At 42.7% G+C, this 288,358-nt stretch overlaps 1 protein-coding gene across 4 annotated transcripts; it reads left to right on the plus strand.

Moving 5' to 3' along the window:
- The first annotated feature begins 84,267 nt into the window (after nucleotides 1-84,267).
- On the plus strand, nucleotides 84,268-231,262 carry SI (sucrase-isomaltase). Of its 4 annotated transcripts, none has more exons than XM_060274411.1 (71): nucleotides 84,268-84,454; nucleotides 126,043-126,160; nucleotides 128,300-128,373; nucleotides 131,632-131,752; nucleotides 132,218-132,327; nucleotides 134,668-134,819; nucleotides 139,807-139,978; nucleotides 141,314-141,413; nucleotides 142,832-142,944; nucleotides 143,954-144,079; nucleotides 148,082-148,213; nucleotides 148,347-148,466; nucleotides 152,285-152,398; nucleotides 153,366-153,450; nucleotides 154,369-154,486; nucleotides 157,011-157,182; nucleotides 157,705-157,821; nucleotides 157,919-158,073; nucleotides 159,622-159,706; nucleotides 162,865-162,921; nucleotides 164,050-164,174; nucleotides 165,365-165,453; nucleotides 167,520-167,569; nucleotides 169,912-170,082; nucleotides 171,069-171,218; nucleotides 173,171-173,377; nucleotides 173,789-173,943; nucleotides 177,103-177,271; nucleotides 178,695-178,791; nucleotides 179,657-179,769; nucleotides 179,905-180,030; nucleotides 181,733-181,861; nucleotides 182,123-182,233; nucleotides 182,817-182,879; nucleotides 184,797-184,931; nucleotides 186,877-186,961; nucleotides 189,003-189,141; nucleotides 193,051-193,184; nucleotides 194,264-194,298; nucleotides 194,391-194,507; nucleotides 198,653-198,801; nucleotides 200,177-200,261; nucleotides 200,346-200,402; nucleotides 201,845-201,969; nucleotides 203,525-203,613; nucleotides 204,997-205,046; nucleotides 205,727-205,897; nucleotides 206,843-206,992; nucleotides 207,402-207,608; nucleotides 208,671-208,825; nucleotides 211,333-211,501; nucleotides 212,414-212,510; nucleotides 212,615-212,727; nucleotides 213,005-213,130; nucleotides 214,368-214,496; nucleotides 215,878-215,988; nucleotides 216,168-216,230; nucleotides 216,756-216,872; nucleotides 217,661-217,745; nucleotides 218,432-218,570; nucleotides 218,920-219,053; nucleotides 219,507-219,541; nucleotides 219,641-219,757; nucleotides 221,338-221,486; nucleotides 223,416-223,500; nucleotides 223,600-223,656; nucleotides 224,840-224,964; nucleotides 225,569-225,657; nucleotides 226,234-226,283; nucleotides 226,813-226,977; nucleotides 230,642-231,262. In XM_060274411.1, exons 2-71 carry the CDS (start codon nucleotides 126,043-126,045, stop codon nucleotides 230,717-230,719), a joined length of 8,112 nt encoding a protein of 2,703 aa, XP_060130394.1. In that variant the 5' UTR covers nucleotides 84,268-84,454; the 3' UTR covers nucleotides 230,720-231,262. The 4 variants fall into 4 exon arrangements, with proteins under 4 accessions (XP_060130394.1, XP_060130395.1, XP_034988351.2 ...); XM_060274412.1 differs by lacking the exon at nucleotides 84,268-84,454 and adding an exon at nucleotides 121,977-122,046; XM_035132460.2 differs by lacking the exon at nucleotides 84,268-84,454 and adding an exon at nucleotides 123,779-123,935.
- Nucleotides 231,263-288,358: the final 57,096 nt, after the last annotated feature.

Here is a 288,358-nt window from a genome sequence, read left to right on the forward strand (position 1 = left end):
ATAATGCTTTTGGGATTGAGTTGCTAATGAACAAATCTGTTGTTTCGGGTTTCTCAGAAGTGGGTCATTGTATCAGTGGCTATTTTCATTCATTAATCTGAGTGATGGGTAATTAGTGTAGATGATTTATCACTATCAGCATCATTATTAGAATATTGGAAGGAATGGGATAAAATGAGATTATCTACATCTACAGGAGAGATGCTTTCTTCCTTTCCCCCCTGAGAAAATGCTTCAATGTAAGGAAACACTTTTATTTAGTATAATTTTTTTTTTAGAGTGCTTCTGAAACAAATGGATGCGATGGTTGGTCAGTGCTTGTGCTAAACCACATTGAAGAGCTCAGTTTCTCCAAACAATATTTTGAATCCTGACCCTCTCTGGGATGTGTGATCATCCTAAACAAGTGAGGAGGATGAGGTGTAGTCTGGTGAACAGATGGGGGCGGTGGATAAATGTCGGTTGCCTAGCAACCCTGGAACTCCTGCATCCCTTCAGCATAGGCGCAGAAGAGATGAGCACAGACACCACAGGGATGGAAAGCAGAGGACCTAAGTAAATCCCATCTTGCTTAGGACTATTAGCCTGAAAAAGAAGAGACTGGGAGGAGATATGATTGCCATCTTCAAATCTCTAAAGGGCTGTCACGTAGAAGGCAGAGCAAGCTTGTTTTCTCCAATGGATTCAAGTTACAAGAAAGGAGATATTGATTAAACATCAGAAATAACTCAGATGGTCAGAGCTGTTGAGATACTTGAAGTTGGCAATCATATCTCCTCTCAGTCTCCTGTTTTCATGGTTAAACACAAAGGGTTAAACAATCATAGCAAAACAATTTAATGATTGGTATAATTTACTAATTAACCTTCTACTAAACGAATGGAACAAAAGGTTTTATAGTTTCCAAGGTGTCAAAGACATATAAGAATAATATTACTTCCACTGCACATATGTTATAAAAGTATTATTCATGAAAACTGCAATGGTGTTATCAGGATGAAGGGTTTTCACAACCAGTGGTAGAATTGTGTCTTTTGTGGAGATTCAGATTGCTGCTGATGCAATATGGAAAGTGAAATGCTAAATGGTTACCTACTGAGTATTGACAGAAGTTCAGTTTTATGTATTATGCTGAATACATACAAGAGCTATTTGGATTGAATGGGAAAAGCTAGTCGTTGGGCATGAGGGAGGGTGAGAGTATGCCAGATTCTCCACACACACCCAGCATGGTGTGTGTGTGTGTGTGTGTGGTGTTGTGCAAAGCAGTTGATAAGAGGCCACCAAGTTTGTGTGTGTGTTTATTGAGCTTTTTTTAAAGATTTATATACCACATTCCTGTGATTCAAGCAGTTCAGTTTAAAACAGTAGCTTAAAATGCAATGGGCTCATAACAAAAGGAAAAGAGGGTGGGGGGGAGAGACCAAAAGAAAGAAAGCAAACAAAGGTATTGTGACAATTGCACGAGAAAATTACAGGAGGGAAAAGAAAGAAACGGCAATTGGTCAGAGCCCAGCTGAATGAGGGGGCCTTGCTGTCCCTCCTCTCTCTGGAGTTGCATGGTTTATTTATTTGTTTTGAGATGTCTGCTCAGTCGCAGGTGGTCGCTGTGCCACTCACCTGACCTGCCTCCAACTGAGTCACTGCTGCATGCCAGGGTGGAGAGGGTGAGCGACAAGGCGTGAGCGAGGTTGTCGTGGTGCAAATGCGCTTGCAGAGCCTGTTGGCACATTTACACCCCACTGTCCCTGTTGCTGCCCCACCCTTCATCCTCTCCATGCCACCACACTGCCCACTGCTGTTTATGCCCCATACCTGCAACATGTCTGTGTTACTCAGAGCCCGCAGCAGTTGAAATACCACCCTCCGTAATGATAAAAACCCTAAGCAATGTAAAACTGAGCTCAGTGGAATAAAAAAGGATTCACTATTTCAAACCTGAAGCACAAAGCTTGCTGGGACAGGAGTACTTCCCCCAACTAACACAAAGCAGCAAAGCATGGCGTTGAGCAAGGCAGGGCATACTAACAGAGTGTCTAGATTAAGCAGCTGGGCAATTGGGCTTTCTAAATCTTTGCCCAGCCAATTAAAGTAATCCTATATTAGCCAGAATCTTCAAAGCATTCTAAAGCACGCTAAAAAAAAAAAGGACAGGTGCAAAAATATTTCCGATAGCATTGAAAGTGAGATCTCAAAGCTGAGCGAATGTTGTCACAAATTGCCTGAAATCTCCCAAGAGCTAAGCCAGAAGTTAGCTCATCTAAGACCCAGTGTGTGCTATCTATTTAAGGCAGTAGTAAACTATCAGAAGGTCGGCGGTTCGAATCCCCGGGATGGGGTGAGCTCCCGTTGATCGGTCCCAGCTCCTCCCCACCTAGGAGTTCGAAAGCACGAAGTGCAAGTAGATAAATAGGTACCGCTCCGGCGGGAAGGTAAATGGCGTTTCCGTGTGCTGCTCTGGTTCACCAGAAGCGGCTTCGTCATGCTGGCCACATGACCCGGAAGCTGCCTGCGGACAAATTCTGGCTCCCTCATCCAGTAAAGTGAGATGAGTGCCGCAACTCCAGAGTCATCCGTGACTGGACCTAATGGTCAGGGGTTCCTTTACCTTTACCTTTATACTAGTTTGGCTTCCTCCAAAGAATCCTGAGAACCGTAGTTTGTTAAGGGTGTCTAGTGTTGCAGTTCCTTCAAACTTTACAATTCTATGATTCTGTTAGTTGTTAGGAGACCTCCCTCCCCATTCCCCTTACAGAACTGGTTTAATAATCCCTCTTCCCAGGGAATTCTGGGAACTGTAGTTCTGTGAGGGGAAGAGGGGTCTGCTATCAATTCTTAGCGTCCTTAACAAAGGACTGTTCTCAGGAGTCTTTCTTTTCTTTTCTTTTGGAAGGGGGGGGGCATGACTGCTTAAAGTGATATGATATGATGCATAGTACAAATAGGACCTAAGATCATTCAAATTCCCTATTCCCATTCCCATTCCCACCCCACAAAATAAAATCTCCTGAAATAACTCGGCATGTTGCCTGAAAATGTATGACTTTCTGAGGATACAGGTTATGACTGTATTATATGACTCAGGGATTTTATAAATCAATATGTTTGATGTAAAACCAACTGATCACCGTAAGTGAGATGGCCAGCAAAAATCTCAGGTGTACAAAGTGTGCTGGGAATCTGAAGTAGTTACTGTGATTATCAGTTTCAAGGTCAAAGTTCAACCACTTGGCAAACTTGTGAAACCTTGGATGATACTAATTACTGTTTGCACCAGCAGAGTTCTGTTAATTGTCAACTTTCTCTTGTTATGTGGGGAAAGCAAGGTTTTTGTTGGGGGTAATTATGTTAAAACATTATTTTGCCCATAAACAAATGTGACTCATTTTTACTTATTTTAATGGATGCACCACTATCTTTTTAGAAGAAAATGGCATTTTGTTCATTCCTTTAAGTATGGGATTTACTTGATCATTTTATCCACCCTTTTATTTATGTTTGAAAACAATTCTTTATATTAAGATAGCACTAGGCCCATCAACTCTTTTCGAGAAAATCTGAAGTTGAATGGAAAATATTTCTAGTTTCAAAAAATAAAATAAAAATAATGCAGTCCTATGCACAATCATCTGGGATTATGCCCAGTTTAATTTATTGGAGCTTACTTTAGAGTAGACATGCACAGCATTGCACTGTTAATGATCCAAATAATTTTTGTTTTTCTCAATTTTCATCAATAATTGCTCACCTAGAAAGCCTCGCAGAGATCTGGCATTGTCAGTTGGCATAAAAGAACATGGCAAAGAAGCAGGAAAAATCACTGTGCAAATCTGTGAATTGGCTCTAGCCTAGGTGATTATGGGAATTTTTGCCTAACAAGTCATTACAGTAGATATATAGATTGAGTACTCAGCTGAATCACAACAGAACACATTGAAATGAGAGTCCATTGCATGCTGTGGTAGATCATATGTTCTGTCTGCATACGACTCTAGGTTTAATTCCAACTATCTCTTGTCAAAGATGCTCATTCTGGAAAATATTTTGTCAGAGATATTAGAAAGCCAAAGACAGCCCTAGCATATTTGCTAAAGCTAAGCAGGATCAAGTATGGTTTCAAATTGGATGGGAGACCATGTGCTGTGATTCCTGCATTTTAGGCTATATCAATTCAAAACACCGGTCTTGCGTACTCCCTTCTCAAAAACTCCCTAATAACTTGAGTGGGGTTAAGATGTGTCTTCTTTCTTACTAAGTTGCTAATTTTTTGTATATAGGGATTAATATTCTCTCTTTTATTTCCTTTTTACTGGGGCGTGGTTGGCAATCTGAACATAATCTCCAACTGCAGTCTGAAGTGGTAGAGTCCCAAAAAGGTTGTGAACAGAATGATATTTCTCAATGCGCGTGGTTCGGCTCTCAGCAATATACAGCTATGATGCAGAAACTCAGTATAAGGTCACACATCAAATGTTCCTATGCGCCTGAATGAAACCAATGGGATTTTTGTATTTGTGTGTGTGTTTGCAGCCTGTGAAGAAATGAGCAGAAACTGATTCTCTTTGGGGATGAGTAGAAGAATCTCTCTTTAGAGGCTCCTACCATGGAATCAAAATATATTAATGCTGATTTATGGATACATCATGCAATTGCCAATGGAGGGACACAATGGGGGGACGGACGGACGACGACTTGGTTTGGCAGGCCTTTTAATGTGGGTCTATGTAATGGGAACTTGAAACAATGCTAAATCAAAACACAACTATCCTCCAAAATTCACACTTCTCCAAATGTTGTGATGCTTTTCTTCAGTTGGGGGGATGATACAAAAATGTGTATCTTAGGGGTAATTTTTTATTTTTTATTTTGCATAAAATGCATATTTTCATAGAAGTTAGAAACCAAGTGCATTATATTAGGGGAAACTGCTTGCAAAATGTGTCTCTCAAGTGACGCCAAAAAATGTGTTTTGAGAGAAATGCAAACAAAAAGACCCATGAATTTTCACGAGGACTTCTTTTAAAAATTGCAAACTGATGAGGAAAGGTGGTGAAATGAACCGAAATCTTTAAAAAGTGGAGAAAGTGAAAGTGATTCACTCATCCCTAGGCCAAGGCAATGTGTTTGCACTGTGAAGTTCAAATATGCTGTTTGAATCCATACAAGGTTCTATGGTATTTGTTTCTTATTTTCAATACTATTTTATGGACAGATGCAAAGTGTGATTGGCATTGTAGATGCCGAATGTATATGTTATTTTAAAGGAGCTAAATTGTCTTTCTGTGGCATGCTCTTCACGGCAAAACATTCACTTGGAATTTAATTTTATGTGGTCCATATGCTTCCTCAGACAAGTTTATGTATTACGTTCAGGAGGCAACCAATATCCAACCGGCATAGTAGCTCCCAGTTCACCTTTCGTTGTTCATTAGCTGTCCAGTGTGAGAAAAGATAGTTGTATATGACCATAGAACTTGGCTGTAGCAACTTCTCACTTTCAGGCTATAGAGAGAAAACAGCACCTGTGTTTGCAGGAGGAAGGAAGGACTCCTGGATGAATGGTTGGGTGCTGGGCAGTACAGCAGAAACTCAAGGCCCCGCTCAGCAGATTGGGCGGGTGGAGTCCAGCTGGCTTAGGGCATTATGGTGTTAGTGAGATTATTTTAAAATTATGGCTTAACTGCACCACTGAAGACACCACAATACAAGGTTTAACCCCATGGTAAGCAGAAATGTGCCTTATATGCAGCCTTATTGGTCAATATGGCTCAGTATTGGCTAGATTCATTCATTCATTTTACTACATTTATATGCCACCTTTATCTTACAAGGATCTCAAGGTGGTGTCCCTGGTTCTCCTCCTCCTTATTTCATCCCTAAAACAACCCTATGAAGGTCTATTAGGCTGAGAGTGACCGAGACTGGCCCAAGGACACCCAGCAAGCTTCATGGCTGAGTGGGGATTCAAACCCTGCTCTCCCAGCTCCCAGTCCAGCACTCTAACCATCACGTCACACTGGCAGGGTTTCAGGCAAGGGTCTTTCCCAGCCCTACCTGGAGATGTTAGGGATGGAACCAGGGACCTTCTGCATGCAAAGCAGATGTCCTTCTGCTCAGCTACAATCTTTCTCCAACGTGACTCTACTCCGTGTACTTCCTTTGTCCTAGTTGTGGGCAACCTTTGACCTCCCAGATGCTGCTGACCTACAATTCTCATCTTGCCTGGCCACTGGCAATGCTTTCTGGAGCTGATGGGAACTGTAGTTCAGCAACATCTGAAGGGACAAAGGTTCCCCCCACACCTGCTCTATCCAGTGGTATTCTCTGGAAGCCACGTATCTCCTCAATGCATCACATTAGCCTCCTCTACTTTTCCTGTTGAAATAATATAATGCCAGATGGTAGTTTCCATAGCAATTGCAGCTTCACTACCAATGCCAAGAAAATCTTCATTGTCTAAGTGAAGCTCACTATGACTAAGAAGCCACAAATAAAAGGCTAGGAATACTCATCTACACCTCAAAGGCTTGGTGTTGCCTGCAGATCTTATGCTTGTGCACTGTTTTGCCAATGGCCCAAATCTCTTCATAGCAGGGCTTTCCTTTTTTTTTTTTTTTTTTTTGAGCAGGAACTCAGCTCTGGCATCTCGCAGGTGGGTGCCATTGCCATTCTAAGAGAATACCTCTTTTTTCTAGAAAAATAGCACTTTTCAGTTTGGCTGATTCTGTCACTGTGCTGTGTTGCCCAGATCAGGGGTGGCTAACGTCTTGCCCTGCAGCCAAGTTTGCCAGAGCAATCCCCCCCACATGGGCAGCAGCAACGACAGCAGAATTAAGTAGATACAGCACCACCAAGCTCAGTGCCCTGATGGGGATGCAAACAGGAATAGGGGAAATAATTTCAGTTCATCTTTTCAGGTGAGCCTACATAATGCAGACTTTACCATTCAATATGCAAACCGAAACGTAGCCATCCCTCAAAACTCATGTTTCCCTTAATGTTTACAAAAGTGCATAAGCTGGGGAAATAACAACAAGAAATGCATTATATTAGGGGAAATTGCTTTGCAAAAAATGTGTCCATTAGGCCAAATATACTGGAAAAAATGATGAACGAAGAGAAACCAAAGCTAATAGATTTGCCTTGGGTGCAAATTACCCCCTCCCCAGTTATCAGATAATTTGATGGGTGGCATGCTTATCTGCACGGATATCTCTTGTGTGCGTGTGCATGAGAGAGAATGTGTGCAAGGGTGTGGGGTGGCCATGCCCACTTTTGACCACATTTACTCCTGCCATGTGTCTCGCTGTGCAAACTGTAGCCAGGCCTCCTTTCTTAGGGTTGCTGTGAGTTTAGAATGCACATGGCCAACTACATAGGTCACCTTGAGATCTTTGGGTGAAGGGTCTGATAAAAATCCTGGCTCAATCAATAAACTGCCTCCCCTTCCCCTCCCCCAGTTCATAATTTGACCCAAATAATCTTGAATGTTTCAAGGCCAAAACCTTTGGTGTGTGGACTGTACAAAGATGGAGAATGCAGTTTAAAAGCAACCAAATGTTCATTCATTTTCATAATTCTTGGATTCCCCCAAACATTTGTGCTTAAAAGAAAGCTGCAGTGTTCTGATAATCTACTCCCAGTTGTAGATTTTATATATTTCTCCCTCATCTGATAAAGGGGTGCATAGCTAAATGGCAGTTCTGGGGAATTAAGTGAGAAGAGTGATGTTCGTCCTATCTGATTTGGCAACATGAGGACAGGGTGCAGGATGAGATCCTTTGGTCTGTGTATAAGGAGCTTTTAGGGCTTATTGAAGTAAGGAAGGGTATATAAGCATTTTAGTTTGAAGTGAGGACATGATTATGTAGCTGTGGAGATTATTAGTGAAAAGTCTGAAAGTCTGGAGAGCTGTTGCCCATCAGCGCAAACAATATCAAGCTAGGTGGAACAATAGTCTGACTTGGTATATGGCAATTCTGTGAATTGTTCCTATGATTCTAGGATGTGATGACAATGATGATAATTGTGCTATTAGTGTACAAAAAAATGCTGTAAAAACAAATGGGTCCTAACTATGTAGGAGAGCATTTCCCAGGTTGGAAAGTAACACTAGGCATGTTCACATGTTATGCTGAATGCAGGTGCAAGCCGTCTTTATGCACATACAAGTGTTTTGCTCAACTATGACATACATAATGTACACACATAGGTGGAGTCCATACTTGCTGAATATTGCATGTGCTAGCTATTAGGCACACAGATTATAAAGCTGTTGAGCATAATGTGTAAATGGACAAGGAACATGTATAAGGAAAGATGAAAAGTCTTGAGCATACTGAGTCTGATGACCAAAATGCAAACAGTTCTTTGGAGGGAGGGTGACAGTTCTTTGGGAACTATATTCCTTGGTATTGGAGGGAGGAGACAGTTCAAGGGTAGAGAGGAAGAGGTGTGTGTCATCTGTGTATAAGTGGTACTAAAGCCATGGGGTTTGATAAGGTCACTTAAGGACAGTGTGTATACAGAGAAGAGGGCCAATAACAGATCCAGGAGGGACCACCATGAGAGGATGAGCTCCCTCCATAGCTGCCAAGTTATCCCTTTTTTAAAGGGATTTTCCCTTATGCTGAATAGGCTTCCTCGCGAGAAAAGGGAAAACTTGGCAGCTATGGCTCCCTCACAGGCATAAAGAGAGCTAAGCAAGAGATAACAGCATATACGGTTGAAAGTAGAGACATCTTATAAACAATGACAGCGTCTTCAGAAGAATTGACTTTTTATGTTGACTTACGTTAATGTCATTCATGTTTTGGTTATAGAATACAAAGGATACTAGGTTCCCAGTACTTCCACTTTGCTGATCAGTTCCTTCCTCTTGGTGAGGACCATGGCCAAGATAGATGATCCCATTGTTGCTTATTCCACCGTCTGGGAAATGAAATTGTCAGTGAGGCAAGTGGGGAATTGGTTGGACCTTATATTTTTGGCAGAGTTTGAGTTCCAACAGATGTTGGGGAACTTGAAGTCTCCCACGACTGCTACATCTCTCCTTTTTGAATGTTTGGTAATCTAAATTCGCTTTGACCACCCAGTAAACAGTATAATGTCACAATGATATGTAGCCAATAAGTCTTGGATATGTGATGGTGTCACTGAGGGCTAATGAGGACACGATGTAAATCAGGGATGGCTACCTGTGGACCTCCAGATGTTGTCTGACACCAGTTCCTACCAGGCCCAGCCAGCAAGGCCAACAGTTAGGCATGATCAGGGTGATCACCCAGTAGCACCTGGAGGTCAGTGTAAATGAATAAGTCAACTCGAGTTGGGGGGAAATCACTGAAAAATTGAGACATTTTACAGCACTATCAAAAATGTTCACCAGAAATCATGAATCATTTTAGCTTAGCTCAGTTTGTCATGTTTATAAAGGTATACAACACAAGTAATATAACTGGCTGGTGTTGATTTGCATGCCTATGGATTGGAAGTGGGTTGCATAACAAAACTCCATAACTTACCAATTCTTCTCATCAAAAAGAAATGCCTATCTAGGTCAAGTAATATTTTTCATCCTCACCACCTCCAATTCTGATCACTGGTAGCAGCCTGGAAGGACCTCTGCCCAAGTCATAGGTGGGGAATCTTTTTCATCCTGGAGGCCATCTTCCTCCTGGGCAGACTTCCAGGGTCCATATACCAGTGGTGGACAGAACCAGAGGCAAACGTGAGCCTAGTCAGAGACAAAAGTGGGCAGGGCAATGAATGCGAATGTTACCTTTGCACTTTAGGCTAGTAGTTTCTACACACACTTGCACACCTTAGTCTAGGCAAGCAGGAAGCATGATCATACTTCAAGGCCAAGTAAGAAGAGGAGGGATGAGGCAAAGCAAAGACAGAAAGTGGCCTGGGCATGGGTGTGTGATGGCGAGGTGGTGTGCCCTAAGGGCCAGGCAGAGAAGTCTGGAGGGCCACAATTATGATTAGGGTCTGAGGTTCCCCATCTCTGGCTTCAGACCTTGGAAAAGTACTGCCAGTCAAAATTAACAGCTGTTACTGGTATACTCAACTGCAAACTCATACTGGACATAAGCAAGCCCTCCAGGAGTGTTCTCAGAGTGGCTCAATCGTTTTCAGGGAGGAAAACTAGGAGGAAAATTCTGGAGCCAGTCCTAGTGCTCAGGAAGGAATGGAGATGTCAGCGAGGACAGACAGAGACTGGTAGATCAAGAATTCTTTCCCCATTCACATTCTGATTCAAGTGGAGCAAGTAGTTTGTAATTTTGAAAGCTCACATTTCCAATAGCCAGATTCGAGTTCTGGACTTTGATGACTTTACCAGCATCTCTAATTCCTATGTAAGGCAGCAGCTCTCATTTAAGCCGACCTGCCTCATTCAACATAGCAAGCATGCTAGCATATTTAAGGACTTCTTATGATTTGTAGCAAACAGTAAAAAAAAGGGGGGGGAAATCATCATCACAGGGAGATACATTGCCCCACATTTGTGTTAACAGCAATCAGGATGGAGGTATTGAGGGACATACATACATCCTGGCCAACCCCAAAATTCTATTTGCAACCAGCTGAAACTAGGGCAAGTTCACCTTAGTTCAGGAGCAGGAGGCGGGGAGGGTATTTTGTCAGAAAACCAGCATTCTGTAATGCTTCCCAAATGTCAAATGCAGGGAGCCTTGATGTAATCTGGATGTTGCTCGCACCAGAGCTGTGCGTAAACAGCCTCTCAAAATTCTCCACCCTGTTTGTTGGCAGAGAAATTGGAGGGGCTGGTTCACTTCATTTCTCCAGGGAGAGAGGATGAGTGGAAATGATGAGACGTTACATCTTGCATCATAGAAAGATACAAGGCCCCGTGGCAGAGTATGATGCAACTTCAAAAGCCTAGTGCAGATGGAGCCCGTGTTTGCTTGGACGGTAAATGGTCCCAGGTTCCATTTCTGGAATTATCACACTGGGCTGCAAAAGATTCTTGGCCAAAACCAGTCAAAGTAGAGCAGCTATCTCCAACCCGGTGCCCTCCAGATGTTATTGGACTGCAACTTTACCATTGTCCATGATGGCTGTGTTTGATGGGCATTGGATTCCAAACACCTGGTAGGCACCAGGTCGGAGGAGAGTACAATGAATAATACTGGGATAGATGGACAAATAGTTTCAACACCTTTAAGGCAGTTTCCTATAATCCCATGACCAGGTAATGTGCAAATTCCAGTGAGAAATCTAGATGAGTATTTTGCTTTTGACTTAAATGGCAGGCAATAGTTGACGTAAATGCCTACTATGTACGGGTTGTGGTGAATCGGCTCCTAAACACTGTCATATTTTAATCATGCAATGAATCTGGGGCAGCTGTGCCTCTTCAGATGTTTTTGGGCTACAACATCCATCATATCTAAAGGCTAATGGTCAGGGCTGATAGAAGTTGTAGACCGACAACATCTGGGATAGAGCTAGCCAACATGGTGCCTCCCCCCCCCCATTTGCTGCTTTACTACAACTCAGTGATGGCAGGAGTTGTGGTCCAAAAACATCTGGCAGGCATAAAATTGGCTCTGATCTGGAGGGTCACAAGTTAGCCCCCCCTGGAATGACTGAAGGTATTTAAAGCAAATGTATGTCACTGATATATATATATATACTGTTGTTTAGTCGTTTAGCCGTGTCCGACTCTTCGTGACCCCATGGACCAGAGCACGCCAGGCACTCCTGTCTTCCACTGCCTACCGCAGTTTGGTCAGACTCATGTTGGTAGCTTCAAGAACACTGTCCAGCCATCTCGTTCTCTGTCGTCCCCTTCTCCTAGTGCCCTCCATCTTTCCCAACATCAGGGTCTTTTCCAGGGAGTCTTCTCTTCTCATGAGGTGGCCAAAGTATTGGAGCCTCAGCTACACGATCTGTCCTTCCAGTGAGCACTCAGGGCTGATTTCCTTCAGAATGGATAGGTTTGATCTTCTTGCAGTCCGTGGGACTCTCAAGAGTCTACTCCAGTACCATAATTCAAAAGCATCAATTATTCGGCGATCAGCCTTCTTTATGGTCCAGCTCTCACTTCCATACATCACTACTGGGAAAACCATAGCTTTAACTATACGGACCTTTGTCGGCAAGGTGATGTCTCTGCTTTTTAAGATGCTGTCTAGGTTTGTCATTGCTTTTCTCCCAAGAAGCAGGAGTCTTTAAATTTCGTGACTGCTGTCACCATCTGCAGTGATCAAGGAGCCCAAGAAAGTAAAATCTCTCACTGTCTCCATTTCTTCCCCTTCTATTTGCCAGGAGGTGGTGGGACCAGTGACCATGATCTTGGTTTTTTTGATATTGAGCTTCAGATCATATTTTGCGCTCTCCTCTTTCACCCTCATATATACCACAAAATACTATGGATCCAATGAGCCCTGTGGGACAGCTCAGAGGAAGGAATGGGGATTTTAGAATAAGCATTGGTTCAAAGGAAACGGCTGCAGACTTGTATCTTCTGTAAGCAGCCCCCTAAGCTGCATACTTGAAATTATTCCTGATCGCTAAATTTCCACATGCTTTGTGTCAGATTAAAAGTAGGTCATTGCAATGTGGATCAGGTGCCTAAGCTCGTCTCCCCCTGAACTGAGAATCAGTGTCATAATCTGACCACATGCCGTAGCATGAAAACGTTTTCTCTAGGCAGGTGCCACCAGGACAAAATAAGCTCTTCCACGATTCTTTAAAAAAATAAAATAAAGTAAAGCAGGCCTTCATTTCATGGTTGCCAGAGCATCATGAAACTGTCATGCTGGAGCCAATCTATCATCATTTGCAAACTCTAATGTTATTAAGGAGAGACAGGGAGGGAAATCATAGAGGGAGAAGAGGATTATATTCTCCCCCAAACTTTTACAGGCTTCCAGATGAAAAACAAATAATCAATTGGAATGAATCAGTTAGATGAGAAATATTTTCACAGGATTTTTTAAAAAAGGTTATTAAACTATCACTTTCTTTCTTGATTCTTCACTGCTACCTTGCCTTATAAGAAGCACATCAGAATTTATTTCTGAGCCTAATGAGACTGAGCCCTTCGTTTTTGCATTTGGTTTGCCAAAATATCATTTGTATTAAGAGTTTAAGGACATGGCACTTCTTTCTGGGATTTGGACCATTCGATCAATTGGCAGTTAAACTCCTCGCCCCCCGAAAAAGAAGTAATGCAGCACCAAGAGAAAAAGGGGGGCATTGTTTGCTTAAGATTTGCATTTCTATGTAGATGCGCAAATTTTAAATAGTGACTACATTTATTTATTTCGAAAAATGTACACACCACTTGATTGTTTAAAAAGGCATTCTCAAAGCGGTTTTCAAAACTGCTCACTATCTACTGGTGGTTGTATCAAACTAAGTCCTACTCAGAGTAGACCCATTGAATTGCTGGGCCTAAGTTAATCACATCACTTCATTGGGTCTATTCTGAATATGACTAGTATTGGATACCTTTTATATTTTGGAAAGTTGCTTGATCACTATGCATTTTTACATCTCAGACTTAAGATATTTTCCTGAGACCAAGGAGTATGTTTGGATACTAATGGATGCTCTTTTGTATCAAGAACCTTTCAAAACTGTGATACTTTCAACCACTAGTATCTCAAAACTTTACTGGCGTGTTGTTGTTGTTTTTTGGTTTCTTGGCAATGCTGGGTACAAAGCTGGCTGTGATTTAAATAGGACTGCAATACATATCACCATAGTGGGAAATAGAGTTACCAGCTCAGTCTGTTTACCTGCTCAGTCTACTGTCCAGGTGCAAATCACTGATGGGCAACTTCATAGAATCACAGAAATGTAAAGTTGGAATGTATCCAAGGGTCATCTAGTCCAACCCCCTGCAATGCAGGAATCTCAACTAAAGCATCCATGACAGATGACTATCCCATGGGCTGCAGCCTGGTAGTACAGCACATGGTTTGCATACAGAAGGCCTCTGTTTCAACTCCGGGCATCTCCAGGTAAGGCTGGGAATGTTCCCAGTTTGAAATCTTGGAGAGTCACTGCTGGTCAGTGTAGACAAGACTGAGCTAGCTGGATCAATTCAGTATAAGGTAGCTTCATATATCCCTAAAAGGTCATTTTTTGATGCCACAAAAAGACACATGTAAAGAGTACATTTGGTTAAAAATGGAAATGGAGCCTCTCAGGTAAAACCGAGGATACTGTTCTGTATCAAGACAGCCCAAGAGAGTCTATGCTGATCATAGAATCATAGAGTTGGAAGAGACCACAAGGGCCATCCAGTCCAACCCCCTGCCAAGCAGGAAACACCATCAAAGCATTCTTGACATATGCCTGTCAAGCCTCTGCTTAAAGACCTCCAAAAAAGGAATCTCCTCCACACTCCTTGGTAGCAAATTCCACTGCCGAACAGCTCTTACTGATCAGCTCCAGGCAGCATAGCCAATAGTCAACGATGAAGAGTTTGGATTTGATATCCCGCTTTTTCACTACCCTAAAGAGTCTCAAAGTGGCTAACAATCTCCTTTCCCTTCCTCCCCCACAGCAAACACTCTGTGATGTGAGTGGGGCTGAGAGACTTCAAAGTAGTGTGACTAGCCCAAGGTCACCCAGCAGCTGCATGTGGAGGAGCGGGGAATTGAAGCCAGTTCACCAGATTACAAGTCCACCGCTCCTAACCACTACATCTTCAGTTGCAGAACTCTCCTGTCTTTCCCCACTCTGCTGCTTCAGCTAGAGATATGGGAGGATATATATATATATATATATATATATATATATATATATATATATATGTCCACTTTTCACAGCAGGCCAAGCTGATCCAACACTCCTGAACTAGCTGGCAGGTCAGAACACAGCTCCAAGTTGGATTGAGCGCTTCTGAAGATTTTTAAATGCTGTTTTTGGTACATGCAAAATACCCGTTTGATGTAAGAGATGCATACAAAATGCATGTTTTATGGATGTAATGAACTGAAAAGCATCAGAAAGTGCCTATTTTTCATAAAGAAGAGCATGCAAAATGCATATGGTTTAAAGGCAGGTTTCCCATCTGTTCTTTTTTTTGGGGGGGGGGAATCCACCCAAAATGAAATGGAGCAGACTTATGACTGAAACAGAAAAGGGCTCTGTCCATCTTTTTTCAGCATGCATATTTCTATACAAGCATTGGCTTGTAAATAAAAACACAACACACATCAATAATAAAACTCCAAAGCAGCATGAAATAATGCACTAAACATTAAAATGCTGGGAGATTTTTTTAAAAAAGGCCTGTTTGCAGAAAATATTCAAGTAGACATAGACAAGTCTCCCTAGGGAGAGCATTCTGTAGGCATAGTGTCAAAACTGAGAAGACCTTTTCTGCTGTTTCCACCTTCTTCATTTCATCTGCTGAGGGCACCCAAAGGAAGATCTGGGATAGGGGTGGGGCCCACATTCTGCAGCACCTGTGTGCTTGTTCTGCAGCACCTGAAATAATGTGTGCTGCCCGAGATCTACCTTCTTGGTGGTTTCTTCTCTGTGGTGGTCCAAAGGGCTGCATGGGAATTTACACTTTTTAAACAAGATTTCACTACTTAGGGGAGCTCTGAAATGGGACTGAGAATGTCCCCATGAAACATGATGAGGTATCATCTTTCACAAGAGTTTTGAACGGGGTCAAAGATGGTTACCCAACAAGTAGCAATGTTAGAACAATTTTCAAAAGCAGTCCACACACAGGATAGCGCAATAGGCTAATCTGTTTCCAACCAAAAATATCTGTTTCCTCAGAAGGAAAATGTTAAGGGGCTGAGAAATATCATTGTTCTTCAAAAAGTTTAAATAAGGGGCTGCAAAAGCTCTCCTAGTTGTGATGGTATGTCTCCATTGTTCATAGTATCTCCAGGGGGAGGGGGAGGCCCTTCTCTGAAATTCCAGAAAGGCACTAGGAGAGCTTTTGCAGCCCCTTATTTAAACTTTTCGAAGAGCAATGATATTTCTCAGCCCCTTAACATTTTCCTTCTGAGGAAACAAATATTTTCCAGTGAAACGAGTCACTTAGCCGGCGCCTCGTCAAGGTTTACTTTATTTAGAGGTTATTTTGGGATATTTATTTCTTTTCTATATCAAAGTTTCTTTTGGAACATTTAAATCTATTATTTTTCTTTGAGGAATTATTAGTTGAGTTTTTATCACCTAGATCTAGTTTCAGGGAGTTATCACGACACAGTTTTGTTTTTATGCTCACTATTGGCCACTCAGCATCGGATGCCTTGAGGTGCTGCCTCACGCTGCCAAATTGTCCCTGTCCTAACCACAGCAATAGATGGCCAGGCTCCCATTGCGCTTATGAGTCTGTTAAAGAGAGTGAATGCTGTGTGTAGAACCATAGAGCTTTGGTGTGTGGATCTGCTTTCTTATCCTGATGCAGCAGCATCTCGTGTTTAGACCTAATTAACTGGAGCTGATGGGCCAAAATGCTTGAGCCAAGTCAACATTTGTTACCTGTATGAGCCATGCTTGAAGGCCCAAGGGATGTAGAGATGGCATTGGTTTAGAGTGGCCGTGTGTCCTACTTTAGGAAAGACAGCCCTCTATTTGAAGGCTAAGAGGTGTCTAGTCCAAGTCCAAAATAAAACCACGAGAAAGGGGATGTATCCCACAAAATGAAGCAGGACCTGTGATTTGTTGAACAAGAGATGAGCAACAAATCCCATTCTGTGACATTTTCTCTGGGGCAGTATCTTAGGCTTCGGATTCACTTGGATAAATTGAATATCTCCCCCCCCCTCCTTGTAAATTATAAATGGCAAGTGTAAAGCAAGTATCAAACTGTGAAAGGGGTTGAGGGTTGAATGAGCAAAAGAGACTTCGGTGTTAACAGAAGCACCTAAGGTCTCTTCCGATTTCTCTGTTCGCAAACAGCTGCCTTTTGCTTTGTGCTTAAATGTGATATTTAGCACATGTGGTATTTTCAAGAAAAATATAGGCCATTTCCCTATAAATGTCAGGCTTCTTATGTGGAGAATATGCTGAAAGCAGATAGCATACATAGTGCCAAGCAAACCTTTTACTGAGTTTTGGGTTTATTTTTTATAACACGCCCACACATACACACATGCACACAAACACAATTAATCTGGGAAATGTTGCATTTATCCAGTATCTCATATTTCCAGTACATTATTAAGGCATTTTATTATCAGGTACATCATGATTATGTAAGGTGAGTAGATAAAGCTCAGTGAGCGACGGAAAACATTTTCAACGTGTGTTTTTTATTAAAAATAAAATAAAATGAAAATGGAAACAGCCGAATTAAAATGCCATCATAACTTTCTTTTTAAAATAGGTTAAAGCAGAGGTGGACCTTCCAGGGCGATTTCCCTGAGCACAAAATTTTTGAGGGGCACACCTCTGCAGCTGCCACCCCAATCAGAGGTGCTCTCCATCCCGCACCTGAGCAACATGCCAAACAGGAGTAGGGAGAGGATGGGGTCCTGTATCCCCCAGCAGCGCAGCATCCTCCGATGGCAGGGGAGATGGCGGTAGTGGTGCTCTAACCTGAGGAATCACACATGTATGTCCTGCAGCTCCGTCTGGCAGCAGCAGCAGCAACGCCACATGGAGGTGCCGGTTAGGGAGTGCAACACTTGCCTTAATGAGTGCAATACTTACGTTGCCCTGGGCACTGGTAACCCACGCTATGCCATTGGGTTAAAGCAAAGCCTACACTTACCTCTTCAGACTGAATCCATGTTCCAGCAGGAACACGGGAAGCTGCTTTTTATGGAGTAAAACCATTGGTCCATCTCGTTGAATACTGTTGATACCAGAGGTGGATATTTCAGGTCTCCAACCCCCACCAGTCCTAGCTAGCATAGTCAATTATCAGTGGTGATGGGAACTGTAGTCTAGTACCCTGTCTACATTCAATAGCAGTGCCTTTCTGGAATTTCAGAGAAGGGCCTCCCCCTCCCCCTGGAGATACTATGGACTGAACCCGGGATCTCTTGGGTTCATAGCTACTGAGCCATAGCCCTTCCCCAAAAGGCGGTGGGGTGGGGAGGAGGTTATGAAGCTAACTGTCATCCAGTTTTGTTTTCTCCAGAATATGCTATTCAAAAATATACTGCCTCAGAACTATCAGTGCTCAGTTCATTTATCGTGGCCAGAAATAGACCTGTCTGCAATTAATTTGTCCATTCCTTTTTAAAGAAGCCATTTAGGCTAATGGCCATCACTAGCGAATTCTGTACATTAATATTCCCTTGTGAAAAGAAGGATTTTATATTGTCAGAAAAGGAAAGAAATTAACTGCCAGCTTGACAACTGTTACAATTAGAGGCCAGATTCTAGCAGGTTATTCACCCAACCAACTCTGTTTTTCATACTGCGTGTGAACACATTTATATGCCCAATTTTTATAGATAATAAATTTAAAATTGAATGGAACTTATGCTCTTGAAATGCAATGCTTTTGTGGATGTCAGTTTAGGCTGCAATCCTATAGTATATGCATACCTGGGAATAAGGCTACATACACACCATGCCTTTAAATCACATTTAAAGCGTGTGTGTGTGCGTGCGTGCGTGCACACACACACACACACACAGAGGCTCCTGGGAAATGGAGTTTCTTCAGGGTGCTGTAGCTATTAAAGAGGTAAACTGCAGTTCCCACAATTCTTTGGGGATGATTTAAAGTTATGATGTCCCATTGAATTCAATAGGACTTCCTTCTGAGACGATATCCATAGGAATGAATGTTAATCTTGAATATATCCATTAAGAGGTATTGGGACCCTGCTACCTTCTCAGCTATTAAGAAACCAACTGCTAAAGAGGGCTTGCCTACTGAATACACACAACTGAATGGGTTGTTTTATTTACACGCTCATTGGAAAAAGGAAATTGTAGCCATTCTGTAAACAATACATTTGTTCATCCACAGCTGGGCAATGTCTTGAACAGGATCAAACAACATGTTGCAAAAGTTTTGGATGTCCACATCCAGCACAACCACATGATCTATCATGCCAGCTTCCATTGTGTTGCAGATAAATTGCCTCTACCTCATTGGGTCCCTGTGACCAGATGAACAATGGCCCCACCTTTCCCTTTGGAGAATTTACCCCTGTGTGCAGATCAATAACCCTCCAGCCTCACTGATAGGGTTGCCAGACTCAATAGAGGACAAGACTTCTGTGCCTTTAATTGCCCTGCTCTCTTTTGAGTCTGGAAACCTTAAAGAGAAACCAGCAAGCCCTTTGCTTGGAAATTAAACAAAGGGTCTGCTGGTTTCTCTTTAAGGTTTCCAGACTCAAAAGAGAGCAGGGCAATTAAAGGCACAGAAGTCCTGTCCTCTATTGAGTCTGGAAACCCTACTCACTGACTCATTAAACCAGTGTGGTGTTTTTTTATAACCCTACAAAAATATTGCATGCCTCTGCAAGACTATAACATTACAAAGTGGACACTTCCCTTGTTTTGCATGTAGAACTGTCTGCCTACACACATAGCAGAACATTTATGAAAAAAGAATGGATATCTGTAGTAGACAGAAATGGGCAATTTGCTGGGCTAATGTCATGCGGTCCTTGGCCCAATTTGAAAAGCCAGTTCTGAGCTCTGGCAAGAGCGATTTGTTCCTCCCCTAGCAGCCCAGTGGGAGAGGAGAAAGAGCAGTAAGAGAGGTCTTAGAAAGAAGGAGATAAATGTGGTAGCCCCACCCACTTTTGCCGCTGGCCCCACCTACTGCTAACATGTGGCCCCTGACAGATTACTTCCAAGGGAATGGAGGCCTTAACAGGGCGAGGGGAGGCATTGCCTGCACCTGGACTAAGAAAAAAGGAGCACATCTTTTGCTTGAATTATTAAGACCACTCCACAAACATTCCCAGTGCCAATAGACCTATTGCTTTATATGCATGCTGGTAACATTTAAACATAACATTTAATATTTAACAGCTTCTTAGAAGCCATTTCTACAAAGCCTTTTCCACTGCTGGCCACATTTCTTTTAATTTGTTCTCTCCTCGATGCATCACTCGACTTGCAGGGGGATTGGAATTCATGTACCTAATGAGCTCAAGTTGTAGTTTATCTTGAGAATAATCCAATAGAGGAGCAAATTCAATAGTGGTGCTGACATTATTCCAGTTGGATTATTCACTCAGAAACCATCTGCTGATTATTCTTAAACCTGTTGGCAACAAGGGAGCAAATCGTATTCTTCACCTTCCTCACTTTTGGGCGGGGAATCTTGCCAGAGAAGCAAGAAAGGAAGAACAGCGTTTTCTTGGGTTTTTTAAGGGTGCTGTCACACAGCCAGGAACAATCCATATTGACATGGCCCATGTTATCCTATGATACGAGAACTCTGTAACTGCATGTTGATGCACAGGTCTCTATTTTAAGATGTCACAGCACTAACTCTGAGCTGGCTGACCTGCATTTTGAAAAGTGAATCATGGGAGATAAGCAGACTGAAGGCCAACCAGTATGAATACAGCTGATGAACAGCGCACCCTGTACAGTCGTATCTTGTTTTGCAGCTGGGATGCGTTCTGGAGCTCCGCCCGCTAGCCCAAAAGGACGCAGGGCAAAGTGCTGCATCTGCGCATGCGCGCAGAGCGGTTTGCGCTTCTGCGCATTCATGAGCGGCAAACCCGGAAGTAACCCGTTCCGGTACTTCCTGGTTTGCTGCAGACGTTCATCGGAATGGACGCTAGACGTTCCACTGTACAGTCATACCTCGGTTTAAGTACGCCTCGGTTTGAGTATTTCCAGTTTAAGTACTCCGCGGACCCGTCTGGAACGGATTAATCCCCTTTCCATTACTTTCAATGGGAAAGTTCGCTTCAGGTTAAGTACGCTTCAGGTTCATTGTGTCTGTAAACTGAGGTACCACTGTAATGTGGAAACCACCTCTACAGTGTACAACTGCTGGTTGTTTGGAAGCACTGCCATCAATCTCACAATCAACACATTTCTGTTCTGTGGGCTGCAATTTCTCAGATGATAACTTTCTGAAGACATTTCTTTAAAAGCTCTATCTCCCCACACACTTACAAAAACCAAATATTAAAAGCAAGTGTAAAAACAAGAGTCAAGAACAACTGAAACCACTCACTGAAAATATATATAAAAGGCAGATTCACAGCCCACTAAAATAACCAGAAAATTAAAGTCCAAAGGCCTGCTGAAGAAAAATGATTTTGATTGTTGCCTAAAAACAAATAGTGATAGGGCCAGGCATGCCTCCCTGGGGACAACATTCCATGAAACACTTGTTCTCATGCCGCCCCCCTCCACCCACCCCCTGAGGAGACACATGGAGAAGGTTGTTTTATGTGGGGTAAGGCAGTCCTTGAGGCATTGACTATTCACTGAATATTCTCCACCATTGTTTGTGGGGGCTGACACTGCTCCCTGCCCCACCATTCACAAAATGGCTGAGAATTGGTGTAGGTCTTGGGCATGGCCTGGGGTATCAGAGAAAGAAGGAAAGAAAGAAGTTAGTGATAAGACCAGGCATGCCTCTGCTAATGATGAGATCTACCCCTGAGAAACTGCTGGAGAATTTTTCTCCTGTCCTCTACACTGGAGAAACTCAGTGGAAAAGTTATTTCCAATTTCTTTGCCCACAAACAGGGTGGAGAATTTTGAGAGGCCATTTCTGCACACCTGCATTAGAGCCATCAAAAGGACAAGAAGCAAAAAGGCAGTGTGTGTGTGTGTGTGTTTCATGATGTGCATTTTTTTGTCTCTGTTGTGTGGAAATAACTTTACACCAAAATCCCACACTACAATCTACTCAGAAGCATGTTAAGTAAGCATAGAATTGTCAATTTTAAGTTCTATCAGTTTCTCAATCTTAAGCTCGCTTTGTCGCATTTCCACATCAATTTGCATTTTTTCTTTAAAAGCAGCATGAAATATTGCACACATTTTTCCTAACATATGCAATTTTGTTTGCAACTTGGCCTAATGTAATAATAATAATAATAATAATAATAATAATAATAATAATAATAATAATAGGGACCCAGGTGGCGCTGTGGTTAAACCACTGAGCCTAGAGCTTGCTGATCAGAAGGTCGGTGGTTCGAATCCCTGTGACGGGGTGAGCTCCCATTGCTTGGTCCCAGCTCCTGCCAACCTAGCAGTTCGAAAGCACGTCAAAATGCAAGTAGATAAATAGGAACCGCTACAGCGGGAAGGTAAACGGCATTTCCATGTGCTGCTCTGGTTTGCCAGAAGTGGCTTTGTCATGCTGGCCACATGACCTGGAAGCTATACGCCGGCTCCCTCGGCCAATAATGCGAGATGAGTGCGCAACCCCAGAGTCGGTCATGACTGGACCTAATGGTCAGGGGTCTCTTTACCTTTACATAATAATAATAATAATAATAATAATAATAATAATAATAATAATTTATTTATACCCCGCCCATCTGGCTGGGTTTCTCTGGGCGGCTTCCAACCAAATATTAAAAACAATACAGCATCAAACATTAAAAACTTCCCTAAACAGGGCCGCCTTCAGTTGTCTTTTAAAAGTAAAATAGCTGCTTATTGCCTTGACATCTGCTGGGAGGGCATTTTTTGCAAGCAATTTTCTCTGATATAATGTTTTATATGCTATTTTCACTAATATATGGGTTTTTGTGCACACTTCTGGGTTAGAGAACTGTGTCAGTCGCTGGCCAGCCCGGGAGGGACAATTCACCCCAGTATCTAAACAACTTTTACTGCCAAGAGCAGGGGTCAGCAAGCTTTTCTGAGCCAGTGGGCACATGTGGGACTTTCTCAGAATACCATGATTGCCAGCCACAGCACCTGCTGTGGGGCCATGGCACAACACCAAATGGGGGTACCAAGGACGGTTGGCGTGTCAGAAAATGGCTTCTGTGACATAATGTGTGTGGCATAATGGCTGACGCAAATAAAAGAGAAGAAATAGATATAATAGCACAAAATGGTTTGGGAATGCCCTCTCCCCATAAGCCTTCCCATAAATATAGGGGGGAACGGACCTACATCAACCATCCTTGCACTCACTTACAGAGAGACCCTCTTGGTATCTCTCTTCTGTTCAGAACAGATGGGAATCCACTGACATGTGGGCATGTTTACGGTGCCATGTTGTCATGGAATGGCTGGATGCAGAGGAACGGTGGGAGGAACCAGCTGGAGAACCACCAAGGGAAGAATCCTCAGAGCCTGGGGAGTGGTGGTGGGACAAATGATGACTGGTCAGAGGGAGAAGAGGAGACCAGGAAGAGGAGGTGTCAGAAGCTGAAGACGTAACAGGGCTTAGTGAGCTGGGAGAGCCGGTGGCAGAGAGAAGTCTAGAATCAGAGGCAGAAGCTGAAGCAGGAGAGTGGGATGAGGGATCCCAAGAGGCAGAGATGAGTCAAGCTGGTGAAGAGTCACAGGTGTTTCCACTCTTCTGCTGCGACAAGCTCCCCTCCACCTTTGTCTCCCAGAACCAGAAGAGGCATGAAGAGGGTGGAGGAGAGGTTGGCTACATGCAAGCACAGTCTCTGACTGCTTAGAAAAAGCCCTGGGGAGGGAACTTAGATAGCTGTGAGGAAGTGGAGACTTTCAGTCTCAGAAACTGATTTTCATGGAGTAAGACAGGCATCCCCAAACTTCGGCCCTCCAGATGTTGTGGACTACAATTCCCATCATCCCTGACCACTGGTCCTGTTAGCTAGGGATCATGGGAGTTGTAGGCCAAAACATCTGGAGGGCCGAAGTTTGGGGATGCCTGGAGTAAGACCACCAGGAGTGAGCTGCTCTGCTCATTAGGCCTGGCGCTCAACCAAGTCTGTGCAGATTGTGTTTTTGCTAATAGAGTCAACTAACTCCAACTTTGGACTATGTGATTATTGATCAGCACGCACCTGTGATATGTGTTCAATGTAAGAGATGCTGAGCTGGTACAAACTAGAAGAGTAAACAGTTCCTCATATATTGTTTAATTTTGAGGGGATATTTACTGAGACCTTTTGCAAACACCTTAGGAGTCACTGGCAGGTGGGTCCCATGCCAGCGACCCCTGGTCTAGGGATCTGCTCCAACATTTTGCCTTCTTGGCTTAGCACCTGAGGCATAGCCATGAATTCCTGATTCCAGCCCCAGCAGTTGCGTAGTTGCGATGAACTTTGGGAGCGGGATGCACCCACAGGGTAAATGTTGCCTATCACTGCTGTAAAGCAATAACAATTCCTGTTTTTACAGATAATGCCCCTGAGGTTGAGAGACAGCAACTTGTCCAAGGATACCCCATGACCTTTTGGCTGAAGACGGATTTGAATCTGACGCAAGCTTTCTATGCACTGGACCAGACTGCCTGTCAGTTCAAGAATTAATATGTACTCATTCACATGTAGTATGTGTGTGGCTTTTCTACAAAATGTAATCAAAAGCAACTTTCAGTTAAAAATGATGACAATGTTAACATAGACCAACATCCCAGCAATGGAGTCAATTGTTTAAGGAAGGGCACCAAAATGAATCTTGCAGACCACAGAATTAATGTTGCATTTCATTGCCATGAATTGAAACAACTCAGAACAGGGTCAGAAGTGGGGAAAGTCTGAAGGATGGTACTCAGATGGTGAAAAGAAATGGCATCCTAACTGACCCTATGTGGAGATTAAGCGCCTATCCATACCCCAGCTTAATATAAAGTTACCAGATTATTTTCAATTAATCCGGGGACATTTTCCAACTTCAATGGATTTTGTATGGCGACTGATTTATAAATCCGGGGACCGTCCCCGGGAAACGGGGACGTCTGGTAACCTTAGCTTAATATGGGTTGTGAACCCCTTCGGTCTCCTTAAATTCCCCTCATCCATGTGTTCTTCTCTTCCAGTTGCAGTATTGCTGTTCCACAATTTCTCCTCCTTAAATCCAGAGATTGGCATGCTTTGAAAATACAAACGGGAGAGCTGTATCAATAGCACAGGGAATCCCTTAATTTAGGAGGAGACAGTGTGGGGTAGCAGTAGTTGAAGAAACCCATGCAGACAAAAAGGCACAAGGATTCACCATCCGTATTAACCCAAAGTGTGGAGAGGCCCTAGGGAAGACAGATTCCTTGAGAACTGAAGATAGCTTGATTCAAGGTTATTTTCTTAATTTAGTGGACGTATTCAAGGTCTCAGTATGAGTGGATGCAATCACTGCATCATTTGGAAGCACTAAGACCTGGGAGGGGTGCTGACTTCTAGAACTGTAATTTCATCCTTAAAAGAAAAGAAAAAAGTTTGGTTATTTATTATTATTCATTTAAATATTTCCCCTCTCTCTTCAGCCAGAAAAAGCTGTCCAAAGCAGTTTACAGATCAATCAAGGCAAGGCAGAAGATAAGGAATGAATCAAGGAGATAATTCTGGGACCTACCATTTCATCATGAAGATGGGAATCTTTGTTTCAGAGGTGGATGCACTATCCTGCAGTGAAATACCCGCTCCCATCAGTGGAGCAACAATACCAAGAAGAATTCTGGCTCTACAATGATTCCCGATGGTGAATCAACCCAACAGGGAAGCAATCCAACAGAACAGTTGCAGAAGTTCCATGGCAATGAATGGCAGCTGCAGAAACTCATGGTTTGCTCAGGTTATGCTCCCTGTAGACTGTGCCTATTATTATTATTATTATTATTATTATTATTATTATTATTATTATTATTATTATTTTATTTCAGCTTCTAAAGCACAGGGGATTTGTCTTATGAAGATCTTGAGTTTTGTTTCCAGGTTGCAGCTACTACCAGGACCATTATCAACATGGCACTTTTAATTTCCAGGTGATTTTTTTTTAAGATTGCTGTTGCATTCTCCTGAGTAACAGCTGGATTTTGTATTTTCATATATGGGGCCTAAACCACTGTATTTTCATGGGAAGCTGCCCTCTCCTGAGTCAGACCCATTGGCCCAACTAACTCAGTATGTCCTACTCTGTTGGGCAGTAGCTCTTCAGGACTTCCCCAGAGCTCCTGGGGATTGAACCTGGGACCTTCTGCAAGAAAGCAGATGCTCTACCATGGAGCTATGGATCTCAGAAGCAGTTTTGTCTTCCTAGCAGCTCTGGGTGCAACCCAAAACCTGCAGAGCACCTAAAGAACCCCATTTCCATGTCTGCTACCTCCCCTCTCATTCCATCTTAAAGGTGTGACCAGATGCACATTTCACTGTTTAACTTTTTTTTGTGCCCCCCCTCTCCATCTCCAGCCTTGCCCCATTTATCATGTAGCCTGATGAAGAGTTCTGCAGAACTCAAAGGTTTGCACACATTTTTGGTTGACCTAATAAAGGTCTTACAATAATATGGATTTTGGTGTTTTCCTTATTAGTCACCACGGCTTCCTTTACTCTCTGCATTCTTCTAACCTTAATCCAATAGCCATAAGACAACTCGGTTGAGCAAAAGAGACAAATACAGTACGGCAACTGATTAAAATTGAGAATGGTGTCAGAACTGAAATGGCACCCTATGCAGAGATTAAGGAAAACAAACTTCCTAACAGATGGTTTCTTACCTGAGTTGAAGAATTCTAGGTCTGTGCATGAGTGGATGGAATCACTTCAATGTTTTCAAGCACAAAAGGGGTTTCAGTGCAACCTAGTTTTAATTTCACCGTATTTTCAAGTTCTTTTCTGAGCACAGTTCAAAGTGTTGGTGGTGACATTTAAAGCCCTAAACAGCCTCAGCCCAGGATACCTAAAGGAGAGTCTCCACCCCCGTCATTCAGCCCGGACACTGAGATCCACCTTTGAGGGTCTTCTGGTGGTTCTCTCACTGCAAGAAGTGAAGTTACAGGGAACCAGGAGCAGGGCCTTCTTGGCAGTGGTGCCCACCCTCCCATCAGGTGTCAAGGAGATAAAAAACTACACAATTTTTAGAAGACACCTGGAGGCAGTTTTAATGTATGGCAGTTTATTATGTTTTTATATGTGCTGGAAGCTGCCCAAAGTTGCTGAGGAGACCTAGCCAGATGGGCAGGGTATAAACAATAAAATTATTATTATCATTATTATTTTGTGAGCATGTATAAGCATTGGACAGGACACAGGTGGTGCTTTTGTCTAAACCGCAGAGCCTAGGGTTTGCTGATCAGAAGGTCGGCGGTTCCCCGCAACGGGGTGAACTCCCATTGCTCAGTCCCTGCCTGCTCCTGCCAACCTAGCAGTTTGAAAGCATGTCAAAGTGCAAGTAGATAAATAGGTACCATTCTGGTGGGAAGGTAAATCCCCGCGGTGGGGTGAGCTCCCGTTGCTCGGTCCCAGCAAGTAGATAAATAAGTACTGCTACAGAGGGAAGGTAAACGGCGTTTCCGTGTGCTGCTCTGGTTCTCCAGAAGCGGCTTAGTCATGCTGGCCACATGACCCAGAAGCTGTCTGCGGACAAATGCTGGCTCCCTTGGCCAGTATGGTGAGATGTGAACCGCAACCCCAGAGTCGTCCGCAACTGGACTTAACAGTCAGGGGTCCCTTTACCTTTATAAGCATTGGATAAACTTTGAAACCGCAGCCACTTGGTTGTACCCAACAAAGTTATTGCTGGCTAAGCATAGCTGAGCTATGAATCAGTCAGCTGAGCCGCATCCTGAGCTAAGATCCCAGCAGATCTTGCCTTAGGAAAGTCCCCTAATTCTATTAGATCCCATTCTTCCATTGTTACCTAAAAAAATGTATGCCTCACCGGAAAGTGATGCCACATATTCAGGATCATGGACATGCGCATGTCGTAAGGTTAAGATTTTCTAAATTATTAATCTGCTAGCTCTGTGCAAACACCCCATTTAGTACTTACCATAGAATCCATTTAAAGCCACAGATCCAATGGAACATTTGCATAAATCCATTTTAAGTAATGCACATCACAATTCTCCTTACTACTGCTGACCAATTTACTAATCCACACAGTGCCAAGCAACTGCTCATCATAGTGTCACTTGCAATTGCCGATAAACTGCAATAAACTACTAGAATGCGCACTACGAAGTAGAAATTGGTCTAATCCTTCTGAGGGGTGCTGCTATGCCGCTTGACTGTATTGACACTTGTCTTTAGATGCTTAGGGGGTGGAGAGAAGAAGAATATGTAAAGCTGACTTCAGAAAGCACTACTTTGATTATTTCCTGTGAATTATTCAACATAAATAGAACAAAAATAATCCTAAATAATTTGCTTAAATGGGGACTAAATTGATGAACCCCTGTTGGTCTCTTAGCGCTATCGCTGGCATAATAGCCTGAACAACTTTTCCAATGAAGCAATATTTATTTTTTGCTTCCGCAAGGTTTGTGGCCTGAATGACACTATAATTACAGCAAAATGCACAAGTCATTTAAATTACCATAGCAATTAAAGCAGGCTAAGGCACTGCAATTAGTTTCTTGCAAGATAAACAATAAGTGTTTCAGGATCCCTTATTCTTTGCCGAAACAAAAGCTTTGCTTTGTTGCATCGGGGTTTCAGATTCAGAGCAGAACAATCACGGTACACAGTGGGTGGTATTCAGTTTTACTGAGAGTAGATCAATTGAAATTAATGAACATCTCGGTTTAGTTGAATACCATCCAGTTTGTTTGCACCTTGGTACATGCATGCAAGTGTCCATACACTACAAAATGAGTGTTGATATATATTACCCAGAAGAGGCCAGGGATATCTACCCAAACACCTGGTCCAAATAGGTTCAAGCAAGGCCAGAGAGATATAGCAATTAGTGCCAGCTGGACAATGAGTCATTGACATAGCTGGTCACAATGACAGGGTTGTTACAGTTGTCCAGCTGGCACTAATTGCTATATTTCTGAAGAAGTGTGCATGCACACGAAAGCTCATACCAATGACAAACTCAGTCGGTCTCTAAGGTGCTACTGGAAGGAATTTCTAATTATATTTCTATAGGTAAACATAAGAATTGCAAGGCATTCTGTAGCACCCTCGTGCCGTATTCCCCCAGTTCTCCAATACTGTTGCGCAGAATTGCACAACCTTAAATCTGGGCCTGTATTATTTTTTCATTAAATTATTATGTTTTCAATAGATCTTCCACACCTTCTCAAATGTCAAAAAAACACATGTTCAAAACGGTAATAACGATCTTAGCAATTTCCTGACTACAGAAGAAGTCTCTCTTTTGAAAACAAGAGAAGTATTTCAGTCGTTTTTGTTTTACCGTTCTTTCTCGGCATCAAAGAGAACATTATCCGCAGCACAAAATTATTGTATGCTGACAATACCCAGATCATACTTTGATTTGGTTGTCAGGAGGAGAATGTGAAATTCTTTCTTGTCCCGTCAGCAGATTTGAGAGTGTCTTGAGTGACAGCGTAAAGCTGGCTCACTGCCAGATGTAACATTCACAGCAGGCATAGGCAAACTCCGGCCCTCCAGATGTTTGGGACTACAATTCCCATCATCCCTGACCACTGGTCCTGTTAGCTAGGGATGATGGGAATTGTAGCCCCAAACATCTGGAGGGCCAGAGTTTGTCTATGCCTGATTTTCAGTGATAAATAAAACAAAACAAGTGGTCTTGATATATTTCTCTCTGCTTGGTAAGGTCACTACAACTCATGGGGGGGGGGGAAATAGCTACTCTTTACTTGTTCATTGCATTGGAAAGGGAAAAGCCTATCTACAGGATCTTTAGATCAGATGTTATCTAAAAAGAGGTTATAATTCAATAACGAATTAGCATGTATTCAAGTTGGCTTGGAGCTGGGGGGAAATGGTTAAAGGAGAAGTCTTGTCCATTTTCTTTATGTAACATGCACCCTCTTGTTCCTCTTTAACATTTACCTTTTTTGAAATGAAGGGCTAAGCTTATTAATTTAAGAACAAGTATACAGAACACTTAATTTGAAACAATCATTCTGCATATCCTGTGTGGAATCCTGCCCAAACAATGCATGCTTTTTTAAAATTAAAGTAGTCCATCATAAACCAAACTTGGAGCAAAGGGTAATGTTCTCCTTTACTTTCCTTGAGGTCATTACAGTCTCGATAGCCTATCAAAATGCTGAAAACTGTTGCCAATCATCAATGTATGGCAGAGCATTCTCCAATGAACGGTGGAATGTTTGGCAACTGAGAGAACTCACCTAAGTTGGCTTTTGGGGATGTCTCATCAAAAGAGTCTCAACATGAGTGCAAGGCAGCATTTAGCTGAATATAATTAAACATCCATATTAAAATATATTAAAACCACCAACCTGCCCAGCAATTAACTCTAATGAATAAGTAAAGAAGTTGGAGTTCTTGACTGAAGGTCACATACAAATAGTGGTGAGGCAAGAACTCAGGCCGCCATAGTAATGTACCCCCGTTGATGGTTCAAATGATACAATAGTTTCAAATAGTCTCTTCTGTGGTTGGATTTAATTATAGACATTTATACGTCAGAAGAAGTGTATATACCAGGAAAGGGCCCTGTTTCGGAGATTCTTCATCAGCAAGTCTTATAGTCACACGTGTATATGCAGATCAAAATTAGATAACCAAAGTGTGTTTGTAATATATATCCACTCACCACTATTTGTATGCAGCAATTAACTCTGACGCAATATAAAATTAAACAGATGAGGTCATTGCAACATATGTACACACACACACAAAAAAGTGCTCCTAGGCAGATGAGGAATTACGTTCAACTATATCAGGCATCCCCAAACTGCGGCCCTCCAGATGTTTTGGCCTACAACTCCCATGATCCCTAGCTAACAGGACCAGTGGTCGGGGAAGATGGGAATTGTAGTCCAAAACATCTGGAGGGTCGAAGTCTGGGGATGCCTGAACCATATGTTACAATGAAGGGATGTAGGTGGCACTGTGGGTTAAACCACAGAGCCTAGGGCTTGCCGATCATAAGGTTGGCGGTTTGAATCCCCGCGACGGGGTGAGCTCCCGTTGCTCAGTCCCAGCAAGTAGATAAATAGGTACTGGTACAGAGGGAAGGTAAACGGCGTTTCCGTGCGCTGCTCTGGTTCGCCAGAAGCGGCTTTGTCATGCTGGCCACATGACCTGGAAGCTGTACGCTGGCTCCCTCGGCCAATAAAGCGAGATGAGCGCGCAACCCCAGAGTCGATCATGACTGGACCTAATGGTCAGGGGTCCCTTATATGTTGCAACAGGGGTCAGCAAACTTTTTCAGCAGGGGGCTGGTCCACTGTCCCTCAGACCTTGTGGGGGGCCAGACTATTTTTTTGGGGGGAGGGGGAATGAACAAATTCCTATGCCCCACAAATAACCCAGAGATGCATTTTAAATAAAAGCACACATGCTGATTCCCAGACTGTCCGTGGGCAGGATTTAGAAAGTGATTGGTCCGGATCCAGCCCCCGGGCCTTAGTTTGCCTACCCATGTGTTACAATATACCGTAAAAGGCTGCATGTTTATTTTACCTGCTTATGTTTTTCTTAACTGGAAAGGAAACTCAGAGGCTGTTACCAGGCGCTGAACAATGAGTGGCTGTGAATGAGTTGTTTAATTGCTTCTCTTCCTTCTATTTGTTCACAATTGTCCAAAACTGCTTTCCCACACTTGGGGGGAGAGATGCAGGTGGAACAGCAGCTTGGAATAGGGACACCCAGCAAGCATCATGGTTCAGTACAGATTTGAATGTTCCATTTTGCTATAATCCATCCACTAAGCTACAATAACTTATATTTCTTCTCCTTCTCTCTGTCATTGCACCATATTTATATCTCAATTTTCTTTAAAACCCTGGACCCAAGGTGGATTACCAAATTAGGTAGCAAAGCATTATGAACTTAGAATCATAGAATTGTAGATTTGGAAGGGACCTCCTGGTTGTCTCGTCCAACCCCCTGCATTGCACAAATCTCAAATAGATCATCCATGACAGGTGGCCATCCAAACTCTGCTTAAAATCTGGAAGGAAGGAGAGTCCAAATTCATTTCCTTCCTACCAATATGCCAGCCATCCCTCAGATATTACCAGTTGGTATCACAGAATGAACACATTGACAAATTTTGAACATTTGCTTCACATTTGGAATTGCTGTTCAAAAGCGGTGGTCCTGCATTTCATAACACAGCATGAGTGAGGTCCTTCCTGTGGAATGCTGACCTCTACAAATCTCGACTCACCAAAGCCTGTCCTGTTTGCTCTTAGTTATATCCTGTCTCTCAGGTACTTGCTAGCTTGTTAATACTCACCAGGTATGGTAACCAAAAAAGATTTGATTCAGTGGAGACAAAACAGAAGGTAAAAAGATCGGTTAAGGCTAATTCTAAAAGGAAAGGAGCTTGGGCCTCTTGCATAATACAGTGATCATCAAATGCTATAGCTGCTAAGATGCCTTGTGGTCCTTGCCTTTGCTGAGGATACCATATGATCAGTCAACACAAGCGAGCTATACTGCTATAGGACCTATGTCGTTATATTTGGCTCATATTTACTGGGTTCCCTTCCTCCCCTGGGAACTGTGTCATCAGATCCTTAATTGCTTGGAAAAACAGGATGCCACAACACATTCTATTTTTTCCACCTTTTGATCCTGCAGCTATTTAGCTTCTGGAATGGATCCATAACCTTGGATTGAAAGGGAGTGATCTTGGAGTTTATCCATAGTGTAGCCACTTGAAGCAGTTTTAAGGTCAAAGCAGCTGTGACACTAAACTAAGCTTGAAGTGTCATGGTTGGGTAAAGACATATGGGCCATTGAATGGGAGCCCCTGTGACAGAAGAGGGTGTCTTAGTGTAGATGCGACTTCCAGTGTCGGCGACGGCCATCTTGCTGCCTCTAGATGGGCGGCCCGACACCGGAAGTTGCATCAATGCACTTCCGGTCATGTGTAGATGCAACTTTTGAAGCCGGCAGTGGCAACTTCCGGTGTCACACGGCTGCCGGTCCCAGATTCTGCAGTCCAGAACTTGGAAGGTAAGTCAAGGAAGCAATACCCATAAGAGATTTTTCACTTGAAAATTGTACCCAAGTGTTGCAGTCTACCTCCCACAAGGATTCTCTGCACTCTGTTTCCCCAAATCTGTACACACAGTCTGAGCATCAGCCTTCCTCAATATATATATACGGTATATATCCAGACACACAGTATTTCATTCCCACCATCAGTGCCCCCGTTGAAATGACTCCTTCTCTGAGAGTATAATAGCAATTTAAATTCCACCACCAGGGATAATCCAAGTGAATTTAAACAACCCACACTCAGAAACTAGGTGATACAGGCAATAATCCCTCAGGAGGGGAGCCTGATTCCACCCCCACTCCCCGATTCTCAATTAAATTTCAAGAATGAACTCGATGTATTGCTAGGAATCGATCAAATTCAAAGTGCAAACGAGTTCCTACAGAGGCGCATGAGGAGATTCCCCACAGGGGATTCAAATGGCCTCCCTGGAATATCAGGCCTCTGTGACAGTCAGCGAATTTCTTAAAAGACTCACTTTTTGATAATAGAGGATGCTGCTTCAACACATGACAACAACAAGAAGAAGCTGGTCCATATCTATGTCAGCTTGCACTGTGTATTCATTTAGCGAAGCATAACAGAAAGGCCTGCATTCCAAATTTGACTGTACAAGCACCGAGGAGTCTGTATTTTGGTGATAAACAAACAAAGGAAGGAAGAAAAGAGCTGGGATGGTTCCCAGCCTTTCCTCCTGAACCTACCAAACTCTCCATTCTGTTAGAAGGCAGAGTACTGCATGCTACACAGCACTACCATGATCCTGAATGAGGCAACTGCCTTAGGTAGCAAATTCTGGGAGGCAGCAGTGGCAGGCAGCCCTAGCCTCCTCTGCCTTTTCTCCTTAGCCACCCTTGAATAGCAGAGTTACGTGAGCCATGCTCTCCACCCAGAAGTAGCTCAGCTGCATTGGAGGAAACCATCATATTGCTGGTGTCAAACAAAGAGTCCACAGTCCAATCATCTTCTGCATATAGAATACAGTGGGTGTGGACGCAATCTTGCCCTTTCCCATCAGGCAGCAAAATGCCTTGGGCTGCCCATCCACATGGTATGGCCTGAACCTCATAAACTAACCTGCTTTTCTTGAGCGCAGTGGGGAGCTCTGTCAGTGTTGAAGTAAAGTCCAAAGGCCAGTACATTTAGCTTCTGTACATGGATTGGGGGGGGCTGGAAGGAGTATCCAAAGCTGCGTTTTGGTTCATGTATTGTACTATGAAGTGCAAATTAGGTAGGTTCCCATTAAAATAAGAACTGAACCAAATGTGTTCCTACCCACAGGTTCTGTCTGCTTTTGACGGCAGGTGACTGGTAAGCGAGGTTTTCCTTGCTGCAATCGGATGCAAGAAGGTGAACTAATGGGGGCAAATGGCTGACAGCATGTGACACCTTGACTAAAAAAATCTGCACTGGCTGCCAATAGGTTACTGGATCAGGTTCAAGGTTCTTCTGTTGATATACAAAGCCCTGAACTACTTGGGAATAGGATACCTTAAACCAGGCATCCCCAAAGTTCGGCCCTCCAGATGTTTTGGACTACAATTCCCATCTTCCCCGACCACTGGTCCTGTTAGCTAGGGATCATGGGAGTTGTAGGCCAAAACATCTGGAGGGCCGCAGTTTGGGGATGCCTGCCTTAAATCCTTATATCCTAGATGGATTTCTGAACTCATCCATCTCCAAGACGGAGGCAATATATTTCCCTTGCAATTGCATATTGATGATAAAAGCTCTACAGACTGTTTCTCCTTATCAGCTTGTTATCTGAGCTCCAGACAACATTGTATGCCTTGACCAATGGAGAGTATTCAGTCCTTGTGATACGGAAATGAGATCTGATTTTCCAGGGACTAAATAACAACTTGAATAAACATAGTCTTCCACAAGGCAGCCTTCTCTTGATATGGCTACTTATAATGCTTACAAAGGACAATGATTGTTCTTTATCACATTTGCTCTGATAATGGCTGTTGTCTGATGATTTGTTTGGGAGCCTATCAACAGTTTGAAAATGCTTGAATTTCAGTGGTGTGGTAGATAGGAGCTGCCTAGTTCATCTCTAGGAGCTGGGAAGGCTTTGCAAGTTTCCTTGCAGGACCAAACTAGACATGACATCTGTCACGAAGGTTGCTCTTGCATAGTTGACATTTCTTTAACCAGTAAAGTGGGGGGGTAGCTAACCTGCATCATGGAGGGCCAAAAGGAAACCTGAAACATAGTTCCATGATTCCAATCAAAATTGCCTCCACTCTTGCTGTTTGCAATGGGAGGATTATTTGCACATTCAAGCAAAATGTGCTTCTGAGTAATAATTAAAACAAATCGGGTTTGATAGCCATAGTTGCAACCCGCAGGAGCCAGGAAGATGATGTCCCCTAAGAAGCAGGGCTCCGGGATTCACAAGAATGGAGGAACTGGATAGACCACAGATAAACAAGCTTCCCAACACGGGACATTTTTCCTGGTTTGTGTGAAGGCAATTTGGAGCTGAGTGTCTGTTGAAGCTTTTCAAAGCTGTATTTCTAACACACCTTTGAGATCTTCTATGGCCAAGATGGTCAGTGAAGGCATTAAATGCAAAGTGATCATTAAAGCATGTTAATGCAATATTAGGATAGAAATGCACAACTTTAAGTGCCAACATAGGCAAAATGTGATCAAAAATGAAAATAATTACAACATTAACCTTGGTAGCTGGTCTTCTCCATTTGCATCTCAGGCCTCAGTCTTTGTAAGGCAATAGCAGGGAATCTGTTGCCCTCCAAACACTGTTGGACCACAACTCCCATCCAGGGCCGTCTCAAGCAGGTCTGGCGCCCGGGCGCCGTGGTGCGGAGATCGCTCCTGCGCCCCCGCCCTGGTGGGCGGGCGCAACATGGCTTCCGCGCGGCTTCACCGCGAGGCGCCTACCCCTAGAGCCGGCCCTGCTCCCATCATCCTTGATCATTGGCCATGCCGGCTGGAACTCATAGGAGGTACAGTTCAGCAACATCAGGACAGCCTCAGATTCCCCAAGGGGGGGAGAGTCTAAAAGGGGTTGAAACAAAGTTCTCCCTTCATATGTGGGAAGCATGGCGAGTGTTACTCCTGTAACATCAGGTACAAAGTTTCCAGAAGCAAATATTACTTGGTATCTGAAGACCAACTGAAAGCAAAGCAACAGTGTGTAGGGGGTGAACTAGTTAAAACATCCAGAAGAATATAAATTGGGCATTTATATTTGCAACCCTTACAAGCCTTCGGAGATTGGCCTACAATTCCTATTATCCTTTACCTTTACAATCAGCTGGTTGTGGCTGATGGGAATGGGAGTCCAGCAACATCTGGAGGGCCATGGCAGGTTTCCCTCTGCTTATATAAATGAACCGTAGAAAAAGAGGGATTGAAACCATGGACACAAAGTTGAGGTTGCCCTCCTCAGTCAATTAGCTGTCCAGGCTCTGCATGCACTGAGCACAGCAGCGCTGTGAGAAAGAGGAAAATAAATGTAAAGCGTAGGCTGAATAATTTGCAATTTACTCTGACATATTAATATCCTGAACTTCCATGAGGAAGTCGCTGCACTTGTGACATTTTGCAACCACTCTCATACTTTCAGACTTCAAAATTTCAAAACAACACGGTGTTATCGAGAAGGGAAGCTTAATAAATTGTATGCCTGTCAAAGGCATATAGGCATGTTTGCTTGGAGGAACCTACAGGCATTCAGCTTAAAGTGCACCAGCTGTCTCTTCCACCAAATGCATGGACAGTAGATCCAATTGGGTGGCAATACAGCAGGTAGGGTCAATGGACAGTGCTCTGCACTTCCTTCTGTGAATTCATACATGCCTGAAGAGTCATTGTGGAAGGGCTAACCCATGCAGGTGGCGCTGTGGGTTAAACCACAGAGCCTAGGGCTTGCCGATCAGTTTGAATCCCTGCGACGGAGTGAGCTCCCTTTGCTTGGTCCCTGCTCCTGCCAACTTAGCAGTTCGAAAGCACGTCAAATTGCAAGTAGATAAATAGGTACTGCTCCGGCAGGAAGGTAAACGGCATTTCCATGTGCTGCTCTGGTTTGCCAGAAGCAGCTTAGTCATGACCCGGAAGCTGTATGCTGGCTCCCTCGGCCAATAATGCGATATGAGTGTCGCAACCCCAGAGTCGTCCGCGACTGGACCTAATGGTCAGGGGTCCCTTTACCTTTAATGCATTCTTAGATGTGGATACAGTACAGAAAAATGACTGGCCCAAATTAATACTTGCAAGATAAACAGGAATCATCTCCCCTGGAGACTTCCCGGCTGTCCCTTTTGTAACAGGATTCTTGACCCTTGGTCAAGGTACCACTCCCATTCATCATAATGTCAACTGATATATAGATGTAATGAAACAAACAGTTCTAGTATAAGAGATGTTTTATTAAGGGCACTAGATGTAGTGATGGTTCCAGCAACAACCTGAGTGGGTTTTTTTGGGGGGGGGATTATAAAGTAATCAGTTCTTGAGTATATCTGATATGATAAAAGTGTGGTATAACTATCCTCATAGAACCAACATGTTTAATTCTAATTGATGCATGAAGGGGTTAATACCATAGAGTAAGCTGTCCTGCCAGACTTAGCTATGTCTCCCTTACCTTGATTGGGTTGCCATATTTCAAAGAGAAAAACTAGAACCCCCCCCCCGAAAGTTGTTGGAAACCTTCAGAAATTTGAAATCCTGGTAATGTCCACAGCTCTATTGTCCCCCTCCCCTGCAACTACCTGAGAAGCTCAGCGTGTGAAGAGGTTTCAGCTGGTTGTTCCAGCTCAGTCACACGACTCTCACCAGCCACCATTAAGTTTCATTATCAATAATCAAGGAACTTTTGCCACTTTGTAACAAAACTAAGTTTTACTGCCTGTGCAACTTTTGTGACTGATGTATGGAAAAACACATGAATCTGACATTTGGAGAGTTTTAAGTAAATAATTTTTAAACTTACCAAACATGTGGTCTTTTCCCTATGCTGGCAGAAGAAGGAAACTTTAGAAAGGAACTTTTTAAAGGAAAAAATTTGGAACTCATTTGGAGGGGGACATTTTAAAGGGTTTACAAGGTATATTTCCATGCTTTCCTTTGCTGCAGGTTTGGTGATTTTAAATCTCTGTCTGGGTTATTTCACCAAATAGTATTTGTCCCTAATTGAATCTTGACATCCAGGAATTCTCCTTTCTTTCTTTCTTTCTTTCTTTCTTTCTTTCTTTCTTTCTTTCTTTCTTTCTTTCTCTCTCTCTCTCTCTCTCTCTCTCTCTCTCTCTCTCTCTCTCTCTCTCTCTCTCTCTCTCTCTCTCTCTCTCTCTGTATATTACACCAACAAAGAATCCTGTCAGCTTGGCATATGACCGGAACACATGGCAAGGAATGCAATGCATGTAGCCCTGGTAGAGTCAAATCTGGTTCCTGAAGCAATTTTATCAGGCCCTAACAAATTCCTCCCCTTCTTCCCGCCGCCGCCAAGCCAGTCCCCGAGCCGAAGTGTGGCGCGGCGGGGGCTTTTCGCCGTTTGCCTTCCTGGAGCCAAGGGGGATTTCCTCCCCTTCTTCCCGTCGCTGCCAAGCCAGTCCCCGAGCCAAATTGTGGCTTGGCGGGGGCTTTTGCCATTTGCCTCCCCCTTGGCTTGGGGAAGGCAAACGGCGAAAAGCCCCCGCCACAATTCAGCTCCGTCCCCTTGGGATGGGGAAGCAGGCAGGGAGACAGCAAAAGCCCGGGAAGCTGCAGGCTGTTGCTGTCTCCCTGCCTGCTTCCCCGAGCCGTAGCGCATCGGGGGACAGAGCCGAAGACCGACAGGCGCTGATTGCCGGGGTTGACAAGCCCCAGCAAGCAGCGCCCGCCGATCTTTGTTTCCCAGGGCTTCCCCTCCGTTCCCGCCCGGCTAGCGCCCGTTTACTTAACGGGCTGAATGACACTAGTAATAATAATAAAGTGACAAAACATCAAACATTAAAAACTTCCTTAAACAGATTGAATGTTGCTTCCTTACATATAGCAGGCAATAAGAATCCTTCAAAATTCTGAGTTTAAAGGTAAATGCTGAAGATTGGCCATGGGCATGGGCACAATCCTAACCCTAGATCCAATTGGATGAGCAACTTAGGATGGGGTGGATCTGTGGCTCCACTGAATGATTTTTAACTCAACTGTTTGGCACTATCATATGTCCCTAACTCCAGCTCAACTGGAGATAGCACCAGTGTAGCTCCCCCCATCCTGGCTCAACTGGGGCTGAGCCAAGCCTGGAGGAGCTGGCATAAGCCCAGGGGGGGGAAAGTGTTCCAGGATAGTGATGGGGCTCAGCCTACGTTAGATCCTACATTTCTTCAGCTCAGTCACTTCATTTGGCAACTTGGAGGAAATTAGTGCAAGCAAAGGAGGGTGGTCTAACTCAAACACTCTTTTAAAGGCTTGTTTTCCCTCTGCCAGGCTTAGGCCAGCTCACTTGGGAGGAATCATAGAATCATAGAGTTGGAAGAGACCACAAGGGCCATCCAGTCCAACCCCCTGCCAAGCAGGAAACACCATCAAAGCATTCTTGACATGTGCCTGTCAAGCCTCTGCTTAAAGACCTCCAAAGAAAGAGACTCCGCCACACTCCTTGGTAGCAAATTCCACTGCCGAACAGCTCTTACTCTCAGGAAGTTCTTCCTAATGTTTAGGTGGAATCTTCTTTCTTGTAGTTTGAATCCATTGTTCCGTGTTTGCTTCTCTGGAGTCCTGCTCCTGAACAGAGTTTGGATCTGGTGTTTTTTTGCACCAGCTTAAGTTAAACCAGGGTAACTTAAGCTTCCTACATTTACAATTGCAAAAGAAAATAATGATAAATAGGAAGAAAATTTACTAGTCCTAAGCTACAAACACTTCAGACCGTGAACATTTTAAGAGAATATTTTTAGAAAACAATACCATTTTATGGGTTTTCCCCCCCTTCAAAATTAGCACAATAAAACACTGGCTATTTTAGTTCTTGAAAAAGGATCAAGCCTGTTCACATTGTGGCATGAGCAGCCACTGCTCAAGGCCTCCAATATTTATTGCCGCAATTATCAGCCAAATCATTGCTCTTTTGCTCTCTCTCCCCCCCCAAGAAAGTCTAGGTTTTTATGGGATTTAAATGACTATAGATGGTCTAAAATGTTATGTACGACACAGTGCTGGTCTTTTTTGATGGAAAAAGAGGAATTGCATTTCAGAGGCAAGATGAGTAGCTGTTATTGTGCAAAGCTTTAAAAACTATTACCAAAAAGCTGGCAAAAAAGAGATTGTGGTAGTGTCATTCAGACTTCGATAAGTATATCCTTCAGAAAGAATTTCCATGGCCTGGTTGGGGTCCACTTCTGGAAAGAAATGTGAGAGTTGGAGTCATTTTAAGTAAGTTGATTGGTAGTCTTTGCTGAGCAATAAATGAAAAAGAAAGGAATTTGGTAACTAAGGAGCAGCAGACGCACAATGTGGGCACATCTACAATGCACCTAAGGGCCAAACAATTTGGAAAAGTTGTGGCTAAATGATAGAGCAACTGCTTGGCCTGGGGAATGTATGAGGTTCAGTCCAGGTCATCTCCAGGTAACGGCTGGAGAACTGCTCCCAGCCAGTGTAAACAATACTGAGCTGGATGGATCAAATATGTGACTGAGTATAAGACAGCATCCTATGGCTACCATCAGAAATTATTAATCCATGCTCGGCTTCATGCTTCCACCTCCACCTTCTCAATATAAGTCTTCTAAGCAGCAATCACACCACCCCTGATTTTTACTGGGCAAAACAATCTCCCATGAATGTCAATTTGCAGCTGGGTAGATGCAGGGGCGATGCCAGTGGTGGAGGAAGCCTCTCAGGCACCTGGGGCGATGTGCCCAGGGGCGGGCGAACCGCCCATAGGGATGGAGCACATTGTGCTGCGCCCATAGGGACTAGGGGCAGGGCGTGGCACACAGCGCCCATAGGGATGGGCAGAGGCGCAGCTAGCGGCACTGACGCATGTCTCGGGTGTGCGTGCGTCGGCCGGCTTTGGGACGCATGGGGGGGCGCCCGTGGTGATGTCACACCCCACACTCAGGGATGGCAACAAGGGCGGACCCACCGCACCCGCCTTGCTCCGCCTCTGGGTGGTGCATCCCATTTTGCTGCTTGAGGCAGAAGAGGAAGTGCTGTTTTGCTGCACCACTTCCACCACGGCTGCCATCATCTACCTGTTCCGCTGCCCCAGTGCCCCTGCATACCCTGCCCCATCTGTCGCTGGCAGAGAAGCAGCATCACCATCGATTGTGTGGGATATTTACAATGCAGTCAAAGCAGCAACTCCAGGTTTCCTAGATAGGCACCTGATATGAGCTGAAGCTCACAGAGTTTTCCTGTAAGTTTGCAGGAGAGAACTATGTCAGAGACACTCCCACTGTGCCCTGATAGGGGGAGGGCATAGCCATATATATATTCTCCTACCTGCCTGGGCACATCCTCTTTCTTCTCTTCATCTCACCACCAAGCCAGAGATGTGAAGAACATCTGCTGTGTCTCAGCTCCAATGCCCAGACACCATTTTAAACTAGACCAAAGTATGTACTACACTTGGGCAAAAAAAATAAAAAAAATGAAAGGCACAAATACAGGATGGGTGACACCTGGCTTGAGAGCAGTACATGTGAAAAGGATCTAGGAGTCTTGGTAGACCACAAACTTGACATGAGTCAGCAGTGTGATGCAGCAGCTCAAAAAGCCAATGCAATTCTGGGCTGCATCAATAGGAGTATAGCATCTAGATCAAGGGAAGTAATAGTACCACTGTATTCTGCTCTGGTCAGACCTCACCTGGAGTACTGTGTCCAGTTCTGGGCACCGCAGTTCAAGAAGGATACTGACGAGCTGGAACGTGTCCAGAAGAGGGCAACCAAAATGGTTAAAGGCCTGGAAACGATGCCTTATGAGGAACGGCATAGGGAGCTGGGTATGTATAGCCTGGAGAAGAGAAGGTTAAGGGGTGATATGATAGCCATGTTCAAATATATAAAAGGATGTCATATAGAGGAGGGAGAAAGATTGTTTTCTGCTGCTCCAGAGAAGCGGACACGGAGCAATGGATTCAAACTACAAGAAAGAAGATTCCACCTAAACATTAGGAAGAACTTCCTGAGAGTAAGAGCTGTTCGGCAGTGGAATTTGCTACCAAGGAGTGTGGTGGAGTCTCCTTCTTTGGAGGTCTTTAAGCAGAGGCTTGACAGGCATATGTCAAGAATGCTTTGATGGTGTTTCCTGCTTGGCAGGGGGTTTGACTGGATGGCCCTTGTGGTCTCTTCCAACTCTATGATTCTATGATTCTATGTCCTTGTAAGTGAATTATCATTTTAAGCCTGCCTGAACAAAGCTGCTGTATCTGTTACTCTTCAACAAGTATTCTGAATGAGTATATGTTAATTTTACCTTTTACACGACTGTTTGCGTGATTATTGTTTTAAGGGAGAGAAAAGAGGGAAATGCCTGGAGAATCCAGTTTGCCTTAAAGCCTCCTAGATTGCTTAACCTAAAAGGCTAAAACTAGCCTAAGCTTCCCTTTTAAGCTACAAAGGGATGACACTCTGCTGAACTCACAAACATGAGCAAGGAAAGATAAATATATTCTCTCTGAGCATCTGCTCACATCCCTACAGATTCTGGCAGATCTTGGTGTTGATTTTGGGCGAGATGGCAGCGGCATTTCTCTGTCGCTGGCAGTGGCAGCAGGGCAGGTGGGGCACCCATGGGCTTGTCTCGGGGGGGGGGCTCTTCCTGACTGAGGCAGAAGCAGCACCTTGCCTAATGCCGGGCCGGCTCTGGGTACTTGACTTCCTTCAATAAATGGCCAAATGAGAGGAGGAGAAATGGCAGGTGCCAGGTTTGTGTAAAGCAACTGTAGACACAGTGACACCATCTCCAGATTAATTGACAGGGGCCAAGATACCTGCTGAACTTTTCTATTGTACCCAGCACTGTAGAATTCCCTTCTCTCTGCCATACGTGAACCATCATCCGTCAGACGCATCAGATGTCATACATTCTGCTTTGCTCAGGCTTTTCCTAACGACTAGACTTTGGGGTGTTTTTTTTTATCTCCGCTTTTATGATAAAGTTTATTCTTGATATTGTTGTACATCACTTAGAGATTTTAAATGGTAAGTAGTGTAGAAATGCTTTCAGACAAGCAAATAACCAATAAATAAATAAATAAATGGCACTAATAGCCCAGAGTACTTACAACTTAACAGGCCTTTCCCCCATTCTTTTGAGGCAGGAGTAAAGTAAAGATAAAATCGGGGATGGCCCTCCCGATATTCCTGGACTCCCCTCATCCCTGACCATTGGCCATGCTGACAGGGGCTGGCGGGACAATATCTCAAGCGCCAGTGGTTTATCCCCCCCCCCATTTTAAGTCCCCGTTCTTAATCATTAGACGTAAGAAATGTTAAAGTAGTGATGTGATTGTTGTTTCATATTCATTAATGCTGAGTAAAAAATGGGGGGGGGAGTGTAGTTTTCTGTCTGTGACCCAAACTACTCCAGGGCTTGATGCAGTGAATTCCTTTAAAATTCTGCTCCGATGTTCTATATCCCAAGGATGCAAATAGTCAGAGGGTTTAAAAATGAAGACTTTTCTGGAGTCCCTAAGAAGCACCAAGAGCTCTAACTTCTACAATTTTGAAGCTGTGCTCAATTCTGTTAGATTAGTCTCTCTCTCTCTCTCTCTCTCTCTCTCTCTCTCTCTCTCTCTCTCTCTCTCTCTCTCTCTCTCTCTCTCTCTCTGAAATGACCTTATAGAACTACATAGTAAATGCAAGGTCAGATTACCCTGAAGACCCATTCTTCTTAGAATACATTAGCTTTAATGGATAGACATTACAAACAAAACCTCTTAAATTTCTTTATAGAAGGTCCTAAAGCTGTTGAAACATACCATAAAATTTACCACACAAAATACCTTAAATCCATTTGTTGTCATTTCTCCCCCTCCTTTAACAAAATTTAAATCTTTGAACAAACTACGAAAGGATGCCAGCCTGAAATAAACGTTCAGAGAGTGTAGATTTCACTGGATAATTATGAATATTTCAAATTGCTAAAAGTTTTCCTCTCTCAGTTGCAAGAGTAGTAAGTCTGTTGATTTCAGAGAGTCTACCCTGATCATCCTATATAATAAAGTCCAAGTGTCTCTGCGTCCAGTCCCTGTGTCCCTGGGTTTGCGCTACTGCGCATGTGCCCCACGGGCAGCCGTTGGGACTTGGAACACAGAGACACTTGGAGCGCATGAGAACAAGAGACAGACAGACAAGATGGCGGCGGCGGCCGAATGAAGTGTCAGCTGGCGGCGGCCGGATCTGCTTGAGCTTCTCCCTCCCTTCCCAGCCCTCAGGGCTACCTTTCCTGAGAGGGCAGAGAGAGTGCTGACAGCCACGGAAGCGTGTGGAGGGGGACGTCCACTTCCTACAAAGGGGCGTGGTTGTGAATGGAGCCTCGGGGACTGGAGTCCTCCCTCTCTTCCCCCATCCTCCATACTTCCCCCACCCTCTTCTTCTTCCTCCTCCCAGCGACAGACCCCTCGAAATCCTGGCTTTTTCATAGTGGGAGATCCATCTTGGTCTGCCGCCTCCTCCCCCTCCTCCTCCTCACAACCCTCCCTGGCCCGTGAGAGGAGCAGCGGGGCCGCGGTCTTCCCTCCCTCTCTGCGCTCGGCCGCGGGGCACGATGGGAGAGCGAGTTTGTTTACTTGCGTTCCTGGCGCGTCCCGCGGCCGAGTGCAGAGAGGGAGGGAAGGCCGCAGCCCCGCCGCTCCTCTCACATATGTTCAAGTGCCTGTTTATTTAACGGGCTCAATGACACTAGTAACTAATAACTAATATTGAATATCACCCATATCTTCATGGGTGAGACAGAGATGAATGACAGAAGGATCCACCAATGTTTTTCTTAAATAACTGCTTACATTTCAGCTGTCCCACGGGGATCCTCCCCTCATTTGCCTGTAATATTTGTACCAGCCTTCCCCAAACTGGTAACCTCAAGTTGTTCTGAATCATCAAGGTTGAGGGGAATTGGATTTCAAACATTTGGTAGGCCATGTTGGAGAATGGCCGTAGATCACTAGTGGAGGGAGTGCTGGCAGGGCATAGATGCTAAGTCTCCTGCAGAAAAATGCGGGATCAGCAGCAGAGCGGAACATGTCTGGGATTTCCTGGGTGTTTGGCAACCCTACTGGAAATTCACTGGTAATCAGTGTAGGAAATACTGAGCGAGATGAGCCAATGGCTGCCTCCTATGAATGGTGTTATATAAATACAAACAAATGAGTGGGTTTCCTTAATATGTCAAGTCACTGCTTTTAAGTGAGCTGGTTGGGTGGTTCATCATAAAAGAAGCTCCCCAACCCATTAATAGAATGGATATATTTCTGATTCTGTTGTGCTCAGAATAACTGGTGATACATTACTTTGCCCCTCTATAACTGTGTAAGTCTCACAGAAGTACACTCTGACCCAGTTTGATTCTCTTATCATGCTTAAAACTTTTCTCCAGTATAATATTCCTAACTTCAGGGTATTCTGCAGCATTTGATTGTTCCAGGTTTGCTGTTCATTTTCCGGTGTGTGTGTGTTTTTCAGCACAGAGGAGAACGGAAGTTGAGCCAGTTCAGATGCCAGTAATAAAACAATGCCTCTAAAAACCACAGGGACTAGCTTCCTGAGAGTCTGCCACTCTGATGTTTTTGAGTTGGTTTTAAGAGCCAGCTGCACACAATGTTATTTTTGCCACAGTACCTGCAGAGCAATTTGAGACTTTCCGTTCCCATTTCCTTCACTACTGAAGGGAACGTTCTAACACAGAAGTGTCAAAATAAAATGTTATCTCACAGTTCCACTAGTATTTCTATGGCAGATTTTTACTGTGGGATCAGCTGTGGGGAATCTCAGGCCTAGGGGTCAAAAGAGACCCTCCAAGTCTCTCTATCTGGTACATACCTGGGATTCCTTCCACAGCACCCCACATGCCCTCCCCAACCACAACCCTCTCTGGCCCTGCACCCCACCTTCCTTGGGTGTCTTTGCCTGGCTGCTATTTGTCCTTGAACTCTTACAATGTCTCTTGCTTGCCAGGATAGAAGTCAGAGAGCAATGTACTGAGAAATTAGCCTACCATAAAAGGGGAACATTTACATCAGCTGCTGCACCCACTTTTGCCTCTGGCACGGCCCACAGCTTGCATGCAGCCCCCAGAAGGGACTGTGGCCCTTGAGCTGGACATTGTCCCCAGCCCCTACATTGCAGGGGGGTTGGACTGGATGACCCTTAGGGTCCCTTCCAGCTCTACACTTCTATTATTAAAGCATGGTGTTTGTGCTTACTGACGCAAGAGAAAGGGCCAGTTGTAGATAATTGTGGCAGAAATGGGTCTCAAAACATGGGTCTCCTGCAATCTGAGGATGGACTTTCATTTCCAAAGAGGGTGGGAAATTTCTGAAGCCAGGAGTGGTTATAGGGTAGCATGAGTGGTTCGGCTGCAGGGGGGACCACAACAATGCTGTAGAATGGAGAGGTGAGGGGCGAGGGGTGCCAAATTTTAGCATCACACAGGGCACCAATGAAATTTGAGAGCCCAAAGTCTGCCACAGCTGAAGCTCTCGCCTGCCACCGCCACCATTCCTGCACCATTCTGGCTCTCCACCATACTGGCTTGTTTCAAGTTGAAAGACAAGGGTCTGCTACTATAGTGCAGTTTCGCCCTGATAACCATGTCAATGGTTGATTTATCTGCTTGTTTCAACAGATTGTAGTCAGTAATAGGACTTTGCAATAAAGCTATCTATGCTGTACTTTTGCCATACCACTAAACACACGCAAGCAAAAAAAAAAAGGAAGATAGTTGGCTGGTGCTGTATTGATTGCTTTGCTGCAATGGTTGGCTTTGGAACTCAAAGGCCCCCATTAGCATTGTCCCTCCCAAGACTTTCCGAGTATTCAATAAGTGAACTGAAAAAGAATTCACCCATTAACTTGTAACACTTAGATAAACTGAATGCTGCTATTTTCATATCAGAGTGAGGAAACATGATAAGGTATGAACTAGCTGCTCTTGCTCAACATGCAAAATAAACTAGGATCTACTCGGTGAGGTTAAACTCTGCTTTTCCACAGACCTGATTGCCACAGAACCCCTTTTTCTAGCACACACAGACAAATTTTAACAGAGAGCAATTCCCTTCCTGTTAGCAGTGCAACCACCAAGGGAGAAAATCCTACTCGACCCTTTCAGAGATCTGCAGTAGCTTTGTTTTTGTAGAAACTTTATGGGGTTAGGATAACCTGATAGCTTGGTTGGTTAGAGCCTGGTGCTAAGAATGCCAAGCTTGCAGGTTCGTTCCCCGTATGGGACAGCTGCATATTCCTGCATTGCAGGGGGTTGGGACCAGGTGAACCAGATCTCTTCCAACTGTGCTATAATGCTATGATTCTATTATCATGGCCTAAGCATGGAGCATTTGTTGGAGCAATGCTTGCTCAAATCTCAGAAGTGAAAGTGGTATGATAATAAGATTTTGCTTTGGCTGGGATAGTAATTATGCATGGCTCCTTGCTAGAGGAGCCAAAGTGCCTATTTAAAACAGTAAAAATTGCATAATCAATTATGCAAAATAATAAGTAATGGGGTCATGGCCAATGGCCAAATAAAATCAAATGTGAATCCTGAAATGAGGGAGGAATTTGCTTGAATTCATATGATTTAGACCAGTGGTAGAGTTCAGCTTTTACATTAGAAGTCAAGATTCCAGGACAGAATTAGGATTGCCCTGTTGCCAAATGTCAGTTTTACCTCTCCCCTTCATTTAGTTCTCATAGCCTTGCTGCAGTTCTCACCATATAAATACAAATTACCAACAAGAAGAATTGCTTTGAATTAATGAACTGTTGGCAATATTGTAAGACAGTATTGCTGCGAATTATTACTTAATAAGGCATTCAGATTCCATCTTAGTTCTGCTTACAAGCAGTATCTGTTTAATGATAAAAGAAAATCAATATGATTGCTAGAATTTAATTAAAGCACTGCAACATCAGGTTGAGAAAAGGTAGCTTATGCTATGTGACTGCAAGAAGATCAAACCTATCCATTCTGAAGGAAATCAACCCTGAGTGCTCACTGGAAGGACAGATCCTGAAGCTGAGGCTCCAATACTTTGGCCACCTCATGAGAAGAGAAGACTCCCTGGAAAAGACCCTGGTGTTGGGAAAGATTGAAGGCACAAGGAGAAGGGGACGGCAGAGGACGAGATGGTTGGACAGTGTTCTCGAAGCTACGAACATGAGTCTGACCAAACTGCAGGAGGCAGTGGAAGACAGGAGTGCCTGGCATGCTCTGGTCCATGGGGTCACGAAGAGTCGGACATGACTAAACAACAACATGCTATGGGAAATGATGTCACATTTTGCTGTAAGAGTCTGTTCCCTATCAGAGGCCCTGGCACTTAAATACACTGGCAAGTGTATTTAAGCCACAAAGCCCTCATTTATGTATTTTACTTCTTAAGGGTACAATCCTCTGAATATACACCACCATTCCATGCCCCATCCCCTCTTCAACCAAATTCCAGAACAACACTGGATCCCGGGTATCATGGGAATGTAAAATGGTGGCCTTCTTGTGGAGTTATAGTTTTAGATTTATTTATTTAACTTTATTCATTTATAAACAGCTTGATATTTTAAAAAATCTCTTAAGTGGTCTACAATTAAAAAAATGTAATTTAAATAAAATATGACATCAATACAGCATGATAGAATTATAAAGGCATATAAAAACAAAACAGTATAAAAACAAATAAAACGGAAAATCACAAGTTTCTGTGGAAACAGGGTCCACTCCAATTTATGGGTCAGGGAAAACCAAGGCAAATAGATCAAGTTTTCACAAGATGTCTGAAGCAACTGGTGGTCACTGTTTCAGGTACAGAGGAGGGAACGGTATTCCACAGTACAGGGGGATAGCAGAAAAATCCCCATTTTGTGGTCCCCATTCTATGAATATTCTGCCACAAATCAAGGCTGAGATGCCTGTGCTGCTGACTGAACATTCCTTATTGAAGTAGACTGCTGTCTAGTAACCCAGATTTATTGGCTGATGAGTGCTAGTCCCCACAGACATCCTTTCTATTGTGCATTCGTAACAACTGGTGCACAGAGGCACACAAGTTGCACTTCTGCAAGTAAAAGTGCTACGGAGCACATGTGTCACATAAAAGGCCTAAGAAGAATGTGTATGAAAGAAAGAAAGAAAGAAAGAAAGAAAGAAAGAAAGAAAGAAAGAAAGAAAGAAAGAAAGAAAGAAAACGAAATCAAAGTTTTTGCAGTTAAAGTGCTATAGCGCTGAAAGAGGTTTAGGTGCCTTTTATGTCCTTATAGAGGGAAGGGAGATCTTCGTACAAAAAAAATGCAGCTGTTTATAGAACAGAAACATTCAGATAAGAAAGGAGCCCCATTCTTTTCTTCTCCTTTGTCAGCAACATTAGCAGTGCCATGCTGCGTTCCCCTCATCAAATGCAGAAGTAACAAGATAGCAAAGTGCCAAGAGGAAAGGAAAATAATTCTCAGAACGAGAGGCATCAGATTAAAACTTAAAATGCACTGGAAACCACCAAGGGTTCCTGTCTGTGTGCGGAAGTTTCTGTAGTTAATTAGTTTCCAAGAGTTGGTGAGTAAAACTTCATTGTGTTAGGAAGACGGGTTCGTGTTTTGGGTCTTGTTGTTTTTTTTTGTCTGGTGTTTTGGCTATAGAAAGGAAGGTAGCTTTTCCATGATATTTTATGGTATTTTTAAATGTGCCCTTTGCTTATGCCTCAGTATATTCCAGCTTTCAGGATGGATGCATTTCAGCCTTTGGTGACCCCATTTGGAGTTCTGGGCACCAGAGTTTAAAAATGATATTGACAAAGTGGAATGTATGCAGAAGAGGGCGGCCAAAGAGATCAAAAGTCTGGAAACCAAGTCTCACGAGGAACGGTTGAAGGGGGTGGGTATGTTTAGCCTGGAGAAAAGAAGACTGAGAAGTGGTAGAATAGCCATCTTCACATAACTGAAGGACTCTCACATGGAAAATGGAGCAAGCTTGTTTTTAATGATTTTATTGTTATTTAAATATCCCTGGAGAGTCCCAAAACACATTATGAAAACCTGCATTCCTGTTGCATCCACCAAAATTTACAACTTTATGCACCTGTAAGATTGGTTCCTATTAAGTGAGCCACAAGTTAGGATCAACTTTTGAAATTCGTCTGGTTTTTCTGGAGAATTGGTAAACAAAATAAGGTCCCTCCATTATTTGTGCTTTGTTCCTCTTCCCAGCTTGTTTTCTGGTGCTCCAAAGAGTAAGACCAAACTACAGTGGTGCCTCACTAGACGAAATTAATTTGTCCCACTGGTCTTTTCTTATAGCGAAAAATTCGTCTAGGGAATCCCATAGGAATGCACTGAATTTTTTTTTACTATTGTTTTGCCCATAGGAACACATTAATTGAATTTCAATGCATTCCTATGGGAAACCGCGATTCGCTAGATGAATTTTTCATAAAACACATTTGTCTAGTGAGGCAACCTCCGCTCGAAAAATCCTTTCGTTAAGCGGAAATTTAGTTAAGCAGGGCATTCGTTAAGCGAGGCACCACTGTAATGGATTCAAATTACAGGAAAGAAGATTCCGTCTAAGCATCAAGAAGAACTTTCTGATGGTAAGGGCTGTTTGACAGTGGAACAGACTCCCTCAGAAGGTAGTGGGGCTGTCCCTCATTGGAGGCTTTTAAAGAAAGGTTAGATGGTCATCTGTCAATAAGTCTTTAGCTGTGATTCCTGCATTGGAAAGGGTTGGACTACATGAGTCTTGGGGTCCCTTCAAACTCTACAATTCTATGGTTTTATGATTCTATTTAATGCCTAGTCTCACTTTTGAGACACGTGAGTATGTGCAGCTTTTGGAGTAGACAATGAGTGAGTTGGCAACAAGCCAAGTTAAACAGAGTATGTGAGAAAGTCTGCTTGGAGACAGGGAAGCATAGCAACAGGTGGTGATTGGCTAAGTTCTCCCTTATAAGCAGTAAGACACCGCAGTTTGCAATAGGAGTTTGAATCTTGTCAGTGTATATGGTAACTTGTACAAAGCTGCGCTTTATTCTGCTTTATATAATAAAACTAAACACAAATCAAGTTGCTAGTCCGCAAGTTCTGTTCCCGGTTGTCGTCCTGGAATTCACTGACTTGGCAGCTGGTAGCAAGAGTTATGGTTAAGATCCATCAACACTCACTCCATCAGTTCCCCTTGTTTGTCCTGGTAAATGCAGAATGTTAAACTGTGCCGTTTCATGCATGTGGCGGCTGAATAAGAAACATTTACTACACATTGTATAATTCATTTCTCCTCTTCCATTACCATGGTAACCTGCCGTGTGGCTATATCTTATGTAATTTCCACCCATATATATATATATATATATATATATATATATATATATATATTAGAATTGGTTGATGAAAAGCGGACTTTTCAAGAAGCAAAAATAAAATAGAATAGAATTGCAGGCATGGGCGCACATTAATGTTACACACAAAATTGGTTTCCCTCAAATCCAACACATTCAATCGTAGCGAGGAAATGCCCTTTTGCTATCTGATGAAACTGACTCTCCTTTTTAGCATGGGCAGTTGTTTCTCGCCGTAACTAAGTTTTCTCAGTTGTGGAGAAATTTAGCATCTGCTCTCATTTTCAGTCTCCAGGGAAGGCATCCCAGTGGGGATAACTCCTTCTAAAATGACATAATTGATTCTGAAAACGCTACATGCTTTTGGGCTGCTTTTAGTTGTCCCTAAGGGGGGGGGAATGATCAGGAGCAAAAATCGACACGTGGTCAGTTTTCCACATTGAAAATGTTCGCAGCTTGAGCCAGAGAGACACCTGCCCCTTCCTTATCTTCCCGCTTGCAATCCTTGGTTATGAAGATGTTTACATGCCTTAGTAAACTGCTTCTGCATAAACATAGCATGACAATACGATCATCTGCATCCCCAACAGAGTAGCAAGGGTCAAGCATGAAAGGGGGGAAAAGGTCAGCAGCAACGACAAGCAGCAAATGAATGTTGTATTATTTTTAATCAGCAGCTTATGTTCAGCATACCTGAATTTACACCATCAATTCTCTGTAGACTCTCATTTAACAGGTCGTTGTGATAAAAAAAACCCTGAAATTATAATATGGTTTGCCTCTTCTGTGTACATTCGGAACGCAGCCAAGAAAAAATTCAAAGATTTCCTTTGGGGGGGGGGAGAGAGAATTAGAAAACATTGCCTTGCAAATCAAATTTGCCAATATCAATAAATAATGAAAAATGATATTTACAGGCAGTGCAGTCTTTCTGATTTCTTCGCTTCCTGGTTTTGCCAATAATGGAAGCTTAAGGGCAAAGTCTGAGGTCTGGATTTGTCTACAGTGGGATGTTTAAGGCAAAGTCTGACCTTGGTGAAATTCTGCAGTTTCATCAGTGCCTGGATTGTAAACCACCCGAGAATCCCATGGACTATGCATCAAATCCCATGATGGAAGAAAGGTGGGATATGAAGGTCCTGAATAAATAAGTTTAAAATGGGAGGTTTGAGCCTGACCCTGCTCCAACCTCTCAGTGTTTTTAGCCAATGAATGAAGTCATAGCAATTACCGTGTTTCTCACATTTTAAGACGTGCCTATAAAATAAGCCATGGCACGATTTTCTCAAGGCAATAAAATATAAGGCATCCCCCCAAAATAAGACATGCTGGGGTACTCTAAGTCCGGATGGCGCTTCCGTAAGGAACAGGAAAAGGAAGATGCCTGTCCTTGCCGGAAGCGTGGAGCTCAGACGGAGCGGGAGCCGGCAGAAGGTGCAGCATGCCCTGCGCCGAGCCCCGACCCAGCACGACCCTGCATGACCCACAGCTCGCGCCACGCCAAGTCCCAACCCAGCGGGACCCAGCAAGGGCAGCAGCGCATGCCGCGCAGAGCTCCAACCCAGCGAGAGCCGACAAAGGCAGCAGCACACGCTTTGCCGAGCCCCGACTGAGCGGAAACCGGCAAAGGTAGCAGCATGTGCTTTGCCGAACTCCAACCTGGCAGGACGCGGCAAGAGCTGCAGCATGCGCCACGCTGAGCCCCGACCCGGCGGCGGGACCCGGCAAGAGCCGCAGTATGCACCGCTTGGAGCCCCAACCCGGTGGGACCCAGCAGCGTGCCCTGCTGAAGCGCCAACAAAGCGCCCAGCAGCGCAGCAGCAGCCAGTTCCGGGCGCCAAGCCGCAGCAGGAAGAGGAGGTAATTTTTAAAAAATAAGATACCCCTGAAAATAAGCCATAGGCTTATTTTCTTGAGTAAAATAAATATAAGACGGTGTCTTAAAATGTGAGAAACACGGTACTGACAATAAGGAAAGCAGACCTAGCCAATTAGACAAGTAAATGTTTATCATGATACACACATTGTCTAGACTCTAGATTAGAAACTTATTGGCTCTATTTTTAAGCCTTTTGGTCCTTCCTTGTGAAAAAATGATTGGTACCCCGTGGTAAACCATTCTGGCATAGATGATTTAGTTGATTTAGTAACTGAATGGGCAATAGTGCACCAACTTGAAACAAAAGGTAGTAGCAAAGACGTGAGTTCATGATCTTTTAAACTCAAATCTTATTCCATCCAGAATTACCCAGCCATTGCATATGAAGTCCATCATTATTAAACCCGTATTGCAAAACGTGGGACTGTGGTTGAGGGAGTGTGGATTATGCCTATGAAGTGTGGTTTTGTTCATTTCGCTTTGGGTAGGGTGGGGGAGATATAGACTAGAGTTGCATGTCACAGCCCTAAACTATACCGTAGCAGTGCTATTCTGGTGTGGACAGCAGGTGAACCCACTTCCCAGAATACTCTGCGAGAAGCAGAAGTTGCATCGCCATTGTGCCCGGACCCCACAACAGACAAAACCATGCAGAAATATCTCCAAAGCTAGGCACTTTGTAGAGCGCAGGCAAAATCTTGTGCTTATATGGCAATACAGTGGTACCTCTCCTTACGAATAACTCTACTTACAAATGTTTCTACTTACGAACGGAGCTCCGTCCGCCATCTTGGATGTGGTTTAGATAGGATTTTTTCGACTTACGAATTTTTAGATAGGGTTGTTTCGACTTACGAAATTTTCTCCCAATGCATTCCTATGGGATTCGACTTACATTTTTTTCGACTTACAAATGTGCGTTCGGAACGCATTAAATTCATAAGTAAAGGTACCACTGTATATGAATTTTAAGGGGAATGCTTCAACAATTTATGCCAATTTACCATTATGCATAATAAAAAAATAGAATAGCTTATGGAATGTTGACATCCTGATCTCTGGTGTCAATGGATGATGTGCTGTTTTAAGGAGCAATCCTAAAGAATACTGTAGTGTTACAATATATTTAAGGGTCTCTTAGGCCTGTGAGGGTGAGATGCGTAGCCATTTACTGTTTGTTCTTCTTATAATGTACCTCAGGTTACGAACCATCCTACTTACGAACGCTTACGAACTCCGCAAACCCGGAAGTAGGTGCTCCGGGTTGTGAACTTTGCCCCGGGATACACTTCCGGGGCCACAGGGAAGCCTATGTAGGGAATGGGCACCTCAGGTTAAGAACGCTTTGGGTTAAGAAAGGACTTCCGGAATGAATTAAGTTTGTAACCCAAGGTACCACTGTATCCTTTGCTCTCCAAATAAAGTTAGTTGGTACTTTATGGTGGACATGCTATGAAGCCTATCTCAGCAGATTCCAAATGAGCTGAGCTTTGAGCTTTCAATTGGTTCCTTTCATGTTTTCAAAGGGTTTAGCCTTCTCACGCGGGACTTCATAACTTTTAGTTCACACAACTGCTTTTCTACAAAAATGAAACAATTAAAACAAGGTTAACAGGGATGCCAGAATTAACAAACTTGTCTAATCGTGTGCCTTTCCTCATCAGGATGCCTTTCTGAATAAATGGTATACATGCTACATGTTTAATGAATATAATTAATTGTGTTAGACTACTGTAGAGTTAAACACTATTAATTAACCAAGCCTCTGCAGCTGTAGTTAATGAATCCATGCAAATTTTCTGATTGCTGAGTGTTCTTCAGTCTCATTCATTAAAAGCATTTATTTTATCAATTTAATCCCATTATGGTAAATTGAAAGGGAAATTGAATTTTGGGGTTTCCACCCTGACCAACACAGCTTCACTAACAGGTATTTCTATGGTGTGTCTTAATCTTCCTTTGGGGAAAATTGGAAAAGATATGAGATTATTTCTTCTCTTTAACCCCTCCACCCCCACCTAAAAGATACAGACACAGTGATATCAAATGTCAGTCATGCATAGAGTAGACCAATTGAAACTAATAGACTTAAGCCCATTATTTCAAGGAGTCTGCTCTGAGAATGACCAACACTAGATATCGCCTGTTCAATAACAGTAGATATTTGCTGAATTTCATTTTCCATTTATTATAGATGTAACCCACCATGGAACTCTATGGCACTGAAGAACCTCATGGTGAATGCATGCCTTAAACTTCTCTGTAGTATATGAATTCAGCTACGTAGATCACAGGTGCAACTAGAGACTTGCACAAAACAAATTTCACAACCCCATCCTCGTTGCTTGCTTTATCGCCTGGGTTTCTGTCCTCTTTTCAGAAACCAACACCAGGCTTTTTCGTTTCACCTCCACCACCTCCCAACGTGATCCTGGGGTGCTTGATGCAGTCACTGCCATTTTGAAGTTATTTCGCTCCAAAGCTTGAAATGTAGTTAGCGTTGTGTAAAGATGGATGAATTGCCAATTTTGGTTTCTCTTAGTTCCTCATATTTCAAGTATTCAATTTGCCTCATTTCTACATCAGTTTGCATTTTTTTTAAAAAATATGACACAAAAATATTTTGCATCGTTTTGTGTGCACTCATTAAATTCATTTTGTATGCTATCTTGCCTAATATATACATTTCACAAGCCAGTTGTCCTTTTGTGCTGTGCAGCTGTGAACGAGGGAGAGGCAGCTTTTCTATTTCATCTGTGGCTCCCTCCTCACTCTTTGTTTAACTAGATATTACCTTTCCTTCTCAATTGAGTAAGGACTTGATTGAGGTCAGGTGGTATGTCCCCCAGATTAGAGTCAATTTGTGCCCCAGGATCTTCTCTCTGTGTGTGTTTGTGTTCATTCAGACATTATATGTAAATCTGGGTGTGACCTTTTCTCCTGGATTCATCTCAAAGAATAACTATGAAAGTGAAGGGAAAATATTGGCTATTTCTTGCCGGCTTCTACAATGATATCACAAAATTACACCAGTTGCTTTTCGGTCTGCTTCATAGGACCTGAAATGTGTAACAACTGTCTTTTGATCCATGGGTAATAAAATGTGTAACTGCATCTGTTTCCCTGGAGGAACTTGACAAAAGTTCATGGAGATGCAGTGACTCCAAACAAACTTCTAGATTCTTATCAAGCAGCAGCCTTTCCAGTGACCTGAAGACAGCTGCCGTTTATATCCATCTCAAGACCTGTCAGTGACAGGTCTACTTACACTGTAACATGGCATGCTAATATTAGACCCGGATCTGTGCCAGACAATCCTTACTTAATGAATCAGTCAAGAAAGGCACCTGGATAAATAATTATTTATTTTGCTTTTGAGAAACAATTTCCCTGTTTTCAGTGGCGTAGCAAGGTCAGGTAGTACCCGGTGTGGAAAATTTATTGCCGCCCCTCCCAACCTATTGAAATCTAGTTGGACTCCCAAGAGACTGTGATCTACTCGCAGTATAAGAATACTGGCTGTGATCCACCCATTGTCATTGCCAGGAATTGTTCAGTTTTTTAAGAGAAGGATTGACCAAAGTTGTTGAGCTTTATTGAGGGGACGATTGGCCAAGGTTGTTGAGCTTTTGGGGGGGTTAAAGGGTTTGAGTCCTGAGTTGAGGGAGATTATGCTTCTCTCCTTCCCTCCACCCTCCGCTTGTTTGCTCATGTGTCTCCTTCCAGTCCTCTGCCTGCCTGCCTGCCTGCCTGCCTGCCTGCCTGCCTCCTCCAGCAGCCCGGGAGCACAGGGCTGTCAAAACCAAGGGGGAAGGGGGGACGACCGCTGGAAAAGCAGTGGGCGGGCGATGCGCCAAATGTCACCCCCCCTCAGAGAAGGCACCCGGGGCAGTGCACCCCCACCATGCTCCACCCCTGCCTGTTTTTCAGCTGTATGGTACACCACTTTCCCCTTTAATACTAGTTCTTAATACAGTCCCTGTATGAATTTCTTACCTGATATAACTGTTACTGAAAATTGGAAGGGGAGTGAGAGACCCTTCCCCGCCCCATGAGCCTTGCCTCTCCACACTCCAAGGCAAAGACAAAGAGCCTCCACTGCACATTACCAAATGTAGCAATCCAATGATAAATGTATCTATGTACAGTGGAACCTCAGTTGTTGAACGTAATCCATTCCGAAAGACCGCTTGACTTCTGAAACGTTTGACAACCAAGGCTCAATGGATGGTCAGCAAATTCCATTGAGAAAATGGAGAAATATTCCTCGGAAGCCATTTGACTTCTGAGGTGCGTTCAAAAATGAAAGCAATTACTTCCATGTTTTAGGTGTCTGAAAACCGAAATGTTTGGCTTCCGAGACGCTCGAAAACCAAGGTTCCACTATACTGGCTCAATGGGAAAAAATTAGAAATCCATATAAAATCACTCCAGTGATGGATTTACACCATTCCAACATTGTTCTGCTCAAAAAGAAAATGGCTAGCAGGGGAGGAGCTTGGAACATTGGTTGGGGCAGCCATAATCCCTGAAGTGTGAGAACACATACTCAGCAGCCCCACTGCCTGGGTGATAATCGTTGTTTCACCTAAAAGGTCCCCTGAAAGGTGAGAGGTAGAGGTCAGGTGAGGGCGGGGTACTCATGTTTTTGCCAGAATACCCCTCCCAATTTGTGACATAGTTATGACAAATATATGATGTTTTTACTAAGGGTGTTACGAGTAATTTGGGAAACTTATAAAAAGAGGAGCCATCCTTTGTTCGGGGCTTCTTTCTGCTTTTTCCATGTGGTAGTTTGAAGTCTTGTTGCAACAATAAAGATCAGGCCTACTGGCTGCTGTTTTGCTCCTATAATCTTGGCTGGAGTCTCTCTTTGACAATCCAAGTTAGCCGGGGAATCTTTCTCTAACACAAACAATTCAGTTTGGAAGCTTCCTAGCTCATGTGGTTCATTAGCAACAGATGTTGCTGGACTCAAATGCTGATCACCCTTGATCATTGGCCATGCTGGCTGTGGCAAATGTGGGCGGGGGAACTCTAGCAACATTTGGAAGATCCACAGATTCCCCATTCTTGGATTACAAAACTTTGCAGGAGGAGCTGTGGCCTGGATGCTGTCAACATTTTACAGATCCATTACTGGAGGTAGGGGCAACTGATTCATGCTTGTTTCCCCCTCCCTTTTCAATCCAGGACTGAGCCTCGAGACTCTGCACCATCTGCTAATCACAGAATCCAGGGGTGCAAGTGACCAAGGGCTCCATATTTTCTGTGGTTCCCAGCACCCTTGTTGCATTCAGATTGCCCTGCATTAATTCTTAAGTAAAATTGGGTGGGTACATTCATTCCCTAACTGGAAGCAAAATGATGAATCACTTGGGCGAGGTTAGGATTTAAGCCAAATAATGCATATTTATGTAAGAACCCCTGCTGAACTTCCAGTCATGTGATCCAGTCCTAAACCTTCCGGCAGCAACCTTCTATGTAATTGTGTGGGGTGGGATTTTTAACAAAAGCATTTATACAAATTAGCTGTGCTTGTTCAAGGATACAACTTTAGTGTTTTCGGACACAAAATGCTGCCTCATTCCTGACCTTTTGCTCTGATTATCAGACAGAGAGAGTAACATTCCCTTTCCACGCATTCAGTGATCACTCCTTCAACAAGAGGGTTTTGAAAGAGGACTCTGCTGAGTTAAGAACACTGAGTTACCCCCACCTAGACCAGATCCTGTTTTCACAGTTGCCAGCCACACAACTATGGGAAGCAAAACCTATAAGCAGAACCTGAGCACAACAGCACTGCAGTTTCAAGAACCTGGTATTCAGACGCATCAATCACAATACCTTCAGCTGAGAATAGCCATTGTGGCTAGTAGCTACTGATCTCTTCAATGATTTCCCCCCTAATCCTCTTTTAAGGCAGCCCTGTATCGGGAAGTCTTTAATGTTTGATATTTTACTATGTTTTATATATGCTGTAAGCTGCCCAGAGTGGCTGGGAAAACCCGGCCAGATGGGTGGGGTATAAATAATAAAACAATTAAAAAAATATTATTTCAATCCATCCAAGTTGTTGACCACCACTCCCTCTGGTGGGAGTAAATTCCATCGTCTAACTACATGGTGTGCAAAGTACTCTCTTTTTTTCTGCTCTGGATGTTCCAACACTCAGCTTCCCCTGAGTTGTAGTAGGGGGTATGCATTTTTATCCACATTCTACACACCACACACAATAGTATACACATCACTATCATGTACCCCTTTGTCTTTTTTTTCTACAGTAAAAAGTATAGTACAGTATAGTATAGTACAGTAGAACCGTTCACATAACTTGCCAGTCTGCATGCCCTTGCTCACAGGGCGCGTTTGTCCAGTGTGGTGGTAGTTTGTTGAGGAGTGAGCATCAATCTTCACACTTCTCATGGTGCCCTCATGAGGTCTTCCAAAGGCTTGAGCAGCCAAGAACATAGAAGTCTCAACTGCATGACAGTCAGGGCCATTTTGCCTCACAACCTTCCCACCCCTTGGTGTTATTGTGCCACTAGGGCCTTGGGGTGTGACTGGCTGACAGGGCTGAAACGGAATTTTGCTCCCCATCTCAACTGTCCCCAAATTTCACCATATGAAATTACATCAGGAAACCCCTGTGATTTTCCAAGTAAATGGGGTTGCAAACAGATTTTTTTTTCCTCATGAAAACAACCAACATGGAAACAACCAACATGCAAGGGGAAAAAACCACACCAACTGCTCATCTTGGCTGAAATCCCTAGGGAGACAGAATGCTTAGTGAAGTTAGGAATGATGCCTGCCTTTGACAAACAGGGAGTGTTGAAGTGTTAGGGCTCCACAGCCAACTGCTCAATCTTGTGTGAAGAACAACATGGTACCGTTAATGTTTAACTGTAACTAGCAATAAAACACATTAAATCTAATCTCTAGCATTCAGATCGATAAACCGGCAATGAGGATTACATTTGTCATTTGGGTAGAAGATGTTTTGCATCTGATTGGGCGGGCTGAAGTATCCATTTGTTTCCCACCCATGATATATTAGAGTTTAGAACAGCCCTTACCAACCTGGTGCCCTCCAAAGGTTTTGAACTACAGATCCCACCAGCCTTGGAGAGCATGAGCAATAATCAGGAATGATGGGAATTTTACTCCAAAACTTCTGTGGGAACCACAGTAAAGAAGACTGGTGCAGAATAACTTTTGGAATTCAAAGCGAGTTGGAGAGGTGACATTTTGAATGATTGGACCTTATAGTAGTGTAGCACCAGCATACCCACAATATGCTGTTGCACATGACATGTTAGGGTCTCTGGGTATTTTGTATATCTATTGGAAAAATGACCAAGCAGTACTTAAGAATCAATGTTCATTATAACCTGAAGGTGTTAAAAAGCTAATGCTGTCTGTGAATATTCCCTTACCTATGAATTTCCAAGGTTTCTCGTCATGAAATATATTCATATGAAATTAGGGCCTCTGTTGTTTAGTAGTTCATCTGTTCCTGTTGCTTAATTCTCATTTGTAATCACTTTCCTTGGCTGGAAACATCGTAACCGTCTCCTAGGAAGCAGTTGTGATGACAGGAACATGGAATTATGATTTCAAATAAGGACAGTCAAGATAATTCCCTAAAAAGAAATGGTATTCAATATAACTCTCTCCCTCCCTCCCTCCCTCTCTCTCTCTTCCTCATCCTCTTCCTCTCTCTCACACAGTGGATACATTTCTCCCCCCCCCCCATGGTGTTCCTGGGAAACAAAGAATCTAAGAGTCTACTTTTTTTGTGGGGTGGGAGGAGAGGGTTCACATTTAATGGACACATATTATATTGATCCCCTTCATGGATCAATGCCTTGTCGTGGCGAAGGGGCTTGAATAACTCAGAGAAGCTATGAACTATGCCATGCAGGGCCACCCAAGATGGACAGGTCATAGTGGAGAGTTTTGACTAAACGTGATCCACCTGGAGAAGGAACTGGCAAGCCACTCCAGTATCCCTGCCAAGAAAACTCCATGGACAAAGACAACAGGCATATAAAAGTTATGACGCTGGAAGATGAGCCCCTCAGGTCAGAAGGCGTCCAACATGCTACTGAGGAAGAGCGGAGGACAAGTACAAGTAGATTCAGAGCTGATGAAGTGGCTGGGCCAAAGCCGAAAGGACGCTCAGTTGCGGATATGCCTGGAAGCGAAAGGAAAGTCCGATGCTGTAAAGAAAAATATTGCATAGGAACCTGGAATGTAAGAAGCATGAATGGAGGTAAGCTGGATGTGGTCAAAAATGAGATGACAAGAATAAATATCGACATCCTGGGCATCAATGAACTAAAATGGAAGGGAATGTGTGAATTCAGTTCGGGTGACTATCATATCTACTACTGTGGGCAAGAATCCTGTAGAAGAAATGGAGTGGCCCTCATAGTCAACAAAAGAGTGGCAAAAGCTGTAATGGGATGCAATCTCAAAAATGACAGAATGATCTCGATACGAATCCAAGGCAGACCTTTTAACATCACAGTAATCCAAGTTTATGCACCAACTACCGGTGCTGAAGAAAGTGAAACTGACCAATTCTATGAAGACCTACAACACCTTCTAGAAATGACACCAAAGAAGGATGTTCTTCTCATTACAGGGGATTGGAATGCTAAAGTAGGGAATCAAGAGATAAAAGGAACAACTGGCAAGTTTGGCCTTGGAGTTCAAAATGAAGCAGGGCACAGGCTAATAGAGTTCTGTCAAGAGAACAAGCTGGTCATCACAAACACTCTCTTCCAACAACACAAGAGACGACTCTACACATGGATATCACCAAATGGGCAGCATCGAAATCAGATTGATTATATTCTCTGCAGCCAAAGATGGAGAAGCTCTATACAGTCAGCAAAAACAAGACCTGGGGCTGACTGTAACTCAGATCATCAGCTTCTTATAGCAAAATTCCAGCTTAAACTGAAGAAAGTAGGAAAAACCACTGGGCCAGTAAGATACAATCTGAATCAAATCCCTTATGAATACACAGTGGAAGAGAGGAACAGGTTTAAGGATTTAGATTTGGTGGACAGAGTGCCTGAAGAACTATGGATGGAGGCTCGTAACATTATACAGGAGGCAGCAACGAAAACCATCCCAAGGAAAAGGAAATGCAAGAAAGCAAAATGGCTGTCCAACGAGGCCTTACAAATAGCGGAGGAGAGGAGGCAAGCAAAATGCAAGGGAGATAGGGAAAGATACAGGAAACTGAATGCAGATTTCCAAAAAACAGCAAGGAGAGACAAGAGGGTCTTCTTAAATGAGCAATGCAAAGAAATAGAGGAAAACAATAGAATGGGGAAAACCAGAGATCTGTTCAAGAAAATTGGAAATATGAAAGGAACATTTCATACAAATATTACCATAATCAAGGACAAAAGTGGTAAGGACCTAACAGAAGCAGAAGACATCAAGAAGAGGTGGCAAGAATACACAGAGGAATTATACCAGAAAGATATGGAGGTCTCGTACACCCCAGGTAGTGTGGTTGCTGACCTTGAGCCAGACATCTTGGAGAGTGAAGTCAAATGGGCCTTAGAAAGCACTGCTAATAACAAGGCCAGTGGAAGTGATGATATTCCAGCTGAACTATTTAAAATTTTAAAAGATGATGCTGTTAAGGTGCTACACCCAATATGCCAGCAAGTTTGGAAAACTCAGCAATGGCCAGAGGATTGGAGAAGATCAGTCTACATCCCAATTCCAAAGAAGGGCAGTGCCAAAGAATGCTCCAACTACCGCACAATTGCGCTCATTTCACACGCTAGCAAGGTTATGCTTAAAATTCTACAAGGCAGGCTTAGGCAGTATGTGGACCGAGAACTCCCAGAAGTGCAAGCTGGATTTTGAAAGGGCAGAGGAACCAGAGACGAAATAGCAAACATGCGCTGGATTATGGAGAAAGCTAGAGAGTTCCAGAAAAACGTCTACTTCTGCTTCATTGACTATGCAAAAGCCTTTGACTGCGTCGACCACAGCAAACTATGGCAAGTTCTTAAAGAAATGGGAGTGCCTGATCACCTCATCTGTCTCCTGAGAAATCTCTATGTGGGACAAGAAGCTACAGTTAGAACTGGATATGGAACAACTGATTGGTTCAAAATTGGGAAAGGAGTACGACAAGGTTGTATATTGTCTCCCTGCTTATTTAACTTATATGCAGAATTCATCATGCGAAAGGCTGGACTAGATGAATCCCTAGCCGGAATTAAGATTGCCGGAAGAAATATCAACAACCTCAGATATGCAGATGAAACAACCTTGATGGCAGAAAGCGAGGAGGAATTAAAGAACCTTTTAATGAGGGTGAAAGAGGAGAGCGCAAAATATGGTCTGAAGCTCAACATCAAAAAAACCAAGATCATGGCCACTGGTCCCATCATCTCCTGGCAAATGGAAGGGGAAGAAATGGAGGCAGTGAGAGATTTTACTTTCTTGGGCTCCTTGATCACTGCAGATGGTGACAGCAGTCACGAAATTAAAAGACACCTGCTTCTTGGGAGAAAAGCAATGACAAACCTAGACAGCATCTTAAAAAGCAGAGACATCACCTTGCCGACAAAGGTCTGTATAGTTAAAGCTATGGTTTTCCCAGTAGTGATGTATGGAAGTGAGAGCTGGACCATAAAGAAGGCTGATCGCCGAAGAATTGATGCTTTTGAATTATGGTGCTGGAGGAGACTCTTGAGAGTCCCATGGACTGCAAGAAGATCAAACCTATCCATTCTTAAGGAAATCAGCCCTGAGTGCTCCCTGGAAGGACAGATCGTGAAGCTGAGGCTCCAATTCTTTGGCCACCTCATGAGAAGAGAAGACTCCCTGGAAAACACCCTGATGTTGGGAAAGATTGAGGGCACTAGGAGAAGGGGACGACAGAGGACGAGATGGTTGGACAGTGTTCTCGAAGCTACGAACATGAGTTTGACCAAACTGCGGGAGGCAGTGCAAGACAGGAGTGCCTGGCGTGCTATGGTCCATGGGGTCACGAAGAGTCAGACACGACTAAACGACTACACAACAACATTATATTGATTCCTCAGTGACACACTGGAAAAAAAGATTCGTGCATTGCAGGGGGTTGGACTAGACGACCCTCGTGGTCCCTTCCAACTTAACAACTCTATGATTCTATGACTGCCATCAATGCTGAATATTCACATGGGGAGGGTTGGGGTCAGAATTCTCTCACAAAGATACATGTAAAAAAAGAAATTCTCAGTATCACATAGAACTACAAAGAAGCCATGATTTCAGAGCAAAGGTGGTGGTTCAGTATGGACGAACATGATGTCCATTTCTTCCTTCAGCAATATTACAATATACTGAGTTGGAAAGCCGCTGCCAGTCATTGTAGGCAATACTGAGGTAGGTGATACGACTTGGTGTAAGGCAGCTTCCAAGGTTCCCAGGATCCTCTGTTGAAGTCGAAATTATACATAATTTTGTAATGTTGGCAAATATTTCCTGGGGAACATTACTGACATTATCCAACAGCACAGCGGGAGCTCAAAAAGGACATGTCTGCGGCAGCGGGGGGGATGCACCAGAAAAATCATTTTCTGATAAATATTGGCACTCTGTGGTGAAGTTCTGTTTGGGGGAAAGAGCCGGTGTGGTGTAGTGGTTAAGAGCGGTAGACTTCTAATCTGGGGAACCGGGTTTGCGTCTCTGCTCCTCAACATGCAGCTGCCGGGTGACCTTGAGCTAGTCACACTTCTCTGAAGTCTCTCAACACCACCTACCTCACAGAGTGTCTGTTGTGGGGGAGGAGGGGAAAGGAGATTGTTAGCCACTTTGAGACTCCTTCGGGTAGTGATAAAGCGGGATATCAAATCCGAACTACTCCTCTTCTTCTTCTTCTTCTTCTTCTTCTTCTTCTTCTTCTTCTTCTTCTTCTTCTTCTTCTTCTTCTTCTTCTTCTTCTTCTTCTTCTTCTTCTTCTTCCCTGCTTCCTTTTTCTCTTTGTTACTCAATGTGTCCTCCTTCAAAATGACGACTGAAGGTTTGGAAACCCTCAGGGTGCAGCATGGGGTACTCTACAGTAAAAAGGCAGAGTCAAACTAATTGGTGGACGCCAATAGAAGTGCTTTTGATGGACTGTTGGAGGCTGAACACTAGTTGATGGAAGTCACAACTGGGAACAGTTTTGTTTCACTCAAGTCTTGCTTGTGGGCTTCCCCTCTTGGTATCTGATATACCTCTATGAGAACAGGCTGCTAGCCTAGATGAGACTTTAGCCTGATCCATTAATGCTTTCTTTGTGTTCCTATGCCCTCTGTTCAAGTAATGGACATCTTTGGATCCAGTGGCCTCTCCTCCCCCTTTTTTTACTTCTCACTTCTAAATATCTTCAGTGCCTACAGTCAAATGGCATCCATCATGGTTTTTTGTTTCACTTACGTTTCTAGTTATCCTCTTCCTGCATTTCCCTAAAGTGTATCTGTGAACTCGTTTGCAAGGCATTATAGAAGGAAAAGGCATGCCGTGGCTGTATATAACACAGTGGGTAGTGGTTTGGGACTAAGTCCCATGAAATCTAATCAGATTTACTTCTGAGTAAACAATAATAGAACTGAGCTGCATGACTGTTTTTATATGACACAATTAAAAACCACATTTGAGCTTCAGGTTATACATATTATATTCGCAAGTGCTATTTCCCTCTGTTCCCTTTACAATCAGCCAACTTTCTCCCAAAGGACATGTAGAGACAACAACTTTCTTTCTTTCTTTCTTTCTTTCTTTCTTTCTTTCTTTCTTTCTTTCTTTCTTTCTTTCTTTCGTTCTTTCTTTCTTTCTTTCTTTCTTTCAAACATTTGATGCTCTCTAAACCTTTGCAGGTTTAGAGGACCCAGGTGGCGCTGTGGTTAAACCACTGAGCCTAGGGCTTGCTGATCAGAAGGTCGGCGGTTCGAATCCCTGTGACGGGGTGAGTTCCGTTGCTTGGTCCCAGCTCCTGCCAACCTAGCAGTTCGAAAGCACATCAAAATGCAAGTAGATAAATAGGAACCGCTACAGCGGGAAGGTAAACAGTGTTCCCATGTGCTGCTCTGGTTTGTCATAAGCGGCTTTGCCATGCTGGCCACATGACCTGGAAGCTATACGCCGGCTCCCTCGGCCAATAATGCGAGATGAGCGTGTAACCCCAGAGTCGGTCACGACTGGACCTAATGGTCAGGGGTCCCTTTACCTTTACCTTTAAACCTTTGCACATTAACCCCATTGGGACCTGGGAACAGGGTGCTGTTGATGGTGTCACCTTCAAAACTCCAAAGTTTCCTTTCCATCAGCAGAGCCTCCTGTCTTCTCCCTGGACCTGTTATGGCACTTAACCCATTGGCAAGTGGCAGCAGTGGCATGTGTGCCCTCCATACACTGGTGTCACTACTGATTTCATGGATGAGTCTGATGTGGAGCAGGACAGCAATAAGGACAGGGTCACAGGGGGTGGAACCACCAGCATCAATCCAGCTCTTCCATCAATGTACCCACAGAACCCTGGCCTTGGGGACATCCTTTCCCAGCCTCATCCAAGTAAGCAGCAGCAGGTTGGGAGGCTCTGCTGCTCCATCACTTCACTTGGACTACTATAGGTAGGTGAGGCATCCACTTTCCTAATAAGGATGTGACAAAAATACAATATCAGACCCTCCAATTGACCCTATTCTCCAGTCCCAGATTTGCAGAAGCTCTCCCAGTTTCTGATTTGATCCCGGAATGTCCAACTTTTCCTTAGGACATCCCTATTTTCATTGGATAAATGTGGGAGGATGTGCTTGCCCTCAGTAAGGAGTCATTGATCTCCCAGTAATGGCAGCATGGAAACGAATTTACTTAGTCATTGATCTCCCAGTAATGGCAGCATGGAAACAAATTTACTTGCTAATAGTGGGTCAGGGTGCATTTTCATAATAATTACAAATGATAACAAGAGCTATTTTTGTACAACTGAACCCTTTCTTCCTGTATCCAGTAATAAAACAATTCCAGACATGATACAGCACAGGTGGTCACAGAGTGCTCATTCAGTGATCAAAGCATGGTCAAAAGCAACGTTCATTCTGGTAGGCATCGTGAAGTATCTTTGATGGTGTGTTCCAAGTCCATCAGAGCAGTGGTGAGTACATTTAGAGCACTTTGATATCAGCAAATGAGTACGTACTGCTCTATTAGAAGTTACAGAGAGTGAACTGGGCATGTTCCTTCTAGAAATCATGCATTTAGCGTAATGTTCAGTTGATGCTACCCTTTCCTCATCAATGTGAGTCTATATTGATCTCTAGGCACCTGAAATATTTGGAGGTGTGGTATGAAAAAGGCACGGGTTTCAGCAGTTTGGGAGAAGTAAAATCCCTAAGGGGCAACAATTTAGGGGGCAGTTAAAAAAGCACCTCTGGCACAGACCAATTTACTTGGTCACATTAAGGATCCTACTTAGGTGGTAACTGAACACAGAGAGGAGGCACTTAGGCTGGATCCTAAACCCATTTAGTTTAGTCTTGCGACTTCAGCAAGGCTTGTTTTCCCTCTGCCAGACTTAGGCAGAGAAACAGCAGCCTCACTGCTGGTGTAACTTCACACCAGCTTACAAATTAAACTGGCATGCTTTATGACACTGTCTTCTGCATAAGATCCTTTCCTAAGTTAGCACTAAAGCACCATTCTTAGAAACCTGGATACTGCATGTGTTCTCCCCTGCCACACACACAGCAACCCTTTATATAAGGGCACTATTTCCCACGCAGAATGTTAGTTTCCACTTATACGTTGTAATCTTCAGGTGATGGCAAGTCAGCTATTAGTTAACAAAGAGTGTTGCTAAGACATTGTATTCTCACCACATAATTCTTGACTTTTATTTATTATGTACCTGTGGGGTTTTTTGGGGGTGGTGGTGTGTGTTGCATATCACAGAGTCAAACATGTACTTTAATAAATAGCAATGAAGCACAGATGCTAACCAGATCTCCTAACAACTCCAGTCAGCCAGAACAACCACTGCTGTCCCAAGCCTCGCTAGTGCCTGGTGGCAACTAATTCCTGCCAAACAGCAAGCCAACATTCAAGGAGAAGAGTGACCTTGTTATTTAGTGGTTTGCTAAATGCCAGAGCATCCAGAATGCCTCCTTGAGAGGGGGGAAAAGGTGGATCCAGGAAGTGCTTGATGCTTCACAGGAATGAATGAAGAAGTCCTCTTTGGACTCAGAAGTGCTAAACTACCACCTGGCTAATATTCCCTGAAGCGGAATTGTGAAAAGACAGAGCTGTTATGTGATCCAAGTTCCTGAATCCAGGAGGTGGAAGACAGCCTGTTCTGGTGTACCTTGGGTATGAACCCAACACATGCATTCACCAAAGGTCCATATGCCAGGCCTGAATGGCATGCCCACTCCATTTCCCACTAGGTATAATGCACTGGTAGATCCCTAGGGTGCCCTTAATCCAATAATGCCTTGTGTGTCTGATGTTTCTCTCTCCAACTTCCTCACTTACCTGGACTCAGTGCTAAAGATCTACCAAACCACACTCTTCCAAAATGTCAATCTAATTCTTCCCACTAGTATGAAGAGGGTGAAAAAGGAGGGAACTTAAGGTCGATCAAGAGATCACCCTTGTAACGCGCAGCTAATCAGAGTCCCCACAGCATATAGGGAAGTAGGGTACTAACCGGCTGTTGGGCCCTCGCCTGGTCCTCCCTTTCACTTGCCCTTTGGAAGTCATTCCTTGAGGAATGGAATATTAAGGGATTTTAAAAGAGAGAGACCAGACTTCATCTCAAGCAACTCCCAGTTCAAGTACAGAGGTACAGTATCTAACTCCCATAGGATGAGCTGGTGGATAATTTGCCTCCGCCACCCTCATTAACTCCATCAGCACATTTGCCATCCACCAACTTCTGCTGGTGAAGCAGAGATAATCATGGTGGTTTCAACCACATCTGGCTTAACTCCACCCATGTGACTGTATCCATAAGATCATTCTGCTTGGAGGACTTTAGAGTTCTGAGCCTTGCTGACAACACACAGTGATGAAGGGGCTAGTACTCAAAAGCTGAACATCCACAACCCATGCATAGTTCTTAGATGCTGAGAGACGGTGTCTGTGTTAAAGGAGATAACACATTAACCTGCATTCAGATGTGGATCAGCAACACAAGAGGACAGGCACTGCGTTGCCAGGGATGCAGAGGCAACAGCAATACAGGGATGTACATTATTAGTGTTGAAATTTAATTAGAGTCAGGTAATAAGCATAATCATGCACCTGGAGTTCTAGTGATTAAAACAATGATATTGCTGCGGATCATGGAGATGCTCATTAAGATGAAATTGATGAAAGCATATTTGTAGGCACAGAGTCTGTGTGTACACTGGGGGCAAGGGCCAGGCACAAGCATTTTGGGGAATCGTGCTATCCCTTCTCGTTCATTTTCTCCCCCTTGAACGATAGTTACCTGCATGGGAATCTGAGCTAATTCAAATCATCTTATTTCTAAAAGCAAATTCATCTTAAACTGCAGGTGCTTGGAGTGCTTGGAGTTCCATGGTTATAAGAGATGCATTGAAAGTACATTTGAGGAGGTAAGTCTGGAGATCACGCTGTATCACCAATACGCATGCCAGCCAACCCCACCAGCTGCGTGTTTTGGGGTCATGTGAAGGGACCTTACACACATTAGCAAAAGGTAGAGGCTATGCTTCTCACTTGTTTATTAAATGTACAAGGAGTTTCAAGTTAACCCACCAGCCACAATTTCAACATCCAATTGGCAGGAACCATAGGCACCAACTCCAGGGGGTCATGGGTGCTTGGGCACCCACAATAATATAATTGTGGTTGGGCACCCAACAGAGTAAATGAGAAAAGCTGGCAGGCGGCAGCGGAGCTGCTTGCGAGAGACAAGCAGTTCAGTACTGCCCTCTGCAGCCAGCCAGCAGGGCACCCTTTCCAGTGAGTGGGGGGCTCAGAGAAGAGGAGGAAGAGGAGCCGCCACCGCAACACAGACTAGCAACATCACACACACATGCCTGTACGTCCACATTGTGGCAGTGGGCACCCACAATCCTGAGGGTGAGGTGGCACCCCTGTCAGGAACATCAAGAGAGAGAAGGGGGAAGAGAGGGGAGGAGATGGGTTGGCCTGCTTAACTTCCCCAAGGCTAGCCCAACTGCCCAAGCAATCTAAGTGTATTATGTATATGGGCCCATCATGAAACAGGGTGCCACCTGGTTACACAAAGGATCCTGCCATACACCACTCAGATGGCCCAAGCATGCATTGCACCCCCTGGCGGAAGCAAAATATCTTGTGTCAGCCCTGGAATACCTTCTTTTACCAGCTTAAGCCCTGTTCAGGAATTCAGATGGCGGATTCAAATATCACAGGTAAGGGGAGGGCAATGAACAGCCTATACTCAGCCAGTTTGACACATGGAGAGTTCTGCAAATAGGATCAGGAGCCCAATTTGTGTCAGGAATCCCCATAGCATGCACAACTGTAGAAACATGGGTCAGCTCAGATGTTCAAGGAACTGATGTCAGGGAAGAACCTGCTTATTTCCCATTACGTGTGTGCACAGAATGTGTGAGCTGGATGCTTGAAGGGGGTTTAGTTTAATGAACATCCGCCTGATTTTGTTTTTACCTATGCCTGTAAATTGGCTTCCCTTTACTACTTCCTGCAAGGTATATAAATCCGATCTTTAAGCATCCTGTTCACTCAGTGTCTACAGTTTAGTCAATAAATACCAAATACCCCCTGACACTAATCTCCTGGAACATCTTTTGTGGCTGCCTCTTTCTTGTTTTCTGAGGTCTCGAATACACTACTACCCGTCTCTGTGATCCTCATGGTTTGAAATTTCCCTCTCAGGACAAAGACGGAGTATCTGTCTGAACTCAATGGCTGAAAGCATTTCCCTCTCTTGTCTCCCTTTCCGTTTTCACTTGCCATGGGCTGTGTGCCAATCCGCCAATTGTCCTGTGGCCACCAGGCGCCAAAGTGGTTATGAGAACAGCAAGCGAAAGCATTCGGCACACAATAAAAGGGATTCTCTGCATTATTTATTTCTACGCTCCAGGCCAAACATTTAATGTCTCTGCCTGCTCAGGGTAGCCATCAACTGTTGAACTGTGCATATGGGCCCATCTACCTTAAAAGGTTGACTGTTAAAACAGACAGGTTAAATGGATCTGGCAGGAGAGAGAAAGGAAGAGTATGGAAAAGTATGGAAAATCCCACCTACCCCATATGCTTGTTTGGGGTTGTTGTTTTTCCTCTTCTTAAAAAGCCATTGATGTATTCTAAACCCAGAACAGATATCTGAATTATACCAAGTTAGACGATTAGTCTATTTAGCTCAGTATTGTCTACAGCAGTGTTTCTCAACCTTTTTTGGGCCAAGGCACACTTGTTCCATGAAAAAAATCACGAGGCACACCACCATTAAAAAAGTTAAAAAATTTAACTCTGTGCCGCCCTATATTGACTATATAATTATGACTGTAAGAAACACTTGCCAATTGCTGTGTTGGTTGCAATCTCCTGTAATAAGGCTTCACAAGCCGCTGATTTCTCTGCCAGCACAATCCTTTGCTCAGCAAGTTTCAGGTTGAGCTCATCCAGCCAGCTTCTTTAAGTCAGTGTTTCTCAAACAGCAGCAGCAGCACCTGCTGGCCGCCTCTCATGTCCGAGGCCGTGGTGGTGGCTGTTGAGAGCTGCGCTTGCCCCGCGTCGTGACCCGGCCGGCTTCCTTTCCGGCGGGTCAGTGTTGCTTATTGGCGGCCGCCAGGCACGTGACAATGCAAATCGCCCTTCTCGTCGCCGCACGTCGCGGCACACCAGCCAGCGTCTCGCGGCACACTAGTGTGCCGCGGAACAGCGGTTGAGAAACGCTGGTCTACAGCAAGTAGGGAAGCAGGTGGCCCTCCGGATACTGTTAAACTACAGCTCCCAAAATCCCTGGCTGTGCTGGCTGGAACTGATGGGAGCTGGAGTTTGAAAACATCTGGACAACCACACATACCCTATCTATGGTCTATCCTGACTGGCAGTGGTGTCAGGAAGGAGTTTTCTCTCTCTCAGCCTGACTTGGAGATGTCAGGGATCAAACCTTGGTCCTGTAATCAACCACTGAGCTACAGCCTTTCCTCTCACATGTGGAATAGAATTGTAGAGTTGAAAGTAACCCTGAGGGTCATCTAGTCCAACCCCCTACAATGCAGGAATCTCAAGTTAAGCATCCATGACAGGTGACCAACCAATCTCTGCTTAAAAACCTTCAAGGAAGGAGAGTCCACAACCTCCTGAGGGTGTCCATTCTAGTGTCAAACAGCCCTTACTGTTTAGTAAGTTCCTCCTGATGTTTAGTTGGAATCTCCTTTCTTGTAACTTGAAGCCATTGGCTCAGATCCTACCCTTCAAAGCAAGAGAAAACAAACCTTGAGAATGATTAGTTTCTCTGTGGAAGTACACATAAATGCATGTGTGTATCTATCTTTTCCTATTCCGTCTCCTTCATACGGAGCAGTAGATGAGACACAATCACTGGTGGGTTTGAGGTTGTAGCTTATCCACTCTTAAAGCACGTGCGCAGGCAAGGTCCGCCTGCCTGAACCTGAAAGCAGATGCCCAGAAGCAAACTATGATTCATATGAAGCCCAGCCTGGGTGTCAATCATATTATATCCACTAGAGTCGGTATTGTATAATCACGTGGCTAAGCGCTCTGTGGCTATGTGACCCTGATATCTTGCGATTATTTTACGAATGCAAAGCCAATTCAGAAATGGCTGTGCCAAGCAAAATATAACCACTAGTAACTTTAGAAGCTTGTTATCAAAATGAGTCAGCAGCACTGATACTCATGCTTTTCTGTTGTAGAATGTTTATTGGTGCAGCAAGGATATCCTCCACCCCATCTGCATCGCACTATTGAGGCAATGTCACAAAATAAATAAATATCACAACTGAGTAAATTATTTAGATTTTTCTGGTACTACGATGCACTCTATTGGAGAAAAGAAACTGCACAATTTGATAGAACTTTTTTAAAACAAACAAACAAACAAACAGCTGCAACATCTTATCAAAACATTTTTTCATGTTTTCAAGAAAGATTTGAATGCTTCAACTGAGGAGAAACCTGAAATTCACTTTGAATGTTTCTTTAGGCATAGCATGCAATGGCCACTCTAGGACCTAGAATCATATAATTTCAGAGGTGGAGTCCATTTAATCCATTTGGAGATGCGGGAGGAAATTAGGTTGGTTAGGATTTTGAAGCAATTTGGAAAGTGCCCAAATTGCACTTAAACATGAACTGAAATGTAGCCACCCTTTGAAATCTGCATTGTACTGAATTTTGCAATGCAGTTATCCAGTCAAGTAATAGGTAGAAATAAGCAAATGTGCATAAAGGTGTATGTGGCAGCTAGACTGGTGACTGGGAGCGGCCACCGAGACCACATAACACCGGTCCTGAAAGACCTACATTGGCTCCCAGTACGTTTCCGAGCACAGTTCAAAGTGTTGGTGCTGAAGCAAAAAAGTCTGGAGCAAAAAAGTCTGGAGGGAGAATAGACTCCATATGGGCAACTAAGGGATTAATGTTACATTTAGAGAAGGCGGAAATACTGAATAGGTCAATATCAGATCATAATCCGGTGACAATTAAAATGAAGTTCCAAAATAAAACAAAAGGAAGGTGGAGATTTAATGATGAAATATGGAGAGATGAACAGAGAGTAATAAGAGCAAAAGAGACCCTGAAAGAGTTTTTCGAAATAAATGAAAAACAGACGAAAGACCAGAAATTGGTTTGGGAAACAAGTAAAGCCTTCATGAGGGGATATGGGATCCAACAAATGGGGAGAATTAAAAAGGAAAAGGGGAAGGATATAATGGGAATAAATAAGCAGATAAGAGAGAAAGAGAAAGAGCTGATAGAAAGCCCCCGAAATGAAGATCTGCTGCATCAGATAAAGAGACTACAAGCACACTTATCAGATTTACTGAACATTGAGGTACAGAATAAAATTATATGGACAAAACAAAGATACTTTGAACATGCAAATAAACCTGGCAGAATGCTAGCCTGGTTGAATAAAGAACAACAAGTCAGTAGGATAATAAACAAAATTGTAGATGGAAATAAAGAAATTACGGAGCCAAATCAAATTAAAAATTGTTTTATAAATTATTATAAAAAGTTATATAAAGAGGAAAAGATGGGTGAGAAAGAAATACAAAAATTCTTAGCAAATAATAAACTACCCGAAATTAGGGAAACAGAATATCAGCATCTTAATGAAGAGATCCAGGAAGAAGAAATAAGGACCGCGATAAAGAAATTGAAGGAAGGAAAATCACCAGGGCCAGACGGGATTTCGGCCAACTATTATAAAAACTTGGAGGAAGTTATAGTACCAAAGTTAAAAACAATCATGAATGAGGCCTTAGAAAAAGGGGAAATACCCGATTCTTGGCAGGAGGCATTGATTACTTTAATACCGAAAAAAGGTGCGGATATGAGTCTAGTAAAGAACTACAGACCGATATCCCTACTAAATATAGATTATAAGATTTTCACCGGGATTCTGGCAAACAGGCTGAAGAAATTATTGGAGAGGATAATAGGAAGAGAACAGGCTGGTTTCCTGCCAGGGAGACAAATCAAGGACAACATTAGAACAATTATTGATTTAATGGAGTATCTAGAAATGAATCCTAGTAAAAGAACAGCAATGTTGTTGGTCGACGCAGAAAAAGCGTTCGACAGCGTTTCATGGAGTTTTCTCCATGGAACGTGTGAAAGTTTACAATTAGGCTCAAAGTTCTTGAACGGAATTAAAGCAATATACAAAAAACAAAAAGCAAAGTTACTGATAAATAATGAAGTCACGGAGGAATTTAGTATAGAAAGGGGGACCAGGCAGGGGTGTCCCCTCTCGCCTCTCCTGTTTATTATGACATTGGAAACTCTACTAAAAATGTTGAAAGAAGATAAAGAAATTGAGGGAATAAAAATGGGTAAACATTCTTATAAAGTTAGAGCTTTCGCCGACGACTTAGTTGTACTAACAGAAACACCAGAAATAGGTATATTAAAAGCATTGGAAGACATGAAAAAATTTGGGGAGGTGTCCGGATTTAAATTAAATAAAGATAAATCAAAAATGATAACTAAAAACATGACCGAAAAAGAAAAGGAAGAACTGGCAAAACTCACAGAGATAAAAATAGAAAGCAAAGTGAATTATTTAGGGATATGGATCACAAACAAAAACACAAACCTCTTTAAAGATAATTATGTAAAGAAATGGCGAGAAATTAAAAACAGTTTTGAGAAATGGAAACATATGAATCTTTCCATCTGGGGGAAAGTTTCCATGATAAAAATGATAGCCCTACCCAAGATTCTTTTTTTGTTTCAAAATATACCGATAATTATTGGAACTAAGTACCTGAAAGACTGGCAGAAAGATTTGGCGGATTTTATATGGCAGGGCAAGAAGGCGAGGATGAAAATGGAGACGCTAACTAGCCCGAAAGAAGCTGGAGGTTTTGCATTACCGGACCTGAAAAGGTACTTTGAAGCGGCCTGTTGGACTTGGTTGAGGGAGTGGTGTGTTTTAAAAACAACTGACATCCTGGAGTTGGAAGGGTACAACAAAATCTATGGCTGGCATGGCTATATGATGTATGATAAGAGCAAAAACCATAAAGGATTTAAAAACCATACGATTAGGAGAGCATTATTAGAAGTGTGGGAAAGAACAAGAGAAAGAATAATAGGAAGAACACCATGGTGGCTGTCGCCGCTGGAAGCGAATGCAACCCTAAATTGTTACAAAAAAGAAAATTGGCTGACATACAGGGAAATAACTGAAATTGAAAATGGGGATATTATTCTGAAAAGCTATGAGGAATTGAAAGATAAAGGTGTATCTTGGTTGGAATATTTCCAAATCAAGGCAACATTCGAAAAAGATAAGAGCACTAGGGGGTTTGAAAATAAGTCAACACGATTTGAAAAAGAAATTTTGAATAGTAACGAAAAATTACTTTCCAAAATGTATAGACTTTTAGAAGAATCAGAAACAAATTATGAAGTGAAAAACAAAAATATGTGTAAATGGGAACAAGATATTGGATATGAAATAGGCTTAGACGATTGGAAGAAATTTTGGAAGAATAGTATAAAGTTTACATCTTGCTATTCTCTAAGAGAGAACTTTATGAAACTCCACCACAGATGGTACTTGGGACCGGACAGACTAACAAAAATGAACAAAAACGTGAGCAACAAATGTTGGAAGTGCCAAAGCGCGGTCGGCTCCCTGTTTCATATGTGGTGGACATGCCCAGTCGTGCAAAAATACTGGGACATGATACACATGGAAATCCAAAAGTTAATAAAAATAGCATTTTCTAAAAAAGCAGAATCTTACCTCCTGGGCATCCTAAGTAGTGAAATACCATATGACAGAATTAATATATTTCTATATGCGACGACAGCCGCCAGAATGCTACTTGCTAAATATTGGAAGGGTACCCTTATACCAACAAAAGGGGAATGGGTAAACAAATTATGCGAATATTTGGAGTTGGCGAAACTCACAGATACAATACGACAAAAACCAAAAAATAGGATTAAAAAACAATGGGAATGTTTAAATGACTACTTAACGAAAACAGACAAGGAGACCAAAACATGGCTATGTTTGGAATAACCTTGTAAGGATGAGTAATGTATATACAGTATATATTGTTAGACAGATTTAAAGGTAAAATGTTTATTGAAATATTTTTAACAGGAGGATGAAAATGTAATAAGAAATACTGTGCTGAAAGCGGTGGAAGTACTATGCCCTTGAGATGATCTTTTTCAAGTGGACCTTTGTTTAATCTTTTTTCTTTTTCTTTTTTACTTTCCCTTTCCCCTCTCCCCTCCCCTCCTAACCCTACCCTACCCTACCCTTATTTCTTTCTTTTCTTGTTCCTTCCTTCCATCTTTTTCCTTTTTTTTCTTTCTTGAGTGCACTTATTTTCACTTTTTCTTTCTTTCTTCTTTTTTTGATATTTGCCTACTCTCTCTCCTCCTATGGTTCTACATTGCCTTCTCGACTCACTCTTCACCTCTCTCTCTCTTCTTTACTTTTCTTTTATCTTCTGATATTTCAATATCTCGATATAAAAAAAATGTATAAGAACGTTTCTGGACCGAATCGAAGATGTAGTGTATTGTTTTATCAAATTCTCAAATAAAATTTTTTTAAAAAAAGTGTTGGTGCTGACCTTTAAAGCCCTAAACGGCCTTGGTCCAGTATACCTGAAGGAGCGTCTCCACCCCCATCGTTCTGCCCGGACACTGAGGTCCAGCGCCGAGGGCCTTCTGGCGGTTCCCTCGCTATGAGAAGCCAAGTTACAGGGAACCAGGCAGAGGGCCTTCTCGGTAGTGGCACCCACCCTGTGGAATGCCCTCCCACCAGAGGTCAAAGAGAACAACAATTACCAGACCTTTAGAAGGCATCCTAAGGCAGCCCTGTTTAGGGAAGCTTTTAATGTTTGATGGATTTCTGTATTTTAATATTTTGTTGGAAGCTGCCCAGAGTGGCTGGGGGAACCCGGCCAGATGGGTGGGGTATAAATAATAAATTATTATTATTATTATGTTAGTGGAAACAACATGCACAAGTGCATTACATTAGGGGAAATTGCTTTGCAAAAATGTGTGCATTAGAGAAAAGTGCATAGGAAAATGTATTGTTGCACGCCACCCCAACCTTTGAGCGGTGCGAAATTCCAAGCACTTACCCAGGGTTCATCTTGCCTTTGGAATGAGGTACAGTAGAAGCTGTGGTATCTTTATGATATATGATTTATTTACACGCATATACAACTTGAGCATACAATAGAGGAGTTCACAGCATTAACACTCCAAGAGGGCCTTGCCCCCCCCCCAATAGCCGCAGCCTTGGATTCAAGCAGATATCAAGCATCACTCTGACTCTCTCTGGCTTCCCAGTTGGCAGCTTTTCTTCTAGCTTCTAGCTTCTAGCTCACATCACTCAACTCTCAACCCTCACCCATGTCCTTCTAACTCCCTGCAAGTTGAGGGAGCATCCATCCACACATTTTCTGTTTGGCACAGATCCACCCATTTGCCATCCAGCACAGATCCACTTCCATTTATGGGCCATTATCCAGGCCATCACCTCACCTGGAAACTAGACTGGCTGATATTTTAACACTTGCTGGATCCAGGGGTTAGAAGGACCTTGGCATACAGTCTAAAGTGATTTTTCTACTTTTTCTACTTTGCCAGTCCCTGCCCATTCCCTGTGGTTACTCTTCTAGAATCAAAGCAACCATTGTGGGGAGACACTTTCCTCAAGTAACCCCCCCCCCAAGTCATTTAGTGTGGTACCCTGTTTCCCCCTTTTTAATATGTAGTCATAAAGTAAGCCATGGCAGGGATTCTAAGCACTTGAGAAATATAAGACATACCCTGAAAATAAGCCATACTTCCGCGCCGCAGAAACCAACCCCCACAGGCACCTCCACTCACAGAGTCACTCCATGCGGCCGGCACTGCAGGAGCGCAATCAGCTGTGAAGCGGTGCTCCAAGAGCTCCGCTTAACAGCTTATCGTGCTCCTGCTTTGCTGGCTCCATCCCCTGCTCCGCCTTCTCGTCCACGGCCGTCCCTGCCGCTTCCGTGCTTGCCGTCACCGCTGGGCTCACTGCTTCTTCCTTGCCTGGCCTGGCCAAGGAGCTTGGAGCACCCTGCAGCAGCGGGTGGAGCGCCTGAGCCAGCGGCCTCCGCCTGGCCCGGCCAAGGACGCCTGCTGCCCCGCCACCCGGAACTGGTGGCTGCTGCAGCACCGAGCACTCAAGAGAGCCCAGCAGCGCCCTGAGCCAGCGCCCTGAGCCGTAAAAAGCATACCGGTAATAAAAAAAATAAGACCTCCCACCGAAAGTAAGCCACCCTGTGTTTATTTTTTGAGGAAAAAAGTTATAAGACGGTGTCTTAAAAAGGGGGAAACATGGTAATTGGGTTGATTGCAATGAATTCTGTGGTTCATGATCATCTCCACTCCAGTAGTATTGTTAATCCCCAAGTTACTGTTTACAATGAATGAACGTGTCAGATATAGGTTGAGAGACACATGTGCAGATCTTGTAGCAGCTCAGATGTGCTCATAGTTCTTGGGAACTCTGAAATCTATAGGAAACTTCTTGCTTGCTTGCTTCATTATTTCTGGCTAGGTCCATACATCCAGGAGGTATTAAACATTGCAGTTCCTGGAGTTCCTAAGCATTAGTAGAGTGTGTTTAGAGCCACCTACTGCTGCAGACAAGCACAAGGGTGACCACTCACCATGTCCCCCCACTGCAATGCCAGTTGGTGGAAATCACATCTGGGCAAAGGGTTGCTGTGCACAGGCTCAGCTGGCAGGTTTCCCATGGGCTTCTGGTTGGTCAATGTGACAACAGGATAGTGGACTAGATGGACCACTGGCTTGATCCAGGAGGGCTCTTCTTATTGCACAGGTATGCAAAACTTTAGGAAAGGGGAAGTTTGATTGTGGTGCTGAGTCTTGTCGACCAAGCCCAATATGGAAGAAATTTGAATTCTTAGAGGAGTTTAGGATATCCAAGTTAGGATTCCTTTTTCAATCAAAACACACCCACTTCCTAAATCTGCTATCCTTTTTTTAATGTCTTCCCAGCACAGAAACCATCTGCCATGCAATAGCTCCCAGCTCTTTAACTGTCAGCTGAGTCTCAGGTGGATCCAGATTGCTCAGGTGTGTACCAAATTAAGGGGTGATATGATAGGTTAAGGTTAAGGTTAGGTTAGGTTAAGGTTAAGGTTAAGGTTAAGGTTAAGGTTAAGGGGTGATATGATAGCCATGTTCAAATATATAAAAGGATGTCATATAGAGGAGGGAGAAAGGTTGTTTTCTGCTGCTCCAGAGAAGCGGACACGGAGCAATGGATTCAAACTACAAGAAAGAAGATTCCACCTAAACATTAGGAAGAACTTCCTGACAGTAAGAGCTGTTTGGCAGTGGAATTTGCTACCAAGGAGTGTGGTGGAGTCTCCTTCTTTGGAGGTCTTTAAGCAGAGGCTTGACAGGCATATGTCAGGTATGCTTTGATGGTGTTTCCTGCTTGGCAGGGGGTTGGACTGGATGGCCCTTGTGGTCTCTTCCAACTCTATGATTCTATGATTCTATGAAATATGTGGTCACAGAACAAGCTGGCGATGACAGTCGTAAAAGCTATCAATGGAGGTCATGCAAAGATGTGGTAAGAAATGATACCGGGTTTGGAAGCAAGATACAAAACCAGAGCCAAATCAGCCATCGCAGATCAGACAATCTGACTGAGCGACTTCCAGAGGAACGGAGTCAATTTGAGAACAAATATTTTGTGCTTAGCTGGCCAAAATGGGGCCAAGGTACAGCTGGAACAAGGTGGGACTGGGACAAAACTAGCTGACAGCAAGCAGGACTGGAAGAAAACCAACGCTGAAGCAAACACAAGAGGGAGCCAGAAAAACTATGATCCTTGGAGCTGCTGACTGCCTAAGTAGGTGCCACATTCCACAGAATGACATCTGTTTATTTCAGTGCTATGTATAATATACCTAGGCCAGTGGGAATACATGCTTGAAAGTTTTCAGCCTTCCCATGAACTGCACAAGTCTGCATGCCTGCCCCAAGGTTGCTTCAAGGTGCTGCACCAGAAGGGGAAATTGACAATCTTTTCATGTGTGATAAATTGGCAAAGCCAGGCTGTGAAATTTCACCTGCATGTGCATGGATTTTATCAGTGCAGTAAAATGTGCAGGTGTTTAATTGCCATTTGGGGTTATTTCCCCACAATTAGAATTTGTTTCTTTATTTATAGACATTTATACCCTGCCCTTCACCCAGGGTGGTCTGCAAGTAAACTGTTTGGTGTACCCACCCACAACTCCATTATAACGAATGGGTGAATGAATAAACCTACTTGGAGGGCACTCTTTCTGTGTCTGTCATCTCACATCATCTTTGAACCTAAGAGCATATCTCGGTGAAATTTGCCCATTCCTTGCACATGAAGAGGTCGTCAATTTCCCCGTGGAGGAAGCCTGGCTGATTTCAGCTGGTAGGGAATGCCACAGAACCAGGCACCCAATGCTGAATGCCACACTCCTCATGGATACTTGATGTGTTTCTTGGGTCAGGTCTAGTTTGGCCCTTAGGCTTCAGGTTTGTTTAGACAAACTGAATTCCCTTCTTGGTGGATTGCAGTGGACAAACACAAAGCTGATATCAAACTGCGAAGGGAGAGGATGGCTGAATGAGCAGGAAAGTGCTGTAGGCTTCCGAAGACTCTTCCATGGTCTTTTCCATGAACAGCTGATTTTTTTTGCTTGCCTATCTCCACTTCCCATCAGTCATAAATGTGATATTTATCAGACGTGCTCAAGAAAATATAGGCCATTTTTCTACAAATGTCAGACTTCTACTCAAAGAATGTGCTGAAACTAAATACCATATGCCATACCAAGAAAAAACTATTGCAGTGTTGTTGTTTTTTTAAAAAAGAAGAATAAAAAGATTTACTAGGAAAATGTTGCATTATCTCAAATGTTTGATATTTAGCATTGTATACGTATGCACATGCATTCAGAACAGGTGGGTATAGCAGACTGAAGATGTACGAAAAAGAAAAAGATAAAAATTAATATGCGTGGGTTTTGTTTTTTTAAAAAATCAACTATATTAACTTAACACAAATGTTAAAGCAGAGCCAACACATAACAATCTCATGAAACAATATCCACAACCCAAGAGCATGAAAGCAACAACAGAACAGGGATGAAATTGGATTTTGTTTGCATTTTAGTGAGAAACCAACTAATTTATAGTTCTCAAACCAATACATGAACTGAAGCACAATTTAAAAAATTCCTTCAGCAGCACCTTAAAGACCAACTAAGTTTTTGTTTTTGTATGAGCTTTCATGTGTGCATGCACACGAAAGCTCATACCAAAATAAAAACTTAGTTGGTCTTTAAGGTGCTACTGAAGGATTTTTTTTATTTTGAAGCACAATTGTCCTTTGAAATCTTCACTTCTCAAAATGGCATAGAAAAAAAGTGTTTATAAGGGGAAATCTGCACTAAAAATGTGGCAAACTACTACAGAAATGTGGAGAACTGAATATAAGATTGGGGGTGGGGAGAGAAACAGAAAAAAACTAACATTGAAACGTTTGTCCATCCCAACTTCTGTAGTCCTTAATGTTAGATTGCATCTCATAGCCTTTGATAGTCCATTCTTCCAATGTACAGTACAGAAATCCTATGGGGTGGGGGTGGAGAGTCTGTGGCAGAAGAACCATGACTGTTTAAGCCTTCCAAGGCTTGCACTGGCCAGGACAGATTGTATTTGTGTGTGAGGGACTGAGTCCATCCACCCTCTTCTATCTTACTTTCTGGAAATGTTCCTTCCGCGTGTCTCAATGAAAGGGGGAACAACTAAGCTAGATCCACAGCTGGGGCAGTTTTCCTTCCTTCTTAGGTATTTGTCAGCAGAACTTGACAACTTTCGACTCTGCAGATCCAAGGTCTCCCCCAGTCTGTCCCTCTCTCACACAAAACACACATCTTTTCATCTCCCATCACTTTCTCTGTTCACAGACTTCTCTCTGTGTAGGTGGAGAGGAGGAAGGCTGATCCCACCCAATGGTCCTTCAACCCTCCTCCCAGATTGCTCCCTTATTTGTCTATTTTGCTTAACTTGTCTGTTTCCTGTCCAATAGTGTGTGTGTGTGTGAGAGAGAGAGAGGGTGTGTGATAGATAGATGATGATAGATGGAGTTCAGTATAATCCCCTGGGCAGATTATACTGCCCAGTACAATCAGGCTGAGCAGATAAATTAGGCCAAGATGTCACCCCACCCAGCTTTCCTGGCTCAGACAGCCACCCACTTCACTCTGTTGGCACCAAACTCCCACTTACGCTCAATAAATGCCTAGCCAGGGGACATGCTATCAGGTTTCACAGTCATCAAGCAACAGCACCAGGCTCATTCTCAATCCAATTTGCCTAATCCCACACCTTCTACTGTGGCTGCCAATATCAGGAGGGCTACAGGTGTCATGGTAACACCACCAGTCCACAAAGCCCCACTGGTGGGTTGTGCCTTTGTTTACGGTTTCTGAAAACAATACACAAAATTTGCACTTCTCCAAATTTTGCAATGCAGTTTTCCAGCAACAGCAAAATGATTATTATTATTTTTTTTTTAAAAAAGTCTACATTAGAGGAAGGTGTACCTAAAAATGCATGCATGCATCAGGGAAAATAAAATACAAACCTGCATTATATCAGGGGGAATTGTTGGCAAATAATGTGTCCATTAGGCAAAAATGTGTGTGTTATAAGAAATGCACAGTGGACTGCTGATGGGTTTCCATGAAGATTTTTAAACGATGATCCAGGAAATTGGAAACTGAATTTGAGATTGGGGGGGGGGAGGATGAGAAACTGAGATGCACCAAAATGGACAGATTCGTCCAACCTTAGACCATCCAAACCAACAAAATGAGCAGTTCATCCAAATAGTGTGCCAAAGGCTATGGAGGGAGAATTCACTAAAAGAGGCTCTCTGTGCAGCTTTAAAAGTTGCTGGGCTTAGCTCTCACATGACTCATGCATCTGCAAGGTGAGTCCAAAGCAAACCTTGGGGAAAAACAATTATTAATTGTATAGCTCCAAAGAGCATGACAAGGAGACAACATCAAAATATTTTGGCATTGCTATGCAAACCAGCAACAACAATGGCAAAAATGGGTTGGATTAAGACTCCGTTTCAGTGGTTTTTCAAGTATGTTCAGGAGCAGAACTTTTAAGACTGAAGCATTAGATCTTAAATGCATTCCGTGGAAGGAGATTCAAGTCCCGTTGTGCTCTCTGAAAAACAGAAGGTGTAGCAACCAACACAACCTAGAAAACTGAAGGGTGACTGAGTGCTATTCCAGGTATGAAACTTTTATATTATTATTATTATTATTTGGCTTTGTCAGGCTTTTGTTACTTTCTTAAAAGGCATCAAACTTAGGAGAGATTTTAGTGGAATGTAACCACATGCTGCCTCTCAAAGTGGTCTCCAAGTTTCAAATGTCACATTTTGGGTTTATATACCGATTCCACGCCACTCCAGGTCGGATATTATTATAGGAGATGAATGGGAGACTTTTTCCAGCCGGAGAGCCACATTCCCTCATAGACTACAAGTAAAAATTGGTTGAAGCAATAGATATGATTCTTACTTTTGCTGGATACATTCCAGCAGAGAAAAATAAGAGGTTTCGACCATCACATCACACCACTCCTTTCTCCGTCCTTGCAAACAAGAGGCTTTATCATGCTTCAAGGGCACATTCCAGATAACCAAAAGCAATCCAGTAGGATGCTGAGCCAATGATGAATGTGGCCCAGGGAGAGTTTCAAGGACCAGGCAGAGAAAGGGCCATACTCATCATCCAAATCTGAGATTACTTACCCCAATATTGGATCTAGTGGAAGTGCTGTTCACTCATTACTGTGTTTCTGTTTTCCAAATGTAAGTCAGCTCCGAGTTAGTGCTGTGAACTCTGTAAAAAAGCAACTTGAGAATGAACAACATGCAATTACGGCATTCTAATCTCACAAAGTGACATGATCTGTGTCAATTTGTATTGTTCCTGGCTGTGTCACAGCACCCTAAATCTGCCTCTTTCTCCCTTGCATTGTTGCAGAACAAAATCAAGAGAAGTGAGGTGTGTGTGGGGGGGGGGGTATGATTTGCACTCTTGTTGCCAACAGGTTTGATGATAATCAGCAGATGGTTTCTGAATGAACAACCCAACTGGAATAATGTCAACAGCACCTCAATTGACTTTGCCCTTTACTGTATCGGATTATTCTCAAGATAAACTACAAGCTAAGCCTATTATCTACACAGGCCCATTCCAAGTCAAATAATGCATGGTGGGGAGAGAAAATGAAGAATAGTGGCTGACAATGGAGCTTTGTGGAAATGGCTTATGACAGGGATGGGGAATGATTGGTCCTCCAGACCTCATTGGACTTCAACTCTCATTGGTGCCAGGCAGGATGGTCAATTATCAAGGGTAGTGAGTTATGGCCCAACCACATCTGCAAAGCACCAGGTCCCTCATCCAGTGGCGGGTGAAGAGGAGCACACACCGCCCCCAGCAGCGCAATCCCAGTGGGGTGACATTGGGGCTGCCCCTCACCTGTGTTGGGCGCCACGCCCACAGGATGCCTGCCATGCCCCTGTGGGCCACGCCCCATGACCCCCAGGACTCGCGCCAGCCCCGGCCCCACCTGCTCTCTTCCCCCCGGTGCCAGAGCATGAACTCCGCCACTGCCCTCATCTCTGGCTTATAATATCAGCAAACTGGCTTATAAGAGCAGCAAGCCTCTGAGCACTAGAAGTGTTTACCAAACGGCCTTAAGAACTGAAGGTGAAAGAAGAAGTGGATGCAGTAACAGCTTCACGTCACGGTCCTTTTTCTTTCAACCTCTACATTCGTCAACCTCTACATTTGACATTTGTCCATGCATCTATTCTTTTTAATTAATGCTCCATTATTGTGTAGCCACACAGTTCTGGGCTTTGCAAGAATGTCACAAGACTCATTCAGAGGTTGTAATGAACCTGCACACTTGTTGATTTATGTTTATTTATTTGAAAACATAGATGTGCAGTGTGACCTCTACTTAGTGTGACCTCTTGGTTCTCTCTGCTATTTGGTTTAGAACTGATCTTCCAGTCTGGCTTGCCATCAACTTGCTTTGTCTGAAATTGTCTCAGCCTCACCTTGTTCTAGCAATGCCTTTGCCCTGTTTGGGCCTGTTGAGTATAACTTCCTTGTACCTAAATTGGCTTTCTTCCCTTGAACTGGCTCATGATCCTTGTCTGATGCTCGATTGCTGGTTTCATTTGCTGCTTCCAATTGTTTTTTTTTTAACTTCCAGAGCACATCTTTGCTGAACCTCTGTCAAATGACACTTTGGTCACCATCATTGCCAGTCTGTCTCTATAAGTGAGTCCCAATGGACATATTCACCATGAGATTAGACTTACACATGAATGGCATTTTGCAATGGAAAGGCAGACTCTAGAATAAATTTCAAAAGGAAGGATGAATAGTTTGAAAATTATCTAGAAAAAATACCAAGCACATGCACCCCCCCCCTCCAGAGGGTATCAATTTAAGGATATAGACACATAGATTCCGGGCTTTATGGGAACAGGAGAAAGCTGAGATTAATGTTGTCTGGATGTTCACAATACAGTAGTACCATGGTTCCCAAACACCTTTGTTTCCAAAGGCCGACAACCCGGAAGTAAGTGTTCCAGTTTTTGAACTTTTTTTTGGAAGCCAAAGGTCCAATGAGGTTGTTGGCTATTGTTTCAGGGGCACCTGCACCAATCAGAAGCTGCACCTTGGTTTTCGAACATTTCAGAAGTCAAACGGACTTCTGGAACAGATTAAGTTCGGCACTTTTGTTTTTGCTATTTATTTTGCGTTTTTGAGGCTTTTTCAGTTAATTTGTTTTTGTGAATGTGTGGCACTCAATTCAGCTACTGATTGATTGTGTGACTGTGGAAATAGATAAAAGCCCCCCATCCAAACAATGACTATCATCAGTGCAAGAAAGAAAATAATAATAATTTTAATTTTTATCATCTTCAATACTGTCTTCTTTATTTTACAGTACAGTGGATTGATTATTGCTTTCATTTTATGGATCAATGGTTTCGTTAGATAGTAAAATTCATGTAAAATTGCTGTTTGGGGGTTTGTTTTTAAAAGTCCAGAATGGATTAATCCGTTTTGCTTTACTTTCTATGGGAAATACATGCCTTGGTTTTGGAATGCTTTGGTTTTGGAACAGATTTCCAGAACGGATTAATTTTGAGAACCAAGATACCACTGTATTGAAATTCTCTCTCTCTCTCTCTCTCTCTCTCTCTCTCTCTCTCTCTCTCTCTCTGTGTGTGTGTGTGTGTGTGTGTATCTTTTACACACACACCCCCAAGCCTTCAGTGGAAGATTTACACACTTTCCCACTCCAATTTCACTCAAGCCATCATAAGGACTAGCTATTTGCTGAAATGAGAGTAGAAGCTCTGTAGATATTGCAGCAATTTCTGAATATTGTTTGAGAGACTACAGGTGAAACTTGCAAAATTAGAATATCATCGAAACATGCATTTATTTCAGTAATGCAACTTATTATTTTTTTATTTTAATTTTAATTTTTACAAATGCTTTCTTTTGGAAATTCCACAGTAATAAAACAAATAGTTACAATAATACAAAAATAAACATTGCTATTACATTCCATTAATTACATTCCATTTATAATTGACCCGCCTAACGACAAATAATTACAATTACAACAAATAAAGGCTTGGCATATCTTGCTTTGCATGTCATGCATCTATCTCATATATTGGTTTCACCTTTTAAGTTGTGTTACTGAAATAAATGCACTTTCGGACGATATTTTAATTTTCCAAGTTTCACCTGTATGCAATTGTGACGGTGTAAGATTCAGGACCATCTGCACATAAACCACCGAACAGCTGTTTCTTAACCTAAAAAAACGAAAAGCAAACAAACCTGGTGCATAAAACCGAACCTGCTGCAGAAGTCAACAAAATATTTGTCCTTCTGAGCCCAATGTCAGGATTTATTGTATGTGATTTGGAAAGAGAGGCAATCGGTCAGTGTCACACTAGCTGTATCCAGAAATGCTTGGTTTGAGTTTGGAGGAGATACAGAGGGTGGGGAAAACCCTGGCAAAACACAGCGTCACTGCGGATCAAGACTGGAGATCGTCCAGAGATTCCCCCCCCCCCAAATAATAATAATAAAAACTCATCTGATTCTATCAAGGTCATTAAAGCTGGCCTAGAAAACATTCAGCTACTGTGATATTGATGTAAAAGGGCTTAGTGGGATATAATGAGAGATTTGCACTTCTTAAACTTCAGCTGAAACAGCTGTAGATTAAAAAAAAAAGGTTGTGGGTTACTCTAACGCCCATCTACACTTTCCATTTAAGGCAGTACAATACCACTTTAAACACTAATGGCTTCCCCCAAAGAACCCTGGGAACTGTAGTTGGTTTGGGTTGCTGAGAGTTGTTAGGAGACCGATACCCACAGAGAGCTACAATTCCCAGAATTTTCTCGGAAGTGGGATTCATTATTAAAACACTCTGGGAATTGTACTCCTCTGTGAGGGTGCAATAGGGGTATCCTAAAAGCTCTCAGGATCCTAACCATTTTCAACCCTCTTCTGCACTCCCTGCTGTGTACACAAAAATGAATTGAAGTTGCTCTGATGAGAACAGCTGGGGGGAAAGAGCTTGAAACATATGAATTGGGGACAACTTCAATACACTTTAAGGTAGTTTTACTACGATCATTGAGGAAGGACATTGGCATACGATCCGTATTCTCCAGCATTTCATGGATGAAAGCAGACACACTCTGATGCATGAGAATTTGAGTTGACCCAAAGTCACTTGGGCTACACAGTGCTGGGCCAGGTGTGGGGACCAGTGAGTCAGAGGACCACAATAACCACTTTTGACAGATATTTTGTAAACCAATTGGATATTATTTCTTCCAGCAGCACCTTAAAGACCAACTAAGTTTTTTGTTTTTTGTTTTGGTATGAGCTTTCGTGTGCATGCACACTTCTTCAGATGTAAGATGTAGGATCTGAAGAAGTGTGCATGCACACGAAAGCTCATACCAAAACAAAAAAACTTAGTGGGTCTTTAAGGTGCTGCTGGAAGGATTTTTTTTTATTTTGTTTCGACTACGTCAGACCAACACGGCTTCCTACCTGTAACTGGATATTATTTGACATTCAAGCACTGTATAAATTTCATGGAAAATAAATAAATAAATTTGACATGGTGAACGAAGTGTGTCATGGAGTAACTACCGTATTTCCCCATGTATAAGACTAGGTTTCCCCCCCTAAAAAATAATGTCAAAAATTAGGGGGGCGTCTTATAGGCGGATAGTGCTGAGGGTGGACTGGCGATTGGTTGTTGCCGCAAGCAGGATTTTGTCATTGGTGATAGGGTTGTTGATTGGTGTATGAGACAAGGGCTGCTGTTGATAGGCTGGTGCTGCAGTGAGCGGGCAATCGGAGGTCCTTGCTGGTGGTGAGCGGGCAACCGAATGGTGGTTCATGGTAGTGAACAGTCAGTCAAATGGTGGTTGCTGGTGTCGATCGGTAAGACGGGTGAGCAAACCCCCTCATAGAAAGCTCAACAAGTTTGGGCAACCCTCCCTAAAAAAAAAAAAAGCTCAACAACTCTGGGCCATCTCTCCCCCCCCCCCCCATCTTACAGATGGGAAAATGTGGTATTTCATATTACAGTACTCTTTCTTCTCTAGGCAGCCCTCTGTGAAACGATACCCCATATCAAATCATTCCAATGTACTTCTGATTGTTGGTAATGAGGAGAAAGACAGTGTAAAGATTTCAAAATACCTTGTAGATCAATGGGTTGCGGGTGTCCTTTGAAGGAGCAGAACAATGAATATTTTTGAGGTAGAAAACATTTTTCATGGTATGGCACAAACGTTGATGAGCAGTTCTGTGCAACTGAACATTACACACCTGTTGGTGGAAATTGCAGGAGAGGCAGGTGTTCGGCTACTCTGGTCCTGCTTAAGGGTTTCCCATAGTCAACTTGTTGGCCAATGTGAGAACAGGATGCTTGGATAAATGGGCCATTGGCCTGATCCAGCAAGCTCTTCTTATATTCTTACACAAGTTGATGAAATGAAACATGCCACTAGTGCTATCTGTATTTAAACTATGGGACAAAGCTTTCTAATTGATTCACAAATAACCATCACCCCTGTTCACAGAAGAGACAAAATTTATTTATTTTGATATTCCACATGTGTGGTACTACTGAGAAGGCCCACTCTCCAGCTGCTACTAGCCCCAAAGAGATCTCCGAGACTGGAATGTTTTGTTTTGTTTTCAGAATAGGATACACGCTTAGAGGACACTCAGAAAGGAGCATACTAATGCTCAGTCAGTCAGGAGGACAGTCAGCCACATACCATTTGTTTGTGCAATGTCCTTAACAGAACCTGCTTAGGTGCATGGTCTTGCTCATTGGTACATTCTTGGTGGATCAGGCCCACCTCTTGGTGGGCCTGATCCACCAAGAGGATGAACAAGCCTGGTAGCTTTACCATTTATCAAATACTGATGTAGATCTCACTTACCTTTGAAAACGCCTGCAATTTAGACTGAGGAATTATCTAACAAGGGACGCAATGGGGTTTGAGATGTATCACCTTTCTTTTTGATAATGGGGTTTGGTGCAACACAATCTTCCTGATACTCATTTACTAACTTCAAACGCTGTTCCAAGCATAGATAACGATAGAAAATTGCTTTGCTTCTGTGTTTAAATGGAAACTAAGAGAAAACACTCTGCTTAAGATAAAAGAATGGGGGAAACAGCTGAACTATTTAAAATATGGGTTCCATTCTGGTTTAGGCTTACAGTGGTACCTCGGTTTACAAACACAATTGGTTCCGGAAGTCTGTACTTAAACTGAAACATACTTAACCTGAAGCGAACTTTCCCATTGAAAGCAATGGAAAATGGATTAATCTGTTCCAGATGGTCCGTGGAGTACTTAAACTGAAGTGTACTTAACCTGAAGCGAACTTTCCCATTGACAGTAATGGAAAGTGGATTAATCCGTTCCAGACAGGTCTGAGGAGTACTTAAACTGAAAATACTCAAACCGAGGTGTACTTAAACCGAGGTATGACTAGTTACAGGTAGGTAGCCGTGTTGGTCTGAGTCGAAGCAAAATAAAAAAAATTCCTTCAGTAGCACCTTAAAGACCAACTAAGTTTATATTTTGGTATGAGCTTTCGTGTGCATGCACACTTCTTCAGATACACTGAGGTATGACTGTATTAGTATTTTAAAGTCTCTAACTTTTTTTCCCTGGGAGCAAGCATTGTTTCAGCAACTCCAAATTGTTTTATGAACTGGCTCAGATACTTCTTATATAGAAGGATTAATGTCAAATATTTGCAGTTCTAGTCCTAACTCCTATTAAATGAATTCCTTCAGTAGCACCTTAAAGACCAACTAAGTTTTTATTTTGGTATGAGCTTTCGTGTGCATGCACACTTCTTCAGATACAGTGAAATAGAAGTCCCCAGGCACTTATGTAGAGAAGGGGTGGGGAGGGGTGGGGATGCGGAGGGGAGATCACTCAGAAGGGTGGTGGAAGTGGGTGATTGACTGACTGATAGCTGTTTATGACCGAAAACGACTGCAAATGGTTTTGCATGAAAAAGCAAGGGTTGAGATTAAATGAATATATAGTGAATATTTAACCCCAGTGAAGGTCTAAGCAGGTCTACTGAGAAGTAAGCCCCCACTACGTTCAATGGGCTGTACTCCCAGGCAATTGATTATAGGACTGGCAAGGAGATGTAACAACATGGAGAGGCACAAATTTTGTGCCCCACCTTCCCGGCCTGCACACTTGGTTGGGGGGGGGGGGGCAAGCCAACCCTTAGGTACACCCCTGACTTGGAGCCAAACAACAAGGGCTCTCTCTCCTTGGTCTTGTCTCTTTCCTCACCCATTTGTTAACTTTGTTGGGTGACTGAGAATCACACACTCCCTCTCAATCTATTTTACCACAAAGGGTTGTCAGGTTTAACATTAGGTAGGTGAAAGAGACCACATATGCCCCATGAGTTCAAAGAATGCAATATTTTTACCCTGCCTTTAGAATACCCTTCCAAAGGAAGCCTGGAAATGACACTGTACTCTTACAATTATGAAAGTTAAGGCATTTTAATTTTCCCAGGATCCTTAAATCTTTTGCATCATTTCATATATTTTTTTTAAAAAAAATATTATAATGTTTGTTTCAATATTCTACTGATATTGGAGTGTTATATGTGCAGCAATGTGGAATCTGTGTTTGGATGAGAATGCAGTTCAGAAAATGTGAAAATAAATAAATACATATATTGTCAAAATAATCCAAATATGGACCGGTACATTTTTGAAGCTTCACTTGACCAGGTGTCTTTTGCACTCTGAAAAAGTCTGTGGAATAGTTCAAGGTCATAATCTAAACAAGTCAGGCATTTCTGACGGGGGTGGAGAGGAATAGAAGACATACTCCATTCATCATTTGACATATAAGTGTCAAGGAATTTCAAATTAGCCTACAGTTCAGTTAGATTAGCTTCTGACTTTGTGTTTATCTGAAAGAAGCAGCTTGCACATGTAGAAAATGGAGAAATATCAGTCCCAGAAGCCTTTCACCTGCTCCTGCCTGTGCCTTCTTCTTCAATATCTACATGATACATTTTTTCAGCCACCTTCAGATTCATGCTTATTGACCTACATTTATTTTATTAAGATGGAGATTGCATCCAATGAAATTGTGGTCCAAAGTTCACCAGATCTGCACCACCTGGACCAGGAAGCAGATTAGATCTGGTGTCCAGTTTGGAATCTGAGGACTGCCTTTGAATGATGTCTTCCCAGGGTTCTTAGGAAATATAAATTGCATATATATTATGTAAATTAATATGCTTTTGGATTTATTTGTGTGCTCGTTTATTACATATAAATCTTGCCCTTTGTCCAAGGTACTCAAGGCAACACACAGTTATCTCCAGGACCTTTTATTTATTTGTTTTAAATATTCAATGTCACTTGCCATTCAAACACCTAAAAGCAGTTCATGATATTAAAATGTGGGTTGTACACCAGCTTCTGACAAGGCTGAAGCCAAACTGGGGAGATTCAAGCAGTTCTGGAGAACTGAGCCATGTTCTCCAGACAGTCCTGGAGCAATCTGGAACTATCGGGTGGTAGACCGTGAGCACGAAGGGTGACACTTCGTTACAGTCTCCTTCTGCACAGGTTCTTCTTACCAATATGGGTCACATGTTTAATCAGGGCTTTAAACCCTGTTTAAACAGGCAATTGCAAGCAGTGTGTGTAGGGGAGGGGAGAGGAATGGAAGCCTCTCCTTCTCTTTCCTCCATCATGACTGGTCAAGAACAAAAGAATCATAGAGTTGGAAGAGACCACAAGGGCCATCCAGTCCTGCCAAGCAGGAAACACCATCAAAGCATTCTTGACATATGCCTGTCAAGCCTCTGCTTAAAGACCTCCAAAGAAGGAGACTCCTCCACACTCCTTGGGAGCAAATTCCACTGCCGAACAGCTCTTACTGTCAGGAAGTTCTTCCTAATGTTTAGGTGGAATCTTCTTTCTTGAAGTTTGAATCCATAGCTCCGTGTCCGCTTCTCTAGAGCAGCAGAAAACAATCTTTCTCCCTCCTCCATATGACATCCTTTCATATATTTGAACATAGCTATCATATCACCCCTTAAGAAGAGCCTCTACTACTTCACCCACTTCTTCATGCATGTTCAATCTGGGTTTTGAACCCTGATTAAGCAAGGTGATCACAAGATGAGTCAAATAAATACTCCACACAATCATGATTTATTAATTTTTTTAGTACCCTTTGGAATGCTATCAAAATACGGTAGCCTGAAAGGAAATCTCTGCTATTTTGGCTTTGAAAAAAAAAGCCATATGCATAAGGAGAAAGCATGAACTGTTAACCATTAACGCCATTGAATCAATTTCCTTTTTGATAACAAGTTATAAAGCTATATGTGGTTATATTTTGCTTTACATTACTCCTTCTCGATTGGTTTCGCATCCATAAAATAATCAGTAGATAACAGAATTGCACAGCCACAGAGCGGACTGTCCATGTGAAACACGTTGTAGTGTGCATGTGATCAACATACCACATTGGACGTTTGTAAGCAGAGGTTGGATGGCCGCCTGTCAGGGATGCTTTAGCTGAGATTCCTGCATTGCAGAGGGTTGGACTAGATGACCCTCGGGGTCGCTTCCAACTCTACAATTCTATGATATGCAGGCATGTGGCATAGTGCTCAGGGGTCGGATGACTCCATTCCCTGCAATATTTCTCTGATGAAAATAGGGATGTCCCAAAGAAAAGCAGGACATTCTGGGATCACATCAGAAACCGGGATGGCTTCTGTGAATCCGCGTCTGCCCCTGGAAAATAGGGGCACTTGGAGGATCTATAAAACTCAATCCATACTTGTGAGAAATCAATCCTTTGGTGTGGCAGCACATACGTTTTGAAACTCCCTGCCTAGGGACACCAGGCAAGCATCTTCACTGTACTCTTTCTTGGCACCTGCTTAAAACCTTTTTATTCAGGCAAACCTACATGGGAATGTAAAAATTATGTGTGTTTTATCTCTCTCTTTTTTAGCTAGTGGCTTTTGGAATGTTTTTCACTGCTCCTCGGCGATAATTTTTAATGTTTTGCCCTATATCTGTGTAAACCGCTTGGAGGTTTTTTTTTAATCATCAAGTGGTATATACATTTGTTAAATAAATCAATTAAAACAAAAACAAACCAAAGCTATTGACTTTTAGATCATGGATAAGAAGTGCCCTTTCTGTGACCTTGCATTTCAAGCATCTTCTGTTGAGTTCTTTATCTGAACTGTCTGCTGCCATCCCACCGAGTTTAGGAATGTGCTGTAAGTGTAAGGGGGGGGGGGGAGGCCAAGGTCTGACTTTTAAACACTGACTTGGCAGAAACAAGGTGAAAAGGGCAGAGACCAAAAGAATAAATTAAAATCATGGGACTGAAATAGGACTGAATCTTTCTATCTATTTAATATTTTCATACTTAATATATTCTACTACCGAAAGCCAGTGTTGAATATTGGGGGGGGGGAGTAAGCTCTGCACCTCATGATCACTCACAAGACACGGCACACAGACACACCATTTGAATGACAATGCCCATCAACTTTGGGCGGGTCCTGGTCCCCTCAAATATTATATTTTGGGGGGTGGGGGGGTGGGACTGTGACTTGTTCTAACTAATTTTAATACTGTATTTTAAAATTGCTGCAACTTGCAATGGGACCTCCTGGTGAAAGGCAAGTAAGAAATCTGTTACTAATTACTACTACTACTACTACAAAAGATAGGTAATGATTAATTTAGTCATGAGAATAGCTCACCAAGAAGGCTGTTTGCCAAGCAATAGACTTACAAGGTTCAGGAAAGCAGAAAAAGGAAGGAACAAAAAAAAATGGTTGACCAAAGGCCTTTCAGTAAATACCATTTATGGTGGTAGAGTGGCTGTTTGATCTGCCATTTTTAGAAGTGAATTTGTAGCTGATTGTCTGCACCTTTGGTCCATGTTCATTTATTAGAGAGTGAGTGAGTGCAGGCTTTTCCTTTCTACACTAATGCCAAGCTGTGCCCATCTTGAGAAGTTGAAAAGTACTGAGAAGTTTTGTGGCTTTAGTTATGCCGCTTATGTTCATAGCTGCCAAGTTCTCCCTTTTTTAAAGGGAAATTCCCTTATGCTGACTAGGCTTCCTCGCGAGAAAAGGGAAAACTTGGCAGCTTGGGCATGCACATAGAGATAACCCTTTCACCACTTCTTAATCTTTATTAGCTTATTTAATGAATACTCCAGAGTACTATTCTTGCCGGTGCATAAGAGATTAGAAGAGCAGGTACGTGTCTGTATGAGCTTTGGAGAACCTGGGTATTGTCACGACACACCGTCTAGAGCTAATGATTGTTGTCATGGGCAGTGCTTTGACTTGGTACCATCATCTCCACCTTCCACCTGTCTCCTCTGAACTGAGATTTCAAACTGGCAGCTTGCACTGGTCAAAGGGAGGGGGGCATGAAGCAGACATCTTCATGCATATACCTGACATATACCCGAAGGAGCGTCTCCACCCCCATCATTCAGCCCGGACACTGAGGTCCAGCGCCAAGGGCCTTCTGTCAGTTCCCTCACTGTGAGAAGTGAAGTTACAGAGAACCAGGCAGAGGGCCTTCTTGGTAGTGGCGCCTGCCCTGTGGAACACCCTCCCGTCAGATGTCAAGGAAATAAACAACTACCCGACTTTTAGAAGACATCTGAAGGCAGCCCTGTTTAGGAAAGTTTGTAATGTTTGAAGTTTTATTGTTTTTAATGTTCTGTTGAAAGCTGCCCAGGGTGACTGGGAAAACACAGCCAGATGGGCAGGATAGAAATAAATAAATAATAATAATAATAATAATAATAATAATAATAATAATAATAATAATTACAGTGATACCTCGCAAGACGAATGCCTTGCGCAACGGAAAACTCGCAAGACGAAAGCATTTTGCAATCTTTTTGTTGACTCGCAAGACAAAGTTTTCTATGGCCGTGCTTCGCAAGACTTTTTTTTTTTTTTTTGCTTTGCTTTGCTTACATTGGAAAACTGCAAGACAAAATTTTCGCAATACAAAACGACTCGCGGAACAAATTAATTTCGTCTTGCGAGGCACCACTGTATTATTATTCCTATGAACCCCTACACCTTCCACAAGAAAACTGAGATGATGCTTGTAGACAATGACATTTTTTGCGCCCAGAGCAGCAACCCCACACTACACCACTGGGTGGGACATCCAGCTTTAATTAGCTGGCTGATACCTGCCTCACAGAGACCCGCTTAATCAAGGCTATTATGCTGTATGCACAATTGTGCCCCTCCATCTGAAGTGTGGAGGGAGAGAAAAAAAGGACGATAAATGAGGGCCGGCAGAGATGATCAAGGAACTTGAAGCCACAATGTCCACATAAGCAGGCAGTTTAACTGCACACTACAGGGAACATAGGAGATGAAGCTATGAATGCTGCTCCAGATTAGTGTTCAGTGAATATTTGGCATTTACTGACTGAACTGCAGGCACTGAATGAACAAGGCATTTAAAGGTTGGATCTAAGTAAAAGTAAGCCAATAATCAGGCATAGATTTTTTTAAAAAACAAATAAATCACAAAATGAAGCTGGTGAAAGAGCACTTATCCAGGGCACATTTTGCTGCCTCAGCTACGTGCAATACAATCGGAGACCCACTGCATGATGCTTGTCAGTGTCATGGAGAATGCTGGAGCACCCCTTGCAAATCATAAAGTATTTTGTGGTGCACATAGAAACATTATTCCCTATCCAAATTGCTCATTTAAAACTGCTTGTACATATAATCTAGCTCTGTGCAATTTTCATTTTTCCACTCCTTTGCTTTGCAGCCGTTGTACACAAATCTCTAAACTGGTGTACCTAAAGACACGCACAAACATAACCACCATACACAATACTTTGTGCATTCATTTGCCCTGGTGGAAATAAAATAAAATAAAATTGGTCGATTTCTTGGGTTTCTCTACTTAGGCGAATAAGCATACTTCTGAGCTATGATCTAACCTCACTGTTTTTCCTCAGACCTGCAAAATGTGTGAGCCACTAAACCCAGTGAAGACTATAAGCCACATACCACCAAGTGTTTGAGAACTGAGATTGCTAACCCTTGATTTTGAATTATTATTCCTGCTAACTAAGCAGGGACTAGCAGTTAATCCTGTTGGCAGGAGTGCCAACTCGTATGGGAATAAGGCCTCTACAGCGCCCCCATGTCCACTGGGATGGGGCTCAGTGCCCCCCCTATCTTGAGGGGACAGAGGAGGCCTGGCAGGCTGTCGCCCCGGGTCACAGTGTTGGGAGACGTCACATGGACCAGTATGGCCTGGTGTGTGGTTGTCACATCGCGAAGAGGCCTGGTCTGCCTCTCCCGATGCAATGGTCAACACACATTCTATGCACAATGCATGTGACATCACACACACACACACACACACACACACACACACACGTGATGTCATCCCCCAATGTTGGGCGTAACTCAGCACCTGTGCCTGTTGGTATGGAGGTCATAAAAAGAGATGGAGGAATATTTGTGAGATCTAAGTCTTTGGAGCAAATGCTCTTAGAAATGTCTGACAGAAAGTAGATTACAGAAGCATGCCTAACCTTTCAAGCAAGAAGGTGAGCAGCGTCTGACAGGTTGTCATATCATGTGAAAATAAACAAGAGCCGTGCTGCTGTTTTGCAAAGCAACCGGACTCCACAATTAGAGGCAAGCACATTCAGAGTGAAATTGTGAATTATATATGGGCAGATGCAAAATAATGAGAGACATGAATCCCAAGGCTTTCTTACTATATTCACAGAAGCTGTGATAATGCAGGTTTTATTTATAACCCCTTTTTACTGTGCAAATATGAGAGAAAAGAAAAGAAGGGTGAAACTGGAATGATAAAGCAGAAAGAGCCGGAGTTGGGAACCTCCAGTCTGGAAACTGAATACAGTCATACCTCGGTTTAAGTACTTTCAGTTTAAGTACTCCACGGACGCGTCTGGAACGGATTAATCCACTTTCCATTACTTTCAGTGGGAAAGTTTGCTTCAGGTTAGGTACGCTTCAGTTTAAGTACAGACTTCCAGAACCAATTATGTTTGTAAACCGAGGTACCACTGTACAGCTCTCTAAACTTATCAGGACCTCTCCCTATGCCACAACCCTCCCAAGCCACATACTTGAGTGTTTGGCTGGAATGTATCCTTAATTTTATGTTTTATTAATTAAATTTGTACACTACCCTTCATCCGCATATCTCAGGGCAGTTCACAGCATATAAATACAAGCTAAAAATACAAAATGCATAGTAAGAACCAGAACAAAACAAACCCATAATCCCCCATTTTATTATTATTATTATTATTATTATTATTATTATTATTATTATTATTATTATTACACCATACCCTCCAACATTTCTCTGAATGTTTCCTTAGGGGTGTCCTAAGGAAAAGCAGAACATCCCTATCAATGGAAGCTCTTGAATCAAGAGTCTTGATTCAATTGATTCAAATTGCTTCTGCGATGATGGAAAGTGTAGAAGCAAGCAATTTTACTAATAATGGGTCAAGGTGCGTCTTGATAAAACTTATTATTCGTCGTGATTGATTCAAGTCATTAAAAATCAAGGTGTGTTCTATTGACAGAGCCCTCCTCTTTAACCTTCATCTTAGGTTCTGTTTTTTTAAAAAAATCTCTCTAGAGTGTGGCAGAATATTGGGAGCTGAATTTTACCTATTAGCTGAAGGGTGGAAAATGTACTTTCACATATGTGTATTGCCATGGTTACAGTATGGGGTACAGGGTGGGGAAGTTTGTTTGTTTTTTCAACTCAAGGGACTTCAGAATACAATGAACATACATGCTATCTTTTTACAGTAAGTTATTTTATTAGTATTTGTTCATATGTTGCAACAATTTCTATCCTGCTTAACAACAATCATCTCTAAGCAGTTTATAATGATGCAATACAGAAAAAGGTAAAAATCAGTTAAAACAATAAAATCTAACTTCAGCTGACATGCCAGCTGGAATGACAGAAGTATTCAACAGGTGACAGAGGGTCAGTAGGGAAGGGGACTGTCTGACCTCCACTTGAAGAGAATTCTATAAAATTGGGAACACATTACTAACAGACCCTCCAAGTGTCCCTCTTTTCCAGGGACAGTCCTAGATTTAGAGAAGCTGTCCGGTTCCTGATTTGATCTCACAATAATGCAATGCACAGTAATGATCTGCAACAGTTCTCTAAAAACACACACACAACCCAACCCAAGATTTTCATGGTAAACTGGACATTTTTGTGGATGTATCAGCCCCCACTCTGCAACAACAAAGGATATGAATCATTCTCCTCCATTAGATGAAAGGAAGACAGTGGATTTATAGAAGCAATCTACTGTGAAATGCATCTTGTGGGAAGACTTTTCATGGGCCAGAGGTCAGCTTTGCCTGCTGAACAGCAGCCTGAAGGGGGAGAAGGTAGAGTGACTCCACCTGCAGCTGATCAGCCTTCAAGGACTCAAAGGAGAAGGTGCTGGTGAGAACCAGCTGGCTTCAGCCTTCTTAACCAGAGCTTCCAGCAGCAGTCAGATGCTGGAAACAAGGCTTGTAGTTCCTGATGCTACGTTGCTGCTTCCTGCTCATCTTGACCCATGACCCCACAATCACCCAATTCCCTGATCTCTGGACCATCTGACCACATGGATTGCTGTTTGCCTGACCCTAGGACTCGAGTTGACTTTGGATGCCGACTCTGTCTCCAGGCAAGTACACCTCAGAGCTTCTTCTAGTTGGCTGGCTTCCCACTCCACTGAGCTCTGCATGTGGTTGCTCAGCAATGAGATTCAGCAGGGGCTGGATCCTGGTACCTCCACGATTTGGCAGAAAGTGGGTAAAGGATTGAGTAGCAGACTGTTGCTCCAGCATCCTGCTACAAGTGTGCTTATGAAAAAGGAGCAAATGCAGCAGATGGAAGAATTATACCCCAAGAGTCCTCTCAAGGCAAGTTACAAAAACTATATATATATTTTAAAAAATCACAAAAAAACATGGACTGACCTAGACCCTAGAGTCAACATGTGTTGCCTCTTTTCTTATCCTCTCCATGAGATTTTCAGGGGGTGGCAACATGAAAACAGGCCTTTTCATGAAACTTGTAGAATGCTCTCCCCATTCCTTTATCTCTCTTTAAGTGCCAAGAAAAGGCGTCTCACTTTAACCAGGCTTTCGGTCCTTAGTTTTAAGGGTTTCATTCATCTGTGGGGTGAGAGCTGTAGGACCCATCATTTATTTTGGCTTTATTGGTTGTGTTTGTTTACATCAGTTTTAATGTAAGTTGCAAATATAACAAATGATAATAACACAAGTATAACAAAAAATGGTAACAATAATAATAATAATAATAGTAATAATAAATACAAAAAATAAAATAATCTAAAGCAAAGCAGAATGCAAGGTAATAAAACCATAAAAGCAACCCCTCCATATCATAACATAGGCCTAATTAGGAATGGTGGAGGTATTAAACTTGAAATTTGACCACCACCTTGGGCATTACCCTTATTTTAAAAAGGCCCGGCTGATTGTATGCAAAATAATACACAAGCCTAAGGAATGGATTTTATATGTGGAACTGGGGTGGGGGGAAGCAACAACTCACTTCTCATCAAGAAAAAGGAGCAAGATGGGAATGGGGGGGGGGGTTGTGTGGATTACCTCTTTGGCATTTTCAGAAAATCCTATCGTTTGGTTTAACAGTCACTGACAACCCCCAAAGTATGTGTGTGTGTGTGTGTGTGTGTGTGTAGGCAGGAGTTGTTATGGGAAGAGAAAAGCGAAGTGAAAGAAATTGTAACAGTATTTCTTGACATTGTTAAAGTGCTTGGGTAAAAAAGAGTAAACGAGTTGTCTGCATTGAGTGATGTGTTTAAGACCACAAAAGCACTTAGAGAAAAATCAGATGAATTGCTGCAGCAGAAATTTCCTTCAATGAGTGGTAAAAGGTGGATTTCTTTTTCTTCAGGTAACAGAATGCTTTAAAGCACAGGTTTGTTCCTATTTTTGATGTTGCAAAAATAGAAAAGAAAATTAAGATAATAAGATTTTACAGAGTCATTTTGATCAACAATGCGGATTACCGTTAAACTTATGGTTAGTCTGGACAATGTTTCAAAATGTTTGTTGTTTTAAGCAAAATAATAATAATAATAAATTACCAGTCATGCATTTCTTTGCCCTGTGTACTTGAACTTGGTTGGAAGTTTTTGAAGTCCCCAGTAAGCTCTTAAATTTATTTGGATGAAGAAACCATCACTGTTCTCCACAAAAAAACAGCCGTCAAGTTTATGCATACCAAAATGTATTTGAGCTGTTTTCCATATCCCAAGGTCCCAGTGTTGTCTTCTGCTGGTGACTCCTTCTGCCAGTGACTGATTACATAACAGAGACTACAGGGTCAGAAAAACTTTGGCATATCGTAGTGTAGATCAATGTGGTGGACTTTGCAGATGATATGGCTGAAATACGGCTTGGGACCCTCGTACCTACGGGACCGCCTCTACTGGTATGCCCCGCGGAGGACCTTAAGGTCCCCAAACAACCATATTCTGGAGATCCTGAGCCATAAGGTGGCTAGATTGGCCTCAACTAGAGGCATATCCTTTTAAGTATTGGCCCCAACTTGGTGGAACACTCTTTCACAAGAGACTAGGGCCCTGCGGGATTTGTCATCTTTCTGCAGGGCCTGCAAGACAGAGCTGTTCTGCCTGGCCTTTGGGTTGGATTCAGTCTGACCCCTGTGTTTTCCTCCCTCATGGTTTGGATTTATGGACTACTTAAAATGAGGCTGCATTTTAAATTTTAATATTGTATTTTAATCTGTATTTTAATTAATTCTTTTCTTTTCTTTTATGTCTTATTGTAATTTTATTGGTGTCAGCCGCCCTGAGCCTGGTTTTGACTGGGGAGAGCGGGGTATAAATAAAAAAATACTATTATTATTATTAAATGACTGAACCCTCAATAGGTTACAGCCACATTTAAACAAACAAATAAAAACTCCTAGGAACTAGCACTAAATGTTTTGCATTATTTCTTGGTTCAACTTCAACATCTGATCCCTAAACCATCTTCTTATTTTCTTGTTGTCTGTCTCAAGTTGCATTGGTCTACCTGCATCTAAAAGGCTTGTGCTGTGCCAGCTGTTTTTGGTTTGTTTCCCCTGTAGAATATGTGTGTCAAGTAAGGGATTTAGAGGGGGGAGGACCTTAGCTTGGACCCCTTGCCACTACATTTTCTGAGAGTTTTTTTGGGGGTGCGTTATTAAATACTGTATTCCTCCACCAGCTGGTAGGGTGGACCTTGACATCTCTTACTCAGGGTTGTATTCAATCAAATTCTATCTACTACTAGCTGACCCGGCCACGCGTTCCTGTGTTCCCCCCCGTCCCGATCCATGACGTATCCTGCCCCTCCTCCCTCCACCCCGGCTCATCCCTGTGTTTCGGTAGGATACCCTTCCCTCTGTTGTCCGTGGGGAGTGTTGGCCCCTCCCCCTGTATCTCCATACCTTGGCTCCCACCCTTCGAAAAGGAACTGTCTGCTTCTAGGTTCTATTTCCCAGCATGCACTTTTGTCTGAGCCCTCTGTTGTCCCTGGGGAGTGTTGGCCCCTACCCCTGGTATCTTCCTACATTGGCCCCCACCCTTGGAGAGGGAACTGTCAGTTTCTGGGTTCCATTTCCCAGTATTTACTTTTGTCTGAGTGTCCCCCCCCCCCTGTATCTCCATACATTGGCCCCTGTGCATGCATCGTGAACATTTCTATATATTTAGATTAAGGATTGGGGTGATAATGAGCCCTGGGACGCAGAGAACTACTTTAAAAATCCCGACTGGGGGGGGGTCTAATAGTGAAGCCCCGTAGCAACAGACAGGCCCAGACAGAAGGAGGGGGGGTCATATGGGCCACTTGGCGCGGGCCTCCGAATCCAAAGGTCAGCATATTCACAATCAGTAAAATGAAAAAAGGACCAAAAGGTTTAAAAACAGGGCCACATTATCTACCTGGCCCGGGCCTCTGTCTGGCCCTGCAAGGGCCCGGCAACAGAAGGCGTGTTCTAAAGCACCCGAGTTGTTCAGTTCCATAAAAATCCCAGGAAGTGGGAAGGGGAAGGTAGGGGATTGTAAATTGAGGGGGGGGGATTGGGCACTGCAAATATCTGAGGACTTAAACTGGGGAGAGAAAGTGCATGTTTTTTTTAAAAAAAAGACGCAGAGGCTGGCATTCAGTCGTAGTATATAAAATCTAGGTCAGGCATCCCCAAACTGTGGCCCTCCAGATGTTTTGGCCTACAACTTCCACGATCCCTAGCTAACAGGACCAGTGGTCGGGGAAGATGGGAATTGCAGTCATAAAGGATACTCCAGCTACTGTTAAGCCACTTTATTCAACTTAGGCAGTTTATGAATCATAGGCCTGCCCCTGAGCATGATGAAACTGTTTTGGTTTCTTCCAAATTTTTATGCTATTATTCCCTACTTCCTCCTTGGAGACTCATTATTCTTCTCACCTTCCAACACAAAGGAGCAATAATTGATTGCATTTCTTTCCGGTTTCTGAACTAGCATGTGAGGTAAACAAAACAAAACAAAAAACGCCAGCATATATTATTTGATTTTTGTGCTTTGTTTTAACAAAGGCACACAAAACCACAAACCAATATTTTCAGTAGAAGGGGATTTGCAGGGCAGAGGGTTGAAAGCAGAGGAGCAGAGCTTTTGTTGGCCTCAATTTTTCCAGGAAGTGGAGTGCCAGACATGGTGTAAGCCTCTCGTGAATTGAACACAGGAGTATCCTGGTTGGTCTTTTGAAATGTTCCCCTTTGACAGAAACAACTCTTTTACATCAATGAAAGGATGACAGGAAAGGATAGGAAAGCAAAAGGCGAAGACCATGACACAACATGGCAATCCAGACCATGGCTTAGACAGACCATGAATCTAGTTACAGGTAGGTAGCCGTGTTGGTCTGAGTCGAAGCAAAATAAAAAAATTCCTTCAGTAGCACCTTAAAGACCAACTAAGTTTATATTTTGGTATGAGCTTTCGTGTGCATGCACACTTCTTCAGATACACAGTAGCTTCTTGGATAAAGTGTGGCAAAGTTTCCTGGCATATTCTGTGGGATACGTTGATTGAAGGGGGTTCTTAATTCTAAGACCCTTAGGAACAATATCCAGGTTCTTGCATCTGGTCAGAAATATTATGTCAGTTTGTACCTGTACCAGTTTCTTGGTGAGGTTGATGGACTTCCATTTCATGCGGCTCAATGTGGTGCCTTCCATAGTTCTAGTTACAGGTAGGTAGCCGTGTTGGTCTGAGTCGAAACAAAATAAAAAAATTCCTTCAGTAGCACCTTAAAGACCAACTAAGTTTATATTTTGGTATGAGCTTTCGTGTGCATGCACACTTCTTCAGATATCTTCACAGACCATGAAGATATACATACTCTCAACAGAAATTGATGGGACAGGCTGGGGGCAAGGCTTATCTGACTTCCCAACAGTTGTGTTACAATTACTAACCTGGAAGGAAAGGGGTATGGGCAGATAGGTGGGCACACTGCAAATCCACAGACTGTATGTCCAACTGGATGCAACAATTCATTTGCACCACACTGGCCTTCCCACTGTCTCCTCCCTGTTAAGCAGCAGCAATTCAGTTGTTGAGAGGTCGGGTGAGCATTGCTGTCCTATCCCACTGTCTACTCCTGACTAGCAAGCCCAGTTGTGAAATGACTGGCAGAAGAAGCCTTGGTCTCAGCCATGGCTGCTCCAGTCACATGAGCTCATGCTTGCTCAATGCGCAAGTATACTTACATTGGCTGCGCAAGGAAATTTGAAATGCTAACCTTTTGTGCAGACACTTTCTTGCAGTTGAGAGTTCACATTTTCATATTTCAAGTTTTCATATTGAGAGGTCGTAGAGAGAGATGCATTTTTATACCCAGGCACAATACCAAAATGTTCAGAATATACACTACCGAGGTTGTATAATTTGTCTCCCTGAAATGCCCGACATCATTATGCACTCAGGGGAAAAAAAGCAAAATTGGAAGCGAACTTCAGTGTTTAGTACTCATTTTTGTGAAAATGTACATTTCACGTGATATTTTTATCCTTCTTTCCCAGCATGATAGCTTCTGTATTAGCACTAAATGAACTATTATAATATCACATTCTCTCCATAGTGATCTCCATAATGCTGGTTTCCACAACCATTAGCTAGGGCTTTGCAGAAATCTGTTCTAGTAGGTGCTTAATTAAATATGTTTGCTACATAAAGGCAATAGTCTTTTCTCTCCCATTAGTAAGGGATTGATTTGCTCCCCCCATCTGTATCCTCATCTTATTGCGAGCTTATACTGTTTAGGGCTTTTAAGATCTAAACCTGTACTTTCCTTTGCACTTAGAAACGAATGCAAAGCTCTAAACACAAATGTAATACATTCTTGTTATCTAGATTAGCCAATGAAAAACTTCGGACTGTTTTTCAAAAGCTGTGCTTACGTTCACCTTTAGGCAGTGCTTTTTTCAGGGGGGGGGATGCAGGGGTACACACACCCCTAAACAGATATCTGTAGATGTGCAGGGCTCCCTGGGAGACCAGGGTTCAAATCCCCACTCAGCCATGGTCACTTGCCATCTCTCAGCCGAACCTACCTCACAGGGTTGTTGTGAGCATAAAATGGAGAGGATGTATGCCCCTGTGAGTTCCTTTGAGGAAAGGCAGGATATAAATGTGATAAACCAACAAGCAAACAGGTAAGTGTTTAATATGGTTTAAGCAAATTTCAGTTGCAGAGATGGGGTGGGTCCTGGAAACACACACCTCACGATCCAAAGGTCGGTGTAAAGAGGTTTTTTTTATCAGTTTATGATTTAATAGTAGGGGACTTGGTAGCTCACAGAGAACCCCACTGTAGCTGCAGTGAAGGAAACATGGTAGCTCATATAGGACTCCCAAATGGGGCATTATGGGAGCACAGCAGAGCCAATCATGGATCTCCTGGGTTCTAGGCTGTTCCCTTTTCCAGAGTAGGAGCCATTCCTGAATCAGGCCCAGTCATCTTACACCTGCTGCCCTCCTGCTTCCCCCTGGTTGGCAGAAGCTGGCAGTGCTATGGAAATGACAGAGGGCCCCTGCTCTACACTTTCCTAACCTTTCTTGGAATTGCTCTGTTCATCTATATGTGGAGGCAAGCAAGTGTAAGGGCTTGAGTCTTTCTCCTTTAGGGAAGAGAAGAGGCTTGCTTCTTGGTAAGGTAAAGGTAAAGGGACCCCTGACCGTTAGGTCCAGGTGTGGCCAGGTGAGTAGCAAGGGAGGGGTGGGGGCAGGCAGGCCACCCCTAGCTCCAGTCTGGTGGAGGCAGCGTGGGGGAGGCAGCACCGCCGGCCCCTGGCCAGCCCCTGGCCTCCGGCCGAGCGCAACGTTGCCGGCCGAGCGCGCCCTCACCCTCGCACGCCGCCGTGGACGGACTCCGCATGTGCAGACATGCACAGTCCGTCCTGGCGCATCATGACGTCACGATGCACGTGCCAGGACAGACTGCGTATGTGCCGCCCCGGGCAGCCAAGAGGCACTCTTCGCCACTGGTTGTGACCGACTCTGGGGTTGCGGCACTCATCTCGTGTTATTGGCCGAGGGAGCCGGCGTACAGCTTCCACGTCATGTGGTCAGCATGACAATGCCGCTTCTGGTGAACCAGAGCAGCACACAGAAACGCAGTTTACCTTCCCGCTGTAGCGGCCCCTATTTATCCAGGAGCTGGGTTGGCAGGAGCTGGGACTGAGCAACGGGAGCTCACCCAGTCGCGGGGATTCGAACCGCCGACCTTCTGATCAGCAAGCCCTAGGCTCAGTGGTTTAACCCACCGCGCCACCCGCATCCCCTTGCTTCTTGGTACTGGTCTCAAATCTTCTTTTTTCATTGCTGTTTACGAAAACCATCCCACTCTGACTTCATACCTCTTATATTTTGTTTTATAATTTTAAACAAGAAAAAGCACAGAAAGAAAGAGCAATACATAGACAAGAATTTGTTAATAAAGAGCTTTGGCTTCACTCCGTTTCCTTGCTGAGACTCTGCGGGAAGCACAGGAGCTGGCGAGGGAGGAGCAGTCTTCAGCAATGATGAAGAAAGCCAGAGAAAGGAAGGAAAGCGGACAAACCTATTGGAACACGAAAGAGCAGGAAATTCCTTAGAAAGATTCTCCGCCTGAATGTGGGGAAAGTCCATAGATCACGTGGAAGGGCACGTGCCTTGCATGTAGTAGCAGGTCCTGGGTTCAGTCCTTGACATGTCCAGACAGAAGGTCTGAAAGCCAGAAAGCTGCCGTCAGTCTGTGTGGATAGTACTGAGCAAGGGCCAATGATCTGACGCAGGGTGAGGCAGCTTCCTTTGTTCCGTCTTCAAGGCTGGAATCTAAGGTTGCACAAGCACCGGGATTTCATTTTCCTCTTTGTCTCCTGCAAACCTCCAAAATCTGCTTTGGATGATCCTCCAGTCATCTGGAAGCAGATTTTGAGGGTGTGTGGAAGGCTAAAGCAAAAATGTTCCTCTTTAACCAGGCCTTTGGATGCTTGACATCTGATGCCCTTTGAAAATGTGTTGGGGATAGGAGGATTATTGGGTTTTGTTTTGTTAAGTATTTTTGTGTTTTTATATAGTGATTTTATGTTGTGAACCATCATCCTGAGACTAGCGGGCATAGGATGGTATATCAATTTTAATAATAATAATAATAATAATAATAATAATAATAATCAGTGCTGTTTAAGGGTACTCTCATTTTGACTCAAGAAAATCACCATTTTATAGTTCAAATCGGGAAAGATAAATACAGCAAATGGACAAAAGTACAAAGATTCACAAAATGTTTAGGGGTATGCGTACCCCTGCGTCGCCCCAGAAAAAAGCACTAATAATAATAATAATAATAATAATAATAATAAATAAGCTTAAGAGTTCCATTGCACCAGCAGAAGCCTGTTCTCCTCATGCAATGGACAGTGTTGGGTACAGTGGTACCTCGGTTTATGAACACAATTGGTTCCGGAAGTCTGTTCATAAACTGAAGCGAACTTTCCCATTGAAAGTAATGGAAAATGAATTAATCCGTTCCAGATGGGTCCGCGGCGTTCATAAACCGAAAATTCATAAACTGAGGTTCCACTGTATAACCAAGGTCTGCTGCCTGCCCAGAACCATTTTAACTTACAATACTTTAGAGTCACATAATCCTAGAATTGTAGAGTTGGAAGGGGTTCTGAGGGTCATCTACTCCAACCCCTTGCAATGCAGGAATCTCAGCTGAAGTATACATGACAGATGCCCATCCAGCCTCTGCTTAAAAACTGCCAAGGAAGGAGAGTCCACGGCCTCCCAAGGGAAATAAATGAATTTATTTTATATCAAAACAAGATAGATAATGTTTATTAAAAATACGTGTGGGCAGGATTCCCCCAAAGAGCTGTTTCAGTGGAAGCCCTGTACAAGGACCTCCATCTGCACAGTGGGGCTTCCCCCATCTCTTAGCCCCATGAGCCCCAAGCACCCTGCAACTGGCTCAGGGATGGGGACGGGGGTCAAGAGAAACCTCCAGAACAGCACACAGAAGGAGAGGAGAGGCGATCATTCCATCTGGCAAGCCGAAATGATTGTGCGGACATAATGCTCATTGCAGCAGGGGGTTGAATTCCACCCACTGCTCACAAACCCAAGTGAGAATAAATAAACTTAACATTTTTAGTACTGTACTGCCATATTACCAAACTACTTAATTAGTAGTGTTAATGCATCTGAATGAAAGCATACTGTTTATGACTGATCATCAATCTATTGGTCTACAGCACATTTAAGAGTGCTTTGCAGCCTTTTTCTGTAAGGAAATGTCTCACTCGTATCATCAAAAGTTCAGTTTTCTTGCAAGTTTTGATTCATCGGCCAAGGTTTCCAAATCTGTGAGGTGCTCTTGGTACATTGTGGGACACGGGTTGTGCTGTGGTCTAAACCACTGAGACTTTGGGGCTTGCCGATCAGAAGGTCAGCAGTTCGAATTCGCACGACGGGGTGAGCTCCCATGGCTCTGTCCCAGCTTCTGCCAACCTAGCAGATTGAAAGCACACCAGTGAAGTACAGGGCCGTCTTAAGCATATCTGGCACCATGGCGCCATGGTGCGAAGATCCCTCCGGCACCCCCCTGCCCCCTTTCTCAGCGTGGCTGTCTGGCGGGTGCCGCGTGTAGTGCGGCGCCCCCCTGGCGGCCCAGCGCCCTGGCACATTGCACCACCCAGCCTTGCCTTAGGGCCGGCCCTGGTGAAGTACACAAATAGGTACTGCTGCAGCGGGAAGTTAAATGGTGTTTCCATGCACTCTGGTTTCCGTCACGGTGTCCCATTGTGCCAGAAGCAGTTTAGTCATGCTGGCCACAAGCAAGATGAGTGTCACACCCCATAGTCGCTTTTGACTGGACTTAACCTTCCAGGGGTCCTTTACCTTTTCTTTTTCTTTTTTAACCTAAAGCCGTTTTTAACACAAGCCAGAGTGCTGATGACCTCTCAGCTTCAGCAACGGTCACCAGAAGAGTGTAAAAGATACACAGCACTACACAAACATTTGAAAATAAGTGAAATTGTAAGTTCATGGCTCTTATTTAAGAGGTTCGGTGTTTCCAAAGTAATGTCTCCACAGTGAGCCACATGAATTGCTTTCAATTCATTGTTGTTCTTCTTCACTCAAGTCCGTAGTGGCATCAGAATGGAAATTAATGTTTGTTCAGTCTGTTTTTCAGTAATCCTCGTGTATTTTCCATAGAAACCCAGGTCTCTTATCTAAAAGCTTCAGAGCTTAATAATGATTTTTAGGGCTGGAACTCAGTTTGTCAACAATTCCTCAAAAAACGGCTAACTTGGATAGATCTTCTGGGTTTCTACTGTAATTGTTACTTCACCCAGGGATCCATCATGAAAACACTTCCTCTCCCTAGTGCGTTTCTCTGTAAATTCTACCCTGATATTCATTGCATTGACAACAACTTTAGCTTCGGAGAGTGTGGCATTCCTATGTCCTCAAATAATGCTGAAGTCAGCTGAGATGCTTTCTATGTTTTAGGCTTCAGCATCAACGGTAGCCTTTCCAGCTTGTAGCAGTTAACTTCTGTAGTCAATTTATATCGGCAACTTTTATCAGACTGATGCCATGATTATGTGATTGAATGTTGCGAGATATTCCTAACAAAAATCCTCTGCCCAGAACATGTCTGTACAGACAAATTTAGCTTATGCAAATTTCATAGCAATGACAATATTATCTAAAGCAGCTGCAACTACTCTTAGAGAATCCCGCCATGTGCTTGAGAATCCCATGACTAGCCTTCACTAACTCCCTCAATGCCACATGATGATTTTGAAAGATATCCCAGGCTGAATAAACTGGCCAGGTCCCCCAGTAGGCTGGGTCCTCCAGAAGTTCAGGGCCTGGGGCTTTTGCCCTCTTGCATCCCCTTCTCCTCAGTCCTGAAGACAAGTCAAACAGTGGCCAGTGCATGAAGAGACTCCCCACATCATTAAGGCCATTTTAGTACCTTAAAGGTAGAGGTAAAGGTACCCCTGACCATTAGGTCCAGTCGTGGATGACTCTGGGGTTGCAGCGCTCATCTTGCTTTCCTGGCTGAGGGAGCTGGCATTTTTCGCAGACAGTTTTCCCCAGTCATGTGGCCAGCATGACATAGCCGCTTCTGGCGAACCAGAGCAGCACACGGAAACACCGTTTACCTTCCGGCCACAGCGGTACCTATTTATCTACTTGCACGATGTGGTTGCTAGGTTGGCAGGAGCTGGGGCCGAACAACAGGAGCTCACCCCGTCGCGAGGATTCAAACTGCCGACCTTCCGATCAGCAAGCCTTAGGCCAGGCATCCCCAAACTGCGGCCCTCCAGATGTTTTGGCCTACAACTCCCATGATCCCTAGCTAACAGGACCAGTGGTCAGGGATGATGGGGATTGTAGTCCAAAACATCTGGAGGGCCAAATTCTGGGGATGCCTGCCCTAGGCTCTGTGGTTTAGACCACAGCGCCACCCATGTCCCTTTTTAGTACCTTACTTATTATTTATTATTATTATTATTATTATTATTATTATTATTATTATTATTATTTATTGGATGTTGTGGCTTCTTTAAAATCCCCAGAATTGCATGCAATGCCATATACAAGGCTGCTAGTATACAGGGCATCGTGCCAAGGTCTAATTCATAAAATAACAGTAAAATGGTAGGCTAAAGAGAAGCAGCAACTAACTTTAAAAATGCTGTGTTGTTCACCAAAGGACAGGGACAACACCACAGCCAAAGCCTAGTCACTGTCCACCTGATTAGACAAGACATGCGTCTCAGTCAATAGATTATAGAGTGGCTACTTAACACATCACCAATACAGAGGAAGTGTATCACCCCAAAAAACCCTGTCCTCTCCAGCTGCCCCCCCTGCCCCATGCTGGGTACGCCCATGGATAGAGCACTTCTGTGCATGCGCGAAGCGCACAGAACGCTTCTGTGTGTGTGTGTAACACTCTATAATCTATAATCTATATATATATATAGATTGCATGTGTTAATTTATTTATATGCATGTGAACTTAATAATAATTAACATAGCTCACTGTAGTGGAGAACATTGTGGACAGGGGGCCTCCATGCTGGGTTACTCTGCTCTTCAGGTACTAACTGTTGATAGGCTCTTTCAAGGTCCCAGCTCTCTCTCTCCTTACGGTTCCTTACCTTTAGGTCAGATTTCGACAAGCCTACCCTTTAAATGGAAAACTCTTTTAAATAAAGAATTCACTGCAAAGTAGGTCACAGGGCCACCTACAGTGTGCCGGTTCATGTGAGAGCAAAGGAACCTGTTCAGTTGGTATCTGTAACTGTGCCTTTAGCAGTGGCTTGATGCGCATGTATTAGCCGTGATAATGCTTATCTGCAGGTCATGCAGTTCCTCAAGCTGATTTCTGCAAAGCAAGCTGCTGTAAACCACAGGACCAACCCAGTGGGTTTTCTTCTTCTTTTGAAAACTTTTGATGTACAGTGGTACCTCTGGTTGCATCCGCTTCAGGTTGTGTCTTTTCAAGTTAAGAACGTGGCAAACCCAGAAGTGTTTACTACCGGGTTTCGCCACACACACACAGAAGCGTTCTGTGCGCTTCGCGCATGCACAGAAGTGCTCTATCCATGGGCGTACCCAGCATGGGGCAGGGGGGGCAGCTGGAGAGGACAGGCAGAGACGCTGCCTGCTGTGCTCCGCCTCAGCCTGCTTGGCTGAAGCGAAATGGCAGCAGCGGCAGCGAAGCTGCCTCCGTTGAAAAAAATCTGGACCTGGACCTGGGCTAACTTCAGCCCACACTCCTTCAAGTCACAGCGAGCACAGCACAGAAAGTGCTGCCCCACAATGCTCCGCGGCACCTCATTCAAATGAAGTGCCGTGGAGCATTGTGGGGCAGCACTTTCTGTGCTGTGCTCGCTGTGACTTGAAAGAGTGTGGGCTGAAGTTAGCCCAGGTCCAGGTCCAGGTCCAGGTTTCCTTCAACGGAGGCAGCTTCGTTGCTGCTACCTCGTTTTAGTCACCGCTGCCATTAAAGGAGCGGGCGAGGCAGGAGTGCAAGCATGGGTGGCTCTGTGTGCTGCCTTGCAAACGACCCCCTTTCCTCTGGGGTGTGTGGATGTTGACCATGCCTCCTGGGGGGATCCTGGCCACGTCATTGCTAGCTAGTGTGGCTGGTGTACCCCCCTAGCTTTGATACTGGGTACACCCATGGCTCTATCGCACTTTGCGCATGCGCAGAAGCGCTGCTCTGGTTGCGGACTTTTCGGGGTGCAAACAGCACCCCAGAGCGGATGGTGTCAGCAACCAGAAGTACCACCGTATAGCAACAGAGGTGAAGTTACACACATAGTTTAGCACTTACTAGATGGGAGAGGTAAAATAACATGCACATAACATAAAATTTAAAACACAATGGGCAGGGGAAGAGTGAAGCCATTGAAATCTTAGTGGGGTATTTTTATTTTATTTAGGGCCCCTTCATACTCTGCTGCTTGCTTAGCCTGTGTGATGATGATAATAATAATAATAATAATAATAATAAATAATAAATAATTTATTCCCCGCCCATCTGGCTGGGTCTCCCCAGCCACTCTGGATGGCTTCCAAAAAAATATTAAAATACAGTAGTCTGTCTTTTTTTTTTTTAAGCATGAATTAGCAGGAACACAAACAGGGCACAGGTGTTCCATCCATACTCGATGGTAGAGCAGCTGCTTGGTATGCAGAAGTTTCCAGGTTCAATCCCTGCCATCTGCAGGTAGGACTGGCAATATATCCCAAACCACGGTGACCTGTTGGCACTCAAAGACCCTCAAGTGTCCCTATTTTGCAGGGGCAGTCACAGATTGACAGAAGCCATCCTGGTTTTTTTTTTATTTGATCCCAGATTGTCCTGCTTTTCCTTAGAATGTCCCTAAGAAATGTTGGAGGGTGTGGAGTTATGCAACCCCCGAGCCAAGGAGATAAGTATACAAACTTTATAAGACATCTGAAGGCAGCCTGGTATAGGGAAGGTTTTTTTTTTATGTTTCATGTTTTATTATGTTTTTATATGTGTTGGAAGCTGCCCAGTCAGATGGCCGTGGGGTTGCGGCGCTCATCTCGCTCTATAGGCCGAGGGAGCCGGCGTTTGTCCGCAGACAGCGTCCGGGTCATGTGGCCAGCATGACAAAGCCGCTTCTGGCGAACCAGAGCAGCACACGGAAACGCCGTTTACCTTCCCGCCGGAGCGGTCCCTTTTTATCTACTTGCACTTTGATGTGCTTTCGAACTGCTAGGTTGGCAGGAGCTGGGACCGAGCAACGGGAGCTCACCCCGTTGCAGGGATTCGAACCGCCGACCTTCTGATCAGCAAGCCCTAGACTCTGTGCATTAACCCACAGCGCCACCTGGGTCCCCTAATAATAATAATAAGGCACCCTTATTTTCATCGGAGAAATGTTGCAGAGTATGCAGTGTAGAGAATGCTGAACTAGATGGGCCAGCAGTTAGACTTGGTTGAAGGCAAATTCCTATGTCCCAAGGGTATCAATATTCCCTGAAAGGAATCAGTCTTTCACATTAGAGCAAGGTGGGCAAACTGCAGCCCTCCAGGACTCCAAAACCCTTCAGCCCCAACCAGGACTGCTAACAACTAAGGGTGATGGAAGCTGTGGCCCACCAACATCTGAAGGGCTAGTCAGTATACCTGAAGGAGCGTCTCCACCTCCATTGTTCAGCCCGGACGCTGAGGTCCAGCTCTGAGGGCTTTCTGGCGGTTCTCTCACTGCGAGAAGTGAGGTTACAGGGAACCCAGCAGAGAGCCTTCTCGGTAGTGGCGCCCACCCTGTGGAACGCCCTCCCACCAGATGTCAAAGAAATAAACAACTATCTAACTTTTAGAAGACATCTGAAGGCAGCCGTGTTTAAGGAAGTTTTTAATGTTTGGTTCTATTTTTAATATTTTGTTGGAAGCCGCCCAGAGTGGCTGGGGAAACCCAGCCAGATGGGTGGGGTATAAATTTATTATTATTATTATTATTATTATTATTATTATTATTATTACCCACCCTTGCTTTAGAGATCTTTGTTTTTCTCCCTGCACCTCGAACCACAGTAGAAGATTATTTGTTCCCCTGAAACGGCTTTCATCGCTCACAGTATTCCTCTGCCTGGTTCCGCGTGGAAGTCTTTGCCTTTTAAACTTTCCACTTTTTTCCGTAGTTAGCAGGTTTTTAACCAGGTGTCAGGAGGAATTTGGAGTTGGTTACTGCTCTCAGCACCGTGCCTTTTGCTTTCCTTTCCCCAGCAGCCTCTCTCTGTGAGTGGCTTCCTGTTTGTCTTAAGAGTTCACCTGCCTTTTCTCCTCTCTGTTCTCTGCTTCGCAGCAGAGGCTCTTTTATCTTCCTCCTTCACCCACACATACTTCTATTTTGGGTTTTTTTAAAAAAAGGAAAAGAAAAGGGGTGGGGAATCTTCCCAGCCTAGAGAAGAATCGAAATGATAAGGAACAGTCAGAGAGAGTGTTTCTGATCTCATGTTTTTAAGTTCTCTAGTGACACTTTTTTCTCCGTTCTCTCGCCCTAAAGCGAGAGGGCACCTAATTACATCTTGATGTCTGCCAATATTATAGCAGAGGAATCCAATAATAAAAGAAAGAAAGAAACAACATTCCTCTCAAACCAAGCCATGCATCAAGAGTACATTGTACTGACGCTGGATCGGATCTCTTTTTAAACCACTATGAGGTTTGTTTGTTTGTTTGTTTTGCAATCAAGCGGTGTATAAATTGTGTGCAATAAAATAAATAATAATAAATTGGTTTGTGGGAAGAGGGAAAAGGCCTTGTTGCAGATCTTTTGTTCTTTAATGTCAGGGCAACTGGATAGCTCAGTTGGGTAGAGTATGAGACTCATAATCTCAGGGCCGTGGGTTTGAGCCCCACATTGGGCAAAAAAGATTACTGTGGTGCAGGGGGTTGGACTAGATGACCCCTGTAGTCCCTTCCAGCTCTAAAATCCTATGATTCTATAACGTAAAGCTTTACACACTTGGGGCTTTGGCTCCACCCACTGCTGCTCTGGCTCCGCCCACTATTGGATCCACCCCATTGCTAACTTTTCTTATGTGTCTATGGTTCTCCATTCTGCAATGTTTATGGCAGATCAATTCATCGGCCCAGACCAAAATTTCAAAGTGCTTTGGGCTAAACACAGATTAGTTTGCCTTGGGGCATACTACTAGCCTGGCAGGGGGCAAGGAGAATTCTGAAAAGAAGAATTTGATAGCTATATGGAAGGAAGGAGCTGTAAAATAAAAACTATGCATCTGCTAAATGTAGTCTGAATTCAGAGTCTTCCTTTTAACCTTCCCAGGTCTCTGAAGACCACACATATCTGCTTTGAACAATGATGTATGCAACTGAAATGGGCACCTGCCCTCTTAGAATAAATATGTAGTACATTTCGGGGTTTCTGGTAGAACAAATTGCTATCAGGATGAGATGAAGTAGAAGGGGTGAACTCATTCCATTTCACACACACACACACACACACTCCACTATCGTTTTGTTGGGTGGTGTATATATAAAAATAAACTTGGGGGATTATTCTCCCATGAACTCCTTGGATGAAAAACAGGATTTAAGCACAATAAATTCTGAAAGCAAAAAATGTGTTTTCACATTGTCTTGTACATCCACACAATCTCTGTTCCAATTCATTTTCATATGTAGCGCAGTCCTCATTTGAATGCAGAAAGGCTCTACTGCTGCTGGTTTGCAAAGAACTGGGAGGTCAGGTCATACTTTAATTTAGATTTTATGTTGATTTTTTAAAAAAATAAAATAAAATAAAGATCCATAAGGCTTATCATATGCACCATGTTAACTTAGAAATGTTTTGTATCAAATTGGGCAGATTAGAAAGAGAATTTCATGAGAGCTCCATAAAGTTGCCCTTTTTTCCCCAAATGGAAAACATGTTATAAAGCTTCGTAGCCCATCCAAGGGGTTGTTAATTCAGGTCTCATCCATTCCTGCAAACAGTGGCATGGCAGCCTTTTGGAATACAGCCACTGAAGATTCTTTATTATCACTCTAACAGCATGTTATCCCAATGTGTGTGGGGAGAAGTGGGAAGTGGGGGATGAAGCCACTCAGGTGCACCGCAGAACCTCTGAGGAGTCTGCCTGCCTTCTCCCACTCAGCTGCCCTACAGGAGAGACAACAGGTGGACTGTTTGGGGCAGCGTGGAGCCTGCGGGCTCTCATAGAATCATAGAATTGGAAGAGACCACAAGGGCCATCCAGTCCAACCCCCTGCCGAGCAGGAAACACCATCAAAGCATTCTTGACATATGTCAAGCTCTGCTTAAACACCTCCAAAGAAGGAGACTCCACCACACTCCTTGGCAGCAAATTCCACTGTCGAATAGCTCTTACTGTCAGGACGTTCTTCCTAATGTTGAGGTGGAATCTTCTTTCTTCTTCTCTCAATCCACCGCATCACTCCCAGGGCAGGCGCGTGGCTTGGGTGCGCTGCATGCCCCGTGGTGAGTGCCGCCTGGCATTTTGTCAACCCCCCCCCTCAGTGGTGACACCCGGGGTGGACCCCCTACTGCACCCCCTTCCTCAGCCCCTGGAAGCGGCAGCATGTCAGCTTGACTTAAGGGAGCTCACAGGAATTATTCCATGTCCCCTTCTCCTCCCAGCAGCCCTCGGCAACCTCCACCCACATTGTTCAGGTGGATTCACCCAGCTATCTGATGGTAGTTTTTTTTGGGGGGGGGGAATCCTTTCCAGAGAGGAGGAGAAGTCAGTCAATTTTCACCCCATGCACCTCTTAAGCTAATTTATCTTCAGATCCAAGCCATGATATGTAATAGTCCCTGCACGCACAAAAAAAGTGGAATTCCTGATTGCATGCACAGAGAGAGCTCTCCGTGTTTACAGCAGAAAATGTGTGATCACTGTTTAGAGCATATGGCAGCCTGTCACTCAAATGATCCTGCTCCCACCCGGCGAGAGTTCAGATAACCAGCAAACAGTGCCTAGGTGGCAAGCTGCTTGTGTCTTATCCTGTTTGTTAGTGATTTTGACATGAATGCAAAGTGTCACAGGCAGATTCTTGCATCAATGTGTCAAGTTGTGGTGGAGCCGTGTAAAATCCTCCATACAAAGACTTTTAACTGGATAGATCAGTGAATAGTTGCCTCTCATGCAGCCCCACACTGTTTCTTGCACATCTGAGCTTAAACCCTTGTAGTTTCAGAAAAGAGTAAAGAAGAGGAGAAAACAAGAAATATCCAAAGGACTTATGGAGAATCAGAAGCAGAAAGTCCTAAAAGATTTCAGCAACTAGACATATATGCTAAGGTAATAGAAGACAGACTAGATGAAAGGAGCAAACCAAAGGAGGTCAATATTCAGCCCAAATCTGCAAATGTCAGACCAAATTCCCTCAAATGATTTGTGCCTCTTATCTCAACTACTCATTGGCTATGAAGCCTGCCATTTCACAGTGCCAAGCTGCAGTACTAACCTTTCCACCAAAGTGGATTTAGCCTCCTAGCAACCAGAGTCGTTCAGTGGAAGGAGGAAGGCCGATTAGAAAATTATTATATTTCCAGGCTCTAGGGACATGGCCAAGAATAAGGCTTAAGGCATAGGTTTCCAGCCTAGTTCCTAAGGCTAAATTCTCCCTTTGGTCCATTTCATGCACCTTCTTTAAAGTCATGTTTTTAGGAAGCCCACTAGTACCCTGTTTCCCCGAAATAAGACATACCCATAAAATAGGCCATAGCAGAATTTCTAAGCATTTGCGCAATATAAGCCATACCCCCATATTAAGACATAGTGATAGGCGCAGTTCTAGAGGGCGCCAAGGAAGAGGTGAGGCTGGACGCGTAATTAAAATATAAGACACCCCCTGAAAATAAGCCATAGTGTGTCGTCTTGAGGAAAAATAAATATAAGACAGTGTCTTATTTTGGGGAAAACACGGTAGTAGCCAAGGGGACTAAAATTGCCTGTGTGAGAGAAAAGAATTTTAATGCAGGTCAGTCAACTTTAAGGTTGCAATCCTATACACTGTTTACCTTGAACTGTATCCTATAAAGCTCAGTGGAACTAACTTCTGAATAGACACAAGTAGGAATATGTTATGAGGCTGCAATTTTATGCACATCGCTTACCTGCAGGTAAGCCCTATCAAAAATAATAGCGGGGAGGGCAAGGTACAGGATGCAGCAAAGCTGCATGTTATGTTGGGAATAGTCAGATGAATAATCAATTTCCTTCCTTCTTTCCTCCCTGCATTTCTTTATCCCAACTCCATTTTTTCTTCTCTTCTCTTCTGTTTTTGTTTTTTTTAATGTCTCTCTTCCTTGCCTCCTTGTCTTCTTGTATCTCTATTACGTACTTCTGAATATCTTAAGGGAAAAAATAGGGGAGAAAGAAGGAGAAGAGAGTGGGGAAAAAAGAATCTTGGTGAATTATACAAACTTATGAAAATGAACATCTGAAGAAGGTTCAGTAAAATTTCTTTTTCTTTTCTCTTTTTTTTTTAAAAAAATGTACTTTCCAATTTCAGAATACATAATTTAAGATATTGACATCACAGGAATGAACAATTGCAATGAAACTAAAGAAAGATGCAGCTGTATATTGTCCTGAAATGTATCACTCCTCAGCATCACAAATAAACTCTTTCTATAAATTTATTTGGCTGTTGTTCCTTATTCATTCCTTATTCATTCTTCTCTAATATGTTAATTTAGATATAGTTACTATGTTCGTTCTGTGTTTTACTAAACCATCTGATAACAGGGGAGTGGTTCTAGCAGCATGAAGGAGATTAATAGCCATTTTTCGATTCAACATTGAGACTTAAGTCCTTGAGATAAAACCCAGTAAGAAAACCTTCAGATCTAGTGGCAATAAGTAACCAGTCTTGTCCCCATTTTAAACTTTGAACTGCAATCCAGAAAGTCTGAATTATGGAGACTAAAAAAAAAAATTGTAGAAGAAGAAATCTGCTCGACACTTGCTTTGTACCAACATATAAATCTTTCTCAGTTTGTATAGTATACTATCAGGAAGGTTTCTAATACACTTTCTGTTACTGAAGCACGTTTGATGCAGTTTTATGACCCCTGATTAATTTGTAGCTTAATGTGTGCTCTGACACAACAGCACCCCTAAAAACTCACCATGTGATCTTATGCCTGATTGCGCCAAGCTACGTTTTGTGCAGTATTTTTCGTGTAACACTACACAAAGCCAAAGTGTACAATCACATCAGCTCTGCTTGTCTGTATTGCTCTTAATCGAAATGAATGTGCTCTTCTTAATACTGCATGGGTCTGAATGTAAGCCATACCCAAATATAAGCCGCACCTTTAAAATTCAAGGGGGAGAAAGAAAGAAAAGGCAATACCCAAATATAAGCCACTCTCTTAAAATGCCGCAGGCTTCCGAATGAGTAAATGATTTCGGCTTCTGAAAGGTTCAACAAACAAGGATCAACGGGGCGGTAAATGAGTTCGGCTTCCGAAACACTCAACAACCAAGAATCAATGGGGTGGTCAGCAAGCCCCATTGAGAAGAAAAAAAGAGAGAAATGTGAGCTAAGGGAAAAGGGAGAGAGTGTGCCTCTTCCAGTGTATATATGGCCTGGCAAAAGCAAACAGGAGGAGGGGAGGCTGAGGAGAGCTGGTCCTCCTCGCCCCCCAAATCTCTTGTGAGTAGGTGGGGAGAGTGGCTGGGATCCAGGCTCCTCCCGCCTCATGAAGGAGACGAGTCATCGGTGGCAAGGAGGGGAAAGAATCAGGGGTGGAGGAAGAGGTGCGGTGGGTGCGGACCTTCCCGGGTGTCACCATCACCACTGACAGGGGTGACAAAATGCCGGGCGGCACTCACCGCGGGGGCTGCAGCGTGGCTCCTGGGAGTGATGCGGTGGCTTGGGTACCCACAGGCTCCGCGCTGCCCCAAACGGTCTGCCCGCTGCCTCCCCCCAAATGTAGGGCGGCTGATTTGAGGAGTCAGGCAGACTCCTTGGAGGCCCGTGGAGTGTCCTGCGCTGCCCTGGGAGCAGGGCACAAATGCCGCCCCAGGCACCCGATCAGATTGCTCTGCTGCTGGAAGGAAGGGCATGCCTCAGCACAGCATCATGGAAAGAGATGGGGGAAAGTGCAGGGGCAGAGCCGTGATTCCGCTTCCCAAGACTGGGAGCCTCCCTCTTGAATTCGTGGCCCGGCTTTTAGACTCCTGCTCCGTCTATAAGGAAGATGGAGGGAGGAAGGGATCTGGGTTTGTGGGAACTCACGTCCCAAAAGAACCTGCGGTGACGTGGAAGGAGGATTGAGAAGAGATCCCATCTCTCCCCCCCCCCTGTCATTAAAACTGAGATGGTTGGTGCGTAAAAGCCTATTTTTGACAGGTTGTGAATATAAGCCACACTTTAATTTTTTTTATTTTTTTAGGTGCAGCTTATATCCGGGCCAATACGGTAGTTTCATTTCTGAAGGCTTGGACAGAGCTCGGAATTTAAGGGTAAAACAACATTTTCTGTTGAGGCACACATAGTGTGTGTGTTTTAAAAAGTTCTCTCTCTCAAAAGAATATGCAGCCCACAGTCTGCCTCCAACTTCCTTAGGGAGGAGAAGGTGGGGATGTCAATTTCAATTTCTCTCACTTCCTCATATTTCCAGCCTTCAGCTTGGCCAGTTTCTGCCTCGGCTTGCATTTGAGAAGAATAGCCTTGCAAAAATGTTGTCACGTTTATGCCCCCCTTTCTTGTAATATACTCATTTTTCTATGCAATTGTTTACCCTAATGTATGCATTTTGTACACTTCCCCCCCCCCGGGGGGGTGGAGATCTGCATTGCAAATTTCATAAAAGTGTTGGTTTCTAAGGATTTTAGTTTCAGTTCATATTTTGAACTGAAGTCAAAATTCAGGAGGTTAAAAGGTGAGATGAGTAAATTTCTCTTTCATCCAGAGGAGGAGGAGGAGGAAGGACTTTTTAACCCATTCACACCCTGCAGCCTTGCTGCTGAAAATCACAACTGATTCTGTAGAGAGAAATATATGAATAATATTGTGAATGCATCTGGAGTGATTTATTTTGGAGGGGTGTGTGCACAGATACTACAGATTTAAAAAGCCCATACTCACCCCCAGCACATAAAGAAATGTTCCAGTGTGGTCCAACAGCATTATATTTGACATCACATATACCAGTACAGTGGTACCTCGGTTTATGAACACAATTGTGTCAGAGAGGCTGATTGGAGAATCAGGAAGTGGTGTCCGAGGCTCAGGCAAGGTTGCGGAGCCTCTCACAAATTGGTTCCGGAATTCTGTTCATAAACTGAAGCGTTCATAAATTGAAGCGAACTTTTCCATTGAAAGAAATGGAAAGTGGGTTAATCTGTCCCAGATGGTCCGCGGAGTACTTAAACTGAAGCGTTCATAAACTGAAGTGAACTTTCCCATTGAAAGTAATGGAAAGTGGATTAATCCATTCCAGACCGTTCCGTGGAGTACTCAACCTGAAGCGTACTTAACCTGAAGCATGGGTGTAATTGGTTCCGGAAGTCTGTTCATAAACTGAAGCGTTCATAAACGGAAGTGAACTTTCCCATTGAAAGCAATGGAAAGTGAATTAATCCGTTCCAGATGGGTCCGCGGTGTTCGTAAACTGAAAATTCGTAAACCGAGGTGTTCCTAAACCGAGGTTCCACTGTAGTTTGCAATGCTTTTATGATTAGCTGATATTGTGCAAACAGTGCATGCAGTGTTTTGTTTGTTGAAAAATGGGTGGGTAGCTAAAGGAAAGTGGTGTGTTTTCCCAAGGGGGGGACCATTCACAGGGGGGGGGGCATTCAGATCATTCTCCTCTGTTACTTTCCACATTTTCTTCCTCTTATGGTTCACAATTGTGTTATATGAATACTCCCAATTACTGGTGAGGATTACGCTCCTTGCGATCAAAACTGCATCCTTTGTGTTGCGACCGAACTTTAGGCATCTCTTCTTAACCTCCACAAAACTTCAACTGATTTATGCTGACGTTAAGCAGGAGAAAAGGAGAAAGACTGATAAGCAAAAGTCCAATTAAAATAATAAACTGGGAGTCATACGGTGGCTCAGGGCGAAGGTGGCGAATGCAGAAACGATACCTAACTGCATGTGTGATTATACCTGCCAAATGTCGCATGACTGATATGCAAGGGGGGGGTTATTAATTAACTAATCATTCCCTTGCCTGCAAAGAGAACTGTGGCTTTGTGTATAATCTACTGATAGCCTAGTTAAAATATAATACAATGAACTGATAGGGATTCAGTATATAGTTAAGAGTCTGCAAGGCAAGGCATCTTTTCTGACACAGGACTATTTGGCAACAATACATGGAGGAAGCGACAGGAGTATAGAGGTAGGTTTGCTTGAGTTTTTTTTTTAATATATCACACACACACACCCAAAAAAAGTTTCAGTAGCTTCCTGTGTGACAAATATGTGATAACTGTAATGCAGCAAAATCAGAACCTATCACTTGAGTTGCTAATTACGCTCCCATAATTGGAAACATTCCAGACAATTGCAGAATCCTGGAGATTGAATTCCAAACCCTTTTCAGTGCAGCCAATAAAACCTGTTCCCCACTCGGGATGGGAATTCCACCCTCGCTTGGCCAGGACACTCCATATTTACACCAGCTTTACAATCCCCACCTACGCAGAACCCTTAAACTCACAAGATTTAATGTATTGCCGTCTGCAGCTTTGCAAGGAAGATTTTCAAAAATCCCATACTCTGAAAGATTCTGCCCTTGTGACACAAAACAGGTTGAATCCACCGGACACGGTTTATTTTATTGCCCATTTTATGCAAAAAATATGTGACAATTCTTTGGGCCCCTTATTGAAAGAGGGGATTTATTGCACTGACTCTTATAGAGTGTCTTATCTGCTGAATAATTGTAGTAATGACATTGTGGAGAATGCGACAAGATAATATTAGGCTTGCCATACTACAGGAAAATTCCTGACATATCCTGGTTTCTGGATATAAAAATGATGTTAAATCAGCAAAATATCAGGGAAAACCTGGATGTGTGGCAACACGATGGAAAAAACAGTGGAAACAGCTCCAAAAGCTTAAAAATACTGTTTTGGGGGAGGTTTTGCCCAGAAAGCTCAACAATTCTGCCTTCTTCTATAGCCCTTGATAATATGCTCCTGAAACCTGCAGGGCGGAGAGTGGCTTAGAATGTGATACAGGGGGCTGTAGATTGAGGAAAAACTGACATAAATTGTGCCCCCTTTCTTGAACTGAAGGATAGGATCTAAACAATTGGACATAAATGTGAGGGTCTTTTTGTCCCTCTGAAAGTCTATAATGAAATGTAAAATATACTGTAATTTTGCTTGAATTCTGTTCTTATTTGCAATTTTATTTTTCTTTACTTGTACTTAGTTACTGTCATTTAACAATCATTTCAAGCCAATCTGTTAAAACGCAAGCACTACTGTGTTTCGTTTATTGTTTATTGTGGCTGATAGCCTTCAAAACGCATAGATGTAGAAAATCAGAGATAAGGGGTTAAGAACGAATTGAAATAATGCAACTGGTAGTTCAGTTTTAACTTATATATATTTAAATTTATTTACTTCATTGCAGAGATATTTGAACACTCTCAATCATTTTAGAAATCAATTTCACTCGTCCTCATTATGGATTTTTTGTTGTTGATGTTAAAAAAAAAAAAGCTAGGAGTTGTTGTATTTTAGGGAAAATGTGTTCATCCCATTGACAAACCCAAATCCAGCCACTGATTTACTGAATGCTAGACACTGGTTTAAATGCATTTTTATTGCTAGATACAGTTAAACATTAATAGTTCCATGTTGCTTTTCACACAAGGTTGAGCAGTTGGCTGTGGAGCCCTAACACTTCAGCAGTGCCTGTTTGTCAAAGATGGGCATCATTCCTAACTTTACTAAGCATTCTGTCTCCCTAGGGATTTCAGCCAAGATGAGCAGCTGGTAAAAATAAAATTCCTTGCAAATCACGCTAAGAGATCAAACTTAAATTGCATTTCAGTCCATGCTCATGTTGGCTTCCCTTTCCAAATAAACATAATCAACCAGGGTTGCATATTTTTCAAGAACTTCATGGCTTCAAAACAGAGAAAATATTCTTGGAAGCGTTTCCATTTTCACTGGTGCAATGTTTTCTATCCAGGAGGAACATACCTTGGCCCATGAGACAAGACCTCCCCCTCCTCAAAAAGACCCCCCACGAAAATTCATATCAATCGTTAAGGAGATGTTTCTTTTAATAGCATGGTGCAGAAGAGTTTAAGCTATATAATTCAGTGCTTTTGAAAACGGCATAGTTATATTTTAACTACAGGGATCAAAGGATACTTTCCCCCTCCCAAGCAAATGCTTTTAAGACATTTATGCCTTCCTTGAATGTTCCTTCTTAATGTTGTGTTTTGCTTAATGCTTTTGTTTCTCTCATTCTCCCTTGCTTAGATGGGAAGGAAAGAATTTTCTGGATTGGAAGTCTCCTTAATCACCCTCTTCCTTTTGGCAGCAATTATTGCCAGTGTTTTGATTGGACTTTTAGCAACCGGCCATACTGGATTAAAAGGTAATGGTTCAGAAATCCACGAATTTCAGCAATCAGTGAGTCATATGGCAATCTAGCACACGGGTTGTCACAGTTTTTCTGAAACAAACATTAATAAAACTATCCCCCCCCCCAGTTATTATACTCTTGCTGCTAGCAATGTGCTTTGCTTGCTTGTTGATTTTAGTCTCACTAAGAAGTGAAGAATTTGGTTCATCATGTCTAACAATTAGGCAATAGATCAGTTGATAAGATACCGCAGCAGTCTTCACAAATATGGGGAGTTGCTCAAGAACTATAGGTGACAATTTCCCCCCCCCCCCATCTCAGGTGGAACAGGTTCCAACCTTTAAAAACCCAAGTTTATTTTTATGAAAAGGTTTGAAAATATGTCATCTTCAAAATGTTTGTAGGAAGCAGATTGCCTCATGGTTAGCAGCAGCAAGGAACGAATTAGTGAATATATACAGCTAACTTTAATGGATGACATGAATGTTAAGCCAATTAATCAGTTTACATGGAGGCTGTTATCATGGTTAGTTCCGCCACCCTTTTTCTAGAAAAATAGTACTGGTTCACACCCAACAGGCAATGACTCTCTAAGGTTTAAGACTGCAATCTTTTGAGTTCAACCTGGAGATTTAACCTGAGACCTTTTGCACTCAAAGCACTGAGCTTTGAGATATGATAGACGCTTCTCCCATGTCTGTGGAAATCATGTGCTGAAAACCTTGCATCCATAAACCTGGGACATTTCATATATGGGATTTCCTTTCTCTTGTTTGTTCACCTGGTAAACAAGCTGATGCTTTTCTGTTTAGGCTGGGATTTACTCAAACCAGTAGGGGCTTATTTTAATAAACTATATATTTTATACAGTAATGTAGTTATAATATGGTACAATCAATTATTCTTTAGTTAGCATCTGCTCCAGGGATTTTGATGGGAGAGTTATAGCATGTGCTTAACTCTTCCGCTGAAGTCGATGAGGCTTTAAAAGTGCTTAACTGCAGCAGGATCCTGCCCGGTCTTTTTAGTTTTTCATTTATCTTCATCTTTAAACACGTTATTCAATCTGAGCAGATGAACAGGTTGGCAGGAGGGCGAAAGCAAAACAAGCAACAATTCATTTTCAAAATATATATAGTCACTCTAAGCAAATTGGATTGAATACAAGTAATTTGTCTGAACTGAGAAGTAAATCAGACTTCTAGTCTCATAGCAAAAGAGAGAGGGCAGGAAGAAGGCTGGGGGAGAACAAATTAGTTGTTATGAAATAAGCCTTTTTGTGTGGAAAATATTCCTTAGATGGGAGCATGGTAGCTTAAGCCAAACACTCTGAGGGAAAAAGTACAGAAGTATTTCATGCTCTGCGAAGTTTTCACATTTTCAGCTGTTAGCTTAAAAGGCAATAAATGAAAGATTTCTGTTACTTTTTTCTGAATGGAAACAGGTGTCCATTGACATGCTGTTGTGGGGTGGTTGTATGTTGTCATTTTAATATTTGTTGTGAAGTAAAATATTTGTTGTGCACCACCCTGAACACAGGAGTCAACTCCTAGGAGTCGCCGGGGCTTCGGCCCCCACAATCAAATATTTGAGGGGGGCGGGCCCCCAGAAAGATGATAGGCATTCCCATTCAAATGGTGGGTGTGCACTGTGCCATGTGACTGATTATGCAGGGCGGAGCTTCCCTGGGTCCCCACAATATTTTATTCAAGTTGAACTCAGTTTAGAGGAAGGGTGGTATTCTAATGCAGTAAAAAAAATATGTAAAGCATTTCTACTCTATAGCTGAATGGGCTCCCACAGAAGATTTCAAAGCTCAACAATGAGTCCCTGTCCTCAGGTTTATAGTAGAAGATGACACAGAAAGAAAAGGAAATGGCAGGAAGGAGGGGAAAAAGCTCAACCATTAGTTCTTAGATTCAGAGTTGTTGGTTTGAATAAAAACAAGGGCCCAGACTATCCCAGTCTCAGCCTACTGGTGCAGAAGTACAGTAATTAGTTTTTTGTTACAGACGTCTGATATAAAAAAGAAAAGTGAAAGCTGTGGCTCTCGCCACCCATCATTTGTGTATTTTTTAAAATACATTCTTATATTTTGTTATATTTGCTCTGGCCTCTGACTAATGCGATGAATTGATTGATCTCTTGCAGAATTTTCTCCAACTTGCCCAGTTGTGAAACCGTCGGAGAGAATAGACTGCATCCCAGATACATTGGCAACAAAGGTACAAAAAATAAAAAATAAAATAAGAGTAGGAAATCAGTTATCAGCTGTCTGTGGATGAGAACATATTAGGATACAAAGTTAGCAAGGATGGAAGGATTGAGGAATTGGAAATGGCTATTCCTCCCTATGGAATTATCATTTCAGAGAGGAAGGAGAAGCCTAGCCACACTCTGCCATTGTGATGATCCCTTACTTCAAGGGGTCTGCTATGCATAAGAATAACAGAAGCATTGAAATGTACAACTGAAAGGGACACCAAGGGTCATCTAGCCCAACCCCCTGCCTGGATCATGTTCTGTTACTCCCATGGAGGAAATAATGGGAGAAAGCATAGCTGCTCCTATGCTACTGCTTAGTTTTGGATGCTGCTGCTAATAACATCAGGGCATCTTTCCCCCCTACCAAAGATCTACAAGTGGTTTATATCACTCTGTCTCTACTGTACTTAATTGTTGTGCAAATGGAAATGCAGGCAGATGAAATCCAGAAACTTCGGCTTGCCAGCCTTCTGCGGTTCAGGAACTCTGTCACAAGCTCCTGGACTTGAAAAATCTGCATTGACCTCTGTTCAGTTGGGGAAATCAAAAAGCAATTAGCTCTCTGCTATCATTTATTTATGCCAGTGAACACTCCTGAGAGGTCTGCTATTGAAGGTCTGATAAGAGTTCTTCTCAGTGGCAAAAGTCCTCTCTCCAGTAGTATTTGCTTTCATGAACAATTTATGTGGTTATAGGTGAAATTAACGGTAGGCAAGCTTTAACCTTTTTACTTGCTTATCTTTTTTTTAGCTTGTTCAATCATTATCGTAGTGTGGTGTCTCTAGTTATTTCTAATAGTGATGAGGAACTGGTTATTTTCTGTCCCCGCCCCTTCACTTTTGATATGGGCTGATTGATCTCCAAAGCAATGTTAATCAAAAAGTCCAGTCTCTGAATTAATTTATGCAAGTTGTGCCATATTGCGGACTGTGTCTGGCCCTGTGGGCTGATTACCAGTGGCCCTGAGGCTTTTGTCCATTTGTGAAATGTTCCCATTAGGTACAGAGGAGAGATCCATTTTAAATGTATTTAAAAATGGAATTTGACGGCTCTGCTCAAGCTTTGCCCACGATGGATTGCCTCTTGCATCGAACATTTGCTTAGATCTGAGTCACTTATGCAAAAACCCATGTATAACATAAATAATATGTATGAAAAAGTTACGAAATTAAAAGACACCTGCTTCCTGGGAGAAAAGCAATGACAAACCTAGACAGCATCTTAAAAAGCAGAGACATCACCTTGCCGAAAAAGGTCCGTATAGTTAAAGCTATAGTTTTCCCAGTAGTGATGTATGGAAGTGAGAACTGGACCTTAAAGAAGGCTGGTCGCCGAAGAATTTATGCTTTTGAATTATGGTGCTGGAGGAGACTCTTGAGAGTCCCATGGACTGCAAGAAGATCAAACCTATCCATTCTTAGGGAAATCAGTCCTGAGTGCTCACTGGAAGGACAGATCATGAAGCTGAGGCTCCAATACTTTGACCACCTCATGAGAAGAGAAGATGCCCTGGAAAAGACCCTGATGTTGGGAAAGATGGAGGGCACAATGAGAAGGGGACAACAGAGGACAAGATGGTTGGACAGTGTTCTTGAAGCTACGAACATGAGTTTGACCAAACTGCGAGAGACAGTGGAAGACAGGAGTGCCTGGCGTGCTCTGGTCCATGGGGTCACGAAGAGTAGGACACGACTAAACAACAACAACAACATGAAAAAGTCAAGCCCCATGTGTTACTATATTTCTGTAGCATAATTGTAAAACTATTAATACTTAAGGCTTGATTCCAGCATAATACTATCTAAGCATAATACTATCTAAACAGGAGGCTGCAGCGGGAAGGAGGATACTTCCTTCCACTCATGCTGGCAACTGGATGCAATCCATTGTGATTAGACTGCAGGTCATTTCCAGAGGACCCTTGTGAATAAAGCTTAGTATGGCTTAGGAAAGTGTGAATGTGCAATCCACTGTATATATTTACAAGTGGGGAAAAAGACAGCCACAGATAACGTTGCAGCAGAACAGGCTACCAGGGCCCGGCGAGTACTGTGATAGAGGGATGTGACAGTGCCCTGCAGGGACTCTACAAGCAGAAGGCAGATATGCTGGTGTATAGAGTCTCCTCCAGCAGCATAATTCAAAAGCATCAATTCAATTTAAGTTGCTTGTTGGAAGACCAGGGTGGAGGTTGGGTTAAGAGCTTCAGAAGTGGGCACAAACATTTCTGCTTCCAAATATTTCTCTTGTTAACGGGCAATTTCCTTGTGATAAGAAACTAGCCTTTCTGTGAAGGCAAATGTGTGTTGGTGATTAAGAGCTTCTATATAAATTCATTAGTTTACAATGTACTGTAAGATGAATCACAGAGATTATGGGATAACATCCAAAGGTTGCTTCACAGTTGATTCTTGATTGATATGGCAATTGTCTGAATGCTTTAAAGTCCTCTTTTACGAATTGGTGTGGGAAGAGAGGTCCTTACTGAATGAATGTGATAGAAATGAAGTAGTGAGCACTTCATCCTGTGACCATTGTGTTTTGTTGTTGTTGTTGGCACATAAATGTCTGCAGAATGGAAAAAGATGTGTTTGAACATGTACAATTCTCCCCCTTGGTTATATAAAAGGTGAATGTCAGAAAGTTTAGAATTGGCTCTTGCAACTGGAAGATGAGCAGAGGTATTTGCATAACTATTCAGTCTGCATAATAGGGCTTAAATTTGAACTTTTCTGAAGTGTTCAGTCATTTCACTTCCACTTAATGATCAGTGGACCTGCCCAAGTCTGCTTCAGAATTAATCCAGAGCAATGAAATGAGTTTCCTGACTATCTCAAGAATGCTACAGCTCTTGTGTTCCTGAATGATGTGATAAGAGGACTCCTTGGGATCCAGGGTTTCTGTCTCTGCCAGCTTAATCACTGCCACTCAATGTGGTTTGGATCTGGTGCAACTTTACGCTGGCTTAACTTGCACCAGATTGCTTTACACCAGCTTCCTATGCATAGGATTGCTGCCTCTGTCACAGAATGGAAGCTTTCTTTCCATTTATGGATCATGCCAAAATTGCAGAAGATGACAATTTAATCTGCTGGCATCAGCATTTGCAGAGCAATGACATAAATGAGTCCTGCGGACTTATGCCATTGTCCAGAAAACGAATTTAGAGAGTATTGCTGCTTCTGAAGTAATGCCATTTCCCTCTCTTTATAATGTAGGACATATGCACGCTCCGCGGCTGCTGCTGGAGCCCTGAGAATGAAACAAGCATACCCTGGTGCTACTTTTCCAACAGCCATGGATACCAAGTAGAAGGAGGCCAGACAGACACAGAAACAGGTAGGCAGAAGAAGGTTGTACTTCAGGAATAAGAAGAACACTTACATTAAATAGTATGGAGACCAGCACAACTAGGCTGATCACCTGTTTGATATGCAAAGTACAGACTGAGGTTGAAAGTCTTTCCAAAGAATTTCTTCTCCAACACATGGTTGTTAGCAAAAATACAAAATAAAAAAGGATACTAGAACTGTGAAGTTAAGCACTTAAATACACTACAGCCATGACTTGGTTTTTTCCTCTCCAAATGGCCCCTTGCAGAAGACAATGGGATTGACCCAAATTGTCTATCAACAAATCCATTGTCTCACTTGCTACTTCCATGTTTCTCTTTTGCTTGTGGGTAGGTATCCTGGTGATGCATTTGGCTCAAAAGCTGTTAGTTGTTGACTCCTGTGCTACATAGGTTTAGACAATATTGGAAGCAACACTCCTCTGTTTATCACTTCTTTTTTTCTTGATAAGGATTTGAAGCTACACTGACAAGATTGCCTGCACCATCCTTGTTCGGAAACGATATTGAAAGGCTTGTCCTGACCGGAGAATATCAGACCGCAAACCGCTTCCGGTTCAAGGTAGATTCTTTTTAAAGCAATAGTCCAACTGACGGGTCACACTCAGAATTGGGTTGCATATTGATCAAAGGCATTTCACACTACAGCTCCACCATACACATATGTGATAAAAGGATGTGGGTGGCGCTGTGGTCTAAACTACTGAGCCTCCTGGGCTTGCCAATCAGAAGGTCAGGGGTTCGAATCCCCATGACGGGGTGAGCTCCCGTTGCTCTGTCCCTGCTCCTGCCAACCTAGCAGTTTGAAAGCATACCAGTGCAAGTAGATAAATAGGTACTGCTGCAGTGGGAAGGTAAATGGCATTTCTGTGCACTCTGGCATTCGTCACAGTCCTCCGTGTGACAGTAGCGATTTATTCATGCTGGCCACATGACCTGGAAAGCTGTTTGTGGACAAACACCAGCTCCCTCGGCCTGAAAAGCGAGATGAGTGCTGCACCCCAATGTTGCCTTTCACTGGACTTAACCATCTAGGGGTCCTTTACCTTTACCTTAAAAGAAAAGTAAAGTAAATGAGAACGTTGGTTGCACGTTTTGTAAATAAATCTTTTTGAGGGTTTAGGGCAGGCATAGGCAACCTTGGCTCTCCAGATGTTTTGGAACTACAACTCCCATGATCCCTAGCTAACAGGGCCAGTGGTCAGAGATCATGGGAGTTGTAGTTCCAAAACATCTGGAGAGCCAAGGTTGCCTATGCCTGGTTTAGAGAATCCCTCAAAGTAGACTGTGATTTTATTACTAAAGGAAGCACACATCATAGAATATTATGTCTTAAACAGACCGAAAGTAACCTTCCTAAGCTGTTTAAAACTTAAGACATATTGAAGATCATTTTACATGAATATATGCTTCAACAGGACCTGTCAGATTTATATCAGAAAACTGTGGGCATGCTGGTTCACATTGTCACTGTCAAATTTCCCGATAATTTCCAAATATTCACTTCAAAAGTTGTCATTGAAAATCGCATATTGTCAGGTTTCCAAATCTGGCATGTGGTATTTGGAAACGAATATCAATATAAACACAAATATTTGGAAATTGGGGTAAATCTTAGCAAGGTTGCAGAGTGCTGAGATTTCCTGGTGGCGACAAAAGCAGTGATTAGATGAGCATCTCCAGCAGTGAGTAGCTAATCCTTAGACTGCCCAAGTATCTTCAATGGAGGAGAGTTCAAGATAGGAGAAGGCCCATAGCTCAGTGGTATAGCATTTGTTTTGTATCCAGAAGGTCCCAGGTTCAATCCCCAGCATCTCTACTTAGGATGAGACAGTTCCTCTTCTGCAACCCTGGAGATCTGCACCAATGCAGCTACATTTCCCAGAGTTTCCTGGGCAGATGGATTGCTTGTTAAACCACTCTGAGAATTGCAGTTCTGGGAGGGGAATAGGGGTCTCCTAAAAACTCTCATCCCCCTTAACAAACTACACTTCCCAGGAATTTTTTTGAGGGAAGCCACAACTGCTTAAAGTGGTATGATTCTGCTTTAAATGTATACTGCAGGTGTGGCCAAGATTAGAAATTAGGCCACACATAGGCATTCAATATTAAAATGCCTGGCAGACAAAATGTTAACTAGTGAAACTTCCCCATACTGAAAAATGAGAGTGTGTTCCTTTCTCACAAAGAAGTTGGTTAGATTGTTGCTTGTTTGGTTTCATGCCTCTTGTTCTTCAAGGGTTTGCCAAGACTGATACTTTGTAAAAAACAAAACAGCACCCTGCTTGTTTCAATCCCAGTGGAGCAGTATCCCCTTGTACAACTCCCCCCTCCCCCCAAATATTGACAGGTCTGGTCATGCATGTCACCCAAATTTCAGGGGGTTGGACAAATGACCCTTAGGGTCCCTTCCAACTCTACAATTCTGTCATTCTATAAGCTGATTGAGAGTCATCATTGTAAAGGTTTGAGGTAGCGGAAGTGGAGTATGAAAGTCTCCTACCTCTTTCGATTTTATCGCAGACAGATTGAAACACACCTTTTAAAAAAATTGGTTAGTGTAAACGTGTTGGTCAGAAAAAAAACAATTATTTCCTTTCAGTTTATGCTAATGGGATGAAATTGATAAAAATGTGCTTTTAATGAATGAGTCTGAAGAACACGCAGTGTATCAGGAAATTTGCATGGACTCATTAACTACAGCTGCAAAGAGCTGGCTAATGAATACAGTGTTTAACTGTACAAGCAGTCTAACACAATTAATTATGTCCATTAAACATGTAGCATGCATACCACTGATTTGGAATGCATTGTGATGAGGGGAAGATGGTATTCAATAAGTAGAAGTTAATTCTGGGTTGCCCATGAACTTTGTTTTAATTGTCTCATTTTTAAAAAATAGATTACAGATCCTGATAATAAGAGATATGAAGTCCCCCATCCGAATGTTTCACCCTTTCGAGGACCTAAAGCAACAAATGCGAACTACAGAGTTGAAATAACAGAGAATCCTTTTAGCATCCGTGTGATCAGGTTGAGCACTAACAACGTCCTGTAAGTCACCTTTTTTATTTTTAGTACAAGTAACATCGCAATCAACTGTTCATTAATTGTCAGAGCACTTCCATGCCTGCCTCCCCCCACTACCCCATAAAATTAGTACCATAACATAAAAGAATGTAATAAGGCAGTGGTTCTCAATATTTCTAGATAAATGAAACCTTTCCCACATTTTTCCATATTGATAAAACTCTTGTGTGAACTCTGCACATTAGCTAGGGGAAGTCAGCTTGTTGAAAAGGATTCTGGGAAATGTTCTAGACTGAGCAATTATTCTGGGGCCCACATCCTGTCCACAAAGAATGCTTAATCGGACCTGTCAGACCTTGCCATTGCTCTGCATGAACTGAGACTTCACCCTGTGGCAAATTTAGCAGTCCACCATTGGGTGACAGTCAGAATTAGTGGGCAAGCTGTCATTCAGGAAAGTTTATTTATTATTCCCACTAAATATATATGATTATTTATAAACTATCGAATATTAAATCATTTTAAGAGTAGCTCAGTCATTTGGAACCAACAGTTCAAGAGAAGGCAGTAAAATGTTAACACATTTTTAAAACATCAGAACCTATGCACATGCATTGGAGATCAAATGTTGGAATAATTTATTTTCCTCACAACTGATGTTCTAATCAGAGTTTGGGTGCCTGGAACCTCTGTAACAGCTGGACAAACGCTGTGCAATAATAACCTAAAATGTGAAGGCAGTTAGATCTCTGGCCCACTATCTGAGCGATCTGACAAATCCCACGTTAAGAAGGAGCTTCACTCTAGCTCGATTCCACGTCATCCCCACAGCATTCTTACATGGCATTTTTTCCAACACACCATTAAACCTTCGACTCTGCGCATGCAATGAGAGAAAGATTGAGGACCAAATACACTTTTTCTTTTACTGTCCTTTATATGCCTCAGTTAGATTCAGGCTTCTCTGTTTAATCCCGATGACCATCACACGGGACATCGACCACATGAAGTACCTATTGGTGGACGCCAACCCCTTGGTTTCATGCAATGTGGCCATTTACATTTTACAGGCCCTGAAACTCAGGGCCACCTTTTTGGCTAACTTGCCCAGCCCTAGTCATATGTAAACCCCTGTTATACTCACAGTTGACACGCCTTGCTTTGTCTTTTACCTTACCAGTTGCACTCAGCTGGATTTTATATTTAATGTTATAGTTGTATTTGTTGTATTCTATGTTGTCGTGTGACAGTTGCCTGTTGATCTTTTATATGTGCTATGGCTATATGGCTAATGCAATAAACTTTGATTTGATTTGAATAACCTAAGAAAATTATAGTCTGGAAACTCTGAGTTATGGGGATAGGTAACAGGGAAAGAGAAAATATATATTCCATTCTTGATAACCTCTCATGTAGCAGCAAAAATTAAAAATAGGGCTGAAGGACAACTGTGCCCTTTTGAGGTCATCATTACTGTGAAAAACAAAAGACAATTAATTAGTTACCTCTCCTAGCTTTGGAGCTGGCTTCAGCACAACCTATTGCAGTGAAAACAATCCTAGACTATAGAGCTGTGGAATTTAAAGTTTGGAAGCATCCTATGTATTTGGGAGGCAGGTGCAAGACACCTGCTTTGTATAGCTAACAAAAGCCAGAAGCAGATTACACAGTCCAATTGAGAATTCATGAGAACAATAGCTTATAGCTATTTTCTTACAAGAGGAATTAAATAGCAGTAGTTCCGTGTTTGAGAGATTTCTTCTGGCTAGTACCTTTTGTGAGATTTTAGCCTCTTTAACACTATCTTTTTAAAGTGCATGTTTTTTTTGTTTGATATGCAGCTTTATCAAAGATTTGGACATGGTTTGAAATGGGAATTGCTGCTTTCCTTTTTAGACCGAGAAAGCTAGATCTATATCACATTTCACATTGTCTTTTCTCCACATGTGCGCATCTGATGCTATTCTCTTTTGTCCTTACTGCAAATGGACGGAAGATACTTTGTTTAATCATGTGAACCCATTTCAAAGTTTATAAATTATGGGATGTTAGAAATCAACAAAATGTCAGAGGGTGTGTAAAAATGACCTCCGCATCAGACAAAGAAAGAGAAAGTTTGCTCTTTCTGTTATGGCATATTTTTTTGATTTGGGACCATTTTTCATATGAGGAACACATGTATTCAACCCACCTCTGCATGCAATTTGAGATGATACAGTTCTCACAGATGACATAAGCAAGTGAGCGAGACACATTCAGTTTGGTGCTGAGGAGGAGGAGGAGAAGAAGAGGATGGGAAAACTCCTTCCCATCTGGATGTTATCCAGATGCGAAGCCGCTCACTTCCTTATATTCACTATTACCGTGTTTCTCCTAAAATAAGACACGTCTTATATTTATTTTTCCTCCCAAAAAACACAGCACGGCTTATTTTCAGGGGATGTCTTATTTTATTTTATTTTTTGCTGTCTTTGCGGAGGGGGGAGAGACTCACAAGAGCAATAACTTTGGGCGCAACAAGGGCACCGCGAGTCATTTTTCTCTTAGCCAGCACTGTCTGTTCTGCTCTGCTGAGGATGACACAGGGCTCTTTCTCGGCGCTCGTAAGCAATGCCCAAAGAAACGCGGCGGCTGTAAGAAACCCGCTCTCCCTTTGCACAGAAAGGAGTATGGAAAGGCGGCGACAGCAGCTGCCTCTTCCGCAGTACACCTCCATACATCCCCTCTTGCTCCAAACAGCGAAAGGGTTCTCCCCACACATCTCTCCCCTTCCCACCCACCGCCCTCGCTTTGCGCACAGCGAGCCGAGCTGTCTGTTCTTTTCCCCTAAGGTCTCGCGCCGCCGGCAGGCAACAGCCCTCAGCTCTCGCGCACAGCACACGGGGCTGACTGATAGGGCGCCAGGAGGCGTTTGTCCATTTGCAGCTAATGTTCTCCGCCGGCACTTGGGCTGGAAAATGCGCGAAAGCTACACTCACGCCCCGCCCGGTGCCTACTCACGCTGTGAAATCCGATCCAAGTCCAAGCGGCTGCACGGTCCCCGCGGCAAGAGGCGGCTGCACGGGAGCCGCTTCGGGGAGCACAGCGCAGCGTGAAGAGCCTGGTGAGAGGCAGCTGCGGCTGCAGGTGAAGCCCGGGATCTGCGTGGGCGACTGGGGGTGAACGCCCTGAACGCTGCGGCGGTGGCGAAGAGGCGCCCGATCAGCCCGCTTCTCAGCTGATCGGGCGCCTCTTCGCTACCGCCGCAGCGCTCAGGGCGCTCGTCCCCAGTCGCCCACGCAGATCCCGGGCTTCTTCTGCAGCCGCAGCTGCCTCTCACCAGGCTATTCGCGCTGCACTGTGCTCCCCGAAGCGGCAGCGCGAAGAGCCTGGTGAGAGGCAGCTGCGGCTGCAGGAGAAGCCCGGGATCTGCGTGGGCGACTGGGGACGAGCGCCCTGAGCGCTGCGGCGGTAGCAAAGAGGCGCCCGATCAGCTGAGAAGCGGGCTGATCGGGCGCCTCTTCGCCACCGCCGCAGTGCTCAGGGTGTTCGCCCCCAGTCGCCCACGCAGATCCCGGGCTTCACCTGCAGCCAAGTGGCTCCCACCCCCGGCTTATTTTCGGGGGATGTCTTATATTTATTCTACTAACGAAAAGCCTGACATGGCTTATTTTTGAGGACCGTCTTATTTTAGGAGAAACACGGTATAAGTTTAATATATTCCAAGACAGATGTCAATTCCTACAGGAACATGGAATATATTGAACTTATAATAGTGAATATAAGGAAGTGAGCGGCTTCGCATCTGGATAACATCCAGATGGGAAGGAGTTTTCCCATCCTCTTCTTCTCCTCCTGGTCCAAAAGACACTAGTAACTTATTATCATTCCTTGTAGAAATGTGAAGGAAGCCCTTCAAGGGCATTGCACAGCCAGTCTGGTAGTGCATGGCGTTTGCATTACCGTTCAGGATGCAAGTGCATAGCTGCCAAGTTTTCACTTTTCTCGCGAGGAAGCCTATTCAGCATAAGGGAAAATCCCTTTAAAAAAGGGATAACTTGGCAGCTATGCAAGTGTGGTTCTTTGTCAGGCATGGGCAGGCAAGGAACAGAAGGAAAACAAATGGAACCACAGGCAGGTAGGAGGTCAGCTACCAGATCAGGCAGAAAAGGGACAGAGAAGCAGTCAGAAGTGGAGTAAAAGAAATGAAAGGGGAGGAAAAAACAAGCAGAAAATCAATATCTGAGGTAGCAATAGAAGGTTGGAGGGACCGGAAGTAGATGCAAGGTCAAATGATAGCAGGGACCATGCTCTGAGGCAGCAGTTCAACAGAGAAAGTAGGAAAGCAGGCAGAGTCCTCACACTTAAGGCCAGTTGCTTAGACTGGTGAGCTGATGTGGAGGCAAGGCCTCTATAGAACCTGGTAGGTTCCTGTTGGCTTGGGGAATCAGCTAACTATCAAGCTGGAATTTCAGCTGATACTTTTCAAGCTGGAACTGCATCCTAGAGGGCACTTTTTTCTTTAAGGTTTAGGATGTGGGACTTCCAGAAGACCCAGAGTGCTGATGGTATAGGAGTTAAGGCATTGCTAGAGATCAGCTGCTAGAGTCCCAAGTTAAAGAACCTCACTGGCATCTTGTACATTCTTTATTTTTTGTTTCAGAGGGGAAGAGTTGTTGGGTCCCTTAATAGGATATACAGTGGTACCTTGATTTATGAAGATGATCCATTCCGTGGCCGTCTTCGTAAGTTGAAGTCTTCGGTTGTCAAAGCGCCCGTTCTGCGCAGGCGCAAAGCGCAATTTCGCGCTTCTGCGCAGGCACCGACCCTGCGCGTGGCGAAAAGACTTCCGGAGTTGTCAACTTCGGAAGTCGAAACCTTCGGAAGTCGAGTCATTCGGTTGTCGAGGTACCACTGTACATAGACCTACTTTTGAAAATATTTAGGCACTTCATTTATTGGGTAGATTTCTTACCCACACTTTACCATGAGGTCCCAGGCTCCACTTATGTTCTTGTCGCTCTTCAAACAGGTTCAACACCAGTATAGGACCACTTGTGTATTCTGACCAATTCCTGCAGCTCTCCATCGGACTGCCAAGCTGGAATGTTTATGGTATCGGAGAACAGATCCACAGGCAGTATCGGCATGATTTTAACTGGAAAACGTGGCCCATTTTCACTCGGGATGCTGCACCTATTGGAGTAAGGGACAAATAAAATGTTTTATTATGAGGTGAAAGACGAACTAGACATGCAAACTGGGCAAATGCGTTTGAAATGTGAAAACATTTCTTCCTATAATTGGAAAGAAGTTACAGTTGTTAAAGGGCACTATTAGCAATGCATCCAAATCTCTTGCTTATTTTGAGGTGAAGTCTAAGCTTTCAATATTACCCATGAAAGGAAATGCGTCTGAAATATTTTGACTAGAATTCTTACTCATGATTTTAATAGGATTGAACGCCTCATATGGCATTCTGTCTGAGCCATATGTCTATGTATTGTGAAGAAACTGCCAGTTTCTGCTCAAACATACTGTTATGTGTTTATCACTGAAACTGCCTCTCTAAGAAACTGCCTAAGACACATAAATTACCCAGACCTGACATTGCTACCAATTATCCAAAGAAAATTCTTGACTTCTGGAATGCTGAGGTTTATGCCCATTGCAAGAGGAAAAACCACAACACAATTTTAGTTGTCTGATCAGAATTAGCAATGATTTGCCAACTACAGCAAGTTCTCACAGAACAAAACAATTAAGTGGTCTCCCAAGTGGTCCATTGGGAGAGGAGGAGTTTAGAAACCACTGGTGTAAGAAAAATAGGAATTTGCCAAAATTATCTTCCATTCATGAAATCCTTCACAAGGCCAAAGAGTCTTCTGGGAATGGAATATGGTGTTAGATACAACCCCAATGTTCTTCTGCATGTAGACCAATTTCAAGATGATGGGGGCTCCAAAAAACCATTAACTGATTTCCCCTCATCAGAAAAGAGCATAAGAATCATAACTTAATCTATAATTGACAGCTTTCAACTGACCCCACACTCATGCCTTTAACGGCAGAAATTGAGCTTGTAGAACTTTCCCTATATGTGCTCTTAAAAAGCTGGTTGTAAATAAACAGGGGCATTAAAAAGGAACCTTCACCTGAATGGAAATTTACTGGTCAACTTAACCATGACCTTTAATACAGCTGAATTAAGCCAACTTGTTAAAAAAAAATGAGCTCATTTAATTTCATTTATTTGGCCCTGGACTAAATTCCAATACATCTGTGTCTAGTTAACTGCTTGTCCCTCTGCTGAAAACAGTAAAACAAGATTTTATGCTGGATTACCAAGATAAACGATACTGATCAGTATTAGGGATGGGAATCCTAGGGATTGAAATTTAGTTCAGTCATCTCATTTTGATTCTTTGATGGGCAGATTTTATAAAGCCTTTCAAACTGCATTTCGAAAGAGGTTTTGAAGATTCGTGACATGCATATGGGCTCTGCACATTTTAAATTGCTATTTCCCCCTCCCAAAGGAGATGCACAACCTGTACGGTGCGCAGACTTTCTTCTTATGCCTGGAAGATGGCAGTGGACATTCCTTTGGTGTATTCTTTATGAACAGCAATGCCATGGGTAAGGATTATGAATGTGATTATGCTTCTCATCGTGCTTCCCGTTCTCCTGCGTTATTTTACATATGGAAAGATGCCTCTCACACCTTAGAAATTATCATTCTTAAATTACACTCTTGACTATCATTAGTAAAGCAATTGCAGCAATTTCAGGATTTTTATCACCTGGAAAATATCAGATATAAAAATAGCCATTGGATTTAAATCAAATCTGTGATTTATTAAAACAATAAATCATTGTATTTGCTACAAATACAGAATACGTTGAAGAAAAGCAAAGTGGTTGTATAATAATAATAATAATAATAATAATAATAATAATAATAATAATAATTTACTGTATGCCCTGACCATCTGGCTGCGTTTCCCTAGTCACTTTGGGCAGCTTCCAGCTATTAAAATACAATGATTCAACAAATATTAAAAGCTTCCCTAAATAGGACTGCCTTCAGATGTCATCTAAAAGTCCGATAGTTGTTTATTTCTTTGACATCTGATTATATAAATTTGACAAGGATGTCCTCCCAAGTATTTTGTGGGCAGATAAGGAATCCAGAAAAGTTTCAGAATGCTCAAGTTTTACAAATTTGAGGAGCAAGCAAAATGGCCTCCCCAAATTCTTCATACGTGGGTGGTAAAATGGTGTGCGGGGAAGGCAAAATTCTCTTCCTCAGAAAGCTCTCTTCTGAGAAATCTCGGATTACTTTGTGCCAAATGAAATTATGTTGTTAACTCATAGTGGTGGATGAAGGAAGCAATGGCTTAAGAGAGGAAGACTGGAAGGAGCAGAAGGCAAGCTTCAAAAATATTGAAACTGGATTCACCGTTGTGTCCAAAATTCCTGCATGGTGAAGCTGGGGAGTTCATTTCACAGAATATACCTCAGGGGAAGAGAAGACTGAAGTTTTTCAAAAGTGTTGGAAAAGCTCAAAATATAAAGTATTATTTTAACATGCCCTCGTGAATTTCCCAGCAGCCTCTCTGGGAAACCTGCTTTGTCTTTACCGTATTGAACCAGCACAAGCATTTATGAACTCTCTCCAGTTATTTACATTATCCTTCCACAATGTTGTGTCATTCATATATTATTGGACTACATTATTGGCTGGGGCTGAAGGGAGTTGGAGTTCAACAACATTCATAGGCCAGCAGGTTTACATAGTGAAAATGTAATGCAGTTGTGGATTATACTCATGGATTACTTTCTGTTAATCATGAACTCTAAATACTAAGAACTGCAGGGCACAAATTGATAGTGAAGTGATTCCCACGCATGATGTGACCCAACAATTCAGAAATAAGACATTACTCATCTCCCTCACTTTGCAAATGGATTCTGCCAGTATGGCAAAGGAGAAGGCCATTGTGTTTAGCTCATATACAAAGCTAACCTTAATATGATTTTTCTTCCCCTGGCAGATTTTGCTCTCCAACCTGCTCCAGCTGTTACATACAGAACAATTGGTGGGATTCTAGATTTCTATGTCTTTTTGGGGAATACTCCAGAGCAAGTTGTTCAAGAATATCTCTCGGTATGCTTCTGTGTTATGCAAGATTTTACCTTGAGCAATGATAAACTGTTTGTATATCTGTGAAAAGCAGTTTGCAGGGGCAGTGCTACTTTTTGTGAAGGTAAAGGGACCCCTGACCATTAGGTCCAGTCGTGACCAACTCTGGGGGTTGCGGCACTCATCTCGCGTTATTGGCCGAGGGAGTCAGAGTACAGCTTCCAGGTCATGTGGCCAACATGACAAAGCCACTTCTGGCGAACCAGAGCAGCACACGGAAACGCCGTTTACCTTCCCACTGTAGCGGTCCCTATTTATCTACTTGCACTCTGATGTGCTTTCGAACTGCTAGGTGGGCAGGAGCAGGGACCGAGCAATGGGAGCTCACCCTGTTGCGGGGATTCGAACCACTGACCTTCTGATCGGCAAGCCCTAGGCTCTGTGGTTTAACCCACAGTGCCACCCGCATCCCTACTTTTAGTCAAACAATGTGTTAATCATTATTTTTATGCATATTGCCTTTCTTTGAGCCCAAACTGAACATGCCCATGTGCGATAAATGCCTTTAATTATGCCCTTGAATACAAAAGGAAGCAATGAACCAAAGACTCCAGGATGCAGTAAATGATTTTCAAATTAACTACTCCTGTGGTCTTTGGATTTTACAATACACTCCTTTTCTCTTCCCTTGATTTCTTCTCCTTTTATCTTGTTTATGTTTTCAAATCTAATGTCCTTCTCCATAGTATAACAGTAGTTCAAATTAAGGGAGACTGCTTCTGGCTGAAACTGCTAATAGTCCCATTCCAACCCCAGCTCCCCACCCCCCTGTAGTCGAAACAACAGTATAAGAATCAATGGTGGACAGATTATCTGAAGACAACAGTATATTTGGAAGGGGAAAGCCCCCATTACCAAATTTGGGCAGACTGGGGTTTTTTTTGCCCATCTTCCACTAAACCGTTGCTTTCATTTAGAAATACAGTGATGCAAAAACTACCTTTTATCTTCTTTTCATATCTTAAACTTGCAGCTGATAGGACTCCCACGAATGCCTGCCTACTGGAATCTTGGGTTCCAGATCTGTCGCTGGGGTTACACTGACATTGCTGACCTGAAAGCTGCGATTGAAAGGAATCGGGAAGTTGGCATACCATATGTAAGCATAATAGGTCTGACCAGTTGGGAAATTTGCCCTTTATTCATACACATGCTATTATTGTAATGTGATCTTGGCTTGGGGAAGCAGGTCCCATGCCACTAGCAGAATATATGAATGGAGTCGAATAACTATGTAAATATTAATAGACTTATTATATCTGATGGTATAACTCACAGCGACTGACAAATGGCCCGACAGGAGTGGCATAAGTTTGGAGTAACTTGAAATTTGTTCTCTGAATGTTGATTCTGTGAACTTGGAGATATCTTTAGCTAGAATTACAACAGGCCCATGGTGGAGAGCGCTTTTAGCCTGAGAGCCATATCTCCCCATGGAAAACCTTTTTCTGGGGGCTGAATGTCACAAGTAGGTAGAGGAAGTGGGCAGAACAATGGATTTGATTTACCTTTGTTCAGCAGATTATTTCTGGTTAAGCCAAAACCAGGGATTTCTCTATAATCCCTTCCAATACATCTCTGTTCATAGTCTCTTAGTTTGGTATTGTCTCTTAGTTTGGAAACTAGACTACACTTTATTCCAGGGCTGGCCCTACGGCCAGGCTGGGTAGCGCAGGGCACCATGGCGCCGGCCCGCCAGGGGGGCGCATCACAGCTGCGCCTGCCCGCCAGCCGCTCTTCCGCACAGCAGCACCCTCGGCAGTAGCGCTGCGTGCTGAGCCCGCCCACCCGTCGCGCAGCAGCGCCCACGGCAGTCGCGCTGCGCCTGCCCGACCGCCCATCGCGCTGGGAAACGGGGCGGGGGGGCGCACCGGAGGGATCCGTCGCACCACGGCGCCAGGGCACCAGAGGTGCTTAAGACGGCCCTGCTTTATTGCTTACTTTATTTACACTTTCCTTACTTTATTTACACTTTATTCCTTACTTGCTCATTTCTGCATTTTATGTAATCTTTCACACAACATAAAAGCTACTTCTGGAAGCCTAGTGGAATCAAACAGAGTTTTAGCACGGTTTTCCATGTCAGTTGTTTCCAGGAAAAAAAATCCATTGGCAACCCCGCCAGCTCAAAAAATCATGGGAATTTCGGGCGCTATTTTCATGTGACAAAATTCGAGGTGGTATCCTGGCATGCAGTTCTTTCCAAATGCTTATAATTTAGTGTGGTGTGGCATATCAATCCAGAAGCCACCGTTCTGTAATGCAACAGGTATTGCAGTGCAAAAGGAACCAACCAGAAAAAAAGCCCAAATCTGAATTCAGCCTAGAGTCTGAAACGTCTTCAATAAAGTTTTCTAAGTTGAGCAAGCAAATCAAAAGCATGTGGAGATGGCAAAATCAAGGATGTCATTTTTGAAAGAGTTATCCCTACTGGGAGCCTGGTAGGAAGTATGTCTTCCTGGAGGCTGAAGAACTAAAATGAGAACAGGTGCTAATTTCCCTTACACCTGAGAATCTTTAGTTATTGCAAAGAACAGCTGCCCTTGCCGACAAGTCTGTTTAATTAGTTTGTGAAAATGTATTTTCTTGCTATGATTAAAGATTTTGGATTTTGGGGGGAACCTAGTTTCTATGTAACGCTAATGGACGGGGATGCCTGTGATGATTCTTTCTTTTTCGACTTCTTGAAGTCCACATTTCATCAACCCACTTTACTTTTCATGTATATTAGGGAGTAAATCACATAAAATATAGCCACACTGTAAGTTACCATAGTAATGGAAGTTGGGGGGGGGATGAATTATATAACACACAGTAAATGGTTCTTATTTGGGCTTGGACTGCACAGTTGGAGACCATTTCAGTCTCTGAATTTGCCTTTCTAAATTGGGATTGGGAAGCAGCCTGCGTAAAATTATACACCAAATATGAACAAGCCACTTTATAGGAAAATGATCTTATTACATGTTGGCCTCATGGTAGGATTGTAAGAGTCCATCACTGATTGCTTAAAAATAGGGAGCAGCCCATGGTCTCAAGCACACATTTCCCCCCATTTTTTCTTAGTGCAGATTCCTCTACCTTACTCTGTTCAGCATTAATCATAATATTGTGTTATATCCACAGTGACACTCTTGCTAAACAGAGTGATTTTTAACTAGAGTTTGAAACCAGGTTGAGAAGGGAGTTTTGTAAACCTTGATTAAAGGTCATACCAGGGCAGAAGGAACATCACACCAGTTTTCTAAATGTATTTATGTCCTGCCTTTCTTCAAGGTGCTCAAGGCATCCTGTGTGGTTATCACCCATGTTACCTTTGCAGAAACCCCATAAAGTGGATGAGTCTGAGAGTTAGAGACTAGAGCACTGAGCTGCTTTGCTGATTGGGGACTAGAATCCTAGTTTACCTGGTCCTAATGCAACATGCAAATCACTGTGCTATTCTGTTTTTTATAATCTATTTTTATTAATTTTCCAATTAAAACACAATTATATCACATCCATTATTTCGAATTATACAAATACATATCAATTAAACTGAATGTTATGCCAAATCATATAATTTTTTTTGAGTTCCCATGCTTCAAAAATTGGGGATTCCTTGCAACTGTCTGCTGCCGTCTTTATTCTAAAATCCAAATCGTCACTCAAAGTCCATAATAGTCCCGATCTTTCCCCTACAATCACTGAGATGTTTTCGTCTTTCATCCATTTTTTTCCCCAGCTGCTGAGATAAGCATCAAACGAGATTTCACATTTTTTTTCCTGAATATGACATAAAAAAGAAGCATATTACTTGTGTGGGAAAGGGGAATGTGCTCACTTATGAGTTCTTACCCATAAAACATTATTTCTGGACCAATGTGAATACATATACATTCTATAGGTTTTTGTTTTGGTTTTTTGCAAATTATATGAAGAAAGCAGGTTCCCAAAATTGTGATGGCGTAGCCTAGACTAAAAACTCCACAGGTAAACAAATCGTCTCCCTGCAATGTATAAAATGATTACAGACAACTAAGTTATGAGATTATAGGAACTGTATAGTGGTCGGAGGAAGTCAATCTTTTTATTTTCTTTTATTTCTTTTTTATTTCTTTGATGTATTCTTTTTCTTTACTTTTTCTATTTCTAGTTCTGTATTTTTTGATATTTGGGTATTTTTGTTTCATAGTGTAATTTCTTTTGTATGTATGTAATATGTATATTACAAATAATAATAATAATAATAATAATAATAATAATAATAATAATACATACATACATACATACATACATACATACATACAACTGGAAGAGCAAGCTTTTTGCTGGGCTGTGCTGGGCTGGGTGGGTCTTTAACTCTGGCCTCCTGCTGGCCAGTGCACTTACCTGCTGACCATATCTCAACTGGCAGGTTCAGCGTAAATCCCCAAAACGGGGTTTTCGGAGGGTGGGGAGAGGCTGGATCCCAAGCAGGTCTCTCTGCTGTTACCAGGCAGCATTGCCCTGTGCTCCAGACCTAATTATCCTTCCCCACAGTCTTCTGCCATGGTTGTTGTGTCTACTTGTCCATGCTGCATATGTGAGGGGGCAGGCTTGTGGAATTATGCCCTGGTGTCTATCACTACGTGCATCTTGCGAAAGCAAATCCCATAATTTAACTACAAGCTGTGTGATGAAATTATTTCTCTTGCCTGCCCTGGATCCTCCAACATCTAGCTTCATTGAATGATAAGTTCTAGTGCTGTTAGAGGAGGAGAGAAACTGTTCTCTATCCATTTTCTCCACACAGTGCATAATTTCCTGCTTTTTATACATGGTAACTTACTTTGGTGTACATATACAAACTTGCTAAGCTGTCCTGCAAAACGTTGGGGAACCTTTTGGCCCTATTTGCTCAGATTTCTGATAAGGAACAGAAGAGTGATAGTATTTTTGTCACTGTTAGGCAGTACAGCATCCTTTCCAATATAATACACTGTGTCCATTGTAAATGGGGAATACAAGACTGGAACAATTGAAACGTTTCAATATGTTTTTGTACTTGCAGTGATTTCCATTTTCTTTTAGGATGTTCCGTACACTGATATTAATTACAGTGATTTCCATTTTCTTTTAGGATGTCCAGTACACTGATATTGATTACATGGAAGACAAAAAAGACTTCACTTATGATAAAATAAAGTTTGCAGGCCTCCCTGAGCTGGTTCAAGACCTTCATAACAATGGACAGAAATATGTTATAATACTGGTAATTTCCAGCGCATTTTACTATTTCATGGATTCCCCCCCCCCGCCTTTTTGTAGGGTTAAATATTATTGGAAACTATTGATTCTGGACAGTTTGTGGAAAGGATAATATTTTCTTTTTCCTAATTTTTCAGGATCCTGCCATTTCTATTAATGGTCTCCGTAATAATACTCCATATATGGCCTATGAAAATGGTAAACGAATGAAAGTGTGGGTCAATGAATCAGATGGAGTAACTCCCCTTATTGGAGAGGTAAGTAGCTGCTTTTACAAGCTTGTAGCTTAATCTCCTTGGAGGTTCTTTGTTGTTGCTAGTAGTATTTAAATTCACATATCTCCCTTCATCCAAAGATCACAGGGCGGTTTACAATATAGAAACAAAAAATATGCTAATAATAATAATAATCCCTCCCACACAGTTGACCTTATTGAAATGAATGAGGATTTAGAAAGAGCAATAAAGGGCTAAGCTCAAGTAAACGTCTGAGATGTCTCTATTCTTTCTTTGCAGACCTATGGCTCTGCTCACTGAAATAGTATCTAGACTGTCAGTTTAATCTATAATGTGTCCTTTCCCTCACTACTCTTAATATCTTTTCCCCAGGGGGTTTCTTTTTCAGATAGTCAAACTAAATATGTGTTCAAGTCTCTTTCATTCTATAACGTTACCAACATTTCCACTGTCTGCATTCGGTTGACCATATTGAAATGAATGAGGACTTAGAAAGAGCAATAAAGTGTCCAAAGGACTTGCTCCACCCTAAAAACAGAGACCATCAGCAGCTAGCTAACACCTCAGCAAGCAGGAGGAAAAGGAGGAGAGAGGCCTCAACCATGAGCCTCTGGGACAGCTTGGGTCCCATCCTGCAAAAGCACAACAAATGTAGACCAACTATTCTGTCAAGGAAAGGAGATGAAAAGTGAAGGTCGCCCTTACACTGGTCTGATGAAACCCATTGTCATAGGTTATTATTTTAGGAAAGAAAAGTCTGGTGTAAATAACTCTGACATGAATTATTCTGATGTAGCAATGTACTTTACTATGCTGTACAGTGGAACTTTGGTTCTCAAACGTCTCCATTAACGAACATTTTGGAACCCAAATGCCGAAGTAAATGCTTCCATTTTTGAATGCATCTTGGAAGTTGAATGGCTTCTGCTGCGTGTTTTTCAATTGCATGGTCAGGCGGAGTCCCCCAAAGCCCCAGGCAGCCCCCGAGCGGAATGATGACACAAGACCACGTTCTATGGGGTTGAAATTGGCCACAACTTTATTAAGAATTCAGATGTAGGGAGACCTTGGCTCAGGCATTGGGCGTATATCCTTCCCAGCCCCCAGCCGGGGATCTGGGTAATTTCAGGGTTATCCAGTATGTGTGGGGGTTGGGCTAGCTCTGGAGAACATATGTTCAAGCAGATAGCCCGCCCCCTCGATCGCAGCTGCTGGAGGGGGAGGGCAATGACAGCCTATTGTGTATGGTCCTTGCCTCCCCCTTAGCCTCATTTACAGGAACCCTGTTATCGCCGCCCCAATAGGGGTGGGGGGGTCACTGCCACACGCCCTCCCATTTATGTAGATGACTAAAGGATTCTGCCCAAGGCCTGCATCTGCAAAAGTTGTGACGAATTGCTACGGGAAAGGCGAAACCTGCCAATGCAGGGAAATTCCTTTCCGGCCATTCAACAGCAGGCTTGTCGTAGCAGCGCCTGCGTGCATGTACGCCTGTGGAAGAAAATAACCTATAATGCAATCATTAATTTTTTGGGGGGAGTGGAGGGTGGGAAAAGGAATGACTCTGCTTCAGCCGTGTGCAAGGTAAGGTTACCTCCTCCTACCTGGCCAATCCCCCCGGCAATGCCTCCCCGAGTTGGATTGGACAGGTAACTGCGTGGGCGGAGACCACCAGTATCCAGCCCGGGAAGGCAGTGCCGGCCTCCAAACTTCCAGGGCTGCCTCAGGGATCCCAGGGGGCTGTGCGCGACCGCGCAAAATGCGCCTCCCCTTTTATGTGGGGAACAGTCATTTTCTCAATTGAATTTGCCTTGGTTTTCGAACGTTTCAGAAATTGAATGATCTTCCGGAACGGATTACGTTTGAAAACCAAGGTTCCACTGTATTTTATTTCATTTATGCATTGCTTCCCGTGAAATGCCCTGAAGCGATTAGCAATAAAAACATCATTAAAAAAACATATATAAAACCAATTTCAAATCTGATTCAGGTGGTTTACGAGATCTAAATTTACGTACCTAAATAAAAGTGCATTGGTTACCGTCAAATTTGATATAACTCAAACACTTCAGGGATCATTTGTAGGGCTAAACTCGAAGTAAATGTCTGAGATGTTTCTATTCTTTCTTTGCAGACCTATGGCTTTGCTCACTGAAATAGTATCTAGACTGTCAGTTTAATCTATAATGTGTCCTTTCCCCGACTACTCTTAATATCTTTTCCCCAAAGGGTTTATTTTTCAGATAGTCACACTACATATGTATGGAAGTCCCTTTCATTCTATAATGTCACCAACATTTCCACTGCCTGCATTCTTTATTATTTTTTAGTCTTCATGGGGAATATTGTTCTTTGCAGATTAAAGCAGGATACACATCTGCTATATATTTGTTGTTTGTTTACTATGCATTTGGATAAATGATACTATGCATTTGTTTACTATGCTTCTGATAATGTAACCAAATTCTGAGTAATGGTTCCACACATCAAGGAACAGGTTTTCCTCTATGTATAGATACAATTAGATGCTATGTTGAATCAAGATGGCGGACAGAACCTTTCAAAACAACATTGATTCTTTTTGTTTTGTTTCTTAGAATTCAGAGTACAAGGATGCTGCTAGTATATTATAAATAAGCAAATAAAAGGAGTCTATATATGGTCAGATCCACACCATAGCTTTAAAGCACATATAAAGGACATGGCTTCTCCCAAAGAATCATGGGACCAGTAGTTTACCCCTCACAAAGCAACAATTCCCAGAAACCTTAGCAAACCACAGTTCCCAGGATTCTTTGGGGGGAAGCCAAGTATTCCTTAAATGTATGGGACACATGTGACCTTTGAGTGAAGGTCCTTTTGGAGCGGTCTTTTAGGAAATGGGGAAAATGAATAAAAATTGGTAAAAGAACACACACCTTCAACCCCCTTTCCTACACACTAATGATTTTGAAGTCATTATGGTTTTTTTTTTTAAGCAGAAGGGGTCTGTCCCTTGCAACATCCTGCACCATGGGTTGATAAGCAATGGTTGTCACATCTAAGCATCAGAAAAAGATTCCCTTTTATTCAGTTACTCCTCATCTGAAAGACGAAAGACTTCACTTGTTTTGCTCTTAAGATTTTCACCCATTTATGTTGGTTCCAGTACATGGGCCGCTACAGAAGACCTAGGACGCGGGTGGCGCTGTGGTTAAACCACAGAGCCTAGGGCTTGCTGATCAGAAGGTCAGCAGTTCGAATCCCCACGACGGGGTGAGCTCCCGTTGCTGGGTCCCAGCTCCTGCCCACGTAGCAGTTCGAAAGCACGCAGTGCAAGTAGATAAATAGGTACAGCTCTGGCGGGAAGGTAAACGGCATTTCCGTGCACTACTCTGGTTCGCCAGAAGCTGTTTAGTCATGCTGGCCACATGACCTGGAAGCTGTACGCCGGCTCCCTCGGCTAGTAAAGCGAGATGAGCGCCGCAACCCCAGAGTCGTCCGTGACTGGACCTAATGGTCAGGGGTCCCTTTACCTTTACAGAAGACCTATTTTTTGAGGGTTCATCCTGATTTGCTTGCACAAAGCTTATCCAGTGTTAGGTTATCTCTAGTTTGTATAGAGCATTTGTTCTCATTTGTTTGTGGGACAATTAAATCACCATACACATTCACCCTGGTTTCCTTGTGAGGTATTTGTTTTCCCTTTAGTCATTCATTCATCCACATCTTTAAAGCTTCACAAAGTTCAACAAGTCTTCAACAAATTCAACAAATGTTCCTTATGAATTATTTGCCCAAAGCTCCAAATCCATTTCAAATATAGCTGTTTACTGTTGTATGCCATTTCTTATCTGCAGGTGTGGCCAGGATTAACAGTTTTCCCTGATTATTCCAATCCTGCTGCTGATGAATGGTGGAGTAAAGAGTGCAGTGATTTTCACAATCAGCTCCCCTATGATGGACTGTGGATTGTAAGTACTGTCCTATGAGTATAATTTGGACATTAATGTTTTGTCAAATCTACTAAACACATCAAAGGAAAATATAAACAAGAGGTCGTCAATATATCAACCATAGTATAAAAGGTGTTCACTAAAAGGATTGTTATTTATGGCGTGAGCTAGGTCAAAATCCCTCATGTATGTATTTGCAATACTGGAGGCACACCTTGAGCCCATTGCAACTCCTTTTTTTGTAAAAAGAACTGAGACCCGAATCTAAAATAATTATTAGACAGAATCAAATCTAATAAATCCATAAGGAAATGTGTCGGGGGTGTAGACTGCTGATGTTCAACAAAAAGTTCCCGGATAATGGATTGTACATCCTCTAATGGGATGTTGGTATATAGGGAAGACACATCCCAAGTGGCAATAATGCATCCTTCTGTGACTGGTAGATTTTCAATTAGAGATATTAAGTGCTTAGTATCTTTTATATACGCCTGTGTCTCAATAGTAAAGGGGTGCAAAAAAGACTCCAAATATTTAGCGCAGTTTTCTAAAAGTGACCCAGAGGCGGAGACAATGGGTCTACCGGGTGGTGGTATTTTTCCTTTGTGTATTTTTGGAAGTGTATAAAAAACAGGGGTTCTAGTGTATTCTGGACATAGAAACTCCGCCACTGTGTCTCTGATATATCCCAGAGAGACTGCCTCATGCAACAATTTTTTTTAATTTGCTTTTAATTGTTGTAGTGGGATCTCCAGGTAAAGGTGCATAAAAAACAGTGTTCCTCAATTGTCCCTCTGCCTCCTTAATATAGTCACTTTTGTTCAGGACGACAATAGCGCCCCCTTTATCTGCTGGTTTTATAACCAACTTACGATCTGAGGTCAGGTCATTCAAAATTTCAATCTGTTTTTTTGTTAAATTATAAGATTTCTTAAGATGCTGATTTAACAGACACTTGTGCATTTCTGCAAATATATCCTCCTAGGACATGAATGAAATATCCAATTTTGTCAAAGGATCAAAAAATGGCTGCCCAGTGAACAACTTGAATTACCCTCCTTTTACTCCAAGTAAGTTCTTGCATGAAAACCCTAATTCAAAAGCCAGTTTGTCCCGGGATCAGTTGACTTTTTGCTGATTTGGAGATTCAATGTTTGAGGAAGAAAACAAACAAATGAGAACTAGAGACTTAAATATATCACTGAAGTAAAATAAAAGCTATACAAGAAAGTAAAATAAAACAAACAGAAAAAGTAAATGTAGCAAATAAAGGAGAAGTCAGGTGACTGTCCTTGGTAGGCTTGCCAAATGTCAGGAAAATTCCTGACATGTCCTGGCTTCGGGGTATGAAAATGGTGTTGGGGGAATTTTGCCAAATCAGCAAAATGTCAGGGAAAACCCAGCTATGACACATGTATTTTAATCTAAGTGCTAGAAGCTAATAGGTGGGTTATTTTGTGGTTTGTTGATTGCTAGGAGATCTTGTTATTGTTTAGTCGTTTAGTTGTGTCCGACTCCTCGTGACCCCATGGACCACAGCACGCCAGGCACTCCTGTCTTGCACTGCCTCCCGCAGTTTGGTCAAACTCATGTTTGTAGCTTCGAGAACACTGTCCAACCATCTCGTCCTCTGTCGTCCCCTTCTCCTAGTGCCCTCAATCTTTCCCAACATCAGGGTCTTTTCCAGGGAGTCTTCTCTTCTCATGAGGTGGCCAAAGTATTGGAGCCTCAGCTTCACGATCTGTCCGTCCAGGAGATCTAGGGAGGGACAAAACTGATGGTGGGTTTTAGGATCCAAAGCAAACCCTTTCCATAAAACAATAAAAGAGCTGGTATACATCATCCTCATTGAATCTAGTGTGGCATATCCAAAGTGCACACACTCGTGACTTTTCTGAATGCAGCAAGTTCCATAAATATAACTAAGCCTTGAAATATTTGAGACAGAGATTTACTTCAATGTAACTTCCTCTGCCTTTGTTCTACAGAGATTCTCGATCAAGTCATGTATTCAAAGACACTTTGCATGGATGCCGTGCAGGCTGCAGGCAAACACTATGATGTTCACAGCCTCTATGGATATTTCATGACTACAGCTACTGATAAGTAAGGAACCCGCCATTTTCTTCTTTAGCTCGCTTGTGATGGTTTGCAAAAAGGGGTTTTTATTTATTTATTTTGCAAGTAATGGGATGTGATTGGGAAGAATGCAGAATTATTGATGAAATGTTGAGTAAGTCGGGGGGGGGAAGTATCGTATCCTACATTGCAAAGTAGAGCCATAGCTCAGAGCTTGGGGTGGGGCTTTTATGAAATGTTCTGATTCATATTGGTAATCAAAGCTCAGTTGGATCAGCATCGCCCATCGGCTGTACACAGGCTTTCTCTTCCACCCAGCAAAGTCTGGAGCAGTCAAACCCGTCACAGGGTGGTACAGCCATAGCTTGCTGCCACATTGTTAGATCATAGCTGGAAGCTTTGGTACAGGATAGAAGAAAAAGAGAGGCGTGGGATAAGTTGGTGAGCCCCTTGGCATATGAAGGAAGGCTTACACAAATAAATCCCTTATGCCTTACTTCCTTGAAGGGATGCCCCTCTTGATTCCAGTGGCCTTATTGAGACTTAAGCCTGTACATAGTGCGTTCTCCAATCAAGGAGAGTGAGGGTTGCGGAAGGGGTTAAAGACATCTCCAGGGTTGGGTGTGGTGTTGGTGGAGAAGGAGTGAGTGTAATAGGATTCTTTTTGGTTGCTGGGGGGGGAAAGCATGTAGCAAGTTTGATTGACAGGTACTGTCCCTTAAATCATCAGCGTCCTCCAGTTTGTTTCACTTTTGCAAAGAGCTTCGGATCTCCCTCCCACCCCCACCGCCTTTTCTTTAATGGTCAGCCTGACATTACTTTGCCTGTCATGGGGTCGCTTGCTTTGCAAGGGCCCAGTAGGAATTTTGCCAATTGGCTGATTGGCTGTTGCCATTGGTTTTTGCCTACTGCTTAGCAAATCGTCACAACTTGTTAGGTTGGCGGTTAGGCATTGGTTGGTGGAGGGGTTTGGCATGGAGGTGCCTACCCCTCATTAAATTGTCACTCCACATAGAAGTATTCCATTAAAGGAATCCTGGGGCTCCGGGGCTCTAGTCCATACACCCCCGCAATGGGCGGGGCTGGGGCCATTACAGAGCACGGGCCTTGGGGAGCATTTCTGGTCGAGGGGAGAGTGCCTGGAGACAGTTACCTCCTCTCCCCATGGGATGTTTACTTGACTTCCCTAGACGGATAGGGAAGTCAGAGCTGATCTGTCCCAGGAGGGGGACAGATGGTAACCAATGCCTAAGCCAACACTCACATTTAATTTGTATTTAAATAAAGTTGTGGCCAAATTAATGCCAAAACCCAAACTAAAATTTTGAGTGCTGTGTGAGTTATTAGGGGGGATGTCTGGTACCCTCAATATGCAAATGACTGATGTGATGTTCAGAGTACTCTAAGGGGTTGCCCAAACACAATGGGTAGCAGTAGACTATGCCTTCTAGCTGTTGCCCTTGGCAGTGTGCATCTCCACACCAAATCAGGGGGAACCTGGCATTTAAAGGGAATGCTACAGATCAGATGTTTAAATAAGTGAATCCAAGATCTATATTTTAACACAGGGTTTCCCAAGCTTGGGTCTCCAGCTGTTTTTAGACTATAATTCATACCAACCCTGACCATATTTGCGTTTGCACATTCCTCAGAATGCCACAGATAATATCCTTAAAAAAATAAAAAATAAAGAAGAAAAAATACGTCTAGCTGTACCATACTATATATATATGCATAAACACCACTTTGGTTTACATTGATTCCTGCATGCAATAAACGGTGTGGACTTTAGTCTGAACACCTCTTTAGATCGTATCCTTCTGTCTCATAATGGTTTCTGCAGCACATAATTTTCTTCATTAGCATTATGTCCCATATTTTCCTTTTCCACTGGTCCATCGTTGGTAAACTGTCCGTGCTACAGTGCCCTGTCCCTATATTTTTGCCTCACAAGGAACTTGTAAGATGAACCTCCACAAAGGGTTAGCCTGTTGTAGCCGACTTAAGGCTCACGGCTTGTTCTCTGTCCCAGTGGAGAAACATACAGACTGAACTGCCATAAGAAGCTGCACTGGTCTTATGGACTATATCTTCAAGCCCGTCCCTGTAACTGAAAAGAGTCTCATGGATAAGTGACGGGAGGCACAATAACATTCTCTGATTGCACAGTTTTGTACTAGAACGGATTGGGATGGCATCGGTGAAGTAGTGTCCGGTAGTGGCGCCTGCCCTGTGGAACGCCCTCCCACCAGATGTCAAAGAGAAAAAGAGCTACCAGATTTTTAGAAGACATCTGAAGGCAGCCCTGTTTAGGGATGCTTTTAATGTTTAATCAATTATTTTTATTTTATTTTTTCTGTTGGAAGCCGCCCAGAGTGGCTGGGGAAACCCAGCCAGATGGGCGGGGTAATAATAATAATAATAATAATAATAATAATAATAATAATAATAATAATAAATAATGATCTGAGAGACATGACCCAGAATGCAGTCCTTTCAAGTTAGCATGGATACCTCCTGCTCTAATGTTACAAATTTGTTTTGTTTTCAGTGCTCTCCAGAAAGTTTTCCCTGGACAGAGAAGCTTCCTTCTTTCACGATCTACTTTTGCTGGATCTGGAAAAATTACAGGACATTGGCTGGGAGATAATTTTGCTACCTGGAATGATATTAAATGGTCCATACAAGGAATTTTGGAATTTGGTCTCTTTGGATACCCTTATGTAAGATCCTCCTCCTCCTCCTCCTCCTCCTCCTCCTCCTCCTCCTCCTCCTCCTCTTCCTTCTCGTCCCCCGCCCCACTTCTTAACATTATTTACTATTTTCACTGCAATTAACATATTCATTGCAGCTTCCAGTTGTGATTCAGGGACGATATCTTTCAAATAATTCAGTAGCAATGTTATAGGATGGCTTGGTAGAATATATATTCATTTCTGAAATGTAGTTTTGGATAGAATTGTATTACCAATCAGGTCAAAAATATATGCAAAAACAATTCAATAAATCATAATAGTCTTAAGACTGAACACACCCAAATAGTTCTCATCTGCTGATCCTTTCTTCTGCAGGTTTATAAGTGTATTAAATAAATGGAATGAAACAGTGAACTGAATCAAAACTGAGGATTTCAAGATCCCTGCTTACATTAGTACAAAAGTTACGAATATATACCTAGGCATGTAGATCTAATGCTGAAGTCATACCACATTTCAGCGCTTTTCTTATGTGTGCATAACTCTCAGATTGGAGCAGATATCTGTGGGTTCGCTTATGAGGTTGACGAAGAACTCTGCCGGCGCTGGTATCAACTTGGAGCGTTCTACCCATTTTCTCGGAGTCACAATGAAGAAATACGCAATGTAGGTCTCCTTTAAAAAAAAGAAAACACAGATCCAGTTTTTAGTGGCTTAAATTCGCCTTCCTTGTGTCAATAACAATTGTAACATTCACTTTCAGCATAAAGACCCTGCGTTTTGGGGGAAGAACTCTCTTTTGGTGAACACGGCCAAACACTACCTGAACATACGCTACACCTTGCTACCGTATCTCTATACCCTCTTTTACAGAGCACATTCCCGGGGAGATACAGTTGCAAGACCCGTTCAGCATGAGTAAGTCCGTTGTTTTCCCTCTGAAGAAAATATCATTTGTGAAGGGGAGTGACCTTCGATGTTCCTCTTTTTTAATGATCCAGAATAAAATGAGATGAATTTCCATTATTCTATTTTAAATCCAGGGGGTGGTATTCAACTAAAGTAGACCTATTGAAATCAATGGACCTAGCTTAGTCATTTTTGTTTATTTTCATTTGGTAGACTCCCAGAATTTTAATGTTAAAGATTATTCACAATGTTAAATTCTTTAGAAGTCTCGGTGCAAATAGAACTGTTGTTGTTGTTTTTGATGTTGTTTTAATTAATTTCTGTACCACCCTATACCCAAAGGTTTCAGAGCAGTTCACATAAAATATCAATTACATAAAATAAAAAAAAAAAAACAACAACCCAATAACACCCCCCATAAGAGCCAGCATTTTAAAAAGTGGTTTAGGGTGTAGATCAGGTACCCCCAAACTTCGGCCCTCCAGATGTTTTGGCCTACAACTCCCATGATCCCTAGCTAACAGGACCATTGGTCAGGGATGATGGGAATTGTAGTCCAAAACATCTGGAGGGCCGAAGTTTGGGGATGCCTGGTGTAGATCAAGTCAGGCAAAGGTCTGGTTTAAAAGGAACGGTTTTGCCTGTGAAGGCGCCAGACAAACTTTCCTGGGGTGAGCATTCTACAGACGGGGAGCCACTGCAGAGAAGCCCCTGTTCTCGTGTTGCCACCCTCCTGACCTCTCGAAGAGGAGGCACACAAGGAAGGTTTAGTGTATATGTATAGTTATTGTAAACCGTATTTATATTTTTAATAAATAAATAAATTGGGGATTACAATAATTTTTTATAAATGAATTTGAGCAATATGAAGTCAAACTGGACAGTGGGAGGAGCACTAACAAGCAAGTCTTCTATGTTGAAATAAAATAATCTGGTTAGGTTCTGCATCCATGAAGCTTTGGATACATTTCTATTTCAAATGGAAGGAGCCTATCTGTGTCCACACAACAATGTATAGTCCAGTTAAGTCCACTCAAATGAATAAGAGAGACTTTGGAGACTTGTTTTGGGGACTCTGCATGCCACCACTGGGTTTGAGTGAAGAGGTATTAATGCAAAGAGTGACCTGAGTGACCCATTAGTATATGGATTGGTATCTTTTACTTTTTATCATAAGTTGCAGTGGGACATACAATGGAAAATAGTTCATCTATTTCTTCCATAAATAAATAAATAGATAAATAGGTGATTGGCCAGGAAACCCATGCATTTTCCCTTGAGCGTTGTGGGTGAACAGTAGGCATAATATTTGGACAACAGGGGAGGAATTAAAGGTATGCATTTTACATGTATATAATTGCAAGTGGCACTACCAAATTCTGAGGTGGCTTCATCTGATAAAACTGTATTCCATTACAAGGGTATCATATTAAAATATGAGAAGTACAGAAGTTTGTTTCTTGTCATTGGTGGAATTCAAAAATATGCCAATATATCCTAAACTTCAATAGGTTTTCTGTCAAAAAATATAATATTAGAATTGTCTTCTTCACTTAGATTCTATGCAGATCCAGCCACCTGGGCTATTGACAGGCAGTTCCTGTGGGGGCCTGGTCTTCTTATTACTCCAGTCCTGGATGCGGTATGTCTAATTTTAGTAACGTGCAAGCTAGCCACCTTTAAAATTTGCTTTTTTAAAGAAAGTCAAAAGAAGATAAGAGAAGATAACCTTTATTGTCATTGTCCCCTTGCGGGAACAACAAAATTACTCGGTTACCACATCCACTCAGACAGGGGCGTAGGGAGACGCCATGACACCCGGGGCGGCAAATTGCCATGCACCCGGGGGCGTGGCGTTGCTATGTAATGACGCATGCGTGTTACGTAATGATGCATGTGTCGTTAAGTAGCGCTGGATCCAGCGTGTGCGCAGTCAGCATGGGGTCATGGTGATGTCACCGTGACTCCGTGCTGACTGTACACGCGCTGGATCCGGCACTTGCGCAGTCCGATTGGGGTGCCGCTGGCCTGCGGTGGCTCCACGGAACGGCGCTCGCACACAGCAACCTGTTAAGGGGTGCCGCCAGGCATGTGCGGAACACCGTGGAGCCACCGCACACCAGCGGCACCCCGATTGGACTGCACATTTGCGGGTAGAGATGAGGGGCGGGCCAGGGAGGCCGAGTGTCTGTCACTCCCCCCCCCAGGGCATCGCTCGGGGCGGACCGCCCCCCGCTTGCTCCGCCCCTGCACTCAGATAAAGCTCAGATATTCAACATAATCCAAAAATACTACAAAACACTAATTAAAACAATGCAATACAATACAATGTAACAAGTAAAAATAAGATGACTTCAAAGTCTAGACTTTCCATTTAAGGCCAAAATCGCTCTAGAGAAGAAACTATTCTTGAGATGGCTCATTCTTGCCTGCATTGTTCTATAAAATTAAGTGAGCATTCAACCACCAACCACCACCCCAACATGCTTAAGATACTAGGCATGGGCAGGCAGCCTCAGGCAGACACCAGCACACAGCAGCACGAAGATATATATGAGGGGAATAATCAAGGTACAGAAGTCTTTTGAGGGACAGATTGTCAGCAATGAATAAAAGTAACATACTGTATTCACTGGAGTCACAGAGCAAACCTTGTCGTATGGGGTAGATTGCAGTGAGTGAGGGGGAAATAAAAAATGTTCACTGTAATTATCAGAACCATAATTGTCATAATAATAGTAATAATTAATAAGGCTGGCTGATATGCCCACAATATTTGGCTGGCTGACCTGCTAATAATAACAGATAAAATGAAATTGTGTAACCTCACTTAGAGTACATCACACAAGCTGGCTGCTTATTGTTTGTGGTTAGCAATTGGATATAATGATGATAATATTAATGATAATTAACAATAAGAAGAGAATAAAATTGTTCACCACACAATTAGGCTGTTGTATTGCTTGCTATCTGGTGGCTGTTTAGTAGTTGGAAGTACAGTATTAGTACAGTGGATGCTCGGGTTGCGAACGTGATCCGTGCGGGGGGCACGTTCGCAACCTGCAGCGTTCACAACCCGCATCTCCGACCGCGCGGATCGTGATTTAGCGCTTCTGCGCATGTGCAAAGCGTGATTTAGCGATTCTGCACATGCGCGTGTCCCAAAACCCAGAAGTAACCCATTCCGGTACCCCAAAAAACGATACCTGAAGCAGCTGTAACCCGGGGTATGACTGTAATCAGAAAACAGCTATACAGTGGTACCTTGGTTTACAAACACAATTGGTTCCGGAAGTCTGTACTTAACCTGAAGCATACTTAACCTGAAGCGAACTTTCCCATTGAAAGTAATGGAAAGTGGATTAATCCATTCCAGACGGTTCGTGGAGTACTTAACCTGAAGCGTACTTAACCTGAAGCGAACTTTCCCATTGAAAGTAATGGAAAGTGGATTAATCCGTTCCAGACAGGTCCGCGGAGTACTTAAACTGAAAATACTCAAATGAGGCGTACTTAAACCGAGGTATGACTGTATTGTAATAATGTACTGGACGGTCTACAATATTCTCAGAAGACATACAAAATACTAATAAAGACAGAAATAGAAAGCTGAACACAGCTATAAATAAACCTTACATGAAACAGAGCCAAAATGGGAGGGGGTGGGAATGCTAAAACAAAGGTAACAAACGTTTTATTAAAAACGATAAAGATTGGACTGGGATGGATTGGGAAAGGATAGAAAACAAACTGAAGCTCAGCAAATGCCACCCAACACTTCACAAGAGATGTTATTTTTAAGAAGAGTTCTGTGTTTTAAGACTTTGCTACCTTCTCCCCAAGTGCTGTGATTGGAGAGTGTTGTGTGGGGTAGGATCATTCAAGCTGCCCTCCCCACTCTTCCCTCCCTAATGCTGTAATTATGGTGGTGTAATTAATAATTGCAACAGTTTGGACACTCTCTGGTTTTCTGAGACGCTGTTTTGTGCTACAGATTTGCTCAAATCAGACCACATGGTAGTGATTTGTAATTTGAACAGGGCACAAATGGGCCTGAATCAGCCCAATTCTGTTTTCATTTTGGCCAAATCTTGAGTATAGCCCTACCATGTAATCCTATATGCATTTATCTGGGCATAGGGATTAGGGAGAAATGTATTGGTTCTTAAATGAGAACTTCCTGATTTACTACGTAAGCTTTGCAGAACCTCTGAATGTTGCTGAATCAGTCCCAGCAAGCATGTCGAATGGGCACGGACGATGGGAGTTTTGGTTCAGTTACATCTGGAGCACCAAAGCTTCCCCACGCCTGCAAAAAAATGAACCAAAAATGCATTTATCATTTAAAATTTGAACTTTCTCAAACATTCTTTTAATTGGCATTTGGTGCTAGCTGGTTATCGGTTTTGATCCACTTAAATGATCTTGTTTGGTCTTCTTGTTTTTCCTGCATTACTATGCTGACATTTGCTGACTGGTATTTTATTTTTAATATGGACGAAAAGAATTCTGACTGATTATGTAGCTGTTTCAAAGGTCCTGTAGCCGGAACGAAATCCAGTAGGATACTCACCTACCCAAGTCACAGTGAAATGAATGGGGCAACGGCCCCTAGGCATTTTTGCTGAGGATTGTACAGGAGACTTTTCTGATGAACTTCAATTCCCTTATGGCACATATTAAAATAAATTTGATTCTGTAATTTTATTATTATGGAATTACTGTTACCTATGACTTTTGTGTTTTCCTGTCACCTTGACATCACTTGACAAGTGAAATTCTTGCTTATTTACATTTCAGGGTACAGATATAGTGACTGCATACATGCCTGATGCTGTGTGGTACGATTATGAGACAGTAAGTATATAACTTTTTTTTTCTTTTAGAAGGAAAAGAAAAAGTTCTGCATAAGTCTCCATGTGTGCTGGTTCAAACTAAATCATGGGTAGGCAAACTAAGCCCTGGGGGCCGGATCCGACTTCCAATCGCCTTCTAAATCCGGCCTGTAGACGGTCCAGGAATCAGCATGTTTTTACATGAGTAGAATGCGTGCTTTTATTTAAAATGTTATTTGGGGCATAGGAATTCGTTCACCCCCCCCAAAAAAAATATAGTCCAGCCCACCGCAAGGTCAAGGTCTGAGGGACAGTAGACCGGCTCCCTGCTGAAAAAGTTTGCTGACCCCTGAACTAAACCCTGATGGTGTCACCCAACACTCCTGTTCTGCTAGGTCAACAGACAAGTGGACTTAAACATCTCTTCTTTGCAGCTCTTTGTGAGCCCTCAAAATCAGCTCCGGAAGGTTAGGGGCCCTCTAGACATACCTGCCAAGTTCCTCTCTGAAAAATAAGGGGCCGGCCGAAAGTAGCATACCGGAAGTAGCGCGACGGCCATTTTGGAACTGGGCGGAGCATGCTCAGAAGTGACTTTTGATGCTGCTTTGCCCAGTTCCAAAATGGCCGCCGCACCAGAAGTCACGCTGCAGCCATTTTGAAACTGGGCAGAGCAGCATCAAAAGTCGCTTCTGAGCATGCTCCGCCCAGTTCCAAAATGGCCGCCGTGCCAGAATAAACCAGAAAAAAACACCATTTTTTCGGCTGGGGACAGCTGGAAAAACGGGGGTTTCCCGGTGAAAACAGGAGACTTGGCAGCTATGCCTCTAGATAAGATTTTGGAGGTGCACTGGGGAAAAGAGGAAATGAAATCCCCGTGGTGCTGTTTTGGTGCTCTGGTGCCTTGGCTTCTAAAAGTTGTATAATTGGATGGCCAGTAGGGAAATATGGTGTTAAGAAGTTGTTTTCAGCATTCAGCTTCCATCATCTTTTAGTAAATAAACTCCCCCCCCCTTATATTCTTCATTGAGATTCTACAAAGAGATTGCAAGTTTTGATATAAGACTTTGGATAGAGGTTATGGATATTGTAAGTATCTAACATAGGGATATTGTAAATATCTACTGTGTCCTCCATTTCTCTCAAATATTAGGGCGTCGTATTTCCTCTGAGGAAACAAACAGTTCAGCTGAGTCTTCCGGCAGACAAAATAGGACTTCACCTCAGAGGAGGCTACATCTTCCCAACTCAGCAACCAGCTAACACAACTGTTTACAGGTACTGATGGCTAGGTTGGGAGCCATTAATTTAATCTTCCATGACTTCTATGATTGTAGGCCATGGAGTAGAGCTTTCTGAAAGCTACTGTTTTTATCTTATTGAGGGACAAGTACAGTAGAATTCATTGGGGTCTATTTCTCCTTCTGTGACTGTGAAATGAGCCACAGTGGCCAGCAGACTAAGGTCTCATTCTATTATTATTTTTTTAAAAATATAATCTTTATTTATTTTCCTTTAAAATACAGAACAAAATCATAAAAAGAAATCATAAAGAAAAAAGAACAAAATCATAACGAAATCATAACCCACCACATTCAAATCGTAACATAACATAACTTAATCCAACAAAAAAGCAACATCTTAACATAATTACAGACATTAAAATAACCACAAACAAAAACATAGGTACATACAAACCGAAATAAACGAAAATAAACCACTTTTAAACATACATATTAATAAAATCTTTATCTTCTTCCCCCCACCACCTGTGACTTCCAGCCTTTCCTATAAACTGATTTTACTTCCTTTATTTTGTGCACCCTTTATTATATATTATTCCATTTTTCTTTTATTTAAAATAAAACAAATAATAAATAAAATAAATAATAGATAAAATAAATAATAAATAAAATAAAAATAAATAAGGTCTCATTCTAGGAGGAATGCCTTACTTATTTACCGGTACAGTACTCTGAAATAACCATCCATGATTTAGGGCAGTAAATTTTGGTGAAATGGACATCTCTGCATTTGTCTCGTTTAATGGCATATGTGGAAACACATACATGTTTTTGCAAAATGATTGTACAAGACGTGTCCCTTGCTCCGCATAAGTTTACTTAGCATTACAACCCAAAGCTTCTCACATGAACTAACCTAGTCATGATCCCATATGTTCTCAGCTGCTCTGTGAGTGGAACAAATGAATGGCTCTACAATGCTATAATGAATGGGGGCGCTTATTTGGTTTAGCATCTAGATTAAGTTTTCTTCTTTCCCAGGATGTTATCAATGTCTGTGATGATGAATGAAATGTTTGTATTCACATCCATTACATTGTAGATAGTAGATCAGTGATGATGTCCACATTCTAATAATGACAACTAATAATGACAAATTGTTAAGCTGTAATCCTTGAGCTCTTGTGAACCCTGTAAAACATGGCCATGTGTTGTTTTTGATAGCCGTTCAAAACCTATGGGACTTATAATTGCCTTGGATGATGCCGGGAAAGCAATTGGAGAATTATTCTGGGATGATGGAGTAACCAGAGGTAAGCCCACTAATGTAAGAATACAGTCATACCTCGGTTTAGGTATGCTTCGGTTTGAGTACTTTCCATTTAAGTACTCGACGGACCCGGACGTGTTTACTCCCGGGTTCCGCCGCGCATGCATGTGCAGAAGCGATCTGTGCGGTTCATGCATGTGCAGAAGCGCTCTATCGGTGCTTCGTGCACCTGTGCTATCGCCACTCGGATTAAGTACTTTTGGGGGAGCAAATGGCACCCCAGAACCAATTAAGTACTTAAACCGAGGTACCACTGCAATGGAAGTGATAATTGTATAAAGGCCAGATGTATGGAGATGGCCTCTTCAAATTCTCCATCTTATCTGTGGGCAGAGAAACTTAGAAGTTCTGGGAACATTATTTTAAAAGGCTACTCCTGGAACATGCTTTGTATTTCAAAGAAATGGGGTGGAGTTCAATGTTGCATTATGATTCAAAGTTCCCTTTGTGGAAGCATTGCAGTTTGTCAGATGGAATGATCCCTCCTGCCCTCCCCTCATGTACTGTTATGCGGGTTCCCCTGATCCCCCAATTTTGGGGGGTACACAGGGGGAAGAGGGGGAGAAAGCCACGTTGCAGAAGCAGAAGTCGTTGTGCAACGACTGATGGGGCTCATTAGGGGAATCCTGCCCATGGCCAATATTTATAGCATAGGAAGAGTTGGCTTCTACTTTCTCTCTTCTCAACAGCCTCTTTCTTCTCCAGACAGAGGAACAAAAGAACCTACCTTACACAGTGTCAGACTATTGATCTGTCTTGCCTAGTGCTGTCCACACTGACTGGCAGCAGCTTGCCAGGATTTCAGACAAGGGGACAGCCTTATCCCTACTTGCTAGGGAATTGAACCTGGAACCTTCTTATGTGCAAAGCAGATGCTCTCTCACTCAGTTTACAACCCTTGTTTTTTATAACTTGAAAACATGCTCCCTTTTATAGTTACATGTGAAATTGTTGGCAATCCCTGCTCCAAGTTGATTAAGATTTGGTTGGTTGCAATTTCTTCAGCTGCACCTGAACACACACAGAACTACACACACTTGTTAACAGATGTTAGTGTAGGAAAAGAATCCTTGTAACACTGATTCTCTGGGACTGAAATGTAGTGCGACTCCAAACGTTGTGTATGCGTTTGACGGGCATACCATTTATTAAGCTCCCTTTCTCCATAATGCCATGTTGTTTTGCAATTTTGAACTTTGAAAGTATGAGAGTGGGAGTGAAATGTCACAAGTGCAGTGAATCCCATGCGTAAAGCTCGGGATATTAGAATGCCAGAGTAAATTGTAAATTATTCAACACACACTTTCCCCCTTATTTTCCTCCTCGGAGCAGTGGCTGCGTCTGTGCCGAGGTGGAGTTGCAAATTGGACAGATGTATTATTATTATTTTAAAAAGGCCTTGGCCTCATCTTGTGTCTTTTAACAGCACCTCGATCCGAGCAAATCTGAAAGTTTGGTGCACAGCAAAATGATGATAAAAACACAGCTGCGGGTCAAAAACTGACAACTCTAGTGAGCCTCAACATAGGATTCACAAAGATCATTTGCAGATCTGTACCAGTGCTCATGATGCTTTGGTTCTTGATGTATAGTGGCAGCAGCTGCACTGGTTTCATGTCATGGACATTGCCTTTTGTTCCACTCCTGGTTGATTTTGGAGGGAAGAGAGGGCAAGGCAGCCAGAAGCATCACTGATATTGGCAGGGGGGGGGGGGCTTCCTCAAGAAATTAGCAATTTAAATCACTTTGCATTTAAAGAAAAAAAATCTAACAGATTCACACCTTTGAAACAACATGCAAACCAAAACACTTTTTATTTAGTTATTACACGATTTGCATGCCAGATGTCTTCCAGCAGGAAAGGCACATTTTGAGATGCTGATATTTGATTTTTTTCTCCCCCTCATACAAACACACACACACACACACACACACCTACAAACAATTCTGCAGAGTAATTTACTTCATGTTGTGGTCCATATGAATTAATAAATTGTTGTTTTGTGACACATTGGTTAAAAATTGTACATTCTTTCCCCTGTGTTTTAGATACAGTGAAAAATGGGCAGTATCTCTTATATCAATTTAATGTCACCAATGTAAGTATATCTTCATTAGCATTAGAGATGTGATGATATTGCCTCCAAAGTTGTCCTGAATGGAGTTGGCTCTGGTGTGCTTTCCACTATCTTAAGTTGGCCTAATTGACTTCGGCTTCCATATTTAAGATTGCTTCCTAAAGCACTCGCATTATGAATCTGAACTCTCATGTTTAAAATTTGAGTCATGGGAATGAAAGTCTTGTGTTTATTTATTTATTAATCCACTTTAATCAGCAGTTATCTATCAAGCTCTTATCTATCACTTGTGCTTCACCACACAATCGGTTCCCTCTTATGTTAATGAATAAACACATACCATAGCTCAGCTGGTAGAGCATGAGACTCTTAGGGTCATGGGTTCAAGGCCTACTGTGGGTGAAATATTCCTGCATTGTAAGGGGTTGGACTAGATGATCCTTGATGTCCTGCCCAACTCTATGATGCTTTCAATCAGCACTGACGAAGTTTATATTCTTGAACTTTAGAACTGTGGGACTGCAGATCTTTTCCATTTGGTCTTGTACCACTGTTGTTTTGTGGGCTGCTTTTGTTAATTTAACTTTTTAGTCTGGGTGAGTTCTGCTTCATGACTGCTGAAATTTTCTAAATTTTCTCTTTAACTTGTGATGATTGGTTCTGGTGTATTCTTTTATCTGCTGCCTTGTCTTCTTCTTCTTCTTCTTCTTCTTCTTCTTCTTCTTCTTCTTCTTCTTCTTCTTCTTCTTCTTCTTCTTCTTCTTCTTCTTCTCAGTGAAACTGTATTTTACAAAATAAAAAAAATTCCTTCCAGTAGCACCTTAGAGACCAAGTTTGTCACTGGTATGAGCTTTCGTGTGCATGCACACTTCTTCAGATGTATTTTACAATTCACAGATATTGTGACCTACCTTGCATGTTCATTGTAGTAGAAATTTAATAAAAAAAATTTTTTTAAGCCATTATAGCAGGCATAGGCAAACTCGGCCCTCCAGCTGTTTTGGGACTACAGTTCCCATCATCCCTGACCACTGGTCCTGTTGGCTAGGGATCATGGGAGTTGTTGTCCCAAAACGTCTGGAGGGCCGATTTTGCCTATGCCTGCATTATAGCGACAATGGCGTCAGTGAGTTGTCATCCTACATTGTGTGAGAAAATGAGCAGTGTACAGCAACTATGTCTTTTAAAAAAGAAAAACTTGGAAGGCAATAGAGAACAATAATTAAAATGACTGGCTTCTCAAGAAAATTGTAAACTGCATAGGCCTGTTGGAATAAAATAGGGGTGCATGGAAGTGTGTTTCACAGCATGAGACCAACAACAGTAAATTCCTGGCTTCTGTAACACAAGGGGCAACTAACAGGACTCATGTGGATGATTCCAGTGGTTGGCTGGAATGTAAGGACCTAAGTTGCTCAGGGCTTTGTATATCAACACAGAAATCTTGAACTTGACTCACTTATCTATTTTACTACAGTCCTACTGTAGCAATTTATCAGTACATAAATTTGGTTGAATGTAGAATGTAGAATATAGACTGGAGAATGGAGAAGAGCTGATTGGAAGATGCAGCCCTCTGAAGTGTTAGACTGCTTCGGGATTCATGACAAGCCAGGACGTGCATTTTCGCCTTGGCACTGTGCTTGGAAATAGACAGAGAATTTATTATAATACTATTACTATTGATTTATTAATTGCCTTCCAAGCCAGTGTTTCAAGGCTCAAACTTTTTTGATAATCACTGTGAAATGTGCCGTCATTATTACAATTTTTTTTAATGCTTCAGCTGGGAAACGCTACTGTAGAGAAAGTCCTAGAGAAATCAGTTTTGTTCTCTTTTCCTAACATGAAATCAGTGTGACTTACCCAGGAGTACTAAACATATGTTCTCCTTTCATAAGGCAGCAATCCTATAAAGACTTATCTGACCGTATGTCCCATTCAACTCAATAGGGTTTACCGCTGAGGCGTGCAGTGTAAATTGCATCAATTTTCCTCTATAAGCTCTAGTGAACCACTTATTTTATAACAGCTAGGTTTTAACTGCAGTCCCCCCCTCCCCAAATTTGTCGAACATATCGGACCTAAAACCAGCAAAATGAAAATGATGACTCAGTGTTCGTTTCTACAGGCATATGTCAATAATGCTTTGATAGTGTTTCCTGCTCGGCAGGGGGTTGGACTGGATGGCCCTTGTGGTCTCTTCCAACTCTATGATTCTATGATTCTATGATTCTACGTTGCAGAACTTACTTTAGCCTTAAGATTACTCGCAGAAAATTACAGAGATTCATAACTATAGTTGCTCTATGTTGCAAGATTTCTGTAACAATATTGTCTGTATATATTTTGTTTCCCCCCAGAATGTCTTATATATGACAGTGGCACATGATAACTATGCAGATTCACATACTTTAATATTTGATGAACTCAGAATCCTTGGATTGCCCTTTAACGCCACAGGAGTGACCGTTACTTCAAATGGTGTGGTTCAGAATAAGAATCTCCAAGTCACTTACAGTGCTGCAGATAAGGTAAATGTCTTTTTAATAAACACATGGAAGTGAATCTCTTATGCTATGTGTTATATGCTGCTTAGGATCAGGTTACAGACAAATAGTAAAAGGAGCACTAACCATTGGTATATGTCAGGCATGTCCAACCTCAAGTAGGCTGCGGCATATTATTCATGGGCCACAAGCGGACCACGGGGGTCATTTAACCGGCCCTCAAGCCGCCCCTGAACCACTTGGTGAGTCTCCGTGTGCTGTGCTAAACTGGTTCAGCGCGGCATGGGGACTAGCTTCCGTGGTGCCGGAAATCGCGTCTGCATAGGGAGTCGCATCTGCGCAGATGCAGACGCCGGAAATGGCACCCCACTTTTCCTTTGCTCTCAAGGGGGAACGCTGCACCCTCTCCCCACGATACAAGCGCGGCCTGAGCAGAGCGAAGTGAGAGAGGTGCGCACTCCAGAGCTCACGGGATGCCGAGCGGAGGGACAAGTCTCTCCCTCCTGCAGCCACCTTGCAAGCCCCATTCATTTGTCTTCATTCATTTTGTGAACACTGTCAGCCAAACTAAATTTAATGTCAGATCTCATGGATTTTTTTTATTATAAAAAAGTCACTGACCCACTTCCTTAGACCGAGTGGACTGAGACCACATAACACCGGTCCTGAAAGACCTACATTGGCTCCCAGTACATTTCCGAGCACAATTCAATGTGTTGGCGCTGACCTTTAAAGCCCTAGACGGCCTCGGTCCAGTATACCTGAAGGAGCGTCTCCACGCCAATCATTCTGTCCGGACCCTGAGGTCCAGCGCCGAGGGCCTTCTGGCAGTCCCCTCACTGTGAGAAGTGAGGTTACAGGGAACCAGGCAGAGGGCCTTCTCGGTAGTGGCACCCGCCCTGTGGAACACCCTCCCATCAGATGTCAAAGAGATAAACAACTACCTGACATTTAGAAAACTTTTATGCATGTGGCATTTACAACCTGGATTTTACTCTTCATTTTTGTAGGTTGCCACCATAACAAACCTTCAGCTTAAACTGGGAGAAGATCACAAAGTCTCCTGGGAACAGGTCCTCAGCGACAGTGACAGATTTGATTGTCATTTTGAGCTAAATGCATCAAAAGAGAAATGTGAGGCTCTTGGCTGTATCTGGAATGTAAGTAACATACATATAAACCCATATATGCTTTCAATGCTTAGGGGTGTGCTGGCCATGAGCACAGCACACTAGTCTCAATCCTTTCCCTTTTACTCACAGTCATGGATCTGAGAGAAAATGCCGCTTCAGACATCAAGTATGCATTTCCCTCTTGTTCTTTCTCAGTACCTTGCTGCATTTTTCTTGAACCTTATTTAGTACTGTTTTTAAAAAAGATAAGCATTTCAGTGCAACGGTGGAGGCTTGGTAAATAAATGTAGAAAGTGGGTTTGGCAACAAAATGTTTCAGTGTATCCTCCATTTTAACAGGAACACTCCTGTTCAGGGTTCCAAGACGTCATTCCTTCCAAGCAGGGCATTGTCTTTGTCCCTGCTCTATTTCTTTCCCTAACCCCCAAAGTGTTATTCAACATTCCATGGTTAGCAGGCACACTCAGTCCCCATCAGGTCATTGTTGTTTGGTAGCTTCTTGCCTCTTCAGTTTAGTTTCCCTCTTGTTTCCAGATCGCCCAGTTTTGGCTACAGCCCTGGTAGCACTCACCACCCTGTTGCTATTGGAAGCGCTGCTGCTGATGTTTCCTGCCCTTGCAAATATTCTCAGGCCCTGTTCACACGGCACTGTAACCGCTACAGCCAAGCTATATTTGGCTGAGATCCAGCTAAAGTTTTGCTTATTGGATTCCTTTTTGCTTAAGTGCATGCTTAACTCTCCCCTACTCCAATGGATTTCTTTCTGTTCACACCTCTGCTGCAGACGACCTAGAATCTGCCATATAATTTCTCTACTGTGGCACATACCTGCCAAGTTGCTGTCAGAGAAATAAGGGATCGGACCGGAAGTAGCAGACCGGAAGTAGCACTGCTGCCTTTTTGGAACTGAGCGGAGCATGTTCAGAAGTGACTTTTGATGCTGCTTTGCCCAGTTCCAAAATGGCCACCGCGTCAGAAGTCGCACTGCAGCCATTTTGGAACTGGGCAGAGCAGCATGAAAAGTTGCTTCTGAGCATGCTCCACCCAGTTCCAAAATGGCCGCCGCACCAGAATAAACCGGGAAAAAACAAAAAAAATCCATTTTTTCAGCTAGGAACAGCTGGAAAAACGGGGATTTCCTGGTGAATACGGGAGACTTGGCAGCTATGCTGTGGCATAGTGGCTATGGGTTGAAGTAGAGATAAAACTCAGGGAGGCAAATGGTAAGACTCCTCTGGTGGGAGCCATAGAATCTGCAAACCTGGTCAAAATAGACTTGGTGAGCAATTTAACACCAACAAAGGGTTCTTAACAAATGAAAATAGGATTTGCTGCTGGAATTCATGGGGAGTATGGCTTCCAGTACTTCCTGGTTCAACAAACTGTGTCTGGAGCTAATGAAAATATCATCTTCCATTCACCCCATTGGAAAGCCTGCTCTTGAGCATCTAAGCCAGGGGTCAGCAAACTTTTTCAGCAGGGGGCCGGTCCACTGTCCCTCAGACCTTGTGGGGGGCTGGACTATATATTTTTTGGGGGGGGAGGAATGAATTCCTATGCCCCACAAATAACCCAGAGATGCATTTTAAATAAAAGCACACATTCTATTCATGTAAAAACACACTGATTCATGGACTGTCTGCAGGCTGGATTTAGAAGGCGATTGGGCCGGATCCGGCCCCCGGGCCTTAGTTTGCCTACCCATGATCTAAGCCTTATATACAAGAAGGCCTTTTCTCTCAACAACCAGCCCTCTCTGCTGAAGGTTCTGTCCTGTCTGGTTCATAATGGCAATTTTGGACGAGAGGGATTAAGGTGAACCCCCACCCCACCACCCCACCCTGCCACAAATGAAATAATTCTTGGAGCAAGTTAGGGAAAATCTGGGTTAATTTTAATATGAATTGGGAATGAATTTGTTATGATAAATTCCTTGCATCTGCTTTAAGTACGAACCCATCTATCTACACTGTTTTCAGAGTGACGCTTCTGAACCTGTCCCATTCTGCTACTACCCATCCAATGATGGTTATACTGTTGAAGATATTCAGTACACACCTTCCGGTTTAACGGTAAACCTTGGCAGAGGCACTGGGCCTGTTAGACGCCCAAGAATTTCTGTCACACCCATTGACACGCTTCGCTTGGAGGTGAAATACCATGAGAACGACATGCTTCAATTTAAGGTAAATTCGATGCAAATACCGCAGTTAGTTTATCTTGAAACAAACCGCCTGTGACTTTTGCATCAAGCGCGAAAGCTTTTTGGTTCATCTTACTAGTTATAGCCTGGCAAAGCAGTTGTAACCTTGCTGGTTCCAAAATATGAAAGAGAAAATATATTCCCATAGTACCATCAAAATGTTGCTGATGGCGCTACCCATCAAGGATTTTGAAGCTTGTGCAGCTGTTCATCTGGCCCTGACAACATTTCTCCTTTGCCCCGGAAAAGCAAAAGGAAGATTCTGTTGTTTTTAAAGAGATTTCCTATTATTAATGGGGCAGGGGGGGGGGGACGGACAGGAAGATTCCAGCCTTACCATCTCTGTTCTGTAACATCTTTGTTCTAAGGAAGCAATGCTCATTCCTCTTTGCAGATTTATGATTACAGTAACAAAAGGTATGAAGTCCCAGTGCCACTGAACATCCCCAGTACACCTGCAAGCACCTATGAGAAACGCCTTTATGATGTGGCAGTTCAGAACAATCCATTTGGTATCCAAATTAGGCGCAGAAGCACTGGAACAGTCATGTAAGTGGATGTTTGTACAACTGGGCAATGAATAGAACAAGTGTGAAACCAAACCAAGTTGTTCCCCAAGTTACTCCAAAGTTCACAGAGTGGGGGGGGGGGCAGAGATGTGCTTGTTGTTGTTGTTTTGCTTTTCTCAAATGTCACTTACCTAGATGGACTAATTGTATTTCTGCAATCACATGATTCAAGGGCTGTTTTCTGCAAAAAATTAGCACACGCCAGCTATATTTATTTAAGAAACTTCCCTACTGCTTTTTTTATTTGCTTCTTAGCTAGCTCTGAGTATTTGACTCCCATCTATCCAGTTGTCCACCAATTTATCTTACATGCTTATTTTTCACTGACTAACCTTTGAAAGAGTATGAACAAGCCACTTTATACAACTTTATTATCATGGCAAGTACTTTAGCATGAACTATGAATATCATTCTTAAAACTGAATTTAGAAGGAGAGAGGATCAGGTGGATTGTTGCCTGTGTCATTGATCCTCCTATGTCAGTTCTCGAGGAAGTAAACAATATTAAAATACATATGAAAACCTTAGAATGTAAGCAAAAATGCAACCAGAAGAGAGCTAAAATTATAATGTACTGAGATATCATCAGACAAAGGCCTAACAGGGCAAATGTGCTCCTAAAAGATCCCTAAATGTAATTAATGTCAGTGCTTCCCTTAGCTTAGATTGAAGGCATTTCTGTCATATAGGCACCACTAGAGAAGAGACTTTCCCTCTAGTGAAACTATCAGAAAGTGCCTTTCTATTGAGACACATAGCAGGGAGATTTAGGCTGGACCTTAAGCCTCAAGAGCCTTGTCAGGTGACCTTGCAACTCAATGTAGACCACTGATCTAGAGGCGTGTTTTCTCTTCGCCAGGGTAAAGCAGAGCCCTGCTACTGAATCTGGTGTAATTTGGATCTGCTTTAACTTCACACCTGAATTTGTATCTGGTGCAACTTTACTCCGCTTTAACTTACCCCAGCTTGCTTTACCAGAGCTGCTTGTGTACAGGTTTGCTCCCTTAAAGGAGCAAATTTAACAGATTTGTCAATCCCCAGGCCAGAGTGCTATGCATATTTGTTAGGCTGTGACTTAATGCTTGCCACACCATTTTAAAGTCTAACTTTAGGCCCATGTCACTGCTGTAGGCAGAATATGGGGGAAATTTGGGAAATTAAAAATGGTGATTGGTCATGGGGTCCATGGGGTTTGGTGGAGAATAGAGATGAGGGTATAGATAAAGTTGGGAAAGTATGCAAGGATCACATAATAGATTTCAGTATACGTATGCTAGTTTTTAAAGAATGGGTGAACTGAGAATATTACTGTTTCATGGTTAAAACTCCTAGAAGTGTTCTGTAAGCCTTTGGGTAAATACTTTGTGAACTGCAGTATTCACTCTGTTTCTTTTAGGATCAGCAGGAAACACTAAGCTTAGTTTAGCTTTCCCTCTCCATACCTGTCATCTCAAATGATCAGATAGCACAGAGAGACAAGCACACCATTAAGCAGACAGGAGTATCGCAGATATGTTATAGATCATCATAACCCTTTTCAGCACCATTGGTGCTTAAAATATCTCCCTCACAGGTTCTAAATGATTTCTGATTGTTCCTCCCATCTCTGCCACAACAGCTCATCATTTTAAATTTTAAAAGAAGGAATGTTGATGTATATCCTTCCCCAGTCCCATCTCAACCCACTGTTTTGAGAATTGCTAAAATTAGAAGTACGGCTAAAATATTTAGCCATAAGAGCATAAGAGCTTGGGCACCCCAAAACGCCGCCTCCCCTCCTTACGCTTCATACTGGGGCGACGGAAGTGGCTGCCCCGCCCCCTCAGCCTGATGGCCGGGGCATTGCAAGGGCTCTGTAGCATCGCTGAGCTCTTTTTCTTCCATCCTCCTAACTTCCTCCCCCACACACACCTGACTGGCTGCTGCTGCTCTCACTGGGCGATGTGCTGGTCAGGAGGAGAGGTGAAGGCTCCCAGTATGGAGGTCCCCTGACAATAAGTGAGTGTGAAATCACAGACCTAAAGGCTATTGATGTATCTGCAGTTTCCATGTTTTTAATACTAAGCCTAGGAACACTACCTAGATCTTCCTGGGTTCTTGAAGTTCAGTATGTTCTGCTCTGCAGTGTGGCAAGGCTCAACTAGGTGCAGGCCTGGATACAATATGATGCAGGATACAAAATGGACACAATATGATGCAGGGCTGTGCTCTGGGAGGGGGGAAACTATTTTTGCTAGCCATGGTAGCCATTTTGTGGTGGCACCCACAGCAAATTTAGCAAGATATGAGAACCAGCACCTCTTCTTCTTCTTCTTTTTACCATGGTTGATGCTAATTATGTTCTGAAACCCTAGGTCCCTGGGGAATGTGCCTAAGCATAGCATCTAAAAGAGGTTTCTTCTAAAGGAACATGGCTAAAATGGGGTCCTCCAGAAGTTGATGTAATATGACCACTGACCATGCTTGGAGGGACTGATGGGAATCTGGCGGGGCATCTAGAGGGCACCATGTTGGCTAGCCCCACCAAGGCTTGAATTTCACACATTGCTCACCATGAATCATTGGGAAATGACACATCATCATAATATTCCAGGACTTCACTGAAGTTCTTCTCAAACCACAACTACCTAAAGCAGAAGAGGTGTGAAGCGCAACACCCACACACACCACATGTCAGCTACTATACAATATTTGATATAGTCTCATTATGTGAAACAGAAGTGGGGTGACATGGCCATGAGAGAAAGACTGAAGGCAAACTCTGCCTCATCCGGAAGGCACAGTGGAACCCTCAGAGAAAGTTGTATCAACGCAAATCTAGAACCTAATATTAATTAGCAGGGAGGGAAAAATATAAGCATAACAGGATAGGCTTGGCCCTCTTTACCATTGATAGTGTGTTATAGAGGCCTCGTGGAATGAACCGATCAATCATAGCTAATAAATGCCCATTATGATATAATCACAAAGGTTTTTCCATCGCTATAATATTGAGTGCCGCAATATCAGATGATAAGCAATGGCACACACCCCTTCTCCCTGCAAATGTTTTGAAACTTTGTCATCCTCATATATAAAATACAATCCCGCCTGCTGTCTACTTCTTTCTAATGAAAACTGCTAAATATTTTGATTGCAGTTGGGATTCTCAAGTACCTGGCTTCATCTTCAGCGACATGTTCATTCAGATTTCAACTCGCCTCCCTTCACAGTACGTGTATGGCTTTGGTGAAACAGAGCATGCTCACTTCCGACATGAGATGAACTGGCATACTTGGGGGATGTTTGCAAGGGATCAGTCTCCTGGGGTGAGTTCATTCTTTAACCATCTTCATTACAACGTTCAGCTAAGTGTGGTGTAGTGGTTAAGAGTGGTAGACTCGTAATCTGGGGAAGCGGGTTTGTGTCCACGCTCCTCCACATGCAGCTGCTGGGTGACCTTGGGCTAGTCACACTTCTCTGAAGTCTCTCAGCCCCACTCACCTCACAGAGTGTTTGTTGTGGGAGAGGAAGGGAAAGGAGAATGCTAGCCGCTTTGAGACTCCTTCGGGTAGTGATAAAGCAGGATATCAAATCCAAACTCCTCCTCCTCCTCTTCTTCTTCTTCTTCTGCTTCTGCTTCTTCTTTTGCTTCTTCTTCTTCTTCTTCGATGTGGACTAAATTAGTTGCACTTGTGTCCCATCAAAATAATTAGGCTGCAGTCCACCAGCCCCTTGCACCAGGCTGGGATGCAAGGCAGTGGATGGAGTGGAAGCATTCTTCTGCTTGCTTTTGCCAGCTCAGTTGTCAAACACGCACAGAGTCTCAAACCAGGGCATTCTGAGGAGGAAGGTGGGGTTGAGGTGGTGCCCTGGGATTGGCTGGATCCCAAGCCACACTTTAAACTGGTGCCACCTGACATCGGTCCAGTTTGGGCCCAATCACTGTGCTGGTGTACTCCCAGAGAAAGGCAACATTATTTTCTATAAAAATAATACCAAAGGGAAATTATTATGGTTATTATTATTATTATTATTATTATTATTATTTCTATATACCTGCCATATCAGGCATCCCCAAACTTCGGCCCTCCAGATGTTTTGGACTACAATTCCTATCACCCCTGACCACTGGTCCTGTTAGCTAGGGATCATGGGAGTTGTAGGCCAAAACATCTGGAGGGCTGCAGTTTGGGAATGCCCGTGCCATATAGATGTTACAGCCACTGCTAATGGTGAGGTCCACCCCTCACAATTTCTGCTGCCAGTGGTTAATCTGGAGAGACACATGGCTCTGGCAGTAATTCACAAGAAATCTAGCACCAACAGAAGTTTTCATCAGTCCCAGGTGCTTAGAATGCACCGAGAGCCCCCCCCCCCAGAACCTTGGGTGTGTGCATACATGAGCTGTATGAATGTTAGAGAGCACTACAGCTCAATCTTAGTATACATCGTGCACACAGATGTACACCCACACTTTATCCCCCCTCCCCTGGCCCCTAATAATTAAATGTTTTAAGAAACTTTCATTTTATATGTATTTTTTTTTTGATGGTTTTCTGCTTGAATGGTCTCAGCTCATGGCAATCTGAAGGCAGAATACGAGATAAAACTGGGAAATTTATATTTACCTTGTTGTGATCTTGAAGTGTATAACCCTTGCTGACATGTGTAGAAGCATGCTGGGGAGAAAATCAATTGGCCAATGAAGGCGTTTGCTCACGGCACGTTGTTTTTCCTCCACGATTACAGTACAAGCTTAATACTTATGGAGTTCACCCCTTTTACATGGGCCTAGAAAATGATGGAAATGCTCACGGAGTTCTCTTGCTAAACAGCAATGGAATGGGTAAGTCACCCTTCATTTTTTCTGAAAACTTTTCATTTCTGAATTACAGTTTCTCTCAGGTTGACAGGTGTGTGGCCTGTGAGCCATGCCAGTCCCCAGCTTGACTTTTACAGTCCCTTTCCCCAGTGGGTGCTTCTTATTTGGCAAGTGCCCTGCCTGTTTACATATTGGCAGCAGGGGTGGTGGAGACAGTGGCAGAGCCGATCTGAAACACCATCCACTGTGCCCGCGCTACACTGAACTCCTTGATACTGGTTATAGAGAGCTCAGCCTTTCAGTTTCAGAAAACAAGGGCACCAACAGCACAAAGGTTGGTGCAACATCCCTATTTCAAGTTAAGTCAGTCTCCTGGGACATGGTCAGGAAACAGGATTAGCGAACGCAAAGGTTATTTGTGGAAGTCGCAGGCTAATTCTTACCTGGCAGGTGCAATGGCGGAGAGCAGGCGCACTGCCCCCAGGGACGTGGTGTGCGTTCTGGGGGCGGGGCGCCACACACATTTTGGGGGCGGGAGTGCCGTGCGCAGGGGCAGGGCACACATTTTGGGGTGGGGCGCGCCACACGCAGGGGCGTGGCACGTGTTTGGGGGGTGGGACAGGCAGCCGTGATGACACCCCTGGGATCGCACTGCCTGGGGCGGTGTGCCCCCACTGCCCCCATCTTCCTACACTACTGGGCAGGTGCGGTGCCCCTATCTTAAGAAATGAGAGGTTGGCTCATTCCCTGAGAATTCTAGGAAGAGTTCTCATTTATCAATGGGAATGCCCTTGGGGCCCGAGTTATTTTTAGCCAGCCTGCAGGAGCAGGTTATTTTGGCAATTACTGGTCTATATGATAGTTTCATTTATCGTTTATGAATTTCCAGAGGTAAAGCTCCAGCCAACACCTGCTTTGACTTACCGTACTATTGGAGGGATCTTGGACTTCTATGTAGTTTTGGGACCAACTCCAGAACAAGTGGTTCAGGAATACACTGCAGTAAGTGGTTCAGTAATACATCTGAAACTATCTTACAAAGCATATACTAAAAATACTATCATTTTGTTTTATTTTGTTTTTTTTTGCCAGTGTAAGGTAACACAAATGTCATGTAATTAATTTTCTTATTTCTAGCTCATTGGACGCCCTGTCATGCCACCGTATTGGAGTCTGGGATTCCAATTGTCCCGCTATGGATATGGGAATGACACAGAAATCTCCGATCTTTATGATGCAATGAGAGCAGCTAAGATCCCCTATGTAAGTTGTGTGTAGACATGACCATTCATTCGTTCTGTTTTAATCCTGCCCTTTTGCTCAGGGCAATAGGTTCCTTCCCCTACATGTTGTCCCCTCAGCAACCATATGAATTGGGTTAAGCTGAGAGATAATGGCTATGTTAAAGCTATCCAGCAAACTGCATGATGAGCTGGTATGTAAACTGGGACTCATAGTGTGATAATTTTATCTTCATGGTGAGTGTCAGTGGTGATAGTCCATAGAATATTTATTTGAACAATCACAGGAATTGGGGAAATGTACATTTAGGTTGTGACTCTTAAGAAAGAGCCAACATTTCTATATATGAAAAAAATTAAGGTGCCTTAGAATAGTTAGCAATGAAGCTGACAAAATTGAGGACTACCCTGGATTCACTCCTGAGTCAAGGCAGGGCCTGGTGTGAGATTAAGTGTCAAAGAACTACTTGAGAACAATGGCTGTCCAGTTCTACAAGGTGTGACCGGAAAGTTCAGCGAATGGTTGCAGAAATTTGACAGTGAGAAATATTCAAACATACAGGCCTTCAAAGTAGGCCCCCTCTGATACAATGCACCATTGACAACGTTCGTAGAAATGTCGGAAACTTCTGAAGAAGTCCTCTTTTCATACTGCTTTCAGTTCCCTTGTCACAGCAGCTTGGACATGTGAAATGTTGGAAAATCTGTGCCCTTTCAGTGCAGATTTCAGTTTTGGAAAAAGAAAGAAATCTGGTGGGCCCGGATCGAGAGAAAATGGAGGGTGGGACAGCTCAGTAACCTCAGTAATGATTTCACACGGAATATGCAATTCTTCCGCCATCATTCGGACGGACAAACACCAATCCCACATGAATAACTCACAAACTCTGTTGACATTTTCCGCCATTCTGCTCATCGACAGTCTGCCAGACCGAAGGTCATCTTCAATGGTTTGCTGCCCTTCATGGAAACATTTAAACCACTCATACCCTGTTTTTTGAGTTAGGGCTTCATCTCCATACACAATTGGGAGCATTTTGTGGGTTTCCAATCAGGGCCAGCTCTAGGTATAGTCCCGGTGGCGCAGGGCGCCAGGGCGCTGGGCCGGCAGGCGGGGCGCTGCGCGGCAAAGCAGTGCAGAAGCCATGCTGCGTGCTGCAAGGGCGGGGGCGCCGGAATGATCTCCGCACCTCAGCGACAGGGTGCCCGACCTGCTCGAGACAGCCCTGTTTCCGATGCTGATTGTATGTTCAAATATTTCTCGCTGTCCGATTTTTGTGACCATTCACTGAACTTTCCAGTCACAGCTTGTATATATTTAAGTGAGAAGTTTTCCAGAGGGACCAAGATGGTCACAACCGATTTCAAAACAGGAAAGATCTCAAAAATGAGCGGAGTAGTTAAAAGGGAATTGAAAAAGATATAAAAGCACACTTTCAAAGTATTGGCGAACATGTCACCTTGAAAACTGTATTAAAATGAAGAGAAATTAAACATGCTTTGGTGGTATGGTGTAGTATTGGAGCTGCTGTTTAAACAACAAAAAGGAAGGAAGAGAGGTCAGAATTTCACAGGATGTTGCAGAGCCACCTTGCTTTGGCCTATGTGACACTTTGGCTCCTGACCTTTGTCTGTAAATTAGTCATTTAAAACTGTAGATTAAGTTCGTTTGATCCTTCATAATAATGCATACCCCCATTCACAACCTGCACTGTTCTCCATAGGATGTACAATATGCAGATATTGATTACATGGAACGGCAGCTGGACTTCACTATCGGTCCAGAATTTTCAAACCTTCCAGCTCTGGTTGACAGAATGAAACAGGATGGAATGCGATTTATCATCATTTTGGTCAGTACATATATTCTGCACCTGTTTGAGCTAATGACTTGAATGTTGGCATAAGTGGGCTTCTCCACTGTGCCACCCTGAACTCTGACCTGTTTTTTGCTGCGCCTATGTTGCATTTTCCCTAGTGGAATGGCTGCACTGGTAGAGACTTCTGCACCAAAGTTTCTGCCATATCCTAAAAGCTGGCATATTTTGAGAACAGGATCGCTCCTTTAATAACTATTATGCCTTGAGTTCTTAAGCCAAAGTTCTTCATTTCAGGATCCAGCCATTTCTGGGAACGAAACCAAGCCTTATCCACCATTCACAAGAGGGGTTGAGGATGACGTCTTCATTAAATGGCCCAATAGCAGCGATATTGTGTGGGGGAAGGTAATATTTTTTTGCATAGTATCATTGGCATTAATTCCATGTACAAGTGCCTTAAAATGCCTTAAATGTTCTTTTTTGGGTCAAATTGGGCCTCTTAGTAAAGGTGGCTTGTCTTCCCTATGGTTGCCAGGTTGTGGCAACCATAGTCTACCAGCTGAGAAACTGTTTAGTTTATGTAAAAAAATAAAATTAAAAAAAATAGAATTTCTTCTTGAAAAGACTATTTGAAGTCATCTGATTTCAGATAATAATTGCTGCTAGCAGTATAAGTATAATTATGGTCTAGTGAAGAGGAGTGCATGCTCAAAGCAGCCATATGTTGACATTTTAAGAAAGGAATAATGAAAGTGAGGAGTGTTACATCCTTGTATTTATCTCTCCACCGTCTCAGTTTTCGAACAGGATCATGTAACCCTGTATATTGTTTTAAAAAGAAGGTTATTTGATTGTTATCACTTGATAGATTCCCACTCCACCTTTCTGAGTGAATTGCAATGGCTCATTTGTAAAGAAAAGTTCCCCAAACCCTGTCATTTCATTATTTCATTACGCTAACCATTTTCAAATAACTTTGCTATCATAGGTATGGCCTGATTACCCTGGTGTAGTTGTGAATACATCAATACCCTGGGACGAGCAAACAGAGGTAAGTTTGCACTTGTGTCTCTCCTTTAAAAAGCCCCAGTAATTGTGAAAACAATGCAGTGGTGGTAATAATCATAGTAATAATATTTATTATTATTATTATTATTTATTAAATTTGTATACTACCCTTCACCCATGGATCTCAGGTCAGTTCACAACATAAAAATACAATGTAAAGGTAAAGGGACCCCTGACCATTAGGTCCAGTCGTGACCGACTCTGGGGTTGCGCGCTCATCTCGCGTTATTGGCCAAGGGAGCCGGCGTACAGCTTCCAGGTCATGTGGCCAGCATGACAAAGCCGTTTCCGGTGCACCAGAGCAGCACACGGAAACGCTGTTTACCTTCCCACTGTATCAGTACCTATTTATCTACTTGGGACTTTGACATGCTTTCGAACTGCTAGGTTGGCAGGAGCTGGGACCGAACAACAGGAGCTCACCCTGCTGCGGGGATTTGAACCGCCGACCTTCTGATCAGCAAGCTCTAGGCTCTGTGGTTTAATCCACAGCGCCACCCGCGTTCCTAAAAATACAATGTAAAAATACAAAAACACCCACAAACCAGTAACCCTCCTCCCCACATAATAATGAATTAACCATATATGTGCCAATGACAGCAAGGCTAGCTGGGGAAGAATTTGGTACGCCCAAGGTAGTTGAGATGCCCCTTCCCCTAAAAAAGCAGTCTATTTGTGCTATAATGCAAAGTGTATTTGGCACTACGGAGTGTGATGCAAGCAACTGTTAGTCATGTTTGAGAAATGAATTCCTACATTCTTTTGGGCAAGCACAATTCCTGTGCCAAAGTCCCAACAATGCAATCCTGTACTTGTCTACTCAGAAGTAAATCCCATTGGGTTTAATAAGAATTGCTCCCAGTTAAGTGTGTATAGCAGACATGTCCAACTGGTCGTCCGCGTTCTACAGGTAGATCCCCGGGGTGCTTCAGGTTGATCGCTGGCTTAAGAAAAGTGTTCACCAATCGATCTGCATCCCGCCCCCAGTGCTATGTCTCTCATACATTGCTGCCGCTGCTGTGAGACCTTATATCCCCTGTGTTGTACTCCCTCAAAGCTCAAAGCTCAACAACTCTGGGCAATGCTCCCCCCAAAATGCTCGAAAACTTTTGGCAATGACAATGGGTAGTTTTATTATACTGGGAGTAGATTGTAGTCTCCCCAGAGTTCGGCATGCCTGCTATATAGGAGTTTAGCCTGAGTGGCTCTTTAGACCAGACACCCCCAAACTGCGGCCCTCCAGATGTTTTGGCCTACAACTCCCATCATCCCTAGCTAACAGGACCAGTGGTCAGGGAAGATGGGAATTGTAGTCCAAAACATCTGGAGGGCCGAAGTTTGGGGATGCCTGCTTTAGACTTTGTTCATAGTGACCATGGAGAAGTGTGTGGGCATATTATGGAAAGCAGGGATAGGCAGAAGATAGAGCACAGATGTTGGGCCACCTTCTGCCTGCTACCCACTTGCTAGCTTTGAAAAGATCTTCTGTTCTTAAGGAAGTATGCAGAGCCATGATAATAATAATAATAATAATAATAATAATAATAATAATAATAATAAATATTATTTATACCCCACCCACCTGGCTGGGTTTCCCCAGCCACTCTGGGTGGCTTCCAACAAAGATTAAAAATACATTAAAACATCAGCCATTAATTTTTTTCCTAATGTGGACTAGCTCTGCCTAAACTGTTAAGAGAACCTGAAAATACTCTGAAAATGCATTCATAGACCATGAGGAGTCAGATCTCTCAAGACTTGCCAGCCCATCTCCGCTTTTGAAAGTTCTGTGATTCACAATGGTGTCAACCTTTTCCAGCGATGCCTCATGCACACTTCTTGCCTACGTTGGTTTTATCTAAGTAATATATTGTTTTCTTCACATTCTCTATTACTCCAGCTATACAGAGCTTACGTTGCATTCCCAGACTTCTTCCGCAACTCTACAGTGCAGTGGTGGAAAAGAGAAATTCAGGAGTTCCACACCAACCCTACCAATCCAGCAAACAGCATTAAATTTGATGGCCTATGGATTGTAAGTTCTGCACCTATTTTAGTATTGTCTATGTTGTTTTCTACAGCTACGGATGCAGAAAACAGATACTGGAAAAAAGTAACCCATATTTTCACTGGATTCATGTAATTTTAGTTTTTTTACACTAACAGTTATAATGCTTTTATGCAGAGACATCTATCCAAATTATCTTGAAATGTGCTAGTAATAGGATACATCTACATTAATGGGTAGGTTATGATTATGATGATTTAATTTATTAACCACCCTTCACCCTAAGGTCCCAGGGTGGGTTGCAAACCTTTAAACATAACATTCCAATAAAATATTTAAAGCAATTTACAATGATAGAAATAAGTTGGATCCTAAAAATATACACTTCATTTTTTTAAAAAAATAATGTTTATTCATTTTCCAATTACACATTACACAAACAAAACAAAACAAAACACCATACACAAACACAAACACACACACAACAATTAAACCAATTATTTTCCTCGTAACCTTTTCATCTCATCTCTTTTTGTTCTCACGAGCTGAGACCTCCCTCCCTCCCTCCCTTCACAGGGCTTTGTTGTTTTAATCCTATCTCGCAGTTCCTTTTACGTATTCTATCTCAGTTCGTAGGATTTATTTTAGTCCTGCAAGTGTCTTTATACTTGTACAGTTTTTTTCCATATAGTCAATAAATTTACTCCACTCTCTCTGGAACTTTGTCTCTCCCTGATTCCGGACTGCACAGGTCAACTTTGCCAGTTCAGCATAGTCCATCATTTTTGTCTGCCACTCCTTGATAGTTGGGACCTCTTGTATTTTCCATTTTGGGGCTAGTAACGTTCTCGCCGCGGTTGTGGCATACATAAAAAGTCTCTGATCCCCCTTAGCAATCTCATCTCCCATTAGTCCCAACAAAAATGCTTCGGGTTTTTTGGTGAAAGTGTATTTAAACATTTTTTTCAACTCATTATATAAATTTTCCCAAAATCTTTTCACTATCTCACATGACCACCACATATGATAAAATTGTCCATCTTTCTCTTTACATTTCCAGCATACTCTACTACTTGTCCTGTACATCTTAGATAATTTTACTGGTGTTAAATACCATCTATACATCATTTTCATAACATTTTCTTTCAATGCGGTACTGTACATGCGGTAAATTTCATTGTTTCATTCCATAATTTCAACCACACGTCATACTCAATATTGTGCCCAAAATCTTTTGCCCATTTTATCATCACTTCTTTAGTCATTTCGTCCTTAGTGTACCATTCTAACAAAAAATTATACATTTTTGAGAACAATTTCACTCTGCCTCCTAAAAATATACACTTCAGGTGTCAAAGGTCATGGCAAAGAGGTGAGTCCTTGTTACTAAAGGGCTGTCTGGACCATATCGAACATGTGTGTCTACCCATAAATCATTGCTATCCTATTTCTGCATTCATCTGCATTTCATCTGCTTTGTTATTTTGACCCTGTGAATATTGCCCATCATTTCACTGCAAGATGCAAATAAATGTATATTAGCATTCCTCAGAGCACAGATGCCCAAGGTTTTTGTTATGGGGAAATATATTGACACTGAATTTGCTCCTCAACACAGTACAAGAAATGTTTGGGAGGTGGATGAAGGTAGCCTGTATTTATTTAGATGAAGGATGGGATACAACCCCCCCCCTATATTTCTGGAGTTCTAATAACAACAGGCAGGTACAGGGAAAAAGAGAGAAAGAATAAATAGTTAAAAAAAAAAGAAAAGAAAAAGAATAGTCACACATACCTAGCATATACTTGGCTCATTCATCATTTCATCTTGGCACACCTCCAGTATTCTTGGACACCTTGAATGGAGAGACATGATGCCTCCTCATATAGTTTCATAGCATAATGAAAGGCTATTAGAAACACAAAGGATGATCCATATTGCTTATGTGTTTTGTTTTGTTTTCAATGTAAGGATATGAATGAACCAGCAAATTTTGTCAATGGTGCAGTTGGTGGCTGTGGGAGCTCCGAACTAAATTTTCCTGTATATATACCAAGTAAGTGTAAGAACTATGCCTACTTTTAGATCACTTGTAATGTTGTTATATACTAGGTGTGTGCTGAGTTTGGGAGCAATGTTTTCTAACATTTGGAGAAGGGGAAGCAAGATGAGTTCCATGGCTGCTGGTGTCCCTGGTAATCTATCTATATATATATAAATGTAAAAGGTCCGTGTTTGTGTTTTATGACCTTTCTCCACAACCGCTTGACCGATTGCGTTGAAATTTGGACACAATGTCACATGCAAATATCTGAGGGTTTGCATACCATCTGTGTAGACAGATGTCACACCTACAACAGGCAAAGCAGCTAAAACCCACTGTTTCCAAACACAAAACTCAGACAGCCAGGGATGCTGGGAGTACAGGAGAGGTTGCACAACAGCGGCCTCTAGCGGTGGCTACACTGGTACTGCAGGTAGGAAAGTTTCTCTCTTCACAACATCTCAGCTCGACTTTGCAGACTAGGCCGAGTAGAGGTAGGGGCTCTCCTGGATGGGGGATGGGGAGGAGGGGGCGGGAAAGGTCATGGGTCGGGATAGGGTGGAGCCAATTACAGGGATGAGTCACAGCAATGCATGGCCGGGCCAGTTAGTAGCAAAATAAAGTTTAGAAGAAGGATATGGAACAGTTGTGGCATCAAACTCGGTTTGAAGACCCAATCCCACTTAAGGAAAGTTCCCATACACTTTCTGTAATGCAGTGTATAGACTTAATGCAGATTGACTCCCTACCCCATTAAGTCTGGAATCCTATATTATGTTTCCCTCTTTTAATTATTGAAATTACTGCTGTTCCTTCCAGGTTCCTAACTTGGGTACTATGCACTGTTATTTCCAATACCTGAAAAACATAGACATGGTTTGCTTTTTGTGTAAACGTCATTTGCAGGGGCACCAGCAGCAGGGGGTGGAAGGGGCTTCAGCCCCCTCAATATTTGTGGGCTGGGGACTGAGTCCCCCCCCCAATATTGAGGGGGCTGCCATCCCCTGCTGCTGTGGGGTGAGCACTCATGCACCAGTTGGAGTCAGGATGTGTGGAGGGTGAAAATCATCCTCCCCACCCCCCACCGCCGGGAGAGCACTGGCCCCTTGGGCAGGAGCAGGGCATGTCACGTGAATCCAGGCCCCCTCAATGTGGGGACAAGCCAGTGCCCCTAGTCATTTGCAGATATTTTTTCTAATCAAGAGGCTTCTTAGCGAGCTAGCTGAGAATATGAATATAAATAAACTGGGTCTCTCTCAAAAAAGCAGAAGTCTAGGAAACTCACCAAATTTTCCCAACACCAAATTCACCAGTACCAAATTTTACCAATGTGGCTCTTCTCTCTCTCTCTCTCTCTCTCTCTCTCTCTCTCTCTCTCTCTCTCTCTCTCTCTCTCTCTCTCTCTCTCTCTCTCTCCTCCCCTCTCTCTCTCCCTCTCTCCCCCTCTCTCTCTCTCTCGTGTTATTGGGTTGTTGTTTTTATTCTGATTATATATGTTGTGATCTTTTCGGTGAACCGCCCTGAGACCTCCGGGTATAGGGCGGTATATAAACTCAATAAACAACAACAACAACAACAACAACAACAACAACAACAACAACAACAACATTAATGTTTTTCAAACAGGGTGTTTTTGAAGCCAATCAGATCACCAACTGCCCACAGTTTTCTGATGTTAAATCTTGGATATGGAATACTATGTTACCCCCAATATGGTGCCTCTATCCACTTCCATTTTAGGCATGCGCATTCTGGAAAGTTCACTCTTAAGCCAATGTAATCATGAAGGGGCCACAATCATACCTTCACCACCCCCACATGCAAACATAGTCATGGACTTCTTTTTTCAGTAGGCACAACTCAAATTCAGAAGAGTTGAATTAATATTTTGTATATGCCCTTCAAATATCATACCTCTGGATTCTACTCCAAACCAGAAATTTTAATTTTGATACTCCGACATGACTTTATAATTTGATTTTTATATATGTGCTGAAAGCAGAAGATGGGTAAGATTTTGTTTAACCTCTTTTAATGTTTTGTTCTTCATTAGACTTATTAGGAAGAGATGTTGGGCTGAGTAGTAAAACCTTGTGCATGCAGAGTCAACAATTTCTGGCGGATGGAACCCCAGTTCGACACTATGATGTCCACAATCTATATGGCTGGTCACAAACAAAGCCTACATATGAGTAAGTTACATGTCCCCCCCCTTTTTTTTTTTGGTACATTGTTTCGCTGGAGCTCATCTCACCTTTTAAGCAATTCAGTTCTCTGTTTACTAGAAACAATTTGTACAAATAGTTTACAAAGTTATACATGGCTTATTTTATCTCTTTTAAAATATATATAAAGATGCTAACATATTTAAATCTTGCTCTTTCCTTTATTTGTACTTGTTTGAACAAGAAAACAACCCAGCAAAATAATTCAGTTCTTAAATAGTTTATAGGGTACAGTCGTACCTTGGTTTTCAAAGGCCTTGGGTATTGAACGTTTTGGCTCCCAAATGATCAAAAACCGTAAATGATTGTTCTGGTTTTTTAATGTTCTTTGGAACCCGAACATCCGATGTGGCTTCTGCGGTTTCCAATTGGCTGCAGGAGCTTTCTGCATCCAATCAGAATCCACGCCTTGGTTCTTAAACATTTTGGAAGTCGAACGGATTTCCGGAACGGATTCTGTTCGACTTCCAAGGTACCACCACTGTAAATAATAATAATAATAATAATAATAATAATAATAATATTTATACCCCACCCATCTGGCTGAGGTCCAGTGCCGAGGGCCTTCTGTCGGTTCCCTCGCTGCAAGAAGCCAAGTTACAGGGAACCAGGCAGAGGGCCTTCTCGGTAGTGGCACCGCCCTATGGAACACCCTCCCACCAGATGTCAAAGAGAAAAACAACTACCAGACTTTTAGAGGACATCTGAAGGCAGCCCTGTTTAGGGAAGCTTTTAATGTTTGACAGACTATTGTATTTTAATATTTTGTTGGAAGCAGGCCAGAGTGGCTGGGGAGACTATTATTATTATTATTATTATTATTATTATTATTATTATTATTAGATGCTGAGTGTCATGGGAACATTTAGCTTTTCAGCTTGAATAGCCTTTAAGCATCAAGTTTCATTGTCTAGTTTCTAAGACTGCAAGTACAGTGGGGCACGATATTAAGAGACCTGATTTTTCACTTAGCTGGGAGCAAATTATTTGCACACATATTCTAATAACCATATTATGTTGTGCAAACTTAATTGTTGACCTGGTTTGTAAAACCAAATGGCCAGCTTAGTGGTTTTAATATGGATGTTTAATTACATCCCGCCAAACACTCTTGTTTCCGTGCATTCAGATACAACACAGGGAACATATAAATGGGATTCCTCTTATGAGAGATATTCCTATGTGATGCAGATGCAGAAAGTTCCGCCAGCTGTAATAAAGACTGCTCTGCCATTCACTGATGTCACCAAGCAGTTTTCAGCATTTTTGATAGGCCATTAAGACTAGCTTAAGAAATTAAAGTTGAAAATAACCTGTTGCTCCAAGCCTCGTATGTGATGGACTACTTTAATTAAAAAGCCTGTATTTGTTTGGCTAGGATTCCACATAGGCTACACTGAATGATTATTTCAAATTAAGTGTTCTGTATACCCATTCTTAAATTAATAACCTTAACAATTCACTTTTTAAAAAGTAAATGTTAAAGAGGGGCAAGAGGGTGCATATCATGTAAAGAAAATGGGCAAGATTTGCTCTTCAACAATTTATTTCTCCAGCTCCAAGGCAACTTTATTACATGGTAATTCCTTATTGAGTTATATTCTCTTTTAGATAATCTCCGATCTAATGGTAATATTTCTAGGTTGTTTCCTTTCCAATTCAATGAGCAAGCAAAGAACAACATCCCCTCCCCTTAAACACTCTGTGGACTGTAATGACCTTGGAGCCCTTGATAAGTTTCATATTTCTATGGAGACAGTGGGGGTAGGGGGAGTAGAGGCCAGGAGGCCACTTTTAGAAAAAACAAAAACAAAACCCTGAGTACAGGTTATACGTGGCAGGATCTTGGCATTTTGCTGTCAGTCATTTCACTTGCAAAACTGCTGAATGGACATGGGCAAATGGATTCACATTCTCTAGTTTCAGGTAGACTAAAGTATGATTTGAAACATTATCAGCAGGTCATAATTCAGCACTCTGGATTATGGTATCTTTAAAATTGTAAATAATTCATTAAAAATTGCTTTCTTCTATAGAGAAGGCCCTGCTAAGCCAAGCATTGCTTTGAAATTGTTTACCGGTTTCCTTCAAAATATACAAACTTATTAATAGCTTATTAATAGACTCATAATCTGGTGAACCGGGTTCACATATCCGCTCCTCCACATGCAGCTGCTGGGTGACCTTGGGCTAGTCACACTTCTCTGAAGTCTCTCAAACCTCACAGAGTGTTTGTTGTCGGGGAGGAAGGGAAAGGAGAATGTGAGCCGCTTTGAGACTCCTTCGGGTAGTGATGAAGCAGGCTATCAGATCCAAACTCCTCCTCCTCCTCCTCCTCCTCCTCCTCCTCCTCCTCCTCCTCCTCCTCCTCTTCTTCTATCCACTAAATGTGGCTATGCCAAGACAACCTGGTTTATTATTCGTTTCACTTTCATTATTATCAAATTGCCGCTCCCTTTTTTCAATGTGAACAGGAAAAAAAATCCATCTGTTTTTCCTCCAGCTGCTCCACACTATTAGCAAACCAAGGGCGGTGTTAAAAGACTTTCAAAACTGATGCGTAAGGGTCCTGGGAACTGTGTCACCCTCTGAGTTAGCCCTCAGAATACAGTCAGTGGAAGCCAGGAAGCTTTCCCATTCCTAAGCCTCTCGGACTAAGATCTTGAAATCTCCCCTGCCCACTCAGCCACAAAACTCACCAGGGGACCTTAGGCCTGTCACACTCTGAACACCAGTTGCTGGGAGATACAGTTGGGCAGAGTGCTGCTGTTGCACTTGTGCTCTGCTTGCGAGCTTCCATAGGCAACTAGTTGGTCACTGTGAGAACATAATGCTAGCCTAAACGGTCCTTTGGTGTGATCTAATACGGCGGTTCTTATGCTCACACGTCTCTGAATGTGACTGCACTTTGTTTGCAACTACAACGTATCACGATGCATATTATGATTGAAAATTCACAGTTCAGTGTTATTTTGACAGAACATATGGATCGAAATATGTATTTTTTTATGAGAGAAAAACACATCCAACTAGAAATAAGATATTAAATAAAGAATTAAAAGTCCATATTTTGCGGAGGGATGTGTGACTTTGTCTATATCCAGTCCTTGTCGCTTTTGCATGTGAGAACTCTGCCCCATCTCCACAATCAACAGCGCTTTTTAAACAAACAAAGCCGAAAATGAAGCCACATTTAAAACAGTTTTAAGAAATCTCTTTTAGCACATTTTCTCTCTCAAAATAATATATTCCAAATGCGCTTGCATTTAGTATTAAATTTGGTCATGTCTTTTGAACCAAGAACTGCATCAAAACATTTGGTAAGTGCAAAGGCATTAACATTAACTTTAAATGTGCAGATTTAAGCCTGGCAGAGGTGGGTATTTTAAAGTTTTGCTTACGCCACCTTTTTTCTGGTTTAATTTATGCTGAGATGCCAGGTCATATGACCGAGCTGAGTGGGCTTAGGATACAGCCTAAGTACCACCCCCTCTGTTCCTGCCACACCATGCTTCCGCTATGCCCCCTTTTCACGTTTTATGGCAATTTAAGATCAACTTGGCTTGAGTCAACTGGGTAGATCTTGGCTTAGCTGGAATATGCTGGTATATCTCCGGATGAATCAAGGATATGGGAGTTAAGCTGTCATATCCTGACACAGCTGGAGATCTACTTATCCTGGCAGATTTTCCTATAGGATTGCAATTGCACTGCTTTGGAGTAAATGTTCCAACCTAGCCTCCATGTAGTAGAATCTGAATAGATGCTTTTAAAAAAATTAATTACAAACCTGTTAATTCAATATATATTGGTTCTAAATATTCCGTGGATTTTATTTCTGACTCATTTGGTCTCTATTTTAATTTCCAATCCTAGTGCTTTACAAAGTGTCACCGGAGAACGTGGCATTGTCATTCCTCGTTCAACATATCCATCGAGTGGCAAATGGGCAGGGCATTGGCTTGGTGATAATTTCTCGCGGTGGGATCAGCTTTTGAAATCTATAATTGGTGAGTCAAATTATACATTGTTGATACGTTTTATGATGAGTAGTATATTTTGTGGAAGTTGTACTTGTTTTTTAATGAGCAAGATTTTCTTAATATTGATATTACAAAGTTGTTGCCTGATGAGAATTGGTATCCCATTTTTGCAACAAGAGTGCATAAATAAAAACTGATGGCCATAGAAAAGGCATCCCCCCCCCACAAACAGGCAGAATGGCAGAGTGTTCAGAAAGAAAAGACATATAACAATATTAATGTTGTACTTAGGCATTGTTGTTTCTGCACAATAAGTATTTTTACTGACAACAATGGAAGATTCATGTTGCACTCCTAATAAGGTGATGACTGTATTCAGCAGTATTTACAAAGCATGTGCAAACCCTAAGTGGGTCTTCAAGGTTTCTTTGAGAGCCGGTACTAATGTGACTGATTTCATGTCCTTGGGCGAGAGTTCCAAAGGCTAGTGGTCACCACTGAAAAGGCCTTGTCTACTGACGGAATCATCTGAAAATCTCGATGCAGAACTTACCTCCTCTGATTTGTGTCTAACTTCCACCTCCTTATTATTCTCAGTGACAAGCAAGCTCTCTTCCCCATTCTGCTAAAAATACAAACAGGTTTTGTACATTATATGCACACACACACACATTCCAGGCTCCAGCACATTAAAAATGTTCATAACCATATCAAAATGCACATGCAGCAATCTCACGTATACAATTACGTGGCAGAAATGTAATGCAGCATGGAGGTCCAATGCATGCCAAGCTTGTTTGAGTCAGAACTGCCAAATTCTGTGTATAAATGCGACTGGATTATATCTTCATCCCTAGCCCCGTGTCCTGTGCCTGTCACTTTAAGTGATCTCAATGACAGGCAAACGAGGAGGACCCCTAAAGTCAAACCAAAGCCCTTTTGACATATACTCTGTCCCATGCTTCCATTTGGGCCTGCCAGATAACTAACATTCAGCTTAACGGCTTGTATGTATGTGACTGAATAAGACCCAAAAAAATGTTAGATAAGTGACTATTACAGTGAAAGGAGATGCATTTGATAAACTTGGACAATTTCTCTTACAGGTATGATGGAGTTCAGCCTTTTCGGAATATCCTACGTAAGTCTGAGTCATCACCCAACAATTTAACCTATTATCCTACATTTGAAATAATATGTGGCATTAATATTCAGTTATTTTAATATGTTCAGACTGGAGCAGATATCTGTGGTTTCAATGAACATTCAAACTACCAAATGTGTGCCCGTTGGATGCAGCTGGGAGCCTTTTATCCATTTGCCAGGAATCACAATGGCATAGGCTATATGGTAAGCTTTGCTATGCATTGTTTAATTACTTGTTTTACTTGCCTTGTGAAAATCTGCTACTTTTCCATTGCGCCCTCATCTAAAACTGCTATGGTCAAATCCTTACCTCGTTACTACAGTCTCCTCCTCCTGAGCATTCCCTTGCCGCATCATCTTCCATTATGATTATTATTTTTCTTATATTGAAATTAATATACTACTCAATGCCAAGATGGCGTCTAAGCAGTTTGCAAAACACCAATTAGACAACATTGTTAAAACACAGATAATTAATAATAGAACGTGCAATAATTAAAATGTACACTAAAACAATCCTATTAAAACATTAAAATATAATCTACCGTGATTTAAAACAAAACAATCTAATTGAAACAAGACAGCAATGAAAACAGGAGTCTCCAATTCAGAGAAGAAGGGAATGCCATTGTAAACAGGTGTGTCTTCAAAAGCCTGCAGAAAGTCAATACAGATGGGGACATCTCATACAGTATGCCAATAAGGAGTGCATTCCACAGTACCTGGTCACCACCTCTGAGCAGATCTTTGCTATCAAAGCATTCCTTGTCCAGTCCACATTATGTCTCTTCTCAGATAATGACACTAGATTGCTATCCCCACTAGATCAGAATGGTTATTGAAACTGGTAGAAGATGCTGAGCTAGATAATATCTCGGAACAGGTTAAAGATAAGTCTAAGCAGGAGTTCATTTCAAATTGGGAATTTCTTAAGAGATATTTAGAGAATAATTGTAGAAATTTAAACTCGGTTGCAGCCCTTTGAGTAATCACTGCAAATAATCTATGTTAAAAGAAAGAAAAATTATATGAGTATTAATACTTTATTATTAAATACATTAATAAATTTATGCAATAGGTTTATTAAAATGAAAAGAATATGGAGAGGACGGAAAGTCAAAGTTTATGTAGAAAAAATTATTGTTAGAAGATTTGTATGCTTTTGTTTGGTTTTTTATGAATTTGGTTTATAGATAACAATGAAGATACGTTTCTGTGGTACAGATGTAATTACGGACAATAAAGCATGGAAAATGTAAAAAAAGGATTGCTATCCCCTTTAGTATCGCACAGGGGCGGCCCATCCCGTTTCTCCACCTGAGGCGAAATGGGAATTGCCGCATCCTGGCCCACCTTGGGGCACCCCATGTCTCCTGATACACCCCACTGCTGCTGCTCCTGCTGCTGTGCCCCCAGGGCCGGCTCTAGGGGTAGGCTGGGTGGCGTGGGGCGCCGAGTCGGCAGGGGGCGCAGCGCGGCAAAGCCGTGTGGATACCATGCTGCCCGCTGCACCCGCCCACCAGCCGCGGGAAGAAACGGGGCAGGGCGGGGGCGCCAGAGCGATCTGCGCACCACGGCGCCAGGGCGCCCGACCCGCTTAAGACGGCCCTGTGTGCCCCATTTCTCACTGAACTTGGCAGGAGCTGGAGGGCTACTCAAAGAGTGTTGCTGCTTGCTCAGCTTCTCTGCCCAGGAGTAGGGAAGGCGAGTGGCAACTCTGCACAATGCAACGCCTCCCTCTCAGCAGTGGTGGGGCAGGTGGAGCCCTACCTCAAGCACTTCAGCCGCCTGAGGCACTCCAGACAAAGGTTACTGTGCTTTAGTATCTTAGCAACCACAGTGTTAAAGGTAAAAGACCCCTGATAGTTTAGTCCAGTCTCGAACGACTCTGGGGTTGCAGTGCTCATCTCGCTTTACTGGCCGAGGGAGCCGACGTTTGTCCGCAGACAGTTTTTCCAGGTCTTGTGGCCAGCATGACTAAGCCGCTTCTGGTGAAACCAGAGCAGCTCACAGAAACGCCATTTACCTTCCCGACGGAGCGGTACCTATTCCATAGCTGCCAAGTTATCCCTTATTTTAAGGGATTTTCCCTTATGCTGAATAGGCTTCCTCGCGAGAAAAGGGAAAACTTGGCAGCTATGACCTATTCATCTACTTGCACTTTTTGGCGTTGCGGGGATTCGATCCACCGACCTTCCGATCGGCAAGCCCTAGGCTCAGTGGTTTAGACCACAGCGCCACCCGCGTCCCTTCTTTTAAAGGAAACACGGTACCTGAAAGCACAGAAAAACAGATCGTGCTTAGGAAATGGGTATTGTAGAAAATGGGTTAAAAAGTGGGGATAAGTTAAATACAAAAAAAACCACAGGACTATTCTGGAGTAGCAAGATCTATTTTTATTGCACATTTCTAAAGAATTGCCATTTCCTTTTTTAAAAAAGGCAGTGTTTTATCTTGCAGCAGCACACCTTTCAATAGGTCTTTTAAAAAGCCTTTAAAAATGTAGATTCAGGGTTATCATGTTGCCTCCAGTCTAACCCAATTTGCCAAGGTATTGTTCCTTTCGTTTAATAAAGATTGAAAGGGCCGCTTGACATCACTCATTAGCACTCCTTTCCCCCTCCCCCCTCCCCTGAGTGGTGCCCTGCAGGAAAGAAGGCGAATGTAGCAGAATGTGTCACAGATTCTGTAGACCGGACTGGGAATTTTTCTTCCCTTCTCCCTCACACACTTGAAATTTGTGAAACGTTTTCAAAAGTGAGTGGTGCTACTGTGAATTGGGGGCACAACTCATTCCTCCTTATCTCCTTTTCCATTCTGCAGAAGATCACTTTGGATCAAGTTCTATCATTTGTTGTTTAAAATAATGCTGGTCCCAAGTATTCTGCTTTGGGATGGGTGGCAAAATTGGTGAATTGTAGGAATTTGGGAGGGGGAATTCAAGATGAAGTGGCAGAGAGATTCCCCACCCCACCCCAGAAATCTTTGTTGCTGCCTCAATCTATGGCAGAGGGACTCTCAGCAGTGTAGCTGCTTCACTTTCTAATTTGGGACAGAAATTCCCAAGGCATTTAAGAGGGGGTGCTTGCATTCTCTCCCATCCACAACTGTGTTGTTGGGAATGAACCACCCTGTGAATTAGTGTGCAAAGTATCTGGCCCAGCACTACTTTAAAGAGCTTAAACATGGCTGATATAAATGTTGAAGCTGGGGCAAATAAAAAGTAGAATTGGTTCAAAGGAGCAGACCAGGCATCCCCAAACTTTGGCCCTCCAGATGTTTTGGACTACAGTTCCCATCTTCCCCGACCACTGGTCCTGTTATCATGGGAGTTGTAGGCCAAAACACCTGGAGGGCCGCAGTTTGGGGATGCCTGTAGCAGACCATTAGGGTTTTGTAAGACATTATATGAAAAGGGAGAGCAGGTTTGACCTAAGGTTTTCCCTATTGTTTCAGAAGTGTCTGGTTCACTTATTTATTAATGTATTTAATTCCATTTCTGTATCGCCTCCTATCAAAACTCTAAACACGATTTAACAAGAAAAGCACATTTGCATTCTTGTTCTGATTTTCATATTAATTTAATTTAATGCTATTATGTTTATACCCACCTTTTCCCCACAGAGTTCAAGGTTCTCCCCAGTGCTATTTCTCTAGTAAAAGAGCTACTGGATCTCACCATGTTCTTCTTCTCCATTGTTCCCTTAGAATGGCAATGGTACCCACCTGAGAGGTGCTGGAGCTAAGCTCCGGCTTGGGGGGGGGGGGAAGCCCCATGCTATCCTCACAGCAACCCTGTGAAGTAGTTTAGACTGAGATGTGGTGACTGGCCCAAATTCACTGAGTGAACTTCATGGCCGTGTTGGAATTTGAACCGTTGTCTCTCTTTGTCCAACATGCTAACCACTGTACCACACTGGTTCTCACACATGCTGAAAGCTCTCACTTCATGACTTGCCTTTGCGAATGATCCATCACAGATCTAACACTGTTGACATAATGCTTACATGAAGTGCAGTGTTTTTCAATGAGGCCAAGTCACGGATTCAGCTACAAATAATCAATTGAAGAATAATCAAATTCTAGTCATACATTGAGTAAATCAGCCCTCTGGTGGCAGTCGTTGGATACCATAGCTGTGGGGGGCAAATAAAGCTGAGAGCATGCCCAGCTTATGCTGACCTAAAATAGAGTAAAAAGAACTCAGATAGCTGGAAGATAACAGTATATTACATAAATAGTCTCCCTAACATATGCATAATATATGTGGCTCTAGGTATGACATGTATAAATACTGTACTGGAGAGAGCTTCAGTAGGTCTAATGACTAGGCTGCTTTGTTTTTTTAGAGGCAAGATCCTGTATCCTTTGATCAGGCTTTCGAAGATATGTCCAGGAATGTGCTCAATACCAGATACACTTTGCTCCCCTATCTCTACACACTGTTGTATGAGGCTCATGATCATGGAAGCACAGTTGTGCGCCCTTTACTCCACGAGTAAGTATTAAATGTTCTACCAAGTTCATTTGAAATGTAAGCTTGTTGGACAAAACAGTCCTGGTCATCAATGCTAAAAGGTTTGCTCTTATTTTAAAGACTAAAATATATGTACAGACTTGTAGCGTGAGTTGTAGCATGGCCTGCAGCACTGACTGATATTTCAGTTCTGTGTGTTTATTAAAGACATTGGGAGGTGAGTTTAACATAGTTCTATGAGAATCACTTGCCTGATAGAATAATCTCTCCTCTCCTCCCACTGTTGGGCACCATTTTGGGGTTCTCCTCCCAACATCCCCATAGCCAGTTTGTGGGTAGGGATTGTTAGGAAGGTAGTGTGTTGGGGGGGGGAGTATCGCAGCTTCCCACAGCTCCTTGGAGAAGGCACAGAATAAAAAATGAAATATGTAAATGAAGTCACTAAGGATAGGATCTCATAACTCAACTAGGGCCAGGGCCTTTTCAGTATTGGCCCCGTCTTGGTGGAACGCTCTCTCACAGGAGACCAGGGCCCTGCAGGATTTGACATCTTTCCGCAGGGCCTGCAAGACAGAGCTGTTCCGCCTGGCCTTTGGGTTTTGATTTGGGCCATTTTAGAGTGGGGCTGCATTTTAAAACAATTTTTAAATCTAAATTGTATTTTAAATCTAAATTGTATTTTAAATCTAAATTGTATTTTAATCTGCATTTTAATCAATTGTTTTTCTTTCTTTTATGTTTTATTGTAATTTTATTGATGTCAGCCTCCCTGAGCCCGGCTCTTACTGGGGAGGGCGGGGTATAAATAAAAATTTATTATTCATTATTCTTATTCTTATTATTAACTGCTTTTGAAGACTTCCTCACTCATGTAGATAATTCCTTGATGAGGTGCCTGTAAACACCGGAAAGTCATGAAGTGAGCAAGCAGCACAAATATGTCCAGGGATCTTGGGGCCAGGACTTATATGTTTTAAATCTTGTGTATTTTGGCAAACACCTGATGATAGCTTAACTGTGCTTTGTATTTGTGTGAGTACATCAGTTTAGCAGCATTTTTTTAGGCAAAGCAACTGATAAATATAATAAATAAATAAATAAATAAATAAATAAATATGTGTGCTCTGAGCCCAATTTATTGCCAGAAATGGAAAGTCTATGTAGGGATTTTAGGGGCTTTTTTCTTTTCTTTTTTAACGATACTGGAAAAAAACTATCTCCTTTTTTGTCATTCCCCCACCCATTATTGATTAAACTGCTTCAATATCCTTCAATATTTGGATCACTGTGCTAAGATATTCCAGATCCAAATCTATATCCATTTTTAATATATTGTGAGAATGTTTTTTTTCCCAGTAGCATTATCACACTTAATAATTTATTGTGTTGCTTTCAGATTTACAGATGATAGAACAACATGGGACATAGACAGACAGTTTCTCTGGGGACCGGCATTGCTCATCAGCCCTGTGCTGGATGAAGTAAGTGCATATGGAAAGGCAAAGTTTAAGAATGAGAATAAAAAAGATTTTTCCACAACATTAATGTATGTATTTAAATTGCAGAATCAAACAACAGTGAATGCTTACTTTCCTGATGCCCGCTGGTATGATTATTACACAGTAAGTGAAATTCCTTTGAACCAACTTCCAAATGTTAAAACAGATTCAATTAAGAAAAAAAATGTAATATGTTGTGTTAAGGGCTTTCCAAAATTCCAGGGAATCACAACTGCTGAGGGTCATGCCTTTAATGCACGTGTTACATAGCCAATATTCATGTTGTATGGCAGCCTATCCTGGGTTTAATTTCAGTTTCACTATTTCATTGGCACTTAAATGGCTGCCATTGGCAGAGGAGAGCAACTAAGTTCCATATTAGTTTGTTTGCTGCACTAGACATGACATCTGGTGGGAGGGCGTTCCACAGGGTGGGCGCCACAACCGAGAAGGCTTTCTGCCTGGTTCCCTGTAACTTCGCTTCCCACAGTGAGGGAACTGCCAGAAGGCCCTCAGAGCTGGACCTCAGTGTCTGGGCAGAACAATGGGGGTGGAGACGCTCCTTCAGGTATACTGGGCCGAGGCTGTTTAGGGCTTTAAAGGTCAGCACCAACACTTTCCGAGTTGTGCTCGGAAATGTACTGGGAGCCAATGTAGGTCTTTCAGGATAGGCAAGCAAGATTCTACAAGCTGTATCCACTGGTAGCTTTGCCTGGTAAAGCACTTTTGCCATGTGCAATATCCCCTCCCCATCTATTCAGCTCTCCGTACCATAGCCCATTCTGTTCCAGTGGGTCTCTCAGTCCTAAGGAACAGTCCTGACACCAGCAGAAAGATAGGTCATGGGCCAAGGACCCTTCACCAGCCTGCCCAGTTGTGCAACCATTCATCACCCACCCCACTAGGCTCACTAAATGTGTCAGCACAGCAGGCAACAATGCTGCTGCTGAATGGGAGCCAAGCTCAACCTCCATCCACAGTGGCTGGCTGCCATTTTAAATTTAAAAGGTAAAGGGACCCCTGACCATTAGGTCCAGTTGTGACCGACTCTGGGGTTGCGGCTCTCATCTCGCGTTATTGGCTGAGGGAGCCAAAGTACAGCTTCCAGGTCATGTGGCCAGCATGACAAAGCCGCTTCTGGTGAACCACAGCAGCACACAGAAACACTGTTTACCTTCCCGCTGGAGCAGTACCTATTTATCTACTTGCATTTTGACGTGCTTTCAAACTGCTAGGTTGGCAGGAGCTGGGACCCAGCAACGGGAGCTCACCCAGTCGTAGGGATTCGAACCGCCGACCTTCTGATCGGCAAGCCCTAGGCTCAGTGGTTTAACCCACAGCGCCACCCGCACCCCCCATTTTAAATTACCTGAAATGTAATGTTGGCACACAGATTTGTAAAATGTCTTGATTTAATGAACTGTTCTGCCACCTCCAAAACAGTGAGACTTGGGGAGAGATTTTACTTCTTGTGCTTGTAATTAACAATTGGCTGCTTGGGGGGGGGGGTGCACAGATTTTAGCATTTGGAAATAAGAATGAAAGTTCCCCTTTTTCATGAACAGAGCAAGGACGTTGGAGTCCGAGGAAATTTTTCTGTTTTACAAGCTGATCTTGAACACATCAACCTTCATCTCAGAGGTGGCTACATTATCCCATGGCAACTACCTGATCTGACTACCAAGGCCAGGTACAGTCAGATATGTGGGATTTTTTATTTTATTTTTACACATTCTTTATATAGGTAGATCAAATCAAACAATACAGAGATATTCAATTAACTGAAGTACCAGGAGCTACAATCGATTGCCTGTTTCTGTCCACAGGGCTTATCAAGGCTGTGTTGTGTGGAGGTTAATAACTTGGCAAATGGTCAAGTTAGTGTCAGATAACCACAACTTTTATTAGTTACTGCACACCTTTGGTGTGGCATAGGGTGGGGGCTCCAGTGATCAGCAGCCAGTACTCCATCCCACCCAGATGTTGCGGTAACATTATAGGGAGATCCTTGGGTCCCTTCCATAGCCTGAAGTGCTACTGGCAGACCACTCATGCAAGTGTAGTGGCCATGCTGGTCCCCAGAGGTGGGACTAAGGCCTTGAAGTGACAGCCTAAGACCTCTGAGGGGCTATTTTAAGAGAGAAGGGAAGAGCCAACCTCCTGGTGTCAGGAACATGCCCCCCCCCCCGAGTGGAGGGGAAGAGTTAGACTCAGAAACTGAGGGACCGATGAACGAGGGACCGATTCTGCAGATGAGAGCTGGCTGACAGAGTCAAGAGTCAAGAGAGGGCTGTTTGAACCTGCCTCCCAGGGAAGACTCTGTTAGCTCTCTAGAAGAGGGAGAGTTGGAAGGCAGTCAGAGCATTGCTAGGCAATCACCAGATAAGCAGAGGTATAAGACCGAGTGAAAGTGAGGAGGAGGGAGCCTCTCAGTCCCCGCTCTAGGCGTTTGGATAATATCAGAGGGCAACAGAAGGGCAAGAGGGGCAAAGCGGGAGTTTGGTGTTCTTCCTGCTGTGGGAGGGGTGAAGTTTCAGGCTGACCAACTATCGTCAATGTGAGCAGGCGAGAAGCCATGCTCTGGATGTGTTTCTTTATAATAAACGTACATAAAACTGCCGGAGAGTCATTACTTCTTATGGTGGCTTGTTTACCTGCCAGAGATCATTGCATCTGACTGTGGATCCCAATGACTTCAACCCCTACTGTGAAAATTTGCAACAAGTATTAGTGTACTAATACTAATAACCACGCCCTCCAAAACCCCAAATGTTGCTATGAGGATTGCAAAGACCTCAACAGTGCCAAGTCATCTGGTAGCTAAACTCCATCCATAGCAACCAGCACCCTCACTAACAAGGGGGAGCATGAAGACAGGGACGACGCTTTGGGTGTCATGAGGTCCGATCTCAATTTAAGTCCCAGGGACAGACCACAGGAAGCAAGTTCTCTTTTAGGTCAGCTCTCCAGCTGCTGCTGGGCTCCCAGAGGTGGTACTTTCTCTGAGAATGGTCTAGGTGAGCGGCAGAGCACCCACCACTGCCACACGCCCTTTCAAATCAGGCTTGTTCCCTACTCCCTGCACCCATACAGGGCACAAACTGGGGCACAGTATAGGCAGGAATGCATGGCATTTCATATGTCCCAGTATGAGCAGATGACAGAGGACAAGAGTTTCCCAGTTTAATTCATAAGAGTGATGACTCTAAATTATTTGTCTCTTAAATTTTTCCTTTTGTTTTTAGTCGAGCACAACCAATGGGTCTTACAATTGCTCTGGATGATAATGGTGCTGCTCAAGGGCTTCTTTATTGGGACGATGGAACAAGTATTGGTAAGTTTAAAGCTGCCATCTACAGAGTCTGATAATTAGTCCGATCTAGATCAGCACTGTTGGCAATGAATGGCAAGGGCTTCCTGGGGTTTCAGGCAGGAGTCCTTCCCAGCCCTACCTGCCAGGGACTGAAACCAGGGCATCTTCATGCAGAGCATGTGCTCTGTCACTGAGCTACAGGCCTCCACTTCTTTGTAAGACTGTTGTACAGCTTATTAAGAATATGTGAAATTCAAGTTAGATGCTAAATAAGTTCCGGACCACCTGGTAAGAACCTCCTCTGTGTCGGCATCATCCTCTTGAAACCGGGGAACCAGCTGGAATGTGAACAATATTGTTTTAGCAGATTTTGAAGAACACTGCCACATGAACATAGAAAAGTCGCTAATAAGTATTTTAATAGCAGAAGTTGTACTGAATACAAATAACCATATATATATATACATACACACACACACACCGTATATTCCAGCGTATAAGACGACAGGGCGTATAAGACGACTCCCAACTTTTCCAGTTAAAATATAGAGTTTGGGATATACTTGCCGTATAAGAAATACGACCCGGTGTATAAGACGACCCCCGACTTTTGAGAAGATTTTCCTGGGTTAAAAAGTAGTCTTATACACAGGAATATACAGTGTGTGTGTGTGTGTGTGTGTGTGTGTGTGTGTGTGTGTATAATATGATGATGATTAACTACATAAACCTATGTTCCTTTCGAAAATTACCAGTACCATGGGTTCAGCTATACTTCAGGTCCTCCTCGCATCACTGATGTGTTATCAGTAAGTAGTTCAAGACAATATAAAAGGAGCCCCTATCCTGATTATTCTCACTCCAACAGCTGCATCCTCCCAATGGGGTAACCCAAACATGGAAAAGAAAGGTGTGTTGCACTTCTCCACGTGGCCTGGAGTTCTGATGTTGCCCCAGTGGTGTTCATAGGAACTGCACTACAGTGTCTTCCAGCCCCTTGGATAACATCCAAATTAGATTGGTGCATATACCTAAGTATCTAATGTAAATAGGTCTTCGGTGGTTTTGAACTAAAGTTCACTTCCATTAATTTCATCTATTTACCCCACTTAAGAGTGCTTATATTTGCCTGACTCATGCCCAGGTCTGAAGAAGGAAAACCCCAAACTATAATGTCCCTAATCAAAGTAGAACCTGTCTCCAGAAATAAAAATTCATGATACTGTATTGCTAGGAGAGTTGTAGGTACTTATTGTTGCTGTTAAGCTTTTCGTAACATTAAACTGGTGCTTCTAAAGCTTGCTGTCATTGCTTCTTGCATTCCCATGCACCAATGGAAACTGCTTCTTTGTCCTCTTAACAGTCTTCCCCTTTAATCATTCTGTTGCTGCTTTCTTATTACAGATGCATATGAGAATGGCCTTTACCTCTTGCACACATTTAATGTCAGTCAGGTATGTATAATATCTAATCTTACATATTTGCTTCTGCTCCTATATGATGCCTAGTTTCGCTGTAGAATTAGGTCTTTTTGAGCCTATTGATCTCTGCAACTATTTACAAATTGATTGACTGACAGACAGGCACTGCCCTTATATGTTTCTTCTATTGAATTAAAATAGCAAACCCCTGATGTGATGAATCGGTACATTTGCACCTGCATATAATTGTCCTGCACGTAGCAACAGGTTTCAGAACATTTGCAGTAGATCTACAAAAACAAACAATGAAAAAAGAAATAAACACACACACACACACAAACACACAAATTTGGTCAAGAAACCTTAGAGTGTGCAATTAGTTTCTATTTTAGTTGGGTTGTCCCACAGTAATTAGTAATGTTCTAATTAAATTGTTCAAAATAGATGTTTAATAGCCGTCTCTGGCAGTTTTAGAAGTCAAAATCTGGCTAACAATCCAAGTGTGTTGAGCAGTTGTACATGCAAATAGATTTGTAGAATTTGGTATCATAAATGCTTTGCTAATACATTTGTGCAATGTGCGCCATCTTGATGCTATTTCTCAAGCAAAAGTTTGTATGGTGAAATCGGACTGTGGAGCAAGAGAGAGGCTGTGACAAGCAATTGTGAAATCATAAATAACAGTATGAAAAAAATCCCACCCTTTCTTTCAGAATGCTTTGGACATCAGCCTCGCCCACGAGGGATATTTTGACCCAAACAACTTAAAATTCAGTGAAATTAAAATTTTAGGACTGTCAAGCAAACCTGTTAATGTTATCGTGTTTCAAAATGGTGCACCAATCTCATCCAGTCATAATGAGACCTATGATCCTTCAACTCAGGTAAGGAAAAAATATTAACACTATGAACCACTTTCATTACTTAAGAGAATTTTTCCAAATCTATGCATTAGGTGTACATTCATTTTGGTACTATTCTCATGCTTACAGAGACACCAGAATACTTACTTTAGTAAAAAGTTCTTCTTGTGCACCATTAAATCCCACGTATTTTTTTTTCTAATTGAAGGGGGAGGGGGAATAAAAATTGTGGTTGTATTCAGTTCCACGCTGCTTGGGTCTTGGAGGCAGGTAACAGGGTGCAGGGGTGCACAAAGCATTGTTTGCTTTGTGATGACTTGCTGGGAAAATAATGTCTCCAGCCAGGTATGAGCCCTTGTGAAGCTGCAAATGAAACCATTCAGGCTCTGTGCCCTGCAGTAAGCTTCATTTGGTGGTTACAGTATGTCTCGGGTCCCAATTAGCTCTCAAGAGTGTCACCTCTTTCAAACTGCATCATCCAGCATCCTCAATATTCTGCCTTCATCAGTAGCTAATAATTCAGGTCTTTGCTACCATATTTAATCTAACTTGCTTGTCTTCCGCATCCTAGACAGTTTTCTCCTTTGCTTGTTGATGATCTCTACCCCTAGACTTCAAACCCAGTTCCCACTATTTGACCTATTGAAATTGCCTGTCTTGACATGGAACCTCTGAGTTCCACTTGGCTGCCGTCCCTGGGGAAATTTCTCCATGGCATCTTGGGTTATTATAGATGAACTGAGAAAGTGGCTTCTTCCCAATGTTCCATTTCCTTTTGCTATCACCTGCTGTCATATACAGTTATAGATATGTTTGTATGCTGCAAAGAGCCAACCCTACTTCATATAAACTAATTAAATAAAACTACATTTCATTTTTTAAAAAACAAAAACGAGGCTGCTGTTTAATGTACACAGAACTGTGAAATGATTTTTGTCATCTGTTGCTGTTGTTGTATTTCCAAAGCTCTTGCGCATTGAAGGTCTCCAGCTTGCACTGGGGCAAAAGTATACCTTGAAATGGGGGCAGCCTACTGAAGATACGGAAAAATTTAATTGTTATCCATACCCAGAACCAACACAAAGCACTTGTGAAGAACGTGGCTGTTTCTGGGAGGTAAGCAACTGGGAATTGGTGAAATGGAACCATTTGATGTGCTAATCCGCAGGCACAACTTTCTGAAAAAATTACCCAGTTTCTGAATCTCATCTGATACCATTTCATTTTGTGATGATGAATTTTAATTTTGATCTGAGACTATGGGAATGTAAGACTTTCTTTCAGATTTGCAGTTCTACGCCAATATTGGCTTTTTTATGGGCAGTTTTAGCTGAGTTTGTTTTGTTTTTAAAGTTGCTTTGACCATTATTTTACTTGTGATAGATACCCTTAAATTTTTCTTTAAGCTCTTTGTATGCCTTAGTCCTCATTAGTCCGACCATTGCCCATTATCAATCCTATTTACTGTTTATCGCTGAAGCCTCTCTCATAGTATTGACTTACTTAATATGGTATTTTATTTCAGGTTGTCTCTACTCCTGGTGTGCCACACTGCTTTTATCCCAAGAATTATGGCTACACCGCCAGTAACATTCAACACAGTGCTGTGGGCGTGACAGCTAATCTGCAGAGGAACGCAATCTATCCTAATCCATATGGGTCTCGTTCTCCAGCTGTTGACCAGCTTCGCTTGGTAGTGACCTACCATTACAACAACATGCTGCAGTTTAAGGTAAACTGTAATCTCCTGGAGTAGACCCCCCCCCTTAAGATGCTACAGCTATCAAACCTTTCCCAAGGATGGTGCTCTTAATAAACCCTTTTGGTGCATCATCTCAGTTCCATGACATGATAATCTCAGCATGGCAGCTGTTGCTGGAGAAAAGTACTTTCAGTATGCAGACATCAAAGGCTTATCCACACTTACATTTTGTTCTGTTCTTTCCAGGCACAGGTTCATACTTAAGAGCTCTGTGTCTGAGTGTTGTTGTTGGGTTTGATTTGTTTGTTTTTTGCCCCAGAGCTTTCTCCACAAAAACCTGTTCTTTAGTGCTTAATTGGAGCAAACAGCAATTCAGGTTTTCTGCAGATTGCCATTTGCTCTAACTGAGTTATAAAGAGTGGAAAGTTCCAGAGCGCAAAAAAGGGGGGGAGCACTTGGACACGAAGCATTTAAGAGCAGACTACCGTATATCTGGAAAGAGTGGAGGAAAAGTAAGTGTGGATAAGCCCTGAAATGTATCCAAGTGCATTCTACCCAGAGAAGACCCATTGAAATTAATAGATGAAGGTTAGTCATGCTCATTAATTTCAAAGGGTCTCCTTGGAGTGGAACAAACATTGCAGACAACCCATTAGAATGTGCATGATAAGGAAGCTTTGAAAGGTCAATGCCAACCAGTGGAGCACTTTTACAATGGGGCAATATTAGGGCCCTTTTTTTTCTCTCTGGCTGCCCTTTGCCAGCTGGCCAACACAATTTTATTCTATGAAGCTCTTGCCAGCTGAAGTCATTTTTGATTGTGACTTCTACCATGGATGCTTTTGAATATATATATTTTAAAGCACCTTTTACTCATTGAGTGTGCAACGTATTAAACGGTGATTTTAAATTGGCGTGAGCTGTGCATGGGCATTGGAAGGGTGGGGTAGAGATTCTCATGTAAATAAAATGGGTAATAAACAGTAGTTGAACTGTCCTTTCACATTGACTCTTATAGACAAACAGGTCCTTGTGATGTTTGGTTTTATTGCATATCTTATGCATGCTTGAAGAATGCTCCCTTCTCCGTAGATCTATGATCCCAACCACAAGAGATACGAAGTTCCAGTCCCGCTCTTCACGCCAAGCAGCTCTCAAAGTACAGAAGCTAGTCGGCTGTATCAAGTGGACATTGTGAACAATCCATTTGGCCTTCAGATCCGACGCAAAAGTACAGGAACTATTATGTAAGTGGAACCTTGGATTTTATTGATAGATTTATTTCAACAAGGATCAGCGGGAAAACACCCTTGAACCAAGGTCTTAATTTGCCTATGATGCTATGGTATCATTCACACACATTCAGACAAGGAAGGTGTCTGTGTGTGTGTGTGTGTGTGTGTGTGTGTGTCTGTGTCTGTGTGTGTGTGTGTGTCTTGTTATTTCCACTAAAGATTTATCAAGCATCCTGGAGTCTCCCTGGCCAACCACTCTTCTTGGTCTCAAAAAGCCCCATAGAAGGTGTTACCTCATCAACACCATGCAGATAAAACACACTTAAAGTGCATGGTTTCTCCCAGAGAATCCTGAGAACTGTAGTTTCTGAAGGGTGCTAGGAGTCGTAGCTCTGCGAGGGCTAAACTACAGTACCCGGGATTATTTCTGCTCTAAATGGATGTTGAAATGTAGGCCTCAGGAAAAACTGTTTCACGATACTTATTGCCTGACCAGTGGTCTAACACCCCTTTTGTTAATGTGGTGTGTGTGTGTGTGTGTGTGTGAATTTTCTTGAACTTTTCTCTCCCAGTTGATAATTTTAATGTGTATGTTTTTTCCTCATTAATTGAAGGGGAATGCTTGTTCATTTGTTTTGAAAAGGGTAAATGCTTAGCATAGCACTAGAGGGCTGCCAGATCTAAATATGTCTCTCATGGATGTCATTCCATCATGACATCTATAATAACTGAGATCATTATGAGGATTTGATGTGAGGTTGCTGGAGAGGGTTTGTGCTGTCTACCTCCACCTATACGCTGCTTGTTCTTTTTAGAAATTAATAAAAAATACTACAAAAATGCAGTGAGTAATTCCCCCCCCCCCAGTGAAGGCATATCCTGGTAAACATTGCCCCTGGAACATCTCACCCACTCACTGAAGTGTGGAGCATGTAAACTATGCTCAAATATTTGCTGGGTTTAAAAAAAAATCACTTCAGGCAAGTGCACATTTACTTTGATAAAACAAATAGATTATTAATTTAATCTAACATGTATGTTCACATCAAGAGGGCATTGTATTATCAATGTAGTGACGCAGAGAGAGATGTACTGGAGGGAAATTAAAGTTCTGAACAAAATTTGAAAATATCAAAGCTAGGAAGCTTGGAAGCTAGGACAAGTGTGTCATAACTCTAAAAATCTGGGGTGTGGGTGTGGAGATTTTTGGAATAATCTGTAGGTTTAGGACAAATATTTTTGTTCTGATGACAACTGGCCAATTACTTACATATTCTTTTCCAGAAGAAAAGTGTCCTCAGTTTGAATCTCACTGATTCTGTAATAAAATTAGCAATGACTCAGAACATTTCTATGCACTTAAACACCAAAGAGGTTAAAGATGTGCCTATATCATACTAAGAGAAAAGTTGAGAAATACAGAGCAGTGACCGGTAGTATGTGGTACCCACATCCCAGAAACTGAGACCTTCAGGTATAGGGTGGTATATAAGTTCAACAAATAAAATAAACTATATTCTTTTTATTTTTCACCACCACCCCTGATTGTGGAAGGAGATGGGTGGGAATGAGCTCAGTGGCCCCTCACCTTACTCATTCACATGTCAATCCACCACTATTCTTGCATTTCTCCTCTGTGTTTTGAGGGCTAGCTATCTAGAGCATGGAAGCTGCTCTACTTTAGTAGGCTCCCTGTATAATTAAGCACCCTGAAAGAGAAGGTTTATACGATCTGTGTGAGAGTCTATTGGAATGGAGCAGATACCCCACTGCAGACATTCTGCCTCCAACATGGGGGAGGGGGGGGGGCTGCAGGGATGAGGACATGTGGGGTGGCAAACAGCCAACAATTATGTCCCTACTCTTCTTTGGGGGTGGGAGAAAATATAAGGTTAGAGTAAGTTGGGTTTCTCTGTCGTCCTGCCAAAAGGTACACACACGTGTGTGTGTGTGTGTGTGTGTGTGTGTGTGTGTGTGTGTGAGAGAGAGAGAGAGAGAGAGAGAGAGAGAGAGAGAGAGAGAGAGAGAGAGAGAATGTATGGTAGATAGGCCTACTTCAGAAATACACATTTGGAAAATAACTTAATGTGAAGTTGCCACCTAAGTTCAACTGGAGCCAGTACCCTGGCTCTTATCTTGAAAATGTGGCCACGTGTTTTTTCTTGATTTCAGAAGCATTGATTGTTTCTTGGCTATCTCCCATGAGAAATGACCACTTTTCTGGTTTGCATGAGTTGTACCATATGACATAGACCACACACATCCAACTCCAAAGAGACTGCAGTCTACTCACAGTATAAAAGAACTGGCAGTGATCTACCCATTGTCACTGGAGTTATTGAGGTTTTTATTTTTTTTAAGGAAGGCTAAGTTGTTGAGCTTTTAATTTTTATTTTATTATTTTTAGAAAATGTCTCAGGGGGTCCAAAGATAAACCAGGGACATCCCGCGATTGACCAGTAGATCACGATCAACCTGTTGGACATGCCTGATATAGACTAACCATCCTTCTTTTGCAGCTGGAATTCTCAGGTGCCGGGCTTCACCTTCAGTGACATGTTCATTCAGATTACTACTCGCCTACCGTCACAGTATGTGTACGGATTTGGAGAAACTGAGCACACTCAGTTCCGGAGGGATATGAACTGGCAGACCTGGGGAATGTTCACAAAAGATCAACCACCTGGTGTAAGCCGAGTTCTTGCTCACTCTTCTGCTTCTTTCTCAGTTTGTGTCACTGTCTCAGTTTTCCTACTTTGGACTTGCCTCCTTTCCTAAACAGCAAAAATAATTTTGAATTTTTTAGAAAGCAATGAACATCTTTTAAAAGGAAAAGAATGAGTGCTGTAAATTTATAATATGGTAATTTGGAGTATAAAAATGGTTGGGGGAAGGGATAATGTTAGGAGTTTCCTACCAGATTTCTGTTATTAGGCGGTCAATATGGGTTTCTTTGGGCCAACAGTTGGCCAGAGTCTTGGACTTGAGATAAACCTGTTGACAGCCTTTAATGCTCTGTTAATGTATTTCTGTGGAAGTTAGAGTGGTAGTCGGAAAAAAGTACAATGGAGAGTGTGTATCAAGGTTGCTAAGATTGCCGGAAGAAATATCAACAACCTCAGATATGCAGATGACACAACCTTGATGGCAGAAAGTGAGGAGGAATTAAAGAACCTTTTAATGAGGGTGAAAGAGGAGAGCACAAAATATGGTCTGAAGCTCAACATCAAAAAAACCAAGATCATGGCCACTTGTCCCATCACCTCCTGGCAAATAGAAGGGGAAGAAATGGAGGCAGTGAGAGATTTTACTTTCCTGGGCTCCTTGATCACTGCAGATGGTGACAGCAGTCACGAAATTAAAAGACGCCTGCTTCTTGGGAGAAAAGCAATGACAAACCTAGACAACATCTTAAAAAGCAGAGACATCAAATGTACCTCTGCTCAAAGAACTGGGGTGGTGGAGCAGTAAGAATTGTTCAGGACTCAGTTTGAGATGGCACACACCCCGGGCTTCATCCAGACATGTGTATATCTGCAGAAGAGACATGTGGACTTAAATGCAGAAGAAATGAAATCCTCCTTCCTTTACTTTTTACAGTACAAGCTGAACTCCTATGGCTTTCACCCCTTCTACATGGGACTAGAAAATGATGGAAGTGCTCATGGAGTTCTTTTGCTGAACAGCAATGCTATGGGTAAAGGAACAACCACAAAAAAAAATCTAAACATAATTTCATTTTTTGTTCATAACATTTATAGCAATCGATTATTAATTTCCTATTCCTTCTGGATTTTTTAGATGTCACCTTCCAGCCAACACCTGCCCTGACATATCGCACGATTGGAGGAGTTCTGGACTTTTACATGGTTTTAGGGCCGACGCCAGAAGAAGTAGTTCAGGAGTACACTGCAGTAAGACATCTACTGTTATAACATCCCAGTCTATCAATGGAGATTGATTTATTTTTTACCAGTTTCTCTATATGTCCATCCATTATGGATGGATCTTTGCATCATGAAGGCCATCTGTACAGAACGGATGTGTCAGTTCTTAATTTGTTTTGTGGGACTGCTTGTGTGCTACCACAGCTGGTTAGAGACCACAGCATTTTACATTTCTTTTGTACCCCCTTTCCCCATTTCAATGTTTCGTTTTGTTTTAATTCTATGATTTGTTATTCATTTGTAGCTAATTGGACGGCCTGTCATGCCACCCTATTGGGCCTTGGGATTCCAGCTTTGCCGCTACGGGTACAAAAACACCTCCGAGGTTGCCGAAGTGTACGATGCAATGAGGGCAGCTAGAATACCCTACGTAAGTGTCTTGCAGCTGTGATCCGGTGCTCTTCAGATTCCAATCGATAATTATTTTGTTGGAAGAAGATTTCAAAATGACTTAGAAAATCAGGAATATATAAATCCCAACCGAGTTCTGCATAAAACATTACCCAAAGTTCTATGCAGACAAAACCAAGGGAAGAAGAAAGAGTGGAGGAAAGAGGCACAGACCTAATTTGTATGAGAGCCAGTGTGGTGTATTGGTTAAGAGTGGTAGACTCATAATCTGGGGAACCGGGTTCGCGTCTCCGCTCCTCCACATGCAGCTGCTGGGTGACCTTGGGCTAGTCACACTTCTCTGAAGTCTCTCAGCTCCACTCACCTCACAGAGTGTTTGTTGTGGGGGAGGAGGGGAAAAGAGATTGTTTAGCCACTTTGAGACTCCTTCGGGTAGTGATAAAGCAGGATATCAAATCCAAACTCCTCCTCTTCTTCTTCTTCTTCTTCTTCTTCTTCTTCTTCTTCTTCTTCTTCTTCTTCTTCTTCTTCTTCTTCTTCTTCTTCTTCTTCTTCTTCTTCTTCTTCTGTTCAGCAAAGAAACAGCTTTGCCCTTCTCTATCCTAGTGGTATCTCAAAGTGAAAACTGTTTTAAAAATCTAAAAAAAAAGCAACAAAACATTCTCAGCAAATTTAAGAAGAAGGTTTACATATTTAGGTGTATGTGTCTTAGCTATGGTTAGTTTGTGAAGTGGCCCTTCAACTTTCCTAATGCCACTTAGACATGCTTGAAATTGAACCCGATGCCTTTGCTTTTTGCCTTATAGTTTTGAATTTTAATAGTTAATAAAAACAACAACAAAAATGGGGGCTTAATTGGTTGGGCCAACCCTAGAATATATGATAATCTTATCTAAAATATGATCTGTGATGCATCTGTTTGCCCCATTCACACTATGCATGCTGTAGATGCACACTGAAAGAATCTTGGGTATTTATATATTAAATTTATATATTGCCCTATACCTAAAGGTCTCAGGGCGGTTCACAGAATAAAGTATGCTTCTGGAGACCCCAAGATGTGGATTTGAACTTGAACAGTCTTAACTGTATTGAGGCATATTTGATATTGAATGTCCATGCTTTCTGCGTTTTGCATCTTGAACATGTTGAGTTTATTTTGCATCTTGAACATGTTGAGTTTATTTTAAATTAATCATTTCCAGGTCTTCAGTTTATTTTTCACACATGTCTTTGCTGTTTTATTTTTAACACAGGATGTCCAATATACAGACATCGATTACATGGACCGGAAGCTAGACTTCACACTTGGCAAAAACTTCTCTGACCTTCCAGCTTTTGTTGAACGAATACAATCGGAAGGTTCAAGGTTCATCATCATCTTGGTTAGTAATTTTTAATCATTCTTGAGATACCATTGCGGACTGCTGGTAGCATGCATTATCGGTCCAGTACCTCAATGCACACACAAATGTACCTGTTCCTTTAGGGGAAGTGCAACCCCATCTACAACAGGCAGTCTGCTAAATTACTTGACCCTGGGAACTGTCTCTTCACAGGACCTCTGTCTCAACATGATTCAGTTTCAGTTTATTGGTTCTCATGAAGCCCATCATTGCCTCAAGACACCAATCCAACTTCTGCACAATCTCCGCTGATCAGTAGCAGCCCATGGGGTTTGGTAGAGTTGAATGCCCCCCCCCATTTGTGGTTGTGGGGGGCTGTGGGGGCAGGAGGATTGAGCCTACATGGTATACAGGTGGAGCCAATCCAGTGCTGTGCCAGTGTGTTCTGCCCAGTCCTAACCAGCTTTTGTCTGCTTTATCTAATAAAATCAGAATGTTCAAGGATCATTGCCACGATGCTTAGCTCTTCAAGCTTTCTTGAGCTATCATTATGCACTTTGGATAATATGTAGTTTTCATTATGCACTCTTGGATAGCTTGCATTACCAGTCCTGGCAATATAATAACCATGGTTCTGGATCAGACCAAGGCTCCGTTTGCACCAGTATCTCATTTCCAACCATGGACGGTCAGATACCTCAAGGCAACAACTTTCACCTACTCATTGTTCCCCAGGATCTGATAAACAGAGAGGCAATCCCCCCCCCCAAACCTATCACAGTGAAATTTATAAACTATGCAAAAGTTGAATAAGGAACTCCTTCTATATAATCCCTTGAAATAACTGGATAAGGACTTGCTCTGGGTTTCCCTTCCATCAGAGGTCATGCTGCTGTCCTTATTCTTTTTGTGATTCTCTACCACAAAGAGCTTCATTAGCATCACTCACTGGATTCTTTTTTTTTTTAATTTTAAAAATAAGCTTTATTGAAATTCATCTTAAAATACATTTCCTTAAATTCACACATACTCGAACAAAACAATAAAATAAATAATAACGAAATCATAATCCACAAAATCATATATAATGAACTCATATTAGCAATAAATCATATAACAAAATAATATTCAAAATACAACATAGAATAAGATAACGCAAGAATAAAGCATGGAGGGATACCCCGAGGGGGCAAGGAAAAAGAAAAGAAGTAAAGGGGGGGAAAGGGAGAGGGGGGGAAAAAAGACTCACTGGATTATTTCGGAAACTGAGGCTGAAAACCTGCATCCTCCAAGAAGGTTGGGGTGGGTGGGCGGAAGAAGTGATGTCATGTACAGAGCAGAACGAATGAATGAATGAGTGGGAAGCATTAGCACTGCTCATTTAATGTTAACAGTAAAAGTATTTTCAATTTTCCCTTAGGATCCAGCCATATCAGGCAATGAAACTGAACCATATAACACCTTCACAAGTGGCGTTCAGGAGGATGTTTTTATCAAGTGGATCAACAGTTCAGACATCGCATGGGCGAAGGTATTGTTGCAAAATGTCATTGCCTTACTTGTTGCAACCAAAATTCAGTTTGATGAAAAGCATAGTTTGCCCCTATGCACCCTCCTACCCAGCCCGTCATTAAATAAAAGCATAGATTGTTTCCAGATGCATACAAGAATTCAGTGTATCTAACTCTACACTTCTTCCTTTCCCACAAGGTGTGGCCAGATTATCCCAATGTAACCATTGATGAAAATGCAAGTTTGGAAGTTCAACTGCAGGTACTTTAAAAAAAAAAAAGCACAACAAGTTTCCTCAATTATCTCTCAGTGGTTACGGAAAATCTCAGTCCTGATCATTTCTTTTAAAAAAAAACTCCTATGACCCATGGCAATAATGGTGTATGTCCACAACAGGGTTCTTTGGTTGAATTTATTCTTTAGAGTTTAAAGTATATAGTTTGTCAAAGAAGGGAAGTGCAGTGCACTAAGTGGAGTTACTTAATTTTCCAGGCTTCCTCCCAGTCATCTTCGGTGAGGTGTTTGCTGCGGTGTGTGTGTTGAGAGGGGGGGTGGGGGTGGGGGTCCATTCTGTGAATTTCACTGCACAGAGTTGCCTGTTGGGCACCAGTTTCCAACGCTGTTTTCTCCCAGCTTTCTCATGCAATATTTGAACATGCTGTCGATTGCTTTATTTTCATATGTGTATTCTATTTTGTTTTGCAAAGCCCCTTGGCACCTTTGTGAAAGGGGTGGTATGGAATTATTTTAATTTTCTTCCTTGCTCTGTGTTTTTTTTTTTATCAGCTGTACCGGGCTTATGTCGCTTTCCCAGATTTCTTGCGCAATTCTACATCGCAGTGGTGGCAAAGAGAGCTAGTGGACTATCATGCCAATGTACTCAAATATGATGGGCTATGGACTGTAAGTATCACATGCTGTGAGTTTTCCCTGCTGCCTCTCAGTCCAAGGTCTCGATATCCCCATTCAGAAATGGTTGAGTCTGTTGCTCCATTTGGTCCTGCCAGTCCCAGATGGGGTTAGCATTGCTCCTAAGTAGCACAGCCATGCCATAAATTGAAAGCATTCTTATATGATCTTCATCACTTGTGGAGAATCCTAGGATCTGTAGTTTGTTAAGGGTGCCAGAAGATGTAGGTCTTTTCCCCTAGCATGCACAAAGCTTGGAAAGTGATTGCCACGCCCATTAGAAATATACCCTCCTTCCAACCCAGGTAGTGGCATCATGAAGACAGAGAGGAGGGTGTAGCTCTTCCCCTCTCCTTTTCAATTGACCTGGCACATCCCAGAGTAGTATGAGTAGCCATTGGGAAGAAGAAAAAACATCACAAGGTTACTCAGCACACTATTGCACAGCAAGGAAGAGGGAGAAGGAAAGAGTTGGTTTGGTTTGTCCACCAACCTGCAACTAGTATTCTTCCCACTGGATGGAAAATTGAAGCTAACTGGGGGAGGAATGGTTTAGAGAATGCAAACTGGGAGGAAGGTGTTTGAGGTGAGCATTTGTGAATTTCTGCTCTGAGCTGAAGCTTGGAGATGCTCACCAGCATTTACCAAATGATTTATAGAATGGTGTTTGAGGTGAATGTTTATGAACTACTGAATTTTTGCTTTGAGCTGTAGTTTGGGTATGCACATCAGAATATGCTCATTCATTTTTTTATATTTCGGAATTTCAAACTATATTTTAGGACATGAATGAACCATCCAACTTCATTGACGGAGCTGTTGGCGGCTGCAGGGATCAAGACTTAAACAAACCTCCCTATATGCCAGGTAAGAGTAGTTCCTAAGACACACAGGTTCCCTTGGATCAGTGAGACTTAAATTAGGAATAATAACCTTGGTATTATTATAAAATGTATTTATTCATTTATTACTCACTTTACAGGATTTGAGACTACATCTGGCTAACTTAGACTTGTGTTATTCAAGCACCCAAAACTGCTCAGCTGCTTTACACCTAGTTTCACTTAACATATTTGTTGATTTTTCACCTCTGTGTACTTCCCTTCAAACAGCACCAGAAATTTTACATTTGTTCTAATATTTCATTTCAAAAATGAATTCCTCCTTGTAAGGTTATCTATTCTGAACCTTTACAATACGCCCCATTAAACATCTAAATAAATGGTATATAATAATTCTTCCATGCAACTGCAGACTCCCTTACTGGTTGCCTTGACATACAGTTGAGATCCCTGTAGGTATTATTTATAATTTGCCAGTGGTCCTTAGCTGGGATTCCTGTCAGTGTGATAGGTATTCTCTCTGTGTGTTTTCTGTAACACAATACAATACAATATAGAAAACTAATGTAAATATATGTGGAAACGTTGCCCTAGACATTTTTGTTGCTGCAGCCTGGACTATATCCTTAGTTCTAAGAGAAAATTAACATGTTCCATTCCCTTTGAAAATGCCCCACCTCATTGTGTGATCTTACACTGTCTCCTCATTAGCCTTGGTTTTAAGAGAACGAGGACTGGATCTTGTGACGCTGTGCATGGATACTGAACAACACCTGTCCGACGGAACACCTGTGAGGCACTATGATGTGCATAACCTGTACGGATGGTCTCAAGCAGAACCAACTTACTAGTAAGATGTTTTCCCTGTTTCACATTCTGGAAATCCTTCTTTCTTTGCACAATATGATGTTGTGATAGTAATGATGTGCCACACCCCACGTTCTGCAATTTTTTGCTAGCATTTTTTCACCGACATTATCCCTTGCACTCTTGCAGTGGCAAAATGGTAGTCCATGTGAAATTGATGTTTGTGCATTGATGCCACAACTCACCTTATAGATTGCTACAGGTTGTTGTGGGGTGGAGCAGGGGAAGTTGCAGCAGCCACTTTGAATTCCAAAGCGAGTGGAATCTTTAAGTAGCATAATAATTCAGCATGCAATGCTATATTCACGCGTGCCTTTTTATCTTCATATTAGTGGTATGCGCAACGCCACGAAGGAACGTGGGATCATTATTACCCGTTCAACTTATCCCTCCAGTGGACGATGGGCAGGACATTGGCTTGGTGATAACTATGCAAGATGGGATCAGCTTACAAAATCTGTGATTGGTAAGGGGAATCTTCTACGTTATCCAATGTTTCACCCTTACAGCCACAAAAGTGTCTGCTCTGCTTTTCTTTTTAGTAAGCGGATGGAATCTTAATCGGAGTGGTGGCTCCCATAATCTCCCCCCCCCCACCGTATTATTTTATCGGACTCAACCATAACGGGATGTGTTTTGGTGTCCCGCCAGTGTGTCCAGTGCAAGTTATCTACAATGCCACCCCTTTCCTCCAATTTCCTGAGCCAATGGGGATGATTTGAACTATTCACTATGGCAGGAGCATGTGTAGCAATGGAACATAGTTTCCACGATTTCCATCCGGCCCCACAAACCGTTGTACTTGCAGCAGAAACTGGAGACATTATATTAGCATTCAAAAAGGACCCTGAGAGCGTTGGCCACTTCTTTTAAAGACATAGGTTGCTTAATAAAATCCTATTGTGCTTCATTTTGACAGGTATCATGGAGTTCAGCCTCTTTGGAATCTCCTATGTAAGTTCTGCTCCTGTATCGAAGGCTTTGAAAAACACTTTTGAGTAACCTAGTGTGGAGGAGATCATTCTAACCTCATTCCCCTTTCCATGCTTCCAGACTGGTGCTGACATCTGTGGCTTCTTCAATGACACAACCTATGAAATGTGTGCCCGGTGGATGGAACTTGGAGCCTTCTACACCTTCTCAAGAAATCATAATGAGATGCAAAATAGGGTGTGTTTGCCTGTTTTGGCAATGTGTTGCATGCAGTTGTAAAGCGATTATAATACTGATGGTATTTAAGAATGTAGTTGCTGGTTTAGACACTCACTCCTCTTCTGCTTTCCTACTCCAATTTTCATTTCTCCCTGATGAAAATAGAGCAGTGAGCTGTTCTGGATGCTGTATAGCCAGGAATTCTCAGCCCTGGAATTTCTCAACCCTGCAATGATGAGTGGACACATGTAGGGAAGAAAGAGGCTATGTTGTTCAACTTCCACTGAGAGCCAGTGTGGTGTAGTGGTTAAGAGCGGTAGACTCGTAATCTGGTGAACTGGGTTCGCGTCTCCGCTCCTCCACATGCAGCTGCTGGGTGACCTTGGGCTAGTCACACTTCTCTGAATTCTCTCAGCCTCACTCACCTCACAGAGTGCTTGTTGTGGGGGAGGAAGGGAAAGGAGAATGTTAGCTGCTTTGAAACTCCTTCAGGTAGTGATAAAGCAGGATATCAAATCCAAACTCTTCTTCTTCTTCGCAATAAAAACCAGACTGATTCCCTGCCTCCTTGCTACTCACTCTCCAACATTACTTATTGGCTGTGGTTCTGTGTGCATCCCTAACCGTTTCCAAAAAAATTGCAGCTATCTGGTGCCTGCCATGTCTTATTAGGAATGCCGTTCCACAGAATGGGGCAGCCACACTAAAAGCCCTGCTCTGAGTTATGCCCAAAGCGGGAGGGTTGTAGGTCATTGCAAAATGTGAAAAGTTTTGGTGTGACAGTGTTGTAGACTTGCGTAACTTCCTTGGCTCTGCCCCTGCTCCCAGCACTGATATAGCATGCATCTGTACATGTCTGATATGCCACAGGAGGCACAACAAACCTGTCCCCACTCACTGCCAGCAGTCAGGGGAGCACACACATGTGTCTAGAAGCCATAGCTGCCAAGTTTTCCCTTTTCTCGCGAGGAAGCCTATTCAGCATAAGGGAAAATCCCTGTAAAAAAGGGATAACTTGGCAGCTATGCTAGAAGCACAGGTTTCCCTAGTGGTTTACACAAACACATCCTATGGGTAATTTGGAGTCAGTAATGACCCTGGGCCAGTGATGGGTGCATCACTTCGAAGGCTTACTCAGAACAGGTTTCAGAAAGTGGAGTTGTTTCAAAGGCTGAAATATAGAAGCACCATCTATATTAATTAATCCCCAAAGGATGTTCCATTTAATATTTCATTTACCTTGTATTTTGTTCCTAAGGCAATTGGTAGCAGGATTTCTTTACTAGAGGTTTCATCCAGGTAGAGATTAGCATCCAGAATATTTTACAACTTTCCTGCCACCCCCCACCCCCCACCCCCGGCCAGGCTGCAGCCAGACTCAGACTAAATTTACAAAATGCAGCCAGTCTATTATGCTATTCTCTTTGCCTCAACATATGTTGCCTGCCCTGTATTCTCTTATATGTAACGATGTGAGTTTTCTATGGAAATCTGAACGCCTTTTGATTGATGCTTACCGGGATTTTTTTTCCGGGGGGGGGGGAGAGAACCGGGCAAGATATTCTGCAGCCTGAATGAATTTCTTATCTCTTTTACAGAGGCAAGATCCTGTCTCCTTTGATGAAAGATTTGTAAATATATCAAGGGATGTGCTCAGCATACGCTACAGATTGCTACCCTATCTCTACACATTGATGCATAACGCCCATGTTAATGGAGACACTGTTGCCCGTCCTTTGCTGCATGAGTAAGTGTTAAGTGACAACACACTGTGGGGGATAGTGTTGTGAAAATTTGTCATGGGCCCAACAAACCAATACGTCTTCCCCACCAACTCAGAAAATATCTCAGGTTATGTTTTAGCATAATTATCACTTTGGACTCATTGCTACAAGCCTTTAAACCACGGGTAGGCAAACTAAGGCCCGGGGGCTGGATCCGGCCCAATTGCCTTCTAAATCTGGCCCACAGACAGTATTGGAATCAGCGTGAGTAGAATGTGTCCTTGTATTTAAAATGGGTTATTTGTAGGGCATAGGAATTCGTTCATTCCCCCCCCCAAAAAAAAATATAGTCTGCCCCCCCACAAGGTCTGAAGGACAGTGGACCAGCCCCCTGCTGAAAATGTTTGCTGACCCCTGCTTTAAACCTACACATTGCCCTCTTCCATATCCCCCAGCATCCCCAGAAGCATCCTGAAGCATTACGATTCAATTCACATTTAACGGTGATCACATCTAATTTGCACTTTATGAGACTCTTCCAGTATTGAGAGGTTCCTCCAAAATCTGTGGAGGCAAAAGGGATATAAAGCTACTACCTTGCTGCCCCCATCAACCTACGGCCAGCCCAAACTATTTCACCATCACTACCAAATACTCAATCAACCACCAAGGGTTCTATGTTTTGTTGGCAGAAGCATTGCTGGGTTGAACAAAAAGAAGTTCACTCAGGTGCTTAATAAAGTATTTCAATGCTGGAACTAAACAGCTTGATGATAACATCTGGCAACGCAGCAAGGCTTCTTCCTATCTTTGGAAGAAAAGTGAGCTTTTTTTTAACATTCACCTTGTAGATGGATGCGAATTACTACTTTTTTAAAAAGTGAAATTAAGAAACTCACTTTCTCTCCCATATCCCTGAGCAGACCTGCCCCCCGCCCTAGAATTAGGCTGTTGGCGTTTTTAGAAGTCATGTACAATAACTTGCACCATTCATCTAGTGAGCTTGACAGCCTTCAGTGAAATGAATAGGTTTGGGAACTAAACTTGACTGAGGACTGGTACCAAGACTTGACTCTTTATTTTTGAAAATCAGCTGAAATAGCTTCTCTGCATCCCAGTTGGATGTCTCGTTACATTGAGAAGTCCATTTTTTAGAAGATGAGCATGCCAACTTTGCTGCCACATACACCCGGACAACATCATTACTGGCCCCAACAACATCCAACATACCATCTCAGGACTATTTAATTGCTCATCTTCTAACATTGTGTATGCCATCAAATGCCAACGGTGCCCTTCAGCTCTCTATATTGGACAAACAGGCCAAACCCTACGCCAAAGGATAAATGGACATAAATCTGACATCAGGAACCATAAGACTGAAAAACCAGTAGGAGAACACTTCAATCTCCCAGGACATTCTATACAAGATCTCAAAGCAGCTGTTTTATTACAGAGAAATTTCAGGAACAGACTGGAAAGGGAAGTTGCTGAATTGAAGCTTAAAACCATGGAAGCACCTGGGATGAATAGAGACATCGGATTCTTATCTCATTATGCATGATCAAGCTTTCTTTAGCACCTCAGCCCAGGACTAATTGCAGCCATCAGCAGCCATTAACAGCCATCCACAGGTTTACCACTCCCATCAGCCCATCTCCCATTCCCACCCACCCCCACCACCCTCTGTATATATATAGGGTCTGACACTTCTGTTTCTAGTGTATCTGAAGAAGTGTGCATGCACACGAAAGCTCATACCAAAATATAAACTTAGTTGGTCTTTAAGGTGCTACTGAATGAATTTTTTTATTTTGCTTCGACTCAGACCAACACGGCTACCTACCTGTAACTAAAATTGGGCAATGTTTTAGAACTGGAATTGATTCATAATGTCCTGAGACTGCAAGTCTGATAAGATGAAGTAAAGATGGTTTACCGTGTTTCTTCAGGTTTGTGAGTGACAAAACAACATGGGACGTCTACAAACAATTTTTATGGGGCCCAGCATTTCTCATCAGCCCAGTACTTGACCAAGTAAGCCATTAAATAACACTCTCACTTATAAACGGAACATGTGTGTGCATACTATTTTCTGTTTTGTCTTCATTTTACATTCATCTCTTTAAATTCTAGGGTGCTGTGACAGTACATGCTTATATACCAGATGCCCGGTGGTATGATTATCACACGGTAAGCGGCTTAATAAATCTTGTCAAGAAGAACCTCAAATCAGGTGATACTTGCAAGTTAGATGCAAGTTTAAAATGTCCTATCCAATTAGGTTTGCTCCTTCCAGGCACTGGGCCAGATATCAACTAACCTGTTCCACTAGCAGAAGTTCGCTCAATATTTGCAATTACTCAAGAGGGATCCCCCCCTCAAGGCAGCCCCTGCACCTCCTCCAAGTCTGCTCTGAGTTAGGGTGGGTGCTTGGGAGAGCTGCCACAAGGGAGAGGCAAGATTGTTTTGTCAGCAAATAAAAATGGTTGTGCTGATGGAACAATCTCCTTAGTACTATGTTGAACTCAACTGGTAGGCTAATTTCTACAGATCATTTCAAGGATACATAGGTACAGTGCTTTTTAACAAAGAATGTTTAGGGGGTACTCTCATTTTGACTCGAGAAAATCACCATTTTATAGTTCAAATCATGGAAAATAGATACAGTAAATGGACAAAAGTACAAAGAACATTACCTCAGCTGACAGCCCACAGTCCCTTCCACATGGGCATGAGGTTGTGGGCAATAACATCTTCCTGCTCATATTGAAATACTGTCCCAGAATGAAGCCAAACTTTCATCAGTAAAACACCACACATCCACATTTCACACTGCTTCACACATTAAACGCTCGCTTCCGTCTGAGTCCCAGGAAACACTGGAAAAGGAAATGAGGCCGCCATTGGGGGTAGCAATGGAACTAATTAACTGGGGGGGGAAGTTTCTTCTCCCATTAGATTGACAAAATGTTTAGGGGTTTGCAGCCCCCTGCTTCCCCCCCCCCCAAAAAAACCTGTATAGATCACACAGCCAAAGTTCAATATCTTGAGGAATATAATTGCACATTCCTCTTCCAAACCATAGCTTTAATGCTCAACTAGTGCCCATCCTTTACAAAGTGGGGAATAGAGGATTTGGTTTTGATTGGAAGCATGGTGAAGGACAGGAAGACATAGGAAGTGCCTGCTGGTTCTAGTGAGTGCTTCATCTAATCCAGCATCCTGTTCTCACAGTGGCCAACCAGATGCCCGTGGGGAATATTTTCCAGCTTAAATAGGGAACAGCATTTCCCTGTTTGTAAAATTTGTGGAGAAGGAGAAATTCTAGCAGGTTCGACAGCACCGTTTCAAAGTTCTGCTTTTATGGTTGTAGGGGAAATATATCGGAGTGCGAAGACAATTCCAGGACTTGGATGCACCTTTGGAGCATATAAATCTTCATATTCGGGGTGGCTACATCATCCCCTGGCAAGAGCCTGATATTACTACCAATGCTAGGTGAGTACACTTTCTCATGGAATGCACTTGAAATTTATGGAGACTTGACTCCGCTTTAGCAGTAGCTGAATGGTTGATCTCAGGTGATCAGCCATTCAGCTACTGGTCAAGCAAGTCTACCTGTCAGAAATGGACCTTCAGCATGTGCCTGCAGATCTTTCTTGCTTTCACAGTAAATGGGAATTTCCTTAAGTTAGGTGGGGAGGTTCATGGGCACACAGGAGCCCAACACCCGCCAAAGAGGTTTCTTGGACAGTCTTCAGAATTCTCATAGAATTACTGAGTTGAGAAGGACCCTGGAGGTCCTTCCAAACCCCTGCTCCATGATGCCTAAGAACAACATAGGAAGCTGCCTTATATCAAGTCAAACCATTGGTCCATCCAGTCCAGTGCTGTCTACACTGTCTGTGGCTGTCCCTGGCTTCAGGCAGTCTTTTCCTACCTGGAGTGACTGGGGATTGAACCAGGGACCTTTTGAATGCAAGGCAGATGTTCTACCATTGAACTGTGGCCCTTGCCCTTTGCAGCTACAAATCAAATCAAATTAAATCAATAGGCATTTCCTAAGGAATGTTTTCTACTTCTTTTCTTGTGCTTTTTCTAGCCGGAAGAACCCTCTGGGGCTCACTGTTGCTTTGGATGATAATGGCAATTCCCGAGGAGAACTTTACTGGGATGACGGAATTACAATTGGTAAGTGCCTTGCTAGACAGGAAAGGCCCCAAATGTGGTGACTACAGTGGTACCTCGTGTTGCAAACTGTCACCCCTATGAATTCTTCGGGTTATGCGCTCCGCTAACCCGGAAGTAGATGCCCCTTGTTGAAACTTTGCCCCAGGATGCGAGCGGAAATGGCGCTCCAGCGGCGCGGTAGCAGCGGGAGGTGCCATTAATGAAAGCGTGCCTCATGTTACGAGGGGTTTCCAGTTATGAACGGACCTCCGGAATGGATTAAGTTTGCAACCAGAGGTACCACTGTAATTTATTATGTATGAACTTGGTACCCCGTCCTTCCTCATTAGATTTTGGGTGCTGCTATCTCATTTTATTCTCACAGGACAAAAATTTAGTGAAATAAAGTGACTAGCCCAAATTATCCAATGAGATTTGTGTCAAATTGGGTTATGAACCTGTTCCAATATGTTACTTCCCACTCTGTCTGTTGTTCACCCATCAGCCTGCTTTGTCCATCAATGTGCAAACTCTCGAACTTAGTTTACTATTCTGAGAAACTATAGTAATATATATCCACATATATTTATTTTGCAGATGCATATGAAACTGCCAACTACTACTTTTCAACATTTCAAGTAATGCAGGTAGGCTTATTAACCTATCCCTCCTAATAATTTAAGAAAAGATGCATATTCCTTGTAACAACAAATACATTTTTGCACTCAAGTTTTTCATTCCTTTCCTTATAAAACAATTTCTATATACCGGTAATTCAAACATGCACATAAAAATATATCTCTACAATGCATCTCTCCATTGTAGAATATTGGCCTGGATTCAGAGATTCCCAAGCTGACTCTATACAAGCGGAGGAGATTTAACAGAGACTCATGTCACACATTTTATTTGAGCATGCCAAAAACAGCTCTTTGGACCTCAGCCATCACTCAGAGATGATGTGAAAGATTTGTCTGTAGTGCTTGATAGGTTTCATGCATAAATGTCATCACCCGATGTGCAGCCTTTGCAAGCTGAAGATAAATGTGTGAACTTTGGGCTACTTGCACATGTGCAGGTGGTTGAGTTAGAAGTTGGAGAGTGCTGATGGAATCTGTCTGGAGCATTTAGGGTCCATTTATTAAAAATACAGCCTCTTTTTTCTCAATTTTTCAGAATACATTGGATGTCACTGTGGTCCACAACAATCTACCTGATGCCCTTGTCTTAAGAATGGGTTATCTGCACGTCTGGGGAGTCACATCCTCAGTTACAAGTGTTACTGTCACTTATGATGGGAAAACAGAACCAGCTACCCTACAATATGATTCAGCAAACCAGGTAAGTCCAAAAATATTGGAATTATTGTGTGGCCAGGGGGCTACAGCCCCAACCTCCAGGAATCGTAAGGAAGGAAGGAAGACTCTGACAACATTATATGGAATTAAAATTAGGCCACAACTTTATTAAATTTCCAAATGTAGGAAGACCTTGGCTTAGGCCTTGGGTGTGTATCCCTCCCAGCCCCCCGCCCCCAGCTGGAGGGAACTGGGGCTCATCAGGGTAAATGGGACATGGGGGTGCTCTGCAAGATATAAGTGTAGCAGGCAGCCCAGCCCATATCCCCGTACACAGGGTAGTTCACTGACGACTTTTCGGTGTATGGCCAGTGACACCCATATATATAACCCCTTTAACAGGGGACCCTGGAATCGCTGCTGCAGGGGGGTAAGTCACCACTTCATGCCCCCCTCCCCCATATAGGGAAGAAAAGACTAATGAATTCCAACCAAGGCAATAAACAGGGCTGGCTCTAGGTAGACCCCCGGTGGCGCGGGGCGCCACGCGGCAAAGCCACACGGAAACCATGCTGTGCCCTGCGAGCGCGGGGGTGCCAGAGCGATCTCCACCCTTCAGCACCAGGGCGCGCGACCTGCTCGAGACTGCCCTGGCAATAAACCACCAAAGTTGTGACGAATTGCTATGGGAAGACAAAACCTGCCAATGCAGGGAAATTTCTTCCTGGTCCTTCAACAGCAACCAGTCAAAGACTGTGGCAGTGCCTGCTAAACAGGAAGAAAAAGTTAACCTGTAAAGCAGAAAACATTAAACAAAGGGAGAGTAGGGAGGGTGAATCGCAAAGGGCACCCACAATTAAAGTGTGAGTGCTCATTAGTGAAAACATTTTTTCCCCTATTCATGTTGCTTACATTTCCAGTACTCTAAAGTCAGCACAGTATTCCTTTCCATTTTCTCTTCTAAGTTTTTCTTTTCACTCGGTATGAGAGCAAGATATGCATATGGCCTCATAATAAAGATTTCAAATCTAAATCCAAGCTAGAAGAGATGCTAATACCTGACACAAACGGCACCACTGTGCCTAAGAAATTGTCTATATCTTTCGGTGCATAGTGGGCACATGCTTATTGAAGGTGAAGGCATGCGCTGGTATGCTGGCGACCTATGCAGGAGGGGTGGGGAGTATTTTCCCCCAGCTTGAGGACCACATTCCTTGATTTGGGAGCGATGAGGAGGAGTGTGGCCTGGTATGATGACATAGTCTATGAAGACTCCTGAGGGGAGATGTGGTCCTGGCCTCCAAACTTGAGGTTCCCTCCCGCTGCTATACAGAATATTAGCGTGCTTAATCCAACTTGGCACCTTTCATGAAGCTGCTTATATACAGGGTCTATTAATAACTTGCTCTCCTGGTGTTGGCACTGTAGCATAAAACTTGATAGATATTTTTTTTTGGGGGGGGGGGAGATCCTTGAGGAAAAAGGTGGAATACAATATGGAACACAAAGGAGATGGCAGAAATTGTATCATTTCCACATCTCTGACAATAGTGTAGATTTGCAAAATAGTCCAAAACCACCGGCAAGCACATCTTGTGCATCTACGACGTGCAGATTCTCCTATGTCATTAGATTCTATAGATCCTTGCTTTGGTACCACAGCGTAACCAGGGGACAAATAGGAAAGATACCCTCTGATGCTGTGGACTGAGAACCATCCTTTCCTTCTTCAATCATCATTGCAGCAACTTTGCTTTGTCCCCTCCCATCCAGCCCGGTAAACATAGAAATCAATGTCACACTCTTTCAGTTGTTCCACCTGCCTTGCTACCTCCCTCCGCAGCTGGGACCCCCTCAAAGCCAGTTTTGAGGGAGGAGAGGGGGGAAAGTCCTGCTCTGTACGCAGAAGTCCTTGTGCAGAGCTTCTGCTGGTTAGGTGAATCTTCTTCATCTCCTGCTGCCACATGAGTTCTGCCTTCCACCGATGTCCCAGTGTAAAAAATGGTCGGCATCATTCCAAGCAATAGGCCTAATTGCCAGTTCTCCGGCAAGAAAATTCATCAAAATCCTGCATTTATATCCTCCTGCTTTACTTCCATTTTGCATTTTTGTTTGCTTTCCTTTCATGTCCTGCATATCCCAATATTATCACTGAGCTAATTGCTGCTCAGTGCAACAGAACTTCCCAGGAAAAGTGCATTAGTCATCTCTGTAAGCCAGCTCCTTCTTCTTGCAGCTCTCATTTTCTGCCTCTAATAAAATGCATCTCACATTGGGCTAATCTCTCCCTGCTCTTCCTTTTCTCATTTTCACTGCCAGCCTCCTTCCTTCCTTCTGCTGACCTTCTGCCGCTATCAGTTTGGAGAAAATGCTTTCAAGTTTCTGCTTCCTCCATCTCTTTCCCACCAGCTTTACAAGGCTAAAATATTTTCAGGCTACATGTCCATGCAGTAATTTAAAAGGTATCTTATCTTTCCCTGCCCTCTTCTTTTTTCTATAACAAGAGATGTTTTTAAATGAAATTGAGATTATCCACTATACTATAGTGATAGCTAAATCTCTCTCTTTTCACATCTCACATTTGGAATTGGGGAGAGATCCTAAGTTCTGACTTGGAGAACTTCTTTTCTGGCACTCAAAAGTCTGTTTCCAAGAGGTTTAATTAAAGCTAAACATTTATTTGGGTTACAATGTCCTGTTTTCAACTTGAATAGAACCATTTCTTCTCCTTCGTTTAACCTTTGATCATCTGCCTACCTTTGAACTTTTAGATGACTACTCATTCGTTATTATCTTTGTCCCATTTCTCCCTTCACACTTGCATAAATTTACCTTATAGAATAGAATTCTTCCCAAATCAGTCAGGATGTTCCCCCCCCCCCTAGCTTTTCTTTGCATCATTTTTTCTAACATAGAGCAGTGCTCTGCTGTACAGACCTATTAGTTTTAGGTGATGATTATCAGGGGAATTGTTGGGGGGGGCACATATTTTGAGCCCAAGCTATGTTTCTCACAATTCAGCTATGATTTGTCATCATCATTTTTAAAAGCCTCCCCTATGTGGCTGATCACTGATGGGGGAATGAAAGATGGGGAACACAACAGTTCCCCCCCAAATTTACAATGAAAGCAGCCAAGTTCCCTTTCTCCCATTCACAAAAATTTGCCAGGGTTGTAGTGCTAATTTCTTAAACATTATTTTGTATGAGGTTTCAAATATGCAGTTTTTGGAACAGAGTTTTGACGAATAGAATGAATCTTTGCATATTGTTTTCATACATTTTGTGCTAGTAGATTCATTTATGTACACACTACTTTTTCTGGATATGTGCATTGCAAACTTTGGAGAGGTGCACATTTTGAAGACGGCTGTGTTTTCATTTGCATATTGTGAAGTGTGAATTAGGTAGTTTTCTCATTCAAATACAAACAATATCAAAATTATCCCCCATCTTAAGGACATCTAGTGCAAAGTAGAAAGAATGTGCTTTCCGACAAGCCTGAAATATTGTGTGTTGCATTTTATAATAATATCTGCATGTATTTGTAGTCTGTTAGTCATCTCAGAGTGAGTGTCATTTTGCAAATGTGTTTCAAAATCCGTCTGAGAGACAGGTATTGCTTTCACAAATCAGGCATCTGTGGTTGTAAGAATTTCCCAAAATAGCACAGATTTAACCCCCCCCCTTTTAATCTCTCCTATACAGATACTAAAAGTGGATCTCACCAGCAAAGATTACCTCATTCATAAATTAGCCCAGGTCAGATGGGTGACAAGCACTTAACTGTCTGCAGAAAACATGCTCCATGAGAACCTTGCCATGGCTCTAATGAATGTGTATTTTTTAAAAAATGTGTTTTGTTATGTTAGCAGTAAACAAATGAAGGAACGGGTGGGACTGAACTGTAGTTAAAATGTAATAAGGCATTTTCATTTTTTAAAGGCAAACAAACCATTTTTGTTGTATCTGACAACTCTAGAATATTGCTTTCTGCCTTTAAAATGAGAAGGGATGTTTATTCCGCTGAAATGCAGTGGTAGGGGATAAATTTGTAAAATAGGCAGTTGAATGTATTTAATATATATATCAATTATAGCAGTACAATCTGTATGTGAGGAATCACATTTTTGGTCTGTTTTGCAAAGGAATTAAAATGCCAGTATGATGCCTAACATGATGAACTATACAATTGTAGTTTATTATGATGTTTATAAATATCTCTGCAAGAGTGTGTGATAAAATGCAACAGAGCATTATTATTATTTTGTAAATTATACTAATGTGACAATAAAACTCCACTGACAATGTACGTAGTTGCACGTATAGATTGTGTGTGTTTGTTTGTTTGTGTGTGTGTGTGTGTGTGTTTGTGTATGTAGACTTTAGTAGTGTCACTAAGACTTGGATTTTCCGGCGGATACTACTCACCTCACTTTCAAGCTTCATATACTTCTGAAGCTTGAAGTTGGAGAACAGCCTTTACCAAAGGTGTCATGGGCTTTGAAGACGCTCAAACTCAGGACGCAAGGGAGAAGCATGCTAAGAGGAAGGCACGCTTGGAAAATCCACACCATGATCAACTCCTGCCCGGAAACCAATGTCCCCACTGTGGAAGGACGTGTGGATCCAGAATTGGCCTCCACAGTCACTTTCAGACTCATCGTTAAAACCGTATTTATGGAAGACAATCTTACTCGGCTATGAGTGATGGCCAAAGATACTTCTGAAGCTGTTTTTAATCGCAGCTATAGATTGTTCGCCCTTCCTCCCAGTCCTTAGATCTCCTCTCACCTATCCAGCAACTTCTAACCACATGCTCCCACCTCACTTATGGGACTGGTACAATGGTGGTTCTCTGACAAGTGGGTTCAGAATAGGAGACAGGTCTTCTCCCAACCCACCCACCTACACTTGTGTTGAAATAGTGGCAAGACATAGCAGGGAAGTATTTCTTTGCCTCACTGTTCAGCACCAGGTCATCAGAAGTCCTTGGGAAATGTAGTTTCATTACACAGCCTCATCAACATTGTACAATGTGGATGGAGATCTTTTTTGGCTGACCTGCATGCATGGTTCATGATCCAGTGTGTGGTTCTCAATGAGGAATGCTGCTTTTGTGCTTGGATCTGCCAGAGGTTCTTTAGATATAATTCCTGCATTGCCTCTAGATGACCGTTTGGTTTCTTCCAACTCTGGAGTTCCATTTTTCTACGAACTTCTTAGAGCATCTGCTGCACACCTAACATTGAATCACTACTAATGAAATAGGTCTTGTGCTCACTTAAAAATAATAGAATGTGTATGGATTTGTTTGAATTGATTTCCTGTTGGCTCAGGGTAGATTTCATCAATTTTTTAAAAAAAAAATGCAAAAACTTATATCGCTAAAGGGATCAAAATCTTGGTAACTGAAGGACAAAGGACACTCACACTCTCCAAAAATGAAAAGGAGAAAATAAGTGGTTTGATATTTACTTCTGATTCTAGAGCTCAAAGCACACTTCAGACTTCATTTTGTGATTTAAAGCTCCATGCATGACCCCCCCCCAACACACACACTTTTGCCCCGGTGCGTCCCCCATGAAAACTCACTTGTTACTGCTTAATTGGAGCAAATGGGAGTATGAAGAAAAGCTGAATTGCCATTTGTTCCAATTCAGCATTAAAGAGTAGGTTTTCCCAGGGAAAGCATTGGGGCCAAAAGGGAAAAGACATGACAATGTAAAGTGTGGACCTGTTTCTAAAGGCACCAAAGGATGTCAGGGTGGTCCCTCAAGACACCCTTCTGCAGCCAATGACCTCTACGACTGCATGGGGAATCTGAACCTTGGTCTCCCCAATCTGCATACACACCATGCATTTAAAGCACCCACCCACCCAGGAAGCCTGGGCACTGTAATTTACCCCTTGCAGAGCTACATTTCCCACACCCTTAAAAAACTACAGCTCCCATTAATCTTTTGGAGGGGTGCACTGCACTATAAATCTATGGTGTGCAATTAGCCTTAGTAGAACACTCTTATTCCTGCATAGCAAAGCATAGAATGCATGTGATCAACAGCGGTGGGGTTCTCCCGACTCCCCCCCCCTCAGTTTTTTAATGCACACCTTGGATGGATCACAAGGCAAATTCTTGCTTTATCTCTGCCTTCCATCAGCCACCATATCTCAAGGTAGAGGTGTGCCTCTCTAAAATGTGGCAGGCTAGTGTAGAAAACAGCCATAACACCCCCCCCCCAAAAAGAAATTCTAAACAGAGAGTAACTAGTTCAGACAGAAAATGCTTTGAGAGAGATACTTTCACAAGACTTCACTTGAGATATAAATTTCAAAGAGCAATGTGCAATTATGGAGATATTATGTTATCATTAAAGGCATTCCTCAAAGAGATTATTATTAATGCCCAAACAATTGCACTGTCAGACTTCAGAGTCGAGAAGATTATTTTAAAAGACAATATAACTTACAAAATATGGGCAAGTGAGAAAGAAGGTTGGCCAGACAACTGTATCGAAAGAGATTAATAAAAAGATTTCTCCAAGGCTGCTAGTAAAACCAAAGGGAAAGATGACTACAGAACTGAGGGAGATTAAAACACTTGCTGTGAGTGATTGTGGTTAGATAAAAGAAAGTGGACATTAAAAAAAACCCCAACTGGCCGCAATATTAATTTTCTGCCCTCATGTCAATTTGATTATCACTTTTGATTAACCAAGGTCCAGTCATGGTCTTCTAAGGTGGCAGGGCTTCAGCGGCAGACCAGAGGGAGCAAGGCTTCACTCTGGTCCTCTGCCTCCATTCAACCTGGCTGCATCAAACAAGCGGTGACATGAGGAGGCTCCATCCAGGGACCTGGCTGGGACCACAACTCAGAAGAAGAAGAAATGCTTTTTATGCAGAAGGCCCGAAATACAGCCCTAGGCATCTTCAGGTAAGGTGAATAAAGATCCCTCACTGAAACCCTGGAGTGCCATTGCTAGTCTTGTGTAAACATTACTGACTTAGATGGACCAGTTTCCTCAGTATAAACAGCTTCTGTCCTGACAACAGAGCTATCCCTTGCAGGGACCAGAGCTGTATCCTGGAATGATACTGTGTAACTGATATCTGCCTTGACAGCTCTGGCATAAAGGCAGTACAGTGGAACCTCAGGTTGCGGACATAATCCGTGATGGAGGCATGTCCGCAACCTGCAGCATTCGTAACCTGCAGCATTGCATCTGCGCACACGCATGATGCAATTTGGTGCTTCTGCGCATGCGCAAAGCGCGATTCAATGCTTCTGCGCATGCGCGGGGGGCAAAACCTGGAAGTAACCCTTTCCGGTATGTTTTCCGCGGTCCGTAACCTGAAAACGCGTAACCTGAAGCATCTGTAACCTGAGGTACCACTGTATTGTACAATCACATCTCGGTTTTCGAACATCTCGGCTGCCAAATGTTTAGGATAACCCGGAAGCGATCCTCGTTTTTTTAACATTTCGGAAGTCGAACGGATTATGTTCAAAAACCGAGGTTCCGCTGTATCTAAATATAAGTAATATTCATTTTCCAATACTTGGCTTGCCCCACTTTCCAGAAATAGCTGGAGATCTTCAATTCCTCAGTTAAGTCCCAACTTAAATCTGATAAAGCACTACATAAAATGTGCACTAAGTGTCCACTTAAACCATAGAATCATAGAATTTTGAGGTTTGGAAGGGATCCTGGGCATCTTATAGCCCTGCAATGCAGGAATATTTCTCCCAACATGGGGCTCAAACCCACATCCCTCAGATTAAGAATACCTTGCTCTACCAACTCAGCAATAGATGGGCACAGACCTGCCCTCACCAATATAGTACACTAGATGTTCTGGTCCACAATTCCCATCAGCCCTCAGGCAGAAGGACTGGTGGGAGTTGTGCTCCAAAATATCTAGGAAACACCAAGTCTGGGGAAGGCTGCTGAGTATGTGTGGTTTGGCAGAAACCTATTTTTCTGCTCTTACATTCCATTGTTAGGCAAAAAAGAAAATGTCCTGGGGTTGCTTCCTTGCTCCAAATCAGCCCTGACAAGTTCTACTAATATAAGTACATCTTCTTTGGGAGCTACGCATCACATCCCTAGTGCTTCCAAAAGAAAATAAAACCCACATTTCAAAACAGCCCCCCTTAAAAAAAAACAATTCAAAGGAGGATATTTGATGCTATTTCTTCTCACTTTGAAACACGACAGGGTGAGCATGTTGATAAGCAAATCTACAGCATCCTCCCGTACGGGCGGCTTTTGTCTGAAGCACGTGGCAGCAAAACCTGGCAAGCGCTGTGCTGCAGCTGTAGCTTGCCACAGACAACTCAGCGGGTAATTGTAACACAGTGGACGTTGCTTGCATGGATGAACTCTTATTACAGCCTCGCAGATGGTTCTAACAGATCACATTGACTTTCACAAGGGTACTGCAGAAACTAAGCATGCAGGGAGAACTATCTTTCAAAACTGTAGAACAGGAATCCTGGAGACCTGGATGATCAGGAAACTCAACAGCTTATTTATTTATCTTCCTGTGAACACTGGAGTTCCTATCATCTGTCTGTCTGTCTGTCTGTCTGTCCGTCTGTCTGTCTGTCATCTAACTAACTAACTAACTAACTAACTAACTAACTAACTAACTAACTACTAACTGAGACCTACCTATGTTTTACCTGCCTATTGCATTTGTGGTTCCATCCTACATATTATCTACCTATGGCTACATACCCCTCAACTGTCCTGATTAAATTGGGACATGCCGTTTTAGGGCTCCGTGCCCTCATGTGGGTCACATGATTCACCTGGAAGCACAGTCCGGTTTTTGGCTGTGACATGTTGGAGGGTATGTACCTATCTACCTATTACACCAAGGGACCCAGTTCATACCCCAGCTGACATGTTTAAACTCAGTCCTAGTTCCATATTCGATTAACTTTATTCCGTTCATTTCATAAAATTTCTATACTGCTTGATTGCAAAAAAACAACAACCCTCAAAGTAACTTACAAAGGATTAAACAGTAAAATCAAGAAAAAATTACAACCCTACTTTAAAACATACAAAAGTTAAAACATGTTTGGCATGCTACATCATGAATGGCTCTTATTTTGATGAGTAAAGGTAAAGGGACCCCTGACTGTTAGGTCCAGTTGCGGACGACTCTGGGGTTGTGGTGCTCATCTCACTTTACTGGCTGAGGGAGCCAGCGTTTGTCCACAGACAGCTTCCAGGTCATGCGGCCAACATGACTAAGCTGCTTCTGGCGAATCAGAGCAGCACATGGAAACACCATTTACCTTCCCGCTGGAGCGGTACTTATTTATCTACTTGCCCTTAGACATGCTTTCGAACTGCTAGGTTGGCAGGAGCTGGGACCGAGCAGCGGGAGCTCACCCCATTGTTGGGATTCAAACCGCTGACCTTCTGATCGGCAAGCCCTAGGCTCAGTGGTTCAGACCACAGTGCCAACTGTGTCACATTATGATGAGTACTTTGCAGTATCTGCTTTAAAATGCAAATGGGAGTCACTTGTTTGAGCTCAGGAAAGTTAGTGCACAAGGGTTTCGGTTCCTTCTCTATCAGAAAAAAAAAAACTTGCAGCTCACCCTTAGCCATCTTCAATGTGTTTTCAATGTGATTATTGATGTAAACCTCCAGAATGTATTTTGTACTGTTAAGTTTTTACCTGTATTTTATTTCATTGCTACAGCTAGTTGCTGATACAAATAAAGACCCTTCTGGTTCTGATACTCATCAACTTCAGGTCTGTTAAGAAATCTTCAAAAGATCTGCCTTCCTTTTCAGATCTCTCTCTCTCTCAGATGTCTCACTTGTTTTGGTTGAGCATTGGTCTGCAAACTCCTCTTAACTGTATTGCTCACCCTGGTTTAGCTGAATGCTATTCAGTATATCCAGAGCCTCATTTCCATTTATGTTAATCAATCTAGCTGTTTGAGACTCATCTTCCTTTCTTGCATAGCCTTTTGCTTGTATCTGTATCTCAAAGCTCTGTGATAAATCGTTTCCTTGATTCAGTTCCTTTACCTGAGACTTTCAGTTCGTTGGCTAGTTTTAAGTGTTCCATGTGGCTCAATGTTTGCTTAGAGCAAAGGTAATCTGGTATATAGGAGAACAGGCAGTAGTTGCTCCATATTTTTTGGGATAGGCGTCTTTGGAAAGGTGCCGTCTATGGGACACCCTCCTGAGTGGATTGGTCTCCTTGCCAATGTCATAGTTTCCCATTCCACTGCGTTCCTCCTCCAGTCCAAATCCATACCACTGTTCAGAAAGGGGGTACGGCAAGTGGAGTCTTGACAGGGGCAGGAAAACAGTAAGGAAGAAGAGGACCAGGACCAGAACATTGTGGGGATCAACAGTACCGGGCCCCAGCTGTAGGGAGGGTTTCTTGTCATCTGCGTGGCAATGTTAATCTATGACACCACCTCCTAAGACAGGGCACTTGTATCTTTAGTGGGGATGCCCAACGGTAATTTCAGTGGGTGAAACTTTTCTGATTCATGCGTGACAACACATTCCTGGCCAGTGTTCTCCTTTTTGTGCTATTGTGAAAGCTGCAGGAGCCAGGAGCATCTTGCAATGCATTTCAAAGACTCCAGTCATTTGAAACATTATGTATAGATGCCTCTGGAAATGCCTCAGGGGTCTCAATTTTAAGACCCCAGGAGCAGGAAATCAGGAGCAGTCATAAAAGATTTGAGGCCTGGGCTCCCCTAGCCTCCCCTGCCCCAAATAATGTCCCTGCTCTGCTTGCATCTAGCTGACTCTTCCTTCCAGAACCCTGTCCTGCTTCTACTGCAACAACTACAAACTTGCTCCTAAGATGCTAAGAGAGAATGCATGGTTTTCCTTTTCTTATATTTATTTCCCACCATGGCAAAAGAAGCATAACTTTCCTTGCTGCTGTGTCCATATCTCTGCCTCTGTGGCTTTTTCCCAAGCTGAACAACCATGAAGCCAGACAAACTGCGCTCATATTACCTCTAGCAGCACAATCACGTTTCAGAAAGAAATCAGTTCGAAAGAGCCTGAAAGCAATTTGATGAGAGGAGCATTCATCAAAATTATCTGGAGTAATCTCTGGAGAAGCTGGATATACTTCCCCCTTTTCAGTATGATGCAATTTCTCTTCACTACTTTCCGACATTTGCTTTGTAGAAATAGTTCTGAGAAGGAATAGTTATTTACAGGACGAGAAATAAACTTAAACAAGAGATTTACGCTTTCTCCAGTATATATATCCGTTAGCCACAGACTAAGAACACAAGAACTATTTGTTTCCTTTCATTCCTAGCAGAATGATTTTTGATTTTTTTTTTTGTTTTGAGTCAAAGGTGGTAGTGAAGTGGATCAACAATAACACCAGAAGACATTATACTTCGGGACTGTGTCTGGAAGAGAAAATGTACTCTCTCCTCACCTAAACCCCACTGTGCATTGACATCCACTGCAGAGGCCCCTGCCCCATCATCAAAAGCAAGGCAGTCCATGACGGGGAAAACCTGCCAAAACAATGCCTCCCAAAGGTTGCATTAAAAGAAAATAACTTTGTCAATCCATATTATCCTTGCCTGCTTTTATTTATTTATTTAATTAATTTATTTTGTTGTATATCTCATCTACAATACTGACTCATCAACTTCAGGTCTCAACCGTTGCTGCTGTGTCCTTTCTCCTAGCAAATCAAAATAACAAGGTGACAGCAAAAACTGCAAAAATTTAAGCATGGGCAATTAGAATAAGATCTATTATTTGATTATTGATGCAAACCTCCAGAATGTATCTTGTATTGTTACGTTTTTGCCTCTATATTCAGTACATTGTCTTTTATTGCTATGGCTAGTGACTGATGCAAATAAAGCATTCTTCTGATTCTGATACTCATTAACTTCTGTTAAGGTCTGTTAAGGTCTGTTAAGAATTCTTCAAAAGATCTGCCTTCTTTTTTCCAGATCTCTCTCAGATGTCTCACTTGTTTTGGTTGAGCATTGGTCTGCAAACTCCGCTTAACTTTATTGCTTGCCCTGGTTTAGCTGAATGCGATTCAGTATATCCATAGCCTCCTTTCCATTTATGTTAAGCAATCTGACTGTTTGAGGCTCATCTCCCTTTCTTACATAGACTTTTGCTTGCATCTATATCTCAAAGCTCTGTGATAAATCATTTCCAAGATTCAGTACCTTTACCTGGGACTTTTAGTTCATTGGGTAGTTTTAAGTGCACAATGTCTTTAAACATTCTTCTTCTCTTCCTCTTTCTTTGCATTGCCAAGGAGTGACGCAGGTGGCCCTGTGGTCTAAACCACTGAGCCTCTTGAAGTTGCTGATCAGAAGGTTGGTGGTTCGAATCCATGTGACAGTGAGCTCCTGTTGCTCTGCTCCAGCTTCTGCCAACCTGAAGAATGTTCAAAAGCATACCCATGCAAGTAGTTAAATAGGTACCAGCGGTTTAGTCATGCTGGCGACATGGCCCAGAAAGCTGTCTGTGGACAAACGCCGGCTCCCTTGGCCTGAAAAGCGAGATGAGTGTCACCGCCCCCCCCCCTTAGTTGCCTTTGACTGGACTTCACCATCCAGGGGTCCTTTACCTTTACCTTTTTACTCCATCCAAGGCACCATGTTTTGCTAATGATTGCTGGACCTCTGATTACTAACAAAAACAAAACAAAACATTATTTCAAATAAAATATGCTAGACAGTGGAGGTGTAATGGTTATAGTTATAGAGTGTTGGACCAGGACCTGGAAAACTAAACTATTCCCATGAGATTAAATGGGTTCTAAAAGGAAGTGTTTTGAGAAGACATTGTGAATGCAGGTAGCAAGAATTTTCAAATAACTATATAAATATATATTTGGAGCAGGGGTGTTGCCAGGCTTCAAGGAATCGGCTTCCTCCCCCCTTGGCAGTAGATAAGCAGAACAAAGTGAATGGAGTCTTCTTACCAGTTAGAATTCTTTAATAATTGCACTGAGGGATAACGGAAGGTCTCCCTCTAAGAATGGTATTGCTTTCAATTAAGGCTCCACCCCCTGGCCATCTCAATTCACAACACCCCTACGTCTGGTAATCTAAATTTGTAGTTGCTGCACTTTCTGTTTGGCAACTTTCTCAGTTCTCCTAGAATGTGGGGAGGGAAAGAAGGGGGATGCTATACAACGACTGTGAATCTGTTAACCCTCTCTCTACCAGACCTTTAGAAGGCATCTCAAGGCAGCCCTGTTTAGGGAAGCTTTTAATGTGTGATGGATTTCTGTATTGTAATGTTTGATGGATTTCTGTATTTTAGAATTTCTGTTTTGTTGGAAGCCGCCCAGAGTGGCTGGGGGAATCCGGCCAGATGGGCAGGGTATAAATAATAAATTATTTATTATTATTATTATTATTATTATTATTATTATTATTATTATTACACCAGTGTTTCTTCTCCAAGCTGCTTTTCATCCAGTATTTCCCAGCTTTTCCCTTCTGAACTATGCCCCTCTGCAAACCACTGCTCTAAATCTATACTGTCCACCTGCTCCTGGGGAGATTCAGGGTCCGGGGGAGGAGGCAGCTCCCACCATGCCTCCTCAATGTAGCCCTCCTCAGCATGGTCCCTGGCAGGTGGGAAACCTTCTTCAGCAAAGGATGTACCTCTTGTCTCTGTGCAGTAGGCAGACTACATTCCAGCCATTCAAAAATCTCTTCATCCCCCAAGCAAGCAAGCAATATTATTAGAGTTCAAGGACATATTCAAGTCAGGCAAAATCACTCTAGGAGAGTATAGAGCAGATTCAGCAAAGTCGGTGACTGGGAATGGGGTGCAGCTGGGTCCCAAAGGTCGGGTAGAGAGGTCTGGAGGACTTGAGGTTTTCCACCTCTGGTAAATCGGGTCTTCCCTAACAAGAGGGCATGTGTTGTGGTGGGACCTGGCAATCAGTCCGTGTGTTGTGGGTGGGAACATTGGAGCGGCCACAACACCCTATTGGTGGTCCCTCGAGCTTGGAAGCAACTGGGCTTGAGGGATGCCAGTCAAAGTGATCGAGGGACCACTACTTAAGCTGATGCACATGCCCTGAGCTTCCTTTTGGGCTCAGTGCATCGAAACACCCACCCACCTCTCCCTATATTTAGGGCTTGCGCTTGACCTTGCTATGGTGTTGTGTGTCACCTGTCATTGGGACAGGGGCATGGCAGGAATTTTCCCTACTTGGCTGATTGGCTGGTGCCATTTGGGCTTCACCTGCCATGTAGCAAACTACCACAACTTGTAAGGTTGCGGATAGGCTCTGGTTCAAGTGGATAGCGGTGGCAGAATGCTTAGCCATCCCTATACGTTGGGTATTCCTTTAAGAAGGAATGCTTGGACTCATGGATTGTGCCCTGAGCCTGAGTCCAGGGCCCATCTGGGTGGAGGCCAGGCGGACACCCCCCCCCCCCGCTTGCCTCTGTCCCAGGTGTTTACCCAAGGCAGACTTGTGGTTGGTGCCCAGAGTCAGCGCTGCCTGCAGGGCTGCAGGAAGCTAGTCGAACCAGAGCCTATGCAACCACTCACTTGATTTGTAATCAATAAAGTTGTGGCCTAAATTCTGCCAAAAACCAAACCAAAAATTTGAGTCCTGTCTGAATTTACTCCTAGGGCTGGCTAAAAGGTATCCACACACAAAGGCTGTTTAGTCTGTGCCAGCATAACAGAATTTGTATTGTATTGCTTTAAGAAAAATATTCTCTCTCTCCACACAAACACACTCCAAAAAGGACCTTCCATTGTTTACTTAGAACCTTCCACCGAGGAATTACAATGCACATTTAAATCGAATGTGTTCACCATACATTAATAATTACTGCCATTAAATACCAGGAATGTTGAGCAAAATTAAACACTTGAGACTGATTGCACAGGAGATGGCCCTGATGCAATTTGCAGGAATCCCTCTGCAGAGATAAAAAGAAAATGTGTTATATAATAATGGGATTTCTTTTTTTTTTTAGAAGCAGATTCCCTTATTCCCTGAACTGACATGCTCACCCTCCATGGCTGAGTAGGTTTTGCTTTGCTCTGATTTGTATTTGTCCAATTCAGGGCAAATAACTATATTGCAATCTCAGGATCTCAGGACCAAAGAATATTCAAGCTTTTACCAGTTTGACTGCAAACAGAAGTTAGTGCATTTGGCCCTCCAATACAATTAAAGCTAGTCCTTGTCTAAACAATGTATACATGTTTTCTTGCAAGCTTGATTCAAATGGAGTGACAACAATGAATAAAATGAAATGGCAAATGAGAACGCTAGAAGGTACTAGTACAGCAATGACTTTTATTATGTCCAAACCAGATTATTTCTTTTTTTAGTTTAAAGGAACAAAAGTGCAATGATAACAGGGATGGATATCAGCTACCCCAGAGTCAACTTTCAAATATAACAACATCGCTTCAAAGCTTCCACTTTAAAGCAACACAAGGATAGTGAAGTTTACAGCATCTTTCAAGAATATTTCCCAGCACAAAAGGGAGGAAAAAAGACGAATGCCCTCTGCGGCTGACATTTTGACAAGAGATGGAAGACAAAAGATCTGGTCCTGGAAATAAAGATGCAGAGTGGGGAAGGGTGGGGGAGATATGACACTTTCTCTTCTGCTAATGACAACTTGGGAAGACAACACATCAAGAAAAGATTATTATTATATTACAGAGTAGATAACATACTGTTCCTCCCCCCCCCCCATGCAGCCTAGGCATTATTTGCACACACAAAAAAGTAGCCTACGTATTACTTTTGATTAAGCATTTATTTTGATCTTCAGCACCAGAGTGGCACCTCTTTGAAAGCAAACAACTCTTGAAGATATCAACAGCTTTAAAAGACAGATGTGTTGGGTGTATGTTGATGATTGTGTGTTTGTTGACTGGAAGAAGGGAACAGCTGCACTCCAGGGGATTGGCATCAATCTGAGGCTCTGCAATCCTCTGCATTTTCATCTGGTCTCTTAGTGCAGACCCCAGGACATTGAGCCTGAGCTTCCACAGCCACCACCTGCCATGAACCACTATCGGCAGGACTGGCAGCAACAGAAGCTGATATATTCTATTTTCAAGCTAACATGTTATTCTCTTGATAAGCACACTGTTTCCAATGTGCATTTTAAATTTGGCTTCTTTTACTAATGTTCTATTTTGAAATGCTTAAGATAATTTTTGTGTTAACTTTGATGCATTAAAAGTGCATTCTTTACTTGACCTCCTTTGTAATGTTTCATTTTGAAATCATTAATTTAACATTTTTAGATTCCTGTTAATTTGTTGGATTGTTTTATCCGATGTCTTAATGTAGGTTGTAAACTGCTTTTAGAATAGTTTTTCTTTAAAAATATAAAGTGGTATAGAAATGAAATATAAGTGTAAAGATTATCCATCCATCTGTCTGTCTGTCTATGATTGCATACACTGGGATAGAGGCAGCCATCACCTCCCACCAATGCCTTCAATTCAAAGAAGGCTTTTGATCCAGTAGAGAGATCCCACTGGCAAAATTGGAGGGCCGACTTTTTACCTGTAATTTCCAGTTCCCCTGCTGGAGGGCTCCATGGAACAGTATGGAAATAGTCCCAGGGGCTGCAAGGGTAGAGAGCTGGGGAAAATCACCCCCCCCTCCGTCTACCAGTAAGAGAATCCCTTAGGCAGAATTTGACTCACCTGTAAAAGTGAAGTCTGATTCCAACCCATTACATTTATTTCTTACTGGCTGGCCCGGCCATGCGTTGCTGTGGCTCATCGCTGTGTTTCCCCCCACCCTGTCCCGATCCATGGCGTATCCCATCTCCCCCCACCCCCCAGCTCATCCCTATGATTTCCCCCATCCTGTCCTGACCAATGACCTATTCTGCCTCCTCCCTCCCCCTCGGTTCATCCCTGTGATTCCCCCCACCCTGTCCCGACCCATGACCTATGTTTAGCCTGGAAAAGAGGAGATTGAGAGGAAATAGGGTAGCCACCTTGAAATATCATATGGAATATGGAGCAGGCTTGTTTTCTCCTACTCTGGGAGATTCCCACTAAACACCAGGAAGAACTTTCTGACGATAAGAGCTGTTCAACAACGGAATGGACTCTCTCAGATGGCAGTGGACTCTTCTTCATGGGATTTTTAAAGCAGAGGTTGGATGGCCATCTGTCACAGATGCTTTAGCTGAAATTCCTGCATTATAATATAATAATAATAATAATTTATTATTTATACCCCGCCCATCTGGCCGGGTTCCCCCAGCCACTCTGGGCGGCTTCCAACAAAACATCAAAACACAGAAATCCATCATACATTAAAAGCTGCCTTAAGATGTCTTCTAAAGGTCTAGTAATTGTTGTTCTCTTTGACCTCTGGTGGGAGGGCATTCCACAGGGTGGGTGCCACTACCGAGAAGGCCCTCTGCCTGGTTCCCTGTAACTTAGCTTCTCATAGCGAGGGAACCGCCAGAAGGCCCTCGGCACTGGACCTCAGTGTCCGGGCAGAACGATGGGGGAGGGGATGCTCCTTCAGGTATACTGGATCAAGGCCGTTTAGGGCTTTAAAGGTCAGCACCAACACTTTGAATTGTGCTCGGAAACGTATGTTATGTGTGTTGGGCTAGATAACCCTCAGTGTCCCTTCAAACTCTACAATTCTGTGATTCTAGGAAGGGGCCGTTTTGTCTCATAGCCTGCCCCACATGCTAGTGCAGGTTGTGGTTGACAGGGCTGGGGGAAAAGTCAGAGGTCACTAAAAATACAAAGGGAGAGATACTGCTCTCTATCCTATATACAGTGTATATATATATATATATATATATATATATATATATATATATATATATATATATATATACACACACACACACATATATATGACAAACATAGTTCGTCTCTAAGGTGCTACTGGAAGGATTTTTTATTTTTATTTTGACTATATATATATATAGGACCCAGGTGGCGCTGTGGTTAAACCACTGAGCCTAGGGCTTGCTGATCAGAAGGTCGGCGGTTCGAATCCCTGTGACGGGGTGAGCTCCCGTTGCTTGGTCCCAGCTCCTGCCAACCTAGCAGTTCGAAAGCACCTCAAAGTGCAAGTAGATAAATAGGAACCGCTACAGCGGGAAGGTAAACGGCGTTTCCATGTGCTGCTCTGGTTTGCCAGAAGCGGCTTTGTCATGCTGGCCACATGACCTGGAAGCTATACGCCGGCTCCCTCGGCCAATAATGTGAGATGAGCACGCAACCCCAGAGTCGGTCACGACTGGACCTAATGGTCAGGGGTCCCTTTACCTATATATATATATATATATATATATATATATATATATATATATATATATGCATGGAAGAGGCATCATTACAGATCAAAGACACAATCTAATCAGACAAAAGCATTCAGGGATTATGTGGAAAGGGGGATAGTTTGGAGTGTGGCATGATGTGGAGATATCCTGAGAACCAGATAGAGAAGCATGGAGGGCTGCATTTGATCCCCAGCCCTATCTTAAAATATTAATTGTGACACCAGCAGTCTAATTTAGAACTCTGTATCAAATGTTTGCAAGGTTGTTGTTGTTTTTTTTAAAATCAGACTGAAGAAGGGAATAGGCAGCAGTCTGTTGACTACTCAAAACTTTTTGACAACATGAATTTTGTAACCAATGGTTTATATTCTTCACACTGTTTTAAGAAAATAATGAGAATAAAGGTCTGAAACCCAGAAACATCTGTTTCATTTATGGACTGGTGAGCGTCTTCCGTTTGGGTCCACATTTGCATTTAGAATGCCACTGAACCATATGACATATCTTAAAAAGAAAAATCTCCTCTTGTTTCTGTCATGCATGCTTACACAAATTAAAAGTGATGTTTCTTTCCAAGCAAAACGCTGCAGTATAAATTGCCCTTTGAAAATGGGAATGTCTTCTTTGCCCACTTTGAAAGAAAATATGATTGGTTGAGTCCAGACTATGTTTGTTGCACTCGGATTGAACTTAGGGAATCAATGGGCTAAGAGGGTCATGACTTAGCTTAAGTCTCATTGATTTCAATAGGAAGGTAATTAAGCTACCTTAGCCTAGCTCCAAGTCAGTGTCTAAAATTTTCCTCTTTTTGTAGGAATTCATTTCTGTCATCCGAAACTCAAGTTGACTTGCTTTTGTCATCAGCATTCCCCAACAGAAACATGTGTGCAAGTTTTGTTTTAAGTCATATGGGTTGTCATAGCCAAAAGAATTAAATGGCAATTAATACAATGAGAGACACTTTATTTAATACGATTAAAGTGAAGACAGATGACGCCAGGGTCAGTGAGTACAAAGGAACGGCAATGGGAACACAAGGACATAAAACAAGGTTGAAATAATGAAATAGTTTGAGAGAGAAGCAAATCCACAACCCAATTTATTAAATGTCTATTTAACACCCCCACCCTCTATCTATCTATCTATCTATCTATCTATCTATCTATCTATCTATCTATCTATCTATCCATTTTGAAAATAAGCATCAAAATTACCATAATAGGCAATGAAATTAAAAATACAACAACGTCCTAGAAGAGTGTTTCAGAAACCTAGGTCACCTTATACATCTTTTCCTGACGTTACCCAGTGACATATGTATTACTCAGTTTCAGTGCATTATGATCCGAGGGGGAGAGAGACTCCAGCTCAAGTTTCCAGAGGAAGAACCGTAAGAGGAGTAAGACTATGTGCTGACCATCAGGTAAAGGCTTTCCCCACCTGCCTTGCCTCACCCTCCAGCCCTAGGAGCCTGCAGAACCGAGTTGCTGTCATCGACATTATGTGTATTCGCCATTTGATGAACTCAGTGGAAGCTTATGAGTCATGGAGTGGGGAGAGTGTGTGTGTGAATTCAACAGTGCTTAGTTTGTTTTCGTTCATATGCTAGTTCGTTCATGTGGTTAATGTTTTGTGGATTATGAGTGCTGCAGTGTTACGAATGTTATACAGTGGTGCCTTGGTTCTCAAACGCTGAAAACCTGGAAGTAAGTGTTCCAGTTTTCAAACGTTTTTCGGAAGCCGAACATCCGATGTGGCTCTCAGCTATTGTTTCCAGGGCGCCTGCACCAATCAGAAGCTGTGCCTTGGTTTTCAAACATTTCAGAAGTCAAATGGACTTCTGGAATGGAATAAATTTGGCGCTTTTGTTTTGCTATTCATTTTGAGTTTTTTGTTTTTGAGGCTTTTTCGGTTAGTTTGTTTTTGTGACTGTGTGGAACCCAGTTCAGCTACTGATTGATTGTGTGACTGGGAAAATGGATAAAAGCCCCCCCCCCCATCCAAACAATGACTATCATCAGTGCAAGTAAGAAAAAATAATAATTTTAATTTTTATAATGTACAATACTGTCTTATTTATTTTATAGTACAGTACATTGATTATTGCTTTCATTTTATGGATCAATGGTCTCGTTAGATTGCTGTTTTAGGGGTTGTTTTTACTTTGTATGGGAAAGCAAGCCTTGGTTTTGGAACACTTTGGTTTTAGAATGGACTTCCAGAATGGATTAAGTTTGAGAACCAAGGTACCACTGTAAAATGACTTTTGTCATGGTTGCGCTGTTTAGCTTATTATTTTAGTCACTTTGTTAATAGTTTTTCATAGAATGTGGTTGTTTTACTGATGATTTGTAATTGTTTTGCTGATTCTATATGATTATATAATAATTATTCTATATGGTTTATGTTGTAATTGTGATGTACTGTTATTTATTGCTCATGAACTGCTTTGTGATTTGTTTGAATGGAAAGTTGCCTAAGAGATATAAGAAATGAAATGAAATGAAAACGAGAGCATGTTTCACCCACAAAGGAAATATACATGGTATGTACTTCAGCACTGCCTGCTTCCTCTAGCAACAGAAAGAGTGGGTGGGGGAACACATTCTTCCCACCAGGTGACTGATTGTACAATTACTGCCTTCCAATTCAAGTTTAAAAGGATAATTCAAGTTAAAAGATGTGAAATAAGCTAGCAAAAATTAACCAGCAGTTACTGAACAGCAGGATGTCCCATCAGGGCAGGATGTTGCCCTTTTCATCATCAGTTTCCTGCAGAACAAGGTTCTGAACTCTTGAGTGAGTTTAACTGGAGGCCACTCTATTTCCCTTTTCCTTTTTTAAAGCATGGTAGGCCCCCTTCCGAACTCACACCATGGGAAGCAAACAGTCTCACACTAGAAGTAGTTCTAAATAAAAGCAATGTAGTGGGTAATTCAGATTTCGACATGGAAAAATGTGTGTGTGTGTGTTTGGGAAAAGCAGGTGGGCCAAGAATCAAAATGCTCAATTTGGAAGGTCCTCACTAAGGAGACTAATAATAATAATAATAATAATAATAATAATAATAATAATAATAAACAACCAGGACCCTCACTAGTTTCCACTTACCTTCTTCTTTCTTCTGCATCTACAGTATATTTTAGAAAGCTGTTTGTCCGTCCATCTGTGCTTTAGGCATTTGGACACTTCTTAAGATATCTTCATCAAATTTGGCATGATGGTTCCTGAGATCAAGGAGTAGGTCTCAGTCTATAACAGGGTGCCATTTTGAAGCATGGTGGTGGACTGAAATTTCCAGAACTGTACTGTTTTGGATACCTATTAAGATGTAACTACAGTATCATGTCCCTGCTGGAGGAATTCTCTTCAGAATACCACCTGATACTCCCCAAAACAAATGTTACAGAGGACAAGGCTGTGTCAGTGAGATAGTATGGTGAGAAAACACAGGGGGCATCTGGGAACATCCTCACAAAGGGTCCCTTCACATAATCAGAGGCTGAGCCCCATGGGATCCAGAGCATCGGTGCCCCAAGGTACAGGCCTTTCTTGAATACTAAATGTGCATCAAGAAAGGCTCAACATTTTTATCTTGCTCCCATAGACCCATCCTTAGCTTTTCACCAGATAGACAGGGATACTTTGTTATAGATTGCTTAATAGTAGTATTGATCAGATATTACTGGGGGGGGGGGTGTTTTAAAAAAACTTTCACAGATAAAGGAAGAGGAAGGTCTTCAGTAAGCACCAAGAAAGCAACAAGGAAGGTACCTGTAAGGGGGTGGGCTTATAGGGAACAGCCACCCCTCATCAAATCCAGTTCTTTGAACGGCTCAGACAACAGCAGAGGGGCAGGAGACAGGAAGCAGGAAATGAGCAGAGTACTGCAGGGCTCAGGCAGCACCCAGGAGCACTACCTACAGCCCGTCCTTTCAAATTCACCCCGGAACTGAGGCGATCAGCAGCTCGCAAACGCAGGGGGCAGAGATTTGGAGTCCCCAAACTACTCTGCTGGGGGAGGAGCCGAAAAGCGCCATTGTGAGAATCTGATGATACTGAGTAGACATATTTTCATGAAGCTCTTGCACTGTAAATAATATCCACAATAAAAGTCTTAAAGACTAGATGGTTTGGAGTGTCGTTGCTCGAGGGTAGCCAGCAACACCCCTGACAGTACCTGTCAAATATTTATTGGGATAGAATTCGAAAGAGAAGCTGCTGAAGCACTAAAGGCCCAATCCCTGTACTGTGTGAAACGGGCATCCTGATAACATGGTACCTGCAGAAGGTCCTCACCTGCAAAGCGCCCAGAAAATGAGACATCCTTGTTTGCTGGATTAACATGTGCCTGCTAAATGATGTTAGGACATATGTCTCTTGTCAACCACTCCTGTCAAATGGTTTCAGTAGTTCCTGTGAAGGATGGGGCAGGTGCATGCGATTTGTATAATGAATGAGATGCTCCAGGTCTTGCATGCATGTTTTTAACAGTCAGTTGTTCATTATTATCATTTTTTTAATCTTTTCGATTTAGTTTCCTTAATTTAATTTACAGGAAAGATAGATATAGCAGCCCTTTCATTTCTGCTCCCTTCCATGGATTTCAGGGGCTTCTCTTGGATTTAACAGTGAGTGCAGAAAGCAAGAATCTCATTTGACTTGGGCTTCTGGTTTGCTGTGGTTTTCCTACACCATCAGAATTCATCTCGCACAACTCCTAATGAGGAACATCAAGACCAATTGGCTAAGATCAATCTTGGGCAAGATTTGAGGAACATCCGTTATCCATTCTCTTACTACCCCCAGTGTTAAATCGAAATGGCTCCAGCTATAACACAATCTATAGAAGCATGTGCTGCAGAGAACCATTGCAGGTGGTGTACATTTTACAGGACCATTCAAAGAAGCCACCAGAAAACCTACTCAAGATCCATCACTGAACTATGGGATATGATAAAACTGCTGAACTGTTGTTGTGGATAGTTTCTATTCCACACTGCCCTCAGTCCTTTGCTTTCAGAATTATTATTGTGCAGAAATAGTGGGAAAATGATAAATCCCCAGGAAATAAATTCAAAGTGAGAGGAGGAATATATATATATATATATATATATATATATATATATATATATATATATAATAAACTGAATGTCACAAACCTGAAATACCTACCATCAAAGCAACTGGCACTTAACTTCTCATTTTAAGGAGATCCTTCTTGATATTATGGAGAGCTCACATCCTCAAAGACTGTATTTTGTCAAAGGGAAAATGAACCCTTATAAGTTAAAGCTAATAAAAAAAGAACGGTGCCCCTACATGACTCAAGAAGCTTTCAGTGACAGAACTGGGACTTAGATGGAGAGATAATGGCACATCCACTGTGAATGGGAGCTTTACAGAAACAAGTTCAAGGAGGTGAACACATTAGAACTTTCTCTTTTTAAAGAACACCCACACCAGTTGAAATGCATAGCCAGTGATTTTCTTGTATGCATTTTCTTTTCTTTAAAAAACAGCTTTCAACGGTATCTGATGAAGTGTGCATGCACACGAAAGCTCATACCAAAATAAAAACTTAGTTGGTCTTTAAGGTGCTACTGAAGGATTTTTTTTATTTTATTTTGTTTCGACTCAGACCAACACGGTTACCTACCTGTAGCTTTCAACAAGTATTTCGAAAATATTGACTCACAGAAATATTAGGCTGCATTCTTCAAAGACATATTTGAGTTTCTCAAATCCTTTTGTGCCACTGATGATCTCTTTACCATGGAGTATGGCCTTATTTGGTCTATGCATTAATCCACAAACTGCAGAAATCAATACGGAAGATACAAGCCAGGCACAATCTTATGCATTAGTTTTCAACTGAAAATAAGTTCTATTGCAATCAATGAATCATAGAATTGTAGAGTTGGAAGGGACACCGAGGGTTATCTAGTCCAACCTCCTGCAATGCAGGAATCTCAACTAAAGCATCCCTGAGTGTTGGCCATCCAACCTCTGCTTAAAAACATCCAAGGGAGTCCACAACCTCCTGAAGACCACCATTCCACTGTCGAACAGCTCTTACTGCCATAAAGTTCCTCCTGATGTTTAGTTAGAATCATCTTTCTTGTAGCTTGAATCCATTGCTCCATGTCCACTTCTCTGGAGCAGCAGAAAACAACCTTTCACCCTCTTCTATATGACATCCTTTTATATATTTGAACATGGCTATATAAAGGGATGTCATATAGAAGTTAGAATCTCCTTTCTTGTAACTTGAAGCCATTGGTTAGAGTCCTACCCTCTAGAGCAGGAGAAAACAAGTTGGCTCCATCTTCCATGAGACAGCTCTTAAGATATTTGAAGGTGGCTATCTATCTCCTCTCACTCCCCTCTTTCCCAGACTAAACATACCCAGATCCTTCAACCATTTCTCATGAGGTTTGGTTTCCGGACCCCTGATCATCTTGGTTGCCCTCCTCTGCACATGTTCCAGCTTGTCAACAACCTTCTTAAATTGTGGTGCCCAGAATTGGACACAATACTCCGGATGTGGTCTGACCAAGGCAGAATAGAGTGATATAATTACTACCCTTCATGTGGGCACTATTACTTCTGTTGATGTAGTCTAGAATAGCATTACTTTTTTTGATGCTGCATCACACTGTTAAGCTTGGCCTTAGATTCTTTTCAAATGTATTACTTCCAAGCCAGGTGTCCCTTATCTTATGTTTGTGTAGCAGGTTCTTCATGCTTAAGTGCAGAAATTTGACCCACATCCCTGCAAACAGTGTTTAGAACTGGAATCTAATAGTGCAATTCAAATCCAAGACCCACTGGGATGGGATAATTTGGATGCAATGGATCTTGGGCATTCCTGGCTGTTCCGAGGCTGAGTTTAAGGCTCTCACTCTGGCTATTCTGGCATAAGAGCATCACCTCAGCTAGAGGAAGCTAAGCCAATGTAATTTACACAGCTGTTGTTGTTGTTTAGTCGTTTAGTCGTGTCCGACTCTTCGTGACCCCATGGAACATAGCACGCCAGGCACTCCTGTCTTCCACTGCCTCCCGCAGTTTGGTCAAACTCATGTTCGTAGCTTCGAGAACACTGTCCAACCATCTCGTCCTCTGTCGTTCCCTTCTCCTAGTGCCCTCCATCTTTCCCAACATCAAGGTCTTTTCCAAGGATTCTTCTCTTCTCATGAAGTGGCCAAAGTATTGGAGCCTCAGCTTCACAATCTGTCCTTCCAGTGAGCACTCAGGGCTGATTTCCTTCAGAATGGATAGGTTTGATCTTCTTGCATTCCATGGGACTCTCAAGAGTCTCCTCCAGCACCATAATTCAAAAGCATCAATTCTTCGGCGGTCAGCCTTCTTTATGGTCCAGCTCTCACTTCCATACATCACTACTGGGAAAACCATAGCTTTAACTATACGGACCTTTGTAGGCAAGGTGATGTCTCTGCTTTTTAAGATGCTGTCTAGGTTTGTCATTGCTTTTCTCCCAAGAAGCAGGGGTCTTTTAATTTCGTGACTGCTGTCACCATCTGCAGTGATCAAGGAGCCCAAGAAAGTAAAATCTCTCACTGCCTCCGTTTCTTCCCCTTCTATTTGCCAGGAGGTGATGGGACCAGTGGCCATGATTTTTTTGATGTTGAGCTTCAGACCATATTTTGCGCTCTCCTCTTTCACCCTCATTAAAAGGTTCTTTAATTCCTCCTCGGTTTCTGCCATCAAGGTTGTGTCATCTGCATATCTGAGGTTGTTGATATTTCTTCCGACAATCTTAATTCCGGCTTGGGATTCATCTAGTCCAGCCTTTCGCATGATGAATTCTGCATATAAGTTAAATAAGCTATGAGTCCCTAAAAAGGGGCATAATGGGGGCTTAGTAGGGGCTGGGAGAGACTTGCACCTATTTCAAATCCCTTTCCGCAACCTAGCCAAAGTTAGCATAGCTGCCAAGTTATCCCCTTTTTAAAGGGATTTTCCCTTATGCTGAATAGGCTTCCTCGCGAGAAAAGGGAAAACTTGGCAGCTATGAAAGTTAGCTTGTAAAAATGTGGCTTAAGTCAAATTCCTGAATTTCTGTGTTTTGTATTGTACTGCTAGACTGAAAGCCCAGCAATGCTTTGGATCCTAAAAAAAAAGTAATAAAACTTCAACAAGCTTCATTGAATTAATTTCTCTTAGGATCCAATGGTGGAAAATGCTAGGCATTCTTCCACCAAACTGATTTTGTTGGGGTTTCAAATTTCCAGTCAGAAAATACGAAGGCTGAAATCTGACCTGTGAGTCAGCTCTGTTAAGCACAATAGTGTTTCTGAGTAAGGTTGTTCTACAAATGAGGTTGAAATGAGAATGCTGTAAGGGGGAGAATCTCAAACGCAATATAACAAACCACCTGCTTCCTTGCTCTTCCAGATCCAGAGAATGCCATTAATCACAGCCAGGAAGCTGGAAGTGAACACAAACCTGAAGCACAAATGGTGCATCAACTGCTCATCAGAGTAGGACTGCGGAAAGAGCAGCCAAGCACCTCAACACAATGGCAACCAGCTTTTGTTTCCTGGAAACATAGCAAAGGTTTTCCCTCAAAATGGCCATCTAACCTAGCTCTTAAGTTATATTTATTCCTCTTCTTGAGTACCTCTTAAGAATTCTTCTTATAAAGAAAGATGAAAAAGGTCTAGCATTTTAAAATATAAAAAAGGAAGTGTTCTCTGTGCATTGAGGAGAGTGAGAAATCTTCAGAATATATTGTATTTCACAGAACTGGATTATGCCCCAACATTTATTCTTCTCCGAATCAATAGAAAAGCCTACAATGGTTGAATAGAAAGCTGTAAGGCCAAATGCCAGCGTATGTCTTTCATGGGTATTATAAATCCCTGGAAATACACCGGTAGGTTGTTATCAGAAATGCTGACATCTTTCCATGCCTACCTTCTTTACAACTGATTATGAAAGAGTAAATGGATTTGATCGTTTTGCCCAAGGAGACAGGAAGGATTTTAAAGAAAGAGCCTTTTCAGGAGAACAGACCCAATATATGTAGGCACAGTATATACTTCTATTAAAAGAAACGTTGTGATCCTCTGTCACCTATGGCAGCGATAAAGTGCAGGAACCAAATCGTGCATGTTTCTTTCTTTTTTTGTCCCCACCCGACCCCCGACCCCACCATTTTCTGCTGCTTCATAGTTGTCCTGTCAACACTGCATTTTGGCAGATTTGTTATTTTGTAATAAAAGTGTGGAAAAGACTGTCAAAAGGCAGGTACAATAAAAAACCCCAAAGAAATCAAAAGTTGGGTGGGTCCGCATCAGAGAGCAGTTTATTTTATAATAATATAATAATTTATAATAATAATAATAATAATAATAATAATAATAATAATAATAATAATAATAATTAATTAATTATACCCCACCCGTCTGGCTGGGTTTCCCCAGCCACTCTGGGCGGCTCCCAACAGAATATTAAAACAGAGTAAAACATCAAACATTAAAAACTTCCCTAAGCAGGGCTGCCTTCAAATGTCTTCTTTATTGTGAAATCACCTTTAGGTATTTTTTCAGCAGTGATTTAAATAAAATAATGCAAAGTATGTGCTCCACCATTCTGCCATGCCCAAAAGAAACAGCTGCAATAACCAAATGCCAAGCAACGAGGATATCCTCCTGACATAATTTAATTAACCCAGTTGTAGATATTATAAAAAAGCAACAGGAGCAAAGCATTTTGTGGGAAAGCACGATGATATCATATTTGATGGCAAAGTGTGAATAATTTTTGATGGGATTTCTATGGTTGAAACAATAGGCTCCAGATTACTTCGTCCGAGGCTGAAAGGCAACAGCACAGCAGATCCTATGGGTGCAAAAATGCGATTACTGAGGGAAATCAGATAATGAGAAAATATAATTATATCTTGATAGGATTTCTTAAGGAAGAAGAAAATAATGCAAACACATAATTATGATGTTAACTTCTATTTGCCATGAACCAAATGCACAGTGAAGGGAAACAGAGAGAAGGAAAAGGAAAGCGATTCCATGCCAGAGGGGTCCTTTATACATAACGTGCAGGGGCAATAACAACATAAAAAATTCAGAAATTTAGAGTATTCAGCAGCAGATTCTCTAGGTAAAATTGCCGATAGCTGTCATCTGGTAATCAAGGCCAGTCCTACTATTAGACAGAGTGAGGCATCAGCCTCAGACAGATTATCATGAGGAGCAGGCGGCAGCAGTGAGGTGTGTGTGTAATACAGCCTGCCATCCACTCCCTGAGCTAACCTATTGCTCTCAGGTGTAATATGGTGGATGCTGTTCCATCCCCAGAGCCGAACTGTTGTCCTATTTCCCACCCTTCACTCCAAGGTCCCAGCAGGAATTTCAGCAATTTAAAACAGAGCATTCAGAAACAGGGTGGGTCCTAAAATGATCGCTCCCCACATCAAATGGGGGGGGCGCCTTTTGCATGGTCGCACGCAGCCCCCGGGATCCCAGTGCGGCTCCTGGTAGTTAGGGCTGGCTTCATCCTCCCCAGGCTGGATACCTGGAGGTTTCTGTCTACCTCAGCCAATCGCCCAATCCCACCTGGGGAGGCTTTGCCAGGGGATCAGCCAGGTAAGGGGAGGGCCTTGTGAGGAGTAACAAGTAACCAAAGGGTTAACTGTGTACTGTCCACCTGACCACTGAGGAAGATATCATGTTACAGAATGTACTGGAAGTGTTTTCTTTGTGTATCAGTTGTTTTCGTTTTTGCCTGAGAGACGGTCGCAAGATGTCGGCGCTCTCACCAGGTTGTTTGTTGTTTTCTCTGTAAAATAAACTTCAGTAGTTATTAGAACACCTTGGACTCTGTGTGTTCTTAAGAGGCTTTTTATCCAACGGCTATACAAGTTTCCGCTGTGTGTGAGAAGAAGAAGAAGACTCTGCTGTATGTTTCACTGCCAGCCCGGGGTCTACGGAGCAGAGACGCTAGAGAAAGCGTTCCGGGCGGTTTTTAGTGGCTCCTAATTGAGCCATAATGGACTGCTAGAAGATCAAACCTATCAATTCTTAAGGAAATCAGCCCTGAGTGCTCCCTGGAAGGACAGATCGTGAAGCTGAGGCTCCAATACTTTGGCCACCTCATGAGAAGAGAAGAATCCTTGGAAAAGACCCTGATGTTGGGAAAGATTGAGGGCACTAGGAGAAGGGGACGACAGAGGACAAGATGGTTGGACAGTGTTCTCGAAGCTACGAACATGAGTTTGACCAAACTACGGGAGGCAGTGCAAGACAGGAGTGCCTGGCGTGCTATGGTCCATGGGGTCACGAAGAGTCGGACACGACTAAACGACTAAACAACAACAATTGAGCCATAAATAACTCAAAGGAGTCCTATATTCGTCACAGGCCTGCCCTGCCCACACAACAGAAGGTGAATCTTACCTGCAAAGTGGCAGTTGGCTCCAGAGCTTCTCCCACCTTACCCTCCCTCAGTTAAGTTTTCTTTTGCAGGTTTACCTCTTCTCCACAGGTACGCGGGCGCTGCTATGTCAGGGTCGCTGTTGAGGGGCCGGAAAGGAATTTTCCTGCATTGGTAGGTTTTTCCTTTCCCGTAGCAAAACGTCACAGCTTTGGCGGTTTCAGGCCTTGGGCAGAATCCTTTAGTCTATCTTCCTAAATTTTGGGGGGGGTTGAAGCGATGCCCCATGCCCCCCTTGCGGCGGTGACCCCAGGGTTCCCCGTTAAAGGGGTCTTGAGGGGGGAGGCATTGGCCATACGCTGAGATGTTGTCATTGCTCTCCTCTGCGATGGCAGCAAAGGGGGGGGGGAAGAGCTCTCTGCTTGAAAATATGTTCCAGCCTGGATAACCCTGATGTTCATTCCACATCCACGGCTGGGGACTGGGAAGGAAAAACGCCCAGTGCCCAAGCCAAGGTCTCCCTACTTCTGAAACATAATAAAGTTGTGGCCAATTTTAATCCCATAGTACATTGTCTTGTGGAAGTCCCTCCCCACAGAGGTTCATCTGACAACTTCAAAATACAATTTCCAGGGAATGCTGAAGATGTTCCTCTCCTGAGATGTGTATTTTGCGTGGACACGCGAGTCCCCCCAACCCCAGGAGACCCCCGTGCAGAACGCCTTTTTATTATACTGCTTTGAATGTATACTTTTTTATTGAACTTTCTTCAGTAATGTCTTATTTTGGCTTGATTTAGTTAATATTTTAATGTGCTGTAAACCGCTTTGCAATCTCCCCCATATATATATATATAGATAGATAGATAGAGAGAGAGAGAGAGAGAGAGAATATATGAAATTAATCATAATCATGGCTTTTTTCCCAGCTGGAACTCACTGGAACTCATTTCTGACACCTCTCAGGTGGGCGCCATTGCCATGTGACGGGTATAGGGCTCCGTTGAGTTGTTTATGACTCAATTAGGAGCCTCTGATTATCGCCCGGCGCGCTTCCTCTCCGCTTCTCTGCTTCCGTAGAACCGGGCTGGCAGTAAAACACACACACAGCAGAGTTCTTCTTCTCACACAGCGAAAGCTTGTATAGCCGTTGGATAAAAAGCCTCTTAAGAACACACAGAGTCCAAAGTGTTCTAATAACTACTTAAGTTTATTCTAGAGAGAAAATAAACAAACAACCTGGTGAGAGCGCAGACATCTTGCGACCGTCTCCCAGGCAGAAACGAAACCAACTGCAACATACAGAAACACTTCTGGTACATTCTGTAACATGATCTTCCTCAGTGGTCAGGTGCTACAGTACACAGTTAACTCTTTAGTTACTTGTTACTCATCACACCCCCTCTCACCTGAACACTGGGGATAGCGGGTATCCAAACTTACCCCAAAACCAAACCTTCACAGAATTCCCCATGCCGTTGGAAACTCAAGGGTTTTGTGAACCCATCTGCTAGGTTCTCTTGGCTTGGACAATACCTCAACTTTACCAAGCCTACCTGTATGCTCTGAAATACGTTTCGGAAGCGGATGTCTAAGTGTTTGGTTCTGGCCTTGAACTGTCCAGACTCCGCCAGTCTCAAAGATGGTTGATTGTCACCCCAAACAGTGATGGGCTGGCTACAATCACCCCAGATTTCCTGGACCAAACATCTGTAGTACTCCAATTCAGTGCATGTCACAGACAACGCACAGAATTCGGCTTCCGTGGAAGACATTGCTATTAAGCTTTGCCTGCGCGACCGCCAACCAATCAGGGCATTTCCAAACTTGACTACCAAACCAGTCACTGACTTCCTGTCCTCCTGATTGGCCCAATCAGCATCTGCAAAACAAGTGAGTTGTGGCTCACCTTGCGCTGACATCTCCAAACAATACTCTTTGGTCTCCTGCAAATACCTAAGCACTCTCTTAATGCCATTCCAAGCATGCACGCTAGGTTTCGATGCTTCTCTACTGAGCAAATTGACTGCAAAAGCAATATCTGGTCTGCTCCATTGTGACAAATACAACAGACTCCCTAGCGCTGACTGAAACACTTCAGGACTCTCAAACGCTACTTTGTCCTTCACTTGTGAATCTTTCACAAAGTTTGTCTCCATGGGTGTTCTGACCCCTTTACAGTCAGACATTCTGAACTTCTCAAGCAAATGTTCAATCTTGCCTTTCTGACTGAGCAAAAAACTCCCATCCTCAGTTCTGTCTATCTGCACACCTAGATAAACATTCACTGCACCTAGATTCTTGAGTTTGAACCTCTTGCCTAGCTCTTTTGCAAACTTCTGCACTTGCATCTGGCTCTTTGCTAAGCAGATCAAGTCATCAACATAGACAAGCAACAGTTCTTGCTGTTCTCCTTCACCTCTGAGATACAGACAACTGTCAGCTAGACTCTTCCTGAAACCTAGGCTCTTCAAAACAGAATCAAGACATGAATTCCAATTTTTAGCGGATTGCTTCAGACCGTAGATTGACTTGTGCAGCTTCCACACCTGACCTGGCACGTCACTCTCAAACCCTGGAGGAGGCAACATGTACAACTCCTCCTGGAGGTCAGAGTTCAAATAAGCGGTGTCCACATCAAAGTGGTTGACCACTAGGCCTCTCTGCGCTGCAGTCGCTAAAAGCATCCTGAAAGATTCCGCTCTCGAAGTCGGACTAAAGACATCTGTGTAGTGGATTCCTTTCTTCTGAGTAAAACCTCTAGCCACTAATCTAGCCTTGTACTGAGGCTCTCCAGTCACTGTGGGTTTCAGCCTGTAGACCCACCTACAACTGACTGCTTTCTTACCTTCTGGCAACTGTGTTAGGCTATACACACCAAGAGATTGCATGGATTTCAACTCTTTCTCCATTGCATCTTTCCACTTACTAGCTTCCTCCACTGATAACTGTTGCACCTCTTCAAAGCTTTCAGGCTCACACACTGCTAGGTTCGCCCATACACTGACAGCTGAAAACCTTTCAGGTGGTTTACCTTTCGTGGTGCGTTTTGAATGCCTTGGTCCCACATCTTCCCCCTCTAAATCCGAACTGCTTGTCTCTGACTGTGGCTCTCTCGGACTAGCAGCACTGTCAAGAGACTTACTTCGCTTTGCAGCCCCCTCTGGGCTTGCTTTGGGTGAAGTGGGTGACCTACCACGTTTGCTGTACTTCCCAGGCTTGACCTGGGGTGAAGTCGGTGCGCTTCTGACTACTTGCTTCACTTCCCTAGGAGCTACACCACTTGGACCAGCTGCCTGACCTGGATCTGGTCCTGCAGCACCTGGAACTCCAGCATCAGCTACCTGAGTTTCCTCTTCCTGGTCAAAACCTGAAGACCAGTCAAGAAGAACTTCGGGGTTAGCATGAATGCGTCTCCAGCCCTCTTGTTCACAGAACGTAGCACTCCTGCTAATGTGAACGCGGGTTTGGTCCCCCTCTGCTGGTACAAACCTCCAAGCCTTTGAGTTTGGTTCGTAACCACAGAAGATCATTTTTCTGGATCTTGATCCTGCCTTTCTGCGCTTCTGCTTTGGAATTAGAACCCAAGCCTCACACCCAAAAGTTCTGAAATAGTGCACCTTCGGAACTTTGCCATACAACATGTAGTAGGGTGTGTTGTCCACAACTGAATTAAAAGCGCGATTTGAACAATAATTCACAAATTTATAGCATTCCCCCCAAAACTTCTGGGGTAGTCCTGCATCAAACAACGTTGTCTCTACCAGTTCAGACAGCGTTCTAAATTTCCTTTCAGCTAAACCATTCTCCTGTGGACTAAAAGGAGCGGTTTTTCTGTGCCTAATTCCCTTACTGCGGAAAAACCCTTGTAGTTCTGCACTCAAAAACTCTCCCGCCCTGTCACTCTGAAAACACTGGACAGTGACGGAGAACTGCAGTTCTACCTCGGCTACCCACTCTTTTATCACTCTGGCAGCCTCCCCCTTCTCTTTCAGTGTTATGACCCAGGAAAAATGACTGAAATCATCCAAAAGACACAAAACATATTTTGAACCACCTAAACTTAACGTTGACATAGGCCCAGAAATATCCAAATGCACTAACTGAAATGGCTTTGTGCTCTTCCTCTCAGACCTAGGATAAGAGCATCTCTTCGTCTTCGCTTTCGCACATGCGCGGCATTGCAGGTGTTTTTGACATGGCTTGAACCTGCAACCTTTGACTAAATCAGGGGCTTTTTGCACATAAGGAAAAGACATGTGACAATATCTTCTGTGCCAAGCATGAATACAATCCTTATGGATAGCGCCCTCTGTGCCCTTTGGGGTATTGGCACTTTTAGCCTGAGCATCACCAGTGTTACTTCCACCTGCTTGCCCCCTCCCATCTAGGACAAACAGACCATCAGACCCAACAGTAACACTTACCAGCTCAGCCCCATCTCTGGCAATTTTGCAAACACCATTGGCAAAACCTATTTCAAAGCCCTCACGCAATAAGCAAGACACACTTAAAAGACCATTTTCCATGCCTGGTACAACATAAACATCAAGGTTAGTGTCTAAGCATTGCATATAAAAAACACCCTTGCTTTTAATTGTTCCAGAAGAACCATCAGCAAGATGCAGGCTCTTTTCATCTTCAAGTGGCCTGCAGTTCAGGATCTGTCCTGAAGGAGGTACAAGATGATGGCTGCTGCCTGAGTCGATAATAAAAGCGAAACTGTCCTGTCCTTTGTTTCGAATCGTTGCTAAGGCAGCAGAAAGACGGCTGACAGGCTTATCTGGAGTTTTCCCACGTCCTCTGCCTCGGCGCTGCTGGCTGGTCCCATGACCACGTCCGCTGGGTTGCCTGGCACCTGGCTGAGTGACCTTGGCTGCTTCCGGAGCTGGGCAAAATCTCGCTACGTGCCCAGGCTCCTGGCACCGAAAACAAAGCCTTGTTGCGCACGCACTCACAGTGGATTCCTCAGTGCTTTTTACTGCACCCCCACTGGCTTCTCTGTGCCCACGGCCCCCCTTCTCAGCCGATTCTTTCTGGCGTCTCTGTTCCTCATCCGCCAAACGCCCAGAAACGTAAGCAATCGTGAGTTCAGATTCAGGCATCGTCTCAAATGTTAAACACAAATGTTCATAGGCGTTTCCCAAACTAGACAGCAAAATATAAACTTTTTCCTTCTCTTTGAACACAAGCTCATGCCGCTGCAGCTTATGGAATGCATCAATCACATTGGCAATGTGCTCCTTAATGGGTTGCCCTGGTCTCAGTCTCAACTCAAAGAGATGCCTCATAGCATGCAGCTTAGCTCCAGCTGTTTTTCTCTGATGGACCCTTTCCAAACTGTCCCAGGCTTCCTTGGCATTTTCAGCATTTTGCACATAGGGCAGTTGTGTAGCATCGCAGCTCATGGCAATGGCACATAGAGCCTTATTGTCTTTCCTGGTTTCTGCTGCAAACCTCTGTGCTTCAGCTGCTGAATTATCAGCGACAGGGGTTGGAGGATTTAACACACAAGTCCACAAATCCTTTCCTAGCAACCACATTCTGGCCCTTTCTCTCCACTCTGCATAGTTGTCGCCATTCAACCTCTGGAACGGCACGACAAATGACTCCTGTAGCTGCTCCGCCATCTTGTCCACCCCCGGGCTCCGTGTCTGTGTACTCACTCAGAATAGCTCACGTTGCTCCTCCGGGTAGACTGCGGATCCCAGCCTTCTGATACAGGGTCTTTCTGCTAGCGAGTGCATCTATTGATTGCCGACTGCAAAACAACAGGTTTCTCCCAGCTAGCTCTTTACACCGGCTTTCTCCACGGCTTTTACAGCTGCAATCACCTTTTATTGCTTTGGTGATTGATTAGGTTCTATGACCCATAACCTGTCACCCAGAACTTGTGACAGGTGAGTCCATGACCTGTTATCTCCCATAACCTGTGACGGGTATAGGGCTCCGTTGAGTTGTTTATGACTCAATTAGGAGCCTCTGATTATCGCCCGGCGCGCTTCCTCTCCGCTTCTCTGCTTCCGTAGAACCGGGCTGGCAGTAAAACACACACACAGCAGAGTTCTTCTTCTCACACAGCGAAAGCTTGTATAGCCGTTGGATAAAAAGCCTCTTAAGAACACACAGAGTCCAAAGTGTTCTAATAACTACTTAAGTTTATTCTAGAGAGAAAATAAACAAACAACCTGGTGAGAGCGCAGACATCTTGCGACCGTCTCCCAGGCAGAAACGAAACCAACTGCAACATACAGAAACACTTCTGGTACATTCTGTAACATGATCTTCCTCAGTGGTCAGGTGCTACAGTACACAGTTAACTCTTTAGTTACTTGTTACTCATCACATGCCATTCTAAGAGAAGGAAGGAGGTGTTCAGTGTGAGTTCCGTTACCGGAATTTGCATTCATCCAAATATTTCAATTCAATTTTGGGCCGTTTAAACTTACAAAAATGTGAATGTTTAAAACATGACTCTGAGGTAAAGCCTACAATTAAATACATGTTTAGAGACAAAATACAAATTTGAATATGTTTAAATATGTATTTTGAGAGGTTTTTTTTTTAAAAAAAAAAAGAATAGCAAAGATGAATTCTGAAAATGGATGTTTAAACTATGCAAAATTAACATGGGCAGAAAAGAGACAATTTCCCCCATTCCTGGATACAAAATCTCCAAACCACCCCAGGGTGAGAGAGCTTATCCAAAGGTGATTTAGTTGTCTGAACAGGTTCTACTGCTTTTCAAATCACCATTAGTCTTTCCAAAAGCAGGTGGAGGAGGAACCAGGGAGCCTGTGTTGAGTTCCTTGAGATGTCCTGATTTCTCTTGGAAATTGTTTAGCAAGGATACATTTCTTCCATTCTCCTCATGGTTATGGATATTTCAGCTACTAAACTATTTGTTTCTTTGGAGGTCAGAACTAAACAGCACACTTTGTTCTCCAGGAAGACTAGCTGTTTTCTGAAATGTGTGAAAGCCTGAGCCAAATGTTGGGAGTAAATAAGAAAAAATGGAGAAATAAATCTTTTATGATGACTTTTCTCATTCATTTAAATGGGAGCAGGTCCCGGCAGCTGTTACAGGTGACAATAAGCAAGGAAGATTGCTGGTTCTCGCGGAAATGGGTTTAGCAAGGGAGGTAATTTCCTAGGCTGCCTTGTTGAAATGTAATCTTGTAAAATTTTGAAGAAAAATGTAAAACCATGAACCTCTGAAAACAATGGTCAATTGAGCAAAATTATACCAACAACAAAACAAGAGTTGGGCAGTGCAGCCAGTTAAACAACAAATTGCGTGAAAACATTGAAGTGAAGAGAGAAACAGAGGCTATTCATCTCCTAGCGTGTCTGCTATGCTCAGGCAGACACTTTAATAGAGCCAGGTATAGATAAAACTACAAAACAGTTTATATGATGATGGTTGCATTTTACAAGGCTTCACAATCCCATTTTACAAAATGTAAGTGTTCTAGGCCACTGGTCTAATGTACTGAGCATGCTCAATGCCGATCGATCATTTCCCTTCATCACTGAGCAGCAGAACTTTTAAAGTTCTGCTTGTAATTAAGCATACAAACAAACATGAATTCTAATTCTCTCATACAGCAGTTCTCTCAGGCCATGACCATGCACGAGAGGGCTAGTGCTATGTCAGAAATTTCCCCCTACCATTCTCTATCAACAAAGAGAAAAGATGATGCAGCTGGATAGCTCAGTTGGTTGTAGCGTGGTGCTGATAACACCAATGTTCCAGGTTCAATTCCCATATGAGACAGCTGCATATTCCTGCATTGCAGGGGGTTGGACGAGATGGCACTAAGGGTTCCTTCCAACTGTATGATTCTATAATAATAATAATAATAATAATAATAATAATAATAATAATAATAAACAACTTTTATTTATATCCCACCCTCCCCGGCCGAAGTCGGGCTCAGGTCGGCTAACATCAAATATATAACATTAGTATAAATCAATAATTAAATTACCTCCTAAAAACAGGTCAAAATCAAATTAAAGTCTAATTAGATGGCTTTCCGCAGGGTTAGGGTTGGGGAATTATTCTGAAAAATTATCAAAAGTGAGAGAACATTTTGGTGAAATACAGGGATGTTGGTCAGCTTACCTTACCTTTGGGGTAACCAAAGAGTGTTTCTGAGTGTCCCTCCCTCCCTCCCTCTCTAATGATTACCTGGGAGAGGGGAGGTGTGGCCATCACCTGCCCCTCCAAGCTTAAGGGTATTCAATTAAAGGAATCCAGGTGTGTGTGTGTGTGGATCTTGTCCGAAGCCCGAGGCGGGGCTAGGGCCATGCCACGACACCGTCGGGAACCCAGGGGGAGCTCAAATTGGTTTGCATCAACAAGGCTCCCCCTACCGATGGTTGACCCTTACAGGACTCCCTGCGTGACGGGCAGGAGTAAGATATAGTCGGGTCAATTCCAATGCCTAAGCCAATACTGCTCACATTCTGTAACCAATAAAGTTGTGGCCTAAATTTGCCCAAGAACATTAACCTAATATCTGTGTCCTTGTGTCTTATTCATCAATGAGGGGGTGGTTTCGGGGTCTCTACACGCAACTGATGCAACTTCTCCCATGGGCCTTTTTCACATCAGGAAATGTGGGCAGCAGGAGAGATTGCTGAGTGCTGCAGAAATGTTTTCCCAGGAGGAAAAACACATCCATCACCCTTGCCCACCTTGCAAGAATATGGTAAACCAACCCCCAAATACAGAACCTTCCAAAATTCTAAAGGATTTCAAAGGTGAGCTGAAAACAAGGCAGAAAAATGGAAGGCTCTTTTGAAGAAGAAGAAACCCTTTGAACATTATTGCTGCCCACAAAAAAAAAAACACATGTGAGGAATGAGATGGGGTCAGAAAGTCCCAAATCATGGTTCAGTGTTTGCATGGGCATCTACAACGTGATAGGTTGCCCTGATAGGTAGTCCTGATAGGTTGGCTGATTAGCAATGGACTGCTCTGAGCCCAGGGTCCTTGGCAGCACCCAACCACGTTGACATCTGATGGCAGGCCCAGCTGCGCTGAGAAAGTGCCACACAGAGAGGGCCAACAGCTTTAAATTTCAAAGCAGATCCAATCCCCCAAGCAGCATGGTCAGAGGGCTTCAATGCTTCCCCCATCCTCTAGACAGGTAGAAGCAAAGGTGTTCTCCCTGCACAAACTAAGCTGGGAACATGAATGTTCTACCTGTATGTAGGTTATGAAGATTTTTGTCTTCCTTCCTTCCTTTTTCCTTTTTTTATTTTTATAATGTGGATGTCCCAGATGCAAAAGTAATGGCAATTCAGACAGATTCCAAGCATAAGCTGCAAAGCTTCAGAGAAGCTAAGGATTAATTCAGCAGAGTTTTGATTTCAGCATAGTGACACTCTAAGCCCGAAGTATTTATAGAAAATTTCACTGCCAGAAATCACAGAGGTCAGCTTCACCAAATGTCCAACTGGTACATCTATTCAGCACAAATATCAACAAAAATTAGAAAGAGCAAATCCCAAGGCAGTGAGAGAGAACGATTGTGTTTACACAAATCATTAATTAGATAAAAAGGTCTAGGAAACATCTTCAGAGATGAGTCAGATGAAGTAAACTTCAATTAGCAGACAAATTGAATCAGCCACCTTATTATGTGAACTGCAAGCCTTCCACTAGCAAACTACTTGTTACAAGGTCATGGCAGGCCCAAGCGATATCAGCAGAAAGAGCCAAACCAGATCCATATATCTGCAACTTACTGCCCTGAATGGGATATTAGGGCTGGCACTCAAACAGGCATTTGTTTAGCTGACCAATCAAGCCAGGCTACTCTAAGAAATGTACTGAAACTGGAATGCAAAGTGCATAAAATGTAAATATTGATCAACTGGAAAGTGCAGACAGAGTGAAACCATTATGGTTTAAGAAATATTATGTAGAAGTTCTGGAAGGAGAAGAGTGAGGTGGTTTGATGGATGGAGAAGGAGAAGTTATTCTAGGCATAGAGATAGAAGGCAAAACTGTTGCTAACAAAGATTGAGATTGAATCCTGACAGAAGTACTGTTTGTGGGGGACAGGAGGCGGGAAGGTGTGGAGGACTCCCTGGTCCTAAACGGGGTAACTGTGCCCCTGAAAGACCAGGTGTGCAGCCTGGGAGTCATTTTGGACTCACAGCTGTCCATGGAGGCGAAGGTCAATTCTGTGTCCAGGGCAGCTGTCTATCAGCTCCATCTGGTACGCAGGCTGAGACACTACCTGCCTGCAGACTGTCTCGCCAGAGTGGTGCACGCTCTGGTTATCTCCCGCTTGGATTACTGCAATGTGCGGCTACCTTTGAAGGTGACCCGGAAACTAAAACTAATCCAGTATGTGGCAGCTAGACTGGTGACTGGGAGCAGCCGCCGAGACTTGAAAGACCTACATTGGCTCCCAGTACGTTTCCGAGCGCAATTCAAAGTGTTGGTGCTGACCTTTAAAGCTCTAAACAGCCTCGGTCCAGTATACCTGAAGGAGCGTCTCCACCCCCATCATTCAGCCCGGGCACTGAGGTCCAGCGCCGAGGGCCTTCTGGCGGTTCCCTCACTGTGAAAAGCAAAGCTACAGGGAACCAGGCAGAGGGCTTTCTCGGTAGTGGCACCCGCCCTGTGGAACACCCTCCCATCAGAGGTCAGAGAGATAAACAACTACCTGACATTTAGAAAATACCTAAAGGCAGCCCTGTTTAGGGAAGTTTTTAATCTGTGATATTTGATGTATTTTAATGTTTGTTGGAAGCCACCCAGAGTGTCAGGGGAAGCCCAGCCAGATGGGCGGGGTTATTATTATTATTATTAAGTATTGCTAATTTTTCAACTATCTCTTGAACCAGGTTGAGGAACTTGTGACTCTCCAGAGGTTGGTGGACTGCAATATCCATCATCTTTGGCCACTGGCCATACTGGCCAGATGTGATGGGTGCCATCCAAACATCACAGGGCTCCAGATTTGCGTAGAGTTTATTCCTTAGCCTTTTCTTCTCTTGAAGATAACCCACAAGGCAGCAGAGGTTTAGGACCAGAGTTATCTTTCTCCTAGATGGGCCACCTTCCCTGGTTCTTCAGTCCCTTCTGCCCCCTCACTTCCCTCTACAGCACATGCAGAAGTCGCCTTCTTGAGCATTGGACCCTAGTCTTGCCCACTCAGTCCTCCAGAGCCTGTCTTCCCATGCAGGGGAAGTCCTTAACTCACCAAGGTTTTGAGACCCATTGGCTACCGTCACTTGGTTTAGCCGGCCAGTTGTAGCCATTCCTGGGGTGTGGCTGCTGCCTGCTGTCACATGCTGACAGCTTCTAGGAGCCACAGGTGAGAGTCGAGTGTAAGAAGGGACCAAAGGTGGACAAACTACCCCAGACGGAGCACAATGTGCCCCCCCCCCCACCAGAGGTACTACCCCTCTAGTAACACACCAGAATTAGCTACTAAGAAAAGCCTGGGCAAAAATACATTTTCAGAAGGGGCGTAAAGCATAATAAAGGAAACACTTAAACTTCCAATTTATATAAATCACTTTTACATTAGGCACTAGAGCAAATGTAGCTGGTCTTATCTGGACTGTTGGCAATCCTGCAAAGGAACCATTGGGAAATGACATGTAGGTTTTCTTTTTGATAGGAAGATCATCAGTAGCTATATAGAGAAGAACAAAATATATGTAAGCCCCCTAATTCACTAGTTTATCTTAATTGTTTTCAATCGTTTTTAATATCTGATGTGTTTTTATTATGTTGCAAGTCACCCAGAGTAGCTGGTGCCACCCAGTTAGATGGGGTATAAAATTAATAATAATAATAATAATAATAATAATAATAATAATAATAATAATAATAATAATCTAATAATAATGATAATAAACCATAAACTGCAGATGATGAACACACAGTTCAATGCTACGCATGTCTACTCATAAATATAACCCACTGTTGTCTGCGGGTAAGTGTGTACAGAATTGCATCCTCAGTCTGTTTTTCATCCTAATTACCTCCTGCTATTGCCACGAATTGAAACCATTATTTTTGTGCCTTTCTTCTGAATACATTTTGTGTGTAAATGCTATCTAATTATTGCTATTCCAAAAATGCACATACGATCCTCACCAAAGAAGCAACACATGCATATTTAAATGAGGTGGAAGAGCACTATTATTGTGCTGTGTGAGTTGCAAACCGCACTGGCACTACACTGCCAATATTGAAACACACACAGCAAATAAACAGCGCCCCTAAAGAAGATCTGATTACACAGAAGTGCTATTTTGCCGTGCAGTATTTGCATAGAAATAGCCCCTTCCCCATTGGCCTGTGTGTTGGAGGACAGGAAAGAGGAAATGTGATCAAAGATATTAAAAAAAGAAGAAGAAAAGCACCTGATATTAGACATACTTGAAAGGCAGCTTATACAACAGGCATTAATTAACTTGGAATACTTCTATTAAGGGTTCAGCACCCCAATCTAGCTCCACTTTTCTACTTCGTATTCAGTTTAGAGTTCTCTGCAGTGGTGCAATATCTTGCAGTTAGCTTTATATATATATTGGGACAGTTTTTATTTGGATTAAAAGAAAGAGTTAGAGTTTATGCCTAGGGTAGCTAATGTATTGCCCCCCAGATATTGTTGGACTCCAACTCCCATCAGGTCCACGGAGCGTGGTCAGGGCTCATGGAAGGCATAGTGCAACAAGTAGATAGAATGCACTACATTGGCTACTCCTGATTTATGCATTTCAAAACTTATGGACAAAAATACTAAATTAATTATGGTTTGAAGCCCCATTATTTATCCCATGCTGATCCTATGGATTAGCTTTATTTTATCATCATCATCAATGTGAATCACTGCTGCCACTGTCCTAATATTTTATTTGTGAATAACCTAAAATTACTTAGTCTCTACAATATATCCTCCATCCATTTTTCTGGGGTTGGGAACCTACCCTAGGTGTCCTTTTCAGTGTGTGCATAAGTAGACCTCCCAGGTAGTCATTCTAGGGCATTTTCACATATTGTCACAACACCCCCAGATTTCAACCTGTTGCCACTGGAAACAAAAACAACACCTTCAGCATAAAATGCACCAGAGATGCATTGATTTTTGCCATAGATTATGCTTATTCTCCCAGCCAATGTAGGCAGATAGCGGCAGGTGGAAAACCACACTTGCCTAATATATGTGAATTTTTTGCATCAATTAAATCACAATCTTAAAAACAGTTTAAAACAACATGCAATGGCAGAAGCGAGATGGGTCTTAAAAATGTACACCTCAAGTATCAAAAGCCAGGGCAATGAGGTGTGTCTTTGGCATTCATTAAAACTTATAATGAAGACACTAGGTACAGCTCTGTGGCAACCCAGCAATTCGAAAGCACGCCAGTGCAAGTAGATAAATAGGTACCACTGTGGCGGGAAGGTAAACTGCTCTTGTTTCTGTCATGGTGTCCCATTGTGCCAGAAGCAGTTTAGTCATGCTGGCTACATGACCCGGAAAGCTGTCTGTGGACAAATCTCCGGCTCCCTCGACCTGAAAGTGAGATGAGCGCCACAACCCCATAGTCGCCTTTTCACTGGACTTAACCGTCCAGGGGTCCTTTACCTTTCCTTTTTTACCTTTTTATACCTCTGTGGGGAGGGAGTTCCACAACTTAGGGGCTCTGGCAGAGAATGGCCCCCAATCTCATCAGGATGGTGGAACATCCAGTTAAGCCCCTTCTGCCAATCGTTATACTCAAGAGCAGGGCTTTTTCCAGCTGGAACTTGCCAGAACTCAGTTCCAGCACCTCTCAGGTGGGCGCCATTGGAACAAGGGAGGTGTTCATGGTGAGTTCCGGCACCTCTTTTTCTAGAAGGAAAAAAAAAGCACTCCTCGAGAGTGTTTGCAAATAAAGAGGCAGTCTATTTTACAAGCTTGTTTTCCATCTTCCAGGTTTAAGCAGAACCTCAGCTACTGAATGGGGTTTGGAGCTGAGGTAAATTTACACCAGCTTAACATAAACCGGCTTGCTTTATGCCAGCTTCTTGTGCACAGGATTTCTCCCTAAGTGATGGCTGGAGTCAATTTATTATTCTAATCCATTCAAACCATACAATTTTCTTGTTCACCTACATTTGATTCTTCTGCACAAGGCACCTGTTTGCTGTGATAAGTTATGATCTTGGATGGTACTATGCAATACCCTCATAATAATTTCTGCTTTAAATCCCTGCAGAAAAAACTGAACAGCCAAGAGTTAATGTCTTTTAGGTACAATTCAGATACCTGTAGAACTATAGTAACACTGTGCCAGTCTACCGCTGTTAAATCAGCTTTAACAAAAAGAAAATTTGAGTCTCTCTCTCTGTCTCTCTCTCCCCCCCCCCTCTGGCTTTCTCTCCCATATTACTCTGTTCTATATTTCACATTGATTTGGGTTTTTAAATTACCTGACAGCATAAAATAGGTAGGCACAAGAAGAAGATGAAGAAGAAAATAATTAGGCTTCATGTAACAATACTGGTCTGCCCAAGTACAGGTAATAAAGGGGTGTGTAGGTGGACAAAGGTGCTATTATACACTCCTTGATAGCTGTTCACAGGATTGTATAGCAGAATCTATTATCACTAAAAGAGAGAGGAAAAAAGTTGTCCAAAGAACCAGTTAAAAATGTATGCAATTTCAGTACAACAGGCCAAACTACATCTAACTACCATTATAATAGAACTTCACTCGATTATTGGATTATAATACCAACATTATATATATATATATATATATATATATATATATATATATATATATATATATATATGAGCAAGGGTTGAAATAAATGGCACTAGTGCCTTGAATAGACATGGGGAATTTCTCTCTCTCTCAGTTCAGATTCTCTTGGAAAATGAGTTGAGCCATCGGGGGGGGGGGGGGAGAAGAAAAAGCAGAAAGAGCTTTGCTTATATTCCAGAGCCAGTCTGACTTTTTTTTTACTGATCCAATTTATCCAATTTCTAATAAGATAGCACTGGGTAGTGGGTGGAGGGGTAATATCTAAATCATGCTAAGGGTGGAACCATTGAAATGAAGGGGTAGGGAGCAGGTCTTCCAGGATTCACAGCCGATGTCCACTGCAGCCTAAGGTGTTCATCCTGACAAATCTTGCAATTGGATTGACACCTAAATTGTCAGAAGAAAATTGCCAGTTTTGCTGTCTTGTTGTTGCTGCTCTGGGTTCCTTTGGAAGGGAGGGTGAAGAAGAAGAAGAAGAAGAAGAAGAAGAAGAAGAAGAAGAAGAAGAAGAAGAAGAAGAAGAAGAAGAAGAAGAAGAAGAAGAAGATTTATATCCATCCTGAAGAAGCTCGGGTTGGGAAGTGCCCTATCTCTGAGCTGTGGCCCTCATATTGCCGATCAGAAGTTCGGCGGTTCGAATCCCCGCAACAGGCTGAGCTCCCATTGCTCAGTCCCTGCTCCTCCCAACCTAGCAGTTCGAAAGCACGTCAAAGTGCAAGTAGATAAATAGGTACCACTCCGGTGGGAAGGTAAACAGCGTTTCCGTGCGCTACTCTGGTTCCCCAGAAGCGGTTTAGTCATGCTGGCCACATGACCCGGAAGCTGTCTGCGGACAAACGGCAGCTCCCTCAGCCAGTAAAGTGAGATGAGTGCCGCAACCCTAGAGTCATTCACGACTGGACTTAATGGTCAGGGGTCCCTTTACCTTTACCTTACAATGTTGTTGCACTTGCACAATTGAATCAGCCTTGAGCAACATGCTGTTTTCCTTTGTTCCAAACTCTCAACAGTTATGTATATGAGGACAGGTAAGAGGAGTTGATGAATATGTGGGTTAAAATAGCCCATGATAAAATACAATGCATTCTTTAATGGAAAGGGTATAGTCCTGTGGTCTTACTTTGGATTTCAGTGAGAGATGCTCAAAACCCATTGGAGTGCATTTTAAAAAACACAAAATAAAAACTTTCTGGGGCTATTAAAGAAGCTTCCCTAATTAAAACATTTGTTGTATTTGAATAGCAGAGCTAATCATTTTATGTGCATGGTAACGATCTTGTCTCCTTGGTTTGAGAACCATTGGGGGGGGGGGATACAATGAGAGATGGAGTCATTTAATGAACCTCCAAATGAGTACAATAGACTTTGCTTTTCTTTGACTCATCTATCCACACTGCCGCATTAATCAGAAAATAATGTGACTCTATAAATGAATAATGCTTTAAATGAATTTTTCAAATATTTGTTATTGCACTAGCATTTCTTGATCATCAGACAATTGACTTAGATAAAGCTGAGACATATAATTCTAATTCCTAAAGTCCTTTGATGATTGTGTAGGGAAGCACTTGTGAAACAAACAAAATGGTAAAGCTTCCCACTTTGAAAACTAGGGCTCATGTAAATGAGATTTCCCTGTTCAGAGTTCCCGAACCAAATAAAGCCTACTCTATAGGGCTTTAGTGCTGAAAAGAGTGCTAACAGGGGTCAAGGGTCCATAAACATTTTAAATCTCATTAGTAAACTTAATGAAAATAGTCAATGGGACTAATGTAGATGTTCAGCATAATGAAGCAGGCCAACAAAGAAAATGTCAAGCTGTTGGTTTGTCAGTCGACTGAGGCGGGAGAAGGAGGGAAAAAAAAGCCCTTTAGATCATCATAAATTAAATGAGGAATTGCTATCTACAGCTCAGTGCTGGTATATCTGAAGTACAGAGCATATGTTAGCTACTCCACAGGTGAGGAAGCTGTGGCCCTCTGGATGTCACTGTACTGGGACTCCCATCACCCTTGACCATTGGACATATTAGCTGAAACTGATTGGAGTTGGATTCCAACACCTCAAGGACCACATATTTGCTGCACCTGATAACTCCATTTAAATTTCATTGTGACAGGGGAATCTAGACAACAATATGTTGCTGATTGCTAATCCTATCTTGTGGGCGGAATACCCTCAATTCTCTGTTTTGCCTTTTCCTCTGCTCCCCCATGCACCCCAAGTCTTCTTCAGAGTGTCCCCCAAACCTATAAAGCAGATGTTTGGAGGTCTTCAAGGAGGAGGAAAGGTAGGGTGTCACCCTGGCGGTGAAATACAATTCAGGTAGGTAGCCTTGTTGGTCTGATGCAGTCGAAATAAATTTTAAAAAATTGTCCAGTAGCATCTTAGAGACCAACTGCTGTGGTGCCTCGCAAAACGAATTTAATTCGTTCCGCGAGTCAATTCGTTTTGCGAAAAATTCATCTTGCGATGGAATAGTATCAAATTCATGATATATTTATGAAAGATTTAAAAAAATAGAATTTGAGAAAAAGCCATCGGACTAAGAAACTGATTTCATAAACAACAACAACACAAAAATTATATCAAAGATGTATAAGCCCCGCCTAGAATTTCAGGTGATGGAGGAAGGGGTGAAAGACAATATGATAAGATGGGCACAAGATATTGGACGACCCATCATGATGGCCGACTGGGAACAGCTTTGGAGGGTCAATATGAATTTTACTGCAAGTTATAGTATTAGAGAAAACATGTTAAAAATACAACACCGATGGTATTTAACCCCCTCCAGACTTCCCAAAATCTATAAAAATTTAACACATGTGTGCTGGAGGTATGGGAGAAGTAAAGGTGATCTATACCATATGTGGTGGACTTGTAGTAAGATCAATGCCCCCCACAAGTACAAACTGAAAGGTCAAGAGAGCCCCCAGAACAGTGTGGCGGTGGAGATCATCGCCATCCTACCCTTTACCCTAATGTCCCAGGGTTGGGTTACAACAATTGAAAATACAGCTAAAAACAGTTTACATTTTTTCAATTAAAAATACAGTCACAATTCTTGGGAAGCAGAAATGCTAGTGCTGATCAGAAGAGCATGATGGTGAATTCCTTTCAGGATCCACTGCAGCCTAAAACCAGGCAAAGATTAGATCAAGCTGATCTCCTGAGGAGCAGAGTTCCACAATCAAGGTGCTGCTACAGAAGAAACCTTCTCCAGGTCTTTATACCTAGGTAGTAGACACTGGGGACAAACAGCAAGAGAGGGGTCCCGTTTTCATGTACTCCTTATATTCTTCCACGAGGCATCTCGTTTGCCCCTTTTTAATTTTATTTATACCATTGCTAGAATGTCCATTGACCAAAGTCCGATGGGTAGTAAAATAAAATAAATATAAAAACAATATCAATACAAACATTAAAAATTGAGAACCAGCCAAAACATGACTAAATCAGCAGAAAATCAAACCAGTAGATTTTTTTAAAAAAAACAAAACAACGACAACAAGGAAAGCAAAGAATTGGAAGAAGATTCCACCATTCTAAGCCTTAAGATTCCATAATTTATACAAATTACACCTGTAGAGCTATTAACTTGGAACGTGGCATACATGAACTACTTGATAGGGTCTATGTATGTGCTGCATTTCAAAGTGATTGAAAGAAAGAATATTTTTACAGGCTTTGGGATGTAACCATGCTGTTTCTATAGTAATTATTGGTATGGGTCTGATAGTTTTTATGTAGATTTTAGGTAAGTATAGTGTGTGTGTGTGTGTGTGTGTGTGTGTGTGTGTGTGTGTGTTCTGCACGCACGCACACACACACACCACAAACATACATATACACAAATAAGCTTTGTATACATATACATTGTGTGTGTGTGTGTGTGTGTGTGTGTGTGTGTGTCTGTGTGTCTGTGTGTGTGTGTCTGTGTCTGTGCGTATGTCTATATGTATATAGTTTTATGTATATAGTTTTAATTTTATTGTTTAATTCTTTTGTAATGATTTCCCCACCCTGGCCGCCGCCCCTGTTTTTAGCAGTGATTTTACTTGTTATTTTGTATTATATTTACTGTTTTTAATTAGGTTTTTGTAATTTTGGATTATGCTGAATGCTTTATCGGAGTGGATGTAGCAACCGAGTAATTTCGTTGTTCCCGCAAGGGGACAATGACAATAAATATATCTTATCTTATCTTATCTGATCTGATCTGATTGCTTTTATCTGTAAGCCGTCTTGAGTTCCATCAGGGGGAAAGGTGGAATTTAATAAAATCATCCTCAGCATCTTTAAGAAAAGTGATGTTGTACAGGAAGGGGAAAGAAACTTTGGCCCACAGAGGCAGCCTACTGCCTGGTTAAACACTTTCAATTAAACAGAAGGCAGTAAATCTCATTGAACTTCAGGGGCGCCAGCTCCGAGTTTAAGACTCCATTCTCTGCATCTCCCTGCTTTCTGTAGTGGAAGCCAAAGAGCCATGCACAATATAATTCTTATTTTTACGTCTTCTGTTCTAAAAGGTTAAATTGATAAGTATGAAAATTTTGACCCATGTAAGCCCTTCATCATGGCTAGCATGAAAACCAAACCTTTCAAGAGGTTATAGCATATCTTTAAACATGTCAGAATGCTAATTAGGTCAAAGGAAATAATTTTCTTGTGATCAATATCGCATAGCTATATTTACCGAGTGTATTATTAAAGTGTAATGGACCACATTAATTTATTTCCACGGAACAAATGAAACAGGTTTTTTTTTTTTTAAGCAGGTGCAGAGAGAGTTCAAGCAACCCACATTATAATTACGGTAAACAAATATTAAGGAACACTTCAGCACGCTTATCAACCTTAAGCTTTAATTATGTTTGGGAAATAAAGGAACGGAAATGGCATCTTCGGTCTCAGGGCAATTTGTTTCTTTATATTTGGATTACAACTTAATACATTAGGCAGTGCTGCCCATTTTATTGCATGCCATATTAGCATACATTAAATAGAAACATAACCCTTCCATCCAGTCCTAAACTGAAAAATGCATAGGCAACCATCATTCTTACTGAGGTGGAGGTTGTATTAATTCAGAAGGCAGGTAGGGGTTCACATGAATTGAATGGTCCTCCATGTAATGAATGGTCCTCCCTAGATACAGAGACGTAGCAAGCCCAGGTGGTACTCAGTGCAGAATAGTTTTGTCACACACACCCCGCCTCTTTGCTGGGGCGCTGGCAACGCTGTGTCTTCTTGGGAGCCACGGCTCCCATCCATCCCCCTCCCTCCCTGGCTCGCTGTAAAGCAGCAAAGCAGAAGCCGCTCACGGCGAGCTGGGGAGGGAGGGAGGCTGAGAGGGGCGGGATCCTCTGCTCGCTGCTGCAGCCGCGAACGTAGTATCCTCTACATGTGGCTGCAGTGGCGCGATGGCTGCTCACGCTGCCTTGACACCCCCGGAGACATGCCACCGCCCCCTCCCCACCTCCCCGTTGTGATGCCACTGCCTAGAGATGGAAAATTAGCATGTCAGAAAATATTGGCTGGATTCAAAGAACTTTTTACATGTTTTGTTTTGTTTTGTTTTTACATAGATGGGTCATTCTGAGCTCTTTTGGTGGAGTATCTAATAAAAAAAATAGCAACAGCAACAATTCAAAAATAATTCAATATTGTTTTCTCCTGCTCCAGAGGTAGGACTCAAACAAATGGATTCAAGTGACAAGAAAGGAGATTCCATTCCAATTAAACATCTGGAAGAACTTCCTGACAGTCTCCCTCAGGAGGTGGTAGACTCTCCTTCCTTGGAGGTTTTTAAAGAGAGATTGGATGGCCATCTGCCATGGATGCTTTAGCTGAGATTCCTGCACTGCAGGGAGTTAGTCTAGAGGACCCTTGGGGTCCCTTCCAACTCTACAATTCTATGATTCTAAATAGGCAATGAAGTGATCCTATGATTCTATGATAATCACACAATAATCCCTTCTGCACCGTTTGAATTACAGTCCAGTTTTTCCACCTTGCTGAGTCCAACTGAGTGCTGACCATAAAGCTATCTAGGTAATACTGGGAAAGTCACTTGGCTGAATGTGCTTACAATGCTCCCTGTGACTGAGAAAACTTGGTTTTGCAGGATTCTTTGGATGTTTTACTGGAAGACTTCTAAAAAGCAAGGGATATGATAGAAAAGAGAAATAGGCACAGGGTTTGTATGTTCAGGCAAATGTCTGAGAACACTATCTCTTAACCTAGACTAGATCAATGATCTGTTGTGAGGATAAAATTGGTGAACCATGTATGCCACTTTGAGGTCCTTGGAGGAAAGGTGGAATAGACATGAAATCATGCACAGATGGTTTTTGAATCCATTCCTAGCCAATGTGTGCCCTCTCATCAGCAAGGTGCAATATCCCTGGCCATTGGCCAGCCTGGCTGGGGATGATGAGAGTCCAACAAAATCTGGAAGTCAACTTTAAAGCCCTATATGGCATAGGGCCCTCATACCTACAGGATCGCCTCTCCTGGTATGACCCACAGAGGACACCCTGAAGATCCCAGGCCCCAGGGAGATTAGACTGGCCATGACCAGAACCAGGGCTTTTTCGGCCATGGCCCCGGCCTGGTGGAACACTCTTTCACAAGAGACTAGGGCCCTGCGGGATTTGACATCTTTCCACAGGGCCTGCAAGACAGTCTGATTCTTCTCTTTTTTAAGAACAAGCATTAAAGAGGCCTCCTAGCCCGCTCACAGGTCCTTTATAAGACCAGTGGTAACAGTTGGCCCTGGAGAATATTAAACACTCTCCATTTTACCCGTGAACTGCCATCTGTCCAGATTTTAATTTGCTCTGAACTAATTTTAAGATGTAAGGGACGCGGGTGGCGCTGTGGGTTAAACCACAGAGCCTAGGGCTTGTCGATCAGAAGGTCGGAGGTTCAAATCCCCACGACAGGGTGAGCTCCTGTTGCTCGGTCCCTGCTCCTGCCAACCTAGCAGTTCGAAAGCACAAAGTGCAAGTAGATAAATAGGTACTGCTCTGGCGGGAAGGTAAACGGAGTTTCCGTGTGCTGCTCTGGTTCGCCAGAAGCAGCTTAGTCATGATGACCACATGACCTCGAAGCTGTACGCCGGCTCCCTCGGCCAATAACGTGAGATGAGCGCCACAAGCCCAGAGTCGTCTGCGACTGGACCTAACGGTCAGGGATCCCTTTACCTTTACCTAAGATGTATTTTAATTAATTGATTGCCTGTTTTTTTATGTTTTTATGTTCTTTGTATACTTTGTTAGTTTTATGATGTTAGCTGCCCTGAGCCCGGCTCCGGCTGCGGAGGGCGGGGTACAAATATTATTATTATTATTATTATTATTATTATTATTATTATTATTATTATTATTATTTTATTAACTCATTGGCTCTCCCTGTTCTAGTATATGTTTCAAGTTTGTATCTACAAAGAGGCAAGACCTAAATTCTTCATAAAACTCCCTATGTGTTTTGTGCTTTCAGCAAATCAACAGGAAATTTAGTTTGTGCTTGTAAACCAAGAGAGGTCAACAGCAGAGAAGGTGACCTCATTTGCCCTTGTGGAAGAAAGGCTATGGCAAATTTACCTGGGTACTCGTGCAGTAGCCTGTTGGGTGGATAACTGGGTGTTTTACTGTCTGCTATTGTCTCTGTATTTATTTTGGGGTGACCTATGGTCAAGGCAATGAAATGATTGATGAGGATGAAAATCAAAAGAACACCATGAAAGGCAGCCTATTTTATTCAAGGTATCTTCCCTTTCTAAGAAACAAATGTATCCATAGTGGTCCATAAGGACTCTAAAGCTTGCAAGCTACTTTTTAATGTTTTGGTTGATCCTAATAAAGATCCCAACTGTGGTTCTTGGAGTCCCTTTCACCCCTTTACAAAGGAATATACCAGGCTAGCATTTGTCTCTCCTGGAGTCCATTTTTCCAAGTTCTTGGCTTCCAAGCTCATGCTGTCCATGTGGTGCAAGGTAAGTCTGGGGATCCCTGAATAATGCTTGGTAGGAGCATCATCAAGGAGACACCCTCTGTTCAATCACCACAAAGGACTGGTTGCCCTAAGGATGGGATTTTGCCCCATCCTCCACTCAACAATCAACAGGCTCAACCAAGGGAAGTGTGGAGGGTGGCAACACAAAAGCAGGCCATTTCAGTGGTAGCTCCCTGTCAGCTGAATACTCACCTGGGGAGGCATGCCTGACACTATCGTTAGCTGTTTTCAGGTGCCAGGCAAAAACACTATTGCTCACCCAGGCCTTTGGATCTCAGTTCATCAGAGTGGGGTTGGAGATGGGCTGTTTTTTAATGCTCATTTTATGTAAGTTGCACTGCGTGTCTTTTTTAAAAAAAAGACTAATAAATATAATAAATACAGTGGTACCTCGGTTTCAGTACACAATTGGTTCCGGAAGTCCGTACTTAACCTGAAACGTACTTAACCTGAAGCGAACTTTCCCATTGAAAGTAATGGAAAGTGGATTAATCCGTTCCAGACGGTCCGCAGAGTACTTAAAATGAAGCGTACTTAACCTGAAGCGAACTTTTCCATTGAAAGCAATGGAAAGTGGATTAATCTGGTCCAGACGGGTCCACGGAGTACTCAACCTGAAGCGTACTTAACCTGAAGTATGAGTGTAATTGGTTCTGGAAGCCCATACTTAACCTGAAGCATACTTAACCTGAAGCGAACTTTCCCATTGAAAGTAATGGAAAGTGGATTAAACTGTTCCAGACGGGTCAGCGGAGTACTTAAAATGAAAGTACTCAAACCGAAGCATGCTTAAACTGAGGTATGCCTGTATTAGCAATAATAACAGCTGAGGGAGAGACGTCCCTTTCCACTCTGACCCCTTCATTCAGCTAACCAAGTGTGTTCATAGTCATTGGAATCATTTCTAATCCGGGGATATCTGGATCTCATTCTGGTAGCAATCATTTTGGTTTCCTTGTGTTGTTTAAAGACATTTCTAATATGGCATCCGAACAATTTGATTCTAGTGATGAGTAAAGTTCCCTCAGTCTGAGAACTGGGCTTATTTATCTCTCATTCTCTCCCTCAACCATCCTAGATGTCTTTCCGTAAGCCCAAATAGTCATCCCTTTCACCATGTTATTTGTTCTTACCGGCAGCAATTCCTGGCAGGAAGAGCTCTGGAACATGAAGTTTCCAGGAATATAGCATCCATACAAATAGTTCAGGTTCCCTCTGCCACAAAAACATCATCATCATCAACAACAACAACAACAACAACAACACAAAAACACACACACCCCATTCTCCCTGGTGTCTAGGACAACGATGCAGGGATTATCAAAGCAACACAGGGATGGAAGCTGGAAACTGCTACCGTCATTGTCAGGTCATATAAGAGAGTGGCAGGAGAAAAGGAGGAATGAGGAGGAAGGGGATTCCCCACCTCACCCCACCCCCAGCTTGGACTACAATCCAGACAATCTGTGCAACATCATTATTTCTAATGAGTATTTGCCTGCACTACTGGCTCAGTGGTTGATCCATATTCTCCACAAATTAGAACATCAGCACTGCAAAGCTAACAGAAAATGCACTCAAGGGTGAGTGGGTGGGTGGGTGGGTGAGTGAGTGAGTGAGCAAGACATTGAGCGAGTGTGCTGTTCAGCTGTAGTTTAATTAATGAAAAGAACAGCCAGATGCCTATGCTATCCTAAGAGTCAAAGGTATCTCTGTTCCTTTAGCTTTAAAAGCACTGTTAACTTCTGGTAAATAATTAAAAAAACACGATGTTTAGTCCCTGGGCAAATTTTCCCTGTGGTGTCACAGTTCTAATTACTATGCGCAACATCTTCCTAGTCTCCGGCTTTATCACTCAAAAATATAACAAGAGAGGGAGATCTATTTTGAAAGTTTCTTTGAACTTCATAAGTCAATGGTTTCTTATATAACTGTAATAAAAACCTCTGGGAAAGAACCTATTATGAGGACTGTGTCAGCAATTTTGGCTTATTACAGATGGCTTGTTCCCCTTTCCGCATAACTATTTAATGAATTTAAACTAAAGATTGTATAATTTCATAGCTGATAGCAACCCTGAGCTTCTCTCCCCACGTTTTTTTAAAACTGAAATTACAGACCAATTTAGTAAAGGGATTTAATGAAGAAAATAATTCTTAAATGCTGCTGAGCTGTGTTTGCCTTCAGTCATTTTACTTGGGAGTCAGCGGCCGATTGGATCTTGCAGCAGCTGTTTCCGGAAGCCTAAGCAGCTTTTAAATTATGTCAGACCTCAAAACACCACAGAAACACGCAGGATGTTGTAACAGAACTCAACTTATCTTCTCTCGAACGGGTTAGAAGCATTTCAGCTGTGCTCAAAGAAAGTTTCTATTTCTAAATAGTTTGCCACTACAGTGGTCCCTCGACTTACAAATTTAAACCGTTCCGAATGCACATTCGTAGGTCGAAAAAATTGTAAGTCGAAAAAAGCGGTTTCCCATAGGAATGCATCGGAAATGGAAAAATCCATAAGTCAAGTAAACCGTATCTAAAATTCGCAAGTCGAGAAAACCCCATCTAAGCCGCAACGGTTTTCCTTTCGGGTGTCAAAAAAAAAACCCGTAAGCGTGCAGCCATTTATTTATTTATTCGTAACTCGAAATTTCGTAAGTCGAGTACTTTGTAAGTTGAGGGACCACTGTATGTCTTAGGAATAATTCCAAGAACCACCTATGCACCCTTAAACATTCATGGTATTTTTCCACAAAAGGTCATCTTGGTGTCAATCTTGTCATTGTTCCAACACTAGGTATTTGGACTGCACCAGTGATATGATATTGCATGGTGAAGTCTGTTTTTAGTAAGGTTGTGTGATTTTATTATTCTGTGTTTCTTTTCTTTGCTTTAGGGATGAGCAAGAAATTATATTTAAAGGTGAATCTATAAAATTGTCACTTTTGAAGACAGTCTGATTACAGAAACACAACCACCCCCCAAAATTCACGTATATCCGAATTTTGTTAGGCAGTTCTCCAACCAATCCATATTTACAGAAATGCACAAGTTAGGGGAAAGTGTGCATAAAATGAAGATATTAGTGGAAACAACATATAAAAATGCATTATATTAGGGAAACCTATGTACAAAATACGCTTATTTTTTTAAAAAAATGCCCTAAAATGCTAATGAATTATGCAACATTCTCGAAATTTTAGCAGAAATATGGAGAACTGAAGAAACGAAAAAGTGAGAGAACAAAAACTTACAAATTCTTCCATCCCTTCTTAGTTGAAAATTGCTTTAGGACATTTTTTTTTTAGTGGGAAGTGTGCGATAAATTTAATAAATATACACATACATGCATATCCTAGGCTCTGCTGTTTGTTTGTTTTCACCATTTATTATTAGTTACTTCATATTCTCCTGGTGACATACAACTTTATACAATTAACCTAAAAGAACTAAATGTGACCATATAAGAATAAAGCCATAAACCCCCCAAATAAGCAGCTAACCTAGCTTGGACAAAACCTAACCAGCCACCAATCCAGTTAACCCAACCAATCGGGTTCTCTGTTCAATGAGAGCACGTGTTGTGGTAGGGATTAACAGGATATCCCCTGGGGTTCCTGGGCAGATTAGTCTAATGGCCACAGGGGGATTTGACAGTTTGTTGGGGGCGGGGGAGTCATGTTGCAAGTTAACGATTGATAGTGATAGTGGGTATAAATTCCTTGTGGGCAGCTTTTGGTTTCACTTTTGCCAGTGCAACGGATCTCCCTCCCGCGCACCCTCTTTAAGGGCCTTTTGCTTTGACATTGCTATGCCTGTCATGGGGTCGCCTGCTTTGGGGCAGGGGCCTGGTAGGAATTTTGTCCATTTGGCTGATTGGCTGTTGCCATTTGGTTTTTTTGCCTACTGCGTCACAACTTGTAAGGTTGGCGGTTAGGCATTGGTTAAAAAATTGGTTGCTGGAGGGGTATGGAAAGGCTGAGCCTACCCCTCAAAATTGCTTCTGCTTATAGGGGTATTCTGTTAAAGGAATCCTGGAGCTCGACGGGCTCTTGTCTGTACCCCCGCAAGGGGCTAGGGCCATGAAAGAGCCTAAGGGGACATTCGGGGAGAGGTGAAGGGCCTGACACACGGCTCCTTCCTCTCTCAGGGGGTGTTTACCTATTGACTTCCCTAGATGGCTAGGGATGTCAGATCTGTCCCAGGGCGGAGGACAGATGGATGAACCAATGCCTAAGCAACCACTCACATTTGGTTGTATTTTAAATAAAGTTGTGGCCAAAATAATGCCAAAAACCTTAAACTTAAATTGCTGTGTGATATGTGAATTATTGGGGGGGATGTCCTGTGACCTCGACATGCAACAAAACAGGGCCCCAAACATGCCAATTGCAATAAATTTGCAGAGGCTAAAATGAATGAAGTCAAATAATGATAAAATACCATCAAATGGTGTTTAAAATTATATGGTGTTAAAAGACCTGGGAGAATAAAAAGGGGTTCTTTTTTCCCCTGGCACCAAAAAGACTCTAAGGTATTATGAAAATAATGAGCTCACTTTCTCTTTCTGTGTGAAAGTGGCTGCTTAGTGCCAATAGGTCCAAAGCAAGCATAAAATATACTTATCTGGCACATATATCCCCATCTTTTGACTAGTGCATTCCTTTGCATACTCACTCACTGACCAAAATGGGACCACAAAGGGCCATAGTTTGGTGGTAGATAATCTGCTTTGCATGCAGAAGGTCCCAGGTTCAATCCCTGCCATCTTCAGGTAGGGCTGGGAAATATCCTCCTCCCGCAAACCCTGGAGAGCCACTGCCAGTCAGTGTAGACAAAAATTGAGTTAGATGTTGGAATACGAGACGTATCCCACCAGCTCCTGAAGACACATCCGTTTAAATGAGTAGTCCCTTGGAATGAACTTCTGATCTTATCATCAGGGGTCAGCAAACTTTTTCAGCAGGAGGCCGGTCCACTGTCCCTCAGACCTTGTGGGGGGGCGGACTATATATTTTTTGGGGGGGGGGGAATGAACGAATTCCTATTCCCCACAAATAACCCATTTTAAATAAAAGCACACATTCTACTCATGTAAAAACACCAGGCAGGCCCCACAAATAACCCAAAGATGCATTTTAAATAAAAGGACACGTTCTACTCATGTAAAAACATGCTGATTCCCAGACCGTCCGCGGGCCGGATTTAGAGGGCGATTGGGCCGAATCCAGCCTCCGGGCCTTAGTTTGCCTGCCCATGGTTTAGCTGTTGTTTTCTAAACTGTTTTAATTGCCATGCTTTTTAAAGACCTGGTCCCAATGTTATGTCATCTGCATCACAGGTTTGGGGTGCTAATTTCGTTTGGCACCAAAGTATCTGCAGAGGTGAGGCACAACACTTCCCTCCCCAGTTATGATCCCTCCCAAAAATATACCCTGCAAAACAATTAGTCTCAGAAAAATATAACCTGCTGATATATGTCTCAGGCTTCAGGGAATCTGATTCCCCTCCCTCACGGCAGGCTGCCAGTAATGGAAAAAGCAAGAGCTCTTACCAAGGTATTTTATTCAATATTCACAGAGAGAGACATAGTAGTAACAACAACAACAACAACAACAACAACAACAACAACAACAACAACAACAACAATTTATTATTTATACCCCGCCCATCTGGCTGGGTTTCCCTAGCCATTCTGGGAGGCTTCCAACAGAAGTATTAAAATACAATAATTTATTAAACATTAAAAGCTTCCATAAATAGGGCTGCCTTATCTGAAGTCTGGTAGTTGTTTTTCTCTCTGACCTCTGGTGGGAGGGCGTTCCACAGGGCGGGTGCCACTACCAAGAAGGCCCTCTGCCTGTTTCCCTGTAACCTGGCTTCTCGCAGCGAGGAAACCATCAGAAGGCCCTCGGCGCTGGACCTCACTGTCCGGGCAGAACGATGGAGGTGGAGACGCTCCTTCAGGAATACTGGACCGAGGCCGTTTAGGGCTTTAAAGGTCAGCACCAACACTTTGAACACTTTGAACACATAGGATGTCGTCTCTTGGCTAATGGCGTTGCTCCGAGTAAAGTCCCACCCCCTCTGTCTCTCCTATTATATGCAGGGCTGTGGCTAGGTGGTGGTGTGGCAGGCCCCCTCCAGGGGCGCAGATTAAGGGGTGTGCAAAATCGGCTAAGATATGTCCATAAATATATCTATAAATAAAGAATATCAATTATTGCCTTATGATAAAAGGTTTTAAATACAGGGTGAATTGAACGGGTGGAGGGGGTGTTAGAGGAGAGGCAAAAAGAAGAGCTAATTTGTCCGTGGCTAAGCGCTGTGGTTAAACCACTGAGCCCTAGGGCTTGCTGATCAGAAGGTCGGCGGTTCAAATCCCTGTGACGGGGTGAGCTCCTGTTGCTTGGTCCCAGCTCCTGCCAACCTAGCAGTTCAAAAGCACGTCAAAATGCAAGTAGATAAATAGGAACCGTTACAGCGGGAAGGTAAACGGCGTTTCCATGTGCTGCTCTGGTTTGCCAGAAACGGCTTTGTCATGCTGGCCACATGACCTGGAAGCTATACACCGGCTCCCTCGGCCAATAATGCGAGATGAGCGCGCAACCCCAGAGTCGGTCACGACTGGACCTAATGGTCAGGGGTCCCTTTACCTTTACCTTTAAGGGGTGCAATATGGATGATTCTGCCAGGGGCGCAAAAATCACCTAGCTACGGCTCTGATTATATGTCATCCCAATGTTGGCTGATCTGTGCTTTCTGCCTCTGAGCTTTCTGTTCTCCTACTCTCAATGCCCACTGGGTCCTGGGAGAGGAGGGGTACTGGAATGCTTTCTAAAGAAACGGAGTCTGTCAGCTGTCACTCCCCTGATGCTTCTTCTTCCTCCTGCTCCTCTTCCAGTATTTCCCAGCTTCTGTCCTCTGCAGCCTCTGAACTACAACCTTCTGAAAACCATTGTTGTAAATCTATACTGTCTCCTTCTGTGCAAAGTGCAGGAGCGGGGGGGGGGGGCGATCTCCACTATTCCTCCTCTGACGTCCAGTCCCTGACAATAAGTTCTAATCCTCATAGCTTCAGGGGGGCACTTTCTCAGGATTGTGGCTAGGAGCACATGCACTATGCTCCTGATAAAGCTGGCACCATCACACAGCATGACGTGCAATGAAGTCCTCCCACCTGCGCAGCAGAAATCTGCACAATGAAAGTACTGATTTAGGAGGTGCATTTGAGGAAGGACTAGCACAGCCACATGAAGGAAAACCCATTCCTAGTATTTTAATTTTAATTTAAAAAAAATACAAGAAGGGACTGTGGGGGGAATCTAAGGAGGATTCTGCAGTTCACCCAGTCGCTACCAAAGTGAAATTTCAACACAAATTTGTATATTCCTGTTTGGACAAGACATCTAGAGAATTTCAAGAGAATTACAAAAGGGGTTTAATAAGACTCATCTGAAGACTCTCTCAGCTTCTAGATGTCATTGGAACAAAGGAATGAACATAGCATTATCCATCTCTGAGTCATCTTTTAGTCACTTAATACAGAAGTAAAAGTATATATCTGTAAGTGACTTCTTTAAAAAATGATGCATCTGGAAAGTTGGCAAGTCTCTTTGTATTGAATGGATAGAGTTGTGAAAACTCCTGACAAAACTTTCTAGATTCCTCCCTCTCAGCATGACCTTTCTGTTATTGTTTTTGTACAAAGGAGCTGCTGAAGACATAATATTTGGACCAAGTCATAGATGTGCCTTAGGCGGAAATACACTGGGTCTTGTATGCCTGAGGCAAATTTGAGCTCTTTGTAAAACCCATTGTTGTTTATTGCAGAGTTCTGTTACCTGTGGGCCAGAAGCCATGAAGTCAACCTCAGCAAAAATGAGGGTGATATCCTGCCTTGACATTATTACGTAGACTGGAATGACAGTACTTTGACTTCAAATGAGAAACAACATTTAATGTAAGTGAGACTCTTAGAGATGTTTTGACATTTACGTAATAGTACAGTTTCTTTCTAGAGTGTTTACAGTACTATAAGAGTCAGGAACTGGGATAAAGATTCTGTATGATCATATATATATATCAGTTCTCTGTACAGGTGAAACTCGAAAAATTAGAATACCATCAAAAAGTGCATTTATTTCAGTAATGCAACTTAAAAGGTGAAACCAATATATGAGATAGATGCATGACATGCAAAACAAGATATGTCAAGCCTTTATTTGTTGTAATTGTAATTATTTTTCATTAGGCGGGTCAATTATAATGTAAATGGAATGTAATTAATGAAATGGAATAGCAATGTTTATTTTTGTATTATTGTAACTATTTGTTTTATTACTGTGGAATTTCCAAAAGAAAGTATTTGTAAAAATTAAAAGAAAAATTAAAAATAATACGTTGCATTACTGAAATAAATGCACTTTTCGACGATATTCTAATTTTCCGAGTTTCACTTGTCTATCAACAGAAGTCTTAGCCCACCTTATGCTACTAATGGATCAATAATGGTTTTTCTGACAATCTCATCACCCGTAACATGGCAAAATCAAACAGCCATAAACAAATATATAGGGTTGTCTCCAATGTAGTGCTACATGGCATCCCATTAGCACAAAGATTTCTGCTTGCAATATGGAATGCCCCTCTCTCCTCCCCCAAGTGGCCCTAAATCTCTCCCAAACCCCCTGGAGCAGATTTTAAGAGGGCATGGGGAGGACATAAGGGGAGGGGAGGGGAGAGAGTCCCATATTTACAGAAAGTCCCAAGGAACATCGAGGCGAATCAGTGAATGGCTACCCCAAGAACACTTGGTGAATTTGAGATCCAGAATTATCAAGCAGAAACAAATCTTAAAAGGTGTGTTGTGGAGCACCTG

This window comes from Zootoca vivipara, chromosome 5 (genome assembly GCF_963506605.1).
Source record: "Zootoca vivipara chromosome 5, rZooViv1.1, whole genome shotgun sequence".
In the NCBI taxonomy this organism is placed as follows: domain Eukaryota; kingdom Metazoa; phylum Chordata; class Lepidosauria; order Squamata; family Lacertidae; genus Zootoca; species Zootoca vivipara.

Coding starts and splice junctions, on each gene's coding strand:
- SI (XM_060274411.1), top strand. CDS start 126,043: ATGGGAAGGAAAGAATTTTCTGGATTGGAAGTCTCCTTAATCACCCTC. Junction 126,161..128,299: donor CGGCCATACTGGATTAAAAG/GTAATGGTTCAG, acceptor GATCTCTTGCAG/AATTTTCTCCAACTTGCCCA. Junction 180,031..181,732: donor GAGCAGCTAAGATCCCCTAT/GTAAGTTGTGTG, acceptor TGTTCTCCATAG/GATGTACAATATGCAGATAT.